General features: G+C 38.1%; 5 protein-coding genes and 1 long non-coding RNA gene across 11 annotated transcripts; 3 read left to right on the plus strand and 3 right to left on the minus strand.

Annotated features, from left to right (window-relative positions):
- Positions 1-12133: 12133 nt before the first annotated feature.
- On the minus strand, positions 12134-82752 carry vps53.S (VPS53 GARP complex subunit S homeolog). 2 transcript variants are annotated; one of them, XM_018249661.2, is made up of 22 exons: positions 82451-82752; positions 78740-78820; positions 77650-77699; positions 76278-76344; positions 60441-60527; positions 59858-59973; positions 59557-59676; positions 55222-55300; positions 54108-54251; positions 53148-53290; positions 48176-48317; positions 45975-46076; positions 45222-45316; positions 39047-39289; positions 35797-35944; positions 34895-34977; positions 33862-33940; positions 30634-30782; positions 29980-30049; positions 18682-18819; positions 16318-16422; positions 12134-13762 (listed from the first exon to the last, which is right to left on the minus strand). In XM_018249661.2, exons 1-22 carry the CDS (start codon positions 82532-82534, stop codon positions 13595-13597), a joined length of 2493 nt encoding a protein of 830 aa, XP_018105150.1. In that variant the 5' UTR covers positions 82535-82752; the 3' UTR covers positions 12134-13594. The 2 variants fall into 2 exon arrangements, with proteins under 2 accessions (XP_018105150.1, XP_041440047.1); XM_041584113.1 differs by lacking the exon at positions 82451-82752 and adding an exon at positions 81139-81235.
- Positions 82753-91003: 8251 nt separating this feature from the next.
- nxn.S (nucleoredoxin S homeolog) lies at positions 91004-172117 on the plus strand. The gene is made up of 8 exons (NM_001092692.1): positions 91004-91347; positions 145868-145985; positions 146995-147128; positions 151035-151135; positions 155561-155667; positions 163236-163415; positions 165578-165702; positions 171002-172117. Exons 1-8 carry the CDS (start codon positions 91051-91053, stop codon positions 171182-171184), a joined length of 1245 nt encoding a protein of 414 aa, NP_001086161.1. The 5' UTR covers positions 91004-91050; the 3' UTR covers positions 171185-172117.
- Positions 172118-174786: 2669 nt separating this feature from the next.
- Positions 174787-180821, minus strand: mrm3.S (mitochondrial rRNA methyltransferase 3 S homeolog). 2 transcript variants are annotated; one of them, XM_018249662.2, is made up of 4 exons: positions 180322-180821; positions 178415-178659; positions 175580-175747; positions 174787-175425 (listed from the first exon to the last, which is right to left on the minus strand). In XM_018249662.2, the coding sequence occupies exons 1-4, from the start codon at positions 180618-180620 to the stop codon at positions 174893-174895; spliced, it is 1245 nt and encodes a 414-aa protein (XP_018105151.1). In that variant the 5' UTR covers positions 180621-180821; the 3' UTR covers positions 174787-174892. The 2 variants fall into 2 exon arrangements, with proteins under 2 accessions (XP_018105151.1, XP_018105153.1); XM_018249664.2 differs by lacking the exon at positions 180322-180821 and adding an exon at positions 179063-179189.
- A 170-nt stretch (positions 180822-180991) lies between these two features.
- Positions 180992-200540, plus strand: LOC108709637. The gene is made up of 5 exons (XR_001934666.2): positions 180992-182652; positions 185881-186026; positions 192151-192237; positions 194318-194431; positions 200048-200540. It is a non-coding gene; the product is annotated as an uncharacterized LOC108709637 (long non-coding RNA).
- A 9080-nt stretch (positions 200541-209620) lies between these two features.
- Positions 209621-233237, minus strand: tlcd3a.S (TLC domain containing 3A S homeolog). Of its 2 annotated transcripts, none has more exons than XM_018249666.2 (5): positions 233103-233237; positions 221547-221630; positions 219593-219809; positions 212625-212720; positions 209621-210592 (listed from the first exon to the last, which is right to left on the minus strand). In XM_018249666.2, exons 2-5 carry the CDS (start codon positions 221606-221608, stop codon positions 210320-210322), a joined length of 648 nt encoding a protein of 215 aa, XP_018105155.1. In that variant the 5' UTR covers positions 221609-221630; positions 233103-233237; the 3' UTR covers positions 209621-210319. The 2 variants fall into 2 exon arrangements, with proteins under 2 accessions (XP_018105155.1, XP_018105154.1); XM_018249665.2 differs by lacking the exon at positions 233103-233237 and adding an exon at positions 227810-228200.
- An 11613-nt stretch (positions 233238-244850) lies between these two features.
- On the plus strand, positions 244851-267719 carry rffl.S (ring finger and FYVE-like domain containing E3 ubiquitin protein ligase S homeolog). 3 transcript variants are annotated; one of them, XM_018248337.2, is made up of 8 exons: positions 244851-244997; positions 252528-252630; positions 255317-255492; positions 259996-260346; positions 261385-261447; positions 262998-263208; positions 264855-264875; positions 266461-267719. In XM_018248337.2, the coding sequence occupies exons 3-8, from the start codon at positions 255325-255327 to the stop codon at positions 266637-266639; spliced, it is 993 nt and encodes a 330-aa protein (XP_018103826.1). In that variant the 5' UTR covers positions 244851-244997; positions 252528-252630; positions 255317-255324; the 3' UTR covers positions 266640-267719.
- The last annotated feature ends 20639 nt before the right edge of the window (positions 267720-288358 follow it).

A 288358-nucleotide genomic window follows, 5' to 3' on the forward strand; every position in this document is an offset into this window, starting at 1 on the left:
ACAGGTGACAAATTCTCCTGGGGTCTTGGCTTTCTCTGAAATCATAGGTGGCTTAATAGTTTCTCTACAGCAGGAAGCCAGTATCACTTTGAAATCATACGTAGCATCAGTTATTCATATTCATAGCAAATAATATGGCACAACTCACGTTACTGTATTTACATAGAGTGGAAATGGTGGAAATTAATTGCAAAAATATCCTGATCTGTGTTAAACTGTACTTAGTAGCCAATTTATGACACAGAATTCCTGGTTGGTTTTTATGCAGCAAATGCATAAATTAGGACTCCCTAACCATTAAAGTTAAACATTTTCAGGGTGTTTAAAATGGCAGTATATCCACATGTTCAACTAAAGCTAATAAAAGGAAAAATTTGTTCTGTCTATTAAAGTGATATTGACAATAAAACCACTCTTCAAAATTTTAATGTACATTAAAAGACATATTAAGGGTTGAATTGAAAATCATAATTCGAATTTTCAATATTTTTATATGGTCAAAACTCTCAAATTGGAATTATGAATTATCCAAACTCGATTCAAATTCGAATTTCGAGATTTATAAAACTCTGGCCCTTTAAAAATTCGAATTCGACTATTCGCCACCTAAAACCTGCCGAGTTCATGTATAAGTCAATGGGAGAGGTCCAGGGACCAATTTGGACATGTCGAGTTTAGTCGAATTCAAATTGAATTTGATTCAAGTTTAGTCGAATTTGAATTGAATTTGATTCAAGTTTTCGAGTCGGTAAAATTTGTTTTAGATATTTGATATTTTTTTTTATTAAATAACCCCCCGAATTTATTAGAGTTAGAAAAAACTCACATGAATTCGAAATTCGAACTTTGATAAATGTGCCTCCCCAAGTTGCCTTGGTTGGCCACATGTTGACAAATTTTCACCGATAGTTCTGCTTTTGTAAGTAATTGTTACTTGGGGGCAGATTTATTTAGGGGTTGAATTGAAAATTTTAATTTTTTTATGGTCAAAACTCTCAAATTCGAATTGCGAACTATTCAAACTCGATTTGAGTTTTAATTTGAATTCTGATATTTATCACACTTTAAGGACTCAAATTCAACTATTTGCAATCTAAAACCTGTCGAGTTCATGTATAAGTCAGTGGGAGAGGTCCAGGTACCAATTTGGACATATTAGTAGTAGCCTTCCTGACATTTGAATTTTTTTTTCGGAGAAAAAACTCGAATCGAGTTTGGTTGAATTTGATTCGAGTTTTCGAGTCTGTAAAATTTGTGCGAGTTTAAGATTTTTTTTAATAAATAACCCCCCCCAATAGAATTTCGAGTGTATTCAAATTTAATAGAATTTAAAAAACTCACATAAATTCGACCTTTAATAAATGTGCCTAAACTCTCCATTACCAGATAATACAGATTGCACCAGGAAGGAATAAAAAAGTATGACACTCTCATCTACCAGGATGACAGTTTTGACATGTGAGGGCTGAATTTGAGGCAGGCAAGACTTAAATGTTCAAGTTCCAATGTAGCTAGTAAAAAACAAGTGTAAACATTCTGAACAGAAACAGTATATGGCATCTTGTTTTCCAGCAATGTAGTTGAAAATAGACAGCCTTTAATTACCTTAAACTCTATATATACTTATCTTGCCATTTGCCTTTCTTCACAAGCCATGCCACACAAGCCATTTTGATTGGCAAGGCTAAAAACACCCTTGTTAACATACTGAAGAAGTATTCCAGCATTCCACTACAACACTTGCCAACCAGGAAAATGTTTATCACATGGTTAACATGTGAGGGTGTTGTTAAACTATACATCAGCACTGCAAAAAATATAAAATAAGGTAAAAGTGGATACCAGGGGTTCTTTGCAAACAAAAGTAACAAAAAGGTTTTGTTCAATTAAAGTACCACTGGGTTGATAATACTAACAGCACATTAGGTAGTTTAGAACACGGGTGTAGCAGATACAGACAGAATGGCACCACTGAAGGAATAGTTGAAGTATACACCTTAAATGCTGTCCATACCTCATGTGGTCCAGATCCCTTACAGTTGACGTAGAACAGTTAGAAAGTATAGCCTGTCAGTACTTCACTACAGGCAAGCTGAGCCTGGAGAGCTATTCTCTTCTATCCTCCTTGATGGAGCTCATAGCTACTCTTACTTAATAAGCTGACTGACTCACTCTTCCTAGAGAATGCTATAACAGTGGCTATCCTGCATATTAGCTAATCTCAACATCTCTATAGTGCTTGTTCATTTAGGGCCTAACTCTTTCTTGATCCCAGGCTCAATGGAACATGCACCCAGATCAACTGCTGCATACCACCCCTTGCAAAGCACTATGTTACAGTGAGGCAGAAAATGGTCATCAACCTAAGGGCCAATGAACTGCATGCAAAATAAATAGAAATGGTTACATGGGCTGTCACCAAGCAACAAGGAAATTCATTTTTGTAGGGGAATGAAGCCATAGGGGTCCCTACACTCCCATCATTTAACAGTCTGGCACAGAAAGTAGTAGCTTATTCAAGCATGGAATAATAACTGGAGTTAAAGTTAGGAGAAATTACTTGATTTTATAACAAAATTCAGTACAAATATAGCTTTATAGCTAGGTATGACCATACCCTCTAATTGCCATGTCCATTTTACAAAACTTGGCAGGTTATGAAAGTTTGAACACATGTCTGGGAGTTGTAGGGCAATGTTTTATGTTTTATAACAGTTTTGCTAATGAAGCTAAAAATGCCCTTTAAGATGTGAGTCAAAATTCCCCCAAGAGACTTGCTTTTCTTAAATAGTTACAATTGTTTCTTGGCTTGAATTGTTGCAAATGTATCGAAGTCCAGCTGCTGGCTGTTCTGGGCTCTGTGTCAAAAAGCCTCCTATTTTAACTTAGTTTCAGAAACGTTGTATCTTTTTCTAAAGTCAGTGCAGGAGATCAAAGATAAACTCCAGACATTTCTGTAAGAAACCCAGGATTGTGGGTTGCGCTTTCAAAATCGGTTCTGTCACAAAAAAAAGGGGACAGATTGGAGGTATGCTATTGGTTATGATGCACATTAACGTTTCTTCTGACTAAACATTTTTGGAAGCACAGAGCGCATGAGTCAGGCCAAAATTCATATGTTCTGAAGTTTAACTATCGGTTTATGAAGGAATATAAAACATTTTATTGTTGGACCGTAATTAGTATCCCACGTGCCAGTACTTGGTTAAAGTGCACATTCTGTATGGACTTGGTATGATCTTGTTATCTTGTGTTTATGTGGGTTTGCTCTCCCATTAATTGTCACCTAATGTGTGATTTGGAAATAAAATTGTAAACTCCATAGAAACTCCATGGACTGGTATAAATGACTAAATATTCTCTGGACAACACTGTGGATTATGGCAGTGGTATATAAATAAATCATACTATGTGATTTATTAAATGGCATCTAAAAAGGACATATTTTTTTTGCAAATAACCAACCACAAAATGATAGGAGCCTGGCCTGGTTGTATTCCCATAGTCTTGAGTTACAGCAAGATCCTGAGCCCCCATAAAACTGATCACTTGTTTCCATGCCAGAAGGCATGTGTTGTGACAGCCTTTACAAATACTTGTTCTGTGCTAAACTAATAGCAAACAGTAAGGCGACTAAAGAGGCCAGCTGGCAAAGGGGTACTGCAATTAAAACTAATGACACAAATATCCTTTTGTTCACCAAGTACACTTAACATGGAGTTCCCATCAACCCCAGTCTGCACTAGCAGAATATCCAGCGTAACTCAAGGCAAAATGCTTATCAAAGTATTTCAAGAACGATATATTAAGATATATTAAGAATGACTTACAGCCATGAAAAAATAGATCACTGGAGCACATGTACATTTTTAGAATGAAATGCAGAAATATTTGTTAATGACAGTGTGTGGGGAATGTAACTATTTTGATACGAACTGTCATTGCTTTAATGAAGTTACATTATTCCACTAGAAGGACCTCAGTAGATTAAGAGATAACTGTTGGACTGAACAATGATATATTAGGCTGATGGGTGTTTTTAGCTTCGCAAAAGACTTAGGACACAGGGGTATTATTATTATTATTAACATGTATTTATATAGCGCCAACATATTGCGTAGTGCTGTAAAGTAAATGTAAACTAAATCACATGAATTACATACATAGAACATATGGAGTTACATACATCACAATCAATACTGGTACAAAAGGTGAGGAAGGCCCTATGCAGAAAGAGCTTACAATCTAAAGGGAAGGGAGTAATACACAAGGTGGCAGTGGGTAAGATCGAATTAAGTGGGTGAGAAATGTGGTACTGAATGTGGTGTTGCATTTGGTAGTTAAGCAGAGTGAGGGTAGGCTTCTCTAAAGAAGTGCGTTTTAAGAGATTTCTTGAAAGCAGAAAGGTTGGGAGAAAGTCGGACAGACGTGGGAAAGAATTCCAAAGGAGGGGTGCAGCCCTTGCAAAGTCTTGAATGCGAGCGTGTGAGGAGGTAATGAGAGAAGAGTTGAGTAGCAGGTCAGTAGAGGAGCGTAGTAAGCGGTTGGGTGAGTATATAGAGATGAGTTCAGAGATGTAGGTTGGGGCAGAGTTATGAAGTGCTTTGAATGTCAGGGTAATTTGAATTTAATTCTGAGAGGTAGTGGAAGCCAGTGCAGGGATTGACAGAATGGCGTGGCAGAGGAGGAGCGGATGCTGAGGTGTATGAGCCTCGCAGCAGTGTTTATTATGGACTGGAGAGGTCTCTGGAGGGGAAGGTCAATTAAAAGAGAGTTACAGTAGTCTAGACGTGATATGACGAGAGAGTGAATAAGAATTTTGGCAGCATCTTGGTAAACAAGGACTTTGCATTTAAAATGGGGCCAGCTTGTAGTAACCTAAATAGTTAATTTAACTTTAATAACTCATCCATACGTTTGATGTTTTTTCTTGAAAATCTGCTCAGTTTGTATTTATAAGCTGAACCTGTGCCTGTCAGTGGACACACATATAGGGAATGGAAGACAGTTCATCTGCTTTTCTTCCCTGGCATATGCACCAGTGTGTTTTTAGCCTAAATCACCCCAATAGGTGCTATGTTGTGACTGTCACCAACTTATCAGTTTAAATGCCATAAGAAAGAATGTAGCTCAGCTGGATTCAGTGTAATTGAAACCGGTTATATGCCATATACAGAATCACAAAGCATTAAGGGTGTATTCACCTGCTATCCAAGCTTATAAGTAAGGTAGAATTTCCCTGTATAAATTCTGTAATGTAAATAAATACATTATTTTACTCAACTGTGTAAAGAACCTGTCCCCCCTACAAGAAATATTTTGGGGGGGGGTCCTAGCACACAGTCCCTCCACACCAGTTCCCTCATCCCCCACTCATCTGCCTACCCACCAACCACAAACAGGCAGGAGTCACAGAAGGGGATGGGACCCTACAATCCAGGCCCCTTGTGCCTTGGGCACTCTCTTTTGCTTGTAGTTGCACCACTGATTCTATGGGTCATTTTAATACAGTTATACAGTACTAAAAGCAATTTTGTGAGTATATCGTAGTTACTGGTGTACTATAGCATCATGTGCCACTGCTAGAAAGGATTATTTCATTGGAACAGGGAACACACAAAAGTCACATCGCTAGTAGAAAGAGTTTTGTCTTCAGCTTTTAGTGCTCTTTAGGCACACATAATGCCAACCTTACACAAAAAACCCTTGGATGCACATTTAGATCACTACTTGTTATTTGAGACGCGTGGAAAATCTTGTCCAGATGGCAAGCCTTCCTGTAGATCTGTAAGTTATTACCCCTAAGGGAATGTACTTCCACTGGGACTTTGATAATAGTTCAGAAGCTGCAGGGATATGAAGCAGTTAAAGTTGCAGTGAGACAAATGTGTGCCTCTCTCTTCTACAGTATATACCTTTCTGATCTCCCACGCAGTCAACCCCAATTGCAAGAAAGGGATTTTATTTCACTTATACCCAATATTCAATTACTGGTTTATTTATGAGACTAAAGAAGCATGACCTGAGGAGCGTTCCCTTAACATGTTGTGCCTACACACTCTTTATTTACTGGCACCTACTGAATCACAGACTATTATTGTTATGGATTCCATTGCACAACAACAGCCAGAAGTGGCACCCTTTGTGAACATACACTGTAGGGCTAAGAAAAACTTGCCCTATAACATGCAAGTAATATACTTAGATGGGTGCTAATCTGCAGCTAAATTAGAAAATTTTACTTTTTTAAAATGCTATACTGTGGGTAAAACATGGCAATTTGCCTCTATGTTTACAGTTTGCATATATCAATTGTAATGCAAATATACAGTTTAACTTCCCATAAATACCAGGAGAATTTTTCTGAATGGCAAAGGTGATAAATTTACCTTAAGGCAGCACCGTAATGGGTCTATTTACTTTTCAGGTCAAGTTTTTAAAAGGAAAAATGCTCAAATTTTTAAAGATTTATTATGCTCTGAAGCTGCTAAAAATCCAAATCTGAAAAAACTCCAACTAAAATCTGTTCAAATCATGTAGATGTCTATGGCAGATGGTCCCTTTAACAATTGGAATATGTTAACTTCAGGATTCTCAATGGTTTCAGGCTGTTTGACACTGGTTTTTGTTCGAAAATCTGATAAATTAGAGTTGTAAAGGCAACAATTCAAATAAGGTTGAGTGTTCCAGACAACAATTAGAAAAAGTTGCATGATTTTATTTGACACATGAATATGTAACAACTTTTTCCCACACCGACTTCAGATCAGATTTATTGGTGAATAAAGGGGATTCCAGTCTGGGAGTGTGGTCGAATTTTCCTTTTTATTATAGTGAGAAAAAGTCATGTTTTAGTAAATACCCACCCAAGTGTCAAATTTTACATTTTTATTCAGCTCTTTTAATGCAAAGAACAGCATATTGCAACATTTGCACCTATACTTTTAGCATAACTGAGGATGTGAACACCAAGTTGAATCTGTTGCATCTTGTACAGAGAAAACTAGTACCCACCTTTAAAAACCAGGGCATCTTTGGAGGCACAGAGCTTTACTGCTAAAGAGCTGTAGTTGCATGGGGCTGGTACAGACTTTCAGAACATAATGTGCAGTATTTTTGGCATTTTTATTTTACTTCTTTGTTAAATTTTAGTTTACCTTTAAATTACTTATACTTATGAAAAATTGTATTAGTATTAGCGCGCTGTTTGAGAGCGATGGGCTGCGGGGGAAGGGGGGAGCAAGCCCTGGTGCAATTGCACCCTTTGCTCCCCTGTACTTCGCTTCTAGTCTAGCATAACTAGTTAGTAGTTCAGGCCCGGGCGCAGGATGTGCACCCGCCCCCCCCTAGGAGCAATGGGCTGTGGGGGAGCAAGCCCTGGTGCAATTGCACCCCCTGCTCCCCCGTAGTTATGCTGCCACTGCTCGGCACCTATTCAGGGATTCCTATCTTTGGCAGGCAGGCAGCTGGTTGTGCACATGCCCCTTTAGATGCGCTGTTTGTGGAGGCAGGCTGCGGGGGGGAGTGGCCCCTGGTGCAATTGTACCCCCTGCTCCTCCCCCGTAGTTGGAAGCTCTGCTCCTCTTATGGGATCCCTCTGTGGCAGGCGGGGCTTTCTTTCGCTGGCCACTTCACTGGCTCTGGGGTGGTGGTGCAAGATGGAAGTGGATCAACCGGGGAAGGAAGCTAGCCTGCCCAGACACACCAGCAAAATTAAAAAAAAAAAAAAAAAAGCAAAAAAAAATTTTCAAACCCAGGGAGGAAATTTCTGAGGGGGCTATGGCCCCTGTGCCCCCCCAGTTCCGACGCCTATGGTTCTGTTAGACATCCAGCCACTCCTCCCTTTATGGATTACATTTTTGGCTAACTACCTATATATATTTTTTTTGCATAGCCAATGTATTTACCTAATTTTTATTTTTACACTGAACTGTTCCTTTAAGACCTCAGTTGGTATTGCTTATTTCATGCTAGCCATAATCTCAGGCCACAAGGGAAACTACATTCCCTTACATGGTCTCATCCAGGCAATATTCTGTAGAAGGAGCAGTGTTTTGGTGCAGCGGGGAGTAGAAAACTGGGCTTTTATATGCAAATAAACATAATATCACCACGTGGGATGGTAAGGGGCAGATTTATCAAGGGTTGAATTGAAAATGCAAAGTTTTTTTTATGGCCAACACTGTCAAATTAGACTAAGGAATTGTTAAAGTTTGATTCAAGGTTTTTTTAAATTAGATTTTCAAAATTTATCATACACTGGCCCTGTAAGAATTCGACTATTCACCACCTTAAATCTGCCAAATTGATGTTTTCCCTATGGAAGACGTCCTGGGATCAATTTGGAGTTGTTTGCAGCCTTCCTGACATTCAAGTTTTTTTCAATGAAAAAAACTGGAATCGAATTTTAAAAACTCTAATCGAATTCGATTCGAATTTTAGCGTTGATCTTATTCACCCAAGTTTGAAAATTTATATTTTCATAAATAAATTGCAATTGGTGGAATTTTGAGTTCATGAGAGTTTATGGGAGTTTAAAATAATTCCTGTGAACTCGAAATTTGACCCTTGATAAACCTTAGTGTTGGCTGGAGTGAAGGTTTGCTGCCATTTGAATACTGAACATTGAACATGGATATCTGGACATTTGAAATGAGTCTGGGGTTCCTGGTTGGCCTTCCTAGGGCTGGAAGAAAATGACTGGCCTACACAAGGCCCTGACCTCAACCTTATGAAAACCTTTGGGACAAACTTCAGTCAGCAGAGAGCAAATGTTCACCCAACCTCACTATTGCTGTTCTATCTGAATAGAAGCAAATATACCATCCATGTTCCAAATTCTAGTGAAAGCCTCCCCAGGGGAGTATACAACTACATAGTAAAGTCCTTGGTTTAAGAACAAGATGATGTACAGCCAAGCATCTGGACACATCTTTGCAGCAATGCCATTTTTGGGGGTGTTTTTGTCTCTTTTGGTAGTTTTCACTAAATCTACAGGTAATTGACCTAGTTGCAGAATGTAGAATATATTAAAAAGTATGAATATTTACGTATAAGCTATGGGTGGAAAAATATAGAAATGCATTACATTTTTAAACAGAAAATGACCTCTAGATTAACACATTTTAAGTTGCTCTCAACCATGATGAGAGATTAAACATTTCCTTAGGTAAATATAGAATGTAATTAATATTTCCATATTAGGGTTGTGTTGTGCTGACAAAACTTCTTTTGATTATTTTAATAAACTTTAATAGATCAACACCTTTTTATACTAAGGTGCCGTAGTTCTTTTTTTAGTGTTATAGATTTTTTTTCTCTTGTGCTGCAGCCACATAAATTCCAGCTAAACCTTCACTAACAGTTTAGCTTTCAGTGTAACATCAGATGAACCCCTAGTCTGTGCCCAGCATATACTGTACTTAAACGATGAATGAGCATATTGTGCTAAAAATGCCATTTATGGAAGTTGCATAAATCCAGGAAGGTGGAAAAAGGAATGTGTTAAGGAGGAACTCCCAAGCCATGAAAAAATACCCAACAAGTGGACACAGGAATAAATGTCAGCGTAGTAATTTGTGTCAGAAATAAAATGCTGAGAAATGATACTCCCAGACTAAAGAAATAGCAAGTTTGCCAGCTGCTGGAAGATAATAGCCTTTTATTTTTAACATCTTAATCACAGAGTATATAGACATATATTGTATTTAATCCTTTTTATTCATCAGCTACTGTATAAAGTGTCAACAAATTCTGCAGTGCTTTAAAGATATTATACATCATTACTTCCTGCACTGTTAGAAATTATGTTGCTACATGGCAAATAACTCACTAGTAGGTGTAGTAGAGTAATAGAAAACCAACAGACCCAACATGACATGCAAGCTGCTGATTCTGTGTAATTCAATCAATAATTGAGGCTTGTTCAAAATAATAGCAGTGTTCAAAATAGTAATAGCTTGTTCCAAATAATAGCAGTGTGGAGTTCAATTAGTGAGGTCATTCAATCTGTGAAAAAAACAAGTGCTAATAATGCCAGCAAATGTTGTGCATGCTGGTTATAGTGCATTGCTCTCTAAAATGTTGATTGGACAGGGGAAAACATATAGAGAAGTGCAGAAAATGATAGGCTGCTCAGCTAAAATGATCTCAAATGCTTTATAATGGCAACCAAAACCTGAAAGATGAGGAAGAAAATGGAAAACTACCATTTGAATTGGTAAAAGAATAGCCAAAATGGTAAAGACTCAGCCAGGGCTGCCATGGGGGGGGGGGACAGGGAGGAGAGTTGTACCGAGCCCAGAGGGTAAGGGGGGCCCGGCTGCGCCGCACTTACTTGATAAGCCAGGCCCCCTGCTTTCTGAGAGCTGCCAACTTCGGAAGGGAAGGCAGGAGCAAAGGGGGAGGTATCTTCTGTCCATTCCTTTCCCTTATTGGTCACAGAGTTGAAGTCCCAGTTGAGCTGCTCAGGGATTGGGTAAATGAGGTTTGAACTTCCCCTCCAGCTCATCCAATCACCATTCAGCTTTACCGGGACTTAAAATTCTATGACCAATAAGGGAAGAAAATGCTGTAACTGGAAGATGCAGCCACCTGTGCTCCCAGCAGATAGGCTCTGCTAATCAAGTAAGTACAACATGGCAGGGCACCCTAAAGGTAACCCTTTGTGGTCCCTCTAACTGTATGGAGGGGTCCCTGGCCACCAATTTTTATTATACTTCTGGGGGGCTGGACACGATTTTTTTTACATGGACATTTAAGGGGAGCCCTGGCCACCAATGTTTTTATAATGTGGGGAGGCCCTGGCCTTTTTTTTTTCCCGTGTGGGGTCCTAGCCACCAATATTTTTTAATGGGGGGCCCTGACCAGAAATGTTTTTTTTTATGGGGGGCCCTGACCACCAATATTACTTTTATGGGGGCCCTGACCACCAAAGTTTTTTTTTAACTTTTTTTAATTAACCTGTTGGGGCCCATGACCAAAAATGTATGAAGCCCCGCAAAGTCCCATTGTTGAAAAAAAAAATAAAAAATCTGTTGAAGAGATTACAATTAGCCAAAGAACACACCGGGGTCATTTATCAACACTGGGCAAATTTGCCCATGAGCAATAACCCATGGCAACCAATCAGATTGTTCATTATTCTACTTGCAGCTGGCTTTAAAAAGCTAATCATTTATTGGTTGCTTTGGGTAACTGCCCATGGGCAAATCTGCCCAGTGTTGATAAATGAGCCCTGGGCTAAACAGAAATGTTGCAAAGTTTTGTGGACTGAGGAAAACAAGATTGGTCTTTTTAGGTCTAGGGGCTGCAGACAGTTTGTCAGACACGTCTCCGTCCATAATGCCTTATGGGACAGTTAAACTCTCATTTTTGGTATTAAGGCAGTGCTATGTATATGGCATGAGGCAAGCACATACCTTGTCTTTTCAGAAGGCTTTACACTGCATGTCTTGCACGTGAAGGGCTTGTTGGCTCCTTTTAGCCTGTCTCACCCTAACCAGGTTTGGTTCTTTGCTTCTAAAATGACCCCCAAGCACGGAATTCAAGCCACAATTCAAGAGAATGAAGCATGGTGGCGCAACATCATAATATGGGGATGTTTCTCACATACCAGGGATCATGTATCAGTTTCAATACATCAACATACTAAGAGGTCATGTTGCCTTATCCTGGAGAGCCCTTGAAATGGGTGTTTCAACAAGACAACAATCCCAAAACACACCAGTTAACGACCAAAATATTGGTTCCAGACCAACAAGATTGATGTTTAACCTCATGTTTTGATTTGGAATAGAATGTGCAGTGTTCCCAATGCATTTGTGTGTATGGAAATAAAAGCTAATATAAGGATTTTGAGCTTTATTCATTTTTTTAAACACACTGCTATTATTCTGAACACAACTGTACATACAGTTTTATCAGAAACCAGTTATTGGCCTGTAAGTTTTTGAATTTAAATACAACTAAATGGAAAAGCATTTTGTCAGCTATGACAAATCTCCCTTAGTGCCATTGCCCTTGTTCCTTTAGTTTAGCCTTTGCTCATCAGCTGCGGATACCTAGAAAGGTGTAAGCCTCACTGGATAATGCTCTTAGATAGGAAACATATAAACCATACAGACACAATGGCTCAGACCAAAGAATTTAATGATTTATCTAAATTTTTCTTGATAGATTTCGTTAGATCATTATTCTACATTCTTGTCACCAGTACTTTCCCCCAATAAATAGCAAGTAACAAGTGAGAAGCAGAATCACAGACAATGTGCATATAACCGTTGCCCACATAAACACATTTTATAAACACAAACAAACAAAATAACCCAGTAAGGAACACAAAACTACAGTTATCTGCTGATAAACATTAAGGGGGCTATTAATAAAAGTGCAAAGTTTGCTGCATGTGATGTCACCTATAGCAACCAATCAGCAGAAAGCATTGACTGGTCACCAGTTTAAAAACATTGTGTCGGTTGCTGTGGGTTACTGCACCTGTGTGTTTTATTATATATGAAGGTATTTTATATAAATTCAAACCAAACCATATAGGTTCTGTTGGGATTGTGTTTTTATATCCCACAATACAGGTTAGACACAGGGTAAAACTCTAATGGGTCTTACTTAATTGGGCTGGTCAGACACATGGCAACCCAATTCATTCCCAACAGAGCAAGCTGGGAGGATGTGAGTGAGACTAAACTCTGCTCTTGGTTTGTTAGGTAAATTAGGAAGCAAATCAAGTATACACCCACTTCCCAAACATGTTGATTTTTTGGAGAGATTAGATTATAAAAAAAAAACCTGTGCGCCAAACCTTGGATAATAATAATCTGGTGACTGTTTTCCTTTTATCTGTACAGAATGAATCAAAAATCCATTTCCCTGTAGCAAGACATATAAGCTGGACATACCAACAATTAGGAAAAGTAGCAATGTATTGAAAATCCATAATGAAAATAAAGATGAAGATGGTTCTTCTATAGTTTGATAATGCAGTGTAGTCTCAATGCTAAAAAAAGGAGGGTTACAAAATCTCGAGTACAAGCCTGGTATTTAAAATCCAAGTATTATTTTTCATCCTTATGCTGATCAATTGATTTTGCGTGTGGGTGGGATGGGAAAGAGGTAGCCACCACAGTTGCATGTGTGTGTATTCGCATATTCATTTCTTTGTTGCTGGTAAAGCATATGTGTGTCTCTTTAGAGGCTAGACACCATATACCGTCCCTCCACAGGAAAACAAACGTCTGCTTAAATAGATACTATGTACAACTATGTATCTTCATACAAAGCCCTAGGCAAAAGCAAACAGCAACATAGGCAGGGTAAATCTGTGACCATGTACACCCACGCAAAGCTTTTTACATGCTTGAGGGATAGACGATTAATCTTGGTACATTCTGTCTAGACAGAGGCAACCTCACACAAGTCAGTCAAATCCAGTGTAGCTGGCAGGAGTTCTACGTTGTTGACACTTGGCATTATTCATTGAAAAGGGATGTACCTCTGTAATCTTAGGGCTGATACAAAATTTACACCAGATTTCCTTGTAACACCTAACTACATATCTTTAGAAGGCTTTTTTTTATTCTCACAGTCTCTTCTTTATAAGCTTTTCCAACTTGCGTATACGTGATGACTCCTGCTCTGGGGTAGGGGTCAGTAGAGTCGCAGAGCTGTTTTCACTGCCAGACGGAGGGGCTGGAAGTCTTTGACGGAACAGATCCAGCATGGCACTTTGCTCACTTCTTTTAAGGCCCTAGAATATATTTGTAAAGGAAAAAGCATATAGCTTGAGAAGTTGCATATAATGATATATTTATTAGACGTGTAACCGAAAAATAACACTATGCTAGAATAACAGCTCATTGGCCCAAAATTCACAATTCTTAGCATGTATAAAGTCCAGCTTAATCTGCCACTTTAGTCATATAAATGAACTGATATTTATTTGAGCTTCTGTCTTTCAGCACTTGGTTACAAACTATAAATAATGGTTTAATGTTTATTTTTTTTTAAAAAAAAAAAAATCCTAAATTTGGTTAATATTGAGATTTTAATGTCTACTTACTGGTATATCACTATATTAATTTCAGAACTTTTTATAATAATTATTATATTATTATAATAATAATATGATTTTGTGTCCTATTTTAATAGTGAGGTTAGCAGCTACAGACAGACCCATTGAGCTTGTTAGGTGACAGTTTTGTGATGTCACTGGAGTGGGGGCTGCCGTTATGATGAGATGGGGACATACAGATAGTGACACTTGACCATATGCCAATAGACATATATGTACATAACATAATTCTGTTTCTGCCTCAGAATGAGACTAGGTTGAGTTCATAATACTGACGAAAGTACTTATAAACAAATAAAAAGTGTAATACTTGTTGCAAACTAAGAGATAATTAATCCTCAGCCTATTGGGTTTAGTTAACATTTAAAGTATTTTCTAGTAGATTTAAGGTATGAAGATCCAAATTATGGAAAGATCCATTACTGGAAAACCCCAGGTCCCAAGCATTCTGGATAACAGGTCCCATACCTGTATTGCCCTTAATTTAGATGACACGTAAACAGGCATAATTTTTACTGCTTTAATTACAGATGGGTATTTTAGTTGGCTGAATGCAATCACTCCAAATACAGCTTAGTAGTGCAAATAGAAAGTACATTTCAATGTACACTGTGAGGATCTGTACTAGTTTTACAGGCCTATGTACCTTTATTCTTGGAATTTCCTGGTTTGTCTTAGACCTGCACTAAAGTAACGGCGACCACTAGAAATTGTGTGACAAAGAATGCTTAATGGGAATGGTAACTAAGATACTTTTATCGCCAACTAATACATGTGTTTAGAGCAGGCTCCTTCCAGGCACTGATGGTGGCTGATCAGGCACCCAGACAAAAGCCCTATTCAAACACATAGCAATCACACACTACATATGAGATGCCTTGTGAAATTCCAGGGCCGTGGAACTTTTACCACGAATCCCAATAAAAATATCAATTAACAAAGAGCTCATACAAATATTTATTGCAGTAATAAACTCATCGCTGCTATTTGTAACAGTAAATCTGACACTACTGAATCACTCTGCCACATTTATAGCATGCTGCTGTTTCCCAGGTTTGTTTTCATTCACTGCTTGAAAGGAATAAAACCCTCTGAAACACATGTCCATACAGCTATGATATTGTGTGGAAGCTGTTCTTTCTGTCCAGATAGAAACATACTGCACTGAAAAAATAGCGGGTCCTAATGTTCAATCACTAGGTTATCTCTGGGATGAAGTCAACATTTGTAAATCAATCCAGTATGAGCTGGCCTTTGGGAAATTCAGTTTTGCTAGTGCCTCATACTTTGTGTTATCAGGCCCCTATTTACTCATAAATGTGATCATGTACCTCCATATATTCCCAATATGTTAAACCCCACAAATGCACCACTGAAAAATATTTTTAACATTTTCTTTCCTATATGTTTAAAGGGGTTACATAGTTTGTTACATAGTTTAAATCAGGTTGAAAAAAGACCAAGTCCATCAAGTTCAACCCCTCCAAATGAAGCATCCATACATACACCCTGTTCACCTTCCAAACACTTTTTTTGAGTTTTTTTAATTTAATGTTTGTGTCTCTGGGGTTTCAGTCTGGAAGCTCAGTAATCCTGGAGCATTTGAACTGTTACAATTTGCTACATTTAGTTGATACAATTAGTTGATACATTTATCAACAGCAACTGTGGAATTCTGGCATCTATCAATTCTAATAGTTACCTGTAATGAAACTCAGGGATTCTGCTCAGCAGAGACAAAGATAACAAATGTATCAACTAAATGTATCAGTTTAGAACAGTTAAAGAGTCATATACCCCCCTCCTAGAGCTTTTTTAGAAGGTGAAAAATTAAACTCTACAATTCAATATTAAAAAAACAGTCACAAATAGAAAGTAATTAGGAAAAGTCTTTGAAGGTGAACTACCCCTTTAATGAAAATAATAAACGACTTTTCATGTTTTTGAGTGTTTCCTACCTTCTAAAAATGTTTTGCTAACTTGCAGGTTTTGTCTTGCACAGTAAGGTGCTGCCATAGCCTGTCAGACTGACAATTCATTTGGCATGGCTGGACGTAAGAAGGGGCATAGCCAATGTAAAATAGTTTGGTTAGTTGTAAATACTCAGTAGTCGTAAAATACATTTCTCAATTATTTTAGTAAACTAAAAAACAAGAAAAACAACAACAAAGAGGCTCTAAATCTGCCCATTGTCTTGTGAGACTGGTTTAGCAATCCTGCTCTTGTCTCACCTTCATTTCCAGGATCTTTTGGAATGTTTCAGTGGTGCAATCAGCAAGCAGTTTAATGTAATTATCTACAAAAACAACGGAAGGCTCATGCGGTGCCATTACCACCTAGGGGAAGAAAGGCAAGCACAGTTATTACAGACTCATGAATATATTTTAAACAGGTATAGGTATAGTATAAACCTATAGGATCAATATTATTCATTCAAACAAATTACAACGGTTTTCTTTAGCCTGCTTCCCAAACAAATGTAGAGATAAATGCATGGTTAAAACAGTGGTGTGAAGAATGTATTGTTTATATTAGGTTTTCACTGCTTCGTTGTGATTGGTTCCTCACAACTTTCCATTAGGAAGACCCTGCTTTAAAGAAGCAACACAATAAAATTGATAAAAACTAAAAACACAACATACAGGCAACTTACCAAGAACGGCATTTGATTCTTATGCTACCAAAAGTGAATGCCACTCACATATCACCAAAATTACAAGATCTGTTGAAAAATATTCAACTCCACACAGCCACTAATGACAAGATTTGTGTTTTTGCCTTTCTTCCATTGTTTGCTTTTTTCCTAGGCAGTTTTCCAAAACCAATTTAACAATGAAATTCTGGCTGCACGTTGCATACGCTAAACACATATTCAACATAGCTACAGGAAGTCATTTTAAATTGCATTCATTCAGTTGACTTTTTTTTAATCTGTTTGAGTTTTTCAACATGTTGCATGGAAAGCATACATACAGATATTCACCATGTATAGTGCACAAATAAAATAATATGTTGCAAAATAAAGCAACTGATCCATACCAATTAGAGCTATCGAATATCTTATTTTGTGTGTTATTGTCTTTCTGGTTAGCACATTTTAAGTTTTTTATTTTCAAAATGCATGGGCAAGGGAAATACAAGAACATCACAATTATAGGTTATACAGCAAAGCAGTCAGTCCCTGCAGCAGTAATGGGAAACCCGCAGTGAAGCAGCGGCCAGAGTAACATTCTTGCACAGCAACAAATATGCAGAACCATGCATTAGCTAGCACAGAATGTTCTTTAAAAGGGATCATGTTCTTTTTATTTTATCAACATGATGCTAGTTCACTTAAAAGAAAGATTATTTTTTCCGAAACTGCTTCCATATGTTTCATCCTCTGCAATGTTAACCAAACTATTGATTCTGAAGTCATTCGATGCTTTAATACTGTTGTCGGTTGGTTTATTTGTACAGTTTCCCCAGCCACAGCCATCATTTTCAGACAGCTGTAAAACTTGGTGTCTGTTTATTTTTCTAAAGCAAGCATTGACATGTCAGGGGTAAAAAAAACAAAGGTAAAAAAAAATGACCACTTTACAAGGAGGAACGCTACCCTCTAATGCTTTAAAGGGTCTCACATATTCATCATTACATATTCATAGTTGTTTCTCTGCCAAGGGAGATCTGGGTGCCACATCTATTTTTGAAAATAAAAGGAATTTAGCACATTGGGCCAGATTTAATTCAGTGAGAATAAGTTATCATGTGAAAACTCATGGATGAGATTCAATTCAAGGACACAAAAACTTTTCTCCTAATTCACTTAGTTTTTTTTCCCATAGTCTTCCATAGAATTTCCACTTGATAAACCACAAGATATTTCTTTCTGAATTGAATTGCATCTTAAATAGAATTTCGTCCGGGATTTTTCATGCGATAAACTTTTCTCTCACTGAATTGAAGTGGGCCCATTGTTTGAAATGTATTTTAGTACTGAAAGGTGTGTGAAAATACACACATTTTTAAATTCCCCAGATACTTTACACTGCTTTCAAAAACCTACATTTTTCTGGTGTAAATAATCTTACACTGCATGATAAACAGGGTAATGGTCACTTCTATTTGTTGGACATAACTTCCGTACAATTGCTGTAACGGCCAGAACATTATCTGATTTGTTCTTTTACTACTTTCTTTAAACTGAATGGTTAATGGCAGGTAGAAAGATTGAGAGATACAATCGTTCGTCAAATACAAGGCTAAAATCTGCATGTCTATGGCCAGCTTTAGGTTCCGGGGGATTCCTACTTTCAGCCAATACACCACACAAACATATAATATTTTGAGGATATTCTCACAGCGAAGCTAGAAAGTAAGTAAGCAGTTAATTCTGTGAAATCCAGCTTTTTCAATCAGTGCTAGTCACAATACTCCCCCCAAAAAAATCTTCATTCCCAAAAATACTTTATTGTTCAGCACATGAATTCTGGAAGTGCCAGCCCTTAAAAAAACTGCAATTTTCATAACCCTTTTGTGTCACAACATCATTATTGCAGTGCCAGGGATCTGCACTAAAATAAAGTATTATTTAACCCTTAACAGTCTCTCACCTTCAGAATCATTTCAGCACGTGTCATGCCTTTTACCACAATCTTAGTGTAACTTGCTGGAGCTTTACGTATAACTTGAGAACCAATCGAAGGCAGATCTAGAAGAACTGTTTTCAGTGAATGTGTGTCGAGGAGCAGCTGAGAATAAAAAAACAAAAAAAAAACAAGTGTTATGCATGAACACATGATGGCTTTAATTTTAGCTTGCACAAATAGACATACCATTGCAAACAAGACATGAAAACCTCAACCTTTTAAGACAGGAATTTAGAAACAGAAATCATGCACATGAATGCAGAGTATTGTATGTGGACTATAGTGTGCCATTATATAAACTGGGAATTACAGATCCTGATAATTCTGCTCTCATATACACTGCTTACTGTATAATTCTGAATATTTTCTAATCACGGGAAGGCCACCTCTGACAGACTCCAGTTTAAACAAATAATTCAAATTTTAAAAAATGATTTCCTTTTGCTGTGTAATAATAAGACAGTACTTTGTACTTGATCAAAACGAAGATATAATTAATCCTTACTGGAGGCAAAACAATCCTATTGGGTTGATTAATGTTTAAATGATTTTAGTATGGAAATCTAAATATAGGAAGACTTCTGAGCATTCTGGATAACAGATCCCATACTACTACTGTACAATCCCTACTGTACAAATTATAGTATGCATATATGCCTTTATTTAATGGACATAAATACAGTTTTCTACTTAATGGTATGTAACATTCCCTTTGGAAATACAAACTTACTTTTATGTTGTATAATAGGAGCAACTGAGTCAACAGTGATGCTTCTTTCAAGCATGCTCTCTCGTTGATTAAATGCAAGCATTAGCAAAGAAATCTGGGCAGTCATTGGAAAAAATAACATCTACTCCACAAATAATGCCTTGGGGTACTGCCTGTGCATTTGCTAAAGCCTGTAAAAACATCATGATATTGAAAAAGCTATACTCGCATTTATTAAAGGTATTTTAACATAATGGGTGCAGCTACTTGTAACACAAAAAACAGAACACTGGCAAATTAGCAATTAACCACTACACTACTACTATTTTTAGAAAAGGAGCAGTAGGTAAAAAAAAAAAGGTAGTTAACCTTTAAGCCAAATTTAAGTATGTTATTGAATGGTCAGTTCTTAGCAAATTTTCAAATGATCTTCATCTTTTATCTCTTACAGTTTTTGAATTGTTGGCTTTCCTCGTCTGACTCTTTCCAGCTTTCAAATGGGGGTCTCATTAAAAAAAGGATTTAGTTCCTCACATTTTTATGCAATCTTTTTGTTCAACCCACTGAATTAAAACTGAAAGTCTGCAGTTCAACTGCATCTGAGTTGTTTCATTTAAAATTCATTGTGGTAATGTACAGAACCAACATTTAAAAAAAAAAAAAAAGTGGTCTCTGTTCAAAGATTTATGGAGCTAACTGCATATGTAAGGTTTCTCCCCAAACTTGAAAGGAGTTGATATATTTGTATTTGTGACAGAAAGACAGGGAAACAGGGTCTTCCATTGTCCCTGTCCTTGAAATTCTTTGACATCAATGGGCATTTTTTAAGCTGTTTTTTTCCATGAGTGTTTTTCACAGCTTCACAGGGCATTGAAACTAAAATATTTGTCAAGCCCTAGGATATGCTCTCATTTGAGTTATGTTAATTTTTTTTTTTTTTTTGAAGGATAGAATTTTGTAAAGCATTAGGTCCCCGTGTATAAATACTTTTTTTAAAGCCTTTATGTAACTTTTGTTTTTAGTATTTGGCTCTGTAAATATCTGCAAAACTACCATAATCTTCCAAGTTCATTTACAAGTTAAATCATTTGCGCTGAAGTTGTTGCTGAACTGCTGGGGGTCAGTTCAGCAACAGGGCAGTAGTGGTAAGGAGCATACTGAGCTACACCTGCAAGAAATAAAAATGAATGATGTGGCTCACAATTTGATTAGCCTTTGTTTAACAAATCATTTAAAGTTATAGTAAAAAGAGAAAAAGTACTTAATATAATTTAAAAATGAATGATTCCATCCCTAGGGGGTTAAAACAAGAGGCACATATTTTTAGCTGAAAAGTATAACCTTTAATAGTTCAAAGCTGAATATACCGCTCAGCCAAGTGAAGACATATATTCTACTTACTCATCCTCAATAATCACTTTGAATTCCACAAGTCAGAAGCTACAAAGAAACAATATATTGTGCTCTTTGATACTGACCTAAATAACTTGATAGATCAACTGTGGTGCTAAGAATACGAGGTCAGACAGGTTATATAACCCCAAATCCTATGGTAAAGGATAATGGTAGCCAAACATGGGACTGGCAAAATTGGACCCTGGACAAAGAGTGATCAAACTTAGATGAGTTTGTCTCAGTTTGGCATTTCTGATGGATTGCAGTAAGTGGAGATTCACAGAAGAATGCTAAACTACATGACCACAAAAGAGAGCATGTTTTTCAGGTAAAGTTAAAATGTCATAACAATTCTTCCCTAAAAATACTGTTCTCTGCTAAGATACATCTGGAAGTCTCTATTTCTGGTAGAAATAGTCAATGTGATATATGGAAAATGATTAAATGTAAAGGCTATACAACAGTGATCCAAGGTACTAAGAGATTTCAGCTATGAAAACCTTTTATAAAACCACAAAGTGCTGACTTTATGCATTTTGTGGTTTAGTAAATGTTTGAAATTATTAGTGATGCCTAAGTGTCCTGGTTTGCTCCTGTATGGACTATGAATTTGTGGATGTGGTGTACTGTGCCCAGGAATTACCCGTGTATTCATGTGTATGCTTTAGTAAATAATTGTATTTGATAAACAAATGTACAGGTAGCTACAGTGGGGTAATGTTTATTAGATATTTATGAAGAATTTCAATTCAAATAGCCTGAATACGCATCTCTAAAAAAAAAAGCAGCGGTCTCATTCCCTTCCCCATTGCGTATGCAGGCACAGACATAAAGCATTTGCAGACTGGTTGAACCACAGGATGATCTGTCCAAGCTACCAAAGGGCTCCCATATATCAATGGTAGGCAGAAAAAGGCCACTGTTTGCCTAGCTGTTGGCAAGTCTATTGCTGCATGTGAAGCAAAGGGGAAAATACATGCCCTTTTAAGTTAAATCTTCAGAGGTTTTCTGCAAAGAAAAGTATGACTTATGGTGACCATACACTATAAGATCCGCTGGCCTGATGAAGTTGTCAAAGAGTTGAAGTGAGTACCACATAAACTAACAAATTAGGGCCCCGATACGACGCAGAAATCAAACCTGCCTGATTGACATTTGCCCAATTTTTGCCCAGATATTGGTGAGATGGGCCTGTCAGAGGTCCCCATGCACAGGCAGATAAACTGCCGAATTGGTCTAAAGGGCCCGAATTAGCAGATTATATTTGCCCGTGTATGGCCACCTGTAATATGTGCTTGAATACAAAAAAGAAGTATTAAACAAGAACTGGGCCCTCTTTACCAGTAGTATCAGTTGCTTGTTGCTTTGTATGTAATTCTGTAAGTTACATTTATTGTACAGTGCTACAGAATATGTTAATAATATGCTAAAAACAATAATTAAAGATGGTCCCTGAACCCTAAAAGTTAGTGTAGGGAGATTGGAGGTATTTTCTCAAACTTAACGGTGGATAACAGCACAGAGAAAGCTCATATTCATTAAGACTAGCAAGAGGAAAGGGAAACTCTTTATGTGTGTAAATATAAAAGCAATGCAGAAAACACGCATAAAGAAAATCTGATGCAGTTGGAAAACTAGAAACTAGTTTATGTAACCCAATGTCTGTACTTTTATATGAAACAGATTTCTTGATGTAATTGATGATATCTTCCAATCCCTCTTCAAACCCTCAATTGAATATGCCTAATGCATTTGATAAGAGAAAAGAGGTAGACATGGCACAACAGCTGTACAGAGAATGTTTAATTCCCCAGATAGGTAGAATCTGCAGAGGGGATGAGATGAAAACAAAAACAATGGAAAAGGTAGAACAGAATACTATCACAGTCAGTGAAAAGGTGCAGAAAAATCTTGAAGCAGTAGAATTTGCATTAGATTAGCTAACGACCTACAAATATACAGTAAATTGAAACACTGGGAATACATTTATAGATACTCCAGTTATACACCCCTTTATCTCCTGCTGGATAAAACCTGTACTCCAGTACTTGAAAGTGCTGTAAATGTTGCTATTCAATTTCCCCCTAGAGTTACAGACATTGTGCAGTAACAATTTGTGTACGTCTGGAACAGACAAAAACAAAATAAAAATCACATCTGCAGAGATTAAAGATGCATGGCTTATTGTGTCTGGTCTGCAGGTTGTTTTTAAAGGAGAAGGAAAGCTACGGAGGCATTTTATTGCCAATAGATTAGCTGCAATAGTGCAAGCTAGAATGCTATATTTATTCTTTAGAATGTTTTACCATACCTGAGTAAAAAGCTCTAAAACTCTCTGTTTAGGATAGGAGCTGCAGTATTAACATGGTGTAACATCACTTCCTGTCTCTCCCTGCTCTGGGCTCAGATTACAGTAGAAAAGGGAGGGGGTGGGGAAGAGGAGCAAACTGAGCATGCTCTTGCCCAGGGCAATGAGGTTTAAGCTGAAGGCAGGAAGTCTGATACAGAAGCCCATGTGTACACAATAGAAGGAAAGAAACGCAGTGTTTCTTTTGACAGGGGACTCAGAGCAGCACTACTTTGAGGGTTTACTGGTATATTTAGATGGACCTTTCTGATAAGGCTTACTTAGTTTTAAACTTTCCTTCTCCTTTAAGCTTTAAAAGTTTAAACCCAACAACCAAATGTGAACAAAGAAGCCAATGCTTCCTAAGATAAGTTCTACGGTTTTTTTGGTGCACATACCTTATACAGAAATGTACTTCTTTACATCTTTTTGCACTTGTGATCTACTAACTGAGCTCAGATCACTATTACAATAACATATGCCAAACAATTCATAGCCACCACCTGGAAGTCAAAATCTCCATTCACTTGCTCCCTAATGGATAAATATGATTAATAGCAACATCCCATTACATCTCATCTAATCACAAATTTGAAAAACAATTAAAAAATCTGGTCAATAAGCATGGAGGACCACTTTCCCACTTACGGTAGGCAGATTTATTTAAATATTGCACACTCCTAGTTTCCTCCTTGTCTTCCTTGCCCTTTAAGTTAATCAGTTTGTACGGTCATATGATTTTAAATATATTTGTGCTGGGCAGACAAACCTCACCAATATCTTTGCACCCTGGATATCAGTGAGATTGTCAATTGACCATGAGAGAAATGGCAGGCAGATAACAAAGACAGGCAAGTAAAAGAACTGTAGACTTTATTTTTGGCAAAAGGTGGGCCACACACACAGCCTTTCAATTGGACAGGTTTCAAAATTTAAGCTGGGCCGACTTAAAGTGGACCTGTCACCCAGACACAAAAATCTGTATAATAAAAGTCCTTTTCAAATTAAGCATGAAATCCAATTTCTATTTTTTATTAAAGCATTCATAGCTGTTGTAAGCTCATTTAAAAATCTCAGCTGTCAATCAAATATTGTCTGCCCCTCCTCTATGCCTAGGCATAGAGGCGGGGCAGATAATTACTTTCACTTTCCATTCAGCACTTCCTACATGTCACTGCTCTCCACACATTCCCCAGTTCTCTTTTTACCATTTAATTGTGTAGCCAGGGCATGGGGCTGGACATAAGGTCCCCCATTCTGGCGCACAAACAAGATTCTGAGATGATACAAGGCTTGCCTTAATAACAGTATCCACAAAATGGCTGCTGCCTGCTTGCTATCATTATGAATTCCCAGACCGAAGGAAACAAGATTCAAATAATTTATTTTGTGTAATTAAAGTTAATTTTGCTTGACTAATGTGATACAATAGGATTTTGAATAATTTTTTCGGGTGACGGGTCCCCTTTAAAGCAACAGTAACACCTAAAAATGAAAAATGACAATATAATTTACTGTTGCCCTTCACAAACAACTATAGTTGATATAAACAAGCTGCTGTGTAGCCATGGGGGCAGCCATTCATTCAGGCACAGGATTCACAGTAGATAACAGATAAGTTCTGAAGAATCCCATTGTTTGCGGCAGAGCTTATCCATTAACTGCTGTGCCTTTTCTCCTTTTTCAGCTTTGAATTGCTACACAGCGACTTGCTAATATAAACTATAGTAGAGTTTGTGACACAAACACACCAGATTTACCAATTTGTCGACTTTAATTTTGTTCTAATATATTTGGTTCTTTAGTGATAAAAATTAATAATATTTCTACAAAAGTTTGAATGTATATATACAGTATATATACAAACAAACTCCTCTGCTAGAGAACAACAGATATAGGACAAAAGCAGTGCAGCTCAACAAAGTGAGAAAGGAACCTTTAAAGCAGTTTAATTGGGACAATATACTTAAAGCAAGTTGACAGCATAACTGCCAATGAAATGTATCAGAAATTGCTGGCTAGGTTGAGGTTTATGTTTTACTTCTCTGTCTCTGATACATTCCCTTGTGCGTTGTAAAATGTTAGTGTTTGCTTAGAATAGCCACAAAGTACCAGAAAGAAACATAAATACAGTTACCCAACAGGAAGAGTGCTTCAGAAGCTAATGGCTCCAAGTCTCCATATGCACATTAATTTAGTTTTTTGTTATTATCCATTAAAAAAAGGAACAAACCTTAAGGAAACATGGTGATTGATAGCAAAAGCAGCTACTGGACTAGAACTCATGTGCCTAAATTTTACTGGAATTCAGCTTTAACACATCCTAACTCAGCATATATTTGTCAAGAAACATATATTAAATGTGTATTGTTATACAAATTTTCCGTTCATTCTGTTTACATAGCAGTGTGTTTTGTATATCTTTCGCCGCTTCACTGGATAACAAATGCAACAATTTTTGTTCACAACTGATGCAGATAAAATTGTGCATGTCCAGCAGTATTTGCCTATTTTTTATAGGTCTCTCCTTCTTGGACTAGATTCATTGCCTGGTCCCCTAGAAGACTACGATCGAAATCACTTAGTGATTTTACATTTTGCCTGCTATCTCCAATCTCTAAACAGTAAGCACTCAATAGTCTCACTGGGAATCTCAAGAGACTTCCTTAGGGTATCAGATGTCATATGTGACACAGCCCCAGCTGGAAGTAATATCATGACACTTAATTCCAGCTGGAACCAAAGTATTGCACTGTAAACATTTGCCATATTTTCCTGGCTGCTGTTTTAAATATACATGTTATTCTTTGCTTGACCCAAGCACATGCCTTTGATAAATGTAAAATATTCCACCGTGATTTCTTATGCCTAATATATATATATATATATATATATATATATATATATATATATATATATATATATATATATATATATATATATATATATATATATATATATATATATATATATATATATATATATATATAGAGCAATCAACAATTTTAGCTATGTTGTATGTTTAACACTGCCTTATGACTTTCCATTCTGTTAAACTAGTGAACCACATTTAATTTTTCCTCCTATATATTTATCAATTTACTGGTGATATTTCTATAGCGAAAAACTGAAGGACTACCCAGCAATGCAGTGTGTGGAAGTTTGCTTTATACTTAACCTTCACTAATTAAATAAACCTTGATTTCCTGAAGCTAGTCAAGTCTTCCCTCAGTTGACAGATGGAAAATAACCCTGTGACAAGCAAATGCTAAACCATGAATAGAGAAATGGGTGAAGCCAAGGTCAAGGGTGCATTGAAACAATTCTAAAGAGATCATTTTCTACCCAACTGATATCATTATAAAAAAAAATAACATACACACCTTTGCATTATAATGAGTCCTGTTCTAAAGCATTGGTAGGGAAACCCTTTAATAAAGGTTGAAAAAGCTCAAAATAACATTTTACTATTGTGAGTAAAATACAAATATATTATGAAGGATAAATATATCCTAAAACCCTAGCAAAAAAAAAAATAAATAAATAAAAGTCGACATTTGTGTTTCCCTATTTTGAAGCAGTAAAAACATTATACTAGCTATTAAAATTAACATGTAATTTCTCATTCTAAAAAGTATGTTATAAAATGTCCTATTCTTAGCAAATTTCAAATTGTTTTAACCATTTAAATATTTCAGAATCCTTTGAATTATTTGACTCTACTTCGCTTTAACATGGAGGTCGCTGAGCTGGTAGCCAAAAAAATTATTGCTGTGACTTGCTACAATTCATTGTTATTGTTAATTGTATTACTTTTCTTTCTATTCAGGCCTACTCCTATTTATTTTCCCGTAACTCTTAAATGTACTTCTTGTTTGCTAGGGTTAATTGGACCCAGGCAACCAGATAATTGCTGAACAAAAAGCAAATTAATTTAAATTAACCACACTATAAAAAACAAGACTAACTGATGCAAAAACAATAGCTAATGCCTTCAACCCCATTTGCGGTTGTATTGTGTAAAGTGGTCCTATTTGCTATGGCCATATGACTCCATGTGTAAACCTGGCCATACCTGTTAAGTTGGCTTACTTGCAAGGTCGACTAACAAACAGATTTTACACTAAAACTGTGAGGTGGGCAATGTCAGACGGATCCAATCTTTTGGCTCTAAGTCCAACAATAAGATCATAATCAGAGCTGAGAAGGACATTGGGCCAAGGACACACGAATGGCAGATCAAACCTGGCAACTGCAGGATGATCTGTCAAAACTGCTTTCCCAAAGTGGCAAACATGTCCAAAATAAAATATGGGAACGTATGGTCCAATTAAGGCTAGGGCCGTACAGGGCTGAAATCAGCCGGCTGAAATCCATAGAGCGATTTCAGTCTCTGACCACTAGCAGAATCATCTTCTCTGTTCGCGACCGGAAGTCTTATGTCGTCTTCGGTGCAAAGACACTTGTCAGATTTCGGTTTGCAATGCAAAGTCTCACATTTCTTTGTCAAAATCTGCCAACTGTGTACCACCCCCTATCTGTACCCCAAAAGTACAAATTACATTTACACAAATAAATACTAATTTAATTGTGTAAGCTATCTCAATATTAGCACTGTCTACAACTGAAAGTGATGAACAAAATTTTTCACCAGGTTTTCAGCTAAAAAGACGTCCATAGGAAAAAAAAAAAAAGAAGTCCATAGACTCCAATGGCTGATATAATTGTCACATTTCAAAAAAATTTGTTGTGCGTCAAAAATAATTTGTCACCCATCAACTTCAATGCATTTGGTGAATTTTTCGCAGTTTCGTGAATTTTTGGCAAAGAAAAACGTCATATTCGCCCATCACTAATTATTACAGCATCGTCACTTTGTTTTGCCTTAAATGGAAATGTTTACTTTGAGGACAGCACACGCTGTAGCACTGCAAAAGAAAATACGAAGCACTCCTTTGCCATAAGCTGCATAAATATAGTGGGTACAAATTAATGTATTTAAAGAATAAAGTTTTGCCACACTGAAGAAACATACTAGAAACTAATTTGGTGTTGGTCTGTAAAAAGCAAATCAAACAGTCTGTGTTTGACTACATTTTAAGCATTTTTATAAAGACTTCCCTTTTCATCAAAACAATCATGCATGACATATTATGACATAAAATGCGTGTGGGAGGCTTCAGAAGTCTTTCTTGCCACAGCAAGTTAGCACTGAAATATCTCTATTGGAGTCTGACGGCTGAGCAGCTGCTTGAAGCTTATGCCTTCAGGACACACGTGCATACTATGATATACAAGGTTTTTTTTTTGCTACTAATAATGTATGTTTAGAAAGAAATCTGCAGCTGGTCAAGCAGTGAGAAGGCATATCTACTGAATGTTAGGGAATTAAGTAGAGTATTGACAACTTCAGGGATCAGTTTTGTGGCACATTTTTCGAATTTGAAGTATATCTATATAGTATACATTAAGAGAGAGTGTGCGTAACTCTGATACAAATCACTTTTTCCACAGGAATTTGCTGTGTAAAACACACAGACAAAAAAGGAAGTTTACTAGACAGGCTGGAGTTTTTTACCATAGACGTCAATGGACTTTTTAAAACCAGTCAAGAACCCTTATATTACAAAATATGCCAAAAGGGAGTAAGGTGTCAACACTAAAGCCATAGCTTTATAAACAGTTATTCATTTTAGACCAGATTTTACACTATTTTGGTTTACAATGACATATGGCAAATTACATATTAATTGTGGGTGTTGTCTCCAGATACCACAAACAGATTAAATGGCTTCTGATAAAACTGACCATAGCATCAGTTGATATTATCTTATAATTTTCTCATTAAACACCCTAAATACTATTACATGGAAATAATTGAACAGATGGCAACATGTGGCTGTGGCCGTGGATAGGCCTGACTGAGGGGGAAAATACATGCCCTAAATGTTATCCTGTTTCCATTTCAGAGAATAATATCTTTCACACTGTGAATTAATTAACCCAAGATGGTCATTTGGTTACATATTAAAGCACGTCATGCTAAACTGCACATATATGATATTAGAAGTTCCAGACTAAATGGGGCAATTAGTTGCAGTTAGCAGAGTTACATGCAGCAAGCAAAGCATTCATTTATGTTTTTAAAGCATTTTCCGAACTTTTGAACCTATAGCTTTTGGCTATGTTTTTACCTGGCTAACTTTCTGTGAAAAATTGTTAGCTTGTTTTGAATAGTTTGCTTTTTACAGCACTATTTTATTTCTATGTGAAGGTAAACTATAGTTTATAGGGGGGATGACCATAAAAATGTCAAACATTTAGTTTTGTGCCATATTACCAATTATCGGTCAGTGTAAGACACATTTATTATTTAATTTATTTTTACCAACATTCATATATAAAATGGGAGCTGATCATTCCAGTGCTAATTGCACTGACAGATTGTATGTGATCACATTTAAATGTAAACCTCTAATTTGGACTGAAAAAAAGCACCCCATGTGCTATCACATTACTTTCTATATTTAGTTATTGGTCACTCCAAAATAATACCACACAGTGGTATTAACCAAATATATAGACATCATATACACTTTCACATATGCAGCATTAAGCAAATCCTTATTTTAGTAGTTGAGTCACGGATTTGAAAAAAAATACCCATTACATTCACTACATCCATTAGTACATTCAGTACAGTAATGTACACATTTTATATTCTATAATTGCCATAAGGATCAATTAAAATTGTGTGTCGTTATGGGTGCTAAAGTGAGCACTTTGTTGCCCATGTTGCTCTCCAGCTTACCTGCTCAGCTCCGACCATACTGATAGGCTTGCACTTAAATAGGTGATTGATAAATTTTGGAATAAAGGAACTGAAAAAGAAGGAAAATATTTTTTTATTATATACAGCAACAAAAAATGACCAAACCTTTCTGTGTGTTAGTGTAAAATAATTGTGTACCTTTGTTTAAAGGATAAGAAAATTGGGATGAATTGAAACCCTATAGACACACACACCAATACTAACTACTTAGGGAGCCTATACTCCTTTCCTAAATGCTAATTTTTTGTTATCAATTTTCACAAGTTTCAAAAATGAATTTGCTTCCTACCCCACTCATGTCTCCCAGTAGCAACTAATATGTCAGTTCACTGTCTCTATACTGTTAATACTAAATACATTGGTTCATTCGTTGCCTAACAAAATGTCAGGAAATTCCAATAAAAAACACAGAGATGTTTACAACATACCCCATTACTATTATCGATGAAAACAAATCATGCCCTATTACTATTATCAAAGAAAACTAAGCATGCCTCAGTATATTTAACAAGTGGTAAAAAAATATTGTCCATTTCTTACTTGTTTTTCTAGACTACTACTATTATTAGCATTCACTCAAAAAAAACCCCAAAACACTGAATTAAACTATGAAATGAAGCCACAATAACTTACTTAGCAAATTTAATGCAGAACTGAGTAAAGTATTTTCTTGTGGATGCAAGGTTGTCTCTGATAATGGGAACACTCTGCTTTATATGAAAAATGATCGAAGTAACATAGGGGCTTTGATCGCCAACGTGTTCCACATTCTGCCACTGCATCTAGTTAAATATAGAGGGAAAACAGAAGCAAGTAATTAACTAAATAGAACTGTTACATGTAAAAGGGCACTCTCCCTTCTCTGCCCATATTTAGGATGCTTTTCAATGGCAGCAGATAAGTATAATTAGGGTGAAAATTCTGACGGTGGGTTGTAGTGAGAGGGGAGCAGTTTGTGGTGTATGGCACTGCTTCTAGTTTGCGAATTTGAACAGTGTGTAAGGAGTCTCTGTGGACGTGGTAGGTCACGAAACGTGTCAGGCAGAGAATTAAACACTAAAATGTGTTTACATTTGTTTTAAAGACTGATATAATAAAAATATTCCTATATTTGTACTGCCTGGTCGTATTCCATGGTGTATGGAGTAAGAGCAAGCCTGGAGTGTTTGCTTTTGGCTGTGTCCAGTGAGGGAACCCATAGAGGCAACATGGGAGAGGAAGTAGTAAGCAGCAGGAATCCTAAAGGACAACAGAACAGGAGGAAGCATTGGTCTGAATTGGAGAATGTTGACGGAGGAGACAGGAAGAACTTTGAAGGCACAGACTATGAAGCACAATTTGGTTAGAGCTGTTGGTAACACACTACTGGTGCTATCTTTTGCTTTAAGGGCCGGTGGTGAGTGTGTGCTGCTGCAACTGCTACAGAGGAGAAGTTGTGAGATAAAGCAACTCAACTAACAAACACTAACCGGGTGATTACTGACTGTTTGCTAATTAATCCTGAACAGACCAAAAGTGGGAGAATATTTAGGGTTGTAATGGCAATTTTCTTTTCTAGAGTGATCTTCACATGGTAACTACATATGCATACAGCAGACCTGTGATTTAAGTAAGCAGTGTGTTCTGATAACATTAAGTTGCACTCACATTCTTCAGTTTTCCTGATGCAAATCAAAACCCTCCACAGAGGGTCACCAAGTTTTAATATAGATCAATGTACTACATCCGACTCTGTGTGTACTACAGCATTTTGTAGGTACTATGATATCAATGTATTAACCTAAAAAAAACTTAGAAATGATGCATAACAACAGGGAGTAAATGAATAAAAACTTGGATGTATTACTTCAGGTGGTAGACAGATACGTGTAGATAGAATATCGGCACTTGTCATTAATACAATATAGTATCATAGAATAACTTTTTTTTTTTTTCAAATTGACCTATGATGTGTAATGTGCCCCTTGAATTCCACATATGACCTAGTGCCACCTCTCCATGCTAATCCTTTACAGGCATTTACAAATTTATCATGAGAATCTATGAAAGGAAATATCTGAAATGTAGCTGTCATTGATCAGAAATATCCAGCATCCAGCAAAAGCCAAAGATCTTATGAACAGTTGGCTGTTATACCATATAGTTCAAGGGCTGTTGACTGGACTTTCCGGTTTTATATCATCTACTGTGGATTGGGCGATGTAGCAAGTAGCTTATTTTCATAATGTATAATAGACTGCTTTTGTATAAATGCAAACTAGGGAATTGATTCTGTTCAGGATTTGGCTGAAACTTTTGCTGTGGATTTGTAATTTGGTCAAAACCTTAAATGGTAGATGAAATAAGGGATACAGGTATGGTATCTGTTATATAGAACGGGACCTGGGGGGCTTCTAATAAGGGATCTTTTCATGAACTACTCCCTATGGGAGATGGCCTTTCTGGAATTCCGATCTTTTTGCATAATGGGCTTGCGTATAACGGATCCCATACCTGTACAAAAAAATAATCTCCTGTATTGTTTTGATAAACAGAAGATAATAAAGTACATTTTCATTTGAGCTTTAGATTTAATATGCATCTTATCTTATGCCCCTGCTTTAAGTCACAGATGCCTCTCTGGTAAGCAATTACAAAGCTTCATATAGTCAAGTACATATAAGCTATAAAGTTTACCAAAAAGCAAAACTAAAACAAAAAGTATTATTAATATGGCAAAAATCTGTTATGTGCGGTATATCCCTTCACATCTGTTTTTCTTCTTCTATTAATGATACAACCAAAGATAAATCTTAGATGCCTTCATGATGGTCCTAATTACTATATCTCCGACACCAACACTAAAGTTCCTGATACTTTTTCATTTTTAGCAAGGTGGTTATGAAATCAATGTAACATAGGGTCAATTTTAAGGTTGCTTTAAAAAGCAACAGCATGGAAATCCATTAACAGGAAGCTAAACTGCATTGTGGCTTTTTTGCCCCTGTAAGAATACATTTTCTCATTAGGACTTAAATGTTTTACCCCTTGTATTTTCTTTGGATACCTTCCCGGCAGTTTCAACTAGCTACATCTTACATGCTTAATAATATAAAATTAGCATCTGGTATTACTACCTGCTGCTTGTAATTTGTCTCGATACAGGTGCTGCCCAGGCACGCAGGGGAGCTCACAACATACACAGGATATAACCACTAAGAAGAATTCCAAGGTTTAGAACTTCACACAAGGTCTCTGTGCATTCCCCATGGAAACTTAAAACGCAGTGATGTATCTGTGTTTAGTTATTGTGGAGTCTGCATTTAAAGGCGATTATTTTCCTTAAAATCCAACAAAAAGCAATTTACTATTCTAGGCATTATTCCTATTACAGTTCATAGGGAAGAATATATTTTACAAATCTTCAAACATCTTTGTGACCTGTGTTTCCCTTAGGATATATCCTACAGTAACTTTGCATACCTTATTATTATTTTCTGAAGCATTAGGTCTGGCAGAAGTGTTTGAATGGTAAGTGTTCCAATCAAAAGTGAAAACGTATGGGAAGCTTTTCTCCCATTTTTTTGCTCAAGACTGCAAATAGGGCTTTCATGGACAGTTCCTAGGCATACTACAAGTTTAGTATGGTGGGGAAGTTGTCATTTGTTGCTTTCTGAACTAAAACTGTAGATCAAGGCAAGTTGTGCACATGCAGCAAATAGTTAAAAGTGAAATATAATTTTATGTTCTCTTTCGTTTGGCAATGTTTCGCTATTTGGCCATGCTTTTGAAATTGGTTAGAGAACATATTTTAATATTTTATTTAAAAACTTCCCTAGTAAGTCATAATGCCAAGAGCACAATACACCTGTATGTACTTACCTTGCTCATTGCAATGAGTGCAGGATCACATGATGAGTCTAGGTCTTGGACAAGCAGCTGGATACTGTTTGAAATTACACTAAAAGAGTAAACAGGAAGCCAATACTTAATACATTCTCTTAAAGTCAAAATAAGGTTATACAAGGCTCGTTTTTAAAGAATTGATAAGGATAAGCAAAAAGGTTTAAGGGGAAAATGTAACAGAGAGGTGTAACCTGCATACATCCCAGTGTTTCTGAACCTGCAACTTCTATTGTTACACAACAGTGAATTTTGTAATTGTTGGGCATTTTAAATAATCTATATTTACTTCAAGAATCCATAAGACAACTGTATATCTGTACATTTGTTTCAGGAATCCATAAGCAGCAGGGGGTTTTATCAAAAATAGTCAAGTATCACTTCAAAAGCAAAATGCTGACAGGAATATCACCTATTTGCTGGCCTACAAGTCCCAGAATTCAGAGGCAGTTGATGAGTAGGGATGATGTGATTCCTTTTAAATAAACATATTTTCTTATTTTATAGACTACAAGGGCTTTGATTGTCTTGTAGTTTAGCAAGAGATTGTGAGTGTTTTGGAAAATTATTAAACATATTAAAAGTATTTAAATGTTAGTTAAGCATTCCAATTAGACAAAACATCCTCCCTGCAGACTATGTTTTTTTTTTTTTTTTAAATAATAGTCACCTAAGTCCAACCCCCCCCCCAAACAGCTCTTCAGCTTCACACTTTCTGATATTCTTCCACGGTGTGCTGGATTTATCATTCACATTGAGCTATGGGTGGCTCGATCCTCTGAATACAGAGATAAACAATACTCCAGCCAAGTGGATATCATCATACCCCCTGCCAAGCATTAAAGGATGTAGACTCAGCATTCTAGGCAGCATGTTGGGGTGTCAAAAGAAGTAGGTTACACGGGAGCAGTTAAGGTAATATATATTTGTAAAGCTGCAGGAGATATTAAGTGTCACTTTATAAGCAAAATGCTGACAAAGATGCCACTGACAAAAAAAAACACAAGCGTACGTGCTAAACGTGTCCATTTCTCCTGTCAGGTTAATTCTTTCAGTCAATGTCAGGTCCACCTTTTCTTTCAGCTTCTCGTCAAGCTGTTGGTAAAAGAAAGTATAGAATTTTAATTTAAAATGTTAATACGTCGCAAAGACTGGGCACTAGTTTTGGAAACTGGTGAGGTTTCCTCATGAACTTCATAATGTATCTCTTCTACAGTTCTCCTGTGCTTTTTTTTTTTTTTTTTGCTTTAGCACTTCTTAAAAATGCCTGACCCAACAATATGACCAATCCTCAACCAGCAGTTGGCTTTTTTTTTCATCTGGCTCGGTAGAACAATTAAAGAAAACATCCGATTAGTTGCTCAGGATTCCTTTCAGGTGCAAATTGGTCAGTGTAATTCCTGGCCGATAGCAACAAATCCTTTTGAGACTATTATTTTACACTAGAAAAACAATTATACAGTCCTGAAAAATGTCTACTTCTACTTTCCTGGCTCACTGGTTATGCCTTCCCCTCTACAAGCTCACCTAAGCATAGGTTGCCTGGACTAATAAACAAATTTGATAAATATGGGGCCTGTGGATAGTAGATAACACCACAATCCCTGCTCAAGGGACTAATAGAGAGACTGACATACACAAAAATGTGTCTATCAAATTGCACAGATAATATATTTCTTATCCAAGACCTTGTTCTCTTCTTACTTCTACCCCATTCTTTACCTTGTGCTCTTTTTTATCCAGTTTCAGAATCAAAAGGGTAAATGTATCAATGTCAAACTGATGTTTACATTGCACATCTCCCTTGATTTGTTATGATAAAACCAATAAAAGTCTTAAAAAATGCAAACATGTATCTAGGGTAGTACCAGATAACCTTCCCTGTGTTGGAAACGTCACTATAAAAATGTTCACCTGTTGTGTGGTTGCAAGACAGTACTCTGCTGTACTTAGGATGCTGCAGATAAGACATAGTTCCTCTGGAGTGAATTTTGCCACTTCTGAGCCTTCCTTTTCTTTCAAAAGACTGGTGATCGTAAGGCCACTACTGCTGCTGGATGTTCTGAGAAAAAAACCAAGAAGATGCTCTATAACCAGTGAAATTACTTAACATTACGTTACACTCCTGTTTGACATTACTCAGCATTCTTTTAAGTTGTTCTGTGGCCAGCAACACTACTCAGAACCAATATAAATTAAATAACCAGTCTCACTGCACAGCATTCAATTACTCAGCTCACTGAATAATAAACTGCTCATCAAGTCTCTCATCATTGGGATTAGTTAAAAGCAGTAGACAATGACCCATGACCAATGACATTACTCAGTATGAATGTGCAATGCTTTGTGACTAAGGACATAACTCAACCTCCATAAACATTGCTGTATCACCAGTGGCATTACTCAGTTTAATAAGTCACAACTGCAACAACCCATTTAAAATGTACTTCCATCTCAAGAATAAATATCTACGATATATTGCTTTGACATTTGGTCAGTCCTATTTCCTCATAGAAACTGGTTCACTTTCATGTCATTGGCAAACTCCACGTGCTTTACATTTCTTTTTGAGTAGTGGCAACTTTGCATTTCTCATAGGACAGTGTTATGTAAAGCTAAATTATCTCATGTAACACTGGAGGGGCTCCAGAACTAAAAGGCCCATTCAAGGCCCTAATTTCAATCCATCTGAAAAGTGTGGTACGATTTAAAAATAACATGGAGCAAACATGATTGGAAGAACTGGGTTCTAATTGTCTTTCAGTAAAATGAGAGGCTATGCATAGTTAATGCATTGTGCAATGCACTGTTTTGTTTTTTTTTATAGTATATTTTAAACTAATGCTACCTAATCCAATGCCCCACAAAGGTGAAGTATGTGGGCAATGCCAAGCCTTTCTAGTGTATGATTTAAGCAACATTCGTTTATGTTGTTGTAATTGCAACTTTCAGGTTTCTTGTGTAACACAGAAGACGACAGTTTATAAGCCACCAAGATATTATTTTCGATGTAAAAAACAATTGTTTGCTCTCGAAACATAGAATCGCATACACATTGTTTATGATTGTCATCCATAAATTACAAGAGAGTGTGGGCGTTCAAGAGAGATATTATGCATTGTATCTCTTTGCATTAATGACTATATTTTCACAATTTCTTCATACAGAAAAGGACTTTTTTGTATATACTGTAGTTGTTATATTGGCAGCTAGTGTATTTGAGAGCTACCGAATGATCCAGATCTGCACCAGATTGTTGCCAAAATGGGGTAAATAGGTTTTGTGAATTTCTCAGTAAAAAGGAATTTGCTGGTGTCTAATTTCTAGTAAGAGGAGGACTCATGCTCCTTCCCATTTGCTACAATAATCCTCATATCCCCTTGACAGGAATAAAGTTTTATTGGAATGCAAAGCACTACTACATTTAGCAACAGACATAACATGCATACACCAAAACAGAAGTCCATCTGTAGGAAGCATATTCGACAATTTCACTCCATAGCGGTGTTGTTTGTACACGTGTGGGAAATTTACAAGCCAACTGAGCACAGAGACATTATTGAGTAGACATCTCAGACTTATGTATTAAAGAAAGCAACATTCCCCTGTAGATCATTTGTTTTAGATCATTGTAGAGAAACAAGTAAATGTTTAATCCATAACTATGAAACTGTGATCAAATTTGTAGGTTTGAAAACCTACACTAAAAATAAAGGGGCTATAGACTCCTTTTCTTTACTTTTCAATTTAAGACAGAATGGGAAACCTTCATACTTTGATACAGGGAGACTTAACAAAATAATTACATTTAAATCCTGGCATTAATGTTCCCTATATCCTAGCAAAAAGAACAACTGTACGCTTTCTCAATATGAAAGATATAACATAAAAAGTCAATGCAAAAAATTAAATTGGCAGAAAATAAGAAATATTTAAAAAAAACCCTTGTACTTATTTTTTAGCTGCTCAGTTTAAATTTTAGAGTGTGCAAACTTGTGATGTGCGGTCCGGGCCAACCTCGCTGCCCCATTTGCAACCTCACACTGCAGGCTTCCGACTTTGGGCAGCTGGTTTTATAGGTGCGTGCCTACCTGCCCCTTTTGTAGCGTCATCGGGGAAGCCAGAAGTTGGGTGTGGGCAGGTGCAGATCGGGGCGTGCGGGTCCAGGTTTTTCTCAAACCGCACATCACTAGTGTAAACCAAATAATTATTAAAATGAGATTTCTCTTAAAATCTCTTCTCTTAAAATACATTGTTTAAAGGGATACAATCATCAAATAATATATCTGTTTAAAAAAATATGTATACAGGTATGGCATCCGTTATTCAGAAACCCATTATGCTAAAAATCCAAGATTATAGGAAGGTTACCTCCCATAGAAAGGCTAGAAGTAGGGGTAGGCAGAAGAGGCATGTGCCTTGGGTGCAGCATATTCCTCTTCTGTCTGTCTACCCCTGGTGAATCACCGGATGGCCCTTATCCAATTGCACCACCCCTCTTCCCCCATGCAAGTGTGCAACCTGGGGGAAGGGCATTATATACTTTCGCCAGTTGCTTTGGGTGCACCTTCTGCTTGGAAAATTACCACTATGGGGAAAACAATATATGCCAGATTCAATAATTACATAATAATATATATATGCAGGTATTGCAGAAATGAACACCTGGACTTCATATTGCATGAAAAAAGTGAAAACATTTATTAAAACCTTTATTGTCAACGTTTCTGTCCTAATCAAGACCTTTCTCAAGACTTCTCAATCGGTGTGGACCAAAAGGTTGACATTAATTTTTTCCCCCTTATTTCACTGCATTATGAAGTCATGGGGTATGTTCATTTCTGCTTTACCCCTATATACCTTATGGTACAGCACCTTGGCATGAACTGATTATTTGTTGAAGTGCAATATATGTATAACAACAATTTTGTGTTGTTATTCTTGTGGTAGAACCTCAACAACAAGAATGCTTGCCTACTTCACAGCTGACATACTACATAAACCTCACAGTGGTCACAGTCCAGTTTGAACCCCATTAGCTTGCAACACTTCAAAGAAATACGTTTTTTAAAAAATGTATATAATGGCACAATATCATCCCTTCAAAGCAGATTTAAAACTCTAAATAACAACAAGTTTATGGCACAAATTGGAATGAACTTACTTGGGCAAATTTCCAGAAAGGATCTTCCAAGCATATTCCCGCAGGTACTTTTGGAATATAGTAGAAAGTGCAATCATTGGCTCCCCAGTGCTAAGCTGGGAACACTGAACCATGCATTTTTTGTAGTAGACAAACAAGTCAGCACAACTTGGAAGAACTGCTCCTGCATCCTCAGATGTGGACTTTGGTGGACCTTGAGCTTTAAAATCTCCAACAAATCGATCAATTAATTCACTCAGGTTTCTAGAGGAAAAAATTGTAAAAAATATAAATCATATGTAAAAATATTTTACTTACCCCATCCCCAAAGCATTTTGTAAAAATTGGATAAACATGGTCTACGTGCTAGTCCTTGGTTGGGACTACATTGAAAAGGTAAAGGATGGAAGTAGTGCAGATTAAATTGAGGGAATTCATAAAACACACATTATGGAATAGAGATTAAAACAAACAAGAATTTGGGAATAAACATTATGAAAATTAAATCCGATAAATAAGAATGTTTGCAAGGAGCTGTGAAATATGTATACAAATACAGAATAACCAAATTTTTGAGAGAAAAGGGCTACATTTAACTCATTATATAACTATGCAGCTCAATGTGCAGCAGGAGTAGCCATAAGCATATTTATTGTCGGCTTAAACAATTAAGTTTCCTTGATGACACACAATGTTAGTGCATTAAAGTTTTAAACATTGGCATGCTGTTTGCCTAGTTTGGAAAAATCTAAATAAGTTGCTGCAACAAATAACAATTCTGTATAGTACTGGTAACGGATAACTTTAATTTAACGTCAGTTTCATTTCAAGTGAGTAGCATGGTGTCCTGAAAAAAGACTCAACAAAAACAAGTCCAAGAATTAGCCACAGTGCTGAGCAAGCATTAATGTAATGCATTCATTTTCCAAAGGCATAACACAACCAAAATAATAAAAAGTCTTTGTCTGGAAAAAGCTCACGCTCTACATCCCTGATTTATTAAAACAGACTTAGCCATTACATGTTTTCAATAACCCCTTCCCTGCAAGCAAAAATAAATCAAAAGCAAAATGTCCAGACTATAAAGTTACAGTTTTGTTCAGAATAATAGCAGTCCGACATCATTAACCTGATCAATCACTGCTTTAGTTAGAAATTATATTTCTGCACGGCAAATAATTTACTAGTAGGTGTAATAGAAAACCAGTAGACCCAACAGTCATGATATTCATGCTGCAGAATAATAATGCAGTGTGTAACTTGAATAATTAATTTAGGCTTGTTCCAAATAATAGCAGTGTGGCGTTCTATTAGTAGAGGTAAGTCATTCTATGAAAAAACAGGTGCCAATTACGGCTCTTATTTAAGAGTTAGTTGAGCAAAATAAACTTTACTCACACTATATTTATTATTTCGATTTTGTTTCCTTTAGTCTTGGAATTCACAATAATAGTAAACAGGCAGGTACCATTTTGTGACAAGAAAGTTGTGTATCACCCCAATGGGGGGCCAGAATGCCCATGCATGGTACCCACCACAATTATGGAGTGTGAGGAGGGAGGGGAATGTAATAGGTGCAGTGATATCTAGGAAGTCCTGCATGGAAATTAAGTGACTACCCCGACCTATATGCCTGAGGCATAGAAGGGGGTCGGCAATACATAATTCACAGCTGAAACGTAGGAGTTTATAAAAGGTATGGATGTTTTGAATGGAAAAAAATACTTTGGGTTTCATGTTTAATTTGCAAAGGACTTTCATTATACAGCTCTTTATGTGTGGGTAACAAGAGGAAGGCAGGCATGTGTGATACCAAGCTATTGGCATGAAGCCCCTACAAAGTCCCATTGTTGAAAAAAAGACAAGAGCTGAAGAGGTTACACTTTGCCAAAGAACACATTGACTGGCCTAAAGAGAAAATGGCACAACATTTTGTGGACTGATAAAAGCAAGATTGTTCTTTTTGAGTCTAGGGGCCACAGACAGTTTTTCAGACGACCCCCAAAAACTGGGAAGCCTATTTACTAACTTTCAAATTTGAGAAGAAAAAAACACCAGTGTCAAAACTCTGGCGATTTTTTTGTTGAATACTAGTTTATTTAAGAAAAAAATGCAACAGCATATTCCTGCTGGTGTTTTTCTCTTAAAAAAAGTTGCATACCAGCGAGAGTCACATTGTTCAATTAATATTCAATGAGGCTAAAAAACTTGAATGTTTTAATGAACCGGGAAATAAATATATTATTAAAGGTGTTGGAGACAATTCCCATCGACTCCTATTGAACCTCGCCAGTTTTTACCTGTCAGGCGACTTTTCGTGGTTCTATTCTTTAATAAATGGGAACTATTCGAGCTTCCAAATAATATCGAGTATATTCGTACTGGTACATTTTTTCTCAAATTGTGAAAAGAACTAAACTCGACTTTTGATAAATCAGCCCCTGAATTCAAGCCACAGTACACTGAGAAGACTAAAGCATGGTGGTACAAGCATCATGATGTTTCTCATACTATGATGTTGGGCCTATTTATCACATACTAGGGATCATGGATCAGTTTCAATACATCAAAATACTTGAAGAGGTCATGTTGCCTTATGCCGAAGAGGAAATGCCCTTGAGATGTGCGTTTCAACAAGACAACGACCCCAAACACACCAGATAAAGAGCAACATCTTGGTTCCAGACCAACAAGATTGACATTATGGAGTGGCCAGCCCAATACCTGGACCTTAGTCCAATATAAAACTTGTGGGGTGAGATCAAAAATGCTGTTTCTGAGGCAAAACCAAGAAATGCAGAAGAATTGTGGAATGTAACAGGCGCCACAAGTTGGTGGACTCCATACAACACAGATGTGCAGCAGTTCTCAGAAACATTGCTTATACAACTAAATATTAGTTCAGTGATTCAAAGGAAAGCAAAATCTTAAAACATTTTTCAATTTATACAGTGAATGTTTGAGCTTGTAAAGGAGAATGCAGACACGGATATTTTTGGAACATCCTAATATTCCCTTTTCTTTGCTTACTGTAAAGGAATAACACAAATTTGATAAATGTTTCTTCATGTTTTGATTTGGAATAGAATATACAGTGTTCCCAATGCATTTGCGTGTATGGAAATAAAAGCTATTATAAGGATTTTGAGTTTTATACACATTGCTATTATTCTGAACACAAATGTATATTCAACAAAGAAAAGTAGAAAGAAATATCTGAAAGTAAAGATGTGCTGAATCCACTATTTTGGATTCGGCCGAATACCGAACTGAATTCAAATTTACATATGCAAATTAGGGGTGGGAAAGGGAAAACACTTTTACTTTCTTGTTTTGTGACAAAAAGTCACGTGATTTCCCTCCCCGCCCATAACTTGCATATGCAAATTAGGATTTGGTTCGGCCAGGCAGAAGAATTTAGCCAAATCCTGCTTAAAAAGGCCGAATCCTGCCCCAATCCCGAACCGAGTCCTGGATCTCAAAGTAATCAATTATGCTTTCATAGGGTTACAGACATTTTTTCAACTCAGAACTCTGCAGCAAGTTACATCTGATAGAGACCTTTACAAATTTGACCCTTCTCAACATTTTTCGGCTGCCCAAGAAGATACGGACAATGCAGAGATAAAGTTGTTCATTGGGTATTTAACAAGTAATTTGAGACAGACTAACTAGTGATATCAAAAATACTCCAAACATGCCATTTCTCCACATTCTCCTTCCCCCCCCCCTTTCCTTCCTTCCTTTCCTCTCCTCTTTCTTACTTTATAATCTCTCCTGCTTGATGGGAGCTGTTGTAAAATCTTAAAAATTGTTAATAAAAAAAAAAAAATACTCCAGCTGTAGGTAAACAAAATTTAACCAAATCCAAACTTCCTAAAATTTTGTATTAAAGACAAAAGTTGTAATCCAGCAACATGAAGAAGAGCCACTAACCTAAAACAATCATGCACATTTTAATTACTTATTTAAGATGTGTCTTACATTGTCCCCCACTTGTGCTTTAATTATCCCCATAGCACATTTATTCTTTTACACCTTGTCACATATTTCTTCCCCTACACCTGTTTACCCCCCCCCCCCCAGCATAGTAGATAGTCTTAAATGAGAGCAAAAAGTAGACCATATAGTATTTGAAATAGAGTTAAATGAAATGGACAACAGATGCATGAATAAATATGTAACTTAACTCCCCCCCCTTCAATTTGCATGCTAATACTAAGAATTGCTTTACAACTTTAAGGTGCCTGCAAGGGAAATACTAATGGAAAACATTTCTCAGCAAGTGGAAAGCAGGAAAAAATGTTAATATAAAGTCAGGACAGGGTGTGCCAGGATGAATGAGGACTAGGATTACATTTGGCTGGCAAACAAAATAAGAGACCCCTGGCAGTTCACACAGCAGCTTACCGTATATACAGTATGTATATACAATAGTTTTGGTGAACCCTTTAAAATTTTAAATATTTTTATGTAAATGTGACCTAAAACATCATCTGATTTTCAAAAGTCCTAAAAGTAGATGAGGAAAACCTAGTTAAATAAAGGAAACTAAAATTATTATATTTGGTCATGTAAACAGTTGGTATCCAGCGAAGCCCAATCACACATACAACACATTTGTGGATGTGTATCATAGCTCAAACAAAGGAGGTGCCTCAGGACCTTGGAAAAAGAGTTGTTAATGCTCATAAAGCTAGAAAAGGTTACAAGACTATCTCTAAAGAGTTTGGACAGTCAGAAGGATTGTGTTCAACTGGAGGAAATTCAAGAACGTTGTTACCCTACCCAGAAGTGTTCCGCCATCAAAGATAACTCCAACTGCAGGCGTATAATAGTTCGAGAGGTTACAAAGGAACCCAGGGTTACTTCTAAGCAAATAAAGGCCTATCTCACATTGGCGAATGTTGAGGTTCATGAGTCCACCATCAGGAGAACACTGAACAGCAATGGTGTGTATGGCAGGATAGCAAGGAGAAAGCCACTTCTCTTTCCCCAAAATACTGCTGATTGTCTACAGTTTGCTATAGAACATGTGGACAATCTCTCCAACATCCAAAAGCTGAAACTGTTCTGTTTGAAGGAATGGGCTAAAATTCCTCCAAGTGGGACTGATCAAGTTACTTGCAAACGTTTAGCTGCATTTATTGCTGCACATCATGATAAATCTTGAGAAAGGTCCTGATTGGGGCTTAAAGGAATTGTTCAGTATACAAATAAAAACTGGGTAAATAGATAGGTTGTGCAAAATAATAAATTGTTCTAATATAGTTAGTCCTAAATGTAATGTATAAAGGCTGGAGTGACTGGATGTCTAATATAACAGTCAGAACACTACTTCCTGCTTTTCAGCTCTCTTGGCTTCCACTGACTGGTTACCAGGCAGTAACCAATCAGTGACTTGAGGGGGTCACATGGGTCATATCTGTTCAAAAGTGCTTTTGAATCTGAGCTGAATGCTAAGGATCAATTGCAAACTCGCTGAACAGGTATGTCCCATGTGTTCCCCCTTCAGGTCACTGACAAGCTCAGAGTTAGAGCTGAAAAGCAGGAAGAAGTGTTCTATTAGACATCCAGTCACTCCAGCCTTTATACATACATTTTTGGCTTACTAACTATATTAGAAACTTTATTTATTTTGCACAGCCTATTTACCCAGTTTTTATTTTTACACTGAATTGTTCCTTTAAACGTTGACAATACATGTTTACTGCATTATGAAGTGTATTCATTATTGCAACACCGGTCTATACCTTACAAGTAGCAATGTGACCTAAAAGCCAGAGCTTGGGCTCATCTCATACAAAGTACTCCCCTAAATTGTGCATATTAAACAATAGTAATTTTCATTAATTGTGCCATTGAGACCACTCAGGTTGATAAGATGAGTGACTAGCAACCCAACCAAATAGTTGTAAAGATACTTAAATGTGTACAATGTAATTAAACGTTTATCCACAAATTTAAAAAAGTAATATCTATGAATACAAAAAAGGGCAAGTACATTACACAGCAAATGTCTAAATATGTTAAAACTGTATTCACATACAATATGATATACTGCACACTCTCTTAATTTCCTGTACAAACATTTGAATGATCAGACTAGCGATAAGAAAATGGCCATAAACATGTAAAGCTCAGGCATGATAATGGAATGTTATAGATGAAATGTGGTAGTTCTCTCTGTACTTACTTGTCTTGGGACTCAATATATACATAAAGATGTGGCTCAAAGCATTTAGAAATAATGCCATGAAAAGGGTTTTCTGGAAGCTTGGGTTTCTTTGGCTGTAAAAGACAAAATTAATACATTTAAAAATACTTACAGGTTTGAGGCAAAAAACTTTTAAAACTTTTGAACTAAATAAATTGCAACACTCATGGGGGAAAAAGTTATGGGACTCTAAGACAGGTGCAAGACTGGAACGTAATACACTTTATTATCTATTATAGTTTAATATAATGTGATAATTGTCATATGCCTTTCTGTATATATAGCAGTACAGGTATGGGACCTGATATCCAGAATGCTTGGGACCTGGGGTTTTCCAGATAAGGGATCTTCATATCTTAAGTCTACTAAATAATCATGTAAACATTAAATAAACCCAATAGGTTGGTTTTGCTTCCAATAAGGATTAATTATATCTTAGTTTGCATCAAGTATAAGGAACTGTTTTTTAATTACAGGGATAACAGATACCATACCTGTACTGTAATATGTTTTTGGACAATTACCTTTTTAACGAGGCAGCATGGATTCCCAATCTACTGTTTATCTGAATACAGTTCAAAGTATCTGATATTTGCCAGCTGATTATACTGGGAACTAAATGGTCCAGACTGGCAAAACGTACTGTTCATTGGTTTTAAAGTCAAAATATAATTTTTTTGTGTCTGAAATCTGGGATTGGAACTTGTTGATCAAGGAACTTTAGAAACTCACTTTGTCAAGGTCACTATCTTTATCAAGGACGGACTCTTCTGTCATGCTGTCATCATCCAAGAATGGATTTGTAGATACGGGAGGCTGTGGATCAGGCTTTTTCTAAAAATAAAAAAAGAGAATAGGGTACTGGCTTGTAACTCAACAATCAATATTCAACAGGTTTTACCCTAACCTTTTCATATTTTCTCATTAATTCTTGATGTAAATAGAAAATATACAGTCCACTTTTAAATAAGTTTAATGTGTATTATATATTATAAAAACCATGCTTTTTATTAAAACCTTTAGAAAGAAAAGTCAAAGACTCTAAACACCAGTCTAATCTTGTGCACACTTAGGGGCAGATTTATCAAAATGTTAGCGTTTGTGAACTCGAATATCACATTTTGATAAATCTGCCATTTAGAATGTGTTCCAGGGATATTAAGCCTTAAAATAACTTTGTTGGATACAGCCATTTTTTACTTTTTCTTTAGTGTGCATTATCTCACCCACTGCTAATTAAAGGGGGATGTTCGCTACAAAGATCTATCTGAAAATGAAGCCTCTTGGTTGCTGGGGATTGAACATCCACATATACATATACCAGCCTCTAACACAGGCCTTGTCCCTGGCACCTTCAGATGGTGAAAAATAATTACTAATCAGTGGCATAGTCAACTTGACCTACCAATAGCATTATGAGCATATAATGTTCCAAAAGGAGATAATACAGAGAACAGCCAAAGAGGAAGTATGTATATGTGCAGTCATACAAGTACAACATTCTTAGATCCAAAAGCAAAATAATTAAAATTATTCCTTCATTAAATAACATTCTACTAAATCTTCAATATCTTTTAATGAATGTGAATAAGAAGTCTAATAGCTGCAGAGTTTCTAGCAGCAATGTACAATATGAGTATACTATGCAAAATAAATAAATAAATAAATTCAACAAGTTTTAACCATATCCTTTTTTCTCCAAGCTACTACATGATGATAGCCTAACTAAACATAATTTCAGGCACATTTGCCCTGCTGTGCTGGGGTCTCAAGTTTGATTCAAGTACAGGCACTGTTTGAAAAGCTTTGCATGTTCTCCATGTGCTTACATCTGTTTCCTCTAGGTACCTTTGATTATAAAGTGCATTGGAGCAGAGACTGATCTGGATGATGTACAGTATAATCTTTGCAAAGGGCTGTGGAATGTTTCAGCGGTAAATAATAAATTAATAATAGTTGCTGCCTGCTGGCACGGCCAGTGTATGAATTGCACATTCAAGACAATATGCAATTTACCCAGAACCAAGAAGAAATGCAGGTGTTACAATCTCTAGTAGGTAAGCAGTAAATTTTTTGCATTGTAGAGTCTACAGCACTGGCTCTAAAGATGGCCATAGACGTAAAATATAGTAGTACGAATTGAAATTTCATAGGTTTTTCGGACCGTCTGTAGATCTACATTTTTCGTATCATGGAGATTGGTCGTTTAGTCGATTGGACAGGTTAGAGGATTTCTGTTGGCTAACTGTTTCTCTTAATGTATTGCCTATCTGACAATATTAATGGGTGACTTTCACTAGAATTTGTCGGACATAACTTTTGTACAATTGCTGTTACAGCCAGAACATTGTCACATTTGTTCTTTTTCTACTTTATTTAATCTGAATGGTTAGTGGTAGGTCGGAAGTTTTGGACGTCAGATCTTTTGTTCAATACAAGGGTGAAATCTGTAAGTCTATGGCCAGCTTAAGGGACCATAGAGCTAGCACCGTAGATAATATGTTTCCAGGTGAGTTACAGCTACAGGAACTCAAAAGGTTAAACAATGTGTAGCCTACTAGTGAAATCGATAAAAAGACAATTTTGCAAATCCCGGTTTATTTCATTGCATGTGCCAAAAAAACTATGCCCCAAGCCCAAGAGGAATTGGATATGCTTGGTTCATCATTCTTTCCTAAATCAAGGTATTAGAAAACCATAAGCGTAGGAATTCTTAAACCAAAGTCTTACATAGCATAAACATTTACTGTTTAACTAAAAAGAAGGTCTTTCGTTGGGAAAGACTGCCAATACCGAACTATTATCATGAGATGTTGTCATTCCTTTGGTAACAATGATTAATATTAGTATGAACTGATTTCCTTATTCCCATATTTAGTACATGTTAAGACAGTGATTGCAAATCTTTTTCAGTTTAGAAACACTGAGCTTACCACAACATTGTCACTCAGAGTATTTCCAGAGAAGCGTTTTGCTAGAAGTCCCTCAAAATTTGTAGTTCTCTGAATGGCAAACAGCAGCAGCTTTACCTCAATCTCTTTGGCTCGTGTCCTCATAATCTTAGAAAGATCATTTCTATCAGAAAATGGGAGAAAAAGATAAGACATTTCTAATTGATAATGAGAAACCAAATATATGTTAAAGTCAATTTAATGAAATAATTGTAAAACATTATGGAAAGGAGTCAAGAACCGAATAAAGTTGACCATTTCTTGGCATCTAAACAATGAGTTGTGGAATAGGTCACTTTTATGGGGTGTGAATACAGTGGTCCTTAAAGAGATACTGACACCACTAAATAACCTTGATGGGCACAGGAATCTTCTAATATGTATGGTGATTTAGATGGCATGCAAGTATTTTACAGCCCCTGTTCTGCAGTTTTATGTACACATACAAGGTAATTTACCTGGAATACATTTGTTTTTTTTGTCCCTACTATGGCATAGCTAAGGAGTCTTATGGACCCATGAAGGATGATTTACCTGGCATGCATGGATTTTTTTTACTTCTGTTCATTACTCCTTTGAGTAAACGGTAGGTGTTATATGGCCTTGCATTACACTTAAAAGAGATATGATCTTTTTATAAAACTCTCCTATTGCACTCTGCAGGTTTTCAAAGTAATGGAACAAAATATAATACAGTATATATATTCTAATACAGGTATGGGACCTGTTATCTAGAATGCTTGGGACTTGGGGTTTTTCAGGTAGCAGATCTTTCCGTAATTGGGATCTTCATACCTGAAGTCTACTAAAATATATATATATATATATATATATATATATATAGATATATATATAGATATAGATATAGATATAGATATATATATATATATATATATATATATATATCTATATATATATATATATATATATATATATATATATATATATATATATATATAACATTTGTGAGTCCCAAAATGTTCGGTGTGTTGCATTTTGACATTTGAATTTTGCTCATGGGTAAAGAAGGTTGGGGACCCCTGGTTTATATTTTGAAAAGCATCTCACAGCAGGAGTGCTACCGACAGCTCTCTGCAGGGATGGGGAGATCTCACATTTGCATTCCCAAAAAATCATTATGATTCTGTAAATGAATGGGAGGCAGTGCCTGCAAAAGTGCATTAAAATTACTAAAAACAATGCACTTCTTCAGGTGAGGCTGTGCAAGAAACCTAGGTCTCTATACTATACTACTACAACTGTTTAAAAGTAGGGGAGATTTTATGCTTATTAGCCAGTTCAGTGTGCTTAATATCATCTTCTAATTACAGTAAAGATGAGTAACTCTGCTTCAAGAAGTATTTTGCTATATCCTATTTCCCACCAAGTTTTCTTTCACTAGAAGCCAAATCAATGCCCACAACAGGCAAAATAACAAGACCTACAAAATTATAGGATCAAATTTCCGTTAGTCTGTGGCAATATCACTGAAAACTTAATCACTATTTTCCATACGAAATAAAATTCAAATCTGTTACGAGTTATACTAAAAACATGATTTTGTGATATACTATACTCAGCGACACCCCTTATAAACTTAGTCGAAGCTAAAGCTGTTTATGCAAACGTTTTTAAATAATTTCCTCTGGTATTACACTATGTAACAATATTAATGTTCTAGGAACTGCTGCATATTATATATGTAAATCAGATTTTACTCAGACAATAAGACTATTATAGGAGAATGCCTGTTGACCACTTCAAAGTAATATCACAATAGAAAACCATAACTACGAACGCCTTTTAACCTAGGGCTGAATGTTTCTTTCTCCTCACTTTATATTAGAAAGAAACTTTGGACTGATATTATTTAACTTAAATTTATTTATACTATAGGAATACTAATTTGTTGTGTGATAATTATATAATTTGTACTGTTTCTGGACTACATACTAGATTAATATACAAAAAAGTAGAAGAGGGTTACATTTTTGTTTGAGGTGGCTAATAATAAAAGGTTTTCTGCTACAGAACTTATAATTACATATCAGTATATAGCAGTTAGGCTCTTTCAGGGGAAGAAAAGGCTCCCTAAAGCTTCATTTTTCTTCAGCTATGACAAAAAAGAAAATTAACATCACGTTCTGCCATTTTAAAGAACAGCAAAAACATACCGTATATACTCGAGTATAAGCCGACCCGAGTATAAGCCGAGATACCTAATTTTACCAAACAAAACTGGGAAAACTTATTGACTCGAGTATAAGCCTAGAGTGAGAAATGCAGCAGCTTTCAATGCTTTCTTTAACTGGACTACAGCTCCCAGCATCCTCCAGCGACCATTCAATTATCAAATTATAGGGGGCACTAAGTTTGGAAGTGAAAGGTTGGGATTAAGAAGCTGTGCTGTGAGGGGAGCTGTGGACCTTTTTTGAAGGAAAGAAGGATTTGAGTGGAGATTGGTGGGCAGAGGGTAAAGCCCATAATGTAGGCTCTCATACACACGGAGCAGTCGCTCATACACACAAAGGCCTCTTCTCCAGAACTTAAAGTTACCCCCTGCCTCTTGTACTCACTTTGCCTGGGCTTTGTCAAGGCTCTGGTCAGTGATAGTCATGATCTGTTGAAATATGTTGCCGACATCCTGCTTCCTGGGCTCCCCATTGTCTGTTGGGGGGGGTCGTGCATAGGATGAGGAGTGAGAGTTTGGGGTCCCCCATGGATGGGGAGTCCTGGAATCCCCATCCCCCTGGCCTGCATCAGCCTGCCTTGTTCATCCATCTGAGCAGCAGCTGCGAGGGATCGCTCTCCTGTTTTTGTGTGTTTCTCACTCTGTCGCCTCTGTCTCCCCTGTCCTTCATAGTTCCGGTACTCTCCTTCTCCAGCCCGAGTCCCGTCCTGCTCTATTGCTCACTTCCACCATGCGATTTGCTCACCTCGTCTCCCAGCAGCACCAATGTGGCCAGTGTGGAGCAGTGAGGAGCGCACCTGCGATGACGTTACACGCATCGCGCCTGTGGTGATGTCACACGCAGCGCACCTGTTGTACATGTCACATGCAGCACACACACAGACTCCATCAGCCAGTCCAGAGTAGCTGCGCGGGAGGGGGGCATGTCCCGCGGCACCGTGACCTTACTCCTGATGTTCAACAAGGCAACGGATCGTTTTGTGTTGGGTTGCATGGATCTCCATGCCGGATCAGCTAGGTACATAGGAGAATTTTTGTGCAAGCAGGCCTGACTCGAGTATAAGCCGAGGTACACTTTTTCAGCATATTTTAAGCTCTGAAAAACTCGGCTTATACTCGAGTATATACGGTACTTAATGCAGGCAAAAACTTATAAGACCATAATAATCCTGTTGCTTTACTGTCCTATTCAAACTTAGAAATCCAAGGCAGGGCTGAATGGGGCAAATTCACTAAAGGTCGAATTTTCACATGCGAAGGCTTCGCCACACTTCGCTATGTCAGGCGCTAATTTGCTACCACTACGCCAATTCACTAAAATGCAAAGTTGTGTCTCGGCAGCCGACCGCTGACGAAGTTTCGCTAGCATAACTTCGTCAGCGCAAGCATTTCATAGCAAACTTTCGCCTCTATTAGTGATGTTTGGGAAATTGATTGAAAATGTTCAATGAAGCAAAATAAAGGCAAAAGAGATTCTCTATTGTCCTAGACATGAGCCCACCCTAAAACAAATGTGGCGTGCCCCCTAAATCTGCACTTTAGTGAATTTATGGAGTAACCATAAGTCATCTGAGTTAATATTTGCCTGGCGAAAGGGTGCAAAACTATGTTAGCAATGTACTTTTTCGCTAGTGAATTGTCCTGTTATTAAACTGGCGATCTCCCTTGGATTTCTGGTGAATTTTCACAAGCGATGGCCACTTCGTCCTTTAGTAAATCTGCCCCAATATTTCAATTCACCTAATTCTGCACACAACACAGTTGAGAATTCCCACCTTTTTTTGCCATTAAAGAAAAAAAAGATGTGCACATTTTGAAAAAAGTTTTCTAGTGTTTTTATAATTGAGAAACATTGCCAAGTCAAGAAATGTTCGGTGTGTGACACTGAATGAGAAGTGTCAAACTTATTTTTTTTTAATTTGGATAAATCTGCCCCTAGTGTAGATCGTAATGTTTTTTGTTTTACAAGCACGTTAAACATTTAACCACACTTTCACTATAAAACTAGACCATTTTTTCTTTTAAATCCTAACTATTGTTAGTGCAGGGTGATGTTTGTAGAAAGTTGAGGAGTTCACTACAGAATTTTAGCCAAAATATGTATTTAAAGAACAAAGCTTTGGCAACAGTTAAAGATTTTCATTAAATGAACAATGAGAGGTATAAAGGATATTATAAATATTTCTGGTTCTATGTATACTTTTCCATCTCAAGGGGATTTTTCTTTTTCCTGGAGTCAGATCAACACAGAACATGTCAATAAATTACTGAAGAGGGTAACTGGGCAGTTCAAGAATTTTAGCAACCCATTCAGTTTGTTAAAGAATAATCATTCACAAAGGTAAAATGGATGACATGTATATGTTATTCTAGTTTTCAAAAGAAACATTTCCCTTCCGTCTTTAGGTTTTCACAGAAAATAATTTTGTGAGTCTTGTTTACAGTGTTAGAGAGACATTTTGAAGACAAGGTGAAATCTATAGAGTAGGTCAGTCATCCATTTTTTAAAGAATAATAACCCAAAAATAATGAAATCTGCATTAATTAATTCTGCATCAGTAAGTAGCTCATTGGTAGTCTCAGACACCAACTATCATTGAATGAACCAATGAATATATATTGTACACTTACACTGCTGATGCAGGAATCATTTAATGACCTTATAGAATGAAATATTTAGGGGACACTAAGAGCCTGTATAAACGCGGTCCAATGCAATTTGCAGATAAACAGCGGGGTACACCAGAGAAAATCTCACTTTACCTTGTGATATGGCAAAACTCAACAGCAATGCGTTCGGTCATGCACCAGTCCACTGGAAACATACGTCCATACTTTTCCTCATAATCTACCAGCTGACGTTTTATCCAAGCATATCGACGATCAATTTTATCAAGCCAAGCAACCTACATTAGCACAACACAATGAGGAAATGGGTAAAAACTTGGACTAAGGGTAATCAAAAAAATCAACATCTAATTTGGTTGGTTTTAAGAAATGTCAAAATGAAAATAGGTTTAATCACTGGATAACAACAATGGGGTAGAAATTCGCAAAGAAAAAACTTATGCAGCAAATTCTAATAAAGAGAAATACATTTTATTGGTACGTACAATTGCAATTATTACCAGTATAAAAGTATGTTCTGTTAGAATATTATGGCAGACTGCAAACATGTTTTTATATAAATGTGCCAAAAATGCTGTGCAAATATTTAAACCATGGCTTACAGTGTTTAACAGACTAATGTGTCAGTGCCTGCATAGTGCAGGCAATTATCCAAAGCTATTAAACTTCCTTTGTGTTTTTTCAGACCATTTTATATAAAATGTTTACATACAATATCACATATGTGAGGACAACCACACGTTTTAGCTATTTTCACTGTGCACTTTAGCAGTTATTTCTTACTTACTGGAGAGGTCCATACTGTATTTAGTTTAATAAAAATGCAGGGACCTCATGCAGGCACACAGTTAATGAGGCATACATACCTGGTATCTTTCAGGGAATGTGCCACTAAAGGAGACGCGGTTTATAAACCTAAGTGGTTTATATTTTGACAGTATATATTCTAAATAATATATACAGTATCTCAACAGAGATGGTAAAAAAAAAAGCTCTCTTCTCTTTTAAAATACTGATTTTGTTATCCTCAGGTAATTGCTGTTTTTTTTTTATTCTGCATGCCAATGTTCTACCTTAAGGCCAAGTACTACTTACATCTTGATTCTCTTGGAAGAGCACCAAGTATTCTGAAAGATGCTGCCTGATAAATTTCTTTATGATCTCCTGCTTAATACGTGAATCCAAAACGTTGGCTACCAGACAGGCATCACGCAGGACGTTGCTTGGTCCTCCAGGCCTCTTTTAAAAAAAACATACAAATATAACTTCAAGAACTTTTCAGTTATCATAAAAACTGTGAAAAACGATTTCCACTTTAAAAGAAGTATGCATACTGAGCATTTTTGGGTATCCATTAAAAGACATTGGCAATGAGCATGAGTAACCTTGGGTGATTACACAATGTATATCACCGGCGAATTATATTAATCCCAGAAGCGAAGAGAAACTAACCTGGCTAGGGTGAAAAGGGCTAAAAGGAGCTTAAATGGCTTTTTGTATAGCATGAGGCATGTAAATATCGTCTGTTTTCAGAAGGCTTTACTCTGCGTTAACCCCAGTAGAAATGTAACTTTGGACATTTTGTTGCCTGTGTTGGAGGTTAAGTGTGGCTGACAAAGTGTCCCATGTGTCATTAGCCTACAAAAAGAAGGCTACTGATGTCTGTGCTGGAATAGGAATGTGTCGTTGGTGGGCCACGCATTTCTTCTATAGCACTACAGTAATGTGGACCCATGGGAGGCCATGGGAATTCTTCTTCTGCCACAGGTCTGTAATTACAATTTCACAACTAACGCTAAGGGCAGACAAACGCTGCTATTTCGTTCAGCGACAAATCGCTTCTTTTTCGGGCGACTAATCTCCCCGAACTGCCTTCCTACCAGCTAGAATATAATTCGCCGGCGGGATGGCACTCGGAAGACTTTGTTTTCCGAAAATCGCCCGAAGTTGCCTTACGCAGAAACTTCAGGGAATCGATTTGAGTGCCATCCCGCTGGCGATTTACATTCTAGCCAGCGGATAGGCAGTTTGGGTAGATTATTCGCCCAAAGAAGAAGCGATTTGTCGCTGGGCGACTAATCTCCCGAAATAGCACTGTGCGTCTCTGTCCTAAAAGGTTGGAAACTCCTACTGTCTAACAGATGAACAGACAAGCTATAAACAGAAGTAAATTTCCTTTAAAGTGCCAACTGTGTATGCAGATATTTACCTTTGTTCCCTGGGATGGAAAAGCTTCCTCAAAATCTGCTAAAATCTGTTGACCCAGTTCTGTTTGTGCAGCTTTAACCCTGTTAAACAACACGGAAACATATGATTTGGAAGATTTATAGGTAGTATTATTTAATGAAAAGCTAGAAGTGTGAATTTGATAGTTAATAAGCTAAACAGTCACAAAGTACCTGGATTTTACGTTACTGGCTTAAAAATAATATAATAATAATATAATATACAATATGGTATAAATATTTAAGCATTCAACGTATGACAAAAAGTGTGCAGATTTGCCCTTAAATCGATATATTATATCGATATACCCTTGTTAAAAAGGGCTTATTTCTATGTGTTCAGTCATCCAACAACTCTACTGGTACCATCAACATTTTCACCAGAAATGATTACATACATTTAAGTACAATTTTATTTAGCTTTAGTAAATATCACCCACTTTTGAACTGCAATGTTCTCATTAAAACATACTGAATGTGCCCCTTACAGACAGACATTAAAAGGTGTGAGAAGTAAAAATGTAACTTTCTTCACACTGCCCACAACTTTCTTCTTCAGTTGCCCATTAGCTTGGTCCAAAGAGATTAAATATTTGTGTATTTAGGTCTCTACAATCCACCAACATTTTTTCTTCTTTCCTTGTTCTTCGAAAAACTATCGAACTATCAGGTTGTTCTAAACGTATCAAAAATCTATTCCAAGTTTGGGAGTGGAACAAGGCAAGCACTACCAGGATTTAAAGTATCACCAAACATAAACCAAGGCAATTCAGTAGCACAAGCTTTCTCACTCTTTTGTAAAGCATCAATTATTGACAACAGGATTGCATTTTATTAAAATATGGAAGGGATGAGGGGACTTGTGCAGTAGCACTTTAAGTGGCTGAGTCTTTCTAAAGTATGAATTAAAGCAGTAGAAAAGCACAGATACCTGTGCTATTCTTACACACAAATTAGGGCGTGGCAGGGGCCATTTGCTGCAATATGAACTGGTCCTTACCAAATGCCTTATGTCAGGTGGTATGGACAGGGCTGGCCTGCACCCATGACACTGTAGTGCAGACCACAGCCAGACCAGTGAAAGAAGTTATTGTTAAATAGGGCATAAGGAGTAAATAACCAATATTATGTTTCCACAAACAAAAATTGAGTAGCTAAAATGCCTAATAAGATACTTGTTTGAAAGCTGTAAAATGGTTTACTTTAATTCCTAAATATTGCCCTCTGTGCAACTATACTTGGCATGCCTCTTTCAGATTTATATTTTAGTGAAAACAATAACGCTGTCCAGGATCCATGCCAGTTCAAAGTAGAGAAGTGAACTGGCAACTTATGCTGCAAACACATTAATTAACGTATTTACTTTTATTTTTTCAGATTTTCCAGCAAGCCCTTTCCAGCAACGAAAAGTAGTGCTTAAATGTCCCAAACTTCTCCAATAATTGTTTTAAAATAAGCTCCTTGTGTTTTTGGTAGAATTGATTTAACTGCCTTTAAGAATACCAGTAAATCACATACAACCACAAGCTCTCTTTTTGCTTAGCCTACCAGAAATATTAGACATTGACTGGCACTGTACTGATAAAAAAAAAAGAGGCTGAAGCAGCCTGTCTTTCTTGTCTTGTGGTACAGTTGTTATGTCTCTGTTAAAATACTTTCCATACCATTTCAATTACAATTACTTTAAAGCCCATTTAACCTATTCAAGCACAAGGGATCAACCAAAGAACTGAGGCAGTTTATTTTTGTAGGGAACATCAAATTCTTTGTAAATAAATGGATATGCTGTGCCAGGATCCATGTATCACAATTACTTTCTTTCTTACTACCTTTAGTAGTATGCTACACAGCTCTAAAGGCTTTCTCCAGCATACAGGGTGAGATAAAAACACTGATAAGCAATATAGCTTCTTAAAGTGCATCCAGTGATGCCTTTTGCCTTTGCCTATATATTACTCTTATTTTAGTACACCAAGAATGCACAAAAACATTGATAATTTTGAGCTTTAATGCTGCTTCAAATCAAAGACTTTATGAACACCGAGCCCTCTTTACCTTTCACCTTATACAGTTAAGACACCATTCCGAAGGGTCTGAAATATAGCATAACTTGTTAAGATAAATTGGTGGTAGCATTTAATATATAGCTATGGGAATTGTTATGCTGAATGCTCTGGACATTGAATGTTTATCTATCATGCATATAACACTGACAGCCGAGTAGGAAGGCTGTATAGAAGTGCTCAGGACATGGGTGAGGCAAGTATGAACAGTATCTAACTGGTGCCATTACTGGCAAAGATTGGGCAGTGGGTCTTTGTAACATTATTGGGATTCTTATCGTGGACACACGTAATTACTGTATGTAAAACTGGTTTGGCTCCTGAGGAAGCATGGCATATACCATGGGAAACAGGGTCGGACTGGGCCGGACTGACTAAGTGAGGGAAAAAAAACACTTGACTCAGCGAGGACAGAGGAGGTTAACGCTGGCCCAGGAGGGTGGGGTGTATGGACTCTCAACACCCCAGTCCACCACAGATGGGAAACAAGTAGAGCTTTAAATTTATAAATAAAGCATCTACATTATATTAACTTTTCTTTTGTTCCCTATGCTGGTGGATGAAGACTAATTTTGTATTTATTTTATATATTTTATTTGCAATATGTCCATTTGTTTCATCTGGTGAGTAATTAGGCTTGTCAATTGTTGTTTCTACAATTATCCTCTACAATCACCTTTTTTCACATCTGATGAATTTTGAGTGATTATCGTCATGCAGGAAAAGTTCATGTATTTTTCTGGTACAGTACTTCAACCACAAAGTGTGGCACAAAACACATAGCTGTACAAGGAATGTTACTACACTGTTAGATATCATATTATCAATTCCCTTTCAGCTGATTTAGGGTTCTTTATATGTAGTACATCTTTCATGAGGGTAGCTGCAATCAAATGTTGTCAATTAAGGAGTTTTAAAGCAAGGACCATGTGGAATGCGGATTAACTTTTTTTTGTTTCACTTTTTGGATGCACATTTCTTTAATTTTTCTCTCATGCTGTTTTCTCATAAAAATATTTCTTGAAAAAAATTAAACAGACGTTTCTAGTTTTCAAGCTTGCAAAATGTATGGTATTTTACAATTGGGGGACATCCAATCATATCCCTCTCTCACGCATGTATCAGCCCCAGGAAATTTAAAGAAAGAAGAAACCTGAAGAGAATCGCTCCGTGGTGCTCGCTGGAATAAGCCCGGGCCGGTGCAGTTTTCTGCTCATAGGAGCACCGGCTTGTGGTTTCAGGTAAGTAAATACCATCACTTGGGGGTGCCTAACATTTGGTACCCTCAGGTGCAAGATGACATTCCTTCTCCTTTAACATCATTACCATCATTACCATCATTCTCAGTTACCATATAGTTAAACATTCACCATGCATGAGGCATAGAGTAGTTCAGGCTAACAAACTTATGGATCTAGCTCTCACATATTCAATAGTGTGTGAGTCTTCTTTGCCCCCCCCCTTTTCAACGCTGAGTCCAAAAGAGCACCACCATCATCTTCTTCCTTTCTACCAGGTATCCATTGCTGGGTACATGGAAGGTACAATAAAGTTGGGTAGAAATAAGTGATTGTACTTTGCTGTGAAATATGATGGCACTCTAAAAATACATGTTAATAAAAGTGGTTTCAAACTTTGTGACAGTCAAGCAATGGAGAAATTCTCTGTGGACACTTGAAAGAAATAGACCATCGTAACCTAAAATCTGCCAAAAAAATCACAAAAAGCCCCATGTTTCATACTAAACACAATCATCATCACAAGCTTTCCACTACAAGACGAGACGAACAGTGTCTACTGATCAAATAATCCCAACATGCTGATAAAGGGGCAGACTACTTTTATATCTGTATCAGTTAAATGGAATGACCGAACATGCACAAATCATCATCTATAAAACTAACTTTAAGGTATTACACATACTGTAGTAGGTGAGAAAAAAAAAACATCCCTAAAGTTAAGGGTCTTTTTTACAACAGTCTAGATAAGCAGACAGCAGGCAGAGTGAGCCTCTTATTTCCTATTAAGTACTATTCTTAGAACAACCAGATGGAACAGTTATCAGAAAGAAAACACAATGAAGGAAAGACAAGAATAGAACAAAAAGCTCACTGTCCATATACAGCCCATCTGAGCGAACTTCTGCAGAAAGACTACAGTTAACAGTACTGTAAGATAAAAGCACAAGCAGGTATATTATTGGTTCAGCCAAACAGTATTGCTATGACTGAAGGATTTGCTCCTCTTTACTCTTACCGTTCAGAAAGTTGTCTTATCTGTGGAATTCCCATGTACTTCTGAAAATGCTCTAACACATTCACCACTCCCTGCAAGAGATTGGCAACTTCTCCATATTGCCTCTTCCTTGTCATGGCCCTGGACAGCACAAAATCATAATGAAAAATATCATCAATCAACCACAGTAAATGACCATTCACAACTTATGTTAGTATTTACACTCCACACTAAAAGGGCAAACTAATGCCCTATAAACCTTGAACAATTTATTTAAAGAACATAACTGGTTTTATCATGTTAAACACTGTAAAAGACTTACTCCAGTGAATCTACACCTCCAGCCAACATGTGAAGGTGATTTAGTGTTGTTATTGAGGTAGTTAAGTGACGCTTAGCATGATCCAGCTGCTTGATATCACGTGTTATTTCTTTAACCTTAAAAAAATCGTAAACATTTCTTTTGTCACTGGTTTTCAACAGTCTTCCAAAAACAAGCCTATCAATCTAGTCCTGCAAAAGATAAATTGAAGAACACAAAGAATATAGACTTCTCTAACTTAGGAGAAACATAAGCACTTGATTTTCCCTCCTGTTAAAATACTTAAGATGTGAAGTATTGAGTTTGTGGTTCTCCCCATGAAGTTTGTATACCCTCTAAACTGATATTGAGGGCAGGCTTTGCCACAGAAAACCAAAAAGTACACTACTTGCAACACCTGGTAGAGTAAACAGATATCTTTCCAAACCACCAGGGATTATTTAATACTTGATTAAACACACTATTTGCCTATGTTAGTCATAATTACCTTCTTTTTAAAAATGGACATAGAGTATTTTATTAACTTGTTAACTTGTTGTCACCAAAGAACTAGAAACCTTCAGAAAATCGGTATCACACATACCATCTGCTCGGATTTTTCTGCTTTGTCCTTGATGTCCTTAATCTTGCCAAAGAGTTGCTGTATGGCTTTTTGTGCTTCTTCAAGAGCCTAAATTAGAAAATTAAATACATTTGACAACTGTCGTTTGTCCACCGGACTATTCATCAATTACAAGGAATCCATTATATCTCATTTCTTTATTTATAGAAAGTGCACGGTTGAGAAAAGGGTATTTACATGCTTTTTTTTTTTTTTTTAATTAGTTGCTCAGTAAAATGGTTTCTAAACATTATTGGTAAGATGCTGTCTCCAAACATTTGTGTGGCACTGGATCTTTTTTTCTTAAATACACATGGACACCTAGACTTGTTGGTCGTGCCAGTTGGGGCTGATTACATGTGGCTGACTCATTTAGATAAATTTCTCTTACTCCTACTATAACAACGGCTGAACAGTTTCATTACTGGCTCAAATGTTTATTATTAACTGCTTATTTTTATCAATAGATGGCTTAGTGACGTGTTCCAAAACTGACCAGTCCAGCTATTTTTTTTTTGAACAGGGTTATCTAAGGAAAAAAAGTACTTAGCTTCATGGTTTTCACTTTTCAAAATAATGTGATTGGGCTGAGAACACTCCACAATTCATTTCCCATAGCAGAACAAAAGGAATTCTCCGAAAGGGAAATTGTACCACCCTGGCCAACATCAACAGATAGTGAATAAGAAATATATCATTTTTCCACAATGTTCTAAGTTTAATTTGATGTACACATTTAATAAAAAGCTACAGCAACCAAAAAAGTTGCCAACCCTAACTACCATAGGCCAACAAACGTATTTACAAAGAAAGACTATATTACCACTAAATAGGGGTAGACTGAAATTATACCTGTATCAGAACCATCATCTGATTAAATGCAGTACAAGTCTATAGATGCAGCTTCCACTAGTCCAACTAAAATGAGTTTTAGCTTGGATCGGTACATTAGGCTAACACTTCACACACACACACTTCTGAAAGCCAACTGGAGACAGCAAATGGAATTACTTTTGAATTTTTATAAAAAAGTACCAATATGTCCATATTGCATTTGCCTAATGTTAGATCTTGTGAAGCATCTTTAAATACAGATTTAAATGTTAACTGTTGGAATGATCTCAAATAGATGTTAGTATTCCAGTAAAAAGATACCACCCTCTGTGAAGACAAGTTAGTTTCATGGGCAAGCAAATATTATCATCATTTATTACCCTCCTTTTATACAAATACTGGTGTGTACATAATAAAACAAAGACAAAACAAATGCTTAATTTAAGTTATTTGATATATTTAAACAAATCCACCTTTATATCTGGTGCAGCAAACCCTATGTAATATGCTGCCGAGATTCCACCTCTGACAGTCAATAACATCAGTCAGGGTGAAGAGCAAGTGAAGTGCTCTCAAATGCTGCAGAAAAACGTTGGAAAAATGTACCAACCCACAAATTGGTATTCATTAGAAATAATTACAATACGAATAATGTAACAAAACAGCAAATATATGAAACTTGAAATACATTCATTATTTTAGCATTTATTTTATACAGGTATTGCATTTATTATCCATAAACACATCATACAGAAATTCCTGTTAAAGCAAACAATTCTTATTTATACGATTACTGCAATCCATTATAAAGAAACCAGTTATTTAGAAAGCTCAGAATTATGAGAAGGTCATCTTTCATACATCCCATTTTAAACAAATAATTCATTTTTTTTTAAATCCCTTATCTGGAAAACCTCAGGTCCCAAGCATAACAGTACTACCACATATGTTTTATGTAATAATAAAACAGCACCTTGTGCAACTTTATTATTATTATTAACATGTATTTATATAGCGCCAACATATTGCGTAGCACTGTAAAGTAACTGTGATTATACAACTACATCACATGAATTACATACATAGAATATATGGAGTAACAAACATCACAATCAATACAGGTACAAAGAGGTGAGGAAGGCCCTATGCATAGGCATACAGTCTAAAGGGAAGGGAGTAATACACAAGGTGTGGGAGTGGGCAAGATCGAAGTAAGTGGGTGAGAAATGTGGTGTTGTATGTGGTGTTGCGTTTGGTAGTTAAGCAGAGTGAGGGTAGGCTTCTCGAAAGAAGTGCGTTTTCAGAGATTTTTTGAAAGCAGAAAGGTTGGGAGAAAGTCGGACAGATCGTGGGAGAGCGTTCCAGAGGAGGGGTGCAGCCCTTCCAAAGTCTTGAATGCGAGCATGTGAGGAGGTAATGAGAGAAGAGTTGAGTAGCAGGTCAGTAGAGGAGCGTAGTAAGCGAGTGGGTGAGTATATAGAGATGAGTTCAGAGATGTAGGGTGGAGCAGAGTTGTGAAGTGCTTTGAAAGTCAGTGTCATTAATTTGAATTTGATTCTGAAAGGTAACGGAAGCCAGTGCAGGGATTGACAGAATGGCGAGGCAGAGGATGAGCGGTTGCTGAGGTGTATGAGCCTCGCAGCAGTGTTCATTATGGACTGGAGAGGTGACAGTCTCTGGAGGGGGAGGCCAATTAAAAGAGAGTTACAGTAGTCTAGACGCGATATGATGAGAGAGTGAATAAGAATTTTGGCAGCGTCTTGGGTGATAAATGATCGTATTTTGGATATGTTCCTTAGGTGGAAGTGACATGATTTAATAAGTGACTGGATATGAGGAGTGAATGACAGGGCAGAATCTAGGATAACCCCAAGGCACCGGGCCTGGGGAGAGGGGGTGATAGTGGAATTGTTAACTATGATGGATACTTCGGGGATGCTACTGGTGTTTCTTGGAGGAAAGAGAACCATTTCAGTTTTAGAGAGGTTTAATTTAAAGCAACTGTGTTACTGCTGTGACCCCTACAATATATATGCAACTGTACTGTTCATTTACACACTATCAAGCAATGTATAAAAGCATATATTTAGGTGCAGATTTATTAAGATGTGAGATTAGAACTCACCACATAAAAAAAAATCAACCACTTTATCTTCATTCCTATGGGATTTTTAGAAAATTATTTATCTAACAGTGAACTCTAACTTTCACCCATTGATAAATAAGCTTCTAAAAATCCCAGAAAAATGAATGGAAAGTGGGCGAGTTTTTTTTTGTGATGAGCTCAAATTTCACTCTGTGTAAAATTAAGGGGCAGGGGATATATCAAACACATACAAAAATTTATATTTGTAACGAACAACCAGATTCCCTGTGGTGTAGGTTTAGGCTGTGCCATTATTTATACCAGAATCAAATGCTTCAAAGTGATTGAGGCAAAGCAGTTTTACAGGAGATGTGAGTTTTACAGCTTTGCCAATTTTACCATTTTACAAATGCAATGTGATAACTCAATTATTTTAAAATAGAAAAAAATAAGTAATATAAACAGAATTCCTACTACAGCAAACATTTAAATGTTATTCAACACCTCTAATCATTTTTATTTAATCCAATAACAAATTAAAATCAAGATACTCAAACAAACCTGACATACAAAGTTTTCTTTTGTGTTTTTATGCTTTTACATTTGAAATGTGGATTTGCCCTTGGCCATTAAAACAGCCCCAAGGAATGCTGACAGCTGTTGCCTTCTGGCTTTGGCATTTAACTACTTTGCAAGGTCAAGGACCTCCTTGAAAGTAAGACTTAGACTACTCAGAACTGTATCTCCTTTGAAGACTTATTTCATATGCAACCCCCTGCTGGCTACTTGTAAACAGACAGACTGTGAAAATTCCACATTGGTGACCAATGAAATAAGTATCCTAACGAATATACAAATAAGATACCTTTAGATATTCCTTTTGGGTGTCAAACAACATGTACTTTGGATCACAAAAGAATAGCTATGAACTGAACATCTGATATTGTTCTAAAAGTAAAATATACATTATGAACGGATTCATGAAAATGTGGTTCTAGTATAAGGAGGCATTCAGAATAGAAAGCATTCTATATAAATCGAATATCTGAATTAAAAGCATAAAAAAATCTAAGGAGGAAAAGTAAAATATCAATCGTGGACATAGTTACAGGAACATTATATATGGGGAAGAATGTTCAGTATCAGCGCATTAAGCAGTGATTTTGGGGTTAACTTACCCAAACAAACGGGGTATCCGGGTGCACAAACCCCAAACTTTCAGCTCAGGAAGGCAATATTGCAATTAATAAGTGGTGAATGGGCTGGCACAAACCAGATCACACTCCAAAAATAGTAGTAAAAAAGTACCGGTATTTTATTAGAACAAAAACATCACAACAGAGGCCCCTCAAACAAGACATTATTGAATTAGAGAGGGTACAGAGAAGGCCAACTAAGCTGTTAAAAGGTATTGAAAATCTTAGCAATGGAAAAGACCGGCCAAATTAGGGATTTTCACACTGGAGAAGAGGCGCTTAAGGGGTGATATGATAATTATGTATAAATATATAAGGGGATCATATAATAATCTCTCTAATACTTTATTTACCAGTAGGTCATTCCAGCTGACCCATTCCGATTAGAAGAAAAGAGGTTCCGCCTAAATATTCGGAAGGGTTTTTTTTTTACAGTGAGAGCTGTGAAGATGTGGAATTCTCTCCCTGAATCAGTTGTACAGGCTGATACATTAGATAGATTTAAGAAGGGGTAGGATAGCTTTTCAGCAAGTGAGGGAATAAAGGGTTATGGAAGATAGCTCATAGTACAAGTTGATGCAGGGACTAGTCCGATTGCCATTTTGCAGTCAGGACAGATTTTTTTACCCCTCTGAGGAAATTTGGAGAGGCTTCGGATGGGGGTTGTTTTTTTGCAGGCAGGTTAAAGAAAGTTAAAAGGTTGAACTTGATGGACGTGTGTCTTTTTTCAACCTAACTTAGTATGTAAGAACAAATTTGCTTGTTTTTTTACAGAGCTGCTGGTTGGTGCAGGGAAAAGATGTTCCAAATTGGTTTAAAACTCTCCCAGGGTTTGAAGGATACCAGGCAGTGTTATTGAATGTTATTTGTTAAACCATAGAGGTATTAAATACTGAACGACATGTAAGTGAAAGTGGTAATAAAAACCTAATAGTTTTGACAAAACTTTCAATCCACAGCGAGCAATTTAACAGCTACCAAACTACCACAGTTTAAATCTGAATCACTTACAAAAAAGTAAGTGGTAAAATTATACTCAAACAAATGTTCTGACAAAATATATTCACTAAAATCATGGCTTTGACAGAAACAAATAATCTAAACTGCAAAAGATTTCAGTGAAACTCATTGTAAACGGCCTTAAGGAATCGGAGAGTGGCAGTGCTGATGGCATTAAATAAAACAAAATAAAACTGCACGTCAAGCAAAGAAAGAATTAAGAAACAAATATGAACCTTATTCAAAGTAAATTGCTTAATCATTTCCTTCAATTTGTAACAGTGATTTGCAAACTAATGACATTTATTTTGAACTAGTAATATGATATTAACACTGTATATAGCAAAGGCCCTCTGTCACCAATGCCTGCTTTTCTCTGTTACATATAATCATATTATATTGCTAATTGTAATGGCATTACTAAAACTACAAATGTTTACACTGCATATTTTACTGTGTGAAAAGTACTTCTAGAAACACAGTTGATCTAATACGTGTATCTGAAATAACTTGTATATTGCCAATGTAGACAGGCATAATATATATATATATATATATATATATATATATATATATATATATATATATATATATATATATATATATATATATATAAAGCTGCTCCACCAGAATTCTGCACTGAAATCCATTTCTCAAAAGAGCAAACAGATTTTTTATATTGAATTTTGAAATCTGACATGGGGCTAGACATTTTGTCAATTTCCCAGCTGCCCCTGGTCATGTGACTTGTGCCTGCACTTTAGGAGAGAAATGCTTTCTGGCAGGCTGCTGTTTTTCCTTCTCAATGTAACTGAATGTGTCTCAGTGGGACATGGGTTTTTACTATTGAGTGTTGTTAGATCTACCAGGCAGCTGTTATCTTGTGTTAGGGAGCTGCTATCTGGTTACCTTCCCATTGTTCTTTTGTTTGGCTGCTGGGGGGGAAAGGGAGGGGTGATATCTCTCCAACTTGCAGTACAGCAGTAAAGAGTGATTGAAGTTTATCAGAGCACAAGTCACATGACTTGGGGCAGCTGGGAAATTGACAAAATGTCTAGCCCCATGTCAGATTTCAAAATTCAATATAAAAATATCTGTTTGCTCTTTTGAGAAATGGATTTCAGTGCAGAATTCTGCTGCAGTAGCACTATTAACTGATTCATTTTGAATTTTTTTTTTATTCCCATGACAGTATCCCTTTAAAGGAGAACTAAAGCCTAACTAAAGAAGTAGGCTATACATTTTGTACATTTTGTTTTGGGCTTCTGTACCAGCCCAAGGCAACCACTGCACTTTAGCAGGGAAGATGTGTCTCCAAAGATGCCCAGTAGCTCCCTGTCTTCTTTTCTGCTGATTCACTGAACATGCTCTGTGCTGCTGTCACTTACTGAACTTAGGTGCTGACTCACAATATACAGTACACATAGAATATAACTGTCACAATATAAGGCTGATTGGTAATTAATACAGATAATTACTACATGGCAGCACATAAACAGTGCAATTAGCATCAGAATTTAATAATCAGCCTTTATAGCATCAGCTTATATTACAGGCCAACTTCATTTTCTGCTTGAAAAGTTCAAAGTTCAAAGTTCTGGATCATTGCTGATATTGAGATGCTGAAACTTTAGGCTGGTGCAATAAGTACAGTATACAAAATATGGCATTTTGAGCTATATTCATTTTTTAGGGTTTAGTTCTCCTTTAACAGTAATGGTAGGCATAACAAGGTAAATAGTGTAAGAAAGCTTATGAAACATCTGTCCTGGAGATTTGAAAATGCTTAGCAGTAACAGCAGATGTGTGCATCACTAGGAATGCCAATCTCTGTCTAGGACTGCATCACTTGTCTAGTCTAAACAGTAGAGCACATCTGCCTAACTTATTAAGTACAGGATGTTTTCTCCAGTGAAGGAAGTACGTTGATTCAGGACGTGGCTGCAGTTCACAAGAGTTAAAAATACAGACAGTAACATTATTTTTTTGGCAATATGAAAGAATACAAGGCAATAATTATTGTGATTACTAAGAAGGCATAACACATATGTGAATTCTCACTGCTAAATCTTAGAAGTAACACAATCATATATGGCTAGTTTAACTATAGAGAAAACGTATGAAAGTAAAAGACCACTTAGAACAACTATAAAAGCAAGAGCAATAAACATTTTACAATTTCTGTACAAACAAAATGCCTACAATCAAAGCAATCATTCCTTTTAAACTCAATTACTACATTAACCAATTTATTTCCAAACAAATTATAGTTTTAAAATACTTATCAAATCTAAGAGCAGATCTCCACCACAAATGCTTCTGTAATACTTTTAAACAGCTGCTGTTTTACTCAAAAATATATGCATGAGATTCAAACGCTGAGGCTACGGATTTACTCATTCTTATTTTTCACAGCTTATTTTTCAGGCCCTGCCCCATTTATATTCAGTTCTGCTTGGGTGTTAAGTTCATTAAGCCCTAGCAACCAATTAGCAGTCCATATTAACTTAAATTAAACTACCACTTTACATTCTCATTTAATGCTTAAAATGAGAAAGCAAACTTCTTCCGTGTTATCTGTTGTTGTCCCAAGCATTACATCTTTTCTACAGACATTCTAACAGTAGTGATGATACACATTCCTGATTCTGAACCTAAGACATATGTACTTGGAATAAAATAATCACTCTTTGGATCACCCCCTATTCTTACAGGGGTCTGGAAATCCTAATACATTGTTCTCAAATGTCCCTCTCCATATATACTGACTTACCAAACATGGGATCATTTAATTGATAAGCAAACTCAGTATACACAGTTTACATTTATAGACGTTACTCTGATGTTTGGGATGGTATTAGGCAATAGGAGAGACCTGGACAATGCTTTTTCAGAATCCATCGTCTCTCAAAATGTACTCTTAAATTAATGGTTCATGTGCCACAACTTGCATTTAAATACGGCTGTGCACTCTAATGCAGCTGAGCATTTCTCCTTTAGCTATTTTCCATTTTTTCTGACCTTTTTTCATTTAAACCTTTCTCTGTCACCCTCCCATTATTTTTACTAATGTCCCTTGTTGTCAATCAATATATTTATTTTAAACATTTTAATTTAAAATCAATTTTTATTTTTTTTTTATTTTGCAGCATTTCTAAATGTAAATAATAGAATAGTTTTCACCTATCAGAAACCTCTTTGCATACAGCTCACTCTTCTCTTACTGTTTGGCTTAATGATATACTTCCAGTCCATTTCAACTGCACAACCCTGTGCAAATATTCCTGTCTGTGTGTGTGTTGGATCTTGCCAGACTTCATTAAATTACACTTCAATATTCTCTGAATACCAGTTTAACTAACGGTAGCATGAAAATTATTTCATATTCAGATTGCTGAAAATAACAATTCATCAAAGCCATTCATCATTAATGTAATGGAAACCAGTACTTTGAACACCGCTCCTCTGTAATAGCTAACACAATGTTAAGTGCCCTCAATTAATTGCACAAGGTTAATGAATGTATATCATATGGGAAAAAAAAGAACAAGGTGTGCGTGAGCACTCTGTTCTGATCCCTGCAAAAATAGTCAACAGGAAATTTTGGTTGAAGGACAGCAGGAGGAAAGGGTAGAGTAGTAGATTGTCTTATATGTCTAGTTTGTAGTTCATGGGCCCAGCTGCAGTTTACAAACTGTTGTAACAGGGCAGCATAAATTACTGTAAGGGCTGGCATGCTACCTAGCCGCACGGGTAGTTTTCTTGATTCAGCAGCACTAAGAACTAGGTGCTTATTGCTACGGTACAGAGGATGCGCATGTGCTCGATCCTGTAGTAGGGAGAGGGCGCTAGCCTCCGGGCATCCTCAGGGGGAAATTCAGCCCTGATTCCTGATTTCCTATTCAAGTCAATGGGAATCATAGGCTCTCTATTTGCCAAACAGCTAACTGAAAGTGAAACTAAGAAGGAAAAAAATGTGAATGAAAAAAAGAACAGATAAAAAGGGCTCACAGACTAATCAATATATAATGGATATTCCCAAACCAAAATCCGTTCAGTGTAACCTATTTTTGTGTTACTCTCCTGTCAAGCACAAAATAAATGAACATGACACTCCAGTGACTATTCTCCAAAGAAACAGTATTGGGTTTGTAAATTTAACACCCACTGTCTGCTGAAATCTGGTAACTATTTTACAGAATTTTATACAATGTTAATAAGAACATATTTGAGAGGGTTTCCAATGAAATTTACTAATAAATAGAAAACCTTGACAGCACTCCATTTTACCACTATATTTTACCACTCCATGGTAAAATATACCATAGCAAACTGTGCCCTGCTGAATACTTCTGGAGAGTTTCCTGTTTCGGAAATTAGCTAAATTTGATAAATTAACATTTTCTGTTATCCATTATATTTACTAAATGAGAAAGTTAAATAAGAAAAAGATATCAGCCTCTTCCTCTGCTTCAGTAAGTGGAAAGCAGGCTTTTTAGGGAAACTTGTTACGCCCTATGCAGGAATTTTCACACCCAGCCTGAACCATTTCCTTTCATAAAAGGGGTCATTATCGGGATTAGTTCTGAGGTTTGTTCACACCATTCTTAGCAGATATTGCACAGGAAATAAAAGACCTTTGATTTAACAAAAAAAAAAAAAAAAAAAAGCCTGACCTGTTAACATGTTATGTTGCCCTTAAAAAAGATATTAAATAAGACTTTCTGCATGCTCTACGTGGTTAGAAAATTGCCAATGAATGGTACAGGAGTGTGACTAACTTATTTACACTTTAACGTGATAAGACTAAACACTGCAAAAACACCCCACATTTTAAACACTGCTTTACAAAAATAAACGTTTTTTCATAAAACAATTAACAGCAATACCCATATCTGCATATAATGTTTTATTATGCATGGTAAATATAGGCAAAGATTTACTAAAATGATTCATGTAACTTGTTTTTATAATATTTAGTTTTTTTATCATATTTAGTTACTTTAATTTATTTATATACCTTTGCTATATGATGCTAGGTGAAGCATGCCATAAATAGCAGAGAAAGTGTTCTCTTAAATACATATAAAATGTCATTCCTGCTAAGGCAGGTATCATCTAAAGCAGCTCTCTCAGCATTCTTATCATTCCTCTCTACACAGACTACAGTACCTTAGAGCAGAGCTACTCAGCACATTCCTTCTCTTCATAGATTTTTCATAAATTCGATAAAAGTTCAGCGAGTAAACAGCTGCCATTTATGAGTGTGCTACCTTTCTATGCTTTGATTACAGTATAGATGAGTTTAACAGGTACAGTTTTTTGAGGATTCACAAGCCACCTAGTGGCTGTCATTTAAAATAAAAAACACCTTAATTTCCACTGATTTAAATATTTATATAACACATTCAGCAGCTCCTAAGTATGTTCACAATCTGGCAACCCCCCTTATATAGCTGCTTATCAGCCAATCTCACATCCACACTGGCTACTTCCTTTTGCATTACAGACCTCAACAAGTAATGGCAGGAAAACACTTAAATTATCTCAAGGAGGGGGGGGGGGTCATCTTTACGTTAACTTTTAGTTACGTTACAACTTTGCAATTGGCCTTCATTTTTTCTTTTTATAGTTTTTGAATTATTTGCCTTTTTTTCTGACCGTTTCCAGCTTTCATATGGGGGTCACTAACCCCATCTAAACAAAAATGCTCTGTAAGGTGATAAATGTATTGTTATTGCTACTTTTTATTACTCATATTTCTATTCATGGCTTCTCCTTTTTAATATTCCAGTTCTTATTCATATCAATAAATGGCTGCTACTGTTATTTAGACCCTAGTAATTGCTGAAACTGCAAACGGAACCACTGTCCAGGTTGCATGGCCGGGCTTCCTAGGCAACACGGCCGGCAATGGCACTCCACCTCTGCTCCCCAACACAAGAAATTCAGAAGAGGAGGAGAGCAGGTAAACCGGGGCCTCGATGGACCAGGATTAGGGGTATGCAGGCAAGAGGTATGTGCCCAGCGCCCCCCAGCTTTGCTCCATAAACACGTGTCGCTTCTGCCTACCCCTATTCCTATACTTCACCACTGCAAGCAAGCAAGCTAGAGGAAGAAATCCGAGAAGGGCTTCCAGCTCTCCAGAACATTTAGCATCATCGAATTCTTCAACAAATTTGCAACTCACAATCATAAAGGAGGTATACATGGAAGATGACTCCAAAGGAAAACTGGGTATAAGAGACACCCCAATGGTTACAACTGCAACTGATTGAAACATCGAGGACCACACAGACCAAAACAATTACAAACAATACAGTATTAAGAGCTTCATTTTAGAACTAAAAGTAGACATGTAATGGAGTGTACTTCCTAAAAAGATGCGTGAGTTTGGTTTCTTTTTGTTTCCCACGTCCGTCTTTTTTTTTCTCTCACAAACTCAAATTTCGATAAATCTGTCACTAATTGTATACTTCTTTCTAACTGGTACGTTGGTGCCAAAGGACAAGAAACACTTATTGTTAACAAGAAGAAGTACACAAATAAAAAATATAACTTTAAAGAATACACACACAAAGCAATGCAAACACATATACAACACAGTGCATCTCTCTTTAATGAGAAAATTATTTCAAACGCTGTTTGCATTGATGTGTTTTTGGTGCATGCACAGCAATCATTCTGTATTAAGCATCAGCTAGTTCTTGTTTTCTCATAACTCACTATTAGGGATGGGCAAATTTTTTCGCCTCGTTTCGCCGAAAAAATGATGCCCATAGACTTGTATGGCGGCGTGCATCAAAAAAAAAAAAAACAATTTTGACGCCCATAGACTTTAATGGGCGTCTGCGAATTTTTGGCGAAACGGGTCAAATTCGCCTATCCCTGCTCACTGTATCAAATATCCATGAACTCCCTATACCAAATATCCATTTACAACAACTGCAAACACTGTAAAGGGTAAAAAGGGTCAGATGCCCATTATTATTTCCTATGTTTACAGTGGTGGTTTAAGGGGTCAGGTATAGCTACCAACAAAATAGGAAAGGTATGGAGGGAGCAACACTTGATAAAGGGTACCCAAGCACTTGAGCCACACCCAACACAATTAGATTTTCTAATCCAAGAACTAGAGTTCTGTTTGGTCTGGTAGCCATTATTTATCCTGCATACATAATGTTTAAAGGAGAAAGAAAGTAATTTTATACTTGGTAATGCCAAAAGTTAGGCACCCTAAGTGATTATATTTACTTACCTGACACTATGGGCGCAATCCTCTTCCTGCTTCCTCTTTCAGCTCGCGGCTGAACATGCACAGTGAAAATCCGAACTTTAATGAGAAAGCTGGCTATTTTGCTCTACTGTGCATGCATCTGCCCTGGAAAATTTGAAGAGTAAAGAAGTAGGAAAAGGATTGCTCGCAGTGGTGTTCGCTGGAAGAACCCTGGACTGGTGCAGTTTTCTGCTGATAGGAGCACCAGCCTAAAGTGTCAGGGTAAGTAGATACAATCACTTGGGGGTGCCTAACTTTTGGCACACCCAAGTATAAAATGACTTTCCTTCTCCTTTAAGACCACACAAGGCTGATCCTTGGCCTGCAGAAAAACATAGGCCCATATGCTGACATCAGCCGCCTTCTTTGCCTGCACCCAGAACCAACACACCCGTCCAGAACAGCCCACCAGCGCCCCTAGACAAAAAAACGGAAACTATTTAGGGACCCTTTCCAACAATGGAAGAAAGATTTTGAATTTTATCACTTTTACCAGTGCATAGTGTATGTAATAAAACGTCTTACTGAAAAAGGTGTTATTTTCTTGCCACAGGACAATGCAACCATTAAAAATGTGTTAATGCGCAATAAAAATTAAAATTAAGATATAACAATTTACATTGTTTTATACTGCGAAATTAACATTTTGGGGGTTTTTGTCCGTGTGAGAAAATTCGCAACAAAATCGTGTGACAATTCAAATTTTAGAATTGCCGGCCGGAACATTCAACTTTATCGGATTATCAAATATCAAGTAGACCGAAACTATAGAGAATCACGAAGGCAAAAAACATGCTCCAATTGTTAAGCAACAAGAAAATTGGCAAGCCTTTTTATACTTTTTGCATTATTTAAAGGAACAATAACACCAAAAAATGAAAGTATTTTAAAGTAATGAAAAAATCATGTACTGTTGCACTGCACTGGTACAATTTATTTGTTTGCTTCAGAAACACTACTATAGTAAATATAAACAAGCTGCTGTGTAGCAATGGTGGAAATTGAAAAAAGGCTATATAGCACAGGCTAAATATTGATAACAGATAACACCATTATGTTCTACAGAGCTTATCTACTATGTGTAAACTGAGCCTTTTCTCCTTTGAATAGCTGCCCCACAGCAGCTAATTTATATAAACAAGTGTGTTTCTGAAGCAAACCCACCAGTTTTACCAGTGCAGGGCAACACTGCATTATATTTGTATTATTATTATTTATTTTTTTGATGTTACTGTTCTGTTACCGTTTCTAAATCCAATAACTTTGTCTTGTAGATTTCCCCTTCATCATGCACGTCCTTTCCGACAATGTGCAAAAATTCCTGAAGGCTCCCACAGAAGACATCGCCACGTGTGCCGAATCAGAGGAATCCCTATTGCGCATGCGTGCTGGTCTAGGTCTTGAGAACAGAGCGATTCATTTTGGGTAGTATTCTTTTTGTACTTACCGTAGTGCTTCTGTGAAATCATCATCTCCAGATATTCTAAACAGCTTCACACTTCAGCGAAATGCCTGCACTATTAGCCTGTATTGGGGTACACATTTCCCTGCACAAAATATTGTCTTTAGGCTTTCCTTGTCCTTTAAAGGGAATATCTGCCATTGACTTCTACATTATTTCAACAAGTTTTAGCCGGAGTATTTTCAGATTTGGATTTTTAGCAGTATCAGAGCATAATAAATCTCGAAAAATGTGTGTGTTTTTTTTTTGTCCTCTAAAAATACAGGGTTTTTTTCCCTTTACAACTCCACCAGAAAAATTCAAGATTTCATAAATACGCCCCATATTGTCTGTAGTAATACATTTTGTCAAGGATTGAAATTGTTCACTACACCAATTATCCTGTATTCTAGGTAGGTTGATATAAGACATTAAACTATGTGCTGATCCTATTCAGTCCTCTAAAGTATATATAAGTATACTACAACAAGAGGCCACTGGCTCCAGAATTTGGGTGTAATTGAACTGATGGCCACAGAGAATTGCCAGTTGCTTTGTAAATGAAACATTTTGAGGACACTGTAATGCAATTCCAAATAATTAGCATCTTTCATTTGGATATAATATAATTATAGCTACATATGTTTGTGTGGACTTAGGTGTTACTTGATATCCATCAGCTGCAGGTACCCCACCAGAACTGTGATCACAGTCCATAGCCCAATAAGTATAAAGGGGCTGCATTCCAGACACTACTACAGAAGCTCCACAATGCACTCAAACTGCCCTTCAGAATTCCATGAGTATACAGCCTTCAGAGCGAGTCATTTCTTTTTTTCTGACAGCTAGTCTCTGAGAATAAAAGCTCTGTTGACAAACATATAAAAGAAAATAACAATTGCCCTTCTGTATCTTTCTCTTCACCAGTTAAGAGGGATAAAAGGAAAATATTTATTTCTATAAGACATTCTGTCTGTGTTGATGACAATGTAAAATTTCAAAATGTCCCTGAATGTGAGATGTGGACTTCTGTAACGTGACCTCCCCTTCTTATGTCACATCTAACCCCTACTTAAAGATTCAGAGAATTAATCACATTTTGTGAGCTCCAGAATTTCTTTTGTTCTTAAGCAGATTAGTAAGCATTAGAGGGAAGGCAAACATATGAACTGCCACTGCCTATTACACAGCACCTTTGATAATGTGGTTCTGGCTTTCTCTGTAAAAGGCTGTATTGACTGTATAACAAAAACATAAACGCATTTTCTCTAATTGACAGAAGTCCTGCAGGATAAGTAGAAAGTTGATGCTTTAGCGAAAAATCATATACCTGATGCACATTTTCACAAAAAATTTGGATTCTTACTACCACAGTAAAGTATATCATACAGAATGGCACAAAGATTATTAGGAAGCATCAGATAATGTTTTCTCCTATTGCTGCGCAGATTTACAACATAACATTAGATTTGTGTAACAGGAAAAAAAGCACAATGAACTAGTAATACACTGTACCGCAAATGTGGTGACATGTAATTGGCTTGCTATCAGTACCTTGCTTCTGTAGAAAGCAGAATTAAAAGCAAAACCCAAATCAGGTTCAGATAAAGAGTTTAAGTGAGCAGTTTATAATCCCACTTACTCCATGCTCCACACTTGTATTACAAAAAAGTTAAACTGAGGCAGTAAACTGTATGGCAGTGCTCCAAATACAAACTCTAAAGTGTAAATACGAAAAGTATGTACACTGTAAGTCTTATGGGACAATACAAAGGAAAATACTATACTGGAAGGTGCTTTTGACATTAACAGAAAAGGCAAAAACTCTTTGTAGGCAGTCTCCTAGTTAGATTTTAGATTCCTAAAAGCTTTGATCATGACAGTAATAATTTTAAATATATTTTGCAGTTACATTATACTAAACTACTCTTATAACAAGATATGGAAGTGGTCTTCCATAATGACTTAACATTTCTAATACACATACCTGTCTCCCATCTTGTCCAACATTTGTTTGTCCACGTACCACAGTTCTAATGTTGTCATCCAAGCGCCTGGGGTCAAAAAAAAAATTAGATCAATTGTATACTCTCAGGGGCAGATTTATCAAAAATTCGAATGTACTCACAACTCGAACGGGAGGTTATTTATGAAATAACTCTAATGTAGGCTATTCAATCTAATACAAACGACCAGAAAATTATAATTAAATTAAAATCAAGTTTTCCTCCAAAGAAATACCTTGAATGTCAGGAAGGCAATTAACATCTTCAAATGGTTCAACAGACCTCTTACATTGACTTTTACATGAACTCAGCAGGTTTTAAGTGTATATTTGAATAAGAACTGTTTCCAGGGTCGAGGGGTGATAAATCTCACATTAAAATTAAAATTCAAGTTGGTGGTTTAAAATTCAAATTTGTAAGTTTTGACCCAAAAAAAATGTAAAATTTTAATTCAACTTTACCATTCAAACCTTAGTAAATATGCCAACGAAAGAATCCTCGTTTAACAAAAATCCTTCTGTTACATAGACTTAATTAAAGGAGTTCACCTTCAAACACTTTTTTTTAGTTCAATTGGTTTCAATTTGTTCACCAGATATTAAGACTTTTTCCATTTACTTTCTATTTTGTATTTGTGACCATTTTTCTGATATTGAAATGAAGAGCAGAATCCCTGAGTTTCAGTAAAGGCAGCTGTTAAAATGTATAAAATAGTTGCTAATAGACCTCAGATACTGCTGAGAAATGTATCAACTAATTGTATCAATTAAATGTAGCAAATTATAACAGTTCAGAATGCTACTGGATCACTGAGCTGTCAGAATGGAACCCCCAGAGACACAAACATTAAACTTTAAACTTCAAAAAAAAAAAGAAAGAAAGCAATTGAAAAGTCTTTGTTTATGGTGAACACAACTGAAAAAAAGTGTTTGGAAAGTGAACAGCCCATTTAATAAAATGGCTATATGGAGAGAAAAAAACATTACGTCAGATGGTTGAAACATGTTAGACTGCATAATACATATTACAAGCATTACTCTTCCATTTTTGCAGGTAAGTAATTAAGCATTTGGACATATCTATTGTTCTAGGGATGCCCCAAATCCTTTAATATCTTATATTAAAGTCACTGAATAATTTATCAGACAAGCCGATCACTTTAACAGCCCATACAAGAGTAAAACCAAATATCAACAGTGCTCTTTGCTGTATTGTATGGTTCAAGTTTAAAAAAAAAAAAAAAATGAAAATAATGAGAAGTAACTTTTTAAATATACTATACATGCCCATTCATTTACTCTAGTGTGTCCTGATGGTAATTTGTATTACATATCTGTTTGAACTGGCACCTACCTTATTTTTAAACGAATTTTGCTAACAACATCATCAATGTTTGACAGAGACTGTAAAAAAGTAAGAACAGGAGTTCTGAGAACATTTAAAGATGAATACAATGTAAATGTCAGTATTTTCATAAATAAACTGAATGATTCTACATACATCAAGGAAAACAAGCAAAAATCTATGGTGGATGTAATAAAAGCACTTAATGATAAAGGGATCAATTTGCTAGGATTTACAATATTTGCTTAGTGGGGTACATATTTTTCTCAGTGTGTTTCTTGATTCTTCATGGTTACTACATTTTCTACACAGGACAGGCAAAACAAAGTAATCTGAAAGCAGACACTGCCACCAAGTGGAAGGTGAAGAGACTGTTTTAGATCAGTTTTGGATTTTATCATAAACTAAATGGCGTTCAAGTTAGAATATAAACTTTAATGCCATTTAGCAGATTATTAAATGTGGCTATTTATTTATTTTAAATTCAGGTGATTACATTTTCAGATCAAGCATGCATTTGGTTCTGTATTCAGACAAATCTTTTGTGGAGTATTTGGTATTCGGCTAGATCCAACACTTATGGATTTTCCAAACCAAGCTTCCCCGTCAGCTTCTTACAATGCAAAATAAGTGTCTTCATTCACTTAGCACACAAAATCTAGATTTAAAAAAAAAAAAAACTGCCTGTTGGTGGTTGTCATCCTAGTGTTAGCAGACAGTGCAAGTTGTCCTTCTTAACTCAAACAGATTTTCTTGTGTCTTTAAAAAATACATGGAGGAAGTGTTTACACAAGGTTTTTACATCCTTGCGGAAAGGGATCTGCAAACCAACTAAACAGTTTTTCTAATGTATTTACCATCTTCCAAAGTGCTCCTGCATAGTACACAATATGAAAACCATTGGCTTACAAACATCTAGGATGTCATCATGGGGATAAACAGGATTAAACTATATAAATAAATAATTTATAAAATGTTACCAACCCGTGTTTATATAGCAGCTATCACAACTCACATTAAATAAAGATTTTCAATGCTTAATCCTTATAAAATATCAAGTTTCAAATGCCTGAAAATGCTAGAGGAATGTATAGCTCACCTGTTCTGTTGGAAACAAAGTATTAATATATTCAACAGCATTGAAATCCGCACAGTCTAATGGGTCCTGACTGGGAAATACCTGTACAAATAAAAGCACAAAAAATTCTTGATTACTTTTTATTTTAGATATTATTTTATTAGAAAAACATTCTGTTTATACTTCTTACATAACATGTGAGTGTTGCAGGTAGACTGTTTCTCAAATTGCAATGACCATTTCACTTGTGAAGCTTGCTTGCAAGTCTACTAAGGACAGAGAAGCCTCAGTTTTGGGTTATTTATAAACACTGGAGAAATATACACCCGGGCAGCAACTTATTTTAACCAATTAGCATTTTTTCCTTACTATATAAAACAGTACATGAAACATAAAAAAACAAATCTTTTGTTTAGATAAAATCAAACTGAAATGATCATTGAAATTATGTCCAGCAAGCAATTATAAAATGGGAATAAATAAGTAATCACACTTAGCATTTCTAATGTACTATGATGATTTAAAAATTATTTTTGTAAGCAATGTGTATTCCAATGTCTTATTTACTTTCATATTTGGGTAATGTTCAATTTAAACTATATAGACAAAGTACGTGGACATATTTTTTGCCAGAAGCATCCAGGCATCCCTATTGCGATTTTACATAGCTGGAACAATCCCTGCCAAATATAACATAAACACAAGATCATTTATCAGATATGATGGGTGCCTGGAGAACACTACCTGTCTGAATGTGTAAGGTCTGCTACAGCATATTATGCCATTCTTGTCTTTGTGACAACAAATTCAGAGAAAGCACATTCCTTTTTCAGCACCATAATGCTCCCATGCACAAAGCAATGTATATACATAATTGGCTATCTGAGAAGGGAGCGCTGTGAATTGCCAGCACTGAGCCCTGATTTCTAGTAACTTAACATTGGTGGGATGAACTGGAAAGCCACCTGCAAGCCAGTAAGATAGTGGACAAGTAGGTGTTGGGAAACTTTTGCATATAGCATAGTTCTGTCAAATGACCACTGCTTCAGAGTGCTCTTTACACTCCCATAATACAGACCAAATTATCCAGAAATGCTGTAAAAGACCTTGAAGTGGTCATGTCACAGGCAAAGAATGTAACATTTCTCAGATATGGGTATACATACATAGCATAGCATGTTTTCTAAATTTTTAATTGGTTGCTATGTTTATACAGACAATACTAAACATTTTACCAGCCATAGGTGTCTCATGTTTATTGCATTGAATATCATTCATACATTAATTCCCGTGCCCTGGCAGATCCTGAAAATGACAGTAACGCAACATCCTACACATAATTTTAACGGTTTCAAGTTCTCTAATTTTAACAGCAAACCTTTTTTAACTTTGCATTCCATTCATTTTAATAAAAAAGAAAAAAATATGAATTAGTCACGGTAGCCCTGACTGTGTCACATAAGAAAACAAACACATGCACAATGAACACTGTACAGTCACTGTACAGTTTGGGAACCCCTCTCAGCCTGAATAATAATTTACTCCACTTTTAACAAAAAAAGATCACAGTGGTATGTCTTTCATTTCCCAGGAACATCCGAGTACTGGGGTGTTTTATGAACAAAGATTTTTAGTGAAGCAGTATTCAGTTGTATGAAATTAAATCAAATGTGAAAAACTGGCTGTGCAAAAATGTGGGTACCCTTGTAATTTTGCATGCATGTAACTGCTCAATGCTCATTACTGGCAACACCAAATTGGTTGGATTAGCTCGTTAAGCCTTGAACTTCATAGGCAGGTGTGTCCAGTTATGAGAAAAGGTATTTAAGGTGACCAATTGCAAGTTGTGCTTCTGTTTGACTCTCCTCTGAAGAGTGACAACATGGGATCCTGAAAGCAACTCTCAAAAGATCTGAAAACAAAGATTGTTCAGTATCATGGTTTAGTGGAAGGAAACCAAAAGCTATTTGAGAGGTTTAAACTGTCTGTTTCAAGTGTAAGGAATGTAATCAGGAAATGAAAGGCCACAGGCACAGTTACTGTAAAACCCAGGTCTGTCAGGCCAAGGAAAATACAGGAGCGGCATATTCAGAGGATTGTGAGAATGGTTACAGACAACCCAAAGATCACCTCCAAAGACCTGCAAGAACATCTTTCTGCAGATGGTGTATCTTGCTGCAGATGGTGTATCTTTCTACAATTCAGCGCAATTTGCACAAAGAACATCTGTATGGCAGGGTGATGAGAAAGAAGCCATTTCTGCACTTGTATGCAAAAGCTCATTTAGATAAGCCACAGTCATTTTGGAACAAAGTGCTTTGGACTGATGGGACAAAAATGTAGTTATTTGGTCATAATAAAAAGAGTTTTGCATGGCTGAAGAAGAATACCGCATTCCAACAAAAACACCTGCTACCTACTGTCAAATTTGGTGGAGGTTCCGTTATGCTGTGAGGCTGGGTGGCTAGTTCATGGACTGGGGCCCTTGTTAAAGTCGAGGGTCGGATGAATTCAACCCAATATCAACAAATTGTTCAGGATAATGTTCAAGCATCAGTCACAAAGTTGAAGTTACGCAGGGGTATTCCAACAAGACAATGACCCTAAACACACTTCGAAATCTACAAAGACATATATGCAGAGTGATAAGTACAATATTCTGGCCGTCACAGTCCCCCGACTTGAATATCATTGAAAATCTATGGGATGATTTGAAGCAGGCTGTCCATGCTCGGCAGCCATCAAATTTAGCTGAACTGGAGAGATTTTGTATGGACGAATGGTCAAAAATACCGCCATCCTGAATCCAGACACTATTTTTCCTGCTATCCCCGCCAGCAACCTTGCACTGCTGGCTTCTGCCTGCTCACCCCCGTTTGTGACGTTATCAGCAGGGGGGTCGGCATGGGTCTATAAAAGGAAAGGCCACCTAGGCCCGGGCCAAGGGTGGTGGGATTTCAGGGGAAGGCATGCTGCCCAACCACACCCACATTGGTTCAGAAACACTGGGTATATGCAGGAGATAATAGTTTTTTTTACATTTCTTGTGCACCAATCCCTATTGCTCCAGTCCTGATGATGAATAAAGGGAGAGGACTGGGGTGACGCATGTAAGCGGGCCTAAGGGTGCCCGCTAGGTAAATCTGGCCTTGACATCACTAGTTGGAGAGCAACATGTTGCTTACAAGCCACTGGTTGGGGACCACTGGCTTATCCCCATGGCATATTCAAGTACTGTACAGACATTTGACCTATGGGGAGATGTCTAATATAGTGATAACCTATGGCTCTGCAGCTGCTGCTTTTACACTACAACGAGCATCACCTTGCCAGTGATTGTTATAGTCCAACAACAGCTGGAAGGTGACAAACTGGACATCCATGAAAAAAGCATTATTTCCTAAGCAATAAGCTAAATGTGATCACTGAAAGTAATTTGCATAGACTCTATTACATATATAAACACCAGAAATACGGATTTATGATATTTCTAGAGGGGTGAAGGGCAACGATCAGCACTGACTGGTAACATACTATGCCATGTGCCCAGAGGTACAAGAGCAAAGGCAAGCAGGTTTCAGATAAGTTGTAATGCCACATTCTAGGAGAGGCTGACATTGCTAGAATACATGACTTGCATCCACTACCATTTCTCCGTGTATTGTCACTGACCATTAATCATAGGCCGCTAGTTTTATAAAGATGACCGTGTCCTTGAAACTTGTTTCGTACCTGCTCGATGGCTTGCTGTACCTCCGGGGACAGGTGTAACACTGCCTCTAGCTCCTCCACAACCACCAGCTCTTCCTCATCCATCTCTGCAGGATCAGCAGTAGCTTCCTGCGCCGCACTGTACCCTGGGACAATTGGGAAGGAAGTGCTGTTTCTATGGAGACAGCTTGCCAAGTCAAACGATGCTTCCAGTTGTCAAAAACATATGTGAAGCGTAGATGACAGAGGGAGATTATTCAAAAAAAAATTGTCATGCTGTTTTATTTATCCGGTTACTGCTTCCTGAACTCGTATAAATTGCATTTAGCTATACATTGTATTATTTGCCCATTTAAAATATGGCCGCCAAGTGCGCAGAGAACGTCATGTAAGTGACGTGTAATAGTTTTCCACAGTAGCTAGTCAGAATGCAGATAAAGCAGGGGATGTATAATTTATCCTGTATTAGGAGACGGGATGCTGTACGGTTTTGATGTGTGCTACTCAAAATGAACATTCCTTTTAGCGTTTGGATATGTGATTACACAGCCGCAAGCAACTGTGATATTTTCTTTACAGTATAGTCGCCTAGTTTGTTTCTCTTTTGTTAGTAGAAAAATTGGTGGTTTTCAGAACACACCGATTCCATTGATGAATCATAATAACGTCATGATGGCCTCGTGGGCGTGTTCTAACAGGTTTGTAACCACGCCCTGACACATCACAGTGATTGCCCGACCACACCCTCCATCCCTGAGTGGCATTACTGTGTGCTCCTGATTACACAATCACATCACCATCTAGAGGCAGTAAATGAGAATGCACATCAAGGAGGAATTCTTTTTTTCCGTTTTTAGCTAGATTGTTATGGTCCAAAAAACTTAAAAGTTGTTGTAAAATCGATAAAAGGTAATGTAACTGTAATATATGTTTTAAAATGAAACTCAGTATAATTTGCATTATGCTACGTAGAGATGCCTGGGTAAAGACATAGGTAAAAAGAATGCCCATCATTTGCAGGGTCCAGTAACTATAGTAGCCAATCAGATGTTTTATTCAGCTACCAGTCAATGCTATGTCCTGATTAGTAGGGCCCACTGACCCAATTTTTATTCTGTTACCCATATTGCTGTGAATTAAATTGAAGTGTGTAACTTCCTGATGAACTTGCTATCTAAATGAGGCTATTGATGGTGAATTATTTATTAGAATTAGATCTTTCAACACCAACATATTATAGAAAGCAGGACTTATTAAAATCCTCTTTCAATCCATAAGGGAATTGTATTTGCAATACCCAAATCCAGTAACATGCCCTTTGTAAAAGTAGTCTTCTTTGTCCTGTCTTTCTCTTGCCTTTATCTGTTCAAAAACCTCCATTTCAGTTGTGACACATGATGACATTGTTAAAGGGGTTGCTTACCTTCAAAAGTTTTTTTCAGTTAAGTTGATTTCAGATAGATCACCAGAAATAAAGATTTTTTTCAATTACTTTCTACTTTCTATGTGTGACCGTTTTTCTAATACCATTTTTCACCTCCTATAGCAGCTCGGGGGGGGGGGGTCTACGACTCTTTAACTGTTTTAAATTGATACATTTAGTTGATATATTTGTAATCTTTGTCCCTGCTGAGCAGAATCCCTAAGTTTCATTAAAGGCAGCTGTTAGAATTGTTATCATAGTTGCTCATATTTCTAAGATACTGCTGAGAAATGTATCAACTAATTGTATCAAATAAATGTAGCAAATTGTAACAGTTCAGAGATTCAGGATCACTGAGCTACCAGACTGAAACACTAGAGACAGGAACATTAAACCTTAGACTTCAATTTTGGGAAAACTGTAAAAAACAAAAGATGAAAAACAATTGAAAAAGTCTTTATTTCTGATGAACAATCTGAAAACAATGGAATTGAAAAAAGTGTTTGGAAGGTGAACAAACCTTTTAAAAAAATGTCACTCTACAGTGGTTTGTTTTATTTTTCAGTTTGGGATTTAAAATTACAAATGTTTTGACTTGTGTTTGCTTATACAAAGCTTAACAGTTCTTCTTATGTGGCCCACATATGCCAAACCAAAGGGGCATCTGATACAATAGATTGCATCCTTACTGTTTCAACCACGGGCAATTTGTGACCTTTTTGTCATTAAATAGCATAATCACCAGGGATTAGGCCATTCAAATGGCCAAAGTTAAGATAAGTGCCTTCTTTACTTATACCCAATAACTACCCTTACTTATGGAAGGATGAGTTAAACTTAACTAAGTCGTCTATGGCTTTATTTTTTTAATATGAAAATATTAGAGGGGTATCAAAGAGCTTTCCACACGTAGGACTTGATTGTAGAAAACCACAGTATTTTATGTCAACTTATTGTACAAATTAAGCATTGTTATCATATATAGTAATGGCTTGTATACATTTGGTCATGGTAATGACTTTTTGACATTTAATAAGTGTCACATCTAGGAAAGCCTTTCACTTCCTCCTTAATTTGCTTGAGCGTTTCCAGTTTATAGCCTTTTTTCCAGCTTATAGCCTTTTTATCAGCATTCTATCAACCTTAAGGCTCTTTTACAGACCATTTAGCAGCCCAGGTGAATAAAAACTGGTTGCTTGCAACAAATGATAGATAGATATATTTTCAAATATTAACACAAGTTGGCATGCACCAGTTTAAATAAACACATCTACACAATGGGGTTTGGGCATTTAACACAAAATGTTTAGAACCTTAAATGATATTGTGGAGCTATACTTTTTGATTTTACAGCCCTGGTTTGAAGTATATCCTTTGGATGCCTTTACATCCATACACTATGTACTTTGCTGGCTGTTTCAGATGACCGTAGCAACCGAATGTCCTGTTGGGCCTCTTCATTGACTGGTAGTGCCAGCAGTCCATCTTCCGCCTAACAGAATCAATACGAATCCCGGGTACCTTACGAAAGGGGGGCTCCTGAATGGTCAAGTGGTTAAGGGGTTGCTGGTAAGAACCCCCCCCTGCTGCACTTTTTGGACTGGATGGAAGGGCAAGCTGTCTATCAAGAGGTAAAGACTAGGGATGTAGCGAACTGTTCGCCGGCGAACTAGTTCGCGCGAACTTCGACTGTTCGCGTCCGCCGCAAGTTCGCGAACGTTGCGCGACGTTCGCCAATAGGCGTTCGCGTCAAAATCGTTCGACCATTCGATCGCTAAAATCGAACGATTTTCGTTCGATTCGAACGAAAATCGTTCGATCGAACGATTAAAATCCTTCGATCGTTCGAATCGAACGATTTTCGGATGTTCGAAGTTCGCGAACAGTTCGCGAACTGTTCGCATTTTTTGCCGGTGTTCGCGAACGGCGTTCGCGAACACATACTCGGCGGTTCGCTACATCCCTAGTAAAGACAACTCACAATGCCTGCCTGTGCCAAAAGCTCATCGCTCTGGATGGTGGCGGATTGAGTCAGTCAGATGGTGGACAGTAGGACTGATGGAAGGGCAAGCTGTCTGCCCCTAGGTTGATTACAAAGAGGGGGCTGGTGCTAATGTGATGGAAAGCAGCGCTCTTGCTGAAAAAAATGGCTGTTGGCAGTACCATTTGCTAAAAAGGGCTCCATTTGGCTACCCCTTTTTCTTACAGGGGATGCCCTTATAAGCTACCCAGGTATCTACTTCAGGCCAGGGGCTCCCCATCTAGCACCTTTCCTTTGGATCAACTTCCAATTTGCTGCATGCACCATAGAACAGCCATGCTGGCAGGCTGGTTTTTGACGATTCTAAAGTAGCAGTCACTCTTGAATGCAGCCTGAAGAAAATGACATCCTTGAAATTTCCGGGAAAAAAGGGGTTATGGGGTTGCCGGTAAGAACCCCCCCCCCCGCTGCCCTATTTGGGGCATGCCTTTCATCAGCTCGCAGTGAACCTTGGTAAATTGTTTAACAAAGGTAGGGTTCTGTAGGTAGCTTGAAAAAAACAAACATTTGAGTTTCTGATTAGCAAAGGCAGCTTTTGGCGCTTTACCGAATTGTAAATATTGGTTACTCATTAATTTAACCCGATAAAAAGGGAACTTCCGCAGAGGCTTGAACCCCAAGCCATTTGGGGGGAAAAAAACAGGCAATTTGCTGCTTGCGCCATAGATCACCCAAGTGGGCAGGCCAGTTTTTGCTGACTCTAAAGTAGCAGTCACTCTTGAATGCAGCCTTTAATAAATGACAACCCTGAAAAGCATCCGCCCAGGTTTTGAACTCGGGACTCCACAAGCATGCAACCTGCACTTTAGCCCGCTGCACCACAGAGCTTGTTCCTGCTGGGAGTGGTTCCAGATGACCATACCAACCGAATGTCCTCTTGGGCCTCTTTATTGATTGGCAGTACCGGCAGCCCATCAACTGCCTAACAGAGTCAATTCGAACCCCAGGTACCTCGTGAAAGCTATTCTGTAAATAGCTTGAAAAAAAAACATTTGAGAAGCTGATTAGTAAAGGCAGCTTTTAGCACTTTACAGCACCTGGCATGTCAAGGCCTAACATTTTATGTAAGTTTATGTAAGTTGTAAGTTGTAGTGATAAATTCGCCAGATGAATTTCCATGTTTCGCCATTGGCGGATAAATTCACAAAACTGCAACAAAAATTCACCGGCGAAAAATCCGTCACATCGAAAAACTTTGGGCGTGCGTCAGAATAGTTGAGTTCATAAAGATTGTTGTGCATCAAAATTATTCTGACGTCCATGGACTTTAATGCATTTGGCCAACATAGGCGGGAGTATAACAATTATCACAGGTGTCAAAATAAACTTGTGTCAAAATAATATTGACTTCAATTCGTTATGTGAACTTTTTACTGTTTCACCAATTTCGGTGGAAATTTGCGAATTTGATGGAAATTCACACATTTTTCTGTGAAGCTAAACGGGACAAATTTGTCTATCACTACTCCTGAGTAAAAAGGGTAAGTGAACACAGTACTACCACTTTATACATTTACCACATTATAATGCATGTTGTAGGGTTTAACGGGTACCTTACACCCAAAAATTGTTTGTGGGCTTGTAGAGTCCACATTATGGTTGTGGGAAACAATAGTACTTTTGTAAAAGATTGTCCCCTGCCTGTTCCCACACTGGGAGGGATCTGTGGCAGTAAGAATAGTGCCACAGCTTTTGATAGTTATGCTGTCACCCGCAAACTGCTTATTATGTGATTGCATGCCCTTACAGGGGTTGTTCACCTTTAAAATAGCTCTTAGTATAACATAGAGAGTGATATTCTGAGACAATTTGCAACTGGTTTTCATTTTTTATTATTTGTAGTTTTTTTTATTATTTAATTTTTTAATTAACAGCTCCCCAGTTTGCAATTTCAGCAATCTGTTGGCTAGTCAAATAACCCAAGCAGCCATGAATTGATTTGAACAAGAGACTGGACTATGAATAGGAGAGGGTCTGAATAGAAAGGTAAAGCAATAACAAGTAGGAACAACAATAAATTGGTAGCCTTATGGAGACCTAATTTAGATTAGATGGGGTCAGTGACCACCCAATGGAAAGCTGGACAGAGCCAAATGAAGCAAATAATTCAAAAACTACAGAAAAGAAAATATGAAGACCAACTGAGAAGTTGCTTAGAATTAGCTATTATATAACATAACAAAAGGTAACTTAAAGGACCAGTAACATCAATTTTTTTTTACAAAAAATTCGTTAGTATAAATCGAAAAAAAACACCAAGCCAAATGAAACTTTAAAATTGCAAAGTCTTTATTAAAAAATAACTTACAGAAACTCCACTTCCGCTCCTCTTCAGAAAAGGCGAAAGGGCGACGATCCATCGTGCGCGCTGGATTTCTCCTCCCTGGCTATCTCAGATATTCTTCAGCATGTGAAGGAGCCGTGGTCCTTGGAACGTCAGATGCGCTGGTGGGCTCGCAGGCAGTTGTTCTCCTGGCAGTCCAGTCCCATTGCCTTCATCACAAGAAGAACACCAAGGCTTGAACTTGCAGGGGAGCGCCCTGCGGAGGAGGCTGGAGGAAGAGCAGGAAGGCGAAGTCAGAGGGCTCCCCAGCAGCAGTCGCGCCGGCAGATGAGGTCGCAGCACCGGTTCGTCCTTTCTTCGGCTCCCCTCCCCGCAGACTGTATGTTCTCCCGTGGCTGCTGCGTGCATGGGAATGCTAGCTGTATGCGCTCAATGCCACTGCGCTGTACCACCATCCCTCCCGCGTTCCCCCACATCTACCTGGACTCAGGACGACCCCCATGTGGCCTCCTCCAACCTCGTGCAGCAGCCCCCCAACTAGATAGTACTTGTCCTGCAGGGTCTTGGTTTAGCGCCTCAGCTGGTACTTATGATCCGGTTGTTACTTCACGTGCAAGGACTCTGGACTATACCATAAGGGCATCATGGTTCGTTTTTACTCGGTCCTGGCTGGCTTTTTTGCCCCGCCTTGCCCTGTATTGCTAGGGGGCACAGGTGAATATACAGTCTGCGGGGAGGGGAGCCGAAGAAAGGATGAACCGGTGCTGCGACCTCATCTGCCGGTGCGACTGCTGCTGGGGAGCCCTCTGACTTCACCTTCCTCTGTGGCTTCCTGCTCTTCCTCCAGCCTCCTCTGCAGGGCGCCCCCCTGCAAGTTCAAGCCTTGGTGTTCTTCTTGTGATGAAGGCAATGGGACTGGAATGCCAGGAGAACAACTGCCTGCGAGCCCACCAGCGCATCCGACGTTCCAAGGACCACGGCTCCTTCACATGCTGAAGAATATCTGAGATAGCCAGGGAGGAGAAATCCAGCGCGCACGATGGATCGTCGCCCTTTCGCCTTTTCTGAAGAGGAGCGGAAGTGGAGTTTCTGTAAGTTATTTTTTAATAAAGACTTTGCAATTTTAAAGTTTCATTTGGCTTGGTGGTTTTTTTTCGATTTATACTAACGAATTTTTTGTAAAAAAAATTTGATGTTACTGGTCCTTTAAAGGTGAACTCCTTTAAACATGGCTTAGCACAGGCCAAGGGGCTTTTTTTTTTTTTTTTATAAAAAAGACTATTGTTCTCCCAACCAGAGTGCAAGCTATATTAGCCAACACCACTAGTTGGGGAAACATTTTTTATGTGACTGTTGCCCCTTTCTGGTTTTAAATGTTTTTAAATGAGAATTAAACCCACAAATGAGAAAAGCCCCATCCGCTACCCCCTCATAGTCTCCCCCCCAATCTAAAAATAAATCTATAAGGCTACAAATGTGTTGTTATTTCTACTCATCTATCTACTCAGGTTTTCTCTTATTCAGATCATTGCATGGTTGCTAGGGTTATCTGGACCCTATCAATCAGATTGCTGAAATTGCAAAATGAAGAGCTGTTGAATAAATAAAATAAAGCAAATAACACAATAAAAAAAAATGAAAACCAATTGCAAACTGTCTCAGAATATCACTCTCTACATCATACTAAAAAGTTCATTTAAAGGTGAACAACCCCTTTCAAACCCTGTGTCAAGAGGTATATCGCTACTCTAAATAGACCCAGTGTGGTCACAGTTGTTTTAAAGGGGTGGTTCACCTTTAAGTTAACTTGTCGTATGTTATAGAATGGCCAAATCTAAGCAACTTTTCAGTTGGCCTTCATTATGTATTTTTTTAATAGTTTTTGTATTATTTGCATTCTTATTCTGACTCTTTCCAGCTTTCAAATGGGGGTCACTGACGCCCATCTAAAAACATATGCTCTGGAAGGCTACAAATATTATTGTTAGTGCTACTTTTTATTATTCCTTTTTCTATTCCGGCCCCTCCTATTCATATTCCAGTCTCTTATTCAAATCAATGCATGGTTGCTAGGGTAATTCAGACCCTAGCAACAGACAGCTGGGATTGCAAGCTGAAGAGCTAAATAACTCAAAAATGATAATAAAAATGAAACACAATTGCAAATTGTCTCAGCATATCACTCTCTACATCAGTGATCCCCAACCAGTAGCTCGTGAGCAACATGTTGCTCTCCAACCCCTTGGATGTTGCTCCCAGTGGCCTCAAAGCAGACTATTATTTTTGAATTTCCAGCTTGGAGGCAAGTTTTGGTTGCATAAAAACCAGGTGAACTACCAAACAGAGCCTCAATGTAGGTTGACAATCCACATAGGGGCTACTAAATGGCCAATCACAGAACTTATTTGGCACCCCAAGAACATTTTTTATGCTAGTGTTGCTCCCCAACTCCTTTTTCTTCTGAATGTTGCTCACGGGTTCAAAAGGTTGGGGATCCCTGCTCTACATCATACTAAAAGTTTATTTAAAGGTGAACAACGTCTTTAAGAAAAAATGGAAAATGACCAATGATAGGGACAAAGCTGTTGCCAATGTGTCACAACAACGTATGGAGACAGTGAGAGAAGTGAGAAAAATGATAATTAGGCGGCATGGCAATAGGCTTCCAGGTGGCACTGTCGCCCAGAGAATGGCGCTAGTCTCCGCCCCCGTTTGTTTGTGCCCATGTGCAGCCGGCTCCCTGTCTCACAGCCAATAGGCTCAGTGCCGCTTTAGCAGCGCACGCGGATCATCCTCTCCCGGGTGCCGGCAGCTCCTCTCTGTAAGGCCGATCCAGCAGCACACAGAAGAGAGGTGGGGCCAGGCCGAGCAGCATGTCGGGCCCCGGACTGCTGGTGGAGCTGCTGGGAGAGAAGCTGGTGAATTCGGAACGGGAGGAAGCGGATGTGCAGGCTCTGGGCTCCAGGGTGTCTTTGATTGGTCTGCTGTTCGGCTGCGGGATGAGCGCCCCGTGCCTGCAGCTGCTCCCTGGCCTGAAGGACTTCTATTGCAAGACTCGGGACCGTCTGGAGATCGTCTTCGTCTCCTCCGACCCCGACCAAAAGAAATGGCAGCTCTTTGTCAAGGACATGCCTTGGCTGGCACTGCCCTACCAGGAGAAGCACAGAAAGGTGAGAATTGCAGGGACGGGCCGAGGGGATTTGCTGTGTGACCCTGACAGTGCCCTGCAACATGCTTTATCCACTTGCTTCACTGAACTATGTTCTCATCAGTATATAAGAAAAAACAATGGCTTTACTAGCTTTCATTCTTCCTGTGTTGAACTACACATTCCAGCGTCTTACTACTTGTAGTTCAGCAGCAACTCTGGGGGGTGTAGTGTAGTGGTAAGGTAGTCCATTCTGCCAAGCAATGGCCATTCTTTAATTCATGGTTGGAGCATGTCCATTTGCCTCCCATCTGTCAGGCACAGAAAGCATCAGGCACTGTGTTGTTGGTATAGTTGACAGTGGCTCCAAAAATAACAGATTTAACATAGCTGCCCACGGTTCTGAAATAATACATTGCCACCTGTTTACTGTCTTTGCTGGACCAATCTTGTTTGAAATCACCTATGTCCTAAACCTGCCTAAAAAAAGCATATTGCTCCTCAAAGACACAGCACGCTTTCAAGGGGCAGATTTATCAAGGGTTGAATTGGAAATTCAAATTAGAAATTCGATTTTTTTTTTTTTATGGTCAGAACTGTCAAATTACAACAAATTTGTTTTGAGTTTTTAAAAAAATACTAATTCAATTTTCGAGATTTATCATACTCTGGCCCTTTAAGAACTCGAATTTGACTATTCGCTACCTAAAACCTGCCGAATTGTTGTTTGAGTCAATGGGAGGCGTCCAGGGATTAATTTGGAGTTGTTTGCAGCCTTCCTGGCATTCAAGTTTTTTCCGGAGAAAAACCCAAATCTAATTTTCTGGTCTATCCTATTCATCCGAGTTTAGGAAATTCATTTTTTTTTTTGGAATAAATTTCGATTGGTCAAATTTCGAGTCCATGGGAGTTTATGGGCGTTTTTAAAAACTCACATGAATTCGACATTTGATAAATGTTCCTTTAAATGTGTGGATTTAAAGCTGTATAATTGTTTAAAACTTCCCATAATATATTCTTATAAAGCTGTAAGCGTGGTTATGCTTATGGTTGCTATTGCATACATTGTGCCAGTCCACAGCGATATAACTTTGTGCAGGTGTGGAATTAAAGCCTTCTATATCCTTTGTGTCACAGCACACAGTCTGTTTCAGGCAATTTTCGCTATTTTTGGCAGTACTGAACTGCTTGTTTATAAAGCGTTGGAATGTTTCCATCAGAAACTGAACAGGATGAAAGAGGGAAATATGATTTTTTTTTTTTTTCTTTTATAAATTGGTGTTTTCATTTGGTGTTCTTTCATTTTGGTTTCTTTTATAAATTTATGTTTTAATCTAGTTTTCACTTGTTGACATTTGTACAAGCATAATCTAGGAGTTAAATGCTAAAAACATCATTCATGTGTGGATGTCCATATTTCAAGGTTCTCTGTATGGCAGTTTGACAAGCCCATCCTCATATACCGTATATACTTGCGCATAAGCCGAGATTTTCAGCACCCAAAATGTGCTTGAAAATCGTACCTCGGCTTATACGCGGGTCAGCGAGGTGAGAGGCAGTAAGAGAGAGAGAGAGAGGTTCCATGGCAACGCGTCCTGCGTCCTGCCTATGTTCTACCCAGGGACATCACGTGGTTCATGGACAGCGCTAAACCCAATGACTTATTTATGAGTGACATACGGTATATGTATAGAAGTACTAGTGTCCCCGCTCTTCATCTGGTCCTTTAAACCCTCCTCCGTCCCACCAACAAACCCACCCCAGTACCTGCTACTCTTTGCCTTCAGTCTCCCCTTACTCTCAACTACCGTACCGTACTTCCTGTTTCTCTCAGCCGCGCCTGCGCACAAGCCGCAATTCCCTTCGGGCAGAGCTAAAACTACTCCTCCCGGCATGTCTTTCTCTGGCATACGGGAGATGTTACCGGTACGTAAAGATGTTGCAGATTGGAGGCGGAAGTCAGCTGCAGCTGAGGTTCGAGGTCTGGGGGAGAGAACGACCGGGAGCTGCGGTGAGTAAATCGATAGGTTTGGGACCGGACACTGCGGGCGTAGACATTTGAGTTTCGAGTAAGGCGACTCAGTTAACTACAATTCCCACAATCCTCTGCTGTCAGTAGAACGCTGGGGGTTGCAGTTAGAGGCTTCGAGTGGTTAACAGAGCTCAGGGCAGAGCCTCTTTGTACTGGTAACATCACTGCTGCTATTAGCACCTGTATTTTATTTATATATGTGGCTCAGCTATTGAGTGGATCTGTTGGGATGTTTGTTCCCTTTGTTATGAGGTGGGTATGACTAGCTGCTGCCTGGCCAATCAATTACATTTTTTTTTAAACTTGTGCTTGTTTTTATGAATTAATGTTTTAAGCATCATGGCTTGATTTTTAACATTAAACCGACTGTTTGATATTTCTGAGACTTTTCTGAGTTGTGTCTAGGCTTATACGCGAGTCAATAAGTTTTTCTGGGTTTCATAGGTAAAATTAGGTACCTCGGCTTATACGCGGGTCGGCTTATACACGAGTATATACGGTAGTTGCCCCAAGTAACATTTTTGTGAGGCAGCTTCTTCACATGCACTTCAGTGTTTTCTGTAAAATAGTTTTGCAGCCTGAATAACGATTTGGCAAATTTAATTCTGAGCAACTGTCCAATATACATTATTTTTTTAAAGTTATTTATTAATGTAATTGCAATTAAAAGCAGCATTTTCTGCTCCTTTCTGCACTGCTGGTTCTCAGCAGGCTGTCAATTTGCTTGCCAATAATGTAGCACGTAAGTCAGCAGGAAAAGGGTTAAGTGCGTATTGACTTCTAGGTGTTATGTTAAGTTGTAGGAGGAAACTTCACTGTATTAGTAAGTATTATGGTGACCCACTGTAAATAGCATGGGCCTGGCCCATAGATTAAGAATGTGTAGTCTAGAAGGACTGACATCTAGTGTTGGTAATATTGAATGAATTTGTGTGATACAGCAGTATATTCTGTGGAATGTGCCACCAGTGTTGCTGGCAAATAGTGATGGGCGAATCTGTCCAGTTTCGATTCACCGAAATTTAGCTGCAGTTTCGCTAAAACATTTGCAGTCAGCGAAATCCGGTAATTTGACGTGAATCCATGCCTGGCGAATAAATTCTTCCATCACTACTGACAGACTGTTTTATCATGTTGATTAAAAACATGTTAAATGATTGTGCACATTTAGTGTGATCTTAACCATATTATTATGACCAAGCAAACACTTAGGGGTTATTTTTTAAAGTCCAAATGCAAAAAACTTGAAAAATGTACAAAAAAAATCCAAATTTTTAGTGGAGGAAAAAAAACGGAATTTTTCGATAATTATTGTATCCAGAGGATGGAAAAAATCTGAATTCAAAAAATCCTCCATCTTAGACCTGCCAAGGTTCTATATATATGTCAATGGGAGATGTCCTTATCCTATTTGGAAATTTATGTGGTCTGTGCTGGATTTAGCCTAAAATTCCGACTATTTCGGGTTTTTCTGGCAAAAAAACCTGAAAATTCTGACTTTTTGGGAAAAAGCCCACAAAAAATCGAGCGATTCGGGGGGAAAAAAATAATTTTTGCATGATTTTATCTTCTAGTCAGACTTTTTTCCATGTCGTGGAAAAGAATAGAATTTGCTTAAGAAGCAGCATGTCCTTTCTTGTTGACATCAAGCAGCTATGTGCTGTCCACATAAGTTTTTTTTAAGTAAGGATAATCTTGATAAGTAACAGCCTGTGGGGTTTGTTGGCTTTTGGAATCATTGCATAAAAGATAACCCCAAGGTGAGAAATTCTTCATAATACTGTGGAATATCATGTAAGAGACATCAAACTCACTAGGAAAATGAAACTGACCACTTGAGAACTGAAAATCAGACTTTCAGAATTCCTATAAGGGGGTTGAGTGCTTTACAAAGAACAATTGATTCAGTATGAGATGCACTGTAAAATATATGGGACTGGTTACCACAACATAAATTACCTGTGTTTGCATTCAGGAGGCCAACAAGACAGGGTTGAAATTCCAAACCTATGATGGATGATTTGAAGTCAGATTTTAGAGCAAAAATTCAGTACAGCAATTAAAACAAAACTTGGTTTCTTTTTCATTCATGTAATTGATTAACTGATGAATTTGAAAGGGTATAAGAAGATTACTGTAACGTTAGCTAACAATACCAGGGGTTTTACAAAATAAATTTTAGTACAATGTTAACCAGCTATGTGGCCTGTCATGTTTGTGTGGCATCATTCATTTAAAGGGGAAGAGAAGCCTCCTCAGGTGTATTTAGTTCTGTTATCGGGTGCTGTGTTCTTGAGGTCCCTGATCAACCCTGTTGCTTGTGTCTTGTCAGTCATTGGGGTGTGAACAATAGACATGTTACAGATGTTAACAATGCAGGGGGATTACAGGTGTTAATGTAGGAGTTTAATGTCTGAATTTGAGGTTAAACAATGCAGGGACCAGTTAATCTCAGTACTGACTCATTTTAAATTTTAAACAAGTGAAGTTACAGCAAGTAGACTTTCATGTGTGGGGGAGGGGACATACAAGGGTGGGTTGCAGGCACTGGTCTACCATTTTTCAGAATATTCCACATTTAATATATTGTAAAGTGGTTGCTATTTGGGAAGGGTGTTTTCATCACTGCAGTTCTCCCCTTGGACCTAAAGCCTTAGGTGCCATTTACCTGTGGGCCCATCACTAAGTGCCCCCCCCTCTGCCTAAACAGGAAACAGCAACAAATAAATTAGTGAAACTTAGTTATTTCATACACAGCCTGCATATCACTCAGAGAGCCTGTAAGTATACAAAGTGAATATTACATTTTTTTTTGTATAAATGTCTCTTAGGGCCCTTAACAAATACAAAAACATCCAACGTGAGGCAGGTTTTTCTTGTGAAGTGTTGTGAGCACCATGGAATAAAGTTTGGGATTCCCTCGTTTGTAGCAGACAAGGTATCGGCTCTCTTTTTTTCCTGAGGTTTTTGTTAGTGCCATTATATTTGTCTTTCTGGCATCACACAAGGGAAAACGGCATTTCAGACTTTAAAGGAAAGATATTGCTACTTTAAATAATATGTTCCGTTAAACCACAAGTGGTTTGCTTTTTCTCTCTGATATAAGACGAAGACTAAATGGTTGCAATTTGTACTTGCGGTAGAAAATTGCCCATATATAAATATATCTGCCTTGCAGATTCCTTGGAATAAGAGCACCAGTGCCTTGTTTTATTGAACAGAGTATAAACCCATAGATTCAAATACTGGTTACAATGGAATGCAAGGCAGAACAATAGCAGGAATGTGTATCAGGAGACAGAAATGCATTGCTTGATAGATTATACCCACAATCTACTTTTCATTGGAATTCTGAAAGATCAGGGCATGGGAAGCTGTTATTAAAGCAGGATCATGGTCTCCATCTAAACTGATCAATAAGTATATTATTGTACCAAAATCTTTTAGAACACCGTATCATCACTATATTGCAGTCTATGGTGAGAAACATATTTTTCACAATGAGAATATGGTTATTTTGTGCATTTCCTTGTATGATTAAGCAATGCTAAACAGCTTCAACCATTTGGATACAGAGGTTGCTGTCCATCCTCTAAATCAAAATATGTTTAACAGCCTCACATAGCATAGAAAGCTGTGATATGCATTTCCATAGCAACTGGTGGAATAAATACATGCTAAGATACAAAACACTTCTTTTTTTTTTTTGCATCATCTAGCAGCTGATGAGGGTTTAAAAACCCTGATAACATAAATGTTAATCATTGCAAATGCACTAATACGTTCTTCATGACCCTGTCAGGCTCCTTTGGCTAATGCAGTCACATTGCTATACCCCCTTTCTAAACTAATGAGCATTTTCAATAAGTAAAATGTTTTTTATACTGTATGGCAAATTATTTCAAATTATGCTGAATGGCAGAGTTTGTTATGCAAATTATGCTGAATGGCAGAGTTTGTTATAATGTACTTTTTCACCTGTGCTGTGCAAGTTTCACTCCTCCTGCCAGAATTTCCAACTATAATGACTTTAAAATTGCTGGTAGGTAGACTTATCCAGGGACATAAGGGCTGATGGTTGGCAATGTCTCCCAAAATACATAAAGCCTTATTTACAATTGGAAGTGCAACATGCACAAATGGATACAAATTTCAGCCAGCATAGATGTACTTGTGTTCATACAGACTTCTTGCTGGGAGCTGTAATGCACCCCTGTGATGAATTGTGTAATGAAGTGCAGAAACTGAAGCAAAGGAGGCCTGTGAATTAACAAAGGCCTGGACATGGATTGTTAATTCCAGGGTTCTCTTAGCAGATTGCGTCAATAACCACAACAAATTTGTACCTAGTAAACTGGATGCTAATGCCAAACAAAATCTGGGGAAAGACCATGTGACCAGCTTGTTACTGTGTGTGTATTTGTGTGTGTGTGTGTATATATATATATATATATAAATAGAGAACAAAGAAAACGGATCGCTACTGCTCACCGCTATTCCTGACCAGGTGCTCTGTCGAGCAGTGTCCCCACTGCGAACATCCAATGAACTCGAAACAGGCAGACGGCACTTCTGGAAAGGGTTTTATTGGGATTACTGCTGTAGAACCCTACGCGTTTCGGGAGTAAATCCCTTAATCATAGGTCCTATGATTAAGGGATTTACTCCCGAAACGCGTAAGGTTCTACAGCAGTAACCCCAATAAAACCCTTTGCCTGTTTCGAGTTCATTATATATATATATATATATATATATATATATATATATATATATATATATATATATATATATATATATATCCTTGAAGAGGGGCCGAAACGTTGGACACATATGCTAATAAAAACTATTTAATTCACAAACTATTTGGAGTGCGTCTCTATGCAAATAATTAAGTAATAATATACTTTGAGCCTGCACCCACACGTATATCACTAATCCGGATTTGAGTGCGGCTGCTTGACAACCAGATATATATGTGTTTATGCTCGAAAGTTTGTGTACCCTTTAACATTTTCCATTGGGAATCCAGCATTTGTGGATGTTTGTGGATGTTTGTGGATGTTTTTCATGACAAAGGACTCAAACAAAGTTGCGGCTCCAGTAGCAGGGAAGTCCGGACCAAGGAGGAAGCACTAGGCCAAGAGTCCCGTTTGAGGTAGCCAAAGGGTTAATCAGGAGATTTAGTCAGGATGCAGGCCAAAATTCACAAGGCAGGCAGCAAAGGATTGTTGTCAGAATCAAAGCTGGGGTCAAAGTCCAAGAATCAAGAGGAAATAGCAATTTAGGTACACCAGCAATTGGGATCTATAATCGGGCATTGGCACCACCATCTTGCATTCGCCACCACCGCGGACAGTAGTGCCGCAGAGCACTTTTGACACAAATGAGAATATACCCAGGGCATATTCTAAGCAACTGAAGGCCTCTCTGAAGGCGACCGTTGATGTTCATGTTGTCCACATCAGGAGAACACTGAACAGCAATGGTGTGTATGGCAGGGTAGCAAGGAGAAAGCCACTGCTGTCCCTCAAAAATATTGCTGACCGTCTACAGGTTGTTAAAGATAATGTGGACAAACCAGAATACTGGAAGAATGTTTTGTGGACAGATGAAGCCAAAATAGAACTTTTTGGCTGAGGCCAAGGGACAGTGGGTTATGCAGCAAGACAACAATCCTAAACACATAAGTTGTTCCACCAAAGAATGATTAAAGAAGAAAAAAAAAGTGAATGTTCTGAAATGGCCAAGTCAAAGTCCTGACCTTAATCCAATTGAAATGTTGTGGAAAGACCAAAAGTTCATGTGAAGAAACCCACCAACATCCAAGAGCTGAAGCTGTTCAGAATGGAGGAATTGGCTAAAAGTTTATGTTCAGGACTGATCAACAGTTACCGCAAATGTTTAGTTGCAGTTATTGCTACACAAGGGGATCACCCCAAATACTGAGCGAGTGAAGTGAATACTGATTCATTTACATTTGCCACGTGCAGATATGTTATTGGAGATTTTTTTTTTCATTAAATACATGACTGCTTAAATAGATCCATCCACCTGTGCTGTTTGTGAGGTAGCTACAAAGAAGTTTGACAGGGATTTTACATTACTGTAGTCTCCCTTTTAATGATTGGAGAGAGTTTGCTATTGCATGGTATTCATTTCAACATGTTTTCAATAGCATGCTATTACCATTTTTTCATATGTTAGTTACCTTTTAAAAAAATTGTTAATATGTTACCGCACATATATCTATATCTACTTAATGGGTAACGTTAAAGTTTAATTTCTGATTATTTGCAATTACTTGTGTTGTTTCCAAAGAATTCATTGGAAAGTCGTTAGTAACTGAAGGAACTTACCTTTTGCGTTATTCAGTATGGGAACTGTAAGATCTGCAGCTTTCATGATGGAACATCCATTTATTCAGTTGATTTGAGATTAACCTTTTCTTTTTGTGAACACTGCATGACTTGTCCTGGAAGCAGCTGTCTGCTTTGGACTTTGTAGTGCAGCCATTTGGCTTATTTTTGTGTTTAATAAAGACCACAACAGATGGCTAGCTAGCAGCACTTTAAAGTGGTCCAGAGAGAAATACTGACATACCTTATAAAAAGAAAAAGAAAGTAAACAATTTTACATTCTTTAATGGTTTATTTTAATCTGGTTGTGCTGGACTAATAAAGCTGTCCAGTTGTTCTGACTTTTTTTTTTATTAATCCCATGACCTTCCATTCATGTGTCAGAATGGCAGCTGCCTGGTGTTTTACCAGCCCATCTTATAAAAATGATTCTTGATGTCAGTTATAAACAGATACAGCAAGGCTTCAAAGAAGGTGGTTGGCCTTTTTTTGTAATATACAATCCAAATATTCTCAGCTCACAATTGTCTGTCCCGCTGCAGTTTAAAACAGTTTAGAGCTGAGCATTTGAAACCTCATCTTACAGGTGTAATAACACTGCTATGAATTCCTTAACAACAACTACTAAGTATTATACTATTGCATGGTGTAATTTGAGTATTTACAAGTTTCTACCATGCAAAAGGAAATAACCACTGACATCTTGATGTTTGTTTTATTTCAGATTTTAATGATGGGTCTGGTTTTCTCTTTGGGGTTTTGAAGCTTTTTTACTTCGCTTAAAAGACATTGAAGTATGAGCACATGGCAGCTCCAGAATTTTCTTATACGTGTTTACTTTCATATGTAGAATCTGAGGATGGTGACTTGTCTTGCATTTTCTGACGCCTTGAAAACTTCTGGCCTTGAGGTGCCACTGGGGCAAATCCAGGTCTGATGGGTTACAGAGTACTTTTCAGCTGGCTGAAAAACTGCCCAAAATTGCCTTTTGTGTTCTCCACTTAACTTGGATGGGAAACTTCTGAAATCGCCATTACTAAAAAGTGTACATTTAGCCTTGGTTTTACCCAATTAATTTTTATACCTAAAGAGAGGAATTAACTTGTCGGATAAGCTTGTCTAATGGACTAGCTACTGTTTTAACACATATAGCTGAGTAATCCGTGGGTTTGTTGTACAGAACAGATGGTTTTATCATCATTACTAGACAGACTGGGGATTCCTTAGTATATGGGGCTTTATAAGATTCAGTTGTTACAAATTGTCATTTATGACCATGTGTTCTTTATGGACTTATGCATTGTTTAATTTATTTCCCTTTGGTTTTCCTGTTTTGTGTATGTTTTTCTCTTGTTCTTTCAAATTGAAAGTTTAGTGATACATTACAGTGTATAGGAACATGCTAGTATCTGTTTGAAACCATTGGTCCCCCCAGCACCTCCAGTATGACATATCTTCAGCCATGACTGATTTAGTAGTGACTAAAGGCACACTTGTTTCATTACAATTTCCACTGAAGAAAATGGGAGATGACAGAGGCTGTTTGTGGCACTCCATGTTTCATACACAGAATTTTATTCTCTCTCACCAGTCATACATTATGTTCTCATATCAGAGCAATTTGTTAAAGTGATATGTCATTGGCATTACTTAAAAATAATAAAACATATTAAGTGACCTGAAGGCTTTTTGTTTGCAGCTTCAAGGAGTCCCAAACATATACCTATAAGTTCAGAAAGTACCTTGCACAGCATGTAGTTGCGTCACACAGCTTGATATGATGGAGGATTTCTATGTGTCACACAAAGTCTGTTGTAAAGTTATCTACGCCTTGCAAAACTGAGCTACTCAGATTGCTGTCTGGTGCTTGGATGACTTACTGGGACTGATACATCATGATGACACTCAAACTAGATCTACTTTCATAGACTAGGTCCTGAATTGTAGCTATTAAGTCTCTATTGTTGTAGCAGATGATTCTGAAGCTATAGTCAGTTACTGTGTATTACTGTGTAATACCACAATAGAAATTAGTTAGTTTGAGTAAGTAAGAAAACTATACTTTTTTCAAATGAACTTACATTTTTAACAAATTAGGAACACGTGAAACCTAATATTTTAGTTGAAATATATCTGTAGCATTCAGTAGTCAGGGAGTCACGCTCACAGTGCTCAGTGAAATAGAGGATATGGGTTTTTGAAAAGGTGGGTGGGGTTTCAAATAGAGTTTCTAGAAATATTGAATTTCACATTTAAGGGAAAATCTTCCATTTTAGCTGGGGACGCCGATTTTGCCAAATTCACTATATAGGTGCAGATTGGCAGCAGCATTAAGGCTCATCAACCCAACATATACATTTACTTTGATCTGCCTTTTTATTTTTGTACGCTTACTAGCTGTTACTGTATTGCACTGTATATTATGAACGCTTAAAATCTCAGAAAATCTATGCTGGGTTCACATAGTTATAGAAAATAGAGCATAGCAGGTAAGTACTTTTTGTATCCTATGGTATTATTTGTATATTCAAATTATGCATATAAATTAGACTTTATACAGTATTAGATACATTAATCCGTAGTATATCATTATTACAGTTATAATGTTGATTCTTTTAAAATTTTTAATCAATGTTTCGGCTTTAGTACTCTTCACAAATATTTTTCCCAGTTCTGAAGGATTAAACAAGTTCTCTTTTGGATCTGAGTATAAATTGGGATTATATGCAGATGACATATTATTATATCTACAAGATCCCCAGGTATCACTGCCAAATCTAAGATCTGAATTAAGTTCTTTCTCCAAAATATCTTATTATAAACTAAATGAAAACAAAACAGTCATCCTACCATGCAACCTTGATCCAGATACAACACAGTCTCTTAAAAACTCATCCCCATATTTCTGGACTATTAAGTCCATAAAATATTTAGGAGTATACATTACACCTTCCTTATCCTTACTATACAAAGAGAATTATGAGCCTTGGATCTCTAAACTTAAAAATCAATTAGAAGCCCTCTCTAAATTTGAATTCTCCTGGCTTGGCAGGAGTGCCGCCTTTAAAATGATGATACTACCCCAACTATTATACCTATTTCGTAACCTTCCCATAAAAGTCCCTAAATCATTTTTCACTAGCTTACAAAAATTGATTAACAAATTTGTTCTGATTAACAAAACCTCCAGATTTTCCAATAAAATATTAACGCAACATCAAACAGAACTTGGTCTTGGAGTTCCGGATATAGAACTTTACTACAAAGCAACCATCCTAGAACAATCCAGATCTATCTGGACAAATGACACATCAAAACAATGGATAGTTCTAGAGCAAAACCAATCCTCTTACTCATCTTACAAAAACTTCTTAGAATCCAATCTAATCTGGGAAATTCCAAAACCAACATCTAATCCAGTCACTAAGCATACATTGAAAATCTGGAAGGAACTGACTAAACTCTGTAATAATAACCCGTTAGCTACTAATTTACCCATCCCCTTCATCAATATCTCAAATGTAGTAAAGAAGGTTTCATTTGATAACTGGGTAGAATTGGGTTTGGATACAATTGATAAACTCTTTGGAGAGTCAGGCCAAAAATCCTTTGAGGAGTTGTCTGATCTGTATAACATACCTAGATCGGAGGCTCATAAATACTCTAAAATACAAAAATATTTCTCGAGACATACTCCTCTTACAATTTCTTTACCCTCACAAATTAATAAACTATTGTCACCTGATAAAACTTATATGAAAGGTACTGCCTTGTTTTATAGAACATTATTAACTAACAAAGAGGGCATCCCTAAATGGCAGCTAAGAAGCTGGCAGGAACACTTTCAAACAGATATAGAACAGGGTGACTGGGAATTAGCTATTAAATCTGTAAAGAAATCTTCCCACTGTGTTTCTCATCAGGAAAATTTACTTAAAATGATCTGGCGGTGGTACCTCACACCTGAAAAAATCTCCAAGTTTGATTCCCAGGTTTCACCACTTTGCTGGAGGAAATGCAATCAAGTGGGTTCCTTGGAACACATTTTTTGGCATTGTCCAAGGATTCAACCTTTATGGAAAAAAGTGGAAGTCTGTCTCAAAAAATTACCAGTAAACCTTGTCCATATTCCCCCATATATGTCATTACTGCATATAAAAACAATTGAATTACCCCCCAAAGAGAGAATCTTATTTAATCATATATTTATAGCAACGAGAATGCAGATAGTAGATAACTGGAAATCTGAACATATACCAAGATTTGAAGACATCCTTAAGATGGTGGAGTTCAACCTACGAGCAGAAAAGTCCTGGGCAATGAAATCAGACAACTTACAACCATTCCTCAATAGAACTAGCTTATGGTCCTCATTATATCCTCAGACAAAATTAATTGAGATATAGCTTCTTGAAGCACTGAATTCTTGACCTCCCACAGTCCTATATTTTCTAGTTGACTCTGTGTAATATTTCCATCAGGCAGAGAAAAATGAATAACTAAGTCTTAAGCAATTTGTCCGGTTGGATAATTTCCTTTTTCTTTAGTTCCCCATTAGATTTAGGTTTAGATAATTTAAAAACAGTTACCTGATGACCATGGGGTAAAATAGTTTATTTAATAAAAATGTATCATTAAGTAATAAAAATATAGTATTCCACAAGTTTATTGTTAAGTGTCACATCTTATGATACATATTAATATAAAGATGTGGATGCGTCTTCCGGAGGTTGCCAGGGAGACTGCTCCACTTTGATAACACTGTTTTACAGTTAGTGGAATATTGGTAATTTGTTTATTGTGCTGCGATGCTGATGTTGGTCCGCTGCATATATGTACAACCTTTAATGTAAACATATTACTTATTTACAACATGCCTATTTTTTATTTCTCTTTCCAATGGCTGTAATAATTTTCTTGAAAAACCCCAATAAAAAACATTGAAACATAAACAAGTTCTCTTTTAACATACTGGTTCATTGAAGAGAACTTATGCTGAACATAATTTTTGTCTGTTGGTCACCAAAAATCTGTTTTTTTTTTTTTTTTTTTTTTTTTTTTTCTTGAGCTAACTGGGAAATTGAAGCTACTCTATGTTTGGAGCTTGTGAGGTAGTGTTAGATTACTAGTGCACAAATAATGCTACTATATAAAAGGACTCCTGTTTATATGTAAGGCAAAACAGTCACAACAAAGGAGGAGGTTGTTTACTGGTAATCTAATTATCTGCCTAGCAAAGTTATTTCATTGGCTTTCCATATATGTAAAAACAGTCAAGAATATAGTGTTAAACTGTTCTACATGAACGTATTAACAGTAAAAGATTATTTTTATAAATAAGTATTTAAAATATAAGGAGGGAAATGCTAGGTACAGTTGCCTAAAATTAGCGCTAAAGCTACACAAGTTGATCTAGTGCACTACTATTTATTTCAAAGGTAAATGTTTATTTCTGCTATAAACATCAGCCCAAGAAACCTGGCTTTTGTTAAAAAATCCATAGCATTAATTGTTAAGCCACCAGGGTGTTGATATTTCATATTAAATAGTCGCCAGAAAAAAAGCAGCAAGGTAATTATTTGACCTACTGCAACAAGAGTGAGTTTGGGGACTGAGACGGGGGAGCACAATGCACTTTTATGGCTGTTAGCAATACCTGAGATTTTCTAAATATGAAGAATTTGAGGGCGGTGTAACTTCAGTTTTAGACTAATATTGGGGTGTTGCAGTGTCTGTTGAAAAAAGTGTTGAGCATTAGGGAAGTGAAGTTGTTCACAATCACATGACTTTAGTTTTAGTGTTGTGCTTTTTTTCCCAGCTTATATGTATTTCTGCAATTATTTACTTATTGTACAGAAAATGTTTCTATTTTGCAAGGCTGAACCCCACTATTTGCCACAATCTACTTCCCTTTGACATCTGTGCAAAGCTCCTCAGCGTATTTACCCAAGGTCAGTTTTTCAGTTTTTATGCTGCTGGGAATACTGTATTCCTAAAGGCAAAACAAATCCACTTGAAATTGCAGTGCTTGACATGGTGCATCCAGCCTTTGCTCTTGTGTGCTAGAGTATTCTTTTTCCAAGAGGAGATTTAAAAAACAAGCCATATCAACATAAGCTCTTAAGGTGGCTGTACACAGGCAGATTTAAGCTGCTGATTCAGATCGAATTGGTGCAATGGTACCTACCTGAATGATATTCGGGCAGGACTTTACCATTGGATTGAGGAGCACATCTGTGTGTTAAACCTCAATTTGACTGCCAGTATAATGACAATTATATCATAAGCATATTGGTGAAAGATCTGCTCTTCTGGTGACTGTGCCAAAAGAGAGGATTTTATAATGCGTGTTAAGCTTTATTCCAATAACAAAATGATTGCTGTTAGTATACACAGGGATTTCTCCTTTAGCATTTTGTTAGGTGTGGAAAATACTTAAAATTCTTCGAAGCACCAAATATCTGCAGCACGAAGGATATTTAGAATTATTATAGCCTACATTTTTTTCTGGATAATTTTATCAAGCCTTAGTTTTAATGTAGGTTTGCAGCTCAGCAGTTAAGCCACAGGAAATCTTTTCTGCTCTATATTTTATTTTTTTAAATGAAATATCTTGTACTGACATGTAAGGCAACATTATGGTTTTAATTAGTGCGTCACAGCTGTTTTTAGGCTTTGAGAAGGCAAAGTAAGAAACTGAAGATATTTGCGTGTTCTGCATACACCAAGCCATATAACAGTGCATAATAAAGATTTGGTGTAAATTCAATTTATGGAAGACCCCAGGGATAATAATGCAGGCATCTCGAATGATAAACTGCCAAGATGATAGTACACATGACATTTTATTTCTTTTGTTTTTGAATTCCTAATTTAACTGGTTAAAGGGATGGGAGAAAATGTATGGAATCTATGATCTAACTTCCTGTTATGCTCTAAAACCAGCTTTGTCATTCCATCCATCCTAAAAAAAAAAGTACCGTATGCCTAATTTGATACTCTTCTACAATAAGAATACAATTGTATATACAACTGATTAAGCTTGCTGCATTTTATATGTAATTTTTAACATTGGTATAACCAGAACCAGGGGTGATTCTGGCCCCTCTGCTGCCCTGAGGCTGCTTTCTTGCTGCTGCCCTCCTCCCTCACGCTCACCTTTTTTGGTTCCGGAGGAGTCCAAAGTAGGTCCATGACGCTAGTGCAGAGAGTGAAAACTTTTTTGCTGCCCCTGATAACTGGTGACCAGAACTTACCGGAGCCTGCAGTAAGTATTTAGGTTCCTGTCTCCATGCAGGAAGATGATATAATTTATGTGCATGTGTTCAAATTTCTAATCAGTCAGGATTAGAAAATTTGCAATGAATGCATTCAGTGAAAAGATAGATCCCAGTGGCTGTTTGTGGGTTTGTTTGTTTCAGTGTAGGCCTGTCTACTGTTTTGCAATGCAGAGTGCTTTAAAAAAAATGTGTGTGTGTGTGTATATATATATATACAGTATCTATATACATATAGATAGAAAAGCAATATTCATTAAAGGGGTGGTATGTTATAGAATGGGCGATTCTAAGAAACTTTTCAATTGGCTTTCATTATTTTTTTTTTTTTATAGTTATTTGCCTTTTTCTTCTGACTCTTTGCAGCTTTCAAATGGGTGTCTCTGACCTCTTCTAAGATGCAAATGCTCTGTAAGGCTACAAATGTATTGTTATTGTTACTTTTTGATCCTTCTATTCAGGCCTCTTCTATTCACACTCCAGTCTCTTATTCATATCAATGCATGGTTGCTAGGGTAATTTGGACTCTAGCTACTGGATTGCTTAAATGCAAATTTAAGAGCTGCTGAATAAAAATTTAAATAACCTTAAATAACAAAAAATGAAAATTGCAAATTGTCTCGAATATCACTCTCTACATCATGATAAAAATCTAAAAATGTGAAAAACCCCTTTAAAACAAATGTGTCTTCCTTTGAACTTGTATTCCTGCCTCTTTTAAAATGTTATATAGTTTTCAGTAAATATATTCAATCAAATGTTCCCTTAATAAGGTGCCTCTGGTGAGGCAGCCTAGTGTAGCTTGAGGCCCCACTGGAAAGCCAAGTTTATTAGCAAAATAAAGTAAAGTGACAGTGCCTTGAGATGTATTACATGGCTGGCATCCTTTATTCTCCCTAGAGAGGAATTTTACAATCAGTAAAATTAACCAATGTCAGCTTCCTGATTCAGAATCCCTCTGGATTCACATAAATATGAAAACAGAAGCCTGTGCTCAAAATATAGGCTCACTGAACCCCGTCAGCTTCAAGTCAGGAATGCATTACACACTTTGTTTTTACTATATAACTTAGGCTTCTAAAATTCCTAGTCTTGTAATTGCTCATTTTTGAATGTATAAACTTCCTCACTGCTCTGGTGAATACTTACAGTGTAACAAATTTATTTTTCTTCATAGGAAGTCTGGGCTATGTAAAATAATCTTTTGTCATAAAAACATTTGGCAGCGTATTTTGATTCCATGTATTTGTAGAAGTGCTAAATACTATACTAATTGAATTTTTTTTTTATCAAATATCATGTAGTATAGTTTTTTCATTATGTGCTTTGGTGCAATGCTCCAGCCTTTTTATAGTGCCCCTATACTGTAAATCACAAACAACACATAATCAGTAGGAAGAGTATAGGGGCACCTCGAGACATGAAATTTTTCTCTACAATTAAGGATTACATGAATTTTTTTCTGAAAGATCCTGTTTACAACAGGAGCTAAAAATCTTTATTTCTTAGACACTGAGGGGCATGTTTATCAAAACCAAATTTCTGAGTTGTGTGAGGGTTTTTCTACCTAACCTTGAATTTTGAATGTTTGGGTATTTATGAAAAAATCAGAATGTCAAAAAACTGGAGTCAAAAACTATGGGAAAAAAACTCTAATGATCGAGCTCATATTATAAAAAAACTCAAATTGCTCAGTTTATGTCCTGAAAACTCAGCTCAGATAAAAGCCTCAAATCAACCAAAAAACTTGAGCTTTGCCTAGGACAACTCCCTTTGACTTCTATATGACCTTGCCAGCTTTTAGATGGTCCTTTTTTACATTCAAATTTTGATATTTTTTTTTTTTTTTTTTTTTGCTTAATAAATACCAGACATTCGAGTTTTCGAAAATATAACACGAATGTGTGAGTTTGGGTGCAAAATTTATTCGAATTGTGGAAAAAATCTAATTTTATTTTTGATGAATCGGCCTCTGTGTGTTTTTTTACCCATAGACATATATGGCATTCACTGATGGTTCTACCACATGGCATGTAAGTGGATGGCACCTATATTGTAAGTCAGTGTCGGACTGGGACACCAGGGGCCCACCAAAAAACTTAGACCAGGGGCCCACCAAAAAATCATAGACCAGGGGCCCACTCTCAGCACTATTATTCTTCTTCTCCTCACCTAACCTCTATTCTCCTAGTCTCTATTCTTTACATACTATAATCTATTATTCCATCTATTTAGCCTCTTTGTTCTCAAAGAAATAGGGAATGGCCATGAAATAGGCCAAATGTTAAGCATCACAAGGGCCCACAGACATCTGGGCCCCCCGGTAGTTTTCCTGGTATCCCGGTGGGCCAGTCCGACACTGTTGTAAGGACATACTCCTGAGTATAATGCCAATATGTTGCTTATGCTTTTGAGAAAACACATTTGGAGAAAATAAAGCCATCTGATGAGGGAAATTCCTTTGCTTGTTCTTTGTACAGTACATTGATCAAACTCATGGTACCCTTCAGTTTTCCAGAACTGTTTATATCTGCTTAAGGCCCCTTGAATAACTTTCTCCAAATAAGGGCTTTGCATAATCTGTAAAATTTCTGGCGACAGATTTCCTTGGGCAAATAATTATAGAAACAAGTCCAGTTGGGATTTTGTATAGCAACAAGTTGTGTGGCTTTCCTGCTTTTTATCACCTCTTCGATGTGGGTTAGTGCAAATTCCTTGCTGTGTTTATTCACTGCTTTATTTTTGGCATATGGTTGCTCAGCACCCAGAATCCCAGTTTTTGGACAGTAAACATATTTAAATTGCTTAATTTAAATAAAAATTAAGAAAGGATGTGGCATTTGAGCTAAAAATAACTTTTTATATCCACATCTCTTTTAGTGACTTCTGAGCAACAGTGGCATTTAGGGAAGAAGAACAGTTCAGTCTTGCTTGGTCAGTTGTATTAGGGAGGAGCAAGCTGACTTTTCAATTTAATGCTTATCTATTTGAAAATATATCTTAAATTTATTGAATAACATATTTAACAACATCTTTTGCCAGGTGCAAGTCCTATACACATAATTTTTACTCATTCCACTGTATATGCTTCATAGTGCACTGTATAATTATTCTTGTACAGATGGTAGCTGTCTGGACTTAAAGGGGCTGTTCACCTTCCAAACACTTTTTTTAAGTTGAGTTGTTTTTAGATTGTCCACCATAAACAAATACTGTTTGCCATCTTTCATTTTTTTACCATGTTACCAACATTTTTAAAGTTTAATGCTCCTCCCTTTAGTGTCTCGGGGGTCCGTTTACTAAAGTGCGTTAAAAATATTTGCACAATATATAGACAGAATTTTCGCCAAATATGTTATCGCCAGTTTACTAACCTGCGGTAAATATAAATTTGCAAATTTTCTTGCGCAAGAATAATTGTTCGCCAGTTATCGAATTCGCTGAAAATAACGCTACGTGCACATTAACGCATGGTTTACTAAACAGCGAAATGTGCTAAAGACAAAATTAACGCCAGAATATTCGCAAACTTGTCCCGCCACCTATGTAGTGGCGTAAAAGTATTTTTTTCGCCAGAAAATTCTCAAGGGGCAGGAAATATCCCATAATACTGTTTTTTTTACCCATCATTCTTTGCTGACAGGAGAGAGATCTGTAGCTATTGCTGACAGGATGTTTTGACTTCTGCTTCTATCTGTTGCAACAGCAGCAGTTTCAGCTCAGAGGTGTATTATTGGCAGCGGGCATCACAGTCCAAGGATTCGTCAGTCTTGGTGGTTTCATTGTGATTGGCTACATTAAACTGTGCATTTGTATGAAGCAAAGAGATTGACTGGTATCATTTCTTGTTCATATGATTCTATTGGCAGAAGGGTTTATATGATGCAGACATGTTTGATTGGTGTTACTCTGGTGATGTTGTTGGATGGTATAATCATCAGTCAATAAAGTTTATGGGTTTTGAAGATGCATTTCTGGCCATAAATGTCACAGTAAAAATTGCCATAATAACCGCCATAAAACAAGACTTTTATAGCATAAATATTCGCAAAAACTTAATTTTTCGCCAGAAAATTCGTAACTCGCTAAAATTACCGCTAACGTAATCTGGTTCCTTAACGTAGTTACCGCAAGTGATCGCAATGACTTCTGAGACTTCTAAGTTTAGTAAACTTAGTCACTGCGAATATTCTGGCGTAAAAATATTCTCAGCGATAACATGCGGAAACTTAAAGTCAGATTTACCGCACTTTAGTAAACGAACCCCTCGGTGTTATCCAGGAGCATTCTGAACTGTTACAATTTTCCACATTTAGTTGATACATTTCTCAGCAGTATCTGTAGAATATTAGCAACTATTGTATCAATTCTAACAGCTGCTTTTAATGAAGCCCAGGGATTCTGCTCAGCAGGGCCAAAAATAACAGATGCATCAATTTAAAACAGTTAAAGAGTTGGCAACCTCCCCAGAGCTGCTTTACAACGTGAAAAATTTAACTTTATACTGCAGTGTTAGAAAAAAAATCACAAATAGAAAGTAATTGGGGGAAAAAGACTTTATTTCTGGTAATCTATCTGGAACCAACTAAAAAAAGTGATCAATCCGTTTAAAGTGCAGAACACTTGAAAAAGTGTTCTTGAAGTATTAAATAAGGACTGATACTCTGACCTTACTTACTACACATCTCATTCAAGTATAAGCTCTTTGCTGTCATTGTATCTTTCTAATTGTTGTATTATTCAGAATATGTTGGCGTATATAAATTGATAATTTTAATTTATTGCCCTGTACAATGATATGACGTGGCCAAATGGCCAGGTATATTAAATTAGAACTTTTTCCTTTGCCTCCTCTTGGCTACCAATAAATGCTTTTAATACTTTTAATTGTAATGTAGCAATCGCGTGGTAGTTTTTTTTTTTTTAGAGCTTGGAAGCCATAAGGAATTAAGTGGGCGAGGATTTGTGACATGATCTAAAGAAGAGCTGTCATGTTTGTACAAAGCTATAATTCTAAGCACCAGGATGACCTATTCTGTCTGACTCCAGCACAGTATGAGCTGTTCTGTGAAACTCCAAGATGGAGATTGATGTAGCTCTTTGTAGGAGTTGTTTACCAGTGGAGGTTATGTTTAGTAGCAATAAATGCTGGTGTTTTAAGAAGAGTATATATACCTCTTTGCATTTGAAAAAACGAAACCTTTAAACAAAGCAGCGGGCCTATAAAATTTTACTGAGTATAAGACACTGACTAACACACAAGAACAGACAAAGCATGGAGTATTTCATTGCAATAGTATGTACTGGCAATCGTTTTCACACTGATAATGTGAGTCACGTGACTCGTTTATGGACAGGTGGCTAACAACACACCCAGAAACCTTCCTTCCCTTTCAGCCCTGGCTACTAAAGAAAACAACAATGCAGTAAGTTGATTGCAATATCTGTTATCCAGTGCTCTTAACACCAGAACTGACCTGCATTTACCATTTTACCTTTTACCATATCTCACACACACACACACACACACACACCCTCACCCTTCTTAATTCTTTGGAGTTTTGTTTGTCATTGGCTGAGCTTTCAACTTCCTTTTAATATATAACATGCCTTATGGAAACAGTAGTATTTTAGCAGTGGCCTAGGTTTTACAGCAACTGTGCCTGTGGCCTTCCATTTCCTGATTCCTTACAGTTGAAACAGACAGTTTAAACCTCTGAGATAGCTTTTTGTAGCCTCCTCCTAAACCATGATGCTGAACAATCTGTTTTCAGATATTTTGAGAGTTGCTTTGAGGATCCCATGCTGTCACTCTTCAGAGGAGAATCAAACAGAGCTTGCAATTGGCCACCTTTAATACATTTTCTAGTAATTGAACACATCTGCCTATGAAGTTCAAGGCTTAATGAGCGAATCCAACCAATTTGGTGTTGCCAGTAATCAGTATTGAGCAGTTACATTCAAATTAGCAAAATTACAAGTGTACCCAAATTTTTGCACAGCCAGTTTTTCACATTTGATTGTATTTCATACAACTGAATACTGCTTCAGTAAAAATCTTTGTTCAAAAAAACACCCCAGTACTGGGATGTTCCTGGGACATGAAAAACATACCACTGTTATCTTTTTTGTTGATAGTGGAGTAAATTATGCAGGCCGAGAGGGGTGGCCAAACTTTTTCATATGAGTGTGTGTGTGTGTGTGTGTGTGTGTGTGTGTGTGTGTATATTACACAAAAGCTATGAATTTCCTGTAAATTATATCCTTATAAACGGTGAGTTCTGATGTCATCAGGGGGTACTTTATTTATCATAATACACAAGTTTCATGTGACAGAAATGACATCAGAACTTACCATTTATAACTGATGACATCAGAACTCACCGTTTATAAGGATATAATTTACAAGATATTCATAGCTTTTGTGTATTATATATATATAATTGATTGTCTATTCATCTTTTATTGTTGGCCACAGCGTACTACAGACACTTTTTGGGCATGAAATACTCTTTCTCGCTATAGGGTGTGTTCACAGCAGGAAGTTTAAACTCTGGTCAGGGCTACATGAGTGATAACCCCCCCCCCCCCCGCAGCAGATATGCCACTGCAAAACATGCTGGAATTGTTTTTTTTGCATGTATGGCTAATAATTTATAATAACTGAAACAATATTATGTGTACTATCCTATCACTAAAACAGAGGTGACTTATTCTAGATTCCATTAAAGCCAGGTTTATATGTTATAAACTTGGCCTTAATGCCCCATATTTCCCTTTAGCAACCTTTTATTTTAATCTGGTCCATATTTTTGGGATGGGAAAACATTGGAAATTCTTGAATAATTGGCTGGCTAATGAAGTACTTTATGGGGATGCTAGGTAAATGCTTAATGTTTATGGTAAACATAAACAGTTTTTAGTGGTTTGCCCAATAGAACGTTTTCCACAGGGATCGTTAAGTGTTTAAACTGCAAATGAAGAATTACTAGATTAATAGGCTTTGATGGGTATGTAAAATGAAGTACACAGTTCTTATATGAGGGAGGACTGTAAAACTTGAGGGCCACTCAATAGATGTAGCTCGCTAAGGGGTTTTTATGGTCCCAGCCTGCCTGAGGGTTTCACAGACTTCTTTGTATGAAATCAGAACTTTTTTTCTTGTCCAGCCCATGGACATCATATAATAAGCACACTCCCCTGAATCACTTTGACAGCCCTGATATACTGAATCTCATATGGGAAAAAAATGTGGTTCAAGAAAATTTACAAAACAGCACAGTTTGTTTTACGAATTTACCGTGGTTATCCATCTTGTCACCTATGTTTGGCTGCTCTAAAAGGGTTGGGCAAAAATATTTATTAACTTTAGGTTTTTGATAGCTAAACTTGATTGCATGTGTAAAATAAAAGCTCTGTATCTGGATATAATGTTTCAGACTTGAATCTTCATAGTTTCTTATCAGTATCTGTGGGAAATATTTGTGTCTTCAACGATTTCCCTTGGTAATTGCTCAATTCAAGAAAGAATAAAAAAAAGTATATCGCTGCTTCATAAACAGACACTTTTTAGTTTTGTGAAGAAGCATGCAAAGCTTATTTCTGATACAATGATTCAAGAGATAAACAGAATAGGACAGAATATTGATTTCAATTGTAATTACAAATAAATTCTTTTTTAATGTACATTGGCAAATTTCTTAGGATTACATTTCATTATGTAAATATTTCGTTTTTATTTATAACCACTTAAAAATAAGCAGTATTCCCCATTTTCAACAAGTTCAATTAATAATACTTGTGCTGTACATACATTAGCCTATAATATAAAACACAGAAACATTTATGGTTTTTGTTATTTCTTGAGCTAAACAGGGCAAACAGGGTAATTGAAGATAATCCATGTTTGGTCCTTGTGAGGTAGATATTAGATTATAAATACACAGATAAACAGAGGTCCATTATGCAGGGGATTATCTGAGCTCTAGTAATGCAATTATTTTCCTTGTAAGGACCAAATATGGAGTAACTTCAGTTTCCCAGTTTGCACTGTTTAGCTCAAGAATGACAAAAAACATGTTTTTTATGATTCCCCTATTCATTAATATAATCGTGATCTCTTACCATTTGATCACATGATCAGCAAACCCAAAAGTTATATTTTTACACACCCCTCTGTGCAGATTCAGGCATCAGAGTTCACAGGCGCCATTTTCTGAGGCTGGCGCTATGCTTCAAATTATATACTACATTATATGCTAAGCTCTGAATACCCGAAATTCCCCGAAATACGAAAAAAATCGTGATTTTTTTTGTGCTATAATAGGCTTTTAAAAAAATCACGAATTTTTCGGAATTTATTAAACCCCGAGGGCTAAAAAGCCAGAATATGAAAACACAGCAGCTCAAACCTGTCTAGGTTGCATAAAAGTCAATGGGAACAGTCCCATTGATTTTTGGTTGTGCCGGGGGTTTTGGGCAATTTCACGATGTTTTACGAGTTTTCTGGGAAAATACACGAAAAAAATCATGAAAATCTGAGCTTTTCCCACAAAGATAATTTTTGGGAAAATGTAATATTTAATAAGCGTTAAAAACCCGAGCGGATTAGATCGGAGTTTATAGCAGCTGATATTGAGATAAATTCAGATCTTGATAAATAACCCCCTTAAACTTTGGACAGCAGAACTATTTATTTATACAAGCATTGCCTTTCTCTTTACTGTCATTGGGAACCTGTTATTCATATTTTGGGAATGTTCAGTGCTTTATGTGGCCTTTACCTTCTCTCAGCATTTGGTTTCAAGCAGTATTGGATCCTGAGTGCTGACAGTGTCAAAGTGCCTGGAAACCAAGAGATCAAAACAAACACATGCCATGGCAGAGAGAAAGAAGTGTGATCATGTTAGCTTGGTTTATCAGCGCAAGGGGGATATACTGCCAAATGCTCATTTAAAGCTTGACCAAAATAGAATCTTGAGAAAGTGAAATGCCTTATAATCTTATGATAAAGGTAAGAAATTGGTTAGTAATGCAATACTGTGTGTTTATGAAGATGAACTTTTCATGTAACATATAATCATACAACTGGTATTTGATACATGTCTAGCAAACAAAAGCGGACTAAGAAACTCGGCTATAGATGTGCTCTTCTCATGCATCCAGGCCCGGATTTGGGGGAAGGCCACCTAGGCCCGGGCCTAGGGCGGCAGGATTTTAGGGGGGCGGCATGCTGCCCAACCACACCCACATTGGTTCAAAAACACTGGGGATGCACAGGAGATATAATCTCCATGAAAATTTGCATGAATAAAGGGGGGGGACGGGGGCGACAAATGGCAGTGGGCCTAGGGGCGTCCGCTATGTAAATCCAGCCCTGCATGCATCTCTTAGACCCTCTCCTATCTGTAATAAAAACACTCCAGGATCCCATGACAATTTTTATTGTTCTAATAATTTTTCCCCCCGAAGTGTTTTGTAGTATTCTTTTTCTCCCTTTATTAACTCCCGGTTAACTATTTTCCAGTAAACAGTTTTCATTATTTTACTCAATAATATTCAATACTAATACTAGAAGGGATCAGTTATAACAGTGTTTTTTCATATCTTTAACATTCAGGGGCAAATTTATCAAGGGTCGAATAGTAAATTTTAAATTTGAATTTTCAAAATTCACACATTAAAATTCTACTCCCCTATTCGAATATAAATTAGAAGGTGAGATTTATCGCACCTCGACCATGGAAACAGTCCTAATTCGAATATTCACCACCTAAAACCTACTGAGTTCATGTACAAGTCAATGGCAGTGGTCCCTTGAGCCATTTGAAGATGTTACTAGCCTTCCTGACATTTTGAGTTTTTTTTCCAGAGAAAAACATTTGTATGAATTGAATACAATTAGAATTTTCAAATCAGAATCATTCGATATAATATTAGCTTTTCGTATTTTTTCATACAGTATATAACCTCCGAGTCGAATTGTGAGTATATTCAAATAAAAAAAAATTCACATGAATTTGAAATTCGACCTTTGATAAATGGGCCTCCCTGTGTTCTCTCTAAACTGTACACTCATGCACACATATTTTAATGTCAGCCTCCTCTCTGTTGCTGATATCAAAATCTGCTTAAAAGATCCTTTTTTTCTTGCTAAAGATATTTTGCATTCACACACCCAAAGGGACAAAGTGGAAATGTGCAATTGAACAGGAACACAGAAAAGGTTAAAGCTGGCCCTGTGAGCCCCGAGTCCCTCTGTAGCATATTTCAAATATGTACTCAGAGCACTGATAGTAAACTAAATATGTCACAGTTCTTGCTTTATTGGATAAAGTGGCTTGCCAGAAGCCTTTTCTTTGGCTCGACTTGAATTAAAGCTCGGATTGTCTTGTACAGCAACTCACAACAGATTTGTAGGGTTGATGAAATTAATTTGTTCACTGTGTGCTTTGGCTCTGACTTATCATAGTTTAACTAGACTTTTGAGAGCCTTTTTAAATGTTATTTGACATAGTCTGTTGTTAGAAGTACATTGTTGCATTACTTCAGTTACAAAAAACTTTTTTTCAATTTTGACTTTTTTTTCTTACTATTTTATGAGCTATTCTGGTTATGTGAAAATTTCAAGAGGTCCTTAAAGCCAGGAATTTCTGAAAGCATTTGAAAGAGTGTTAAAACATTTTACAAACCATAGGTATGTCATTTCCAGCAGGGCCAGATTTACATAGTGGGCACCCCTAGGCCCGCTGACGTTTGTTACCCCGTCCCCTCAAACTTTCATCATCGGGACCGAAGCAATGGGCATTGGGAAATCTAAACTATTTTATGTTATGCGCATCCTCAGTGTTTTTGAATGAATGTGGGTGTGGTTGGGCAGCATCCCGCCCCCTCAAATCCTGCCACCCTAGGCCCGGGCCTTGGTGGCCTTTCCACTAATCTGGCCCTGATGCCAGAAGGACACTTTTTTTTAAATTCCTGATATTCAGAAGTAAAGTTTCTCAAAATTACATTGTGCTTCTTTTTTTAATATTGTCATATTTTCTATTTTAGAGCAGCCTAAAACTGCCCAACCTGACTTCCCAAGAGTAGCTTTTGGAAATCTGAGTGTTTTGACCTTGCATTGAGAAAACTGGTCAGCAACCTAAAGTTGTCCATACAATTCTGCTCATTCAGACCAACAATCCCAGATGGCCAATTTGCTGCCAGATATCTGTTTAAAAATCCTGTCCCATCATAATGTACCTAGCCAAATTGGGTAAAGATTTGCTTGTTTGGTGACTTCTATTATGTATGACCAGCTGAATTTCCAGTGGTCTGTGTAGATATGTATGCATATTTCTATAAGGCTTGTGTACACAAGCACTGAACATTATGTTGTGGCATTTAAACAAATAAGTGGCATTTAAACAAACAAGTGCCATCCTGAGTATATTAGGGTCATACAGAGTGCTTGATCACTGCCTCTCTCTATTGGGTGCAAAGCTGACCAACTTTGATCTACAATGGGGGACCTGCAAATTAAGGGTTCCTTATTCTTAAAAAATATGGTGAAAAGTGCCTTTTCCAGGATATAGGATCGCAGTAATAGATAGCAGAAGTATCAAATAAGTCCCAGTTTCCCTTTAAAGGAGTCATAAAGTTACAACGTTCTTTGAAACTTTGTAACTGGTCACATTGATATCTATTATAAACAATTAATTTATATCCACCGCATTGTAGTGTCTTTAAAAAGCTGTTGCACTGGAGCAGATATGTTTTTCATTGATGGAGAAAATTTCCTGTATATGTGGTCATTGATTGACTTACACAGCTATGTCTCTACGATCAGAAAGAAGTTGGTTGCACCACTATAAAATTTAAGAAAGGATAGTATGAAAGGATTCACTATGATAAATATTTAAATAATAGTAATGACGACTATAAAAAAAATATTTACAGACTTCGGAAAGAGACAGCAGTATGGTCTGTGTAGACTAAAGTTAGACCAGCTATCAATCTCAAATAGTTATGAGATTGAGCCGGACATCAAAACATAGACAGGCCTTGGGTTTAATTTGGCATTAGGCATATACAGGCCTTCTGCTATTCACCACCAAAACTGGAGACTTACCAGTTGCAGTAAGGCATAGTCATAGCTGCAGAATCACTCTAGCATACCTTCCAACATTTGAGAAGAAGAAAGATGGAGCAAAAGAATATATTAACCCCAGACATGCCAGTATAATCACTAAATAAAATGAATTATCAGCATACTAACTTAATAAAATGAATAGAAATCATATTAGCCTCTTATTTGCCAGTATAATCACTAAATAAAATGAATATTAAACTCTATTAAAGAGGTTGTTCACCATTTTTATTAATATGGCAACCATGGGCATCCCGAGCTACAAGTTCAGGATTAAGTTTAACAACTCTTACTGTACTGTAAGGCTAATTGTTATTATGTGGCGTGTACCATCTATTAGGAACCATGTCATTATAAATAGTGGAGTTTCTTATAAGGGGGGGGAATTTTACTTTTTAATTTACTTACGTGGCTGGATAAAGAAAATGAGGGTATCTCCATAGTCCTAATTATACATTATTAGCTAGATATTGTTCCCATAAAAGACAGTATTTTATTAGCTAACTGAGAAAATAAATAGCAGGAAAAAGAGAAGTTGGCAATCTGTTTAGTTGAAATTGTTTGTTTATTTTTGCTTTTTCATATGTAAGTGTTCATATAACATTTATGTACCATAGACAAATGCGCAAAATAATTGTATTATAATGTATTGTAAGAATGAAAACTGAAATAAAAAGATATTTAAAAAAAAAAAGAGGTTCACCTTTGAGATAACATTTAGTATGATGTAGAAAGTGATATTCTGAGACAATTTGCAATTTGTTTTCATTTTTTATTATTGAAGGTTTTTGACTTATTTAGCTTTTTATTCAGCAGCTCTTCGATTTGCATCTTAAACAATCTGGTAACTATGGTCCAAATTACCCTAGCAACCATGCATTGATTTGAATAAGAGACTGGAATAGAAGGATCAGTAATAAAAAGTAACAATAACAGCGACGCCCATTTGAAAGCTGCAAAGAGTCAGAAGAAAAAGGCAAATAACTATAAAACTGTAAAAAATAAATAATGAAAACCAATTGAAAAGTTGCTTAGAATTGGCCATTTTATAACATAAAATGTACCTTAAAGGTGAACCACCCCTTGACATTACAGTAAGACCAATGCAGAAAACAACAGATTGAAAGCATTCTATTCACATATAATCACGCAAAGCAGAATACGAACACCAAAGTTCTTCTTTCCCACAATGCTTGTCTCTCTCTTGGCTTCCTGCATCTGAAAAAAAAAATCCAAGATGCCTGTGCATTCCACATTAAAGCACAGAGCCATCTTGGATTTATTTCTCCAGATGCAAGAAGCCGAGATCTGGCCAAGAAGAACCAAAGAGAAACCAAGCAATGTGGGGCATTGTTATGACAGTCCGGGACAGCGTGATATTCCTCTCCAAATCAGAACTATCTCATGAAAAGTGAGACAGTTGGGATGTATGCTGCTGTATTAAGTAACCCATATCAACCCCTTATCATCACCAAATAAGTTAAAATAAGGTAAAATCTTGTAGAGCAGCCAAAAGCAGCAGTTGCTGAACTTCATCACCCTTGAATAGCACAATGATAAGTATCTTTCATAGGCCAGCCCTGGGTAGATACTCTTCATGTGGCATGTCTTGTTACTGCATCTGTCTCAAACACTTACATGTACAGTATAAGAGTGTACATGCTACCGTATAGTTATTTGCTCCAGTGCATTGCTTATTCACTGCTTATGCTATGTGTATTGCTGGACCAGTGTGACTGATCCTTTTTATTACATTACCTCAATTTTAAGACATCACAAAGCAGGCTGTGACTTTAATCCATGTTGGCATATAGCCACAGTACAAATGATGGGCAAATAGGGAAAAAGCCTCAATATATATCTGCACTTCAGTAAAAATGTATCAAAACAGTCTGTTCAGCTGCTGTTCATTAATGGGAAAGTCTTCTTTCCAGTCAGGTACTTTTCCTGCACAAGAAGATCCCTTTGTACAATGTGTATGCACTTTTACTATTGGTTTCTTGATGGAGCTATTATTTAGGTTGCAATATTGCTGTGTGTAAAACTGCCAATATACACAGAAGGGATGTTACCTGAATACAATCACAACCTGGTGCTAAACTCTATATTTATGGGAAAATGGATGGCATGTTAGCCTTGTTTGAAACAGGGTATGTTTTTACTGAAATTACATGTGGTGACATTTTCTACTGCAAGCTTTTTACATGGTAAAATAATGGTCTACACTACAGCATCTATAAAGATCTTTGTTGGTTGACATTGACTAGGACATCTGGTCTGCTTCTAAAAAATTGAAAATAGTTCTCTGTTGCACCATAAGTATCTACTGGCGTATACTTCTGTGTAAGTGGTTAAAAGTTTTGTTCAGGGAAAACATATCCCTAGTTGTAAAGTATGGGTGACTGACTTTAAAAAGACCGGTCACCTGGAGCAAACTATTTAAGCCAGTAAAGCTTTTAAAGCGTAGTATTGCCTACTTAGATGTAAGGATTCTCCACCATTTAAATGTTCCCATAATCAGCAAGATTTGAGCATATAGAATTTCATATAGTTACAAACTGGGAGGTTTTTGCTTAGGTGGTTGCAGGGCTGAAAATGGGACAGTAACACTGAAGGCATGTAGATTTCTTGTTGCTTCAGCTTACATATATACAGTATACACATACATGCACCATAGAAAGTACTCACGGCCAAAATAAGAAAAAGTCCTCCAGTCTTTACTACACCATGCTCACATCTGTGCGTTTCAATCCACTGGGGATCATCATCCCAGTGGATTGAAATGCGTAGATATACAACACACACATATATATAAAAATGCAAGGGAGGGAAAAGGAGCATGTGCCCTGTAAATGGTAACAATGTAATTATCCTACCGCACACCTGTAGTTCACCAATCCTGCAAGCTGGTGGTGCGTTCCTTCCGTTGACCCGGCCGGGTCCCTTAGCAACCAATGTGTAAAAGAAACGGATCCGCACACACACCGATTAGTGCAGTCGGGGATTATCCCCTTTAATTCAGCCACCAAACAAACATGATGTTTGGTGGCTGAATAAAAGGGGATAATCCCCGACTGCACTAATCGGTGTGTGTGCGGATCCGTTTCTTTTACACCCTGTAAATGGTAAGCACACCAACCCTTCTTTACATGTAATTTGTAGGTCAGTACAAATGCATGTATATTCTTTGAATTAATACATACACTATCTATGCATGTAATCAATGGAAATAGCTAAATAGTGAAATATGTATGAACAACTTTCTCCCATGCCTCTTTGGCTTGCAGAGGCAGCAGACATTATGCAGGGGAATTATCTGCATATTCGTAATATATTAATAACCTCCTTTACCTGCCACAATTGTTTAAAAGAACCTGTAAAATGGAAACTGTAACTATTTTAGTTCCTTTGTTTGCCCTATTTTGCTTGAAAAACCCCCATAGATTTTATTAAAACAATCAATATCAAGGGACAGCTTTATTAAGGGTAAATTTGAATTCAACTTTTTTTCAAAATTCACACTTTTGAATTTTAATCCCCCTATTTGAATGTAACTTTGAATGTGAGATTTATCACACTTCGACCATCGAAACAGTTCTAATTCGAATATTCGCCACCTAAGACCTGCCGAATACCATTTAGAGATGTTTATAGCCTTCCTGACATTCAATTTTGTTTCAAGAAAAACTCGATTCGTAAGATTTTCGGGTCTGAAATATTTGATCAGATATTAGACTTAAACATTTTTTTCTTAACCTCCCAGTCGAATTGTGAGTATATTCAAATTTATTACAGTAAAAAAAATTCACATGAATTCGAAATTCGACCTTTGATAAATGGGCCTCTATGGGAAAAAATGTATTATATCTACAGCTCAAACGCCTATTCACTTTCCTGCAATGGTGTGGCTGGTTCTCCGTTGGCCCCGGCAAGGCCCCTCAACAGTAGCAGAAAAATCACGGGTCCGCACACACTCTATATATCTGCAGTCGGGGACGTGGCCCCTCTTTTTATTAATGTATCACTACAAAGATCAACCTTGGGGGGTTCAACCTCCCTTCATTTTTATCCTGATGAAGGGAGGTTGAACCCCCCGAAACATTATGTTTCCTAACATTTTCTGTTAAATCTAGCCACATCTTCCTTTTTATAGCATATTTTAAACACAGAAAGGCTTTGTTTGAGAAGTGGTAGGCATGGTCTGCTAGATCAGAGCTCTCGTTTGGCTTAGTGCCTAAGAGTGTGATGTTCTTTCTTTATCAGGGCTTTTTGAGAGCTTGTTTTGGGTATTGTTAGAACGCTGTTCAAAGACCAGCATTTTGTATTACAAGGAAAATAGAAATGCAGCCTAAAATGTAACTCTAGAAACCAAATCAAACACCTGCACATTTTTAAAATAAAATTGATTCCATATGAATTCATTGTATAATTTTACATTTATTTCAAATCTAATTGCAGCACTTGACCTGTTTTTAATGTGTAATTTTTTAAAGAAGGTTGAGCTTGCTTTCGCAGATTTTATTATGTGCCTGTATATATTACTGGATTTCCAAAAGGGTAATGTTGAATTGTGAAATGAATAACGTTGGAAATGTAATAGAGGTGGGCCTGTGCACCTGCCCAATAGCATTGCCCCGACACCAATCTTGCAACAAACCACTACCCATGTGTATACCCATTTTTCTTAACTGGACAATATAATTGGACTTTTACTGCCAATAGTAAATGGATAATATGTGCAGATGCTACTAACATTGCTGGAAGAAGAGTACCTTGGCAATCTTTATTGCATGTTAATATTGTATTTCCTGCCAAGAGATCATGTCATAATGCGAGACGTAAAAGAGCATGGTATGATACCCTTTTAGGGGGATATGGTACATTGGCAGGAACGTTAAATAGTTTTGACATAGAAACTTTAGCTAATAGAATGCACAAGGCAGGAGGCTTAACTAATGATGCTGTAGTGTGGCAAGCTAAATGGATGCCAACTATTTGGGCCCCATTACAACAACAAGTTGAAATTGATAAAAATATCAATAATATGGAATTGGAAGTTAATAATTTCAGTTTGAATTTTGATACTAACATGAAAAAATTTGTTAACTGGACAGTATGTACATTGCAGACTATTTATGAACAACAACAAAAAGATAATATGAAAACTTTATTAATGACGGGTAATGAACAAGTATGGAGAACCGTGTTTAATAGAACACAAGAATGGATACAAATATATCCACATCAAATGGTCTGCAATGACACCATATGTAAAGGAACTGTGATATTGTTTAATATAACACGTCCGACTATTATGTGTAAGTATATAGTAATGCCTTTAATTATCTCTGGATATTTTTGGCAGCCTCTATTTGTAGGAGCATATATAGATAACAAAAATAGAACACACAATTTAGAAAATTGTGAAGATACATATAATGGGAAAGTTTGTAAATTACAATCATCAGTATATGAACCATGTTTATTACAAAATTCTATTAATCAGTGTTTGTGGACTGTCCTTCCACTATCTTATGAATGGATGTTAGAAATCAGTCCACAAGTGATATGTGTAGTCACTAATCAATCTGTAATACCTAAAATGCAGACCCCTTTTGTTGGTTGCATACACAATGTTTCAGCATTTACATGGCAAAATCAAACATTTTTATTATCTCCAAATGAGATGATTAATATTACCCATATTTGGACCCCTCACGTACTAGATCCACCCAATTGGAATTTGTCTTTACATCGCTTAGAGCGAATTACGAATTCTTCGAACGAAGTACGTGATGTTATTGTACGATTGAATAACAGTTTGGCAGCTCACCAATTATATACTACCATAGTAGCTCAAAAATTGTAAAGTTAGGTTCAACTATTGCAGATGCTACATCTCACCATTGGTATGATGTTTTCACTGGGTATAGCCCTTCTGCTGAACACATGTTCTCTGTCTTGATTCATCCCTTGCTCATCATCATGATATGTATGTGTATTCTAACTATTTGGAATTGTTATGTCTTCTATAGCATGTGTTGTAAACCAACAACACAACAAATTAAAATGGTAACCTACGGTCGCATTAATCATTAGGGGCCGAATGTGATACAAATGTGATGTGTGTGTCTATGACTGACTAATTGATTAGCCAGAATAGAAAGGACTGGGGTCAATATAATGAAGCATAGGCAATAGAGATAATGATTAAGGCTCCTGTAGGTTACTAAAAGTCAAAAGAACAATTCATATAAACATGTTGTTGCAAGCGTGAATCATAGTTATGAGACTGATATTTGCTGCCAAATTCAATAGTTCCTGTAGGTTACTAAAAGTCAGACTCGCCTGATGTTGTTGTGCAACATCAGGCCCAATCAGTAATTGCCTTGTGGGATCAACCCCACGAATGAAGTATAAGGTTTGAGATTTTCCCATAATAGCTAGGGACTTTGCCACTGCTGACGAGCTGTGTGATGTTGTTATGGTTTGCTGCCTCCAAAATCGTGTCCCCCGGTTGGAGTGATGATATAATATCTAGGTAACGTATTAATTCATTAACCCTGTATATATTAACTCTTTTCACTGATAAGTGTAAGTAATAAAAAGTGTTGCATGACAATTGATTTCCTGTTTTAATACAGTGAGGTGTGGGTGGGGTAGGTTAAGCTACCAATCATAGCAATACACCATGTAAATGAGAATAAATGGGAATCTGTTTTTTGGGATTAGAAAAGGACACCTCCATAAAAAGCAGGTTAAGAACAAAAGATACGTATAAATTACATAATAATTTCACAATTGAAAGGGGATCTCTGCAAAAGCATAACTTAATATTTTTGAAAGTAAACATAATTTCAAGCAAAAAAGAAAATGATGCGGTTCGCATCGGAGCTCACCCGGATCAGCTGTGTCCATCCAGTCGCAGCCTTTACGAGACGCCGGTTACTTCGTGCCGGTAACCTCTACTGAATTCATCACACTCTCGCGTTTGCGGCGCAGATCCTGGACATCACTCGGACAACAGTGTTAAATGCAAAATTCAGGCTTTATTTCATCATACACACAGGTAAGGGTTTGGGCGGTGGGTATGCACGCTGACTTACGCGTTTCTTGCCGGATCCACCGGCACTTCCTCAAAACCCTTACCTGTGTGTATGATGAAATAAAGCCTGAATTTTGCATTTAACACTGTTGTCCGAGTGATGTCCAGGATCTGCGCCGCAAACGCGAGAGTGTGATGAATTCAGTATAATTTCAAGCAACTTTGCAATATACATCAATTAAAAAATATGACTTTTCACGATTTTTGAAAATCTTTTTTTAATGGTTTCTGACAGTTCCCTAAGCCTAGCCCCCTGCTCTCCTGCTGATCTTTCTGACTATTTTGATGAGCTGGCTGACTACTGTTACTTTGTATCAACAGCCAGCTGTCTCAGCCTGCATCCTCCAAACCCCACAATTCCCTGCACATGTGATTTCAATGAGGAACGGAACAGCACAGTGCAAAGCATTGTGGGCATGCTGTCTGTAAACTGTGGAGAAGTTGTTACAATTTGTAACATCAGTGTTTAGTTCCTCCTTTCCTGCCAGGATTTCAAATGATGCAGAAAGAGAAGAACTGTTAACCAGCTAGATTTCAGCATAGAAAATGTGGCATTTATTCATACTTTTTGAAGAAACAGGTAACTGTGATGGTATATTAGGGGTTTCTGTGTTATGTGGGCCTCTTTATCAAATTTTGGTTTGGAAGCTTTTGAGGCTAATCTATTGTTAGTAATATGCCTTGGTAGCTTTCCTTTTTCTTTAAAGGTATAGTTCTAAAATTTTGTAATTGGTCTTTATGTTTTGTATTCTCTTTTTTTAACCTTGTAATTGTAATTAAAAATCACACACTAGAAATAGAGAGTTGATACTGATTCATAAAATTATTAATAACAGTGAATTAAAGGAGAACTATAGCTTAACTAAAGAAGTAAGGCAGAACAGTTGTACATTATGTTTGCCCAAGGCAACCACAGACCTTTAGCAGTAATGATCTGTACCTCCAAATATGCCCACAGTAGCTCTCAATCTGCTTTTCTGCTGATTTACTACATATACTCTGTGCTTCTGTCAGTTACTGAGCTCAGGGACCAACACACTATACACTGAATATTAGGGATGCACCGAATCCAGGATTCGGTTCGGGATTCGGCCTGAATTCGGCCTTTTTCAGCAGGATTCGGATTCGGCTGAACAGAATTCTAATTCTAATTTGCATATGCAAATTAGGGGGTGGGAGGGAAACCTGTGTTACTTTTTGTCAGAAAACAAGGAAGTAAAAAATATTTTCCCCTTCCCACCCCTAATTTGCACATGCAAATTAGGGTTCGGATGCGGTTCGGTATTTGGCCGAATCTTTCGCATAGGATTCGGGGGTTCGGCCGAATGCAAAAAAGTGGATTCGGTGCATCCCTACTGAATATATATATATATATATATATATATATATATATATATATATATATATATATATATATATATATATATATATATATATATATATACATACATATACATACAATTAGCATTAGAATTGAATAATAAGTCCTGTAGCATCAGCTTATATGTTATATGCCAACATAAAAAATATAGGTTAGTTCACTAAGTTCAATATATAAAATAAGGCATTTATAGTATTCATTTCTATATTCATTTTTATTGTTTAGTTCTCCTTTAAAGCCCTGAGTAGCATGGGACTGAGCATTAAAGAGAGTGTAACATTTTATTGCTTATTTAATAGCTCATCCTCATAGAGTATCTATTTATTAGAGCCAAACTGTTGACATCATTTTGGTTCAACAAAACTGCAATCAGATTTCCTCAGGTTTCCTCTCATTGACTCAATGAAGAGAAACACCCATTCATTTTAGCTACAAGCCAAAAGCATCAGCTGAGGAAAGTGCTACTTCATTGGAAAGCCAGAATTGAGTGTGGTTCCTGCTCTAACTTTTTGAGGTGAAAACCAACATTGTTCTCAGGGTAGAAAGCTTTCACTCAGCCATCCTTTCTTTATTTTAATGTTTTTTTTTTTCATGAACTACAAATACAGCAATTTCCTTCTCCGGAAAATTACAGTACTTGTAATGTTATTGGAATGAATATGAATGTTAAGTCAAGACGTGAAACCAAAATGCTTTAGCACTCAATGCAGTGTCATGTGGATCTATATGCTCTGGGAAAGTTAATCCAGAGAGATGGTGTATGTTTATTGTGTACAGGTATGGGATCTGTTATCTGGAAACCTGTTATCCAGAAAGGTCTGAATTATGGAAAGGCTGTCTCCTATAGATTCCATTTCATCCAAATAATCCAAATATTTAAAAATGATTTCCTTTTTCCCTCTAATATTAAAAAACGTACATGATCCAAACAAAGATATAATTAATCCTTCATCGAAGCAGGTACAAAGATCCAAATTACGGAAAGACCTGTTATCCAGAAAGCCCCAGGTCCCGAGCATTCTGTATAATTGGTCCCATACCTGTATTTGCAGACGTGCAATCACATTCAACTACTTTATGTTAAAAAGTTTGTAAAGCCCGATATAAAATGTTGCCCAATATAAGAAAAATGTGTCTAAGCTAGGGATGCACCAAATCCAGGATTTGGTTCAGGATTCGGCCAGGATTCTACCTTTTTCAGCAGGATTCTTTCGTGAAGGATTCGGGGGTTCGGCAGAATCCAAAATGTGGATTCGGTGCATCCCTAGATAAGCACACTAATTGCATTTTTCTTTTCATTTTTACAGTTATGTCTAAGTTTAACAGAAAAATATATATTTTTTTGCTATTTATTTGTAGTTCTGATTATTACAATGATTACAATGTAGTTGAAGTCAGTCGAGGGGCCACAGACAGTTTGTCAGACGACCCCCAAACACCTAATTCAAACCCTATGAACTGGTATATTTTCCCTTAGTCGTTATTTTGGTATCAAAACCCTTGCTTCCATCCAGAGCATGAAATCCACAAATCCAAAAAAGTGGGTAATGATACCATGAGGTGCACAGGTACTGCTGCAAAGTGTCTTTCATCAACAACACAACCACAATACACTGTGTAGACAGTGAAACATTGTGGTGCAAGCATCATGATATGGGGATGTTTCTCATACTATGGTGTTGGGCCTATTTATCACATACCAGGGATCATGGATCAGTTTCATCAAAATACTTACATGTTGCCTTATGCTGATGAGGAAATACCCTTGTAATGGATAACTCAAAACACACCAGTAAACAAGCAACATCTTGGTTCCAGATCAACAAGATTGACGTTATGGAGTGACCAGCCCAATACCTGGACCTTAATCCAATAGAAAACTTGTGGGGTGACATCAAAAATAAAAAGAAATTTTATTTATAGGTTTACAACCCCTACAACTCAGCATTATTTTTCTACCCTATGCTTCTTCTTCTCTACTTTTAGTTTTACTATTCCTGCTTTTTCACTATGACTTATTCCACACAGCCACTTTAATTCTTAGCTAGTCCCAGTTCTATCAATTCAATCAATGTTCATCACTCGCTCCTTCTTTTCCTTTTAACACTAATGAATTATTTATGAGTTACTTATTAATAAGTGGAGGTCGTACGCTTCACTGCCACCCTCTCAGCAACACGTTTAAGGGGTAGTAGTAAACCATAGCTTTATCTTAGCAGTTTAGCAGATTAAACAAAATAGCACCAAGAAACCCCCTAAAAATTTACGTATATAAAAATGTAAAACGAGGGACCTCCGCTTCTCTGTTCCCTGTTGTTCATAGTTTTATATCACGCCATGTAAACTTTGCGTCCTGTAGCGTTTCACACTTTGTGCTTTCTCAAGAATGCCCTCTGGAGGGTCCTGTGTACCTTTAAATACCCTAATCTCTTAAAGGAAAACTATACCCCCCAAAATGAATACATGAACAATAGATATTTCGGATTAAATTAAATGGCATATTAAAGAATCTTATGAAACTGGAATATATATTTTAGTAAATTTTGCTCTTTTACATCTCTTGCCTTGAACCACCATTTTGTGATGGTCTGTGTGCTGCCTCAGAGATCAGCTGAAACCCATTACCATCAGAATGATCACTTAGCTAACTGATAATTTATATCATACTAAGTAATATCGGTAAATATTGCCTTTTTACATTGTCTATTGTTTTAATCCATACAAAATCTATGATTTTGTTATTTCTTGAGCTAAACAGGTTAAACAGGGAAACTGAAGCTACTTCATGTTTAGTCCTTGCAAGGAAGATATCTATCTATTTTTTTTTTACCAGAACACAACTAACCTCCCTCTATAATGGGCTTCTATTTATCTATTTATTTAACATGGAGGAACCTCAGCCCTGTTTACCTCAAGGAATGACAAAAACCATAGATTTTTTTTTGTTATTACAAGAATTGTAAAAAATATGTTCAGCCATATGAATGTAATAGGGACCTTACATTTTCCACCGGGGCAGGGACTGATGTGAATGATGTATAAACTCCGTAAAGTCCAGCAGCAGTGTCGGACTGGGGGTCCAGGGGCCCACCGGGACTGCTGTGCAGGGGCCCACCGGGACTGCTGTCCAGGGGCCCCTCGGACACCCCTGCTCCCTTGCTGCGCTGCCCTGTGTGCTCACTCCCTTAATTTATATGCCAGCGTGCATGCGTAGGCTGCTCGGCCCATGCCTATGTGCATTTAGCGCTGCGCTCCGTGTTTTTTTTTTAATACAATGATCGGGGGGTCTGGGTTTCCCACCGGGCCAGTCCGACCCTGTCCAGCAGAAACTTGTTGCTGCTATATAAATAACACTTCATTGAACGTATGTTGAAAAAAAAAGGTGAACTGCCCCTTTAAGCCTGTGTAAAGGACTTAATGGCACACTAGACGTAGGGGCAGTTTTTACAAAGATATAATTGGCACCTGTCTGATTGCAGAACTTCAGATGAAAAAAATACCGAATTAGTAAAACATTCCATTGTAGGAAGTGGTATTGTTTGAACATTTGCTAATTGCAATTATCTGTCTGGAAAGCCTAGTAGGAAAATGGTTGCTCTTGGCACAGAGCTCTTATATATATATATATATATATATATATATATATTTAACAAATGGACAGATGTCTGTGCTGAAAAATTCTACGTGTCTAATAAATTGTGTGTAAAACTAGGGCATGTGACATGAGGAATGAGTTAGTTTATATTTTATCACAGCTAATTTCCTAAGAATTGTAAATAGTTTTTTGTTAACCAAAATCTCCTCACACAGCTATACATCAAGGCAGATTTTGTTGGATTTAGAAATGTGTTCTGTGAATAATTGTGGATGTTGATGTTCCACAGACCCAAACTTTACCAAGTGCACAGTGGCAACTGTAGCACGTTTACATTAACTTTTTTTTTTTAATTTTTGCACACAGTTATTGCAGAATAGAGCTGATTACCCTGCTATATTTTATATCTTTATATTTATTTCTGGTTATACTGCTTTTGTAAATTACCTCACAGACTTCTGGCAAATAGTGAAATTGACATGGGTGTGCCTTCATTGTATAAGGAGAAGAAGTAGCTCTACTGTTACTTGTGAGAGTCCCCTTATCTGCCATGGGAAAGCTAGGAAGTGATTTATAAATATAAATGGAGCTTGTAAGTTGTGTCAGAGAAAGATGATAAATGTGTTAATCGCAAATTACATTAGGTGGTGAAATAGATGAAAACGTATTAAAGGGGAAATTGTGTATCTATAGAGCATAATAAGCTGTTTAAGGGAGCAGTTACTGTCTCGCAGTTGCATATAGGCATCTGCTGCTATGAGACAAATATGACTCCTTATACTGTACTTCACTGACATTTTCACACTTTTTAGGAATCTCTTTTCTGTACTCCGCTTACTAATTAGTGATGTGCATCTTTGTGCTTTGGTACCTTTGCCAGCAGAAGCAAATCCACTGTTAGATGCCAGGTTCTTTCACCCCCTTGATCAAATATTTTGGAGGAATACATAACACCATTATTATTACTTTTTACGTTATATCTTTCCTCTGCATTTTCTCTGGTACAACTCCAAACAGTACAATTGTAAGAATCATTATCACTGCACCACTAAATTATGGTTCCCTCAGTTCTGTGACTTAGCCAACTGCTAGCCTGGGTCCTTCATACTATTGAAATGCAAGGAATATAGAAACATTCCCAATGATTAAATATATTGAAAGTTTTTTTTTTAATTATTTATTTTGTCAGGTTAGCATCATGTTTCATAGCATGTTGCTATCACTGACTGAACCATCTTATCTATGACATTGAAAGAGAGCCTGACGCTTCATGTTCTTAAAGGCCTTGCTTGCAGAATTAAATATTGGTTCAGATGCTTAGATTGGTGCAGTTTGGCAGTCACCCATTAACTGCTGTTTGAAGTCATGTGCCTGTTCTAAATTGGCTGTCTGCCTCAGCCTGTCAGATCTGATTTAATGTACCAGAATTCAGTCATGATGAAGTAAAATGCTGACTAAGCCAGCAGTGCGAATGTGACCTAAATCCACTTCTAGTAAAATATTATTCTAGCTATTGTCTGACTCGGACATTGTAACAATTACATTATTTATATAGAATTCTTAATACTGTGTAAATGTCAGAAAACTATTGTTTGTTTTACTTGCATTACACTTTTTATCTGGTGCTTGATCAGTTTTCTCTCTATTTAAGAGACTATTAATAAAGTAAATTGAAAGAAAGCACACTTTTATTGTAACCCTGTATATATTGTTGACATATTGTTATAAATTCACTTTTAAAATCACCAGAACTTACAATCGAAGGTCCTTATCGTATTCTTACACACTAGGATTGGTTTTATCAAAAAACAATTAACATGACTGGATGTTTTTTGCGAATGGGTGAAAACTTACACAAGCAAGTGGAGAGCATATGAACCTGACAGTCTGTGTCCTGGCTGGAATCGAACCCAGGACTCAAGCATGACTGCATTTAACTATAAACGCTTTTTTCAGATTCATTTTTTACGTTATAGTCTGTTTTTTTGCATTGCCATGAATATCGTTTCTCACTTATGACACTATGCAGGAGTTAGGATTTTTTTTAGGGAAAGACATAGCTGTCTTCTTTGCAGATGTCTCTGATACTTGGGCCTTTGTTCTGTAGGTGCAATTCCTTTAGAAATATACTTTTACCCAGATTACATTTAGGGGGTTATTTATCAAAATCCAAATAGTTTTCACGATATTCTGAAAACTACTCGGTCCAAATCCACAAGGATCTTTCTGAAAAATTTCTTGTGTGGGAAAAACTTTATAAAACTGTGAATTTTTTGTTGCCGAAAACTGTGCCTTTTTTTGATTTGACTCCCAAAAACCTTCCACTTTTTCGGATTTGATGCCCGAAAACCAAGAAAACGGATTACTGAACGAAACCCAGCGCAGATCGGGATATCAACGGGATATCTGCCATTGATTTCTACAGGAACTCGGCAGGTCTGAGTTGAAGTACTTTTTTATTTGGACTTCAAACAATATCAGGGTTTAATAAATCACAATTGAGGTTTTTTTTCTATAAAAAAATTGTGTTTTTCCCCATTTAAATGTCCGATCAGAAAGTGTCGGACTTTAATAAATAACTCCCTAAATGTTGTCATACATTGTCTCTAGCTTGTCCTGTCCTTTTCTTGTTTTTCTCCTTTTCATTGTGCTGTGCTTTGTGCATTTCTTACAAGTAAGCACATTATTTTATATCACCTTGTACATCACTTGTTTAAACAACAGAATGGAGGAATATGTATTAAACTGAGAAAGGTGCCGAATTGAAAAATGCAAATCATACCAAAAAGGTACCATCATCCGTGTTGCCACTAATGTTCCCTCTAAGATGTGTGCTTGTGAGCAGGCTAGCATACACAACAAAATATGGTGCACACAAAGAATTTTGTGTGAAAACATACAATTGTGCATTAATTCTGACCTGATAAAATATTTTTTTTGCGCACATATTAGTGAAGGAATTAGTGGGAACATTAGTTGCCACCCTAGTGTGTTACATTTTTGTTTAAAGCAGTCAGTAATCTTAGTTCAGAGTTTCTAAATCTCTTTTTTTGTTGCCATGTTGTTTTTTGAGATTGTAATATTAGTTCATTGTAGCATAAGTAATGACAGTGCTTGGGTACAGAGTCGGACTGGCGCATTAGTGGCCCACTAGGGCTGCAAAGTAAAGGGCCCTCCGGGCAGTCACCTGGGGCCCCCTCCCGACCTCCAAACTCCAACCCCCCGCCAATGGGCCAGCTGATCCGGGAGCAGGTCTTAGCTGCTAGAATAAAACACTTTATGTCCCGCAAGTTTTCATACTTGTTTGCCATTTATCAGATTAGACTAGTTTAGCAGCTGGTCAATGAGAAGGGAAACGGCTGGCTATTATGGCAGGTGCTTAGCAACTTTGCTAAGATGAGACAAGGAGAGAGCAGATTGTAACTTGAAGCGATACCTGCTACAATCAAGCATTTAGCAGATCTACTTTGGTTTGGTTGCTTTTTTCTCTGGTGAGAGTTGGTCTCAGTATCTCTGGAGTGTCTTTTTTTTTTTTAATGATTAAATTACAGCCACATGTATGTATTGAATACCGTGCACACCAACGAGATACCCTCTAAAAGATATGTAAGTTTGTATATTAAGGCATTCAGTAGATGAATATATATTCTCACAATTTAGACAATTGCAGGTAGTATCAGCAATTTCCCATGGACTAATTTATGAATAAAATAATATTCCTATTACAGGTATATACTTTAGTGCATTGAAATGAATTATATTTTCATATCATTATTTTTCATGATATTTTCATATTATTAATGCAATCACTAATAATGCATTTATAAGTATCATTCATACCAGTGGACACATTTTTCTGCTTGTGTTAAAAAAACTGACACCACATCCCACTATACAATTTACAGAGTTTTTTTCACATAACACCACAGGTTTTGGAGCTTGGATGTGATAATGAGCGATCCAAAGATTCTCTTACTTTAATAAATTCTTGCCCTGAAAAGTTTGACGACATTCTAATGGGTATTAGATATTTCTCAACCATGCAGGGAACTATGTATCTATGAAGTACTCTTAAAGGGGAAGAGAAGCCCCTATGCAAGGCTTTTCTAACTAATATCGACATAGCGAGTAGTATTCATTAAAATAGGCAATATTTTCCCCAGACACATAATAATATTTGCTGGTATTCTTATATGCTCTCTGCTTTCCACAGATACAAAATGACTAATTTATTTTTCTGATGTTCATTACATATTTATTATTTATAGTTTTAAAAGGTTAATCTGCCAAGAAAATAGTTCTTCACAGTATACAGAAGGCCACTACAAAGTCCAGCTTGTGGTTGTCTGATGAATTCTACATCTGTGTTAGCTTTGGCTATCAAGCAGATTTGAAACAGCTGCTACACTGCACTTAATTTTAATGTATGACACAATAGTCTGTGCAAATTAGACTTTCCAGGGCATTCTTCTAGGGTGAAATTGTGAGGATACACAATTGCCTTTACAGAATCCCACAAGGTCTCCTTATTGTCCAGGTATCTCAGTATAGTATGCATATGCAGTTATGTCTTAATATCGACAGTATTGATTCTGCTTACTTCATGGGCAAGTTGTTTATTTCCTCCATATAAGAAAAAAAATACTTTAAATGACTATTATGCTGATGAATTTTGGATTTTAAAAGCAGTGTGGTGTGTGGCCTTAATTCCAGAGGAAACAAGGGATTTCCATATCCCATCTGCTATTCAGTAATAAGCAAAGCACACGTTCTTGAGTATTTATATTGGAAAATATAGACATAAAACTTATTTTAGATTTAAGATCTTGTATTGGCAAGCTTCATTGAGGGGGGAGTGTATACAGCCATTTATTATACAACTCTGTGTAATATGTTGGCACTTTATAAATACGTATTAATGAAGATGATTATATGAACATATATCACTTTATCTCTTTTTTTTTTCTTCATTATCAGACTCCGTCTAGATGCTTGCTTCAGTGGGCCAACGTTTACACTATTACTAAGTCCCCATGAAGTGCTTAAGTATATTATTGTTATTCTTGTGAATAAAAACGTTTAACTCACACTCATTGAATGAAGTTTAGTTCAGTGCCTGCCAGTTTCGTTTTAGATAGAATTCACTCTTGTTGCTGAAGGTCCTAGGCGTGTGCACCTGAACCCAAAAAAGACCATGGTCAGTTGCTACCAATACTACTATATTTGGATTTCCAGCTAAATAATATACATCTAAACACATTGTGCCCTTGTGCGTTACTAGTTTCTGCCATATTTACCAACAAACTGCCCCTCATTAGCATGTCTGGGAACATTGGTCAGCCTGGAAATCTGAAAATGTTAACCTCTCTTGTTTACTTGTTTAGTCTGGAGATATAACTTCTAAAATGGGGTAATTTAGTAATTGTGGGTCTGTCAAAACTACACACTAAATTGGTCGGGAACTGAACATTTGTCTCTCACAGCAAATGACTCGTGTGGGCACCAATTATATTATATCGTGAATGATTTTTGTGTTAGCGACCAATATTACATTATCCCATAGGAGAGCAACTGTTAAAACATTGTTGGCAGCTATGTTGAACCTGGAACACCACAATCAAGGCTGTGCTTTGGTTGCCATGTTCTAACCTATAATAAATACTTAAGGAGTTTTTCTGCATATTGCACATTTGAGAGCGAATTCAATGCAGAGGATAACTAGGGTCTAGAAATAGTAACATTTTCAGTTGAGGGTGGTTGTTGAAACTTGGGGAAAGAGGTAATTGACTTTAGGCTTGCGCTTAAGCTTTTGTAGCTTTTCTGTTTTCTTTTCCTACCTCCCTTCCCCCAGCTGCAGCTTGTTAGACTGTGAGATAAGAAGCATAAGAAGATTTGCTTGAAATTGCTCAGGAATTTGTCAGGAAGTGGAATGTTTTGTGTACACAGAAACCTGTTACCTTATAAAGATGAACCTTAGTTAATTAGAGGAAATAAATACAGGAAGATTATTTATTTATTTTTTATATTTTATATTACACAGATTCAAAAAAAGAGGCTTTTGGAAGCTGTATCATATGTCCAGATTTAATCAGATACTGCTCACCATATGTGCAGTAAAATCAGCAAAAGAAATCTGAACTATTATTATTGCAAATGGCCAACTGGCACATATGTTTTTTTTCCAAATTATAGTGACACTTGGGTTAATATCTATCTAGGGAGATGCAGCTGACTGTCCCATACTTCCTAAATGGAAAACAAATGAAATTCTGAAAGCTTGTTAGATTTACAAATTGCAAATTTCAAATGGATGTGCTCAGCTTTTCTGGTATTTCCCTATGTGCATATACATGTGTTTCTTGTTTCCAGTCTCTTCTCCAGCACTGTAGGAAGGCCTCAATGTACAGTGACAAATGTCACTGGCTCACTGTCCCATTTTAAAGTCTCTTTTTTGTGTCACTTGAGCTTACTTAATACAAGCAGACCCTGTAGTAATTAACATTTCCCTTAAAGGAAAAGTCACACCAAAAATGAAAGCGTTTTAAAGGAATGATAATATAATATAATTTTGCCCTGCACTGGTAAAACTGGTGTATTTACTTAATTAACTCAACTGCAGTTTTTATAAACAAGTTGCTGTGTAGCCATGGGGGCAGCCATTCAAGCACAGGATACACAATAGATAACAGATAAGTTCTGAAGAATCCCATTGCATACTGGAGAGCTTATCTGTTATCTGCTGTGTAACCTGTGCTTTTCCAGCTTTGAATATCTGCCCCCATGGCTACACAGCAGCATTTTTATATAAACAACAGTAGAGTTTCTGAAGCAAACATGCCAGTTGTACCAGTGCAATATTTTATAGTTTCATTACTTTATAACACTAATTATTTGGTGTTACTGTTTGTTTAACTGTATCTCAACATTAATGATTGTGTTGTAGATACTTTTTGCATACCTCCCAACATATGGAAAATGGGACACAATGATCTGGTGTTCGTAGCGTGGTGAATTTTGTGACCACACCCATGTTGTGGGTGTGTAGTGCCTGCCTGCACTACCTCACGCAGGCGCAAGAGCGCTGGCGTGCAAGTGCCGAAGCACTGGGGAGCAGCACGTCCCCAGTGTTCCCCATAGAGCAGATGGGCGGCATGCCACAAATCTGGGCCTGCATTTTGTTCTGTTGGCAACAGATATGATGATTAAGAATAGGTTAAATGTGGGTCTGTACATGTTACCAGCTAAGGCACATTTGTAGTTTATTTACTAAATACATTTTTTGTAGCAGACTTCATAGAATATATCTCATGGCAAGATTACAATCTCTTGATATGCTACTGCAAGTGATGCACAAAATATAATTTTTGATGCCATTAGGTTTTGGTTCTTAAACTGAACGTTTGCCTCCCTTACTTTTTCAACATTAAACCAAAGCTATTAAGAGCTACTCAGGACACATTCTTTATTTTTTTTATTTATTTACGAGAGATTACTTCAGCAGGATGGCTTTCAACAGAGAGGCAGTAAAAGGTTGCTCATTTTCCTACCTCATTAAGCTTTCTCTGATAGCGATAAATAGATTCCAGAAGTATAAAAGTTCAGTATAACAATCATCATTCTGCACTAGGAGCCACATAAGAGATGACACACTTGCATAATGCAAACAAATATTGTACAGGATTTCAGACCCTCTGGGCATGTTTTGTCGTGAAATCTTTTTTATGCTTCTACTCAGTCCTGGCCAGCTTTAAGGTATATATAGCCAATAGTCATAATAATAAATTATATTATAGGCCCATCTTCTGTGGCCTCTGCTTCCTATTCCAGTACTTCCAATACTTAACATGGATGACTACTCTTGTCAGTGGATATAGGTTTCTGATAAATTCAAGCTATTCTTGTTACAATGTTCCACAAACAAAAAACCTCTTACGTGTCTGTGCATTTAAGTATGAATCATAAATATCATAAATTATAAATATTGGTATTGGTTGATATTTGAATATCAAGATATTGGGGGATTAGAATACATGAAAAAAGATTGTTTTGATGCAGAAATAATGATGTATTGCATATACTTTGGTTTTCAAATTGTGTGTGCACATTGCACTATAAAAAGCAAGAAAACATGGGTAATGACACCTCTGGTCACCAAACACATATGTACAAGTATGGGACCTGTTATCCAGAATGCTCAGGACCTGGGGTTTTCCGGATAACAGATCTTTCCGTAATTTGGGTCTTTATGCCTTAAGCCTACTAGAAATTCATTTAAACATTAAATAAACATTAAATAAACCCAATAGGCTGGTTTTGCTTCCAATAAGGATTAATTATATCTTAGTTGGGATCAAGTACAAGCTACTGTTTTATTATTACAGAGAAAAAGGAAATCATTTTTAAAAATTGTTTTATTATTTGGATAAAATGGAGTCTATGGGAGACAGCCATTCCATAATTCGGAGCTTTCTGGATATCGGGTTTCCGGAAAAGGGATCCTATACCTGCATAAGCATAAGAACTTCGCCAATGGAATAACTCACCAAATTAAATGGGTGGCCCAGGTGCTCCTGCCCCAGGCCCTCCGCTCAAGGGAGAGGACAAACCGTATGTAGAAAAACAAAGTGTAGCAAGGCACTCAAATAGGTCACGCATAGATCAGACTAATAGTAGGTAAAAATTAGTCATATTTTATTTCTATAAACAACTCATGCCTAACGCCTTTTGTGTCACTAGGACACTTAGTCATAGGCTATCTGTTCTGGTATCCAGAATATTTGGGACCTGGGGTTTTCCAGATAAATGCTCTTCCATAATTTGGATCTTTATACCTTAAGTCTACTAGATCATATATAGATCATATAATAAACATTAAATAAACCCAATAGGCTGGTTTTGCTTCCAATAAGGATTAATTATATCTTCGTTTGATAAAAGCCGCTCCTAGTAACTTTAGGAGCTGAAATTCCGATTTTTAAATTAGAATTTTGGCTCTGCGTAATTGCACTCCCTGCACTAGCGATGCAGCTCCCCCTACACCCGCTCCGGCGCTTGAAAGTATGCGCCAGGTGGGGGCGGCATCAGAAAGGCCCCTGGGAACTTACAATCTAAGGTCCCTATCACACATGCACATTGGGCATTATTTTATATGAGTAATTATGCAGAAATCCATTTAATACCAAAAAGGGTTTACAAACGGTTTCTTACAATGTGCGTCTGAAAAGGATCATCTTTTGAAACTTCTAGTCCAACTGTATGTAGGCTAGAGGGGGAAAAATAAATGCACAGGAATTTCCACTTCATATTGTTTTAATATCTTTCCCATGTCTCCATTTAATTCTCTTATGTGCACCAGAGGCAAATATTACCATCTCTTACATCCGTGACAAATCCATATAACAGGAAATAAATCTATTTTATCTGTCGCTTCCCCCCTCTCAAATAAGGGAGGGTAACATAGTTTATGGTAGATTGTGCATAGCTCACTTGTAATCTTTCTGCCTCCTTAATACTGATGTTTTTGTATAGCAAGGTCTTCTGCCCAGGCACATACATTAAGTTTTTGCTTTTAATTATTGTTTAAAGTTTGGCACAAATGTTTTCTTATGTTTTTCTGCTCAGGCTTGTTGAATGTTGCCCTATCATAATAGAAGTGTTGGTCTACTCTGCCTAGTGTTTAGAATGAACACTTTTAAGTGCCTATTTTTTAATTTTACAGTCTGTAGTACATGATTATTTTCTGCATGGGACTGATGTAAAATATGTTTTGTGGCCAAAATATATGTTTTGTCTTGCTTAAATGTATGTGTATGGTGGTAAATAAATATTTTGAAGATGTTGACAGTACCTTTTGATGCAGTGTATTGTAATGCTGAAACAAACAAGAGCTGGTATTATTTGGCACGGGATGCAGTACTGGAACAAGTGTTTGCCTAAACTGGAAAGTATCACTTTAAGACAAATCTGTTTTATACCAAGATTGCTTGCAGTGACTTTATTTGGTGAAATGCTTTGGAAGTGTGCCATTGTTTAGCTTTAAAGGGACATTAAACCTAAAGTCCAAATTTAACAAACCTTTTATGCATTGCCATATGTTATAAAAAAAACATCAACATAGTAAGTTTGTACTTAAATTACAACTTTAAGTTCAACTCTACTACAAGATGTCATTGTTGGTGGAGAAAAACAGGCCTCATACAAGACTCCCCCCCCCCCCCCCCATATACTGTGATAAGATCCTAAAAATATTACTCATGTATTTGTTGCTAGTGCTTTTGCCAAATAAGGTAGTTTCAGGTTTATCACTTATTTAAATTGAAGTCTTTTGTGTAACATATTTTGCAAAACACGTATCACCTTAGAAGGTGTTTGCAAGCACCGGGCATGTGATATGATTATCCTATTGTTGCAGGGCCTGCAACTGGTAATTATCTTTACCCCCCCCCCTTCCTGGCTAGGAATATACAGGATTAAATAAAATTAGAAAAGTTGGAAATGGGGCTGTTTAGTCAGCATGGAATCATCTTTTTCTGCTTCAACATTAATAGATACAGTATGTTTTATATGACCTTTATCACCACTTTTGCAGACACATAGCATGCTTTATAAAATATGAGGCTACATGTTCGAGTGACATAGAGATCTACTTTTTATTTTTCAAAATGGCTAGATAATTGATATGAGCAAAACATTGCCCCATGTTTTCCACTAAAGCAGAAGTATTTACATACTTCTAAAACGTTGTTGTATGATATGTTATTTGGGATGAGATGAAATGGTACTGTATTGTTACCACCAAGAGTACCGCTTCATAGTTATAGCTGCCATTTTGAACATGATGCTTTCTGTTACTATTTAGTTTAAAATTCTGGGAAAGAATTACACACAGAGTTACTAAAAAAACATATTAGAAATGTTGGGAATCATAATGAATTATTAGCAACAAAAAAAAGGGTTGCCATATGACCAGCTTTTTACTGGCCCAGATAGTAAATATAGTTATTGATACCAATGTTTTATTAGGGAAGCTGGTTATCAACTGTTAAGTGTATGTAAGTGTGGCCGAGACCATCTTCATTTTTCTGGGCAATATAGAATTATGGGTTGTAAGTAATACATACGTACAACCATATTATCTTGTACATAAATTCTGAAAATATTAATAATTTAGCACTGCCGCCATCATCCTAAGCAGTGGATTGTGCTCTTGCTGCTTTAAATGTAATATATAATATATATATATATATATATATATATATATATATATATATAACAATTGAAGATGGACCAGCACTCCGTTTTCTTTATCAAAAGTGTTTATTCAATACACTGTGCATCCAGGATGCACAGTGTATTGAATAAACACTTTTGATAAAGAAAACGGAGTGCTGGTCCATCTTCAATTGTTACATATCCTTTTGACCGAGCACCCGGCAAGGAACTACAGAGGATAGAGTGCAGGTGTCTCACATTGAATTATATATATATATATATATATATATAATATCATATATTATTATTATAATATAGTGAATAAAGTACCCCCTCTTGTAAATTATAAGGATATTATAAGTTACCGAGGAGTTTCATGACCATTTATCATAATACACAAATTTCAGTGAGTCATGTGACAGAAATGACATCAGAACTCACCGTTTATAAATGATGACATCAGAACTCACCGTTTATAAGGATATAATTTACAGGATATTCATGGCTTTTGTGTATTATATAATAATATTATATATATTGAAGATTCCTTTATTTGTCAATACAGACTATATAGTTGTACAGCGTATCGAAATCGCGTTTCACTCAGGCCCCCCCCCATGGTGCATTTGCATAAAGAAAGAGACGGAGCATTTGTGGATACACATAAGGTGACAGGTGCAGGAAATAGTTAGTTTTTATAATGTTATATGTTTATAATGTTATTGTGTTAAGCACTTATTGCTTGTGGAAATAAGATTTTGCAGTGTCTAGCAGTTCTAGTTTGAATGCTGCGGAACCTCCTTCCAGATGGCAAGAGAGAGAACAGAGATTGAGATGGGTGAGAAGTGTCTTTTGCTCAGATATTTGCGCGGCACATAATGATAGATTTGGGAGATGGGTGGGAGAGGTTCTCCTATGATCCTTTCTGCAGTTTTCACAATCCGCTGAAGAGATTTTTGTTCTGCGACTGTGTAGTTTCCAAACTATAGCGTGAAGGAGCTGCAGAGAACACTCTCAATGGTGCCTCGATAGAATGTTGTGAGAATGGGAGGGGGAAGACTGGCTTTCTTTAGCTTCTGTAGAAAATGAAGGCATTGTTGAGCTTTCTTTGTGATAGAGTTGGTGTTCCTGGTCCAGGAAAGGTTGTCTGCCATATGCACTCCAAAGAACTTCACAGACGACCTTTCCTGGACCCGGAACACCAACTCTATCACAAAGAAAGCTCAACAACGCCTTATATATATATATATATATATATATATATATATATATATATATATATATATAAATTGTATGGCTGAATTCCAATGTGCTCAGGCGCTGCACTACATTTTATATGTGCAGGCATCATTTTGCCAACATTCCTTTTTATTACTGAATCTATCAGGGCTCATATTGAGAGCCACATTCTTGCTTTGAAAGTTAACCTTTTTTTTTTTTGCACGACCTGTATCTGAATTACTTGCCAGTGACTGAAGTGGAAATAGGTTAGAGTAGTCGGTTTCTTATTTATTTAATCTAGTCTGTTGTCCACTTGTCTGGAGGTCTTACGCTGCTTGTCTGTCATATTATTTAGGCCCCACAGATCTGTACTGGTTTATGTTACAACTTTAAAATGCAAATTAATAATTTGTATTCACACTGAAAAAAAAGTGCAACCATCAGAGATGCATTAGTGCCTTTTAAGTTCTTTATGTTGGATAACCTATTGTCTGCCATACTGTGAGCGATGCTTTATTCTAGAATTTTTGCCACTACAAAATAGTGCCATCTATTTTTGAAGTTGCTACAGTACAATAGTAAAAAATACCTGTTAGGAAAAATCATTAATTTTTATAATAAGGAAGTGATTACAATTTTTTTTAATTTTTCAGTAATGCAAAGGGACTCTTTAAGTGAATGTTCTTACGCTCTGCCTGTGATTTCCAGTGTAAAGTGCATCAATCCTCATTCAGGGCACCGCTTCCCCTAAAGCAAATCTTTAAACAATAGGTTCAAGTAGAGCACTTCAAAGCAATATGCTGTGAAAAAGTATTTATTCACTGACTACTATATACGACATGTTTCGGGCCATTCGTGCCCTTTCTCACACTTGAGAAAGGGCACGGATGGCCCGAAACATGTCGTGCCAATGCTGTTGTATTTCCTAGTCCATAAATCGATGTCCTCACATGTTAGAGCCTGACTGTTATCTTTTTGCTTTTAAAGGAGACCTGGCACCCAGACATAAAAAGCTGTATAATAAAAGTCCTTTTGAAATTGAACACGAAACCCAAATTCTTTTTCTTAGTAAAACATCCATACCTGTTATAAACACATTTAAAATTCTCAGCTGTCAATCATTTATTGCCTGCCCCACCTCTGTGCCTTATTCATAGAGGCGGAGCAGGCAGCTACTTTCACTATCCATTCTGTCACAGCACTCCTCACCCCCCCTTCCTTGCCGTCTAAATCTGTAATCTTAGATTTTGAGATAATGCAAAGCTTGCCTTAATAACAGTGTTTACAAAATGGCTGCTGCCTGCTTGTTGTGATTGTGAATTTTCAGACTGAAGGGAAAAAATAATTTATATAGTTTAAGAAACGTTAATTTGCTTGACTAACATGATAAAATAGGATTTGAAGTCATTTATTAGGGTAACATGTCCCCTTTAAAAGTAGAACAAAAATGGGTAGAAATGCTATATTTTATGTACTGAACTTATGTCAGCAGCTGAAAGTTAAAGAATCATAGAGTATATGCTGTGAATCATCAGAAAAAAAGATGTGGAGCTACTGGGGACATCTTTAGATCCACAGAGATTTACTGCTATATGGATATGGTTGCTTTGAGTTGGTTTCAGAACCCCAAAATACAATGTGCAGCATTTCTAGCCTACTTCTTTGTTAATCTAAATGTTCCCATTCCCTCGTATTATTATATTACTGAATTTAACAAAGTGGACATCTCTGTGTTTATAAAAAGGCCATCTTTAAATTCACACAAGATTTACACATCACTAATGTTATTTTCTTCTTGGATTAGCTTCTTTATAAACAAGGATGCTAAAACCAGATGTGTAAATTTAGCTGGCATTGGTAACCTTTTCCAGAATGCTGGGAGTTGTAAATCTGCAGCAGCTGAAGTTGAAGGTAGCCCTTCCCTAAAATTGATGTATCCAGAACTTAAAAAAACAAAAAAACATTCCTGTGGTGAATGGAATAGCATATTCAAAAGATTTGTTCAGGTTGCAAAAATGAAAGGTTTTGTTTAACATTTAAATAAAGGGCTGAAGCACTTTAGCTGGGTAATCATACTCAGAAATGCTGTGTTTGCACATTGTATCCTTTACCAAATAAAATACTAAATTGAATAACTCATAGATTCATCTTTTGTGGACAAGTTAACATCCGAACACAGAAAATAGGTAGGAGGAAAACATATTTATATCTTTCTTTCTTTCTTTCTTTTGCAGCTCAAACTATGGAATAAGTTCAGAATCTCCAACATTCCCTCACTTATATTTATTGAGGCCTCTACTGTCAAGACTGTATGTAGGAATGGACTTTTGTTAGTGAAAGATGACCCAGAAGGTAAGTAAGTAAGCATGGTCATGGCTAATAGTTATACTTATGGACTAATCATATTGCTATCAGTATAAAACCTTTACTTAGGAGCTTATAGGGAAAGTACACAGAAACGGAACAGTTTTTCAGCGTCTTTGCATGAAGCTAGTTTTTTTTAATTAAAATTAATTCTTTCATTTGATAATTATGAGTTACATGTATACAGCTATTTTTGGTTAGAGTATTTCATACCTTGAAACCTGGACTTCTCAGAATTCTCAATCCACAAAAGAGTATGTATGTATGTGTGTATATATATGTATATATATATATATGTATATATATATATATATATATATATATATATATATATATATATATATATATATATATATATATATATATATATATATATATATATATATATATATATATATATATTTTCAATGTGTGGGCACTATATATGTGTGGGTAGAATTAGTTAGTGCATTTCTTGTATATTTGTATATATATATATATATATATGTATATTTTGCTGCAGCCTGACACCAATTATTTATTCACTTCATGAAGTGCTTAATAAAACTCTTTTGGCTGCATATTTATTTTATGATGTTTATTTCCCCAGTATCAGTATCAGTAAGGACAGCCTTGCCATGCGCGTATGTGCTTATTTTTGCTCCATTATAACCACATTAAAGCTATGCAATATAGTAAAAAATGTTCTAGTAGCAGCTTTATAATTTTAAATACACACCCTGAGTTTCTGCTGATTATACATAAGGATATGTGTTCCTTGGAATTTCAGATTATTTACAAAGGAAAATACAACTTTTAAATGCATCCAAATGTAGTAAAAACTTTTGGGAGCCAAAGTTTCAAAATGATAGGTGCAATGCTTCTTTTTGCAGCCATGTTTGGGTACTAACCCATGCTCTGTCGCTCATCTCATAGACATGATTGGCTAGAACAGACTGTGTGTATATGTTGTACTAGGAATTGGAAATTTGCATTAAATCGCTACTGTTTTTCTTAGGTCTGGAGTTTCCTTGGGGTCCAAAACCTTTCTGCGAAGTGATTGCTGGTCCTTTAATAAGGAACAATAGCCAGTCACAGGAAAGCAGCACTCTGGAGGGGTCCTATGTTGGCATTTATTTCTCTGCATATTGGGTAAGTACTCCCACCTGAGCATTTTTAAATGCATTTGCGATAATAATAAGGAAAAAACACAGCAAGTCCAGTTGATTTGACTTATTTCTATAGATATACCATGACCTGGATAAATGAGAATCTTCACAAAAAACTTCAGTGGGGGGTCAGGTCCCAGGTATTCCAGTTCACTACAAAAAGGGCAGTTTGTGTCACAAGACGATATTGCTGCATAAGAATTATTCAGTGATATCATCCTTGGCTATGTGTAACATCTGCTAATTTGCTAGAAATATTCAAAAGTATTAGACATGGTGTTTTAGTGAACCTGTTCATTGTTGATTCTGCTATAGTTACACTAATAATGAGGACATTTCTTTTTATTAATACCTTGTTCAGTTTATCATCCGCATTGCTATAAGCTTTATGTAAAATATAGTGATGCACCGAATCCACTATTTTGGATTCAGGCGAACCCCTGAATCCTTCGGCGGAATACCGATCTGAATCCTAATTTGCATGTGCGAATTAGGGGTAGAAAGGAGAAAACATTTTTTTGACAAAAAGTCACGTGATTTCCCATCCCACCCCTTATTTGCATATGCGGATTTGGATTTGTTTCAGCCGGGCAGAAGGATATGGCCGAATCCTGCTGAAAAAGACCGAATCACGAACCGAATCCTGGATTCGGTGCATCCCTAGTAAAATATCAGGATTCTCTACATGTACCTTTAAATTCACTTCTGAAAATAGTAAAGCAAGAAGCCACCTACCGGTATTGAGGTATTGAGAAAGAGATAATGCTTTCACAGTTATGTAGATGTATGGTGGCCTTATTTATAAAAACTGCTATTACATCCGGACTGAAGTTAAACCAGTGACCTGGTGTTTTCATGCTGACTGCATTACCTCTAGTCTATCTGAGCAGACAGCTATGGTCCTGGTTCACTGGTATCTCTATATATAATTATAATTGCAAATAGGCATGGCTTGTTTTACCTGTTGCTGGTCACATGGGATCAGTGTAAGCCATTAGTCTGGCTATATAACCCCCTGTTCTACATTGACTCACTGGCTCTTGATCTGGTTTACTGTTCCTGACCTTTGCCTATCCTTGACCATTGCTGATTCACACTGACTCAACTACGCTTACTTTACTTTATACAAAAGTGTCGAAGTTGCTATATCTCTTTCCTTGAATGTAGTACTTTTTTAAGTTGTGTTTCTATTAGTCTTCCTTAATCGTTGGACCTCATTTCAGACCATTGGGTCAGGTAGAGGTAGCTCTTCTCATCAGTATCTGTAATATCCTCATAACCTGTAGTGCTACCATGTTTAGTCTAATGGAAGCTTGAGATAACTCCATTTATTGCACTATAATGGGAAGCACACACATACATAAATGCTAAATCAAAACATCAATATTTGGGTTTGATAAAAAAAAAAAATCATTGAGAAAGCAAATATGGCAGCTACTTTGGGCAAGGCAGGCAGGAGAGTATGAAAGTGCTGCAGAAAGCATTCACTGGCCAATTATTCTGTTTGCTACTAGAAGAGCAGAGCAGTAATTTTCCATTTATCAGTTTAATAGATCTCTTTTAAAACTCATGGGAATATGGTTTATGATAATATAGAAAAAACGTGGGGCTGAAACATTCTTCTTCAATTTATTTTCTATTACTTTAGCGTGTGCATGTTTTAAATATTATCCTTGTGGGGTTTTTAGCTATGGAATTTGTCAGTTCATTACCCTTGGTGTGTTATTGTACAGTTTTACACAAAGTTTAACTCTGTAAAAGAGTCTAATCAGCAAACATAACATAACATATAAGTATATGTTTTTATTGCTACTACTGTACAATGAAATCTGTTGCTTAATGATCAGGAATGTGAATTTATATAAACATGCAGCATTATTTGATGTGGATGTTTAGCTTACAAAATCATTTTAAATACAAAATCATAAGGAGAACTTAAATACCATTAGAAAGTTTTGCACTACGGTGTTACTAATGATTGCAGAGACATGTGCGACTTTCAGCTGTGACAGCTATGAAGGAGGAACTCGGCAGGCAGCATTTCTTTAGTGAGGAAAGACATCTGTATTTCACTATGCATTATAATACAAAAATCCATTGGTCTAAAAATTGTACTTTCCTCACCAAAATGTCGCCATTTTTATAATGACATTGTTAGTGTCAGATAGAAGATCTTGTTGCCATGCATGTCCTCTGCATCAGCCAATCAGCCTTCTTAATTCCCCAAAACCTTTCTGTTGGTGTAAAGCTAAACAATAGATACCATAAGGTTTTTTGTTTTTTTTTAAAGGCCTTGGATAAAACTGTTGGTGCTTACACTGATATGGATTTTATATCCAGAATATTCTAACTAACATTTTAGCAGAGGTGGAGAGTTCTTGATTTGCCATGCTGCTTCCAGTATATCTAAGAAATGTCATCAGTATTTGCTAGTATGGGACTCCTTATAAAAACCCATTATTCAGAAAGCTCCAGATTACAAGAAGACCCCTGCCAATAAAGCCTATTTTAGCTGATTTAAGGTATGGTAATCTAAATTTCAGAAATATCCCTTGTCCGGATCTCAAGCATTCTGCATAATAGATCCTATATCTGTGAAGGTGTATAGTCATATACACACATATATGTAAAAACTTGTCAATGAAGTCACATGAAGATAAAAATATATATGTTCATTAATATCCTTCTTAAGGATTGGAGCCCAAAACTGCACTGCATACTCCAGGTGAGGCCTTACCAGGGACCTTTAAAGAGGTAAAATTATGTTTTTATCCCTTGAGTTTATGCCCTTCTTCGGGCCTGGATTTGTGGTGAGGCCACAATTGAATGGGCCTGGGGCAAAAAATTTTTAGGGGCGGCATGCTGCCCAGTCGAATCTTAGAGCATCCTAGAGTGCATTGGGAATGCAGAGTTCCCCAACGCTATGGCACATGCTTTGAGCGGTGTGTGTAGGACCATGAGTTCTCGGGGTACCGCGGAGGGAAAACCGGCCCTGCCCTTTTTTATTGCTTTAATGGAAACAAAATGACACTGCCTGGAATTAGACAATTTGTTACAGTATCTACAAAGACCCCTAAATTCTATTCCATGAAGCAAACTCCCAACACACTGCCATTTAGTGTATAACTAGCAGTTGCACATGCGTGTACTATAACGCATTTTCATTTTAATTCATACAACTAACAAAGTCAATCATGCAGCTAATAACCAACATCCCCAGAGTAAATAAATTCATAAATATGTACATTTTTCTCGCATTAACATAAAACTCTATTTATGTTAATGCATGAAATTGTAAGTTGCGCCAACTCTTTAATCTAAACCTTCAACTTTGTGGTAACAATCATGGCCACCCATACTGTACAGCTTTATTTATCTGAATATCAATCTGTACATGTATTGTTAATACATTTGTGTATATATATATGGATTTGCTGTTGCAAATTGTAGACAATTGGCAGCTGTAACCAATGAAAATGTAAGACATCAGTTACTAACAGGTGTAAATTTGCTCCAATGAAATAACCCAAATCAGTCATTTGTTTTTGTTTTTTTATTTTGAATGTAATAGGCTGGTCAAAGGTTATTTGCTGATTAGGTGAACTTGGGTTCACGTTTGTGAAGTTGCATTTATGTGAGTGAGCAGGCCCTAATTTCAGCAGCAGGCATCACTCTCATTTTGTGTTCTCGTATGATTTGCCTTTAAGGGAATAACAACAATGACAATGTTTTGTGCAGCATAATGTTAATTTAACCTCTGAACAATCATTTTTGAGGTTACTAAGTATTAACAAAATTTAACCAGCCAATGAATATAACTGCAATGCAAACTTTGAAAATCCCTTACAGAATTTTAGTATGATGAAAAATACTTGTTTTTATTGTGCAGTGTCCTCCGTGCCGCAGTCTCACCCGCGTTCTGGTGGAATCATACCGGAAAATTAAGGAGTCTGGACAGAAGTTTGAAATTGTGTTAGTCAGTGCTGACAGGTAAGTTTGGGTTTTGATAAGTAAAGACATAAGCAGATGTAGTGTTATGTTTCTCGACATTTAGGCCTCCTAGGCCTGGCACAGCAGAACTGGGATGACTATGAGCTCATTCATTTTGCATGTTCTGGCTCAATCTTCTTACTTAGTGGTTGGTTCTTGTTAAATCTCATTTAATTACCTTGTAACACCCAGTAACTGAAAAGTGAATACATCTTTGCTTGGTTTTAGGCAAAGTGCTAACACACCCTAGCATGCTTCTATAAAATATTACATTCCAAGTCTTTTGTGAGGCTGTCTGGCCTTTGATGTATGGGAAAGGTTTCCATGCACTAATGACAGAGCCGAAATGATGGTGATGTTGGTCAGTTAATCAGGACAGGGGAAGCATTTTTATGTTTGCTGTTCCGATTCTTAAATTTCACAGGTTTACCCAAGAAATGTATGGATTAGGTAAAAATCATTGTACACTGTAAATAAAATTCACGTTGGCTGTTATTTCCTGGGTCTGTTGCAAATGGTTGGATGATGGGATCGTTTTTCCCATGTTGGTCTTCACTGTGTTTATTATTATTTTTATGGTGTGTGTTTGTGTTCTTATGTGCCTTCTGGCTGCCACAGACCCCCCTTGCCTGAGCTTCAAAGCATGAGTCTTGGGAGGGAACTGATCTGAATGTAACCATAAATCACATGCCAAGAATGACCAAGCACCTGCTGACCTGGGAGGCAGTGAATGGACAAGTGCAGAGGGTGCCGGTGTGTACTGAAAAGCATAGCTGAGGGTGCAGAGAATGAAAATTAACCTTGATTTTTCTATATTAATAGCAGGATGGTTGAACAGTGACTAAACAAAATGTGTCTATTCTTGATATAGCAGTGTCATGGTGAAAGTTCAGAATTAAGTGTGCCTTAATAGAGACTAGACTATTTAAGAGTTTGTTTTGCCCAGTAAAATAGCAGGGAGCCTCCAGGACACATGTGGCCCTCCAAGGAATATTTGAGGACCCTGACCAGGCCAAATGATCCACCGGCTTTTATATTTTTTTTGTATGACATCATGATTAATATAATTCAGACAAAAACATCTAATCCCACTGCTTGGGAAGGAATGTCCTAGATAGAGATGTAATCCCTGTGCTAAACTAATCATTGTGCTAAACTATGAAAACAAAGCAATACAAGGCGTCTGCACCATATTATTGTAGCTATTTTTACCAAAGGTAAAGGGTAGCAGTCTAAGAGGCTTTTCTGACATTTTTCTGACTGTCAGTAATTTTTTTTGGCAGACTATACCAAAATTGGTGCATGGAAACAGTTGGGCAGGGACATAGGCAGAGGGTGTTTGGAGAGGCTAATGATGTCCATCTCTCACTGACTTCAGTGGGAACACCAGTGGTGTAATTACCACTAACCAGGCCCAGATGCAGGATGTGCACCCTGGCCCTGTCCCCTCAGGTGCAAGGATCTCTGCAGTTGCACCCCTGTTAGTTTGCCACTGGGAACCATACAAAGTGTAGTTAGACAGGTTTGGGGAGCCTTAATGAAAATCAGCCCATGCGCAGGGACAAGAAACATGAACATTTGCATTCATTTTTATGAATAAAAAAAAAGTATTTTCTGTAAACACAAAAGAGAAGCTATCACATCTCATCTCAAAAAGTTTACCTAAACAGAAAAACACAAACAATCAACACATTATGTGTTTAAAGTTCTGTTTCTGTAAATATACATAATTAATGACAATGCTTTTATGTCCCTGAGCACTCTACAAGATCTTGTTGGTGTGAATACAGACCTTCAGTCCCTTATTTTCTTATTAAATCTAAAACCTGTTTCTTACTGCTGGAGTGCATTTTACGCAAAGACACATTGACAGAACTGCTCATTTGGCAAGGTTTCCAAAGAGCAGGCTTTTATTTTGAGACCAGTACACAGGCAAATAAGCTGCTGACTGATGTGACAACTCAGGAGCCCATATTGACCTGTGTATGGGCAGCTTACAATGCATTCTGGCAGTTTGTATTATGTCTGCAAGCCTCAAGCAGAACACTTTCTGTTAATGTAGCTGGTGTCTAGATTAGTACTTTAAAGTACTAGTAATTTTTTTAAATATATAAATGTATCGAAATCAGATAAAGGTGAAAGTAATGAGGAAGATGAGGGGTATTAATGCTTTTAAAAAAAAGTTACTGGTCTGTGAAGCTTGATTATTGGAGCTTTTTGCGAGGGCAGACAAAATTGTTTCTTCACTCTAGAGTTAATCAGTTTGTAACCAATGTTCTTGTAATTCGACCAAAAGTATGACTAATGTAACCAACACTTCGGAATAATTGCTGCAGCCAAGAATCCCAGCAATTTATTGTTCTGTGAGCAAGTTATCTTTAATTTAAAGGGATAGTCTAACTACAGCTTTACAATATATATTTGCTTTGATTTTTGTTTAAACAGAACATTTTGTTCACAAGCCCTAATGCGATTACACCCATAATGTTGGTTCTTGAGACAAAACCCAGAATTAAAGCCAACATATTGTCTAAATCAAATGCAGTGTTTATGAACTTTCTTGCTCTGTGTACCGCAGGTCCTTGGCTTTTGTAGACATTCTTGGGAGTTTTTATTGTTGCATAGATCTCAACAGGACATGTCAGAGACTAAATTCCTGCTAAATTTTTATGGAGACCAGATTAAATATTCCCCATACGGTCCAACAGGCATATTATCATGAGATATAGAGGCTAGTTGGAGTGACCATAACAAGGTATAGAGCTCTTGATTAAAAAGAGTCTGCCATGTCTGTAAAATCACATGTTAAAAGTTATTTTATTTAAACTATCAATTTATTTATATACAGCAAAGCGCTGGGCCACTCCTAGCCCTTGGCAAAACCAGTGACAACTGAAAGCACTGTAATAAGTGCAATACATTTAAATAATGGTGGAAACCTCGTTGAATCAGCTGGAATAACACTGTAAAAAATATGACTATGAAGATATTCATTCATCCAGGTCATGATATATCTAGTATAGGTAAATCTAAAAACAACTGGACTTGCTGAGTAATCATTGAAGACGTTTCACTACTCATCCGAGCAGCTTCTTCAGTTCAACTGTACCCCGGCGGTTTCAAAACACTTCACACATCCATTCATGCAACTCTCACAAGTAACACTTGTTTCTAGGAGTTGCATGACACATTGGATAATCCTATCACAGTAACTACACAGAATCAACACCTCTGTGAGTTTCAGATGTCACCTCTCTGAAGAGTTACAATGTGCCGTTGTGATTGGATTAGTGGAAGAGTTTATATGCCGAGAATTTCCCACACCAGTCAGTTGAACTGAAGAAGCTGCTCTGTAGTGAAACGTCTTCAATGATTACTCAGCAAGTCCAGTTGTTTAGATTTACCTATACTAGATATACTGTAAAAAATAATTAAGAGGCAGGACTTCCCCATTTTTTTTAGTTCCTTATCTCTTCCCACTTTCCCAACTGTCCCTGGATAGAAGCCACAGCATCACACGCTGGTGACAAATTTAGATATCATGACAATTATTTATGCAGTTTTTATAGGTTGAATAAAGGCAGTCTATAAACGTATTGGTGTTGTTTAACTTTGTATCTCAATATCATCAGCTGCACATCCATGCTATAGAAGCTTCATTTCTAACAGGTTTTAATTGTATCAAGTGTTATTTTGACAAAATTGAAAATTACTCAAGTGTAACAGTAGCATTAAAGTGCATCTTCTGTTTTATCATAATGCGCATGATTTTACTATGAAATCTCCTATTAATGAGAAACATTTCTTAAACTAACTTTTGACCCTGTTAAGGATTCCAGCCATAGTACAGAAGTTGGCACCAACCTTTTTGCCATGACTTTTCTGTGAGGACTGTACCATAATATGAGCCTTCAGAGGTGTGACCTGAACACATACAATTTACCATTTAGCACCTTGAAAGTGTTTTTGCTGTATCTTGTAAACCACGGAGCACTGCTCCATCAAAACAGGTTGAAGGGGCGAATTGGAACTTGCTTTAAGTTTCAGAGGAGCAAGTATGGTTGCTAATACCTTTCCGTATTGCATCAATGCACGCTTCTTTTTGCATCCAAACTAGTGCTTCAAACGTATGTATGTTTTTTTGTGAATAAGGCTTAGTGCTTGTGCATAAGCTTGGATGTTGCCAAGTAGAAATCAGTGTGCATGATACCAAACACCTCCCTGGCAACTAGTGAATTGGCTCTGCACAATACAGCATTAAGAAGTATGAAGATGAGGAAAGGTTTATTTTGAAAGCTTGCTCTATTACAAGTACAACTTGTTCCCCTAGAATGTGATGAATTTATGTCTCTGATTTTATGGCTATGATATAATGAAGTAGCTATATAATAAATGATTCTGTGTGTGCTTCATTTTAATGCATAGGTCAGAAGAATCCTTTAAGCAGTATTTTAGCGAAATGCCCTGGCTGGCTGTCCCATACAGTGACGAAGCAAGAAGGTCACGGCTGAATCGATTATATGGAATACAAGGTACACACTTGCTTGGATAATTTTAAAAAGCCTGGTGAAACATTCTGTCACATCATATAGCTATAATAATACAGTTTAGTAACAAAAATAAGTAATATAAATCTACCAGTAAGTTTTCTCTTGTTACATAGAACATGGAGCTGCCATATTACACTTAGGTTAGCAGATTCACTGTCCTGGTTAGCCCCCTGTCACTGGTTGTGCCCTTGTCTTCATCTGCATTTGCAGATGACAGTGGTAGAGCACTCGTTGGGCTGCAGGCTACCTGAAAGGACAACCAAGTAGAACCTCCAGGGTTTCAAAGAGGATATTTTGGGGGTGTTATTTTGTCATAGTACTGGCTCATCTGCGGGCTGTTACAGTAGACATGGTCTGCATACTGAGCTTAGGGGCCAACTCAAAATATACAATACACATATTTTCAGTTTCCCAGGTGCCCCCGGTCATGTGACTTGTGCTCTTGAGAAAGGGCACCACTCTGGGCCCGAAACATATTGTGTTAGCAAGTCTGAAATAAAACCTTACTTCAGCAGTAATCTGCTTTGTCGAGTGCTCTCCTTTCTACAATCCATGGCAATTTATCCAAGGCGAGCGGTACGCCTTTAAAGGATTGATGCACTTAGTCAATACACAGCAAAGGTAGCGCGCTGAAAGATTTTTTGTGCACTGATACATTTCAGTCACTCTTTACTGCTGCACTGCAAGTTGGAGTGATATACCTCCCTCCCCTCCAGCAGCCCATCACCAGAACAATGGGAAGGTAACAAGATAACAGCTCCCTGGTAGATATAAGAACAGCCCTTTGTAGTAAACATCCAGGTCCCACTGCGACTCATTCAGTTACTGAGTAGGAGAAACAATAGCCTGTCAGAAAGCAGTTACATAGTGCAGCACTGGCTCCTTCTGAAAGCACATGACCAGGCAAAATGACCTGAGATGGCTGCCTACATACCAATATTACAACTAAAAAAATACACTTGACGTTTTATATGGTAGAGTGAATTATTAATTTAAATACTGATAATTACAACATGGCAGCACAAAAAACAGTGCAACTAGCTTCAGAATTTAATAATTAGCCTTGTAGCATCAACTTATTTTACAGGCAAACCTCATTTTCTGCTTGATAATTTGCAACAACCCCTAAACTTAGCTTTTTAACAACTGCTTAGAGCCCAGTCAGCATGTGAGTTGACATCCTGGATCATTGCTGCTATTAAGAAGCTGAAACTTTAGGCTGGTGTAATATGTTCAGTAAAACAAAAATATATTTTTAGCCATATTCATTGTTAGGGTTTAGTTCTCCTTTAACAACTACTTAAAATTAGGGATGCTTTGAGTCTAGGATTCAATTGTGTTTGTCAGAATCCCAGTATCGTTTGTAAAGGTATTTGAGAAAAGCAAATCTGAACCCCAACTCTGCTCTCCTCTTCAGAGAAAAATGCACTGGCCCAGGGATGTTGAAAACGATTGGGCACCCAATTCATAATAAAGCTCAGAAAAACTGAAAGTGAAAAGTGTTCATATTTGGTTTGGTAATTGGCCAAATCTTTTGTGGTATATTTGGACAAATCCTGATGCACATCAGTGCTTAAAAGGCCAGTCTTGTTGCTGTCTGTCCATTAAAAAGTTATTTTTTTCTGTAGTCTGAGCTATTGTGTATGAAACCTGTATGACTGCTGATGTCCTATCATAGTTGCTGGAGGTCACTACTCCCAAGCTGTCTAAAGTATCTTGTCTTTTGACAAGTTGATTATTGCTCTCGGTTTGCTTGTTTTTCTCCTTTATTTGAAGTATTAATTGGCTAGGCCACGTCAGTGATCGGTGGCACAAGATACAAAGGGAGAAGGAGATTAATGAACTCAGGGCAGTGACAAGTAACAAAAAACTTGTCATTTTAAACATTATCTAAAGGTTTCTTAGAAGGACTTTGTGTATTTGCCAAGTCCTTCAGTGCTGGAGAATTCAGAAAAATCGGATGGTATTAGAATGTAAGAGGAACAACATGAGTGGCAAAACCTGGAAATTACTTACAGTAGCTATCTGTTAAAGTTGCCAGTGGAGAGTCATTTCACTATCGTGTATAGTTGGCTGTCTTTGTATGAGCTCAGACATGAAGGAGGTGAGTTAAAAGCTACTGTAGTGACTTACAATGTTAGTGATAACGTTAGTTTCCCATACATTTCAAGGAGAGAGGAAGACATTTCAAAAAGGAAATTAGGTAGATAATCTGGACTTCAATATCATGTGCATCAGAAACACTGACTATTCTGGGCTGTGGAGGTTTTATGGGCTTCGTAAGGAATAATATGTTTATCTGTACAATGGGATGGACAAATTTACTTGTATCCTGGAGCTTAGTTGGGTGTGCCCTCTTTTTAAGCATCATGACTAAAGCATGCCTTAATTATCAGGTGAAGAATAAAGTCTATATCAAATCCCATGCTAGCACATGTTTTGGGGATAAACTGTCAAAAGCAAAAATATGAGAAACAATTAATTTGACAATGATTGTATATCTCTAACAAATGAGAGCATTTTCAGGCTGAAAGACAATACTTGCTGCTAGTCTAAAATACGGCTGGTGCCAAATAAAGGTTTCACAGTGATGAATGGGGTCTTTCATTTTAATTTACTGTTCCAGTGGTGTTCTCTACCATCATGAAAGTTTTATACAATGTTCTCTTCTTACATATAAACTGTTCTGACTATAGTGTAGGAATCTGTGGCTCTTACTTCTGAAGGAATGATAAGAATGTGAAAGGAAGAGGTAGGCAAAGAACATTAGGATTCATTTTCCTTTTTGCATAGGCCATATTTAATTGAATATGATTGTTTTGTGAATGGTTTTCCCTTAATGTTTAATTATTACACTACTGTTCCCTTTGTTGATTTTTTTATTTTTTTTTGCGCACAGATATTTGCAATTGGGTCAGGCATAAGTTGTTTGGGTGAGCTTAGCAACTGTGCATGGTCATTGTGTATGAATATAGTGTTGACGGTAATTTTATGAATATAAATATGCACATGCCAAATATGTTCATTGCGCAAATCATTCTGTGCTGTGCAAAGTTTATACAATTAGGCCCATGAATATTTGGACAGAGACAACTTTTTTTTAATTTTGGTTCTGTACATTACCACAATGAATTTTAAATGAAACAACTCAGATGCATTTGTACTACAGACTGAAATGAAGTGATTGTGTTAAAAAAAGGTTTTAGTGCCTCACATTTTTATGCAATCTGTTCAACCCACTAAATTAAAGCTGAAAGTCTGCAGTTCAACTGCATCTGAGTTGTTTCATTTCAAATTCATTGTGGTAATGTACAGAACTAAAATTAAAAAAAAGTCGTCTCTGTCCAAATATTATATTATAATATTGTCCCAGTATTGTAATATTCCATCATCTGTCACTGAAGATTGAAATGCTGATGATTCCTATGGCTTTTGTTCACTTGTATGGTGTGTGCCCCATAGTGGAACTTCTAGAGCTACTGTCCCTTCTTTAATGCCTTCTGGGAAATAGTGTGCTGAGAGTAGAACATCTCTGTATTTAGGGGCTGTATCCATTTTCAGTCCTCTGTCTATGTAAACCTAGCTTCCATTAATATTAAACTTTGCTTTACATAATACATTTAATTTCTGCTCAATGATTCTGCTCTGCTCACCCAATCCACATGCAAATAAATCCATACATAATATGCTTGCATATTAAATAATTCATACTGACAAATCTTTAGAAACAAAATAAAACGAAATAAAATAAATTCACAGTATAATGCATGTTACGTTCAGCAGAAAGTAGGTACTAGCTCACACAAACCATTCTCTGGCTGTATTCTCATGGTTGCACCTTAGGATGCTGTGGCACCAAAGGGCAAGCAATGTAGCTGATATCTAATAAATGTCAGTTTTATTCCTGTAATAATCAATTCCATGCTAACCTCAACGGTAACATGTTTAAGATGGAAGATAGAACAACTGTTTGCCTTTTAATGTGGGGTTAGAAGGCAGGGCCGCCATCAGGAGGGGACAGGGGGGAGAGTTGTAGGGGGCCCCGAGGGTAAGGGGGGCCCAGCCACGCCACACTTACTTGATTAGCCGGCCCCCCCATCTTTGGGAGAGCTGCTGACTTTGGGAAGGCATGGACGTTTAAGGGGCCCTGGCCACCAATTTTCTTATAATGTGGGGGGGGGGGGGGGGGGGGGGGCTGGCCACCAATTTTGGCCACCAATTTTTTTTTCTCATGTGGGGTCCTAGCCACCAATATTTTTCAATGGGGGGGCCCTGCCACAAATTTTTTTTTATGGGGAGGGGGCCCTGACCACCAATATCTTTTTATTAACATGTGGGAACCCTGGCCACCAATACTTTTTTTTGTTTTTTTACTGTGTGGTGGGGGGAGGGCAAACCTGTAGGTGGGGCTTGCGGTGGGCGCAGCCCAGGGGGCCCAGGAAATGTATTTGTATGGGGCCCTGCGATTTCTGATGGCGGTCCTGTTAAAAGGAACACACTGTGCTATGGGTGCATGCATTTCGCCTATGTTATGTGCTGCTTTGTGGCACAGTGAGTACAAAGGAAAGACTGCCCATTATTTACATATGGGATCCAAAGTGGTGGAACGCATGAAAAAGCCAACATAAGGAAATGCACAAGCCCTGAAGCTCACTGTATATTGGACCTTACCTCTAGAGTGTAGCCATGACAAACTGAAGTATTGAACTGGCCTAATCATAGTATTGACTTGAACCAAGTAGAGATGCTATGGCAGGAAGTGGAATGAGCAGTTCAAGCAGAAAAACTTACTGATATATCTGGATTCAAGCAGTTATATAAAGAAGAATGGACTGAAATCATTCAACTACAATATGTCAAGTTATAACAGTTGCAATTATTGCTGCTCAAGTTGGTGCAATTAAGTTTAAAGGGGCAGTTCATTTTTCACATGTATGAGATTGGTGTTGGATAACTTCATATAAATGCAGTTCTAATTAAAAAATAAACAACCCCTTTTTTTCCACGTTCCGTTTTTGTCTAATATTACCTTTTATAGATCTTGAAGATCAGAAACCATTCAGTATGACAAATGTGCAATAATCAGGACAACCAGGAAGGGGCCAAATCATTTTCTACTTTGCTGTAAAATAGTTTTACAGTTAAACATTCTTTAAAAAAGTATTTTTTTTCTCTTTGCTATTGGTATGGCGCTCAGTCGAACACATGGCTTATGTGGAAAGAATGTATCCACCGTGCATTGTGCGATTCTACCACAATGGTCAAATCCATCTGTGACTGTTTATTTGACATGCGGTTAGGCAGTTTTTGTGCTTGCGAAATTCATTGTACTGAGATTAGAGACGGCTTTGAGAGTAGGAAGGAAAGATTATACTACAGGCGATTTGTAGCCATTTGATTTAAAGTATTCGGGAAGTTGCAAAGAAAGAAACATGTCCAGAATCCTGTAATGCTGACATAGTACCTCCTGAATCAAGACGGTGTTTACACGAAATCTGTTTAATGTTTGTGCACTGATTGATAGCGAAAGTGAATTATTCCATTGTTATACTCTGTTACTTTAGTTAGCTGCAAGCTCAATTTTATGAAACTTTTGTTCAAACAGCAGATAACTGGACCATGTAAATACACATTTCTTTAGCGCAGCTGCATTCAAATTCCTGCTCGGGATGTATTGACATTGAAATAATGAGGAGAAAGTTTGCTGAAAATGTCGAGCTGTGTTGAACTTTTGTACTTCTAAATCTCTGTGTCGATAAAAACGAAACCTCAGAACAGATTACAATCAAAATTATCTGTACTGGTGCTTTCATATCAAATTAAAGCTTAATGGCCCATATGTCCTTTTCAGGATAATCAAATTCCTACATTGCATTAACTGCTGGAGCACATGCCTGTCAATGAGTTCACCAACTTCCAGTCCTCATTGTTGCATTCTGGTTCCTGTTAGAACAAGACCATGTATTTGTATAGTTATCACGCTAAGGAAGTCTGGGAAAATCAATGAAAGAAACACTTAAAAATAAGCACTATAACCTCATTTTGTTGCGGAAATGTCCTGTCCTGTAGTTGCAGGGCCTGCTTACATTATTATTAGGCCCATGGCACAATTCCTGTTGCGAGGATAAGGAAGTTTGAAGCTAGACCAGCCTGAGAGACAATAGCAGGGTTTAAATTGCAAGCTGATTCTCCATTCATAGAAGCTTAAAAAAAGGCAAAAGGAAAATATTATACATTCCAATCCTAATATTTATATTAGAAATATCTTAAAGCGCAGTGTGCAGATTTACAGATGTACTTCCGTTTGTTCATGCCGGTCTGTAAAGCCTTCTGTAAATGGAAGATCAATATGTGAGGCATCATTTTCTGGAGTCCATTGTGTACTGTTACTGTACAGCTCAGATTGCAAAACATGCCCAGATTTGATCCACCAGTTTAGATTTAGAATCATTAATTAAATTCTGGTGCATCAAGGATTGCCTGTTTGGACATAACATCAGTTAGATGAAAGTGAAATAAAGAGAAACCACAACTGTGTAGTTACTCTTGTCTTCCTGTTTTTCCAAATATTTGGTCGTTATCCAGAACAAACAGAACAATACAAAGATGGTTATATATGTGTATAACATACCTGGTTTGCCCATGCATGGCCATTTTTACTTGTTCCCACAAACTGAATTAAATGTTTCTTAGGGTTTATATTAAAGTGATACTGACACTATAAAACTACTTTTTAAAATATGAATGTACATTAAAAGTTACCTATAGATCATGTTGATCGTTTTTGGTTTGGTTTGTTTATCTAAGTTATTGTTAGTTGAAGTTTCTAGACCTGACTGTTTTGCCAACCTGACTGTCCCATCTCAGCCAGTCAGTTAGTTTCCATTGCTAACTGACTCCTGCTGCACAAATATGGCAGCCCACAGGGAGTCAGATGTAATGTAAAAGCTTTGAGCAAATACTGTATGGCAAATTCTATGGTAGATGTAAAAAACAGTTACATTTCTGGTGTCAGTATCTCTGACATAATTGTGTTTGCATAGTGGCAACTGCACAATGGTACACCTTTACTTACCGTAGTATGGTTGCCACTTGTAAGTCTAGATAAAGGACGTAAAGAACATAACCAATATGTAGGTTTATTGAGTTCAGCCCTTTACAAATTCTTTCACCTTTACCTCAACAGACAAAATACTTTTGTTGATTACTTGTTTTTACTACATTAATTCAGGCAGGTCATGGAGAATTATGGAGCTCCATACTACTAAGTTATCAGGAACCTTGTGCCTCACCCAATTCGTTAATTCACTGGACCCATTTACACATGCCCCTGATTCACGCCAGACATCCATTGTACTAAATCCTCCCATGGTCCACCCAGACCTCAGCTACTGCCCCACAAGCCATGAAGTCATGCCTCCTTCGTTTTCCACTAATTATGTCTCTTGTGGCCTCCTCTGCCATGGAGCCCCTGACTTCAATACTCTGGATTCAGCTAAAAGATCATTTCTGTTGTTTTAGGTTTCATTCTTCAACCTTTTGTCTTGCAGGTATCCCTAACCTCATCATATTAGATCCCAAAGGCGAGGTGATTACAAGGCAAGGGCGTGTAGAAGTCCTCCGTGATATTGACTGCAAGGAGTTTCCATGGCACCCAAAGCCTGTAGTAGAGCTGACTGAATTAAATGCAGTGCAATTAAATGAGGGACCCTGTCTTGTTCTCTTCGTAGGTAAGGAGATTACAATACTTGCACACATCCAAGATCTGTAATTTACAAGCACAGAAACCAAGTGCATAAATTAGTGCAGTCTTGTTCTGCACACAGCAACGTCTCTTTATTATATTCTCCATCCACATATTTTGTTTCACAGGGGTGCTAGCTGGCTATCAAAAAAAAAAAAAGTTAAAAGAAAAAAGGCAGCTGTGCTTAATAGGCTGTTTGTCTAGGTATGTGCAGCAGGATGAGCAACTGCGGATCAGAACAAGAAATGCAGCTGCAGCAGTTGGTCCCATTTCCCAGCATGGGGTGGGGGAGCCACAGTCTTTAGCTATAAGAAACCTGCTACATTCTGCAGCTGTAATGCTGGTGGACACATTAATGGTATAACAAATTACCCAAAGGGCTCTCTAGACTCATCTTTGATGGGTAGCTGATACCTTAATGTTAACAAGAAAAGCAAATGTATAGATGATGGAAGGACCTTGTCAATGGACACACTCAATGGAGTGTACTGAATGGGGATAATCTACAGTACTGACAGTGTCCATGAACATCTCTTCCCAAATAAAACTACAAGGGACTGTGAAACCACCAACATCTCATGTGCCATTCTCAGGTTGCTAGGTTATTTGACAAATTGCCGGAAACATTTTTCTTTTTCATTAAGCACCTTTCAGAATATTGCCCTGGCCGGTGTCCAATGAATGAATAGAGCTTGTTTAGCAGTTACAGTATCACAAATACAATAATAAATGTCACGAAACCAGCAAACCCACCCACAGCCAGGGAAACAGGCCAGTATTTTCTGTAGGCTGCTTCCTTTATATCCGCTTGCCACACATAACGACAGTGCTTTGCACAGTTACAAAGTCTTTTCACTAGTAACCAGAACAGTGATTGTGTTAGAATGTGTTTTTTCCTTTTGTTATGGGCTACTTAGGATTTCATGGGAAGACATCGGGTGTTGAGCCTGGGAAGGGAAATGATTCTCATGCTTCCTGTTTCCCTACTGAGAGCAAAGATCCAGTGCTATAGAAAGTAGTAGGCAAGGAAGAGCTGGCAAGGCTTTAACTTGTTTACACACACATCTCAGCTCAACAATTTAGAATAAATGGACTTAGTTTGTGATTCCGTGTTCTGCTTCCTTTTAATAATTCTTTTAATGCACTCAGTCCTTAACCTGATTTTCTAACACTACAGGAGCATTTTTGTCAAGTCTGCCAGCTTTTTTATTTTCTTACAGTAATGCCTGTAATCTTTAAATACGTAATGGGGATCTCCATCCAAAAACTACTTTTGGCACACGAAAATAAAATGTAATTGTAAGACACTTTGTAAATGACAAGCAGCATATATGTATCCCTTTCTGTTTTCTGGTTCTGAAACCATTTAGCAGATGTATGTTAATCAGCTGCCTTATGCTACATTGTTTTAGAACAGTGATCCCCAACCAGTAGCTCGTGAGCAACATGTTGATCCCCAACCCCTTGGATGTTGCTCCCAGTGGCTTCAAAGTAGGTGCTTAATTTTGAATTCCTGGCTTGGAGGCCGTTTTGGTTGCATAAAAACCAGTTGTATTGCCAAATAGAGCTTTCTGTAGGCTGCCAGTTCACATAGGGACTACCAAATAGCCAATCACAGCCCTTCGTTGGCATCCTCAGGAACTATTTTCATGCATATGTTGCTCTTTAACCCTTCTTACATTTAAATGTGGCTCACGGTGAAAAAGGTTGGGGATTCCTGTTTTAGAGCATATAAACAACCAAACAGATACTGAAACCAAACTGATTCAGCTGCACCTTTCATTCTAGCAGTGAAGCCCTTGCCAGGTGTGAATTCAATATATTCAGCCAGACATTGCCCCATTGCATTTACCAACTCATCACTCTTTAGGCAAAATAATTTTCTCTACAGAGATGGTATTGGCTTCCTCTCACTGGTAATATTATAAATTGCAAACACAACGTTCCATTGTTCTTATTTTGGTACCATAAAAGTTTTCTTGCATCTATCTTGCAGCATTGGAGGGATAGTATTATTCCTATTCCACTGCGCAGTGCAAAGACATTTAGCTAAAAGGCAGTAGTAGAATTAATGACCAAATTTTATATTCTGTGAATCTTGAGAATATCCATGTAATGGCTGAACAAAATGTCTTTCCATGTTTTTAGATTCAGAGGATGAAGGAGAGTCAGAAGCTGCAAAACAACTTATCCAACCCATAGCCGAGAAAATAATAGCACAGCATAAAGCCAAAGACGAGGATGCACCACTACTGTTCTTTGTCGCAGGGGAGGTAAGTGGCCAATAGTGATTCTCAAGGTAGCTCTGTAGTAACATCTTAGTACACTTTCAAGGCAGTATTCCCCAAGGTGTGTTTCTGCCCCCCCCCCCTTTGTAAGGTACATAGACTGAAGGCAAGTATACGTTAAAATTGTGGTTGGTTGATGACGTTTTCATACGTCAGTGCCTTGTTTTCGTTCACTGTGAGCGCATTGTATATCTGAGCAACCTATTTGAGCACATGAACTACAATGCATGTGCTTCATGCATTTGAAGGCATCTTACAGCATCCAAGTACTTTCGGCACAGTTGCAGTATTTGTACTGTGTTTATCATACTCCCCACTTCCAATCCCCAAAGAAAAGGATTCCAGATGGGCATATTGATTGCAGTTGACCTTATGTATGTAGCCTTAAGATTCTTAGGGGTACATTTATCAAAGAGTGAAGTTAAAGATCGCCACAGTCCTCTAGAGTGAAATTCCATCACCCTCCATTCATTTCTATGGGATTTTGAAAGGTGTATTTATCAAAGGATGAACTTTCACTTTCACCCATTGATAAAAACTATTTTAAATATTCCATAGAAATGAATGAAGAGTGGTGGAATTTCACTCTAGAGGACTGTGGTGACCTCTAACTTCACTTTTTGATAAATATACCCCTTAAGGGTAGGACTTCATGGGCGATTTCCGCGTTGATCCGACACGACTGTCTGATGCAGCGTCTGCATCCGACAATCGGATCAACGATGCAACGCCATCTGACAATGCTATTAATTCTGTCGCATCCGGCGTGACGCCTTGCGTTTTTCCGCAGCGTGTCGGATCACACGGAAATCGCCTGTGGAGTAATACCCCTGGACTTTTCAGTAGAAGTGTGTTTGAGCTTTATTCTGCCAATGGAACATTACTTTTATGCATGCTTGAATTTTTACATCTGAGTCAGGGTTGCCATAGTGCTTGAATGTGCTGAGTTACTAAATATACCACCGTAAAATGTACCGGCGACAAACCAGACACTGAAAGTGTTTCCGTCTTAGTTGATCCCAGCAGTATGTATGGCAGGTATGCTCTCCAATTTGTTTACTGCAATATAATCCATTAATAAAAAGAAGAAATGGCCTTTATAATTGCAGCGGGCTAATGTTGTTGTTGGTGAGATACTGGAACTTGTTACTCAGCTGCATCTGTATAGCTTGAGGTTGCTCATAACTGCTCTATGGATTAAATAGAATACATTTACTAACACTGTCCAAATTTTGCATCAGTGCAGTAGCCTGTAGCAACCAGACAGCTGTAGTAAGTCAGTTGAAAGCAAACCTCTGATTGGTTGTTATGGGTTACTGTACTGGAGTACTGCCCTTTTTTTTGCAAATTTTCCAGGAAAAGAAATGTATATACTCACTGTGCTGATTATCAGTGCTTTTCCTCCCTCCACTTTGTTCTACAACAACTTATGCCTTTTGATATCTCTTAACATGGGATGACTAACTTCTTGGAAGTTGCTTTAGCCAAATGATTTATAATATCCAGCCCTTTATACTGATTTCGTCTCCTCCGTTTAGAAATTCTGAAGTTAATAAGGATGTAACTGTTTCCAAGTCCCTGCATTCTCAGTCAGTATATTCATGCTGTCGGATGTGATGCAGCAGTTTGGCTCGAGCTGTCTCCCATAGAGAGAGATCTTGCTGGCTGTGCATGTTGCAGCTATAGCGTCATAGGGAAAGTTGAACCCACTGCCCTACGTTTGCAGAACACTATTTCATTCTATTCAGCAGGCAAAGTTCTGAGGATATATTTTGCCACATCTGTTTCTTTTCAGCAGCCCTGTCTAACGAAAGAGGAATTCATTTCAACAAAATAAAAAGGGAGGAGTGCATTCAATGTAATTTGGAATGATATGGTTTTGCAGCTCAGTGAGGCAGACAGGGGGCTGCACCTTAATTGCTCTGTCCTTGCAGAATGTCCTGGCTAAGTCAAAAATACTATAAGAAGTGTTTATCTATAGGCAACAGGGCTCCCTGGGGCTCGTTTATAAACAATGGGAAATTTGCTCTTGGGCAGTAACCTGTAGCGACCAGTCAGTGATTAACTTTTATTTCAGTAAGCTGCAAGCAGTCGTGTGATTGGTTGCCATGGGTTATTGTCCAGGAGCAAATTGGCCAGTGTTTATAAATGAGCCCCCTGTTTGCTATTATTATTATAGCTGCTGTCTACAGAGAATAGCTTTGCGAAGGCAAGCAATATGGCAGCTCTTGTTTATGTTAAAGTCAAATACAGTAGCAGAGACGGCATATTCTATGCATTCTATATTATACTATCATGTTGTGATGTCTAATGATACCTATAAGGCAGTTCCCACACATATGTTTAAATATAAAAATATGAAACACCTTGCACCCGACATAATCTTGACCAACTAATAAATCATTTCCCTCATGTGTGATTGAGGTACTGTGTTATTTAGTGTGCAGTATGTGAGTGCACAGTGCATGGCACATCAGGCTATCCAATACCCTTATCTCGTGCCAGATATGTGCAAACATGAAACCATTCAATAGACAAGACCTTGTCCACTCTCTAATGCGATTTGTAATGAATTAGTACAGAAAGAAACACATTATATTAAGTTACAGAGAAAGCCAAATCCGCAGCAGAAATCCTTTTCACAAAGGAATGCATAAAAGTGGGAAGTAAGAAGCCTTATCTCTCCAAGGACAGGATTCAGCTGATTTTTGTATTAGTATTTGGATTAGTTACACATTTTTATTTGTTTGTGCTTTTTATATTGGTATTTAATAAATTACTGTGGTGTTTTAAGAGAGGTGGTTTGCTGGGTATTAAATATATGAATGGTAGCTGCCATATGGCTTGTCTTGGCAGAACTTTACTAGCTGCATCTTTAATATATGGCAACTGGATGTGTTCAGCTGGCTACCCATGAGCCAAGTCATGCAATCAGTTAGCCTAGAACAGTCTGGCCATATGGATGGAGGAGTTGCCCTGATCTGACACACATTCAATTTGGTTGTTGGTTGGCCTGTTTTTTTTTCTACTGTTACAATGAACCTAAATGATCGTCTTGGGGGCCACATATGGAAAAACAGGTTAGTTGGAAATCGATTAAACTGTATAAAAATTGGAGTCTGGCCAAATTCAATTATCATTGCATCTAAATATGGCATGTGTATAAATTCAACATTTGCACCATATGTGTGAGCCCATTCCCTATCCAATATCCACAGGTACAGAGCACGGGCTATAACATGGCCATTGGGCAGTATAGGTATGCATTATGACTACAATCAGATTTCCATTCCAGCCAGCTCTTTGTGCCTATTCCCCTAGCCTCATACATTTATCTGCACTTTACGTCAGGCTTCCAAAATGGCTGAACTCTCACTACGGAAAGAGATCACTTTTCTCAAGACTTTAGTGAGATCCAAATGTACAAATGAAACAAAGAATTTCTATATGCAGATCTGACATTTGGAATGGTGCACACAGCCCATCACATTCCCGCAGAGGTCTTTTTTGTATATCTGCATCATTTTTTCCTGGAATTTCCTGCTTTGTGTCTCTCACCATGTTCTCGGCTTTCAGAGCACTTTTCTGGCCCATTACTTCTCACCTTGAGCAAACCACATGCTACTGTTGCCCCCTAGTGCAAAACTGGAAAACATCCCAGTAATAGAGTAATACGTTTTTAAACTCAAGAAGCTTAAATATGCAGAAATTGCTCGTATGATGAAATCTCACAGTCCTGAATTGCATTATGAAGAGCTGGAAGATCTTTCTATACATTTTTTTCTGAAATAATGTGACATTAATAACATAGGCGTTGTAGGAATATACATACTTTTCAATATTTTCCAGATATTTTCCAAAAGATATAAATACATATATCCGGAAACCCGTTATCCACAAAGCGCTGAACAACAGAATTGCAGTCTCCTATAGACTCCATTACAATGAAATAATCCAAAGTTTTAAAAATGAATTCCTTTTCCTCTAATAGTAAAACAGTGCTTAGTACTGGATCCAAACTAAGATATAATTAATCCTTATTGGAGGCAAAACCAGCCTATTGGGTTTATTTAATGTTTAAATCATTTTCTAGTAGATCCAAATAATGGAAAGATCCATTCTCTGGAAAACTCCAGGTCCCAAGAATTCTGGATAACAGGTCCCATACCTGTATTAGTTCCATTTAAAGAGGAAGTAAAGTCTAAAATAGAATAAGGCTAGAAATGCTGTATTTTGTATACTAAACATGAACTTACTGCACCATAAGCCTAATCAAAGAAATGATTTATGCTTTCAAAGTTGACCACAGGGGTCACCATCTTGTAACTTTGTTAAACATCTTTGCAAGACCAAGACTGCGCACATGCTCAGTGTGGTCTGGGCTGCTTAGGCAGCATCATAAATTATCAAAACAGCACAAGTCAAATATTTGCCAGAAGCCAATGCAGCAAGACTGATACCAATCTCTACACAGTCGCCGACTGCTTTACAGGGAAACAAACAGCTGCTTGAGTTCTGCATGGCTGGGAAGTAAGGTGTGGGCTCCCCCTGCTGTTCATAAGTATGATTGTTTCCCTGCAGAGCAGTAAGGGACCGTTTGACAATTCCTATCCACAGCAATAAATGAAGGGAGAATTTCACTGCATACAGTCAGGTTTGTTATAAAAAACAGTACACATTTTTTAATTAAAGTATATTGGAGATAGGTTTCTTTTTCATTAAAGAAAGTAAAAATGGGATTTTATTTTTTGCCTTTACATGCCCTTTAACAAGAGACTGCTATTACCTAATCACAGATGGGCACATTGAAGTCTACTGCGGAATGCAGAATTATTACCTTCCCCATGAAGCTGAGGAATTCTATTTAAGCACGTTTGTAATGTTCCCCTGGTCTTATACTTGTTAGGGCCATGTCTCCTGAGGCAGCTGTCCTGACACCTTCCCCTCTTTTTGCTACTCTGATGGGGGCACATTACTGGTGCAATTGCACTCTTTGCACTAAAAATGTCGAATTTCTAGTTTAAAAAAAAACCTTCTTGCTTCATGGCAGGAGCTGCTCTGTAGGGCATTATGTGTGCACAGGTTAATTTATTCCATTTTATTCTGCCTGTTAAACACATGAGCATTTAGGTCTGCATTTTAGCAAAGTCACATTATATTTCCTTCTTTTCAAATGCTACACATTTTGTTTGTATTGAAATGCACAGTGAAGGCATAAAACAGCTGTATATAAAATTCCTGCATAATACAATGCTGAACATTTGATCCTGTTTGTCACCTACAGGATGATATGACTGATTCACTGCGGGATTTCACCAATCTCCCAGAAGCTGCCCCTCTGCTCACCATACTGGACATGTCTGCCAGAGCAAAGTATGTGATGGATGTAGAGGAGATAACACCAGAGATCGTCCAGAGCTTTGTTACCGACTTCTTAGCAGAAAAACTGAAACCTGAGCCCATATAGAGAGATAACACAGTATTTTTACCTGCAGAAAGTCATTATTTAAAACCACAGCTGCTTCTTTCCTTCTTGACGCAAGTAAAGGATTTTAATATAGTGTCACAAGCTCGGAATGCATTTCCATGGTGCCTTTTGTGTGTTTGTTTTAAAATAATCTCACCCTTGTCCTGGAACGCTACTCTATATAACCGTGCTTCTGCAGGACAGTGTTATCCGGCAATGAGTGAAACAACAATCCTGGGGCTGGACCTGCACATGCTCTTTGTCATAAACCAGAGACATTTCTTACTAGGAAACTCACCACTTCAGTGTTTTGATATTCTGCTCTGACTGCTCCAATAGCAGAACACTCTATTACTCTTTGTAGTTAATGGTTTTTTTAAATATATGAATTGTTACTGGTTCATGGTTGCATTACCTCAGAACCCACCAATCCACCTTTCTAGCTTCTCTGCACAGTTTTGTATGCATATTCTCAGTGTTTCGCTTGGGTGATTGCGTTTTGTTATTTGTATCTAAGAATTTTATGAGAACTTCACAGGAGACCTTGAGCCATAAATGAAGTCTTATTACAAGGGATATAGACCTGCCATGCTAAATTCACTTTCTCTCCCCAAGATAATTGCTTACATAGCTAAGCAAAAACTGTATATAAAGCACAATCCCAGTCATCTAAATTTTTATATATTTTTTTTGTAACATCACATCACCCTTCTCTCCAGTCCAGCCACTGTTCATTGTAAAATCATATATATCTATTTGTGAAGGACAATGGATGTAAAATATTTGCGGAACTCATTAAAGTCAAGTCACCATTAAGAATTTTCATAGAAAGAACTTGCATGTTTGTTTCCTTTAACTGAAATGTTTTGTGGGGAAAATGAACACTCTTTTACTATACAGATAACAAATAAAGTGGTTCCAGATTTAAGCATTGCTTAGGATCTTATGCAATAAAAATGGATGGGTCCAGCTGCTCAACATTTTAGCTGCTTGTAGGATGATACCATTTAGGGGTGTTTATAATGGGAGCTACATTGATGAAGACTATTGCTAATGCTTCTCCAGGACACATAGCTAAAGTGATATTTGCTGCGTGAGGAAAGGACAAATTCAATCACAGGTAGTTGTGGGTAAAACAGCATACACCTCCGCCATAATGTTTATGAATTTGTTCAAGCACGCAAGGCATAGCAGCTGAGCATCTCTGAATCAAACAACTGCAAACATTCTAGGGCATGAGCAAACAGTGTAACCAGTACTCTCTGGAGAATTTTTCAGATATCGTTACTATGAATTACAGTTGGGGTGCAGCGTTCCCTTCACATTGTCCCTAACCCTACTACTTTCCTTCAGAAGCTGATGTGGTTCAAGGGATTGTGTATGTTATATTTCTGGGAATGATTCTAACAGGAGCTGCTTAGAAGGCCATACATGAAGCCAATATTGTCTGCTCAATTGTCCACTCCTGACTCTGTATGGGGCCCAAAATTACAGCCTCTCTGATATATAGTCTGGAATAAGACAGATACCTGGCCAACAGGTTTGAACAGGGTGAATGGGCAGCCTTCCTAAATCAAGGTAACATTTAAGTCTGTAACAAATTATAAAATGATTCAGTTCATCAGTACCATGCCACAAGAGGCAATGCCTGTGGTTTAGAATTGCTCTGCTATCTGTAATGTAACATTAAAAAGGTAAAATTATTTTCAATTATGTGCACATTACAAAGGTAACTCAATTTAAAGATAACGAAGTATGATTTAGGCAACAGTATTTTAAGCCAATCTGCAAACAGTTTATCATTTTTGCAGCTTTTTTTTTTTTTTTATAAAATTAATTTATGCTTTACGGGTTTTGTTCTGCAGAATTCAGGCTTCAAATTTCAACTGCTATCTGGTTGCTATGGCTTAATTACCCTAGAAACCAGGCAGACCTTAAAGGAACAGTAATATCAAACATTTTTACAAAAAAATTCGTTAGAATACATCAAAAAAAAAACACCAAGACAAATTAAAATTTAAAATAGCAAAGGCTTTATTAAGAAATAATTTACAGAAACTCCACTTCCTGTCCTCTTCAGAAATGGTGACCAATCATGGAGCGGCACTTGATTTCTCCTCCCTGACTCTCTGCTGCTGGATCCTTTCCTTCAGTGCTTCCGTGCTATCTAGTGCAGCGGCGCTTCCAGCATGAACTCTCTGCAGAAGAAACCGGCCCACTAGAACACAATAGCAGAGCAGTGTCGGTAAGGGAGCTGGGTTGTCGTGTGCTATTTCTCATTGCTTTGGCTCTGAGCAAAGATGGCACTCGCACTGCGCAGGAGACGCTAAGTCGTAGAAGTTCATGCATTGTATCCGCTGACAACTACTGGGAGTTTGGGGTTCAGTTCTTGCGATATAGTGAAGATAAAGATCCCTGTCTCATTGGAGCGCCCTTGTACATCATTTGCAGCCTGGCTTCTGCGCTAGATGCTTTAGCGCGTGCTTCGCTTGGTCCCCAAGGATGAAGCCGATTCCTGCCACCCCACAGCACCTGGGGCAACACCAGCACAGCTCCTGCAGTAAGGACAAGGGAGCGGCGGAATCGGAACGGCAGAGGACCCGGGAGACAGCGCCTTGAGGGGAGAGGCTTCGAGGTGGATGGACGGCGGTGCCGGGAGTGGACAACACTTCTGCTCCATTACTACAAGCGGCAGAACTTCACTGGCCTTTATCAAGGCGATAAAGGGCCCTGTGAGGCCCGAAATGTTGCCATTTTTTGTCTACATGAGCTAATGGGCCAATAAAATTATAACATTGAATAATCACCATAATCATCAGAGTGCTGCAGTTACTGGATAATGCATTGTCACAAACTTTACTGGCTTGAGAGTGCTGGGAATTGTAGTTGTTCACAACACAAGTGTCTGGATGTGTGTAGTGACAGGCTGTATGGCAACACGGAGAGCATTTGAGTGTTGTCAGCGTTGAGTGTTGCCAGTAGTTGTCAGCGGATACAATGCATGAACTTCTACGACTTAGCATCTCCTGTGCAGTGCCAAAGCAATGAGAAATAGCACATGACAACCCAGCTCCCTTACTGACACTGCTCTGCTATTGTGTTCTAGTGGGCCGGTTTCTTCTGCAGAGAGTTCATGCTGGAAGCGCCGCTGCACTAGATAGCATGGAAGCACTGAAGGAAAGGATCCAGCAGCAGAGAGCAAGGGAGGAGAAATCAAGCGCCGCTCCATGGATGGTTGCCCTGTCTTCTTTTCTGTAGAGGACAGGAAGTGGAGTTTCTGTAAGTTATTTCTTAATAAAGCCTTTGTTATTTTAAATTTTAATTTGTCTTGGTGGGTTTTTTTTTTCGGTGTATTCTAACAAATTTTTTTGTAAAATTTTTTTGATGTTACTGTTCCTTTAAACATTCACAACAGAAGATAAATTGAAAAAAGATGCACAATAAAAGAGCATAAACTAAACAATTAAGTAAACCCTCATAGTCCATTTGTTTTTGGTTGCCAGACTAGATCGCCTATATAGTTACAGCTGGAAAGAGGGAGAATTTAAAAAAAAAAAAAAAAAAAAAAGAAAAATAAATAACAAGATTAATGAAACAGTTGCTCTATAACCTACCAAATTTAATGTAAAGATGAACTTCCCCTTTAACAAGTAGGCAGGGTACCCAGCATCTCCCTGAGGCCAAGTTAATTCATTCGAAAATGGCTTTCTAGGACTTTTTCTTCATTGTATTCTCAATTTGCCTTTTCCCTTCAAACAGTAGGATACTGGCAGCCATAGCAGAGTTTAGGCTGTCTATACCAGGTACAACTGAAATGTAGAGTCTTTTGCCATTAGATTTGTCAGCTAGTAACAAGGATTCTATACTCAAACCATGAGTCTCTCCTCCAATTACAATTGCACAAGGGCCCTGAGCCCAACGTTCATAATAACTCTGCATTTCTAGACCAGGGATATAAAGTTTTTCTCTGTTGTCCTCTTCATCACTAGAGCTTTCATAGCCTTCTTCAGCGATAAATATCTTCCTAGGATCGGTTGATACCCAACCATAGTCACTTGCTTTCTCAGAAACGTCTGTTTTCTGCTGTGTATCAGGCCTGAAGTTATCAGCCAGGAACACTTTTGTACCTGCAGACAGGTAATTGGGCACAATATCCCAGTCCAGGCTTGTGATTACTGGCAGTCGGAAGTGAGCTCCCATTCCAGCTCTCAATACCTTTGGCTCCCATGCATCAACACAACCTGAAAACAGAAAAATGTTAACTTGAATTATAAAATACTTAAGATGCTTATCTTTCATCTCAAAGAAACTATAGGAGCATGCACTTTTCAAAAAGCTTCAAAGCTTCAAAAAGCTTTCCTTTAAAAAACGACCTGCTGAAAGTTTGGAAGGTACCTTTTGTGAGTAATATTTTATTGCAGCCAGCCCCTGCAGCACATCTCAGAATGGTACCCAAGTTACCAGGATCACGGATGTTGTCACATATAAGAGACAGAGGTAACGTATGCTTCGTCTGGGTAGCTGGATAACTCATCTTTTCATGATCTGGCTTTGCAAAAATTCCTGCAAAAAGAAGTACATTGATCTTAACAAAGTGGGATCAGCCTTAATAGCTTACTGTCAGGTGAGTAACAATGCACAGCTATAATGTTCAGCAGAAAAAATGGTTTTGTTTCTTTTGTCACCAGTCACCTGCTTCACAAATCACTAGGAAAGGCAGACTGCAACATGTGCAACAGGCTTTGTGCTGAACATACTAATTTTAGCCTATTTTTTAAATTAGGAACATTTTATTTTTGTTTTTTGTTGCATTAAAGGGGTGGTTTGCTTTGAAGTTAACTTTTAGTATGTTATAGAATGACCAATTCTAAGCAATTTTTCAATTGCTCTTCATTGCTTATTTTGTATAGTTATTTAATTATGCCTTTTTCTCCTGATTCTTCCCAGTTTTCAAAAGAGGGTCACTGACCCCATCTAAAAACAAATGCTCTGTAAGGCTACAAATGTATATTAATTGCTAATTTTTTTATTACTCATTTTTCTATTCAGGTTCTCTCATATTCTAGTCTCTTATTCAAATCAGTGCATGGTTGCTAGGGTAATGTGGACCCTAGTAAGCAGACTGCTATAATAGCAAACTGGAGAGCTGCTGAATAAAAAGCTAAATAACTCAAAAACCACAAATAATAAAAAATGAAAACCAATTGCAAATTGTCTCATAAGAGAACTTTCTATATCATACTAAAAGTTAATTCAAACAGTGCACAATTTGAAAACGAAACAAAAGTCACATTCTACAAAAACAGTAGACCATAGAGAAGCGTCTGTATACTGAGCTTAAAATAGCCACAGACATGCAGATTTTACCCTTGTATCCAATCCCAATCTTCTGACCTGCCACTAACTATTTAGATTAAATTAAGTAGTAAAAGAACAAACCAGACAATGTTCTGGCCATGACAGCAATCGTATAAAAGTTATGTCCAACAAATAGAAGTGACAGTCACCCATTAATATTGTCAGATATACATGCAGAGATAGCTTTCAACCGGTCCGATCCACTAAACGACCGATCACCATGGTACAAAAAAGATCAAGACGATCCACACATGGTCTGAAAATGGTACGAACTTCAATTTGTTCAACTATATCTTTGCGTCTATGGCTAGCTTTAATCTAAAAAGATAACAGGCTGTATCTGGGGGTAAAGGTGGCCATAGATGCAAAGATCCGCTCGTTTGGCCACATCGCCAAACAAGCGGATCTTTCCCGTTATGCCATTAACAAACATGGCTATATCGGGAGTAATCCGATTGTTCAGCCGTACGGCCGAACAATCCGATTACGATGTGCTGTGGGCTCCGGCGGAATCGGTCGGGTCAAAATCAAACCTGACCGATCGACCGATCTCCGCCGGACGAAAGATGTCGGCACACGCCACACACGATCCGAAAATCGTACGAATCCTCGATTCGTACGATAGGATCTGTGTGTCTATGGCCACCTTAAGGGAGAATTTTATTTATACAGAGGATTGTCAGTAAACTCTTGATTTTGGTGGAAGTAGAATGTGGCAGTTTAAAATATTGCCTGTTTTGAGCAATAAATAATGAAAACTGTAGATAAGGCAAAAACACACAAAGCTACTTGCATCAGCTACAAAAATAGACAATGTTGCTAACAACTGATAATTGTCCCTACGTGTGTTTTAATAGAGGCAGTTCTCAATATTGTCTATGGCAGGGTATTTTCTGGTGGTTTGGAACCATGATAAGTTGATGCTACTAAGTAGCTCCGTTTGTCTTTGCCTAAAAAAGTTACACTTGGAAGGATATTAGTGTAAAAGGAAGGGCTCTTGCAGTGAATTAAAGGAGAAGGAAAGGTAAAATACAAGTACAGTTCTATATATTGCCCCATAAGTGAAGAACTACTTACAATAATGCTGTCTCTATACGATTTCCCCTTCAGCTGTATTCAATGAGCCATGTTAAAAATATTGTAAAGTGCATAGAATATAGAAGACATCCCTCTGCTGGTAGAAATTTGCTATATCAGGGATTGCACATGCACAGACTCAATCATGCAAGCCCTGTGCATGCACAAACAGTTACTCTACTTCCAACGGGGATTTACTTCAATGTTACTGAACAAGAGATCCTTAGAGAATCGGGTAATTAAAGTATGGTGTTTCAGGAGGGGGGCATGCAAATAACAGTTTACAATAGCTATTTAAAAATACATTTCCTTCTCCTTTAAGAAGATACATGTTTCAAAATGCAGACTTAAGATGGCCATACATGAACAGATGTAAGCTTCTGATTTAGCCCCTCCAGAACCAGTGGCAGCTTATCCGCCCATATATGAGCCCTCAATAACAAAAATCTGGCCCAAAATTGGCGGTATCTCTATTGGACATGTTTAAATATCTTGGGGCAAGGACCACATTGGTTAATTAATGTGGTCCCCTCCCAAGGCCAGCATTGGCAGATATCTGCTCATCCAGTAAGAAGGATCAAGTTACAGGGACTCCAAGTTCAGGATGCAAACAACTTGTTTAGGTAATATCACTTAAAATAATGTAATCTTGAATTAACTGTTCTTTAAATCATTGGCAATAATGTTAGACTTTCAAATATTTACATATAGAAAGCCCCAGCTTAACTGCAAGTACCTCTATAATATTGTTTCTCAAATGTTGATAATAATTGGAGATACAAATAATTTACATACCCATAAGTCCCTGTGGCGTAACCAGATCTGACCAGATCTTAATATTCTCAAAGTTTACTTTGACAAGGTTTGCTTTCTTTAGTTTATCAGGTGGAAACTCCTTCAAATAGTCAACTCTGCTGAAGAACAGTGTCTGCAGAATGGCACCGGACTCCAGTGCATCCAGAAGCAGTCTCCGTCCTTCTAGCAATACCTGCCCATGGCGATCACGAAATTTCTTGGACTTGGCAATTGTAACAACTTTGCTATGAAACAAGAACAAATCATAAACATATTAATAAATGTTTCTAAAGCATTTCCATTGGATTTAATTTCAAAAGGCTAAGATTGCAAGCTGTATGGGGCAGGGATCTCCTTCCTCTTATCTAACACTTATCACTTTATCTTTAAGGGAAAAGGAAATCCAATGGGGGGGGTGCCAATAAGTGTTAGACTCACCAGTTTTCCTTTGCTTGTCCTTTAATGTAAAATCATTTTGTAATGTTTGTATTTGTTGTTGTTTATTCCATTAATGTATTTTCTGCTGCACAGTGCTGCATACATAAATAAAAATATACATACATATCCATGATTGCTAGGGCCGGAACTAGGGGTAGGCACAAGAGGCATGTGCCTAGGGCGCAAAGCTTGGGGGCGCCAGGCACTTACCTTATATGCAGCCTACTTAGTCCGGCAAGTGTTACTACATTGAAAACTCGGTGTGCTCTGTGAAGTCGAAGTGCTTTGCGCACGGTTACGCACAATTTACGAATGCGAGTCCTGGCCAGCTGGGTTGCCTAGGGCAACTGACAGACCTGTTCCGGTACTGATGATTGCAGCATATCTCTGAAACCATATAAACTACTCCAAGTAGTAAGCATATTACAGGCTTGTATGCCCTTTGTTTGGCCAGCCTCCTATTTAGTCAGTAGCTGCAGGCAGGGGTCAAATGCAGGCATGGGAAGGTCACTTTGAGAAACTCACTACAGAATTAAGCAGTGAAGCTTCTGGTGACTGTACAGTTTGAAATACTATTTTTTTATGAAACTGTTGGTCATAGAGGTTTAGGGCAGAGGTTCCCAAAAACTGCAGTGCTGGAACTATAGGGGATTTATTAGTCATTTGTTATATACCGATACAAGGCTGTCCCTTCACTTGTATTTGAAGAAAAGTTGATCCAAGCAGATCCACTGGCAGGCACATCCTTCATGCAAACGCATTGCGCGGAATTCAGCGTGAATTCTGCTCGATGCGCAAACAGGCTGAAGCAGTGGGCGTCAGTGTAGTTCCAGCATGGATCATATTGCATTATTACCCTGCTCAAATGTTGACACATAAGACGTAAATACCAACCTAAAAACATTGCCGGGCCAGGTCTGTCAGTTGCCCCAGGCAACTTCGGTCCACATCTCAGCTGTGCACAACGGCGCGCGAACCGAGGACTCGCGTGCGTAACCGTGCGCAACCGAGGACTCGCGTGCGTAACCGAGGACGCGCTTGCGTAATCGTGCGCAACAGAGGACGCGCGTGCGTAATTGTGCGTAACCGTGCGCAACCGAGGACGCGCTTGCGTAATCGTGCGCAACCGAGGACGCGCGTGCGTAATTGTGCGTAACAGTGCGCAACCGAGGACGCGCGTGCGTAACCATGCGCAACAGAGGACGCGCGTGCGTAATTGTGCGTAACAGTGCGCAACCGAGGGCGCGCGTGCGCGGTCGTGCGCAAAGCACTTCGACTTCACAGAGCGCACCTACTTTTCTATGTGGTAACAGTGACATGCCTATCTCTTGAGACATAAGTTGCCTTGCTGGGTTCGTTTTAATTTGCCAATTCAATTTAGCGCCTATTAGTAAATCAGCCTAGAGAGCTGTAGTTGGTCCCCCCTTACCACGGATACAGCCGTGTTCAGCTTTACAGACTCATGTTACCTCAGTCTCTTATCACCAGGTGACGCTCTCTCGTATCTGAACTCTGGCGCAGGAGTCTCAATTTCTACGGCAGCCGGGTTGACCCCCTGTACTGTACATGCCCGGTGCTCACTCTGCCTAGGCTGCTTCGGCCGGCTTGATTCCACCTCCTTACGCCCCGGGCTCTTCTCAGCCGCCTGTATTACCCGCACCGGAGTCCGCCGCAGGGCTCGAACATTCCGCTTTAGCTGCAGACTCCCTGAAAATCCCAGTGGCTTCAAAATACAACCCCGCAGCATGCCTCCGCAGAGCGTCGCCATCTTGTCTGTCAGTCACACGGCCACGGTCTATTACGTCACTTGAACAGAGGAGGCGACATGTTTAGTGTGGCGGAAGTTTACTGATGGGGGTTAGGGTATTTTAAATAAACAAGACATAAGTGTACTAAAATATACTGACTATATAAGTGTAAGAACTAAAATAACGCTCAACAGTTTGCTGTGGCTGCCGACCGTCCTTCCGTAGTCGTTCTGTTACAGATTCTACTATCTCACCTCTATCGACACTGATGCTACATGCAGTTGCTAAGCTGCTGACCCGCCCACACGATTGCTTAGACTACATCAGAAAGCGCAACTTAGCCGTCAGCTATCTATTCCCTGCAAAGAGTTGCCTCAAGAAAACATGGGCAGCATTAGAGCCCTACACTATGTCCTGAAAGTTGGGGATAGAGGGCAGACTGCCAGGTTTACAGAGAGTTGTAAGAAAGATAGAATATAGAATAATGGAAACATGCCACTATTTGCTAACACTTTACTGTAACTGCGATTAAAACTCCATTATTGAATCTTATAGCTCTTAATGGTAATAAATTATATACAACAATTTGAGGAGGTTTAAGAGTAATGGACTATACAGTATGTGCAGTATAACCTTGTGTTGAGTTCAGTGAATGGGATTTGTATAGAACAGTTTTATAGTCTGTTGTTTTGATAAATACAGTATATATTTCACTTATACATCACGGAATACGTCTGGATGCATGCTGTGACGGTTCTATGTTTAATGCCCCCCCACACACACAGTATAAATAGTAAAGCTGATTTCTTGTAATAACATAGCAGAACCCCTGGTAGGATAAATACAGAGCCAGTTTTGATTTGCAGCACTTAAGTTCATCTACACATCTGGACCATGTGCCATATCTTGTGCTCAGCTTTTCCAAGCTCTGCCTGTTATTGGGGTATGTTTAGGTGTGTTTTAGGCAATTCAACGGCTGATGTTAAGTTCAAATTATTGGAAGTGGGACACTGGACTGTTACTGGGGTTGACCTGCAGAGGGCTAGGGTGCAAAATAAAGCTGGCCATAGACGTGCAGATTTACACTCATAACGAACTAACAATCATTCGGTGCCATCTCCCGACCTGACACTTACCATTCAGATCAAATAAAGTAGTAAAAAAAACAGGTCAGCCGATGTTCTGCCCCTGACAGCAATCGTACGAAAGTTATGTCAGACAAAAGCTGGTATCGTCAGTTCGGCTATACATGCAGAGATATTGTCAGTAGCCAACAGAAATTTTCCAACCTGTCCGATGAACCGAACGACTGATCGCCATCTCACAAAAGTGACGGTACACTCCAAACACGGCCCTAAAATCGTACGAAACGGAGATTCGTACGATCAAATCTTTGTGTCAATGGGCAGCTTAAGTGTTCAGGTTCTGAGCAATTGTTGGAGGAGGAGAATGTAGTTAGTCAAACTATTAGTGCACAGATAACCACCTCTGCAGACCACAAAACAGAGATTAAAGATTATGGTTGAATTTTATTATTGGATAATAATCCATCATTTGAGTATGTGCTTAAAGCACTAGTATTTTACTTTTCATAAAATGGAGAATGCAGAAAATGCTAAGTTATATTATATGGTTTTAGATCTGTAAAGTGAGTGAGAATTCTGCAACTCATTGCTTTGAGCTTAAAAGTCCTCATTGCATTTCCCTCATTTCCCAAATTTTAGCCCCAATACAGTATATGCTTTAACAGCCAGAGGTGTAGGGGCATTTTGCTACCAAGCAATGTATTTGTTATAATTCACTTGAATGGAATGTAGAAACTTTGTACCTACTTTGCTGGCACACTACAATTTTTCTGTATTTTCCAAAGTAACACCTAAATAAATTCCTACTCACATACAGTATGATCAGATAGTGGACCCTACTACTGGTTTTTCTTTTTAAAAAAACCATGCCATGGAAAGATTGCTTACAGAAATCAATTAAACTTTCTGTTTTACAGATACTAAGGCATTAAGAGTTTGAAGAAGTTTGCAAAGCTACATGCAATGGGTATGTTAAACATAGTAAAATATGTTAAATAAAAAATTATAGACCCTACAATTTATATATTTGCAATTGCATCATTAGAAGAATATATTTATTTTGCAAATCAAATAATCCTACTTTATTAGTGGTCATAATTTATTTACTTTTATGGTATGAAGCTCCTGAGTACATGGCTGCCACACTTATAATTCTATTATCATACTTAACTTTTACATTCAATATGTGTAAAGAGTATCATAGAGTCTCAACATATAATAAGCATAAACTTGGTGGCATTTGGAAAAGATGGAGGCCTCGAGTTATAATTGCACAACGCTTTGTGCTGAGCTGTGAGGCCCCTCACCACCAGGTGAAAGAAATGTATCGAAATTTAATTTTATCTATTGACAGAAAACACACAACATTATCCTACATGTCACTGGGGGCTATATTTGTATTTAAATGCTGAGCCAACCTTTTTTAACGGTCGGACTGGGCCGACTAGAGCTGAGGGCTGAAGGGGGCTTTGCAGCAGGGGTGGGGGTCCCTGAGACAGCAGTCTCAGTGGGCCCCGGGTCACCCAGTCTGACCCTGCCCTTTTTATTTTATGCAACAGGTTCTGCACCTTGTTTTCTGTAAAATATGGTCCTCCCCTCTACAACTTTTTAAACTGGCGTGTTGCTACATCACTCTATGGTAAAACATTTTCTCCTCATATAGCAATAACAGCAATCAACCTATAAATATACAGTGATATTGTAAAGAGTATAAGTGCCTTAAATGAAATGTGACATTTCCTTGTGTATTTAACATGGTGTAAGGCTACGCCTATTTCCAGTCAGCTTAATTTTTCTAATTCATTTAGTGGTTATTATTTTTCATGCCTTATGATGGGAAATGGAGTAAAACCATGATAGGCTATGGATCTGAGGACAGCCATTTTGTTGTTGAACTAACCTACAATTACGGAGTTGGAGAGTATCGGAGAGTATCAGAGAGTATCGCCTCGGTAATGATTTTCGGGTATATGTCACATATTTAATCATAGTTTTTAATGAAACACAAAGTTTAATCTTAAAAGGATAACTTTACATGTTTATACATTTCATTAGACATGATATTAATAATATTATTAATAATAATTTATAATGTTTATAATTAAACTGCAGTAAATTATTTTGGTTTTTGCTCCTGGGAACTCTTCTGACTTTCCCATTTTAGTGTATAAATCTGATCCATAGTGTACAAATATAAAACAAATGTAATGTCTTTGTTAACTATATATTTTAAGGGTAAAGAAGAAAGAGTATGTGGGGACTGGGCATATTATTATGGCTCCATATGGCTGGAATGGCTTAGAGGTGGGCTATAACAGGCTGGAACACTAGGTGGCAGTAGAACAGTTTTTCTGAGTACTATTTGCCTGTCCTGCAGTTGAACTGGAAAGGCCAGTGAAATTACCAGGAGAGGTGTCACGTTCGGTATCCCACAACCCAGAGTTAACCCCTATGTCCCGGGCTCGGCTCACGCTTCAGCCTCAAACCGCCGCCTTTCACTTCGGGATGAGCCCTCCGCTACTCGGATGCCGCCAGGTCTTAAAGTGAGGGGACTAAGAGGACTACAACTCTGAGCGAGCAAGGGAACCTTACGTAAACGTATATCAAAGTCCAGAAACAGGCCAAGTCAAAACCAATCGGAACAAGGTACAGAATCGGTAAGAAGCAGAGTAGTCGAGGTCACAGGCCGGGTCAGTAACAATCTTGGTCGAAGTACAAAATCGGGATCCAGAAAGCGTAGTCAGAGGATAAGCCAAAGGGTCAGGGCAGGCAGAGATCAATTACAGGAGTCAGGACTAGCCGGAAGGACAGGAATAATCAAGCAGAATCGCACCCAGGAACAGAAAAACTAGAACCTACGTTGGGCAATGCACACACTGTGCATTGCCTTTTTATTTTAAATTTTGGCGCCATTCCGTCGCAATGACGCCAGCGCGTCTGCGCCGTGACGTCAGCGCGCCTGCGCCTTAAGACCGGCGCATGCGCGCCGCGCGCTCCCTAAGGAGCCGGCGCCTGAGGCCTAGAAGCGGCGGCTGCCGCTCGGCGCGGCGGGCGTCCCCGCCGTGGGGGCGGCAGGCGTCCCTGCCGTCCCCTACGAACCAAAAGTAAGTTTGTTACAAGAGGAAGTGCAACGTTGCTGGCTACCTACCAAGATGGAAATGCATGTGGGTGGCAGAATGCTCATTATCACACAATGTGCCACTGTCTTAACATTTAGCTCCACATTTAAAGGGATACTGTCATGGGAAAACCGTTTTTTTCCAAAATGCATCAGTTAATAGTGCTGCTCCAGCAGACGTCTGCACTGAAATCCATTTCTCAAAAGAGCAAACACATTTTTTTATATTTAATTTTGAAATCTGACATGGGGCTAGACATATTATCAGTTTCCCAGCTGCACCCAGTCATGTGACTTGTGATAAACTGAAGGAAACCCTGTAGAAAAAGATGGCTGCCGTGAAGTCCGCTGCCAGAATCTGCGACGAGGGGTAAGTATAAAGTATGGGGCATTTCCCGGGGGGGGGGGGCAGTTAGCCTTGGGGGAGGAGGGGGGGGGGTCTTCCTTCATATCCAAAGGTTACATAAAAATAGCCAAAACTCTAGGAGCCCTAGCATAACACTATTCATCTCAAGTGCATTCATGAAAATAAGATTTTGTATTGGTTAATATGCTTGTGGGCTTAAATGGGAAGTCCACCTATATATTTATTTTTAGTATGCATAGACCCATTCTAAATAACTTCTCATTTGATCTTCATTCTTTATTTTGTTTGGATCAAGACTTTAGCTGAAAATGCTATTTGGTTGTCAGGGTTGCTGACTCTGGCAGCCAAAAAAAAAAAACACCAGTGTAATGGTTTCATTTAATTGTTTTATTTATTTATTTGGGTTTTTTTTCCATTTGTTTTTAATAATCTTTGCTTTCTCTTTGATCTTTTATGCTTACTTCCAAACTGCTGCTTAGTTGCTCTGGTAAATTAGCCAGATATTAGTTGAAATGTCAAGCCTGACAGTTGCAAAAATCACAATTTAAAATAGGCCAGATATTAGTTGGAATTTCTATGACTCATTTGCAGATTGTGTTAATACAAAATGTAATTTTGAGGCGTACTGCCCCTGCAGTTGTCATATACAGCACATTGTGAGTGTTGTTCTGGTGGTGGATTTTGACTTGACTCTATTTTGTTTTTGACAGGGCATAACAATTCAGTCAAGCCAGGCTGTGCAACATGCACGCCAGATGAAATGGCCGGCTTTCTGACACAGCCGATGGATTATTTGAAGTGGTAGCCCCTGGAGGATATATATTTTATTTGGAAGACAAAGATCAGCCAAAAACAGGTAAGGATAGTCAAAATACACTTATTTTTCTAATTCATTTTAATTTATATATGCACAAAATGAAAACCATGTAGAGAAGTCTAATCAATTGTATGTTTTTATACTAGGCACATGGGAGAAAAGTTGATCATTTATAGCCCATGCTCATCCTACTGACAAATTCCCCAGAGGCATTATGGAAGGCAAAAGCAAATTCCCAATTTAGATAGCTGCAGGACCATTTTATATATCCATCCAGCAAACTCTTGGCCCCTGTGTACTTAAGTATATATTAAGGGTAATGTCACATTGGCACTGAAAATACCTTTATATTGGAGTGACTGGAAGAAGCAAGGCAGATTTCTACCTGCAGAATGGGCAGAAATGTTATACAGCACAAGTTAAAAAATTCAAGCCTATGGGTATTATTATACCTGGTATTTTGTCAGTCTTTTAAATGGGTGAACACCAGGCTGATTAACACTGATCATGTCAGCAACTGTTATATGTGTGTTTAAACACCACTTTGCCGAGTGGGTGTGTCCGGGAACCCGCAGAGGATCTCTGGGAAATAGACTGGTGAGCTCCTCGCGTCGTGTACGAGTGAAGTGTTCTTTTAAATGGGTGGTTTACCTTTAAGATAACTTGCAGTATGCAACATTTCAATTGGTATTCATTTTTTTTTTATAGTTTTTGAACTATTTCGGCTTCTTTTTATGACTCTTTCCAACTTTCAAATGGGGGTCACTGACCCAAGCAGCCAAAAAACAATTGCTCTGTGTGGCTACAATTGTATTTTTATTCTTATTTAACTCAAAGGTGAACTACCCCTTACATTTTCATATAAATACATATATCTATATGACCATTTTTACTTTTGTTTCTGACCCCTGAAACAATGTAGAAGTCCACAAATAACACATATGGACTTATTCTCTTATGTTATAGAGAATTAAATCTTAACTAAAGAAGTAGCTAGAAATGTTGTACATTATGTTTTGTGCTTCTATACCAGCCCAAGGCAACCACAACCCTTTAGCAGTAAAGATCTGTTTGTCCAAAGATTCCCCAGTAGCTCCCCATTTTCTTTTCTGCTGATTCACTGCACATGCTCTGTGCTGCCGTCACTTACTGAGCTTAGGGACTGACTCACAATATTCAGTACACATAGAATATAGATGTCACAATATAAGGCTGATTAGTAATTAATACAGATAATTACTACATGGCAGCACAGAAACCAGTGCAACTAGCATCAGAATTTAATCATCAGCTTTGTAGAATCACCTCATATTACCGGCCAACCTCATTTTCTGCTTGATAATTTGCAACAACCCTTAAGATTAGCTTCTCAACAGCTGCTCAGAGCCCACTGAGCATGTGAGTGTCACAGACACTTTCCAAGATGGTGACCCATTTGACCATTTGCAAATAATGACCAATTTGTAGCACATTTTCATTATGCGCATGTGAGTAACCAGACATGGCTGCTTGTACGGGAGCTCCCTCTTATTGCGGGTAGCATAGCGCTGGTGGGGGGCATTTAAAAAAAAAAATGAAAAAAAAACTACTGTTATCCCCAACCGGAATACAGGCTCAACCTTTGGTTGGGGATAAAAATTTTACCAAACAGGTGCCCTTTAAAACTCTTTGTGCCTTTTTTTCTATACTATGTGGTGGTGTAGCCTAAAATTGCTTGGCAGTCTCTATTGTTTCTGCTTTGCATGTGTTTCAGACCCAGTGCAAAAGGTAGCACTTGCTGTGTCTGACCTGCAGAAATATTTACACTACTAGAGGTCTAGCCTCTTGGAAATTAAAATTTACAGTAAAGATAAAACCAATAAGACAGCCCTTCTGGGATATGCAGACAATCAGGTAATTTATTATTTGTCATTAACTGTTGTTACGTGTACCCAGGTGCCTGAAATTTTTTGACCTCTTTTAAATATTCAATATTTCTGCATAAATATGACCTAACATGTAATTTGTTTTTCGTTCATGTCTTAAAGGAACAGTTCAGTGTGAAAATAAAAACTGGGTAAATAGGCTGTGCAAAATAAAAAAATATTTCTTATATGGTTAGTTAGTTACAAATGTAATCTATAAAGGCTGGAGTGACTGGGTGTCTAACTTTATAGCCAGAACACTACTCCCTGTTTTGCAGCTCTCTAACTCTGAGCTAGTCAGTGACTTGAAGGGGGGTCACATGGGACATAACTGTTCAGTGAGTTTACAATTGATCCTCAGCATTCAGCTCAGATTCAAAAGCAACAGATATGACCCATGTGCCCCCCCCCCTCAAGTCTCTGATAACCAGTCAGTGTAAACCAAGAGAGCTGGAAAGCAGGAATTATTGTTCTGGCTATTATGTTAGACATCCAGTCACTCCAGCATTTATACATTACAAGTTTGCCTAACTAACTATATTGAAAACATGTTTTATTTTGCACAGCCTATCTATTTACCCAGTTTTTATTTTTACACTGAACAACTCCTTTAATACTAGATAATGATAACCCAATAAATCAAATAAGACAAAACTTAATACTTCAGTTATTATTTGAGGAAAATTATTTATATGTTTGTGTGTGGCAAAAGAAAGTAAAGCTTTGCTTTCAGTAACTGGCGTGCACCCCTAGGGCAGCAGCAACTAAATGTTTCTTTTAATTGTAGATCAGTCTTGCACATCAGCATAGAGGAATTTTAGGCCATTCCTTCTTACAGAAAACATTTAACTGTCGGACTGTCCCCTTCCAGGGCAGCAGCACTGACCTCAGCACACTCCATTGGTGCATATGTTTTATTGAAGTACTTTCAAATTTGTTTACGATATAGGCACCCGTCGGCTGTTACCCTTATGCAGGGCTTTTTAATGCCTATATGGTAAATACCTTTGCTTCTACAACATTTCAATTGGATTTTACTTTCTACTGCTATAACAATTTGGTAAGTGGACTTGAGTAGTCTGTTTTGTTCTGTTTGTAGCCTTTTGCCTTATATATGTTGGGCTTTGGATTAGCAGCAATGTTGTTTTTCGGATAATTCTTCGAGTTCTTGTCGTGTTTACAGTGGGGACACTGTTGGACGGAGCACCTGATCTGAGGGGAGAGCGGTGAGCATGTGCGGTCCTTTTTCGCCTTTCTTTTCGGATAATAGTGCAGTGTTCTCTTCAGGCCCTTTTTGACAGATGCAGTTACAAGCAGATTTTTTCCCACTGCTCTGCTTCTCTCCAGCTTCCTTTCATGTACCCAGTGTTCTTTAGTGTTCTGATGGTGGAGGTAGAGTCTTGCGCGGGTCCATTTATTTGAAACCTGACCCGTTACCGCAATTTGACCCGCATGTTCCCAATACCCAACCCGCGATAGGCCAACTAACCTTCCGACCCGGGGGACACGGAAGTGACTTCACATTTGCCCGGAAGTGATGTCACTCCGGTGCTGAATCTACCGAAAAAAATAAAAAACTGGAAGAACCACAAGAGTGAGATCAAGAGGACTGCCCGCGCGGCCAAGGAATCGGGGACCATTTTGTCTGAAACCCGACCACTGGACCTGACCCTATGCAGGACTCTAGGTGGAGGTTACAGACTAGTGTTGGCCCTGCCCACCAGGTTGGGTGGTTTGGGCCAGCACAGCTCTCTCCCTGATGGGCTGAACTTTCTCCTAGCCCCCTCCCTGCCTGCAATCTCTACTTGCATTAACTTCACCATCAACACTTGCCATTTGATCTTTACTCCAAGTAACCCCCACACACAACTTTTGATAATATAAAACAAAATATTACTTGCATTACCCATCCCACCTTTGTTTACTAAGCAAGTGTCATCAGTAGGTCCTGCAGTGGACATAAACCACATCCACAAGCCCTTCGCTAACTCCACCCGAAACCCACTTTATCCACAACCCAACCTGCTAGCTGCCACATTTTCACATTCTTATTTCAAGGAAAAAAGTGGTGTGATGATGAAGCACATATAAAATTTAAGTGGCATAATTGCTTCTTTCAGTCAACAAAGAATTTGTAAACCTTTAATTGTCTTTATTACACACGCAGTCATTTCTAATTAAGAAATGTGTCAGATACTCTTTCAAGTACAATGCAACCATTTTTCATTGGAACATTTTAAAGGAAAACTATACCCCCCCAAACAATGTAGGTCTCTAGTAAAACAGCTCATGTGTAAAACCCTGCTTCATGTAAATAAACCATTATCATAATAATATACTTTTTTAGTAGTATGTGCCATTGGGTAATGATAAATAGAAAATTGCCATTTTAAAAAATAAGGGCCGCCCCCTAAGATCGTAAGATTCACTGTGCACACATACAAACCACATGTAAGGTCACATGAGCCAATTAACAGACAGAGTTCTGCCTTTTGCTTCCTCACTTCTTCCTGTTACAGTTAGTGTTGTAGTATTTCTGGTCAGGTGATCTCTGAGACAGCACAGATAGAGTCACGAAATGGTGGTTCAAGGCAAGAGATGTAAAAGGGCAATATTTATGTAAATATATATTTCAGTTTGGTAAGATTCTTTAATTTGTCATTCAATTTGATATAAACGATCTGTTGCTTAAGTATTCATTTTGGGAGTATAGTTTTCCTTTAATTTGTTTAGAGTGAATTGCATTACAGATGAGTACAGAAAAAGCTTGCTTTTTAGCATCAGTAAGCTGAATGGTATGTTGTGATACAGGTAGCATGCATAATGTTTCTTGAGGCAAAGGTGGTGTCAGATTGTCAGGAATTGTGTCAGATGGCTTCCCAATATAGAAAGCTGGGAACTATGATGCAACACACACTTAAGGTGGCCATACACGGGCCGATAAAAGCTGCCGACAGACCAAGTCGGCAGCTTATTGGCCCGTGTATGGGGGCCCCCGACGGGCTTCCCCGATCGAGATCTGGCCGAAAGTCGGCCAGATCTCGATCGGATGGGGTTAAAAATCCCGTCGGATCGCGGCCGCATCTGTTCGTTGATGCGGTCCCGCGATCCGACCGCCCGTTTGGCGAACGCTAGGATCCGATCGTTGGGCCCTAGGGCCCACGATCGGATCAGCCCGATATTGCCCACCTCAAGGTGGGCATATCGGAGGGAGATCCGCTCGTTTGGCGACATCGCCAAACGAGCGGATCTATCCGTGTATGGCCACCTTAAGACTTGCCTAAATGTAGCTTTGCACAGGTTGTTGAACAAGCCAGACAATTCCCACTTCCTAAAATGGGAGGCAATTTACATGTTACACTAATCATGTTCTAATGTAGATGTTTACACTCTTTTGCCCTTAAATAGTGCATGTGAAACGAAATGTGAAGAATCAAAATTTAACTAACTTGGTTACTGAGGTGATGTGCGCAGATGAATGGTTACACTGCCTCACATTCTAAACAGGAACAGATAGGCTGCTTGAGGATCAAGGCTCCAGTTGTATTTATGCAGTTTTATTTGGTGAATTTTCTGCTTTATTAGTATACATAATAATGAAGGTAGACTGGCCAGCCACTTTTTGAATTAGTATAATAATGTATTGTATGATTGACAGTAACAATAAAGCTCACCACTGATAACATTGTTTATGGGGTCTTGAAGGCAAAATATTTTAAATTGGGTTAGTACAGTGTGTTTTGTTTTTCAAGTGGTAAAAAGGCCCTGTGGTATAATTAATGATAACTGAATACAAGGTTTAAGAACCAGAACCTTTGTATTTTGTACACCTTATGTGCATTTGCATCTTATTCTATATAATGTGGCTGCCCTTGTAGCTATACTGCAGCTTTTATAAATTGATATAAATAATAGCAGGGTTATGAAGGAAAACACAATTCTTACCAGTGCAGACAACAGTACAATACATTATATTTTAGTTTAAAGCATGGAATTTAATTTCTTTTAATACCATTTAGTCATGTGGAATTAGCTTTATCTCATAACCACTTTGCATCCATAAGTAGATGATCCCATAGTTGAATAGTTATTAGTTATCTGTTTCCTTTAACCTTAGATTCCACAGCTCCACGATTATGCACTGCTACCTGTTCATGAATATTACCATGTGTGGCCAATTGTAACATTCAATTTATTAGAGCTATGATTTATATTGTATGCCTTCTTTAGTCTAATCAATGTTTGCATTTATTTTTCAGTGTAAGTTGGAACTGCAGGAAATTGGTGGACCAGTGGACCATGGGACAGCATTTGGCAGAATTGCCTTTGCTTGCCCTAAAGATGAGGTAGTATTTAGCTATCTGCTGAGAGTTATATGTTCATTTATACTCTGCTACTCCTAATAGTAAGGCAGACCCCCAAAACAGCATATATTTTCAGAAAGTACGTATTCCCCGAAATTCAAAATTACCAAAGTGTGATTTTGTTGTTTCATTCAAAAAACATTTTTAAATGGAATTTAGTGATTTTATTGCATGCTGAATTGTTCTGCTTTCTGCCTCTGGAGGGCTTTGTGTGTAATATTTTTATTCTGGTGCCTCTACCACAGTTTGGTAAATCTGTATATATACGTCAAACAGCAGACAGACTCCTGCATAAACTGTAGCAAAGCCACCATTTGAATTAAGATTATTAAAGGGTCTTTTATTGATTCACATTTTGTGTAAGGTTCTTAGCATTGGGGAAATGTAAATGAATAAGAAAAAAACCTTCAACTTTAATAGCAACAAAGCATTCAGCTTAACTTTTTATTTATTTTAGCACACAGACTGTGTCTTTGGCAGAACTTGAGTACAACAAAATGCTCTGGTTCATCATTCTCAAGTAGCAGCACCTTTTTTTGTGGAGAGAAATAGTAAATGTCATTGTTTCCTGGTGTTTACCATTAGTGGAGATTTGCATAACTGCACAGTTGCTACCTGAACTGGACCTTTTAGCTGTCATTTTAAGGTGTAGCTAACTAATGCCAGATTCAAGTCTTGGCACATTGGATGTGATTGGAGGGCACAACACTTGTTTTATAGCTGCTGTTTTTTTCCTGAGAAAAGCAAAGGCTACAAGACGCTTGCATAGTTCGTGGTGTGACACGTGGCGGCAGATTTACATAGAGTCGAATATCGAGGGTTAATTAACCCTCGATATTCAACTGCCGAATGTAAATCCTTCGACTTCGAATATCGAAGTCGAAGATTTTCCGCAAATAGTACTATCGAATGAAAAATCGTTAGATTGAACGATTAAATCCTTCGAATCGTTCGATTCGAAGGATTTTAATCCATCGATCGAACGATTTTTCTTCGACCAAAAAATTGCTAGGAAGCCTATGGGGACCTTCCCCATAGGCTAACATTGCACCTCGGTAGGTTTTAGGTGGCGAAGTAGGGGGTCAAAGTTTTTTTTAAAGAGACAGTACTTCGATTATCGAATGGTCAAATAGTCGAACGATTTTAAGTTTGAATCGTTCGATTCCAAGTCGTGGTCGGAGTAGCCAATTAGATGGTCGAAGTAGCCAAAAAAAATATTCAAAATTTACTTAGTTTGAGTGAAGGAATATAATAAAAAAAGCGTATTCTATTCCTTCACTCGAACTAAGTAAATGGGCCCCTTAGAGACTCATTTTATCAAAGTTGAATTTCGAATTCATGTGAATTTTTTTAAATTCGAATATACTCACAATTCCACTGGGAGGTTATCTAAGAAAAAAATTGAATGTCTACTATTCAATTGAATGGTTCCGACCTGAAAATTCAAATTGTATTCATATATAAGAGAGTTTTTCTCTGAAAAAAAACCCCTTGAATGTCAGGAAGGCTATTAACATCTCCAAATGACTCAGCGGACCTCTGCCATTGACTTGTACATGAACTCGGCAGGTTTAAGTGGCGAATATTCGAATTAAAGCAATACTGACACGTTTCTATAAAAATCATGCAACGCGTCAGTGACGCTGGGCTGGGGGCGGATCGATCCTTCCATTCCTGTTTTCATATTTATTCGTAATTAGCCTATGGAAGGATCGCGCCACCCCCAGCCCAGAGTCACTGAAACAATATAGAAGATCTTTAAGCGGTGTCGGGTGGTCGTGTTAATGCAGGTTTGCGGAGGCGGCTTTGAGGTGAACTATTCCGGGTGCAGCATTTACTCGATACGGACATGTTCCTATGATTTTTATAGGAACGTGTCGGTATCGCTTTAAGACTGTTTCTATGGTCGAGTGTGATAAATCTCACATTTCAATAGAGGGATTAAAATAAGAATGTGTGAATTTTGAAATTCGAGAATATAAATTTACTATTCGACCCTTGATAAATCTACCCCTTATACTGCACTGCACTGAATAACTGTATTCCTGTTTTGTTTTGGTAGCTTCCAAGCATCGCAGCACAGATGAAAAAAGAAAATCAAAACATTTTGACTCCTCTAGTCAGCCTGGACACACCTGGAAAAGCCACTGTTCAAGTTGTAATTTTGCCTGATCCTGTAAGAAATTTATAAATACTAAATATTTTGTTCACTAGTTTAGTAAGATATAGTCATTTATTTTCTGTTATACTAAATCAGTTTCGGTTTGCTTACCATGTCTTGTTCTGCATGTTTTACACTTAAGTTGACCATGAGATGGTCAGCCAATCTGATTGTTTCAGCCAACCGTTCCCCATCTATAGACACCATGAGGACTATCATTATTTATTTATACAGCACCAAGAGTTACACAGGGGTTTTCAATAATAATCTAATAATCAAGTGGGAGCAGAATTAAACAGGAGGTTGTGACGGGAAGAGACAGACTGTGCCTCCCTTTTGCCTTCCTTGCACTCTGCAGTTAGACAATTGTAATTTAGCCACCAGCAAGTTGCTGGTCAAATCTTATGCTGCCCAAAATCTAGCCTGTGGGCCAACTTCTCATATAGCACAGGAACCAAGTCTTTGCAATGTCCAGTCATTTGGGAGTGGCAACAACATCATTCAGTTGGAGTGTTAGGCAACCAGAAATATAACTCTCCAGAATGTATGTAGTGGTGGGAACTCTGTGGTTTATTTAGGACATATTACACCAAAGGTTTTATGGTCCCAATCTTGCTAATCATTACTTAAGGCACAAAGGGTGTTTCTATGGCACTGGATAAATGCATGACTGCACTGACTGGGTACCTGACTGCAAGCTCTACTCATATAAAGACCAGTGCTTTCTTCTCAAAGTAAAAAAAAATTACACCGCCAAAATAGTGGACAACAGAATAGTGCTGATGGGAGGAGAGCAGGAGCAATAGTAATCAATTTATATCCGATTTAATTGTTCATGTGGTATATCCAGAGAAATATCCCAACACACAGAGCAATAATAACTATTTCATACCCAACAATTACCTTTCAGCAAGGCCACCTTTCCATGTCCCATCCAAACGTATGTGCAACTTCAATATTGTACATTAGGAAAGGACACGGCCAAAGGCAGAATAACTGCAATGTTCATTTATTGACACAACATGTTTCGGGTATAACAACCCTTTATGAAGTGTAACATGTGTGTCAATAAATGCACATTGCAGTTATTCTGCCTTTGGCCGTATCCTTTCCTAATGTACAATATTGAAGTTGCACACAGCAATAAGTAACGATGGAGAAGCTATTCTTAGGAAAGAAAGCCACAAATGAGATACTGGGAGTAACTGTACCTTTAATTGCATGAGAGTTTACACAACTGCACTGATGTCTTGAATTTTAAAAAAGAGTCATAACGCTCAAATACATTTAGTATTCTAAAAGTAGTTATTTATGTATAAAAAAAATTCTAAAAGTATTTAAAAAGTTTTTTCCACTAAGGCTTTTTTTCAGAGATATACATATAAATATAAAACATTGTTATCCACAGCAGCGGGATGCTAACTTTAGCCTGCAACACTCTGTTAAAACTGAGACTGCAATGCAAAGAATGAATGTGTTTTGCTATACTGCTCTGGCTTCGCTACAGGCTATAAACAGGTTTCTCCCTATTTGTATCAATATAGCAGAGAGCAGTTAAATCAGTGTGATATTAAATAAACCTGACCAGTAGCACAGTAAACACATGTTCTTTACTTTATGTTCACATTAAGCATTTTATTAGGGAGATTATAATGAGAGTTTATCACATAATAACAAAGTAATTAGTCAACTGTAGAAATAATATATCAACACCAGCCAATTGTTTCTATATTCTAACATGATGTTTCTTTAATAAACATGTACGGAGATAGATTATGAACCATTATCCTTATAATAGTAAAGTCTGACATTTTGGGAGAAAAATTTGGTTAAATTATCCGATTTGGTTGGGGCGGGGATGGATTACACAGAATCCGCAATTCAAGAGTATTATTTTACGGAGAGATTAATAGATGCTGTTTATAGCTGGCTAAAGGGTGGGTCCATTGTACAAGTCAATGGCTAAAGGGTGGGTCCATTGTACAAGTCAATGGCTAAAGGGTGGGTCCATTGCCCCTATGTGAATTGAAACTTTGTGTAAAACAAAAAAGTGGGCCCAAATAATATTATAATATTTATTATGTTATAGAATATTCTATTCTTAGCAATCTTTTATCTGGTATTCATATTTAATAGATATTTTAACATCTATTACAGAATTGTCCTTTTCTGCCATTTTCTCATTTTAAAATGGGGATCCCTGACTTCAGCAGACCTCTGCCTGGTTGCTGGGGCAAATTGGACCCTGGCAACCAGATGTTGCTGCAATTCTGAACTGGAGAGTTGATGAACAAAAAAGAAATAATTCCAAAACTACTAAAAGTATTAAAAACAAATGAAGACCATTTTATAGTTTTCCTTTAAAGGAGAATTCAACCCCCTAATTTGCATTCCCCCCTACCCTAAATAGCCCCCCCTCCCCCTGGCCTACCTGGAACCCTGGGCGAATGCCCATAACTTTCTACTTACCCCTACTTGCAGGTCCTGTCCAGCGGAGTTCACAGCCGCCATCTTGTCTCCTTCGGTCTTCTTCCTGTAGTGATCTGCATTTTTGGGTGCATGCGCAAATTTTCGATAAAAAAATCGGATATATTGTGACTTTCGTCGCATGCGCAACACAAGATTCCTCCAACTGCACATGCGCCTGAAAATGCCGATCACTACAGGAAGAAGACAAGATGGCTGCTGTGAACTCCTGGACAGGACCTGCAAGGAAGGGTAAGTAGAAAGTTAGGGGCATTTGCCCAGGGTGCCAGGTAGGCCAGGAGGGAGGGGGGCCTATTTAGGGTAGGGGGGAAGGGGGATGCTAATTAGGGGGTTGAATTCTCCTTTAAAGGGCCAGAGTATGATAAATCTTGAAATTTGAATTAAAACGCAAATCGAGTTTGGATAATTCACAATTCAAATTTGAGAGTTTTGATAAAAAAAAAAAAAAATTCTAAAATTTTAATATAATTATAAATAGAACTAGAATTTTTACTTCAACCCTTAATAAATCTGCCTCTAAGTGTTACAGAATCTACTTAACAAGTGTCAGAGTCAGTATGGCTGGACTTGGGCCAGGAGTGAATTTTCGAAAGCATGCTCTTATGAATTAAGTTTCGGCGTCAATTTAAATGGCCAGAACATCATTTAGCTCTTCCTATCCGGCCTCTAAATACATATAATAATGTATGAATGCTTGTTAAAAAGGCAATGTGTTGTACAAACACAAAAATAGGCTCTAATGTATGACTCAGAACAAAGACTGCAAAATGGCAATATGGGTTCTACAGCAGCTCATTCTTGATCTTGGTCTGGCATTAATGTAAAGAATAGTGCAGTTGGTTTGTAAAATAATCGTCTAAAGTTGTAGAAGATGAAAGAACAACAAAACTTGTATCGGTCTTCAGTGACTGTTTCAGTTTCTCAATTAAGGGACTTGAAGGGAATCTCATTTTGCTGGTTCACCCTTCTACTTTTAATATAACAATGGAATTAATAGATTAGGCTGACCTGCAGTAAACCATGGCATAGGCTGTGAATACTAATACACAATGCTTTGCTTTCATTTCCCAGCAACTACCGCTACAGAGCAGTAGCACACACAAGTACTGCCAAAGTAAATATTGGTTTAGGAGTGTGACTTTCTACAGCAATTACATTTCCTATGCTGTGTAAAATCTGCCCCATATTTAACGACAGAGCTCGGCTTTGGAAGCCCTGAACTAGCAAACTATTTTACAGTGGTTCACAGTGATGGCAATACCAAATGTAGTGTCAATTTGTTTAAAGGACCTGTAAAGCCCAAACATGAATTATCTTTAAAAAAGCAGCCGTGTTACTAAAAGTCTGCTGGTGTGTTACATTTACCTCTGTGTGCTTTCTTGTAGCAGCTCTGTTGATCCGTTTCCTCTGATAGTGTAGAGTAGGAGAAGCGTTTTTCCCAGCATGCCTATCTTCCCATTGCGACTCACGACCTGGATCATGCGCAGTTCCTCTCTGTAGTACTGCTGAGCATGTGCTGAGTGCTGAGCGTTGATGACGCGCGGGGTCAAGTGAAGAGGGGGAAAAAAATTGGCGCATGCGCAGTGTGGGGCAGCCGCGGGGGAAGTGACGTCGGCGCTTCTAAAATGGTGCCGGCTAACGCATGAAGAAAGGTAGAGCTTGCGAGGCAGATTACTAAGTAATGGATGGCAATGCAGAAGCGGAAATATAGCGGTTCAGGAGGCACATGTGGGGTAAACATTTTGAATACATTACCATGTCAAACCTTTCCTTCTCCTTTAAGGCTTCAAAGTCACAAAGACAGTAGGGCTTATGTAAAAAGTGAACACATCTGCTAAAAAAAAGATATAAATACTGTGCCTAGGTTAAAAATAACAAACAAATTTTCGGCCCCATTCATGGTCTTTCTCAAATTGCTAACAAAACAGTGAACTTGCCTTAAATCTACTTTTTTTTGTGGGAAACAGTAATATAGGGGATGACATATAACAATTATCCTGTTGTAAGACCACTGTTTTAAATAACACTTTACATACATATCGGATTCCTTAAAATACAGTTCTTCGTCTCATACAAAGTTAAAAACAAGACGCAAGAGAGCAATATAAAACTAACTTAATTGTTTCATATAAACTCAAATTAAATACACTTTGTTGCCATTGTGTCACTCTCTGAGCAGATGTTAAATATAATAGCTACCAGTCTCTAAAAGCTATGCATTGTGTTCTTCCTCAAATCATGCAGATCCAGTGTCAAATATTCCCTTCGCTTTTCCAATCTATCTTTTAATTGGACAACTTTATATATAATTTAATTCACCTCTTATTTCCTTCATTTCACTATTGTTGCTAAGCGGAAGCTGCCTAGTTACCAAAGCTCTTGGAATATATTATGTAAAGCTACACCCTGTTGTGTTACATCCCGAGATTTAATCATCTATTACTGTGGTCTATGGGTCTCTAGACCTTAACCCCTCATCACCCTTTTCACATGGCCTGCCTCTGCCTTGCACAAACCCTCAATCACAGTGTTACATGCTCAGTGGCGTAACTAAATATTACTGGGCCCCACAGCAAATTATTTTTCAGGCCCCCAAAATGTTTAGAGGTTGACTTGTTTCTCCAATATTTATTGAAATTGTATATGAATTAGGGCCTCATGGGGCCCCTGTACCTCCTGGGCCCCCCTGCAGCCGCAGGGTCTGCTTCCTCTATAGTTACGCCCCTGTTCATGCTGATATAAGGGCTTCTGCATTTCTGAGAATCAATGCACCTTCCCAGAATCCATCACTTTAACTCCAGGCCAAAGGAAGGTGGAGAAATAGTCCATGCAAGTCATGTGCAGACCATCATGTTTTTTTCCCCTATCTGATGAATTAAGTATGTGTTAAGAAGGGCCTTTTATTCTTTCTTACAGAAGCCCAACTGAATGGGGTATTTTTCTCTTTAACCAAAAAATGAATATATGGTTTGTAAAAGAATTGTTTAAATAACCTGAAACAGAAACATTTTTGTTGGGAACACTTAAAAGTTAGAAGGGATTCCACCTTTTTTTCATCCTTTAGATTGTAAACTCTAACAATCAGGGTTCTTTCCCTCCAGAATTAGTCAGCACTTACATCATTTATTGACATGTATTTTTCAGGCTATGACCGCAGACAAGAGTGAAGAATGGTTTGCAAAACACAATAGACAGAAGCCTTCTGCCTAGGTGAACGTAAGCAAACTTTATACCATCTGAATAAAAAACTGCAGCGCAGAATGGAAGAACTGTGCGCAATTCAACTACACAAATGAAATGCAGTAGCTACTTAATGATTCTAATGTTTATTAAAATTCCAGATTTTTTTTTCTGATGCATTTAATTTGGCATTACAAAACTTAGCTTTTAATAATATTGATGGGCTTAGCTATGAATTTGTGGTAAAGTGCAAAAGAAGTGGCACCAAACTTTGTTTGCCAAAATTCCATTTTCTGCTTTCACTCTCCGGTGTTAAAAGAAGTGCAAAAAGTTGCATCGGTCTTTGTGTGCCGTGCTGCATGTGTTTAGCTGGAAAGGTGGCATGTGATTAAGAACCTACAAGCAGGAGAGTACTGGGAGGTGCAAAGTACTAGGAGGTGAGCACTTACCATATTAAAGGAACAGTTAAACCAAAAAGTGTTTTAAAGAAATGACACTATAATGTACTGTTGCCCTGCACTGGTAAAACTGGTGTTTGCTTCACAAACTCTCCGGTAGTTAATATAAACAAGATGCTGTGTAGCCATGGGGGCAACCATTTAAGCACAGGATACACAGTAAATAACAGATACGTTCTGAAGAATCCCGTTGTCTACTACAGATACTTATCTGCTGTGTAACCTGGGCTTCTGCTCATTTTTCAGCTTTAAATGGCTGCCCCCGTGGCTACACAGCAGCTTGTTTATATACCGGAGAGTCTGTGAAGCAAACACACCAGTTTTACCAGTGCATCACAACAATACAATAGTTTCATTACTTTAAAAGACTTTTATTTTTTGGTGTTACTGTTCCTTTAAGTGCAGGGCTTTTCTTTGAGCCTGACAGCCCTGTGTGCCTTGTGCCAGATCATAATGTGGCACAAAGCACAGCAGTCCTAAATGGGCTAGGGATACTTCACTAGCTCTGGGCTTTATTTAGTGCAGTGTTGTTGCACCTAGCCTTTTGTAAATGAGGCCCAGTGTCTGTCAGTATTGAGAAATGGATGAAACCCCACCAGCAGGGCTGGGAAGAGGCTACAAAGGTCAGGCCGGGACTGGCAATCTGTGGGTTCTGGAAGATGCTAGAGGGGCTGTTGTAAGATGCCATAGAGTCACTATTTAGTTACCCTGTGGGGACTGTTTGGGCTTCTGTGTACTTGAAATGCCAGGACCTATTTACAACAGCCAGACTATATCCCAATGTGTTACGTGTTAACAGTATGCTTTAGGCCAGGGCTCCCCAACCCTTTTTACCCATGAGCCACATTCAAGTGTAAAATAATGTTGCATAAAGTTCCTGGAGTGCAAAATATGGGATGTTATTGGCAATTAGTAGCTCCTATGTGGACTTGCAGCCTACAAGATGCCCTGTTTGGCATTACACATGGTTTTATGCAACTAAAGCTTGTCTTCAAGCCAGTAATTCAAGAAGAAGCACCTGCTTTGATGTCACCGGGAGAAACATTCAAGGGGTCAGAGAGCAACATGTTGCTCACGATCAATATGTGGGAAGGGAGATTTTAATACATAGTCACAACAGCCAAAACATTTTTGGGGCATTTTAGGAGATGCCCCATCATTTTGTGCCTAGTGGTTATAATGTGAATAATGTACCCTCTATTGTAAAATATATAGTGAATAAAGTACCCCCCTCTTGTAAAATATAAGGATATTATAAGTTACCGAGGAGTTTCTTAACCATGTTTTTATACAGGTCATGGAACTCTGAGGTTATTTCTAATATCCTCATATTTTCCAACAAGGGGTACTTTTTTATTAAGACTCAACAGGCAAACGGCACTTCTGGATGAGGTTTATTGGGAACGCGTTTCGGGAATGTATCCCTTAATCATAGTACTTTTTTATTATAATACACACGTTTTAGTGAGTCGTGACAAAAATGGCATCACCACTCACCGGTTATGACTGACGACATCACTAGTCACAGTTTATAAGGATATAATTTACAAGATATTATGGCTTTTGTGTATTATAAGATTATAACTAAGACCACATTGCTTAAAAATTGTTGCTGCTTGGTTTGTTTAAAGGACAAGGAAAGGCAAAAAAATAAAATCCCATTTTTACTTTCTTTAATGAAAAAGAAACCTCTCCAATATACTTTAATTAAAATTAAAAAATGTGTACCGTTTTTATAAGAAACCTGACTGTATGCAGTGAAATTCTCCCTTCATTTACTGCTGTGGATAGGAATTGTCAGATGGTCCCTAACTGCTGAGCAGAGAAACAATCATACTTATGAACAGCAGGGGGAGCCCCCACCTTACTTACCAGGCATGCAGAATTCAAGCAGCTTTGTTTATGACGATCCCTAAGCAGCCCAGACCACACTGAGCATGTGCAGGGTCAGGCAAAGATGTTTAACAAAGTTACAATATGAAAGCCCCCTGTGGCCAACTTTGAAAGCATAAATCATTTGTTTGATTAGGCTTTGTGGTGCAGTAAGTTCATGCTTATGTTTAGTATACAAAATACAGCATTTCTAGCCTTATTCTATTTTAGACTTTCCTTGTACTTTAATGGAATGTAAAGATTGTCATGTGTCACTATGACAGAAAACCAATTTTCTCGGTCGTCCCTAGGCAGCACAGGGTACCAATGGGTTAATACAGCAATCCCTCTAGGAGGCAGGATGGAACTAAAACTTCAATCCCTCATAGGGGATCCTCCTCTTCCCTGTATTGACCCCGCCTACTTTAGTTTTTTCCATCCTGCTTGAAGGAGGTAGGATGTGTGGGGAGTTAGCTCCCTTACATCTTATATTAATTGTATTTTCTTCTTTTTTGAACATTTTCGAGCATAACTACGTACATTTGGACTGGATTTGGTATGCTTAAGCGCTGCCACACATTTATACTGTATGTAATGCATATCCATTGCAAGGCAAGCTTCAGCGCTGCCATAAAGGGAACAGAGTGAAAGGTATGCTTTAGCGCTGCCAGAGTATCGTTCCTCTAAAGACTTTCAGTGTGAATACCGGCTGTTTCAGTCAAACACTGCGCGGATAACGACAGGATTTGTCGTTCGCGCCACAACAGTTCCGCCCGCCATTTTAGATACGCAGCGCACGGAAGAACGGAAGCGCATACTTGTACCAAACGATCTAATTACATCGTCGCAGACGGTACAAACAGGCGGCCGGAACCTAGCGGAAGGTATTGTCTACGTATAGTTACTACTAGTACAGCTTATTCCTTCTGCTTTACTATTGCGCTGATTCTTAGCATACTTTTCTGGTTTCTCTTATTTACTTAAGCTATATTTATAGCCTAACATGGCCTCAGACCCTACCAAAACGCATGTGTCCTCACAGGACAAGCTAGACACGTTATCAGGCTCTCATACGGCATCAGTGTCAGCTAAAAAGAGACAGAAAGAAAAGGAAATGCAGCAATACCACAAAAAACGCAAAGCCAATACAGAAAATAAAACCGATTCTACTTCAGAGGACAAACAAATTCCTGAATGGTTCCAACCTTTTCAATCATCTCTGTTATCAATGTCAACAGCAATAGAAAAGCTAGCTACAGCTCAGGTAGCACAAGCCTCTACTTCAGTAGCCAAGACATCTCATGTTTCACATAGAGTAGAGGAGGAATCTCATTCCTCAGAAGAAGGAGCTGTTCAGGATGATGACTCTGACTGGGAAGATTCAGAACAAACTAATTCTCATTCAGAAAACACACACAAATCCCAAGCTGAAGCTATGCACTCACTTCTAGCAGACATGTTTCTGACATTAGGTATACAAGAGGAACACAAAGAGGCTAATACTCTAGATAAAATGTTTGGTCCGACTCAAAGAAAACAAAAGTTTTTCCCAGTACATGAAACAGTACAGGAGGCCATTTCGAAAGAATGGAAAAATCCTGACCGCAGAGCAGTTAAAGACAAAAGAATGGATATAATGTACCCATTCAACCAGACTCATAAAGACAAATGGGAAACCATACCCAAAGTTGACGCACCTATTGCCAGATTAGCTAAGCGTACCACTATACCGCTAGAAGATGGCACGGCCTTCAAAGATCCTATGGACAGGAAGGCAGAAAATCTATTAAAGGGCGCATTTGCTTCCTCCACAGCTGCTTTTAAACCATCAATTGCATCAGCATGTGTTTCTCGTACCATGGTCCTATGGTTAGAAGAAGCTTTATCAGCTGACGAAGCGTTTGACATGCAAGGTCATCTCTCAAAGGTGCTCAATGCAGCACACGTCTTATGTGATGCTTCCATGGATATACTCCAATTACAAGCTAGGGCATCAGCCCTTTCGGTAGGGGCAAGACGAGCACTGTGGCTCAAATCTTGGAGTGCGGATCCGGCATCTAAGAAAAATCTGGTTTCTCTACCTTTTTCAGGGTCCTCACTTTTTGGCCCAGAACTAGATGCTCTAATAAGCAAAATTACCGGAGGAAAGAGCAACTTTCTGCCTCAAGACAAAAGATCCAGACCTACAAATACCCAAACAAGACGACCTTTCAGGTCTTCAAACTTCGGAAGGCGTTCTCCACCACGTTCCAGACAACAGTCTTACTCCAACCAATCAAAGAGCAATTTTCGTCACCCCAAGAAATCGTCTTGGAATTTTCAAAGGCGTACACCTAGGGGTACACCAGAAAAACCTCAAGATGCATGAAGAACTAGCCTCTCCCGAAATATCAAAGGAGTTAGGAGGGCGCCTCCTATGGTTCAGGGAGATGTGGCTATCAACAACATCAGACGCCTGGGTTCACAATATAATAACAGTGGGCTATACACTTCAATTTCGGAGGACTCCTCCACAAAGATTTCTCCAGTCATCCGTACCAACTCTTCCAAAAAAGAGGCTGGCCTTAAATTCAGCTATACAAGAGATGCTAAAAACCAAGTCCATAATAGCAGTACCACCAGATCAACGTCATCAGGGATTTTATTCAAATCTTTTTCTGATACCCAAAAAAGACGGTTCACTGAGACCAGTGCTAGATTTGAAGTTCTTAAACAAATTTCTTCATGTTCCATCATTCAAAATGGAGTCCTTGAGGTCAGTAATCGCAAACGTAGAGCAAGGAGATTTTTTCACAGCCATAGACTTAAAGGACGCTTATCTACACGTACCTATCCATGTAGAGTCTCAACAGTATCTACGATTCGCGATACAGAAGGAACATTTTCAATTCCGTGCACTACACTTCGGCCTCGCTACTGCACCCAGGGTTTTCACCAAAATATTGGCGACTCTGGCACACATGAGACAATTAGATATTTGCGTTCTTCCATATCTAGACGATCTATTAATTCGGGCACCATCATACGCAACTGCAGTTACTCACACCAACCTCTGCAAGAGAACTTTAGAAGCTCATGGTTGGATGATCAACAAAGCGAAAAGCACATTGATTCCAACACAAACCATAATTTTTTTGGGAGTCAGATTCGACTCATCTCAACACAAAGTTTTTCTCACTCCACAAAAACAGCTCCTCTTACAGACAGCAGCAAAGCAAGCAATGTCGCAAAAATCAATCTCGGCCAGAGACTGCATGCGACTGCTAGGACTCATTTCCTCTGCCATAGAGGTCGTACCCTTTGCACAGGCTCACATGAGGGAACTCCAATTAGATTTTCTTCGAAAATGGCGCAGAAATTACAACAAACTAGACTACCCGGTATTCCTTTCAGAAGTCACAAAATCCTCCCTTCATTGGTGGCTTCACCCAAACAACCTATCCAAGGGGAAACTTTGCTCGGTGGCAAGCTGGGAAATCATCACCACAGATGCCAGTCTTTCGGGTTGGGGAGGTGTTTTCAACCACAGAACCGTTCAGGGTCGGTGGTCCCAAGAAGAAACCTCACTACACATCAATGTGTTGGAGCTACGAGCAATCTACCTAGCTCTATTACACTGGTCAGATCTTTTGAAGGGATCTCCAATAAAAGTCAAAACAGACAATGCCACCGCAGTGGCATATATAAATCATCAAGGAGGTACACACAGCAAAGCTGCCTGGAAAGAGACGGCTCGCATCTTGCAATGGGCGGAAAACAATACAAGCCGATTAGCAGCTGTTTATATCCCGGGACAACTAAATCGGGAAGCAGACTTCCTAAGCCGAACCACTCTAGACCCAGGAGAGTGGATGTTACACAAAGATGTATTCCAACAGCTTACAGTCAGATGGGGGATACCACAAATAGACCTTATGGCAAGCAAATTCAACCGTCAACTAACATGCTACTGTTCCAGGTACCAAGATTCGGAAGCATGGTCAATAGACGCAATGACTACTCCCTGGGAATTTCAACTCGTATATATTTTTCCACCCATTCCAATGATCTATCCAATCCTCAGAAGGCTTCATCTCTTTCACACAACTGCCATAATGATAACACTGTTTTGGCCCAGAAGGGCATGGTTCTCAGATCTCAGAAAACTGTCAATTGCCCCTCCATGGACACTACCCCTCAGACCAGATCTTCTCTTGCAAGGTCCCTGCTGGCACCCTACGTTGGAGACACTCTCCCTGACGGCATGGTTATTGAAAGCTCCATATGGAGGAACAAAGGTCTGTCAGAAAAAGTAACCAACACTATGTTAAAAGCACGCAAACCAACAACCAGTACCACATATCATCGTATATGGTCCAATTACATTACATGGGCCAGAACAAAGAAAGCATGCTATCAAACTTGTTCAATTCCGATGATACTGGAATTCCTTCAGGAGGGCATGGACAAGGGGCTCGGAGTAAATTCCCTCAAAGTGCAGGTATCGGCACTTTCAGTGTTCTTTCAAACACAAATAGCGTCTTTTCCAGACATAAGGACTTTTCTTCAAGCCGTAGGGCACATAAAACCTCCGTACAAACACCCTCTGCCTCCCTGGAATTTGAACCTGATCTTACAAACACTGCAGGGGCGTCCTTTTGAACCGCTTGCTACCACCGAGGTGCGGTTTCTAACTTGGAAGACAGCTTTTCTGGTGGCCATTTCGTCAGCTAGGCGAGTATCTGAGATTGTGGCTCTAAGTTGCAAGCCTCCATACTGTATCTTTCATGAAGATAAAGTGGTATTAAGAACAGTTCCAGCATTTCAACCTAAGGTAGCAACAGAGTTTCACCTCAATCAGGAAATTGTATTGCCTTCATTTTGTCCTAAACCAGTCTCCAAAGCGGAACACCGTTTACATAGTTTAGATGTGGTACGGGCACTCAAATTCTATTTTCACAGAACAGAAGGATTTAGAAAGACGGATGCTCTTTTTGTGCTGTACCGACACCTCTGAAGGTAACGGCTCATTCCACGCGAGGTTTAAGTGCTTCATGGGCACTCTACAATCAGGCGTCCATGGAACAAATTTGTAAGGCGGCTACTTGGTCGTCCTTACACACTTTTACAAAATTCTACAAATTCAATGTTTTCGCATCAGCTGATGCCAGTTTTGGCAGAAAAGTTCTTCAAACTGTTGTTTAATAATATAGAGTCTGTTGGCCATGTTAGTGCCTTTGTTTCAATACATTTTTCTAAATTCAAAACTCGACCTAATAACTTTCTTCTTCCCACCCTTTCTTCTGGCTTTGGGACTCACCCATTGGTACCCTGTGCTGCCTAGGGACGACCGAGAAAAGAGGATTTGTTATCATACTTACCGATAAATCTCTTTCTCGTAGTCCCGTAAAGGCAGCACAGGGAGTTTCCCACCCATATTCTTTCTATATTCCTACTTATAAGCTGTGCTAGTCGAAACTAAAGTAGGCGGGGTCAATACAGGGAAGAGGAGGATCCCCTATGAGGGATTGAAGTTTTAGTTCCATCCTGCCTCCTAGAGGGATTGCTGTATTAACCCATTGGTACCCTGTGCTGCCTAGGGACGACCGAGAAAAGAGGATTTGTTATCATACTTACCGATAAATCTCTTTCTCGTAGTCCCGTAAAGGCAGCACAGGGAGTTTCCCACCCATATTCTTTCTATATTCCTACTTATAAGCTGTGCTAGTCGAAACTAAAGTAGGCGGGGTCAATACAGGGAAGAGGAGGATCCCCTATGAGGGATTGAAGTTTTAGTTCCATCCTGCCTCCTAGAGGGATTGCTGTATTAACCCATTGGTACCCTGTGCTGCCTTTACGGGACTACGAGAAAGAGATTTATCGGTAAGTATGATAACAAATCCTCTTATACGTCAATATTATGATCTCCTGTCTTCATCATAATCTGCACTTACTTACAGTTTACATATACTGCAGTGATGAGAACAATTGCTGGTGAGAGTATAAACTTTATACCATTGCTCAAATGAATAAAGTTTAAATAAAAAAATGTATATTCTGTATTATTTCACTTGTGTGCTGTTATATTATAGCACAGAGTCTCTTTTTGTTATGAGATAATCCACTGTAGCATCAAGTTGTGCTTAGTAGTACAGGGAATTCATATTCAGCATGCGTACTTGCTATGGCACATACTGTAGCTAAACTGCAGCCATCTTGTTGATTTCATAACACTTTAGTGTTTATAATAATACTAAACTGTAATGTATGGTGGCCAAGTTGTGCTTAGTATAGGTGAAAAAAATTAATCTCTGTAGAATTTTTCTGTACAGGCTATGAGCATTGGGAACACTGCACATTCCACTTCAAATCCAAACATGAAGAAACATTTATCAAATCTGAGTTATTCCTTTACAGAAATTTAAGAAAAGGGAATATTAGGCTGTTAAAAATATCAGTGTCTGCATTCTTCTTTACAAACGCAAACATTCACTGTATAAATTGCATCAAAACTGATTTTGCTTTCCTTTGAATCACTGAACTTATATTTAGTTGTACAGGTATGGGACCTGTTATCCAGAATGCTCGGGACCTGGGGTTTTCCAGATAATGGATCTTTCCGTAATTTGGGTCTTCATGCCTTATTACTAGAAATTCATTTAAACATTAAATAAACCCAATAGGCTGGTTTTGCTTCCAATAAGGATTAATTATATCTTAGTTGAAATAAAAACGAAAAACAATCATATCTGCCATTGTACCATATACTGGGTAATGTAAAGCATCAGAATATCAACATTTAAAGGGTAACTATCACAAAAATATCGTATTAGCTTCAGCATATACTGAAAAAAGAAACTTTTTAAATACAATCAATTAAACATTCTGTGCCGTTTCTGAAATAATTAAGTTTATCTTCACTATTCCTCTCTCAGCATCTGTTTCTCTTCATTCAGGAGCTGAGTGTCAGATGAATGATCCAATATATCTTATAGGGGGGCTTCTTTTGCCTAGAAGATGTATTAAAGCTCACTCTATTAAAATCTACATGCAGAATTTGTACAAAAGGCAGTCTTTTGTTACGTTTTGTTTGTGCTGGAATCAGTTATTTGAGTGAGCTCTAATTCATCTGCTAGGAAAGGAAGCCCCTCTATAAGATATATTGTATATCATTCATCTGACACCCAACTGCTGCATTATGAAGAGAAGCAGATGCTGAGAGAGCAATAGAGAATATAAACTCGATTATTTCAGAAACAATGCAGAATTTTTAATTGTTTCTTACTTCAGTATAAGGAAGCTTATAATAAATTAAATGTTCATTTTCGCAATAGTACCCCTTTAATTAAAATCATGGGAAAATCGAAATAAACAGTTCAATTCCAGTACGGGCTTCTCAGAGTATATCACATCCTGTTCCCAAGAACTTTTAAAGTTAAATACCAAAGTATTAACTGCAGCACTTCTAAAAAGGAGCTAAAGCGCAGCATAATAATATATGCTACAAATGTTTGTTACATTTTGCCATCCTCTTGTTTTGAAGTAAAATATTTTTGCTGGCTTACGGTGTAAAAAAAAAATCAGCTGGTAAATAGAGATAAAAACATCTACTCAAAAAGCCCTGATGTACAAGCATTATTAAAAAAGTCTTTTTTTTAACAAAAGCAAGATGATGGTCAATGATGTGTTCATATGGAAAGGTTTTGCTTTTCATTAATATTAATTTTAACTTCTACAACCTCTGCAGTTCTGCCCTTAGGAACATCAGACAGTGTATTAGGTAGCACAAGCTTACACTCCATTGTTGGATACTGACCTGGTGACAAATGGAAAGCTCGGTGCCTATGGGGTTAAAATCTCCAGTGAGTGGCATGTCTGGTTCATGGTAATAAGTCACAGATTATTCATACAGGAGTTTTTGTAACTATTATCTGTCTTTTCCAGATCTAGCTGGGCCCTGATAAAGTCTTAACGCTTTTTTGCAAATAAGCCAGAACCAGTATATCTGTGGGGCCATAATGGATGCATTGACAACGTTGCAGTGTAGAGGTATACTGAAAGGCACTTTGTATAAGGGGATCCCATACTGCTTGCTGTAGGCGTAATACATAAATGGAAAGAGGCAGATGCGGCACAGGAAAAAAGTAATTAGCACAAGGGCACCATTTACTTTGTGCAGGAGTGAGTTCTGCAGGTTCATCTGCCAAAACAGAAGAAATAGGTCAGTATTAGGATATCACAATGTACAGCTATTACATACATACATACATACAAAAGGGAAACTATCGCGAAAATTAAAATGTAACCTAAACTTCATTATAGTGAATAAGAAACGTTCTAAACACAATCAATTAATTATTCTGTACTGTTTCTGAAATAATCAAGTTTATCTTCACTATTCTTCTCTCGGCATCTGTTTCTCATCATTCTCTCTTCATTCAGCAGCTGTGTCAGATATTTATTGACAGTTAGAACCAATTTATCTTATTTTATTAAGATGTATTAGAGTTCACTCTATTAAAATCACATGTCTCTCTACATGCAGAATTTGTGCAAAATCTTGTTTGTACTGGAATCGTTTATTTGAGTGAGTTCTAATTCATCTGCTAGAAAGGAAGGAAGCCCTCCCCCATAAGATATATTGGATCTAACTGTCAATGAATATCTGACACCCAACTGCTGCATGAAGACAGAATGAGGAGAAACAGATGCTGAGAGAGGGATAATACATAATACATAAAACGTAAACTTGATTATTTCAGAAATGATGCATAATATTTAACTGATTGTATTTAGAAAGTTTCTTATTTCAGCAGCATATATTAAATTTTCATTTTCGCGATAGTTCCCCTTCAATCAATGATACAACCCAGGACAAAAAATGCAACTAGGCCAAAATCAAGTATACAGCCCCTTTGTGCCCATCATTTTCATTTTTAGCTATTAGTTCCATAACAGCTGTTCATTCAAACAGGACTGCCTTCATAGGGAGTTCACCTTTAATTGAATGTTTAGTATGATGTAGATAGAGATATTCTGAGACACTTTGCAATCAGTCTTAATTTTTTGCTACAGCAGCTCTCCAGTTTGGAATCCTAGTCAAATTTACCCTAGCAACCAGGCAATAGTTTGAATGAGAGACTGAATGAGAGAAATGTGTAGGAGAGAAAGGCAGGAAATAAACAATAAAGATAGAAAATGTAAATACAATAAAAGTAACAAAAACAATACAATTGTAGCCTCAAAGATTTTTCGGCTGCCAGGACCACTGGGCCCTTATTTAAGATCTAGAAAGAGTGGAAAATGAAGGCAAGTATCTAAAAAAACTATTTAAAAAATGAAGACAAACTGAAAAGTTGCAAAGAATCCAATATTCTATAACATACTCAAAGGTGACTTAAACGTTAACTACCCATTAAAAGGGATTCTGTCATAATTTTTTATGGTGTAGTTTTAATTTCCAAATTACCCAATAATTCACTCTACCATATAAAATTTTATTCCTGAACCAACAAGTATACTTTTTTAGTTGTAATATTGGTGTGTAGGCAGCCATCTCAGGTCATTTTGCCTGGTCATGTGCTTTCAGAAAGAGCCAGCACTTTTGGAACTGCTTTCAGCAACTTGGATTTTTACTATTGAGTGCTGTTTTTATATCTACCAGGGAGCTGTTATCCGGTTACCTTCCCATTGTTCTGTTGACATCACTTCAACTTGCAGTACAGAAATAAAGAGTGACTGAAGGTTATCAGAGCATAAGTCACAAGACACACTGGGGGCACCTGGGAAACTGACAACATGTCTAGCCCCATGTCAGATTTCAAAATTAAATATAAAAAATCCGGTTGCTCTTCTGAAGAAAGTATTTCAGTTCAGTATTTTGCTGGAGCAGCACTATTAACTGATCCGTTTTGGAAAAAAAAACATGTTTTCCCATGACAGTATCCCTTTAAGAGACTACTGGATGTAGTATTTTATTTTTGTACGATGGCTGGGGGCCTGTTTGAAGACCAGGTTAGGTAAATTCGGTTGGAATGCCAATTAGCTCTCATAGATATTATTGGAAGCTCAACTAGATATTCCTAGGGTCCTAGATAATCTAGGAAGTGTAGCTGATAAAGCAGTGTTTACACATATCCGTCATTATCAGAGGAACCCAAACCAAATGTAGGATATCAACTGGGGAACCTGAACTAAAAAAAATTAAGAAGCAGCTGAAGGCCAAGACTTACCTGGATAAGAACTTTACCAAGGGACACAAATGGAGTGCTCATCTCTGCTACATAGAGACAGCCAACAAAGAAATCTCCAATATCCCTTCTCAGGAACTAGTAAAACAAGAGGCATAGTTGTCAAGAGTGTGGCTGATATCTAACTATATAGATATCTATAGTTTTTTAATACTCTATGTTTGAATAGAAGACACCACATTTTTTAACATATATTTGAAAAGAAATTGGAATATATGACCATGTATCATCATTAGTCCTCACCCTCTGAGCCTTCTGGGGTCCAGAGGGGGGACTGCAGGTATAGAAGTGGGAAGCCTTATTTAATCACTCTGTGTAGCGTGAGGCAACTTCAGGCGACTTCGGAATATGAATACGAATCGCCAGGTTTACCCTAAATACCTTTTCTCATGATTGGACACACCTGCCTCAGGGCTTAACAAACTAATCCAACCAATTTGGTGTTGCCAGTAATCAGTATTGAGCAGTTACAAGCATTCAAATTAGCAAAATTACAAGGGTACCCAAATTTTTGCACTGCCAGTTTTCCATATTTGATTTAATTTCATACAACTGAATACTGCTTCACTAAGATCTTTGTTCAGAAAACACCCTAGTACTCCTGGGAGTTCCTGGGAAATAAAAGACATACCACTGTTATCTTTTTTGTTGAAAGTGGAGAAAATTATTATGCAAGCTGAGAGGGGTTCCCAAACTTTTTCATATGACTGTATATTGTTTTTGCCTCTACTTTTACACACGTGTGTGTGTCTCTCATGAAATATTGTAGGTGTGTAATTCTATTAACCAAACTATAATACAATCTAAAATCAACAAGAAATGTCATTCTGCTAATGTCATTCTGCTTTTACTTGTGTACAACGGAACTACACAGCCTGAAATCAAACAAAAGAACTTGGCAAGAATATTGGCCACAAATCCAGCTCCAAATTCACATTGTTTATGCATATTTATATTTAGAGCAGACTGGTTTTTGAATTTTATAAAACATTATCAGACTGCAAAGACAGACACACACAAAAAGGGGTTCATACAGTAACATAATGTGTCTGGAACCCATAAAAACCAATCAATGTTTTGTTTGAACTGTTCTTGTGCAATGAGAATAGTGGAGACATGCTTCTAATTGCTTGCTTTGGGTTACTGGCCTGGGGGAATGTTTGTCCATGTTAACACTAAATACCCTAAATATCCTGAGTTCCCGCAGATTGCACCACTAAAAGCACTGTTTGCTATGTATGTATGTTTATATATATATTTTTCTAAAGTGCTACTTCAGAAAGTAGCATTGTACGGTTATAATAATATAACAATACGATAATAATTGCAGTGATATTCCCCTAATGCCCTCTCTCCCTTAAAGGGGTTGTTCACCTTTGTAACAAATTGCAAAATAATTGCAGTGATATTCCCCTAATGCCCTCTCTCCCTTAAAGTTCACATGAATAGAACAAACTTTTCCATAGAAATAGTTAACAGAAAAAGTACAGTTCATGAGATATTCACCTCAGAAGTGTCCCTGTACTAATCCTTCAGTTCCACACAGACCCTGTGCTGGGAGGGGGTCACTGACCCCCAAAAACACTACAGTGTTCACTTCCTCTTCCTTATATGACATCACACATTGTACTGGCAGCTAACTTAACTCCTATTGGCTGTGTCTGCTGTCAATCTGCCACTGCTTCCTGTGTTGGGCTGTGCTGGGGAATTTGAGCAGCATTCAGGTACTGAAGAGAAACTGTTACAAGTTTGTGAGAGGGAGGGGGAGTGTGGGCTGTGTACTGCAGAGACTTCAACTGTGCAGATGGGGAGATCAAGGTGCTCGGGACCAGGAGTTTTCTGGATAATGGATCTTTCCATAATTTGGATCTTCATACCTTAAGTCTACTAGAAAATCATGTAAACATTAAATAAACCCAATAGGCTGGTTTTGCTTCCAATAAGGATTAATTATATCTTAGTTGGGATCAAGTACAAGGTACAGGTATGGCATCTGTTATACAGAATGCTTGCGACCTGGGGTCTTCTGGATAGCAGATCTTTCTGTAATTTGGATCTTAGTACTAGAAAATGGTGTAAACACTAAATAAACCCAATAGGCTGGTTTTGCTTCCAATAAGGATTAATTATATCTTAGTTGGGATCAAGTACAAGCTACTGTTTTATTATTACACAGGAAAAAGAAATCATTTTTAAAAATTTGAATTATTGGATTATAATGGCTACTATGGGAGATGACACTTGTACTTTCCAGAGATATATTTTTTTTTTTGGGGGGGGGGGTCCATGTATTATTTTGTGTATTTACCTCATAAAAAAGGTAAAATATTTTTCTGGTATAGATCCCTATATCATGAAAAATATAACTTTTTCATTTTTTGGTATTTAGAGCTCTAAATCTTGTTCCAGAAGTGGAACACTTAAAAAAGGTATCGTTTTCCTAGGTAAATTACCGCCCCCCCCCCTCACCCTTTTAAAACCAAACACATGAAATCCACAGCCTGCATGGCTAATTAGCAATTCATTTAGATGCATGATACATGGCTGCACAGAAATCAGTTCAGTCTGCAGCATCTAAAAGAATTGCTAATTAGCCATGCAGCCTGTGGATTTCATGTGTTTGGTTTTAAAAGGGTGAGGTGGCAGCCCTACTGTCCCTGCTCGATGAGTAAGTTACATACCTTTCTAAGTAAGTCAGTGCTGGTTTTGTTGCAATTTTGTAAATAACTGACATTATGCTTAATGCCAAAGGTTGCCAAACAATGTTGCTCCTTCATTTTCACAGATATATGAAGTGGGAAGGAGCACACCAAAATGTCCAGGCAATGCCTTAATTCATATGCAGATTTATTGAGTGCACAAGCTTTCGAGGTCAAAACCCCTTCCTCAGGTGCAATACTGGGGTTTTGACCTCGAAAGCTTGTGCACTCAATAAATCTGCATATGAATTAAGGCATTGCCTGGACATTTTGGTGTGCTCCTTCCCACTTCATATATCTGTGCAATATTTGGCTTGGAGGCTGCCAGGGATACGGATGCACCCAGCAAGCAAGTAAGTGGTGTGCGGCTAAACACTATTGTTGCTCCTTCATTTTCTGCAGTATTTGTCTGCATGGCTGTGTGATTGTTTGTTGCAAGGCAGGTTTGTTTATCTGCTGTGTCTGTTAACCTCTGCCATTACAATTGAGTAATCAACCAATGACCATTCAAATTATGTGACCGGTTACAGTTCACAAGCACCTAATAAATTACTAGGAGGAGGGCAGTATCAACATCCAATAGGAAACAAGTAAGGGCAAAGCCTGGGCATGATGATGTCATCATATAGGAAGTTCTTGGTGTGTCAGGTTCAAAATAGGCCACTCCCATCACTTCAGAAAACTGGTCAGAGAGACAGGAGAAGGACTGAGTTAATAGGTATAGAAATTAGCTTTTACAATGGCATTTTTACTTTTTGTTATGGAAAATGGTTTTTCTAACACATTGAGAGCATTGTTAGTGGTTTCATAAGATTTGTACATTGAAGGTGAACAACCCCTTTAAGCAAGTGTACACTATTGGGGTTATGTAATAAAAACACTAAATTTGCCCAGGAGCAGTAACCCATAGCAACCAATCAGCCGGCAGTATTTAATGATCACCTGTTTAAAGGCAGATATCTTATTGGTTGCTATGGGTTACTGCCCCTGGGCAATCTTAGTGTATTTTATTACATATGGGGGTATATTGTTTAAGATAAGCAGAACACTAAAGTACATTTCACTTTCAGTCCCATCAGTATCAAAATCATTTTGCATCAGAATTTCTATTAGACATACAGTTCATTTGTGGCTCTGCCTAGACAGAATAGAAGGCACTACTTTGTTCCAAAGGTAAGAAATACAGCTGCTCCACTCCTCGCAAATATACAGAAATGAGGGTTCAGTTCACTTAGTAAGTTATATGCCCTTGCAAACGTGCAGTCAGCAGAAGAGAGGGGAGAGGAAGGCACCATTTGCTCAACAAGCCCCAGACCTCCCAATGCCCTTAATAATACATTAAAAAACAAAGGTTATATAATTAAAATAAAGGATTAGTGTGCCCTGCTTGGAGGAGAAGAAAACAGTTAGGGGCAGATTTAATAAGGGTGGAAGTGAAAATCCAAATAATTTTTTTTGGTCAGAACTCTCAACCCTGGCCCTTTAAGAACTGGAAGTCGACTATTCGCCAACTTAAACCTGCCGAATTGCTGTATAAGTCAATAAGAGGGGTCCAAGGTTCAATTTGGAGTTATTTGCACCCTTCCTGTCATTCAAGTTTTTTTAATTCGATTCGAGTTTTTCTAATTCGAATTGAATTTGATCCGATTTTTCAGGTTGATTCAATTCGTCAAGAGCTCTGAAAATTCGATTTTAATAATAAATTTCGACTGGTCGAGTTTATGGGAGTTTTAAAAAAACTCACATGAATTCAAAATTCGACCCTTGATAAATGTTCCTCCGAAAGATTCTTATGTGGTATGTTGTCTTTTGATAAATCAGGATGAACCACATAGTCTTCTTTAAATAAGTAGTTTTTAGTGAGGTTTGGATGGAAATGTTGGATCTAATAGGAGATGGCACTGAATTCAAGAGAGAGGAAGACGTTTGAGAGAAGTCTTGCAGTCAGGGGCTGGATGAGATGATGAGAGATAAGAGGCCAAACTGATTGTGATGGACTGTAATCCCTCAAGTGTGATGTAGATTGATTAAATGAGTGACCTATTAAATCTTTTTACAACTTTTCTCTTGAGATACGTTGTGAAAAAATACCAGAAGATGTGTGGGGGTAAATGACACCCCTTTATCCATTTACTGCCTGATTCAACAAAGCATGAATGTGTGTCTTTGGTCGTGCTTGACCTCCCCGTGACTCCATTCCACACTTCCTGGCCAACTATACACACCCTTCGGGTTTCTTGTTAGGGCAAATAAATATAACTATTGTACTAATATATACTTTATCTTAGCCTTTTGAGTGCTCCCACAACCCCCCCCCCCTTTTTGTATATTGTATTTAGCTTCATGTAGTATTTTAATAGCACCCCATACCCACCGCTTTAAACTAATGGTGGTCCTATGCTTTTAAAAATGGTCGTTGGTTTGGGCAATCTCTCCCTTTAAAAGCTGCAAGCTAGTGGGGGGGGGGGGGGGGTTCTAGCCCTCAGACTGAAACCAAGGTTCAAGAGACACTGACTACAAGTAATGCTACTATGCAGAGAAGTAAAAGACTTTTTATACTATGACCAAATGTAAACAAGTGAGGGGCCACTGTATGGAGTTTACCTTGACGTGGTATGGTGGCTTATCAACTTTATGATCATAACTTTGTAACTAAAAACCCCTGTTTTTGTAAACACATGCACTTGCATTTATACTGAATTACTTATGAGACAGGGGATCAGGGAATGTGCATTGAAAAGTAGCACTTCCATTGTACTTAAAGGGATACTGTCATGGGAAAACATGTTTTTTTGAAAAACGCATCAGTTAATAGTGCTGGTCCAGCAGAATTCTGCACTGAAATCCATTTTTCAAAAGAGCAAACAGATTTTGTTATTTTCAATTTTGAAATTTCCCAGCTGCCTCCAGTCATGTGTCCAGTCAGAGCACAAGTCACATGACTGGAGGCAGCTGGGAAACTGACAATATGTCTAGCCCCATGTCAGAAGTCAAAATTGAATATAACAAAACCTGTTTGCTCTTTTGAGAAATGAATTTCAGTGCAGAATTCTGCTGGAGCAGCACTATTAACTGATGTGTTTTGAAAAAAACATGTTTTCCCATGACAGTATCCCTTTAACAATGAAAAACCAAAAGAAAAATATTCACACAGTCAATGTAATATTTCCAATAGTTAAAACAAAAGTAAAAATAAAACGATTAAGGTATAACAGTCTAGTTACAAACTTTGCTCCAGTTCTAAAATGATGTTTGGTTTCATAGTCTATTGGCTGCAATAGGACACAAAATTTGTCTTTATTTAACAACTGCTTACATGTAAAGACGTGTGTGTCTCCAGAGAGCTAGAGTCTCAGCGTATAAAACTAGCATAACCCTTGAATGTCAGGAAGGCTATTAACATCTCCAAATGGCTCAACGAACCTCAGCCATTGACTTGTAAATTAACCTCAGCAGGTTTTAGGTGGTGAATATTCGAATTAGGACTGTTTTCATGGTTGAGGTGTCATAAATTGCACATTCAAATTTACATTTCGAATAGGGGGATTAAAATTCGAATGTCTGAATTTTGAAACTTGAAAATTCCGATTCTAATTTTCTAGTTTCAGCCCTTAATAAATCTGCCCGAGAGTTGTTAGATTGTATGCTTCAACGTGAGGCTTCACTCAAAGAGCTCCATTGTTCCAAAAGGGTGAATGGGCAGGTGGCTGCCTCCTATAAGGGCAGAGACACACGCTCAGATTCAGCCCTCTTCTTCATGGGCGAGTAATCTCACCGAACTGCCTCCCCTGCCGGGCAAGAATGTAAATCTCTGGCGGGATGCCACTCGGATCGGTTCGTTTTCCGAAGTTGCCGCACAAGGAAACTTCGTGCAACTTCGAAAAACGAAGCACTCCGAGTGCCATCCCACCAGCGATTTACATTCTAGCCAGCGGGAAGGCTGTTTGGGGAGATTATTCGCCCCGAAGAAGAGGAGATTAGTCGGTGGACTACTAATCTCCCCGAATCTGAGCGCGTGTCTCTGCCCTAAGATGAATTTTGCTGAAAGGAACATGCATACATTAATAAGGCTGGAGTGTTATTGTCAAAGCTCATGCAGAAAAGAGATCAGCTTGTTACCGGGTAAAACAGCCAGCCATTAAGAAAAAGTAAGTCATTTTTGAGAACAAAATATGTGTCCCATAATCTAAATTAGTGAGAACTTGAACTCCTCAAACATGAAACGGTAATAAACAGCTCTATTAGTCTTACCAGTCCAATGGGCACAAGAATTGTTAGAATCACAACATGGTGAACCAGCATGAGAAAATCCTTCCGCAGCAAGCTGTTCATTGCTGTAGCAAATTGATCTTTTCCATTTAAGACCTGCTTATCGTAACATCTGTACCAGTGCCGAAGATACATGGCATAGACGTCATACACCATGTATGGAATGATAAACCAGTTGTAAGCTGTAGCCAGCCAATGTCTGCGGAAAAGTTTGCAGTGTTAATCATTTTGTCTTCCTAAACTGCTTTCAAACATTTATTCTTAGAAAGTATGCATTATTTATTCTTTATAGCAGCAGCAATTGTTTTCCAACAACTTAGAAAAAAACATTTTCATTTTTATGGACTTTACTGTTAAAATGGAAACTGTCCACCTGAGACAAGCGGTCAGCATATCATGCATCTATACAAATGACTAAATGCATTTATTATGCTTTCGGTGAGCACTTCATTAAAAAAAATATAACAATCAGATTTCAGCATTGGAATGCATTGCTCATATCCTTAGGGGGTATGTAATAAATGGCACTAATTTGGCCCAGGAGCAGTAACCCATAGCAACTAATCAGCAGGTAGAATTTACTAGTCACCTGTTTAAAAGCAAACATGTTATTGGCTGCTATGGGTTACTGCTCCTGGGCAAACTTAGTGCCTTTTATTACAGATGGGGGTTCGTCTCTTGCTGTTTGCAGAGAAGATATACAATTCATTATTCAGAGGGGTATTAGAAACCTTTGTTGAGAGCTCACACCCCATATAGAAGAATAGTGTTAGACTGCAGAGAAACATATTTTGGTTGACAACATAAGTCGTTCTTAAGGATTCTCTAGTTCGATAAATCTGCACCCAATATTACTTTAATGTGCAGGATTTTTCAGTATGCAGCATACTGCAACTTTTATTACCCCTACTCTGATACAAGCGTGCAACAGTAATAAGCCCATCTCACGGAAATCGAGTGATGTTCGGACACCCACACAAACAAGTTTGGGCCATGCTCTTTCTTCCACCGCAACCTTACTGTGCTCAACTTCCACTAACCTCTATTTTTAGAGGCGCAACAGGTCCAACCCACCCTTTTATGACCATACACAGGCAGATTTAAGAAGCCAATTCCATTGCAGGTCAAAGAACTGCATTCATATTACTTTTAAAAATACTATTAAAAATATGTTAATGTCTTGAAAATTAGATTTTTTTTTTTTTGCACTTGACATTATTACCATGCTAAAAAAAATGAATATTGTATTATTGTGATTGTAAATATTATTGGATGATAGTGGCTGACCTGGAAACAACCTGTGGCTACATCACTGATATCCATCACACTAGGGGGCCCATTTATGAACAAATTGTGATTTTTTTCCAACAATCATGAAAAATTTGTAGTTTCCCTATATTTCTAAAAAGCTCTAAAAAATTGGAGATTTTAGGTGATGGCAGACGAGGCTACTGGGGGAGATTAGTCGCCCAGCGACAAGTCGCCTCTTCTTCGGGCGACTAATCTCCCCTAAATGCCTTGCGCCGGCTAGAATGTAAATCACTCAGATCGCTTCAGCTTTCCGAAGTCGCCCGAAGTTTTGTCGTGAGGCAACTTCATGTGAACTTGGAAAAGAAGCGTTCCGAGTGCCATCCTGTTGGCGATTTACATTCTAGCCGGCGGGAAGGCATTTAGGGGAGATTAGTCGCCCAACTCAGGGTGAATAACAGCTTGTAGAATATACACAATTCTTTTGGTGAGCAGAACAGTGGCAGTTAGGCTATGGGCACAAAGGCTGTTGGCTCGGCTGTTGTCAGTCTGCACACACACTGATTGGATTCAAATCAGTGGAGCAGGGGAACTGGGCAGATCTGCTTCTCTCAGCCTGTGTGCCTACCTTTTAAGAGAATAAAGAACAAAGAAGTCATAAAATAGTATTGTATTAATAATGTCTCACCTGTCAAACTTCACATCTTTACAGGAAGTAATAACAATAATACCAGAGGAAGCAGCAAGCATTCCTTGCACGGAGGATACAATCCTGAAAAAAGAAAGAAAATCTATATGTATATATGCGTGTATAAAATTGTAAAATTACTTAAAGGGGAACTCCGGCTTCCAAACCAAAATTTGATAAAGAGGTCCACGTAACACAGAAACCCCTAATATACACATCACAGTCACCCGTTTCTTTAAAATGTATTAATAAATGCCATTTTCTATGCTGCAATCCAGCTGTTTAACAGTTTGTCTCTTTCTGCATCATTTAAAATCCTGGCAGGGAAGGAGGGACCAAACACTGATGTTACAAATGGTAACAACTTCTCCACAGCTTACAGACAGCATGCAGGAACTACATAACCCACAATGCATTGCACTGTGATGTTCCTTTCCTTATTGAAATCATGTGTGCATGGAATTGTGGGGTTTGGAGGAGGCAGGCTGAGGACAGCTGGCTGTTGATACAAAGTAACAGTAGTCAGAGAGCTCAGCAAAGTAGTCCGAAAAATCCGCAGAAGAGGAGGGGGCTAGGCTTAGGGAACTGTCAGAAACCATTAAAAATCATGAAAAGTCTGCTTATTTTTTAATTGATGTACATTGCAAAGTTGCTTGAAATTATGTTAACTTTTCATAAAGCTTATGTTATTTTTTTGTGGAGTTCCCTTTTCATTTTATTCTTCTCAGATTTTAGAGAAAAATGCTGTTGCTTAACCTATTTTTATCACTGGTCAGTTATTCCCACCCTCTGTCATATTTTGTTATCCTGCAGCTGGACAGCTTTTGGGTTGTTTAACCAAGTGGACAATCTGACCACTCATACTGAAGCAATACATTCTGATTATTGTCAAAGGGGAGGTTTACCTTTACTCTAACTTTTAGTATGTTATACAATGTTGTTTTCGCTTTGTCTTCATTTACTTTGAATTTCTCACCACATATTTTTGTCTCGTTACAGGATGACTGACCCCGGTTGCTACAAACTGATTGCTCTGTGAGGCTAACATTTTATCTCTTTCATTGTTACCTTTTTGCTTTTTCCTATTCACGACCTCTCTTATACATATGTTATACTCACTGCAATGATTGCTAGGGTATATTGTACCTTTGTATACAGATAACACCTGAAATTTCAAACTGGAAACTGCTGAACAAATGGCTAAATAATTCAAAAACACAAGACCAGTTGTAAAGTCAACAAAGCTTGATGAATGCGGAATACAGATTCAATAATCATATCTAGTCCATAAACATCAACATGTGTGCCTTTTGGGAGGCATTGTGCAATCAGAAAAAAAGTAAATTTTTAAGTGACACAGATAATGCCAGTTTTTGCATCCCCTGCAATGGCCTTGCTCCCCCAGGTAATGAAGCAGATAACTGCACTTTGACAATATGATCCACTAGTTTGCAGGTTGAAAAAGTGATAACAAGGCAATTTAAATCCTGGTGAACATGTGCTTTAGCTTAAATGCAAAGCAGACCTAATTTAGAGTTAGGTAAAGAGTTAGGTTACAGTTAGGTAAAGAGAGATTCTAAAAGGTATACTGACATGGGGAAAAAAAACTTTTTTCGAAACGCATCAGTTAATAGTGCTGATCCAGCAGACTTTTGCACTGAAAAAAGATTTTTTTTTTTTAAATCTGACATGGGGCTAGACATATTGTCAATTTTCCAGCTGCCCCCTGATAAACTTCAATCACTCTTTACTGCAAGTTGGAGTGATATCATCTGTCCCCCCCTGCAGCCTAACAACAGAACAATGGGAATGTAACCAGATAGCAGCTCCTTAATACAAGATAACATCTACCTGGTAGATCTAAGAACAGCACTCAATAGTAAAATCCAGGTCCCACTGCGACACATTTTGTTACATTGAGTAGAAGCATTAGCCTGCCTGAAAGCAGTTCTATCCTCAAAAGAGCAGGAAACCCCCCACCCTCCTCCCCCCAGGCTAACTACCCCCCCTCCCCCGGGGGAAATGCCCCATACTCCATACTTACCCCTTGGCGCAGATTCTTCCAGCGGAGGTCAACACATCCATCTTTCGCCTCCTCTGTAAACTGACTGGGAGATCAGCAATTTCCGCGTAATTCCACGCATGTGCAGTTGTTGCAAACAGGCAAACTGCTCCCACTGCGCACGGCAGAAATACCGATCTCCCAGTCAGCTTACCGAGGAGCCAGAAGATGGATGTGTGCAACTCCACTGGAAGAATCTGCGTCGAGGGGTAAGTATGGAGTATGGGGCATTTCCCGGGGGGGGGTAGTTAGCATGGGGGGAGGAGGTCTACCTGGGGTGAGGGGTATGGAGTTTTTTGCAAAAGGGTTTCCTTCTCCTTTAAGTACTGGCTCTTTCTGAAAGCACATGACCAGGCAAAATGACCTGAGCTGGCTGCCTACACACCAATATTACAACTAAAAAAAATACACTTACTGGTTCAGGAATTAAATTTTATATTGTAGAGTGAATTATTTGCAGTGTAAACTGTAATTCAGAAATAAAAACGAAATCATAAAAATCATGACACGATAGAGCTCTAAAAGAAACCACGGATTCCGTTAAGTTCCAAAACGGCACACAATAAAAGGAAACAAAAAGTACCACAATGATCCTCGAAATTATAGGCAACTTCAAGCCGTCATTAGTACAGGGTTCCAGCTGCTCGCTGCAGCAAATCTAGTCTGGACTGGCACCTTTTTTGTCAAAAAGCGAGTCCTAGGTATCTCAGGTCAAACGTCCAGCAATCTGGGAGATACTGTAACTCTACATTCAGACTAAATAGTCTCATGCCATGCTGTACTTTTAGAAATGTGGCCAGTATCTTTGAATTAAACAAAAGAAATGTGATCACGTGTAAATTCTGCACACCAACACCTCGCATTAATCTATTTAAATATTATGGATTATCAAATGTTTGCTTTTAACTTGAGTTTGACCTCTAAATGAATATGCTCAATTGTGAACTGTTATCTGGGTATAACGAAAGAGTCTCCATGTGATTGAAGTAGTAGTTACCAGACACTCTAGTTTTATTTGACTTACTATTGTAATTTCGCAAAAGTCATTGACCAAAAAAACGGTTAGTGAAGAAAGTTTGGTTAGGGAAATTACTGCAATGGGTCTGTATGGGGTCGAATTGGTAGGAGCTGATTTCACAGGAAAATGTCAGGATCAAAACATTTATGAACAGCGCTATTTAAACTATACAAGTGCAATTATAGATATCAAAAGCTTGCTTTCACTATATAACTTCTCCTACTCGCAAATGCACTAAATTTGTTAGAGCCCTGTGTTCTAGTAATGTGCGGGTGAGTTTTTTCCCAACCCGCATCCGCCCTCCACTCACCCGCCTACCGTCTACCTTATATGGTCCCGCGCTGCCGATGATGTCACAAAAGGGGCGAACATGAGCAGCACCTATAAAAAAAGAAGAAGCCGGAAGTGCAATGTGGCGGGGGGGGGGGGTGGGAGCAGGAGAAGAGCTCAACCTGGACCCGTCCACCACCAGTGAAGACGAGGTGCAAGGTCAGCCCAAACCCGCCTGACCTGTGGGTATCGGGCCGCCCCGCACATCACTACTGTGTTCACCTGTGGTTTACCTTTAAGTTTAAGTAATCTTTTAGGATGCTATAGAATGTCTCTTTCCAACTTTCAAATCGGGGTCACTGGCCCCATCTAAAAAAAACAAATGCTCTTTAAGGCTACAAATGTATTGTTATTAATTCTGTTTATTGCTCGTCCTTCTGATCAGACCTTCTCCTATGCATATTTCAGTCTCTTATTCAAATCAATGCATTGTTGTTAGGGCAATTTGGACCCTAGCAACCAGATTGCTGTAACTGAAAATTGCAGAGCTGCTAAATAAAAAGCTAAATAACTTTAAAACCACAACTTATAAAAAATGAAACCCCATTGCACAATGTCTCCTCTCTACATCATACTAAAAGTTCATTTTAAAGTGAACAACCCCTTTAATCTGACCAAACGTTTTTTTGTATCATTTTCAATATGTGTACAGCACATTCAGACTGATATAGGTTGCTCGGGGCCTGTTTAAAAATCGTATCTGCCTATGCACCATATCTGATAGTATATAATACATCAGCTCTTCTTCTCTTTGTGCTGTTCTGATTGTTCAGGTTTTATAAGACTTGCCCGGTTGTACCCAATATAGTAATATAAATCCTACAGAAGGCATAATAAGGACAGACCTGACAAACACTTTATTAAATACTGGAAGTCGTCATTCTAAACCCAGTTTTACACCACAGAGAGAGATCTAATAAGTCCCTATACTGCCTGGTTAAAGAGAAAAAAAATAAAACAACTGTGCACACACATTTGGGTGCCTGATAGCCTTAAAATAAACAGAAAACTTATGGAGCAAAATGGTACCATGGGGAATCATGCCATAAATAAACACGTAGAGGCAATTCTTAGAATTCTGCGCATTATTACAATTCCCTCAATGCAGTACGTGTTATAATTAGCTACTGTATATGATGTGGAGCTAACAGGAAGGAACATGTAAACTAGGTATACATCGTATAGTTTCCAAACAAGTACATATGTGGCATCCGCAAACTCACATTTAATTTATTGTTAAAAATTTTTTTGTTACATTTTTTAGCTCAGAAATTTTCATTTTTAAAAATATATAAGCTTTTAACATAGAATAAAGGAGAATGGTGTTATAAATAAATATATACATACTTTGTCTGTGGTATAGCAGACATCCATAAGTGGTTTTATCAATAAGGTATGAGGTGTTTCATTGCTGCTGCAAATATGCATCTTTTTAGTTGGAACTGCTATTGGGGTGCCATGCAGCAGACCTCATTTTAGGTACAGGCATGCTTGAATACATTGCCTTTAAGTTTCATAGAGAAAGTCTAACTGAATTGTACACTAGACAAAAGATATTAACATCCTACTGTAAATATGCACCTCTGCTAATCACTGCAACCCAGACCAGTTCAGCGAGAGAACTAATAAAATATGTAACATGTCCATGTCAGCATAGTTTTCTCCAAAGCAGAGTCAGGGCAATGTAAATGAATGTACATGTATTAGTAAGCACGTAATACATATTCTCAGTTTATGTGCCTTGGGTTGAGGATGACTTCCTTTTCACATGATGGAACACTACATTAATCGATCTCTGGACCTTTAATGTAGATCAGTGATCCCTAACCAGTGACTCTTGAGCAACGTGTTGCTCTCCAATCCCTTGGATGTTGCTCCCAATGGCCTCAAAGCAGGTGCTTATAATTGAATTCCAGGCTTGGAGGCAAGTTTTCTCTGCATAAAAACTAGGTCAGCGGCCAAGAAGAGCCTCCTGTAGGCTGCTAGTCCACATAGTGACTGCCAAATAGTGAATCACAGCCCTTTTATGGCACCCCCCAGAACTTTTTTAACCATACTTGTGTTGCTCCGAACTCTTTATACATTTGCATTATCGCTCATGGGTAAAAAAGGTTGGGGATCTCTGCTGTAGATGGTCATGCAAAATACACAATTTTTCAAGAACAGAGGATATTTATGCGTTTCTTTCTTCATGTAGATACACATAACAGTCTCACATAACAGTCTTTGTGTAACTCACGTGGCTTTCCCTATTTCTGCTAGTCTCACTGAATTAGATAGCAATCTTAGTGGGTAAAGAACAGATTTGTGGAGCACTGATTTCAGATCCATTTAGCACAACTGATAAGAGACATTGCAGCTGGTGAAGTTGTAGTCCTGCTGGCAGGGAGGTAGCTACAAGTTGCTGGGCCCCACAAGCCATATCATTTTAGGGCCCCTTAAACGTTGAGAAGAAATCATTTTTTATAAAGAATATAGCCCCCGGGCCCCCAGCAGTTACAGGGTCTGCTAAAGAGCCACTGGTTTAGTATCTGTGCTCAAATACAAAGCTATTCCAATGCATTACATAGAGAACACATACAGGATGAAGATTGGAAGGGAAATAGAATACATTTGCCTGTATTACACATTAGCCAAGACACATTAGTAGAAGCACAGACACGGGTGCAAGTGAAATGAGTGAATTGTAAGCTCTGTGCCGGCACTAGAGACAAGCCCTCACATTCTGCCTGTAGAAACCTATTCCTTAATGCTGGGCCCTCCATCACAGGCTGCAGATAGTCCATCCAGTCCATTACAGCCTCCAGATGTTACACAGCAGGACAGCTCATGTGATCAGGAGCGCACTGTTACCTGGTACTAAGCAGCGAGCAGTCGGCTTCTGTCCATTTGGGCAAGGTCCGCCGGGCACACTGGCTGCACAGTAGATAGAGTCCCGGAAAGAAGAAGGAGCCTGCGACCAAGACGTGCCACATCGCGCCCACTACCACACAAACTACTGAAAGAACCAAGCAGCCGCCTGTCAGCTCCTAGCCCCGCCCACGGCGACGTCAATGGAGAAGTCTTCCAAACCCACAGATCCCTTCAATTGCTGGCTCCGCCTTACTCGCGTCACCACCTTTCAGGATGGAGATGCTCACAAACCGGGGTACCACCACACCTCATGGAAAAGCTAGACGCGGGGTTGCCCTTAGCTCTGCACCTCACCAGCTGCGACCCCCTCCTCTTTTGCTTTTAGGTAATTCCCGCTACGGCCGAGCTACTTTGCGTACGCCCTCCCTCCTCTCCTATTCATCTCACCCGCCCATCCATTCACTTACTTCTAGGACTATAAGCAGCTGTGATTTATCAGCCAATAGGCACAGAGTTCAGTTACACAAGCTACGCCTATTGGTTGAAAGCAGCGCCGGGCAATGCCTGCTGGGCGCCCCAGGCAACCCAGCCGGACACTTCGCGCCCCGTGCGCAAACGAGGACGCGCGTGCGCAACCGTGCGCCAAGGAGGACGCGCGTGCGCAAAATCGCGCAAGCGAGGACGCGGGTGCGCAAATGAGTGTGTCAATACGCTTTGACAAGAGCTACACCTACTTAACATTTTTCAGTGGTGAACTTGGGGTAGGCTGCTTATGAGTAGGGTTGCCACCTTTTCTGGAAAAAAACGCCTTCCTATATATTTATCTTTTTTTGACTATTAATAACATTGGGATCAACCATAATTTTAATTTTTACCGGCCAGGGCGGTAAAACACCAGCCAGGTGGCAACCCTACTTATGAGGTACCTTGTGCCTGGCGCCTCCAAGCTTTGGGCCCTAAGGCACTTGCCTCTAATGCCTACCCCTAGTTCCAGCCCTGGTTGAAAGACTAAAGCTAGACATAGACTCAAAGATCCGATCGTACGAATCATCATACGATCGGACTTCCCCATCTCCCGACCTGCCACTAACTATTCAGATCAAATAAAGTACAAAAGAAAAAAGCAGATGATCTGCCCCTGACAGCAGAGCCGGGCCAACCCAGCCAGGCGCCCTAGGCAACCTGGCTGGCCACGGCGCCGGCTGAGTAAGTGCTGTGGTGCGCATGCGCGTTACGGCGCTATAGTGTGCATGCGCAAAACTGAAATTGCGCAAAACTACGTGCGCGCATGCGCAAAAGCGCAATTAAGAAAAAATATCCACGGCAGTCGGGGATAGACAGGGTCGAACAATGGGGCGACAGAGCAGGTACGTGCCTGGCGCCCCCCCAGATTTGCGCCACAGGCACGTGCCTACTCTGCCTACCCCTAGTTCCGGCCCTGCCTGCCTGTAGTAATTGTACGAAAGTTATGTCCGACCAAAGCTAGTGACAGTCTCCCTCTGAAAATCATACTATCGGCAATACATGCAGAGATATTACCCGCAGCCGACAGAAATCTTTTAACCTGTCCGATCGACCAAACGACCGATCTCTGCCGGACGAAAAATGACGGGACTCTCCACACACGGTCCGAAAATCGTACGAATCCTTGATTTGTACAATCTGTTCTTTGCGTCTATGGCCAGCTTTAGAGAGAGCGAGAGAGAAAGTGCTTGGCTATGGTCAACAATTTCTAAAAGCAAAACCCTGTAGCGTAGAAGGACCATTTGGCGATGTACTTGGAGTGTGCAGAGTGCAATTTTCAACACAAATCACAGTTTCTTCTTAGCAGTTCTTGAGTTATTGTGGGCACTGTGCTAGGTTTAATTGTGCCTGAGTTTGATGCAGCTGCCTAAGCATGTTTTCATTAATCAGGTGCACATGACATTTACATTTTTGTATTGGGGTGGAATTAGCATTGATGTCTGTGTGGCCTTTTTACTGTGGGGTGGGCTGAATCTGGGGTGGAGCTTTGGGGCATTCGGCAACATTGGACTTCCAGATTCAGGGCCCTTCTCTCATGTGCACATATGACGTGTTAGGGATGCAGTCACACGACTGGGCCGGTGTCCCACTGGCCCAGTCCGACCCTACAGGCAGGGACTGGGGAGCCAGAACATGTTGTTGTACGAGACCCTGTGATTTCTGATGGCAGCCCTGCCTGCCAGGGTAGGGGATACATATTTACCAGCAATATAGCTTCCAATAAATTTACAATACCCTTCCTTCAGATGCACCCTTGGCCAGATCTTACTGTATCTTACCACTTCTCTTTATAAAGAATCAGCCCAGGCCAGTCTGTGATGTCTCAACCCTCCCCCTTCACGTAAAAGGCCCATCCCTTTGCATCAAGACCTTTTTTTTTTTAAAAGTTTGCAACTCTAGGGTTCCCTTGTATAAATAGTTGCACTTGTGCATTATTCTTCCCATGGGCACCAGTGGTGTAACTACTGGGGGTGCAAAAACGCCTGGGCCTGCACCCCCTTGTGGTCCACCAAAGCAGCGATATAACTTATCAGGGCAACGGGGCATGGGAAAGTCTTCACTGCGCACGCCGGGAGAGTGCTGGCCCACAGCTCTGGAGGGGGGCCCAGGTACACATACTGCATCCCGGCCAAACCTTGGCTTGTTATGCCACTCACGGGCAGGAAGTAGCACACATACTACAATAGGAGCATAAATGTCTAAACATTAAGGGGCAGATTTATGAAAGTGTGACTTTAGAACTCACTACAGAAAAACTCACTGACTTTTTATTCATTCCTATGGGATTTTTAGAAGCATATTTATCAAATGGTGAGCTCCAATGAGAAATATGATTCTAAATATCCCATAGGAATGAATAGAACATGGAGTTTTTCTGTGGTGAGTTCTAATCTCAAATTTTGATAAAGCTGCCCTAAATTTCATTGTAGGAATGACAGCCTTAAAGGAACAGTAACACTAAAAAATTTTATGTGACAAATCCACTCTAAACTGCTTCAATAACAGCTCTATTGTGCATAAATTTTATTATATTCAATGCTTTATCCAAAAAACATACTAAATCTCTGCTTCCGGATGTACACTGTAGAATGGCGAAAGGGCGGTTCTACAAAATCCGAGGTGCGGAATCGGAAGCTAGTTCTTGCTGCTGTACTAGCACTCTTGATGCAGCTTCAAGATGTCACATGGTAAGGGACAATTCGGGCAACTCTGAGGAGGCCTATAATTAGGGTTGCCACCTTTTTTGGAAAAAAATACCGGCCTTCCTATATATTATTATATTTTTTCCCTATAAATAACATTCAGGTCAAGCATCATTTTTACCGGTCTGGCCAGTAAAATACCGGCCAGGTGGCAACCCTACCTACAATATGCCCCCCTCACTTACCTTTTTTGTGTTGCTTTGGGGGCAAAGAGGGTCTGTATTTCTAGTGCAGAAAGGGCACAGCAGAACTGAAATTCCACAAGAATCTGGGCTCTAGACATTACCAGGAGCAGTTTTCTGTTGTCCACTGTAACCTGCAGAACACTGTTCCCTGTGGCAAGTTACCACAGGATAGACCCTGTAAAGTATAAAGCTCTAATGCATACTCTAAAATCCAAGCACCCTTTCACCATGGTTCAAAATGGAGGCCATCAGCTTAAACACCAAAAAACACTTATTGGTCAAGCTATGTGCAGACACTGAAATTTATTCAGCTGACAAAAACAGGAATGAGCTGATAAGTAATGAGCTGGCATTGAGGCAGAGCACACTGCGGGGCTAGTGCGGCAGAGTGAGAGCAGATACATTCACAACAGTTTACACTTGGATATTGTTATCAGACCAGCTGTTATTATAATAATATCTAAATACTGAAGTTATTCAGACCCTTGCACTCTACCTCCAAAAGTCCTGATAGTCCTGAAATACATAAATTATAGGAGTAGGAGCCTCGAATCCTGTAACGGTAATGGTACAGGCCGTACAACTGTTGTGATTTGTTATGTTGGATTCTCCTTTTCTGATGTCAACAGTTCCTTTTACTATACAGATTATACACAAAGCAAAAACTACCATTTAGGGGGTTATTCACCTATAAGTAGGGATGCTCCTAATCCAGGATTCGGTTCGGTATTCGGCCAGGATTCGGCCCTTTTCAGCAGGATTCGGCCGAATCCTTCTGCCCGGCCGTACCGAATCCAAATTTGTATATACAAATTGGGGGGAGGAGGGAAATTAGGTGCCTTCTTGTCACAAAACAAGGAAGTAAAAAATGTTTTCCCCTGCTGTTTTCAGTTCAGTATTCGGCCAAATCTTTCGCGAAGGATTCGGACAAATCCAATCCAAAATAGCGCATTTGATGCATACCTATAAATTAACTTTTAAGATTATGCACAAAACAAAAAACTACCATTAAATGGTTATTTACCTATTCGTTACATTTTAGTATGCTATAGGATTTCATTTGGTCTGGATGTATTATTTGCCTTCTTTTTCTTTAAAGCTTTCAAATGGCTCTCACTGACATCCGTAGCTAAGAAAATGATTGTTTTATCGGTCATTTCTCCCATTAACATTGAATATTATTTTCTTTTTAAGGCTGCAACTATTCACTTTGGCCACTTACTGTACAGCTTGTTAGATCATGAACTATTTTTGTTACATTCCTCACTGTGATAAAACAGCTGCATTCCACAAATTCCACAGGGGAACAGTCAAAACTTCAAAATGAAAAGAAAAACCCATCATAAACCCATGACCCAAAAAATCAGTTATCAAACAGAGCATCTATCAGTTATGTTTTTACCATGACAAACTTTTTAATTCTTTAAACTGAATTAAATATATTTTGTCTGGGCACTTTTCTTGTTGTATAGAGGCTATTACTAGGACTACACCTCAGGCGGGATCCAGTGCAACAATCAGCTTGATGCTAGCTACCCCATGTCAGATTGGAAACTGACAGGTGCTATTGTAATGTATGGTATCCCAAAACAAACCCCAAGTTCCCGGTGTCTGCTTACGCTTCTGCCTATAGCACCCTCCGCTACTCAGATGCCGCCATGGAGAATGTTCTGGGCAGGCAAGGGAACCGTAAAGTATACAGGAGAAACGGGGAAAAGAAAGTGAAGTCGTGGCTGCAACAGTACCAACCAGTGCAGTACAGAGTCAAAACCAGAAGCATATTCAGGAATAACAGGCCAGGACAGTACCAGTCAGACAGTGCAGTACAGAATCAGGAGAGTAATCAGGATAAACAGGCCGGGGTCAAAACCAATCACTTACACGGTACAATGTCAGGATCCAGAAGAGTGGTCAAATAGGCAAGGGTTGGTTCAGGTAGTGATACAGCATGGTCAACAACAAGCAAAGGTCAGGAACAGAAAATCACAAGAATTACACCCAGGAAATAGACCTACATTGGGCAATGAGTCAGTGCAGTGTAAGGGGTTTTTTAGGCAGCCTAATGGCTTACACTGATCACCTGTGGCCAAATTGGTAACAGGTGAAACAAGCCATGCCTTCTTGCAAATACAAGGATAGCTAAAGGAGTAAACCAGGACCTCAGCTGTCTGCTCAAATAGGGCAGAGGTTATGCAGACAGCATAGAAACACCAGGCCACTGGTTTGACTCCAGGCGGGAGCTAGCTAGCAATTTGTTACTTTTTAATACTTTATTTTAGACATTTGTGAAATCATGAAGAGAGCCTAGATCAGAGATTTATTAATAATAAAGGGATAATTTCGACATCTGGCCAAGCAGAGAATGAGGGCAAGAGGAAAGCGTGCCTTTAATAGGTATAAGGGTAGGACTACACGGACGATTTTAATAAGGTAATAATAAGGAATAAGGTAAGTGAATGCATTATATTGCAGCTTTGTGAGTGTATGGATTAATATTATATTGTATAGGTTAAGCCAATTAGTAATTAGAAATTAATTCATGTAAGATTTGTTTTTCTTTACATTGGTGTATGGGTGCATGTCTTTTGACTGTCTCTAAATGGAACTGATGATATGACGTTTTGGCTCAAAGCCTGGGACATATGCAAGAACAAGATACCATATCAGAACTGTTTCCGCTCTTAGTATGATGTGTTTTTTTTATACTATAATAATTTGGAATAAGAAAAGGGGAAAGAACAATAAGGAAAAATAAAAGGGAACAAATGTCACTGTCACTTTTTAAATGACATTTTGAGGTGTTTGGACATGTTTTGTCCCTATCGTTGCACCAGCAAACAGTAACTGTAGTTTCTTCTTTGCTGCAGATGTGTGCTACTTTTTGGTCTTGGATCTTCCTTAATAGTGTCCTTTCCGCAGGGATGAGCCCACACTCCATAGCGATGTGTTTTGCAATTCTATAGCACAGTGCCTGAGGAACTAACTGGTAAAATATAAAATGTGAAAATACTGCTTGCTGCTATATTTTTAAGGAAAGTATTTTGATAATGATAAAGAATGTTTCTGCTCTCATTAAACATGGTCACTCTTAAATGGTGTATCATTGCCCTCTGCTGGCTATATCAGTTAAGTACATTATTAAAGGTAGGTTCGCATTGAGATTATCTTTAGAATCATATTTGGAAATTACAGTTGATGACCATCAGAAATAACTGATTAACCCCCACCAAAAAAATAGCCTCCAGGAATGGCATTTGATCCCGTCTTTACTAAGTTATATTGCCTGTGCCATAGATTTTGCATTCCAACAGAAAAAAACTCAGGCTCCGTTATCGGCTTAAATCTCCTTTATAAGTAAGAAATCTTGCAGGTTCCAATATCAGCTGTTAATTAATTACAGACCAAATCTTGCTCACCGTAAATATTGGTTGGCCTGGGTGCTAATTGCCCCCCGGACCCTGCTCTTAATTTTAAATCTGGATTTCCACAGTCTTCATTAACATACGACAAGGTAAAAAAGAGCTGAAATCTTACCCTGCAATCGTTTGGACCCCGGTACAGCCGTCCCGAGTCCGTCACTAGGGGGAACGCCAACAGCAAGACAGTAATATGTAGGCAGCGCACTCCAAAAATAATCGCTTGTCTCCAGGTCAATAGTAAAATCATACACTTTATTTCGACATAGTTTTAATCAAATAAACATAGCATCTGAGGTCTGACGCGTTTCGTGATACAACACTTCCTCAGAGACCTCACTTCCCGTTATGACACAATAGGTTTAAATCCACCCCAACACACCTGTGTATTAATTAAGTTAATACAGTTCCAGATTAAATACTTAAATATTTCTTAAATGGTGTATCATTGCCCTCTGCTGGCTATATCAGTTAAGTACATTATTAAAGGGCGGTTTGCATTGAGATTATCTTTAGAATCATATTTGGAAATTACAGTTAATGACCATCAGAAATAGCTGATTAACCCCCACCAAAAAAATATCAGCCTCCAGTAATGGCATTTGATCCCGTCTTTACTTTAAGTTATATTGCCTGTGCCATAGATTTTGCATCTCTTGTTTGGGCTATCCAATGTGGGATAGGGAGTTACCTGCCAACTCACAAGCAAACAAGTAATGAACCGAGCATAGCACATTGCTGAAAGTTTTAGGGTAATCCTGTTTTGACTGTCTCTTTAGATGTAAAGAATCAAGGCGTCCCAGTACACTAAGAAAAATGGATAACAAATATATTCCCCCCATTTCAAATAAGAAAAAGACAGGATTTATATATCAAACCTATGAAGTCTCTGCCCATGGGTAGGAAAAACACTACCCCCAAACTTTAACCTCACCCTATAACCCCCCCACCAGGAACCCAGAAATGATAACACAAACACAACACATAATAATAGTGAGATTTAACAATAATGAAGAACTGATACTGTTAAATATGCTGCAGTCTAAAGATAGTTTCATATTATTTGTGAACAGCAATGATATGAACATAGCAACAGCGTATCATAAGATGATACACTAATCATCATAATAATAGTTAGTGCCGAGCCAGGTCTGTTAGTTGCCCCAGGCAACCCGGCTGGCCATTAGCAACTTCGGTCCCCGTTGCAGCTGTGCGCAAGGGCGCGCAACCGAGGACGCGCGTGCGTAACCGCGCGTAACAGAGGACGCGCGTGCGTAACCGAGGGCGCGTGTGCGTAACCGTGCGCAATGGCGCGCAGCCGAGGGCGCGCGTGTGTGGTTGTGCGCAAAGCTCTTTGACTTCACAGAGCTTTTCAATGTGGTACAAACTTGCCGGACTAGGGGTAGGCTTCATATAAGGTAAGTGCCTGGCGACCCTACCTCTAGTTCCGGCCCTGATAATAGTTTATGGATACACCCAAGACTACATAGTTAAGGTCCTTGGTCCTCTGGAATCACCCCTCCTGCTATAATTATAACCCCCTAATGCCCCAATACTAGTTTGCCTGTTTCTGGTGATCCGTCTCCACCTATAGATGTGTACTATCATCTTTCCTCATCACCAAGTATTACTATCTTAGAAAAAACTAAGAGCTAAGACCATACAGTTGCTAAGCAATTTGTTTGTCTGAGGGAAATACTTGGGGTGCTAGAAGTCTGCTTGCCATAGGATCATATCCCTACCAAAAACCTACAATTACCGTAAGACCCACTTTCAGTCTTTTCACATACAGTATTGCTATTTTGTTTACCTGAATTCATGAGGATTTATTGTTCACAAAGTAGACAGTAAAAAGACCTTTGAGTGCTAGCATTATTATGCTGAGCTATTACTACAACACTGGTTTAATTGATGGTTAACTTGCTTTGCTTTAGAAAGAGTTTACAATACTGTACCATGAAACCATATGTAACCCCAGGAAATGATTAGTATAGCTGTTAAAAGCCCAAGTATTCCATCTGCAGTAATCCTACCATCCTGCCTTGTGTTAGCATTGTTGGTATGTATTACTAACCCCTCGTGCTTGTTTAATAATGCATTATTTTATATTTTAATTTTCTGTCTCCACAGTTTCACTCCCTCCTCCCCTTTGTTATTAAAACTGAAGCTCATCAATCTGTCTCAGTGAAATGATGAAGGAAGGAGTTGTATGTCAATCTACACAATACCCAGGGTAACACATAGTGAGGACAGAACATGCCCCTTCCTCCTCATTGCCATAATTGTGTACCCTTTATATAGACATGGGCATCAGGCCCCCATTTTGCCACATAAATTAGTTTATGGGAAGAGATAATGGTTTCCTTAATAAGTGTCCACAAAATTGTGGGTGCCTGCTTGCTATCACTGTGAATTCCAAGACTGAGGGAACAAGAGTTAAATAATTTATATAGTGTAATTAAAGTTTATTTGGTGTGACTAATATAATAGAAAAGGAATTATTTATTTGTCAGGTCCCCTTTAACAAAAAAACAAATGCAATATGTAAAAGTATAAACACATATAGATATGCAATGAACTTGGGTCTCCTATGTAAAAATAGAATCCATCCCATATGTTTATACTGATCTATGGGGGGGGGGGGTGAAGAGGCACGTGCCTAGGGCACAAAGCAGAGATGGCGCCAGACAGATTCATACATTACCTACCCCTAGTCTGGGCCCACTTACCCTTACTTCCCGACTGTATTCTGCTACCCCATAGGCAAATCTCGTGTAAGAGCACCTTTATGCACAAGAGTGCTCTCTCATCCATGTGCGCCAAGGGGTGAGGGAAACCTTAGGTTGCCAGAGGGCCTCTGCCTGGCATACCGTCCCAGTAGTAGAACCAATTTCTGATGCTCTGTTGAGAGTTGGGGCTCCATTTTGGGCTGCTGTAGCAGACAAATTGCCATCCCATAACATCACATCAGGCACTGGGTGAAGCACCTGTAAGGTAGTTACAAGATACATTCAAAGGTGTCGGTCAGCATTTTGTGAACTAGCAGTTTCAGTGATATTTCAGTAAGAAAAGTGTGAGAGTTTTTAACTGCTTTTGCTAGAACTAGATGACTAGCATGTTTGGGGCTGCTTGAACAGGCTAATGAAACATGGTCAAAGATTCCATTGCTGGGGCCACAGCTTTTCTACCCTTATACTTCTTAATATACACCATACCTCCCAACATTTTGGAAATAGAAATAGGTACAAAAAGATTTGCGGCAGCTGCAAAAATGTTTTGACCATGTCTGTTTTTGTGGCCGCACCCCCTAATTACCTGTTACATGTTTATTTTATAAAATTTGGAAGGTTATGAAAGTGTGAACACGTTTCTGTGTTTTTATGTGTTATTACAGTTTTGCTAATGAAGGTGAACTGTCCTTTAAACTGCAAGTCAGTTTCCCCAAGAGACCTGCTTATCTTATATTGTTACAAAAGTATCTATTCTGGGCTCTCTGCCAAAAGCCAATTAAGTTAGACACTTTGTATCTTTTTTATGGCAGTTTAGTGCAGGAGATCAAAGAGGAAGTTGGGACATTTCAGTAACAAACCCTGACTGCAAGTTGAGCTTTCAAAATCATGACTGCAGAGAAAAACAGGACAGTTGGGAGGTATGTATACACCCACATTCCTTATATACACATAAACATGAGTATGTTTGACCTAGCTCCTAGAATAGACCCGGTGTAATAAGGAATAACCTCAATGACACATCCAAAGTTCCTTTAATAAGAATTAAAGTTGTTTCAAGTGTCCAAGTGTTTTCATTCAGTAAAAATGCTAAAATTAGAAGCCTATTTGTCATTGTTTGGTCTCTTCTGTAAAAAAGGGTGTTGTCTTTACAATGTGGGTGTGGCTTTTTCACATTTTAAGCTCTACATAATTTTATCCCCTGTCCTAGTTTCGCTAGCTATATGTTCAAGAAGGATAAGGTTCCCTTGCACAGTTCAATCAGGCTCCATACTATAATTAAGGCATTTGTACTAATGTTTTAATAACTTAAGGAATGCTGGCTATTTAACTCAGCTTTATTTTTTAATATACACATGCCTCCTTTGGGCTGTACCCAAAAATGGCAGATAGACCTGGCACATCCCCTATTCCATTATAAATGTTTTTCTAATGGAAATATTATAAAAGGAATGTATCATTGGATTCAATATGCAGAATGTCTTGTAAAGGTGTTCCTGAACGCATGGATCAATGGCACAGGGAACAAGGCACCTATGATAAGTTGGATCTTTTTCTCCCTTCAGATGACTGAACTACTTTGTCATGATTCCTTATGTAAGCCACTAACTTATGGAGCCAGACTTGCTTCACTAAGCTTGTGTGCAAGTAAATGTTAAGTATTATATTCACTGGTCTAATTTTACCATACATCTCCACCGCAACAGTTGTCTAGGCCATTTTTTCTCTCAATACTGATTTTTTTTGGTTATATAAATGTTATGTAGAGCTCTGAGCTTTAATTGACATAGGTTACATAGATTATGGTTTACTTCTAATGATGTGGGCTTCCTTGCCTTTTTCATGTTTATAATAAAGAGTACAAGGGATACAATTATGAAGAGTACAAGGGATACAATTATGCAAATGCCAGGAAAAATATATGTACACAGAGATGGACCCCTGCAGCACCGGTCCTCTAAATAAGTCTAATCTAATACCACACATAAGGATGCTTTGTACTTCCTTAAATTGTAAGGGATACAAAATACCTTTTGGCACATAAAGAACTTAAATGCCTAAAAACTGATATTGCGTTACTGGAGACCCACTTTTCCAGTTTAAGCCTCATAAATTATATTGTAAACACTACCCCTAGACAGTCACTATTTATTGGGCCTATGTGTATTTGAAATGCCAGGGCCTATTTTTAATCCCAGTCCAGACCTGCCACAGGGTATTACACTTCTGCTGATAACAAAAAGGCAGAAATGAACCTGTCACTTTTGGTACCCCAAAACTCAAGGTCGCCAAGGTTCTGACAGTGGCTCATGCTTCTGCCTTTAACAGCCACATTTCACTTCTAGGATGCTGCCAGGTCCTAAAAGTGAGAGAACCAAGGCAAGGGTTCTGGGCAGGCAAGGGAACCAGAATGTGTGACAGGAGGAACGGGGAATGAGTAAGCGTAGTCAGCAGGGCCGGGCCAAGGTAGTTTGGCACCCTAGGCAAGAGCTTCAATTAGCCCCCCCCCATCGAGCATTACCATTTCCCACTTTACCATGACAATGTTTAAGTAAAGAAAGTGTAGAACACATTAATGAATGTAACTTTTCATTTATATAAATATGTAATGTTAACAAAAATAAGGTAAATGTTAGAAAACCAAAACAGTATGATAATTTGATCCTGTTAAACAAAGTGCAAATGAAGGATTCACTTTACACCAATACTGGAATGTCCACAACATTTTACTTTTAACACAACTCCTATAAAAATAGTGCAATAAGCTAAAACCATCTCATCGGTGAGGTAGTCCTTCCACTACCAGCCCTTCCATTTTTGAGGTAGCTTAATATGTGTTTTGAGTTTTCTACCAAGTCTTCTGCCACATCCATCATAAGGCCCCCCCTGTACCTGTGCCAGCAGCCATCCATCATACTGCCCCCCGTACTTGTACCTGCAGCCATCTATCATACTGCCTCCTGTACCTGTGCCAGCAGCCAACCATCATACTGCCCCCCCCTGTACCTGTACCAGCAGCCAACCATCCTACTGCCCCCTGTGCCAGCAGCCATCCATCATACTGCCCCCCCGTACCTGTGCCAGCAGCCACCCATCATACTGCCCCCTGTGCCAGCAGCCATCCATCATACTGCCCCCTCTGTACCTGTGCCAGCAGCCAATCATCCTACTGCCCCCTGTGCCAGCAGCCAACCATCATACTACCCCCCTGTACCTGTGCCAGCAGCCACCCATCATACTGCCCCCCCTGTACCTGTGCCAGCAGCCACCCATCATACTGCCCCCCTGTACCTGTGCCAGCAGCCATCCATCATACTGCCCCCCCTGTACCTGTGCCAGCAGCCATCCATCATACTGCCCCCCCTGTACCTGTGCCAGCAGCCATCCATCATACTGCCCCCCTGTATCTGTGCCAGCAGCCACCCATCATACTGCCCCCCCTGTACCTGTGCCAGCAGCCACCCATCATACTGCCCCCCTGTACCTGTGCCAGCAGCCATCCATCATACTGCCCCCCCTGTACCTGTGCCAGCAGCCATCCATCATACTGCCCCCCTGTACCTGTGCCAGCAGCCATCCATCATACTGCCCCCCTGTACCTGTGCCAGCAGCCAACCATCATACTGCCCCCTGTGCCAGCAGCCAAACATCATACTGCCCCCCTGTACCTGTGCCAGCAGCCAACCATCATACTGCCCCCTGTGCCAGCAGCCATCCATCATACTGCCCCCCCTGTACCTGTGCCAGCAGCCATCCATCATACTGCCCCCTGTACCCATGCCAACAGCCATCCATCATACTGCCCCCTGTGCCAGCAGCCAACCATCATACTGCCCCCCCATACCTGTGCCAGCAGCCATCCATCATACTGCCCCCCCGTACCTGTGCCAGCAGCCACCCATCATACTGCCCCCTGTGCCAGCAGCCAAACATCATACTGCCCCCCTGTACCTGTGCCAGCAGCCAACCATCATACTGCCCCCTGTGCCAGCAGCCATCCATCATACTGCCCCCCTGTACCTGTGCCAGCAGCCATCCATCATACTGCCCCCCTGTACCCGTGCCAACAGCCATCCATCATACTGCCCCCTGTGCCCGCAGCCAACCACCGTGCGCACGCCACCGGTCTGGACAGCTCTTAAGCTGTAGTGCCAAATTGCCGGCAAGAGGGAGAGGGTGGGCGGAAGTGAGGGGGAGGCGGAAGGTTATGCCCATCGGCCAGAGTGCCGTGAATACCATAAATAACATAAATAATTAAATAACAAAAAGAAAAACGGAAAAAAAAAAAATCTTTTTTAAAGTGCGCCCCTCACTGATGGCGCCCTAGGCAGCCGCCTACTCTGCCTACCCCTAGTTCCGGCCCTGGTAGTCAGGGAACAAGCAAAGGTTAATAACCGAGCAGACAGAGCAGTACAGAATCTGGATCCAGAAGAATAGTCAGTAATCAGGCAAGGTCAGTTCAGGAAGTGAATAAGCAAAGATCAAGGACAGGCAAAGGTCAGGAACAGTAAATCAGATCAAGAGCAACCTAGGAACTATCTCAGAATAGATCTACATTGGGCAATGAGTCAGAGCAGGGGGTTTTATAGCCAGACTAATGGCTTACACTGATCACAGGTGACCAGATAAGTAACAGGTGAAACAACCCATGCTTACTTGCAATTACAGGGGTGGCAATAGCACTGAACCAGGACCTTAGCTGTCTGCTGACAGCATGAAAACAACAGGTCGCTAGTTCCACTCCAGGCAGGTGATTCGGCTCCTTGGGGAGGAAGTGCAGTCCTTATTAGAATGCCATACACATGATACAATCCAGATTAACATACAGAACTTTCCTCTAGGGAAACCTTTAGAAGGGCACTGTCATACTGTGGCCACTAAAGCAAATAAAGTAATACATTTTGCCTCTTTATAGGTCCCTGGTAAAGCTTCACCTGGAGTATGCAGTGCAGTTTTGGGCTTCACTCCAGAAGGATATAAATGGAGAGAGTGCAGAGATGTGCAACTAAACTCGTTAGAGGGATGGAAGACATAAATTATGAGGGTAAACCAGGCATGTCCAAACTCCAGCACCTAACTGGCTAGCCCGAGGAGTCAGTCGATGAGCAGTGGCGTCTAACTTCTTGTTGCGCCGGCTGCGCGCAGTGACGTAATCGTAGATTAGCGTGTGCCGTCATGACGTCACTGGATTTGGCGCTAGTTCTCTCCAGAGGCTGCCACGGAGCTGTGCGCAACAGACGCATGCTGTACTTATGGTACTAGCTCTGCCTGGCTGCAATCACCTGGAATTTAAAAGCACAGGCTACATAGCCACAGCAAGCGGGGACACAGCTACAGTAGTACTGTATTTCAGGAAAAAAGTTGGCAGGTTAAATGGTTAATAAGGTAAATAAATTCATATTAAATACTGTGTATTCTGTGGACTGTGGATATAATGTTCTCAAAAAGGCACAAGCAATTCATCATATCCCAAATAAATCTTAGTTAGAGCCATTATTATACAATGCGTATTCTGGCACATTCCCATGAACTGTCTGTTCATTTGCATTTATGTTAATGGTTTAAAGAATGTCAAGCTGAATGGTCATCCCCCACACATTTTCACCTCACCAAATCTGCCTCTCATTGCAAAAAGTTTGGACACCCCTGGGGTAGACTGTCAAGGTTGGGGTTTTTTTCTCTGGAAAAAATATGCTTGAAAAGGGACACGATTACACTTTACATAGACATATAGCAGGGGACCTTTTACCCATAAAGAGAATCACCATACCAGAGGCCACCCCTTCAGACTAGAGTAGGAGAACTTTCATTTGAAGCAGCATAGGAGGTTCTTCACAGTCAGGACAAAGAGGTTGTGGAATGCCCTACCGGATGATGTTGTGATGGCCTATTCTATTAATGCTTTTAAGAGTGGTTTGGATGATTTCTTGGACAGACATAATATCCAGGGCTATTGTGATACTAAAATCTATAGTTAGTGTATGAGTATATATAGTTTATTTGAGTGTATGGAGGGGTCAGTGGGTGTATTTATGACACTGGGTTTCATTTGGAGGGGTTGAACTTGATGGACTTTTGTCTTTTTTCAACCCGATCTAACTAGATTACTAAGTGGATGCAGAAATTAGTTAATTATGATTTGACTCTAATACGATTTCTCCATTGCATCTAAATGGAAGCCCAGCATTATCCCCTCCTGGATATAGATTGACCGTAACAATTGAGTGTAACCAAAAATTTGAATAACTTATCCGAAACAAAACACTTTGGGGTATATTTATCAAAGAGTGAAGTTAATAGTGAAGTTCCGCCACTAGAGTGAAATTCCGCCACTTTCCATTCATTTCTATGGGATTTTTAAAGGTGTATTTATCAAAGGGTGAACTTTCACTTTCACCCATTGATAAATATGCCTTTCAAAATCCCATAGAAATGAATTGTGAGCTGCGGAATTTCCCTCTTTGATAAATTTACCCCTTTCTTTTTAGGGGTCTGGACAGCTTGCCTGGGAAATTTGCCATCCTTGATGAACAGATCTGTATGTTCCAAATAGATATCCTCATTTTACCACTAACAGAGACACGACTCGCACCTGCAGCATACCAAAGTCCATCTGTTTGTTATATTTATAAGTTCTGCTTTCTTCATTATGTTTTAGGCTGTAATAAGCATATTTTGGCATCTCTACTTATAGCCTATACTTTTATTCATAAGGACATAATTTTTAACTCTTAGGGGGTTATTTACTAAAACACAAATTTTTCTGGTTGGGGCTTTAAAAGGGAAAACAAATTTTTCGTTGAAAAAAAAACAACAACTTGAATTTGTTGAGATTTATCATACTTGGAAGCTGCTAAAAGACTTAATTCAAAAATACTCCATCTCAAATCTGTCCCTTTTACAATTGTAAGATATCATGATCTGCACTGGGTTTCATATTGTAATCTGAATAATTTGTGGTTTTCATGAGATAATCCCGAGTTTTCGGGGGGCAAATCCGAAACATTTGTGTGATTTGAAATTTTTCACAACTTCATCGAGTCTTTTCCCGCACCAATTTTTGTCGTTATTGTAACGATGAATGCAAAATTGTGAATGGGAGTTTGGTCAAAGTTAAAATAATTAGTTTCAAGTTTTAGTAAATAACCCCCTTACTGTATGCCACTTTATGCTCATCTGTCCTGACCTGTTCCAAACCTCAGTTCAACTGTAACTTTATAAAGGCTGTTCTTAATGCTTCTATTTTTCTCCCCAGCTGCATTACAGTGAGAACAACAGTCTTTTGCAATGTTTTTCAACTACAAATATAGGAATTCAGTTTACTAGAAATCTTCAGACAAAAATGTCCGGTATTTTTGTTTGATTGTACTTTTCAGCTGATGCCAAAAGAGGCAGGGATTTAGCATGTGGGTGGGTGTTCAGTGAAGAGGTGCTATTTGTGTGAACTGTCTCTAGTGATTGATAGACATACTGATAGGGGTGTGACTCCACTCCCAACCATACTCAGCTTTAGACGGCTTCTTCCTGCTTGTTGGTGGTCGGGTCACGCTGCTAATTGGGGTTCAGACTGAGTAACACCGGGAGTGAGGGACATGGTGTGACTCCCAGAAAACCCTCAGGACATCAAACAGGTATATGCGCTGGCTCTGAGCTGTGCCTGTAAAGTTTATTTGTGCCTGAAAAACTAGTATATACAGGCACATTAGTTGTGTCTAGGAATGGAGAGAAGCCCAGCTAAGGAATGGGTGTTCAGCATGTTGTGAACGTTGAGAACGTTTTAAAAAGTTTTAGAATTGGGCATAAGCTTTACAATGTATTCTGGGAGACAACACAATGACACCTATAGAAAAACTACCCTAGGGGGCACATTCACTATTGGTCGAATATCGAGGGTTAATTAACCCTCGATATTCGACCCTCGAAGTTAAATCCTTCAATTTCAAATATCGAAACATTGATGCTCGGTAGGTTTTAGGTGGCGAAGTAGGTGGACGAAGTTTTTTTTAAAGAGACAGTACTTCAACTATCGAATGGTCGAATAGTCGAACGATTTTTAGTTCGAATCGTTCGATTCAAAGTTGTAGTCGAAGGTCGAAAATTCGAAGTATTTTTTATTCTAATCCTTCACTCGAACTTAGTAAATGTGCCCCCTGGTGTCACAATGAGGACCTGTGCCAGGGATATCCAACCCTGCATTCACTTGTATTCAACTACAACTCCCAGTATTCTTTGTAAGACCAAAGGTTGGACATAGTGATCTTTCAAAGGGTTTGTACAAGTCTTTCACTTTCTGTTTTAGAGCAACTGTAGCCATAATAATCTGATAGAGGGAGGTTACACCCCTAAACCAATATACAGGCGTGCCACTGGTATAGACATACATTGTGTTTGTTTGGTGGTTTATTACTTTGGCAAGACAATGCAAGGAATGATAACTGGTTTTACAGGATTGTGTAAAAGTGAAACCATGGTGTTCCTACCTGAAGCTTTTACAGAGACCGCGTCTATATTTATGCACAGGGCTGCCATCAGAAATCACATGGCCTTGTCCAACAAAATAATCAGGGCCCCCAGAGGGCTTAATGATTAAAAACAAAAACAGATGGGACAGTTGGGAACCTTGCAATATACTCACAGAAGGCTGCGAAGGAAGCAGCTCCAGTCCACATTTGTAACATCGCTGATGGTTTCCTAGTTCAGACAGGCTTATTTTTAAATGGGAAAATTTAATTTCAATTTATGTTTATACACTATGTCCCCTTTCAGATTCCCCCATCTGCTTATGGTCTCTTTGGGCTTATGGCTCACTGTGTGTTTGATCTGCTGGTAAAAATAACACTAGCAGCAAAAGGCCAATCTGTACCATATCCATCCCAATAGTGTAGTGACAGAAATGACCGAGATCTCCCTACAGACACGGATCCGATTTTGGTAGAAAAATACACAAGCAGTATTTTTACACTGGTAGAGAAAATGCTCAGTGTGCCATTAGACTTAGGGAAAGGACACACAGAGCTGTGCCTCAGCATTTTCCGCCTACATTTATTTCCTCAGTGAGTGGAGTGAATCTGACTCATCCACTCCATCAATTATTTGCACTGACATGTAATACGTTGGCCTGTGTGCAGATACACAGAGCATAATTCTGCATGTAAATGAGAAATGCATTTTTGTACAATGTAGAGAGAAGTCAAGGCACAAGTCACTTTAGTTTTATGCTATACCTGCTGCTCTAACTAGATCATTTTAGCTGCCCTTGAGTTTTGCCTCATATTATTTTTCACCCCCCCCCCCCCACAATTTCCCTTAAACACATTTTCAGTCTGCACTTCTTGGCAGTTTACAGGGAAACATCAGCCCAAATAATAGTTACTGGTATGCTATTTTCTCCTTTCAATAAAAATGGAATGCAACCGTGTTATAAGATGGGTATGATACCTTCAGATAGCTGCTTGAGATGTGAAACAGAAGTGGGAAACTTAGAACATATTTGGTTGCTATCGCCAGTAATAACCACCTTATGGGACCAGGTAAAACAGATCTGAGGTGGTAATAGGGGCCAGTTAACAATAAGCCTTTTTTAACTTTCGAACTACTACACCAGTTCAACTCCAAGGGAGATACCGCTCCAGCTATTGGTAGCAGTTAAAGCAGTGTTCCCTATCTAGTTTCTTGTGAGCAACATGTTGTTCACCAACTCCTTGGATGATGCCTCCAGTGGCCTCAAAGCAGGTGCTTATTTTTCAGTTCTGTGCTTGGGGGCAAGTTTTGGTTCCATAAAAAACAGGCACGCTGCCAAAAGTAGCCTCCTGTTGTCTGCCAATCAACATAGGTGGTACCAAATAGCCAATCACAGCACTTATTTAGCAGACACAAATAACTCTTTAAAGCTTTTGTTGCTCCCCTTTTACATTCGAATCTGGCTCATGGGGAAAAAAAGGGTTGGGGGCCCTATTTCTCCCATATTGAAGAAACAAACCCGTACCAGTTGAGAGATGAATCAACTATGCTTATAGAGGAACTGACAGCGTCACTCCACAATAAGAACTATTATGAAGTTTAGTATGCCGGAGAGAGAATATTAGAGCCTGAGAGGCCTCAGGTAAATCACAGTTCTCTATGTGATTTGTGGAAATAATTGTGAGCCATTTTTTTAGCTAACGAAAATATTAGCATAGATTAGGTGTACATGCAAACTTTAGAAATATTGTGGTTTTGTTTTTATTCCAGTATTACCAGGACTTCATTTATTTTTGGTTAACATAAGTATTGTTCTGTGTGTCACTGACTCTTTGAAACAAAATGTGTTTAAAAAAAAGCCTATAAAGTAAAAGGAGTAAGGGTTTTACAAAGTTTCATAACACAGATGTGTGTGAGACAGACAGTAAATGGTATAAAGTTCAGTAAAAGCAGACCAAACAAACAAGAAAAAACCACTCTGCCCCATTTTGCACAAATTCCCGCTCATTTTTGGTCAAATTTGAAGAAAAAGCGTCAGATACTGTAGGCAAACTCAGGCTACTCAGCAAAACAGGAACAGGTATTTTTCATTTACTTAGCACAGGGAACAGCTCTGAACAGAAAATAGAAATGGTTTCTAAGGAAATATTTGGTATCTATAATGTGGCGTAAGGCATTGTTGAAGGAGACAACCAAAACATATAACCCTATCAGAAGTAGGAAGTGCGAGCATAACAAATAATACATCCAGATTGGACGTGCCTAGCAGCTTCCCACTGTGTAACCCTGAGTTACGCCGATTAGTCACGCCCACAAGGCAGGTACGTGATGCGTCAATGCGCTTACGTGTAGTGTGATGAGGCTTGTGGAGCTGGGATTTTCAGTAAAACAGGAGGATAGGACCCTGCATGAAACAGCTGTGCGGGAGGTGTAAGTAGCGATTTGGGACGTCGGGCTGTGCTAGTTAAAGCGGGACAGTTGGGAAGTATTCATTTACATTAGTTACCAGCCTCCCGGATACTTTGGAAGGAAAGGCTGGTATTTGCATGGTCTTTCCCTACACAGCTTTTGTTTTATCACAGAAGTTTTAATCCCAGAAGCTGTGTAGGAATTGAACCCCCAAGCCCTTTCCAATTCACTTATAGTTCTACCTGGACTAAAACTGTGACAAAACGAGCTGTACGACGACATGTGTTGGGAAATGATGTGTGTGCAGTGAATTACACTTTTTTTATTCCGAAATTTAAACCGCAGTACTCACTCTCTCTCTATATATAATGTACCTGAACATTCTAGGCAATAGCGTTAAAAGAATAGAATCTTACTGGCCTATTCCATTCTCTACTGTGCGAGTCTGATATCTGTTCAACTGCTCTTTGACTCCATTGGGGAATTATGATAAACCTCCACACACTCATTCAGTTAGTATGAAAAAAAACCCCAAAAGGACCAGTCAGGAAACCTCTGGTAGTTTATTAGTTCTCACACTATTCACCTACCTGAGCAGTGTTTGTAAGGAAGACACCACAGAACACCAGCTTTTCATTCTATTACATCATAAATCATGTCAGGTTTATGACATAGGATGCAATTGTTGTGATTGTAAGAATGCCCTCATACGCCACACACTGCTGCTGTCCCACCAGGCTTCAACCAGATTGCAGACTTTACAATTCGCTCTGTGTGTTGATTTAAAACTTTACAGCTTGTATAAAGATAAATATTTAATATTATAGTATAAAATAGCTCTGTATGCTTTGATCCCTAGTCCATTGTTGGGGAATTAACTTTGAAAGTGCGCTTTGTTATCACGTTGTTGCCCAGCAGGTTATCAGGAAAAGCGAGTACTTTGTTGCAGTGTTGCCTAGAGTGCTAAAGGTACATACATAGATATTGGATGAAAATTGTTAAAAAATAAAAAGCATGTACATCCCTGGGGGAATTTCACAGCTCTCCATGTTTAATTCTTCAGGTACCTGTCACATGACCAGGGGCAGCTGGGAAATTGACAAAATGTCTAGCCCCATGTCAGATTTCAAAATTGAATAAAAAAAAATCTGTTTGCTCTTTTGAGAAATGTATTTCAGTGCAGAATTCTGCTGGGGTAGCAATATTAACTGATGCGTTTTAAACAAAAAAAAAAACAAGTTCTCAGATGACAGGATCCCTTTAAGGTGTCCATAAACACAACAAGATCGTTCATTTTTCATTACAGATCTGAATACACAGGTAGAAACAATAGAATTGAATCTGACAATTCAGCTGGGACAGGGGTCAATCAACATTTTCAAGCCAGCCCAATTGATGAGCTGACCAATATGCAGGTCTTCTACTGGTATTGGTTGCCTCATCTCCTGCCATACACACACTAAATATTATACAAAACTTTGTTGTGTACAATATTATCAGTACATCTGTGACCACCTTTAGGCTGATGGAGTAATCCAACTCCTCCCTCACCTTTCATTGTGATGTGTGTAGGATGACGGGAAATGTTTTGTCAGAGTAACATGGTTTCCTTTCAATGTGTGAAATCAGGTTTGTCTATTTAACTTTTTTTTAGTACACCAAAATTATGGTTTTTGTAATTGCTAGGGCACTTCACTAAATTAAAGGGAGCCCAGTTTTGGGTCCCAAGATGTGTTGCCAAGCACACAGCTACAGAAACCGTCCCACAATGTCAGTTGTGAGAGTGAATTAACACAGCGGTTCGCCACCATTTGCAATGTTCAATTAGATCACAATATGGAGCTATGTAGTTCTAGTATTTTTGGTGTGTAGGCAGCCATCTCAGGTCTCTGGTCATTTTGCCTGGCCATGTGCTTTCAGAAAGAACCAGCACTTCAGGATGAAACTACTTTCAGGCTGGCTATTGTTTCTCTTACTCTGTGTAACTGAAGGTGTCTCTGTGGGACATGGATTTTTACTATTGAGTGCTGTTATTATATCTACCAGGGAGCTGTTATATTGTGTTAGGGAGCTGTTATCTGGTTACCTTCCCATTGTTCTGTTGTTAGGCTACTGGGGGTAAGGGAGGGGAGTGATAATTACTCCAACTTGCAGTACAGCAGTAAAGAGTGACTAAAGTTTATCAGAGCACAAGTCACATGACTGGGGCACCAGGGAAACTGACAGTATCTCTATACCCATGTCAGATTTCAAAATTAAATATAAAAAAAAACAGTTTCCTTTTTTAAAAAATGAATTTGTGCATAAGTCTGCTGAAACAGAACTATTAACTAATTTGTTTTGATAGGGATAGTATTCCTTTAAGGGGGGAGATTGGGGTAAAATGGCCATGGGATCACATAGCAAAGCTTCTTTAGCCTACATTCTGCATCTGACTAGCTCTTATTCTGTGCATGCCTATGTGCATACATCCACAGAGACCAATGAACATTAGCTACACTTGCTGTGAGTGTTTCCTTTTTTTTTTTTTTTATTACCCACAAAAGTAAATAAATAGTTGCAGGGAATAGCGATGGTAAATAGGTTATTCCCGGCATCTAAGCTTATTTTGGTGACTATGGATGTACAGAGTCTGTACACATGCATCCCGCATGAACAGGGAATTGAATCAGTGCGGCAACTGATTTCTGGCAACGAGCACTATAAAGGACCCCCATATGAATTCATTCTGTCCCTGTTGCGCTTTATTCTGTATAAAAACTATTTTAAATTTGAAAAGCAATATTTCTTGCAACGCACAGGGACAGCTATGGGATCGAAAGTAGCTCCTACATATGCCAATACATTTTATGTATATGTATGAGAATGAATGCATCCTAAGCCATACCTTGATCAGAAGATATGGTGCATTTTATAGGTGCTATATCGATGACATTTTCTTTGTATGGTCTGGCCCGAGTGAAGAGCTGGAAAATCTGGTAGAGCACTTAAATTGTATGACTAGTCCTGTCAAGCTAACATTAAATTATTGTGTGGATAGCATCGAGTTTCTGGATGTTAATGTGTACAAAGTAAATGACACTCTACAGACATGTATATATGTAAAACCCACTAACAGTAATACACTAGTGCACTACCAGACCAATCATCCCAGCTACTTATTGGACTCACTACCGAGATCACAATTATTAAGGGTGATACGGATTAATAGCGAGGAAGGCAAAAGATTGGAGGATGTGAATCCTATGTGCAAGAAATTCCTGCTCAGGGGTTACCCAAAATGCCTTGATCAGTGATGCTAAAGAATGGGCATTAAATCTTAGTCGGGAGGAAGTTCTGCTAGAGGCCAGTACAGCCCGTAAGAAAATGGATGAAAAAGACATGTACTAATTACCTAATCTTAGGTAATACGGCAAACACTATGAAATCAATCTATTGTGGCAAAACTATTCGAATGCTCAAAGAGCGTGTAGGCATGCACAGAGCAAGCATCAGGGCTGCCTTCGATCCAGAGAGAGAGGACAAAACAAAGGGTAAGAAACAGGACATTGGCCAGCAATTGGTGGCCCGACATTGGGCAGAAGCCAAACACAGTCAGCAGCGTTCAGGTGCCAATAGAGCATGTGCCAGCCAAGGCAAGAGGGGGTGATAACGATAATGCCCTATTGAAAAGAGAGGCCTTTTGGATACACGCGTTGGACTGTGTGGCACCTAAAGGGCTTAATGGACAGTTAGTGCTAAGCTGTTTTCTGACCTAAGAGTTGGTTTTCACCTTTTACATCCTGTTATGACAGATTCGAATTAATAACTTATTGAACTAAAACGATATAGGATTGTATGAATTGGAGTTTATGGCATATAGAATACAATGCTAAGAAACAAGTAAATGATTTTGACATAAAATGCTTTGAGTAGGGATGCACCGAATCCAGGATTCGGCCAGGATTCGGCCTTTTTCAGCAGGATTCGGATTCGGCCGAATCCTTCTGCCCAGCCGAACCGAATCCTAATTTACATATGCAAATTAGGGGCGGGAGGGAAATTGCATGACTTTTTGCCAGAAAACAAGGAAGTAAAAAATGTTTTCCCCTTACCACCCCTAATTTGCATATGCAAATTAGGGTTCGGATTCGGTTCGGTATTCGGCCGAATCTTTCAAGAAGGATTCGGGGGTTCGGCCGAATCCAAAAAAGTGGATTCGGTGCTTTCCTAGCTTTGAGTAAGCGATTATTTATTGGTTTTTCAGGTCTGTCAATACAGCAACAAAATTATACATTTGTATACATTTGCAGATTACATGGACTTTCCTTGAATGGATACTTATATGGACACTTTTGTTTCACTCTGTTTGAGAACATCTTCTGCTGGCACAACAGCGACACCTAGTGGTGACAAGTATGTATTACTGTTACATTCACATCTGTACAAATGTTTTAAATTGCCTGTAATGGCTTTTAGTAATGGTCGAATGGGGATGTTTTTGATTAAAAAATCACATATTGCTTATTGTCAGTGATGTACTTCTCACTTTAATGTGTGTTGCTGATATATCTGATTTATGAAGGTTTAGCGAGAAAGATGGCACAGGGCACAGCCTATGATGTCCTCAACGAGTAGAGATTAGGATTAATTCCTTTGCTTCCCGCTGAGTTGAGGATTGGTTGAGGATCTGTGAAATTGATCCTAAAGCTTTGGCACAATTATTATTTTTCTGTGGCTGCTGATATTCTATTTGCATATCACCAAGCTAAGATGGGTAAAGCTAGTTTATTTGATGCCAAGATTTAACGACACCCATAGAGGTCAGTTAATAAACACATCCAGTCTTTCAGAAGTGTATTTTACTCAGAAGTGGTACTAGAACTGCCATTGAGCTACAGCCCCAAGGTGATGGGAGGGTCTGTTGGGTTTACAGTATTTTCCACTTCAAATAAACCAGGAATATTTAGGGGGTTATTTACTAAAGGCCGAGTTTTAAAGAGGAAAACACAATTTTTTCGTGCAAAAAAAAAATCCACTTTTTCAAGATTTATTATACCCCGAGACAAGACAGAATCAAAAAATACTCCATCTCAAAGTTGCCAAGGTCACGTAGAAGTCAATAGCTGATGTCCCTTTTACAATTCAAAGATATCATTATCTGCGCTGGGTATGGTACAATAATCGGAATAATTTCTGGTTTTCTGGCAATAACCCCCAAAAAAAATTTTTCCATGGTTTGCTCGAGCCTTTTCCCACACTAGATTTTTTCGAGTTCATTTGTTTATAAATTAAGGTAAAATTGTGGATGGGAGTTTGGTCGAAGATGTTTTAATAAAATAATGAGAAAAATTCAGATTTTAGTAAATAAATGTCAGTGTGCAAGTCCTTCTCATCTCTACATTCTGAATATTTACCTTAGCTGTGAGCATTTTGCTGAATATCTTTAATAGAGAATTGTATAGTAGCTTCATAGAAATAGAAGAAAAGCTACACCTGCGAATGAGGAACTTGGGGCTTTTCACCTAATTGTGCTTACATTATAAATTAATTCTTGAACAAGCAAGGAACCTGGGCTTTGGTGTATTGATCATTATGGTCAGATTTTTGCATCATTACTAAATATTACTAAATATCACCAATCTAAGCATGTGTAAACCTAGTTTATTTGATGACTGCTTGTAGTTTTGTAGTAAATGTTTCTAAACCATTTTTTTGGTCAAAAAGCTGATTTGCAGACTTTATGGCTCTCCTGAATCCTATTAGAAATATTACTTTATATTTACATTATACTGATTTTATACTGACCTGTTATCCAGAATGCTCGGGACCGGGGGGTTTCCAGATAACAGATCTTTCCATAATTTGGATCTTCATATCTTTAGTCTACCAGAAAGTAATGTAAACATGAAATAAACCCAATAGGCTGGTTTTGCTTCCAATAAGGATTAATTATATATTAGCCGGGATCAAGTACAAGGTACTGTTTTATTATTACAGAGAAAAGGAAATCAGGGGTCAAATTACCATAGCAACCATGCATTGAATCAAATGAGAGACTGGGATATAAATATGAGAGGGCTTGATTGTAAACATGAGTAATAAAAAGTGATAGTTATAAATGAGTAGCCTTACAGAGCATTTTGTTTTTTAGATGGTTGGAAAAAAACAAAACATTCAACTCCAATTGAATAATTCAGGGGTGTCCAAACTATGGGCCGCGGGCCAAATGTGGCCCAATATCCATTTTTAATTGTTCCGCAGCGTGCAAAAATCCCCCCCTAAAAGTGCCGACAAGTTTTTCAGCAGCCAGGAAAAAAAATATTTCTAACAGGGCGTCATTGGGGGCGGAACCTACAGTGCTTCAGTGTCTGAGACTCTGAGAAGCGTGTTAGAAGTCCTAAACTCCGCCCTCCCCATGACTGGAGTTTAGTGTAGTGGGGGGGGGGGCGCCGGTAAACAAGTGGAAGCATGGCTCCATCCCCCTTCTACGCTGCTGCCAAACCTGGGCTGGATCCCGTTGCTGTTCTTCAAGGCGGTGGCCTGCCTGTTACATGCTGTTTGTGCTGGAACTGTGTGTGCATCTGATGATCTGTGAGTAACTGTTTTGTGCTTGGCTTGGGGGAGGGGTGGATTTAGGAAGGCTGCAGCCGGGCAAGGGAGACCTGTCTGTATGTGTGTGTGTTACTTATTTACAATTTGTAAAATGAACATGGTAATCAGGGGGTGTGGCCATAAAAATGGGTATGGCCAAAAAATGTTCCGGCGCTACGTAGGCCAATTAAAAATGGAGAGGACCTGCACGGCGTACCTACGTACTTCACCTCGAGTGAGTGGCCCGGCTGTTTGTGTATTTTACTGCATATGGCCCTTGGTGAAAAAAGTTTGGACACCCCTGGAAATAGTTGCTTAGAATTAGCCATTCTATAACATACTAAAAGTTAACTCGAATGTGAACCACCCCTTTCAACTTGTTTCAACTGAATCATGCTATTAATAAATAAGTCATTAGAATTGCACCCAGAAAAGACACCATATTTAGTCATGCCTCTTGTCTATTCATCTTGTGTTATTTACTTATTAATTTTTTCTTTTCTTTTAGGTTTGACTATGTGGGCTGCATGCTGCAACTGGCTGTGTTTTGATACAGAGCCACAAGAGTTTTCACAGGGTAATAGAACACAAGTTTTTTCCAATTCAAACTTCATGACTGCTCCTCCTGTTTCAGAAATCTCCTGTGGAGCTTGTGGTATCCGTTTTGCAGCATGTGCTAGAAAGGTGAGCGCACAAAACTGCTAAATCCAATTGAAAGAGATAATGTATTGTGTAAACTAGTAAGGTGTAGATATATCTGATACTTGTGGGTCAGATCAGGTTTGGGTCGGAAAGCTTGACTGCTAGTGTGGGTGGTGTCAGGCCCCAGCTTTTTCTGACTGGCACTTCTTGTTGGTGATCTCAGTGACATGCCCCTTTCCCTACTTAAAGGAGATGTAAAGACAAAAAAAAAAAATCCCATTTTTACTTTTTTTTTAATGAAAAGAAATCTTTCTCCAATATACTTTAATTAAAAAATGTGTATCATTCTTATAAGAAACCTGTATGAAGTGAAATTCCCCCGTCGTTTTACCTGCTCTGACTGCTGCATATAGGAAACTTCAGATGTTTCCTAACTGCTCTGCAGGAAAACGATCATACTTTCAAACGGCAGGGGGGAGCCCCCACCTTACTTCCCAGAACTCACTTTGTTTGTTTCCCTGTAGAGCAGCTGGCGACTGTGAGATTCATATCCACAGACCCAGTGCAGTCTGCATATTCTGATTATTAATCAGTCTTGCTGTATTGGCTTTTATGGCAGATATTATTTGACTTGTGCTGTTTTTTTATGACGATCCCTTAGCTTAACCTCCCAACAGAAGCTCAGACCATACTGAGCATGTGCATGTTCTTGGTCTTGCAAAGATTTTTAACAAAGTTGCAAGATGATGACCCCCTGTGGCCAACTTTGAAAAGATAAATCACTTGTTTAATTAGGCTTTTGGTGCAGCATGTTCATTTATGTTTAGTATACAAAATACAAAATTTATGTTTAGTATACAAAATACATTCTATTTTAGACTTTAGTCCCCCTTTAATTTCATCGGCTGGTTCGAGTTGACTTCAAAGTAATTGTGTGCGGGTTCACTAGGGGCAAGTTATGGTTGATGTGGGTCATAGTCTTTGTGACCTGCACTTAACTAATGTGAAGATATTATATGTTGTGTTCTGCATTTTAAAGGTTTCAAAAATTTCACGCACGACTCTATATGTATACACACATACATATACAGTCATGCGTGAAGTTTGTTAACCCTTTAAAATTTTCTATTTCTATATCAATGCATCTTATTTTCACACAAATCCTAAAGTAGATGAAGAATGCCTAGTTTAACAAATGAAACAAAAATTATTATATTTGGTTATGTATTTATTAAAAGCAACCAATAACAAATCTGCATGTGGCAAAAGTACTGTAAGTTAATCTTGCTCTCAGTATTTGGCGTGACCCCCTTGTGCAGCAATAACTGCAACTAAACGTTTGTGGCAACTGTTGATCAGTTATGCACATCAACCTGGAGGAATTTTAGCCCATTCCTTCATACAGATTAGCTTCAGCTCTTGCACGTTGTTGGGTTTCCTCACATTAACCTCTCGACTTAGGTCTTTACAACAATATTTCAATTGGATTAAGGTCAGGACCTTAAGGTTGGCCAACATTCACTTTATTATTCTTTAAAGGAGTATAAAGAAGTAGGGCACAAATATTGTACATTGAGTTTTTGGACTTCTATCCCAGCTCAAGCCAACCACAGCCTTCAGCAGTAAAGACTGTTGCTTCCAAAATTGCCCCTGTAGCTCCCCATCTTCTTTTCTGCTGATTTACTGCCCATGCTCTGTGCTGTTCTCGGCTACTGAGTTTAGGGACTAACGCATGAGATACTGAAAAAAAAAAAATTAAAAAAATTAAAAAATTATATATATATATGTATATATATGTATATATATGTATATATATATATATATATATATATATATTATATATATATATATATGTGTGTATATATATATATATATATGTGTGTATATATATATGTATATGTATATATATGTATGTATATATATATATGTATATATATATATATATATATATATATATATATATATATATATATATATATATATATATATATATATATATATATATATATATATATATATATATATATATATATGGGAAATTTGTGTCACCACTAGTTTTTAAAATCATTAGGCGGTGGTGCAATGAGGGTATGACCACAAAATACATATAGACAAATACAAGATTCCTCTGCACTCAACCCATTATCAATATATTTAAGACAGAGACATTTTGTGCATACTGCTACTGAAAAATGCCTTACCCTTTAAACAACACAGGGATTGTTTGTCCATATATTGCAATATATTTAAGCTGGCCAACTACGTCAAAGTCATCCCATATCTGGCCAGTCCTATGCTCAATTTTGTTATTTGGTGGTCACACCCTCATTGCACCACCGCCTAATGATTTTAAAAACTAGTGGTGAACACAACTTTCCCTTGTTTGTTATAGTTATACAGGAGCAGTGACCAGCTCCATGTTGTAGCTCCCACCCTCTCCAACTATAGTCAGGTGATCCCACTGGTGTCTAATAAAAGGGCAGCCAAGTTTGAGAGTTTTACTTTGAAAGCAGCTAGTAAGTTGCAGGTAAAACGTATTCGTCCCTTTTATAAAATGTATAATGAAACCATAGAATTCTTAATGAATCAGATGAAAATTGAGCATAGGACTGGCCAGATATGGGATGACTTTGACGTAGTTGGCCAGCTTAAATATATTGCAATATATGGACAAACAATCCATGTTTTGTTTAAAGGGTAAGGCATTTTTCAGTAGTAGTATGCACAAAATGTCTCTGTCTTAAATATATTGATAATGGGTTGAGTGCAGAGGAATCTTGTATTTGTCTATATACAGGTAAATCCAAGAGAGTCGCGCAGATCTGCTCCTCTTGCTCACTTCTCTTCTGGAGGGGGGTCTGGGGATGAAGGGATGCCCCCAGGGAGGGCAGATGAGCTGCTGCCCAGAGAGATAATGGGTCGGACAGGGGCTTTAGGCTGCCAGGATCTCACCTATGTAACTGGCCTCAAGCCTGTGGGCTCTGGATTCATAACTTCAGGTTTTGGTAGAAGTCGGGTTAGGGAGAAGCTGCAGAGTGAGTCGCCATATCGCCGTTCTCCAGTAGACAGGAAGCAGTGTTTTCTAACAGTATTTTTTTAATAAAGCATTGCTATGAATACACTTTATGCAGGGTAGATCTATTATTAGTGTAGGTAGAATGGATTTTTTAATAACATTTTTTTTAGCGTTACTGTTCCTTTAAGTACTCTTTATATATAATATCATTTTGATATTTTGTTGTAGTCTGTTATTATAAAAATGTATTTTCCACATTTACATTTAAACAGTGAAACACATATTGCTTTAAACTGTACCTCTGTTTCTTTTTTGGTACAATGCAAACCTGATATTGAGTTATGTGTCAATTTCTTGCTTTGTTAACATTATGAAAACAGGCTGCATGTTTAAACTATAAAATGCAAATAAAAGTTTATTGGAATACAAAAAAGCATAGAGCTAATTCATCAGGTAAAACAAACAATGTATCATTTTAGCTCTGTCTCATTTTTAGAAATATACACAGAAGAAAATGCTGAAAGCTTATATGCTCCAAAAAAAAAAAAAATCTCAGTATTACCTTGTATGAGCAAAGGTTTGTTTTATAAAGTCTACCACTGATGTAAGTGTCATGACTATTGAGTTAGAAATCCAGAGATATCTCAGATTCTATATTAGATCTTTGATTTTGATACTTTTTTGACTGAATTTTCCTGACTGCTTCTGCTGGGACAGATACTGCTTGACATGGAATGTGCTAGTTTCTATAGTTCTTAATATGTGATTACTTTTAAAAAATGTAATGAGGGATTATTGCTGGTGTTGTAGGTGTGTCATCTAAGAAGTTTGTGTAAACACTTTCTGTGTTCCTTGAGGGCCTAGACGTCCTGACTTGGAACTACAAAACATACAATAGCAGTATAATCAGACAAACCTGTTCAGATTCCACTCTCTATTGGCTTTTTAATAAAATCTGTAAAAATGTGTGTTTCAACTATAGCCCACATTTATTAAAGCGTTACTGACAAATTCCTATAAAAATAGGAGCGTTTCGGTATCAGTAAATAGAAACTGCACGTGAAATTGAATCCGCTAAAAGCTCCCCAAAGCTTTTTTGGAATCTCTGTAATCTTTCTATTACCAATAATGAATCTCACTGGTTAAACCTGTATTGGTTTAATAAAATATTTAACAGTTAAGTAAGTACCAATGCTAATAATAATTTCTGTGTAAACTACAGCATCTAGACTATAAGTGAAGGATATACTTCATAAATGCGAACACATGGGTACTCTTTGATATTAATGAATAGGGGCATGTTTGCTAACATTGGAGATAAATATCTGTTTGTTATGGACAACATCTCCATAAATTTCTCCAATCAGAATTTTTCTTTGGTTTTCTAATTTATAGGTGGCTGTTTAAATCGAATTGCTGATTGGTCGCCATTGGCAACATTTCCAGAAATCTCTCCAAATATTTATCTCTGATGTTAGTAAACATGCCCTTATATTGTTTAAAAATTGTGCTATTTTTTCTTTCTTTAGAACCCCTGCATGGATTGCAAGAATTACTACTGCACATCGTGTCTAATCCAGACAAACAATGGCCAATCCCTTTGTCAAGTATGCAGAAACATCCGCTCCACAGCTTTTGACCGAGATGAGTTGATGAAGCTTAGAGTAAAAGACTTGCGAGATTACTTAACTTCTAAAGACATACCTATAGACCTTTGTCGAGAAAAAGAAGATCTCGTACAGCTTATTTTGTTTCATAAACCCCCAGTTTTTAGTGCTGATAGGACCAATGTGCCTACGTCTACTTCTAACCAAAGCACAACAAATCAAAGAACTGATTCCAGCAACACACCTGGGCACCCTTCTTCAAATAATTCAGCAGTAAGTTCAATGCCTGTTATTTTATGCAACAATAATGTTGAAATGCAAAAAAAAAAAAAGGGCTATTAACCTCTTCTCTGTTTATCCATACATTTCCCATAAACTAGCCCTGTCTACTTACTCAGCCTCATTCTATTAGAAGTCACAGTTTAATGGTCAAATGCTCAGAGGAGTCACTGCTTGTTTACTGTCTGGAATTGTATAATCTCAGAATTAACACAAGATATATGTCCCATACGAGCAGCCATTGCTGATATCGCTTTTCTGATAGGTTCAGTTTATGTATCTTTGGCAATGGCTTTAGTTTGGCAACTATATGTTGAGCAAAAAAAGTTCAGTTATCTGTATTTATGTTTAATTTCATTGATCTTTATCATTAAAGGGGTTGTTCACCTACAAACAAGGAAACTTTGGGCAACTTTGGAAAACAAAGCGCTAAGTTTGCTTTATCGCAGGCAACTTTTCATTATAATGGATGGGAAGACACGCAAAGGCAGTTCGGGGAGATTGTTGCCCTGAAAGAAGAGGCGATTAGTCCACTAAATCTCACCGAATCTGCCCGTGTGTCTCAACCCTTAGACTACTGTATATTACTCCTCTTTCTAGTTAGTCCCTCTTCTATTCATATTCCAGTCTCATATTCAAAGCAGTGCATGGTTGCAAGGGTAACTTTGGCCCTAGCAATCTGATCGGAAAGCTACTGAATAAAAAGCTAAATAATTCAAAAATCATAATAATAAAAAATATAAACCAATTGCAAAATTTCTTAGAAAAGTTATTTTAAAGGTGATCAACCCCGTTAACTGCACTTGTTGCTGAGGTGAACTGGAGCTGCTGCAAAATTAAGCCATTGGTGTAGAAGGAGAAAGAAAGGCCTGTTTGAGGGGTCCAGAATTTTCCAGCAGAATTTTGTTCTCCTAAGATATTGCTGTTAATCTTGAAATAATAATGATTAAGACTTGCATTTGTGTGTATTCCTAGAATCTCCGCAATCACTAATCTTCATTTTATTTCCATTCATTCTTGCTTTCCTTGTAGGCAAACAGAAATGGTTCATCCAATGCCCAAGGCACAGCTGGAGAACATTTGGGGAATTCTGAAGTAAGCGTTGAAACATTGATTAATGTTTTTCTCTTTTTGTACACTTCCTGTATAATATAACACACGTCCATATTATTTTCTGAACAGGATGAAAATAAATGTGCTTTGTTTAACTGTTCTGATAGTTTTGCTTTTAACCTTCCTATTGTGTTAGAAATCAGTTGACCATTTCACATGATGGGTGGCAAACAAATTAGTGATAGACTAATATTTACTCTGTTTCAGCACCATGAGTAATCTGGAATGTGTGTGATATATATTTGTGGTCAATAAAATAAACAGGAAGCTATAAAATGTTTTTTTGTGTAATAGTTTATAAATTCTGTAAATGCAAACCATCCTGAACAGCCAAGTTGCTGGGATGTTCATGGGACCTGTGTATGGTATATAGTTTGTTTCTTTCCCCTCAACATCACCCTGCTCCTTTCGATACATTACTAAAATTACCGCTAACAACATTTTTTTTTATAATGTGGACTATAAGGGGGGCCGAAACGTTGGAAAACGCAAGTGATGTATGCTAAGCTTTTGACCAAGCACCCACCACTGGCCTATGAAAGACTGCGGGTACTTTTTGAAACAGTGTAAATATATATATATCCATAATTTCAAATCCGCCCCAGCACCCTCAGCAGTGTAACCAGTGTAAATCTCGGTGCACGTTCCTGTAGGGGAACCCACCACGTCCCCACTTGATATACAAACGTAAAGGAGTGAAGCAGCACACGATTCTTTGGAAAAGTGTATATTACATATCAAAACATCAGTACAGCGACGTTTTGGGCAAGCTATATGCCCTTTATCAAACCATATGAAAAAATCAGCGTTATACACGTGAACTTTAAAAGCAATGAACAGGAAATGACTTCATAATTTGCATAATATTGATCCACATCCATCACTATACTGGTTTAACCCTATATATGCATTTAATGGATTAGAGAAACAAAAATAGATCATAATCTTTGTTGAGACCTGAGGGATATAATGAACCAAGTTTTTTTTATCCACCACACCTCTCTCTCTGTTTTAATTTTAGTTCTCTATCTCCCCCTCTTTTTAAGGGAGGTATTGTTTCCAACACCATAAATTTCAGTTGGTCTGCAGTGTGTCCTTTTTCCAAGAAATGTTTGAATACAGTCAAAGTCATGTTACCTCTTACTGGATCGGTGTTGGGAAATATGTGATTTTACCATCTCCATTTCCTTTTCACTAACATTTGATCTTCAAAAAATCTATTTTCTTGATGTTCTGATATATAGGGACCAAGGAGGCCACATACACACTTCTCTTTTTACAAAGCCTACAGACAGGAATCAGATTTTACATTACACGAGCCACCATCCACCACACATAAAAAAAATCGATTCCAATTAGTCAATTGTCTAGGGTACAGAGACTAGTCGGTGAAACTGAAGAAAAAGATGTTCTAAAATATGTATATAATATGCTACTTACATATTTACAATTGTTGCTGGTTTATTGTTTAAATCTCTAACCCGTGTTGCTGATGACCTGGTCAAATAATATTGTGAACTTATATCTTTCAGTCATCAGACCCAGAGGAGAATCTGGCACCTGGGAGGAGGGCATCCCTCTCTGATATCACCTGTGTTGATGACATTGAAGCCCTTTCTGTGCGTCAGCTAAAGGAGATCTTGGCCAGAAATTTTGTTGACTATAAAGGCTGCTGTGAGAAGTGGGAACTCATGGAACGTGTTACCCGGTTATACAATGAACAAAAGGGTCTTCAGCAGAAGGGTAAATCTAGAAATGGCTCATGAAATACAGTAATGATTGAACTGGATGCTTCCATCAAATTGTCACATTGTATTTGCTCTTGGGTCTGTAGTTATTGTATGTAATCGGTTGAAGCATAGTAGTTGTTGCAGATTCTTTGTTATTAAAAGCACCCATCCATAGGCTGATCACGAATCAAAACAAGATTTCAGCCTATGGAAGGATCGCTCCGTCCCTAGCCCTACATCAGTGCGCAGGGCTGAGGGCGTCTTTGAGGGGGGGCTTGTGGGGGAGCCTTTGCGGGGGAAATATTCCTTGCAGCATTTTCTTCGTGCGGACACGTTCCTATGATTTTTATAGGAACGTGTCAGAATCGCTTTAATATATTGAAACACTATTTCTTCTTCCATTCCTGTCCTCGCATATGGGCTCTATGCAGATATTAGCCCAGTATGGGTTTACCAATAATGTTTAGAGGTAGCAGGTATTATCAGATGTTTGTCAACTGTGTTTTAATGTGGGCAACAAATCTTCACACAACTGTAGAAATGCCTGCCGATGTGAAAATAACCATGGCAATTTAAATTCAGCATAACGGCAAGGTATTTTCAGGCTCTTTGTCACCGAAGGTGAGCTCCCTGTGATATAAATGGTATAAATACAGCAAACTGTTTAAATTGTCTGAATAAGAAAATAGATACAGCTTTCAATGGAATCTTATTATGACAAGACTTGCAGTGATGGTTATTGGACAGAACGCTTATTAAAGGAAAACTATACCCCCCAAACAATGTAGGTCTCTATTAAAAGATACTGAGTAAAACAGCTCATATGTAAAATCCTGCTTCATGTAAATGAACCATTATCATAATAATATACTTTTTTAGTAATATGTGCCATTGGGTAATCATAAATAGAAAATTGCCATTTTAAAAAATAAGGGCCGCCCCCTGAGATAGTAAGATTCACTGTGCACACATACAAACCACATGTAAGGTCACATGAGCCAATTAACAGACAGAGTTGTGTCTTTTGCTTCCTCACTTCTTCCTGTTACAGTTAGTGTTGTAGTATTTCTGGTCAGGTGATCTCTGAGGCAGCACAGATAGAGTCACAAAATGGTGGTTCAAGGCAAGAGATGTAAAAGGGCAATATTTATGTAAATATATATTCCAGTTTGGTAAGATTCTTTAATATGTCATTCAATTTAATATAAACTATCTGTTGCTTAAGTATTCATTTTGGGGGTATAGTTGTCCTTTAAAGGGGTGGTTCACCTTCAAACAACTAGTTGTTTTCTGATAGATCACCAATAACGACTTTTTCAAATTACCTTCTATTTTCATTGTGCCACTGTTTTTCTAATATTGAGGTGTAAAGTGGCTTTTTTCACCTTCTAAACCAGCTCTGGGAGGGGGGGGGGTCGCCGACCCTGTAACCTGTTCTAAATTGATACATTTAGTTGATACAATTCTTATCTTTGTCCCTGCTGAGCAGAATGAGATGGATGATTCACAGCTCAGATTGTATTTTTTTTTTATATGGTCACATAACTTTACTTTGCAGCCAACCATTTAATTGATAATGTCTTCTTGTATTTCACAACTTTATTCATATATGATGATGTTATTGCTGTTTTATTTATATACTTCTTGTTTCCATTGCAGCCGCTGATGCTGAAGCAGAAGGTAAGAAACCAAATATAATACTTCTATTCTGTACTTTATTTTATTTATTTGTAAAAGAGCAGTGGGAAGATCATTTTGGCTATTTCTTCCATGTCTTTCAGGTTTTGTTTGCCATTTTAAAGCATTTGAGATAATAGCTGAGCAGCCCATCATTTTCTGCACGTCTTTATATGTTTTCCTCTTTAAAATCAACTTTTTAATCAAAGTACTCTGTTCTTGTGAACAATATCTGGAATGACCCATTTTACTCAGATTTTCAGCGAGAAATGTACTATAACCAGCATACACACCATTTGCGGCCTTCCTTCCTTCCTTCCTTAAATAAAGGCTGTAATTAACACCTGTTTTTTCACAGAAGGATTTGCCTCAGTAACTGAACTCCACACTGCTATTATTTGGAACAAGCTATTATTATTATTTTTAACAAACCTCAATCAATAATTCAATTTGACAGGACCAGCAGCTTGCATGTCATGACTGTTGGGTCTGTTGGTTTTCTATTACTCTACTACACCTATTAGTAAATTATTTGCCATGTAGAAATATAATTTCTACCAAAAAGATCAAGTGATTGATCAGGTTAGTGATGTAGGACTGCTATTATTCTGAACACAAATGTACATTTTATAATATATCTATCCTGTAACATTAGGTTTAAAGTGTTTCATTTTCAAGCTGTTTGCAGGCTTTACATTAAAAGCACAAAACTTTCAGTGGTTTAGTATTGAATTTGATCCCGTTTCAAAGCAAACTGTTTCTTGATTATATTCTCAACTAAATTTCTCTTTAGCATTATCTATGACTTTCTTTTCTCTCTATCCCAGGAATTTGAGTTTAGTACAGTGTTTTCTAATTGTTCTGCATAGACCTTAGAGAGTGTTTTAAAATCCAAGATGGAGTAAGTTTAGTCTCCACTCTAATGTAAGCGTTCACCTCCACCTTTTTAAAATATGTACTAGATCTTAATTCTGGACTCCTAACAAAAATGAATCCTCATAGGAAAACCTGCAGTCTTCCTTTGCAGTTTAAATTCATTTATATTTTCAGTGGTTTCTAAGCTATTAACTGTTTTAGGCTGCTAATAACAGGCTTTTGGCCCAACAGTCTAACTCTGAAGGTCAGAGTGTCAGCAAAACTAAGGAACCTATTTATCATGCTGTGTAAAATAGAAGAGTAAAACATTACCAGTGATGTTGCCCATAGCAACCAATCAGCAATTCGATTTCAACACTTAGAAAACAAAAGCAAACATGTGATTGGTTGCTATAATCAACATCACCTGTAATGCTTCACTCCACTTTTACACAGCATGAAAAATAGATGTCTGTGCATTCCTCAGTGTGAGCTATTGAGCCAAAAATCTTGGTATTCAAAAATTGTAAAATGGAAATATAAGCCACTAACAATAGAACATTAATCTAAGATGGCAAATTAATGCAAAAGTGCACACAGAACCACTTTTAGAAAGTGTACATCAATTCAGTTTTGGGTTTGGATCAATTTTAAATCATGTTATGGATTTCATTATATGTATAGATATCTTTCGCTCTGCTTTTGTAGTCTTTTCTTCAATATCCCCCTCCAGGCATTCATGGTTCAACAAGTGATGAGCATCTCTGCAAGGTCTGCATGGACTCCCCCATTGACTGTGTTCTGTTAGAGTGTGGCCATATGGTCACTTGCACCAAGTGTGGGAAGCGCATGAGCGAGTGTCCTATCTGCCGACAGTATGTAGTGAGAGCAGTGCATGTCTTCCGCTCCTGACTCCCTGAACTGCCGAGATTACTATCCTGCTTGGAACAGTGGCCTCTTCAGCTGTACATGCCTTCAGGCTTAGTGCTGTTCTTCAGTGTTTAGCCACCTGGATAGAGGAAGTATTGAAGACTGCCTTTACCCTTGCAACATATACAATAGTAACATGGAATGGCATTTCTACATTGCATATAGACATCTCTTGCACTACTTTTGCAAAATATTCTTTCTGAAAGTTTTTACTTATCCATGTAAAACATCTTTAACCAAGGATGCAAATCTTACACCAAATTCAATATATGATGCTGCAAACCGTATTTACAGCAGCTGTAGAGCTATGTTTCACATTCATTTTTTATTTCAAAAGGGTTGCCCTGTAACATCCCTGACAAAGTGAATTCATATCCCTGACCCATACATAGGCTTCTGTGAAATAATAGATTTTCAGATTGACATGGCAAAGTACAGGAGAAATTGTACTTTTAATACTGATTTCTTTAGTATTAGTAAAACTGTCTTAATTTGAGCTTATGGTAGTATTATGACCCAACCAAATCAGCACCGTTCAGGTGACAATGACCTATATATTTTTAAAACACACATTCAAAGTCTAGTTGGTGCCTTTCCCTGTTGCCTTAACTTTTATCATTAATGAAGAGCTTTTAGGGAGATATCCGAGAGGGAAAAAATAGTTTTGTACTTTCAAATTAATATTTTGATACAATATTTAGCAGTGATTTTTTTTTTAATTTTGTCTTTCTATTTTAAAAGCTAGTAAGGGCAGGTGCCAATGGACAAAGGTAATATGTTTATAATGGAAGGTCTGGCAATTGCTCTTAATACATATTTTTATTTTGTATTTGCACTGCAAAATTATTTTCTTAATGTGAAGAAAAAATATCACTGGAACAGCATTAAAGCTCTTTTTTTTTTGTGACCAGAGCACCATTAAATCAGGGTGTAAACTATTTCAAAATGGCTGCTTGACAGTTCATGGGAGACCAAAGAAGGGTGCTTGTTCACCTTTATAGGAACTTAACAAATGCTTTCTCTAATCAGGTTTGGATTTTCTAATAAATCCATCGTAGACTACTAATGAAATGACGTTTATTTTTTAGCCACTGGGATGTACCCATAAGGTACCATTTTAACATCAGCAAATATTGGTGCTTTTTTATGGCTTCCCAGTGTAATTAGATATCCTGGCATAGTGTGAGTTTCTGGTTTATTGTTCTGATTTTGAAGTCAGGGGCATAGAGTGATGCTGGCTCTTGCACAAGCTGCAGTATATAGACTGGTTCTCTAGCGACACTTAGGGGCACATTTACTAAGCTCGAGTTAAGGATTCGAATGAAAAAAAGGTCAAATTTTGAAGTATTTTTTTGGGTACTTCAACCATCGAATAGGCTACTACGACCTTCGACTTCGATTCGAACGATTCGAACTAGAAATCGTTCGACCATTCAATAGTCTAAGTACTGTCTCTTTAAAAAAAACTTTTAATACATACTTCGGCAGTTTAAACCTACCGAGGTACAATGTTAGCCTATGGGGACCTTCCCCATTACTTTTCTAAGCTTTTTTTGATGGAAGAAAAATCGTTTGATCGATCGCTTAAAATTGTTCGATCGATCGCTTAAAATCGTTCGAAACGTTCGAATTCGAAGGTTTGATCGTAGGATTTGTGGTAAATCCTTTGAATTCGATATTCGAATTCATGGATTTTGCTTCGAGGGTCGAATTCGAGAGTTTATTAACCCTCGATATTCAACCCTTAGTAAATGTGTCCCCTATTATGTAGCATAAGGGCAGCCCAAAGAATAATACAGTAACAGTTTTTTTTCTCAGGGAACCCAAAGTATGTTTAACAATCCACTTTGCAACCCAAAAATGGATTTACCACAGTCACCCTGTTTTCATAAATATATTTAAAATAGGAAAAAAATACATTAATTAAGTGAAAAATTGAGAACCAACTTTAATACCACAGGGATCCATAATTTAATAATACCTTTTTTAAAGCATATTTGCATCGGATAGGCATAGCATTGTTAGCTAATCTTTGACGTTGGCTTGCTTTATTGAATTACTTCCATAGTCTCAGGCACTTTTGGAGGAAATACATGTTCTAGGAAGCATTTTTTTTTTTTATAAAACTTGTAAAGTTTTCAAGTTTGCACAGATCTATTAAAAACCCCGTTTACTAGACTATGGTACTTTGGCTGCCGGCTGAAATATATATTTCAAACAATTGTCAGCACTCTATCGCTGCTTTTTTGTTCGAGGTGCATGGTTGAAAATATGTACAGGATTGGTACCTGTTATCCAGAATGCTCGGAACTGGGGTTTTCTGGATAAGGGATCTTTCTGTAATTTGGATCTTCATACCTTGTCTACTAGGAAATCATGTAAACATTAAATAAACCCAATAGGCTGGCTTTGTGTCCAATTAGGATCAACTATATCTTAGTTTGCATCAACGACAAGGTACTGTTTTATTCTTACAGAGAAAAAGGAATTTTTTTTTTATTTTTTTTGATTATTTCATTATAATGGAGTAGATGAGATACAACCATTCCATCATTTAGAGCTTTCTGGATAATGGATCTCATACCTGTAGTTTTCCAGGTAGGGTCAGCATACTCAAGATAAATAAAAAAAATATTTATTCACAAACCACGTGTCCAATGTTTGGGTCCTCATTAGGACCTTTATCAAGCATGATAAAGGATGATATAGGTCCTAATGAGGACCGAAATGTTAGACACAAATATGTGAATAAATATTTTTGTTACTTATCTAGTCCTACCTGCAAAAAAAAAAAAAACACACACACACATGCTCAAGCAAACATCTACATGAGCTTATACCTGGGTGCAAATCAGATTATATAGTGAATAAAGTACCCCCTCTTGTAAAATATAAGGATATTATAAATTACCGAGGCGTTTCATGGCCATATAAAAACACGAGGCCGGAGGTCATGGAACTTCGAGGTAACTTCTAATATCCTCATATTTTGCAACTTGGGGTACTTTATTATAATACACAAATTTCAGTGAGTCATGTGACAGAAATGACATCAGAACTCACCGTTTATAACTGATAACATCAGAACTCACCGTTTATAAGGATATCATTTACAAGATATTCATAGCTTTTGTGTATTATATATATATAGATATATATAGGTATATATAAAAATCTGATTTGCACCCAGGTATAAGCTCATGTAGGCTTTGCTTGATCATGTGTGTTTATATATATATATATATATATATATATATATATATATATATATATATATATATATATATATATATATATATATATATATATATAAAAATATACACACACATTATATATATATATATATATATATATATATATATATATATATATATATATATATATATATATATATATATATATATATATATATATATATATATATATATATATATATATATATATATATATACATATATATATATATATATACATATATATATATATATATATATACATATATATATATATATATATACATATATATATATATATATATATATATATATATATATATATACATACGCACACACACACACAAAACAGCACTCGTTGAATATGCAAAAGTCCATTTGTATTGAAAGAATTAAAAGCAGCATACATAAAATACATGTGACGTTTTGGGACTCACATCACTTTCTCAAATCATGTTCGAGGAGTGCTGGTGACTTTTGTTTTGTATGTATATATTTATATGTGGGATTGTTATATCTTTTCATTTATTTGTGTTTTAACTAGGGATGCACCTAATCCACTATTTCGGATTCGGCCGAACCCCCAAATCCTTTGCGAAAGATTCGGCTGAATCCGAATCCTACTTTGCATATGCATATTAGGGGTGGGAAGGGAAAAACATTTCTTACTTGTTTTGTGACAAAAGTCACGAGATTTACCTCCCCGCCCCTAATTTGTGTATGAAAATTAGAATTGGGATTCGGTTCGGCCGGGCAGAAGGATTCGGCAGAATCTTGGCCAAATCCTGAATTTTTACAATTAATAAAAAATGTGTTCAGCCTAGGCAGTCTTATACATGATTATATTTTTTGCTTGATGTATGGTTTATTTTTATTTTCTGAATCATTTTTATAAATGTTAACTTCTGCAGTGTGACATGGTGGGTGCACCCTGTCATGTCAACAGACTTGAATAATTTATTTATATTAATACTTTAAGTGCCACCAAAAGTAGAATTTACTACACCCTGTAACAGTGGCTCTGCAAGGTAGCAACTGCTATGCCAGGTTAAACCTTAAGATTGTCCATAAATGGACTAAAATTGACTCCATAATATGCCAGTCAGAAAGCATGTTATACTGACATTTATAAATTTGAGAAATCTGTGTACTTCTAGACCAGGGGTCCCCAACCTTTTTCATCCGTGAGCAACATTCAGATGTAAAAAGAGTTGGGGAGCAACACAAGCATGAAACAAGTTCCTGGAGGTGCCAAATAAGGGCTGTGATTTACTATTGATGGCCCCTTTGTGGACTGGCAGCCTACAGGAGGTTCTGTTTGGCAGTACATCTGGGTTTTATGCAACCAAAACTTGCCTCCAAGCCTGGAATTTAAAAATAAGCACCTGATTTGAGGCCACTGAGAGCAACATCCAAGGGGTTGGGGAGCAACATGTTGCTCACGAGCTACTGGTTGGGGATCACTGTTCTAGACGGTGGCAGGGAGTCAGAGTGATCTTTGTAGTCTATCTTTTATCTTCTTCCTCTTACAGCTTGAGGCCTTAACAACAAAATTTCGCACATATCATCATCACAGGAAGGCGCAGTAAGGTTGGCAACAAATAGAGATGGGAAATGAATGAAAAGTATCTTGTATAACCATGGTGCCCAAAGGCTGTGCAGAATGCTAGTAGTGCAGTGCAGTTTTTCCATTTCAAGCATGCACAACCCTTTAGTTAAGAGTTACTGTGTTCTGTATTCCAAATGATTCTAGTTGGAAGACTTGAAGAAGAATGGTGAAGTGAGATGTCTGCTAAGGATAGTAATCCTTAGTAATCCTTTACAGTAACAAATATGAGTGTTCTGCTTTCCTTATAAAATGTGAGCTAAGAATCATATCTGCAAAACTGACCCTGTACACTCAAATAATAGACCTGCTACAACTTTGCTTTACTTATTGCCCCATATCTGTAAAGGGGAGGGTATTCTGAGTATGTTTCATGACGACACACCTTTAATTACTTGGTATATAGTTAATTCATTCTTATACTAATGAGGCCTGTTCAATACTCTACCATTCCTATGGCTCATACAGTATCTAAGGAACAGAATGATTAGAATAGAATGATTCTTAAAATTTACAACAGTCGCGGTATCAGTAATGCAGAGCAATCAAATACATTTGAAGCAAAATACAGGTATGGGACCGGTTATCCAAAATGCTTTTCCAGATAATAGATCTTTCCAATATTTGGATCTTCATACCTTAAGTCAAATAGCAAATCATATAAACATTAAATAAACCAAATAGGCTGGTTTTCCTTCCAATAAGGGTTAATTATATATTAGTTACAATCCAGTACAAGGTACTGTTTTGTTATTACAGAGAAAAACAAAATCATTTTTAAAAATGTATGATTATAATCGAGTTTATGGAAGACAGCCTTTCCGTAGCTTTCTGGATAACAGGTTTCCAGATAACGAATCCCATACCTGTATCTTTCTTAAATTGTGTTAGAGCCACATTAAGATGATGCTCTCGGCTGCTACATGCAATTGACTGGTTTTGAAAAGGGCTTAACCTGTAAGCTGGACTCATGGGTACTACATTTCCTTTGTCCTTTTCTGCCTTTAATTATAAATACAGTTTGATTGTTAATAGTCTAATAAACCTGTGTGTTATGGGGATAATTTTAATTAAAGAGGAATGCTTTATGTTGTTTTGTAATAAAGCTACAATTGATTTTAATGATCTTGTTTTTGGGGTTTTCTTTGTGCCACCATTCACAGAACTAAATGCAACTAAAGCAAATGATTTGTCGCACAGCCCATAAACACTGAACATATATCTTCATACAGTTATTTAACAAACTCTGAATCAAGTACACTTGCCATTAGCTCTTTTGTGTATATTTATAGAAGGATGAATAACAACTCACTGAAGATTGCCAGAGGAGAACTCCACAGCTCTATGCATGTTTCTAACACTACTAATACATGAATGTATAGATCAGGGATCTCCAACCTTTTGAACCCGTGATCAACATTCAGAAATAAAAGGAGTTTGGGAGCAACACTAGCGTGAAAAATGTTCTTGGGGTGCCAAATAAGTGCTGTGATTGGCCATTTGGTAACCTCTATGTGGATTGTCACCCTACATTGAGACTCTGTTTGACAGTACACCTGGTTTTTATACAACCAAAACTTGCCTCGAAGCCAGGAATTAAAAAATAAGCACCTGCTTTAAAGCCACTGGGAGCAACATCCAAGGGGTTGGAGAGCAACATGTTGCTCATGAGCTACTGGTTGGGGACCACTGGTATAGATTATATTCTTAGTGCAGGATTATCCCCCTATCTTTTATATTTTTTGTCTTTTTTCATTTTGTCTTCTTGTCTGTAGAAGCCATTGTTTTGTATCTTTACCTAAATCCACCTTATATCCTCCCTAAGCATGGTTCTATCTCTTTATTACTTTATTTTAGCTGCATCAACAAAAGTTTCCATGAGTACAGATAATCCTCAATCCATCATGGTACTGTGCAAGTCCTCAAATAAATATACAACCACAACACTGAAATATATCTGCAGTTTAGTCACCTTCATTGCTACTACAAATTCTCTCATTTTTGGGGGAGATCTAGAAGACTGAGAAATTTCTGTTTGTACAATGGTGGTTCCATCCCCTCATATAGACATCTATCTGTTGTACCACAGTTATCTGGACCATCTGCTCTTAAGGTTGCCATAGACTTTGAGATTTTTCTCTCCCTAACGATCAATTTTAGTGCAATCCAACATCCATTGGACTTTGGTCAGAAAATGTCATGTTACAAAATTTTCATCATTCACAATGAAATGTATCCATTGTCCTCGACGGGGACTAGAAGAGTTTAGGCACACGTTTCCTATATAAAAAGAGCACCAATAATCATGGGTACCAAAGGGGTTCTGTCTTCCTCCAACCAATGTGTACAACAATGTGGATATTATGTATTTGTTATAATTAAAAAAAAAAAAAAAGGAAATGTATCCATTGTCCAATAGTTTTCAGGACCAAACAGACAGCTACCCACAGTTTTTCTAGCTTTATCTAGACAATATCGCTTGAAATGGTTTTTTTTTTAGTTGATGGACGAATCGTACATACAGGGGCACATTTACCTAGGGTCGAATATCGAGGGTTAATTAACCCACGATATTCGACCGTTGAAGTAAAATCCTTCGACTTCTAATATCGAAGTTGAAGGATTTTGCGCTATTCCTACAATCGAAAGATCGAAGGATATTCCTTTGATCAGGAAATTGTTAGGAAGCCTATGGGGACCTTCCCCTTAGGCTAACATTGGCCTCGGTAGGTTTTAGGTGGCGAACTAGAGTGTCGAAGAAGTTTTTAAAGAGACAGTACTTCGACTATCGAATAGTCGAACGATTTTTAGTTCTAATCGTTCGATTCGAAGGTCGTAGTCGAAGGTCCAAGTAGCCCATTCGATGGTCGAAGTAGCCATATTCGACCATTCGAAATTCCAACTATTTTTCCTCTATTCCTTCACTCAAACTAAGTAAATGGGCCCCTAAAACTATCATTCTAGTATAAACCTGGTCCTACGATAACGAAAAAATCTTTTAAAAAAAACCTTAAAAAAAGTTTTGTCAGATTTTATATGTAGATTATTTGAAGCAATTAACATACTGTGAAAAGTATTTTCGCTCCAGATATGGAAAATTGTAGGAAATTCTTTGCAAGTAGAACTGACATCATGTTGACCAGACCCTGTGTAACAGCTGCTTTGGGAATAAAAGGGAAAGCTAGAATTTCTTACCTGGAAATTGCAGTTCCTTCAGGCCCTCATAGGCAGCACACTACAAGAGAGAGCCCCTCCTCCAAACACAGGAATTTTTTTTTTAAATACTCCTTCCCAACCCCACTTCCCTCAGTGTTTACTAACAAGATCAAGACACCAAGGGCTGCTACATCAACAAACAGAAATGTATCAGGGAGGGAATTATGTGCTGCCAAAGCGGACCTGAAGGAACTGCTATTTCTAGCTAAGAAATTCTAACTTTACTTCAAGTTCCCAGGTAGTACACTACCTTTGAAAGAGTCATAGGGAGGGCCTCATAAACCTGTTTATAACACTTTCTCGCTGACAGCAGCCTCCCTTGAAGACATTACATCAAGTCCATAATGCCTCGTTAATGTATGCAAGGACTCCCAAGCCGCCACTTACATAACCTGCTCTGCCAAGTCTCTGCTCTTTGTGCCCATGAGGTTGAATGAGCTGTGATTTAAATTGGAGGAGATTTACCAGTAAGCTCGTAAACAAAGTAGCTGTCTGCTTAAACCATCTTGAAATTGTAGGTTAGGTTGATACCAAACACTTGTCAAATGTCAAAAGTCTGCATCAACTGACTGACTGAGTGACCATTCTATTGGCAGGACTTGTTTCCAACTCTGCGCTGAGGTTGACTGAGCCTTGTTGTATACCGATTGCAATGCCTGCAGATGATATTCTGTCCCATGCATAATTGATACACCTGCCAGTATAATGCCACAGTTACCCTCTCATTTGTTTATATGAGAGACAACTATGGTGGACTTTCCTTGCAGCTCCCTTCATCCGGTGAGTCGTTGCGCTGACGGCTCTCCAAATAGCCAGGTGCTCCTGGTGATTGGAGGAGAGTGCTCTTTCTTGCTGTTCCCAAATACCTTACCAGGTACCCTGCTCCAGAGTTCCTTCCCATCCCTGCCTGCTGGCATTCCTGGAAAGGACCAGCCAGTGGACTATTAACCAGGGAGCTCCCTGGGATCTGTCCTCATGCTGAGGTATTGTTATGGGGTTGTCCAGAGTTCTCTCTGAATCATCTCAGACTCTCAGGATTGTCCTCTGGAGTGGTCTCATGTGAGCTCTGGCCCACAGAACAGCCTCTAGTAAAATATGTTCTCCAGCTGAAATAGCTTTCCTGATCGACTCTCCTCTACCGATAGAGGTTAACAGGGTCCTTTAGATACTTCAGAAGGTCACAAGAGTAGGCTTTATTAGCCAATCGTCCAGATACAGAACAAGTGGAATACAATGAGTCCCCAGATAGGCTACCACCACCAGGGCTTTGGTAAAGATTCAAGTAGACGATGACAGGCCGAAGCAGGGCCTCAAACTGACTTATTTTGGACCTATCCTTGACTGCAATTCTTGGCATATGCTGGTGACCCCACCAGATGTGGAAATGGAGAAAGTAGTTGCCTTGAAAATGGATATCGCTGTTCTCACTCCATCCATATTAAAGAGTATCTTATCCTTATCCTTAAACACTTAAGAAAAGTCAGATTGATCATCCAAAATCTGCCTGAGAGCTTGGGCACCAGATTTAAGAGCAACCTCCTCTCCCCTATTCCTCTGGGAGAGCTGGAACTAAAAACTTGGGAATGGAGGTGGGCATTGAAAGTACTGTTTCTATTTTTGCAGATGATACTAAATTGTGCAGAACTATAGGTTCCATGCAGGATGCTGCCACTTTGCAGAGTGATTTGTCTAAGTTGGGAAACTGGGAAGAAAACTGGAAAATGAGGTTCAATGTTGATAAATGCAAGGTTATGCACTTTGGCAAAAATAATATAAATGCAAGTTATACACTAAATGGCAGTGTATTGGGAGTTTCCTTAAATGAGAAGGATCTAGGGTTTTTTTGTAGATAACAAGTTGTCTAATTCTGGGCAGTGTCATTCTGTGGCTACTAAAGCAAATAAAGTTCTGTCTTGCATAAAAAAGGGCATTAACTCAAGGGATGAAAACATAATTATGCCTCTTTATAGGTCCCTGGTGAGGCCTCATCTGGAGTATGCAGTGCAGTTTTGGACTCCAGTCCTTAAGAGGGATATAAATGAGCTGGAGAGAGTGCAGAGACGTGCAACTAAATTGGTTAGAGGGATGAAAGATTTAAATTATGAGGGTAGACTGTCAAGGTTGGGGTTGTTTTCTCTGGAAAAAAGGCGCTTGCAAGGGGACATGATTACACTTTACAAGTACATTAGAGGACATTACAGACAAATAGCAGGGGACCTGTTTACCCATAAAGTGGATCACCATACCTGAGGCCACCCCTTTAGACTAGAAAAAAAGAAATTTCATTTGAAGCAACGTAGGTGGTTTTCACAGTCAGGACAGTGAGGTTGTGATGGCTGATTCAGTTAATACCTTTAAGAATGGCTTGGATGATTTTTTGGACAGACATAATATCAAAGGCTATTGTGATACTAAACTCTATAGTTAGTATAGGTATGGGTATATATAATTTATGTGAAAGTAGGGTGTGTGTATGGATGCTGGGTTTTCATTTGGAGTGGTTGAACTTGATGGACATCGTCTTTTTTCAACCCGATTTAACAATGTAACTATGCATATTGTGAGTGGGTCCCTAAGCTCAGTAACTGACAGCAGCACAGAGAATGTGCAGGGAATCAGCAGAAAAGAAGATGGGGAGCTATTTAAAAGGGTGGTTCATCTTTAAAGGAGAAGAAAGTCTGTTTGCTCTTGGGGATGCCCAATGTTAGGCACCCCCAAATGACTGTATTGACTTACCTGAAACCCCCGGGCCGGTTTTTCTAGGGAGCACCACGGCGCGATCCTCTTCAGGCGTCTTCTTTCTGCAAATTTCCTGTGCAAACGCATGCTCAGTAGAACGAAATAGCTGACTTTTTATTTAATTTTCGGCTTTTTGTTCTACTGCTCAGGTGCAACCGCACAAAAGAAGAGGAAGCAGGAAGAGGATCTCTCCGTGGTGCTCACTAGTATAACCCTGGGCTGGTGCAGTTTCCGGCCCGGGGTTTCAGGTAAGTCAATACAACACTAGGCACCCCCAAGTGTAAACAGACTTTCCTTCTGCTTTAAAGGGGATGTAAAGGCAAAAAAAAAAATCAAATTTTTACTTTCTTTAATAAAAAATAAATATATTTCCATTATACTGTAAGAAACCTGACTGTATGCAGCTTTGTTTGTTGCATCGGCTTCTATGGCAGATGTTATTTGACTTGTGCTCAGGATTTCAGGAAGCCTTCTCCTACACCGGCACTAACATTTGAAGTGTTTGTGTGAAACCTCAATAAAAAAAGTTAAATATAAAAAAAACAAACATTTGAAGTGTTAAAGTTGAAACTGTTATTTCACTGTTCCTATTGCACAATAATCTATTACAGTTACTGCATATTGTGTGGTTTATTATCTGTTACATTTGGGTATAGTAATCCAGGTAGTCGTATACCCACCAATATCTGGTTTTAGCCCTGGGTGGAAGCACTTAACTTATCCAAACCCTGCAAAACTCCCACTCAACAGAGGCTTGGGATCTGTATTGTTCACACTCCAGTGTGGTCCTGGATATTAGTGCCAAGAAAGGGTTACAATGACCTGGTAAGTACACCTATATTTAAAAATATTCAAAGTTGCACTGGCAGGAGGGCAATTTTCAATGGCTTCTGATGAAGTGACCGCTGTAGTCACGAAACGCGTTGAGCCATGCACTCCCCTGCCCTGCTCATCCGGATTTCTGTGTTTTTAACCAAGTTTATATAATAAAAGAAGATTTTATACAGTTCATTCATCTAGTGTCTCTATCCAAAGAAGAATCCGAGTTATGCGCCTTCAATATAGTGTCAATTTTCAATGAACGTATGACTATTTGTTTTGAAATCCTGGAGGAATCCGTGTTATTTCTATACACGTAAAAGCTATACACATGAATGAAGCCTTTAAAGGAACAGTTCAGTGTAAAAATAAAAATTGGGTAAATGTTTCTAATATAGTTAGTTAGCCAAAAATGTAATGTATATAGTTGGTTAGGCAACAAAGTAATCTATGAAGGCTGAGTGACTGGATGTGTAACATAATAGCCAGAACACAACGTTGTGTTTTGCAGCTCTATAATTAGGAGTTAGTCAGCGACTTGAAGGGGGGCCACATGGTAAATATCTGTTCAGTGAGTTTGCAATTGATCCACAGCATTCAGCTCAGATTCAAAAGCAAACAGTTATGGCCCATGTGCATGACCCCTGAAGTCACTGATTGGTTACTGCCTGGTAACCAATCACTGGAAACCAAGAGAGAAATCAGGCTTATTATGTTAGACATCCAGTCACTCCAGCCTTTATACATTACTTTGTTGCCTAACCAACTATATTGAAAACATTTTTTATTTTGCACAGACTATCTATTTAGCCAGTCTTTATTTTTATACTAAACTATTCCTTTAATAGTCTGTTAACCAGCAGATGCAGCACTAAATATAAAAAGGCCTGGGGATAGTGGATGGCTTAAAGGAAGGAAAAAACTGCAAGTGACTTCCTGAATTCACTTTTGGGAAGTTTGTAAAAAATAATACAGAACCCAAAACATGCTAAAGGAGAACAGGACCCCTGTATCTGTCAACAAACTGAGTATGTCTAAAGCTAATAGTACACAGGCCAAAAAACCTGTGCAGTGACAGGGATTGGTCTGTAATAATGTAACAACCCATGTGCCATAAGCCTTATACAGTACATGTCCAGTGCACTCATGCTAACAACTCTAGGTTGCATATAATAACTTCAGTAACTTGATATAGGGGTCAAAGCTTGTGGAATTACTCAATAAAGGGACTGCAGTCTGTCATACTTCTTGGTCTGTGTATGGTGTATGTGCATCTTACTGTTGATGTGAATGTTTAAAGAGAAACAATAAGCAGATTGTTTTCTTCATTATAAAAAAAGGATCAAAGCATTAACAATACTCATCTGAAATGCAAAAATTTTTATTCAGCCCATGCATAAACATCTAATTTAATTTGCATATGTCAGGTAATGCCTATTCAAAGTTTTGCATGAAATGAGATACAAGGTAATATAATCCTTATGTCAATAACATTCCAAATTGGCTTTTTAATCATACAGTGCCTTGTCACACTAGACACAATGTAGTTATAATGAAAGTAATTGTATCCGTGATTAAAACAATAGCATACATTTTATAAGCAGATGTATTTTTCTAAATCCAATACTGAAAGCATTGTATTCTATTCTATATGGCCATTAATCTAGAGTCCTGCAAGGGGGTTGGGTACCTGTGAGTTACCAACAAACAGAAGATGTGCCCTGCGAGTAGGCTTTTTGGATGCAGGACTGCAGGTTGCAGTTTTTATCTTTATTTCTTATCTTTTAAACATGTAAAAAAATATTTTCTGCCCCCACTTCTGATGATGTAACTTCTGGTTTGCAGTAACAGCACTTCCTGTTTAATGGTGGTCAGTGGGCTAGGGATTGAGTTGAGGATAAGGCAATTGTGGTTCAGGTAATGGGTCCAAACAGGTAAAAATGTGGGTAACTGGTCCGGGTTTCATATATTGGTTCTAAGCATGCCATAGGCATGGAAGTCACATTGTTTTCAAAACAAGGAATGCCATACCATATACATATTGTATTCTAAATTCATTGTTGACCAAAAATGCAAATTACTCCTCACATTGTTCCTACCCTTACTGCACCACTTCCAGCCCCTGGAATCAAGAGAAGAGCTTATTTGCACTGTATAAATATGACACTCCATTTCCCTCTGAAGGGCAGCAGGGTGGGTAGCACTTCTGCAGAGCTGAGATCTGGAGTTCAGGCTGTGCAAGGAGATTGTATGCTCTCTTTGTGTCTGTGTGTATATTCTGGTTTCCTCTTACTGGGGCATAGACTGCTGTGAATGGCGTTTCTCTGTAAAGCACTGTGAAAATGTTTTTGTGTTATATGAATACCAAGAAATACTATAAGTTTAAAGGAAGTGAAATATGTTGTAAAATTACAGTACAAGTATGGGACCTGTTATCCAGAATGGTCTGGACCTGAGCATGGATCTTTCTTTAATTTCATACTAGAAAATCTTGTTTACATTAAAGGGAATGTAAAGGCAAAAAAATAAAATCCAATTTTTACTTTCTTTAATGAAAAAGAAACCTATCTCCAATATACTTTAATTAAAAATGTCTACTGTTTTTATAAGAAACCTGACTGTATGCAGTGAAATTCTCCCTTCATTTACTGCTGTGGATAGGAATTCTCAGACGGTCCCTAACTGCTCTGCAGGGAAAGAATCATACTTATGAACAGCAGGGGGAGCCCCTACCTTACTTCCCAACCATGCAGAACTCGATCTGCTTTATTTGTTTCCCTGTAGAGCAGTCGGCGACTGTGTAGAGATTTGTGGATTTTATTTTTGCCTTTACATCCCCTTTAATGTTTCCAACTCCAGTTGCAGGGATCATGGAGCCAGATTTAAGCAGATAAACTGGGATTCTCTTTGGAGGATTATTTTGCTGCAGCCACTGGTTCTGCAAAGTTGGAGAAAGTTTGTATTAAACAATACAAAAATAATAAAATCCACATTCGATTACAGGACAACACAGGACCTAGTGCAGTCTGCATATTCTCATTATTAATCAGTCTTGCTGTATTGGCTTCTGGCTTTGACTTGTGCTGTTTTGATAATTTATGATGATCCCTAAGCAGCCCAGACCACACTGAGCATGTGCGTAGTCTTGGTCTTGCAAAGATGTTTAACAAAGTCACAAGATGGTGACCCCCTGTGGCCAACTTTGAAAGCATAAATCATTTGTTTGATTAGGTTTATGGTGCAGTAAGTTTATGTTTACTATACAAAATACAGAATTTCTAGCCTTATTCTATTTTAGACTTTACTTCCCATTTAAATAAACCCAATAGACTAGTTTTGCCTCAAATAAGGATTAATTTTATCTTAGTTTGGATCATGCACAATATACTGTTTTTTTTATTATAGAGAAAAAGAAAAACAATTAAAAAACTTTGGGATTATTTGGATAAAATGGAGTCTATGGGAGACAGCCTTTCCATAATTCGGAGCATTCTGGATAACGAGTTTTCTGGATAACGGATCCCAAACCTGTATTTTCAGTTACACTGTTCTGCATTGTAAAACAAAAGCACAGATTATAAGCAGTAAGATTTAGGAATACTGAGATGCTTACATGTGTCTAGCTGCGGAGTTCACTTTCAGGTCATGTTTAATTATGTGAATGATGCATTTAAGATCATTACTGGAGTCCCTAGAGTCTAGACCTGATATGCCATTTCTAAGGATATAGAGGTATAGAAACATGATTTCATTGGGTCAGTGCAGCCTTGAAAATGAAGGTTCCAAAAATGCACTGCAAATAAATTTAAAATAAGGACAAAACAAATCTTGAGACAATTTGTGTGATTATATTGAAAAGTGACCTTTAAAAATATCTGCCAAGTCAATATTCAGATGTCATAAAGCATTAGTTAACAAGCTCTTCACAATACAAGATGTCTCACAGCCAGAGAATTCAAGCATTTACATCAACACATTTATTTTTGAAAAGGGGATGTTTTTACTTCCTGTTAAATCTTGTGCCACTGATTTGCATTGGCATAAACGGGCCATATCCAGTAAAGCTCATAAGGAAAGGAACAATGCAGACAAACAATAAGTATTGAACCTTAGGTTTAGGAGCTACACCCCTGTAAAATGAGCACTACACCCTTTGTTAAAATAGGAATTCAAAGAATTGGGTTTGTGTTCAATATTCTTAAATGTTGATGGTTTTCCTTCTTTTCGATACAAACCAAATCAGTTGCATCTTGGTGAATGAATAAAGAAACTGGCTAATTGCTGTTGTTCCTTAATGCAGGTAAGATTGCTGACACCATTTAAGCTCACTAATTGCAATCCTGCCCACGCGATTTGCAGCTCAGTGGGAGGCAAAATGGATATGATCACCATGTTTGCATTAGCAGGGTCAAGACGATTACAATGAAACTCCATTTAGCTTGCCACCAAGCTGGAAACGGTGTAAGTGACAAACCACTTAATGTTCTTATGGTCTTTAGTGCCCTTAGTTGCAAGACAAAGAGAAGCTTAAAGCTCTGCTGAGTTGCACTTGACAGTGAAGAACCCCATGAGCCAGTTCACTGATTACAGCCAGCTATGATCAGTGCTGAAAAGGTATACGTTAAATTAAAGTGAGTGAGTGAGTAGAGTTGGGCAAATTTGACCCGTTTCGTTTCACCAAAAATTAGCCACTGGCGAAATGATGCCGATGTCCATACAAGTCTATGGGCGTCATTTTCACGCCGAAACAAGGGGAAAAAATTCACCCATCCCTAGTGAGTAGGCATTTTGCTCATTACTTTGTACGAGATATTCTGAGCTTGATAAATAACCCCCTTAATGTGTCTGAGTTCGATTGTGAGTGTTTAAGTTGGTCAATAAGGCTACAAGTTAAAGAACCAGTAACATAATTTTTTTTTTTTTTTTTAAATTAGTTTCTTTGTAACGAAAAAAAAAAACACCAATACAGTTTTAACTTTTAAACCGCAAAGCTTTTATTAAGAAATTACTTACCGATTCTCTGCATGCGCTCCTCTTTAGAAACGACGATCCATCGTGCGGCGCTCGATTTCTCCTCCCATGCTATCTTTTATAGAAGGCAGGGAGGAGAAATCGAGCACTGCACAATGGATCGTCGCCCTGTCGCCGTTTCTGAAGAGGAGCGCATGCAGAGAACTGGTAAGTCGTTTCTTAATAAAAGCTTTGCGATTTAAAAGTTAAAACTGTCTTGGTGTTTTTTTTCGTTGCAAAGAACATTTTTTTTATGTTACTGATCCTTTAAGGTTGAATGTAATATCTATCTATCTATCTATCTATCTATCTATCTATCTGTCTGTCTGTCTGTCTGTCTGTCTGTCTGTCTGTCTGTCTGTCTGTCTGTCTGTCTGTCTGTCTATCTATCTATCTATCTATATGTTGCAAATTAAATACATATCTCTGTCAATAGTAATCTTTGTTTAAGTGGATTGCTTATATAAGCTTTTCCTTCCATTAAGAAATATGTTACATATTATTTTCTGTAAATTGTACTGTAAAGCTTGAGATTTTTGGAATTTATCCAAATTGTCTTCATTTCATTCGAATAATGAACATTCCCCACACAGCTGTTATACACAAAAAGGCTAGTAGCTAGTAACTATAGCACCCATATAATAATTACGAAATCAAGTACAGTGCATATGTGGGTGGTAATCAGTCTGCTTCAGACAGAAGAAAAACAAATTCATTGATGTACAATGTATATAAATATTTGACTGCAAAGCATGACATAAAAAACGTAGCCACAAAATGCATTGAAAGCATTTGTGTTGTGTTTTCTTTTCTCTCAGACTTAAATGTGCAAATTAGTATCCAGATTCAGTTCAGTATTCTGGAGAATCCTTTGTGGACGATTTGGTGTATCGCTAATGCTTTTGCTTGTAGTTTTTTTCCATCTTGCCTTGGTGCAGATACAATTCACTACACTCATAGGAATACATTATAACAGCTGAAGTGAAAACAGTGAACAAACCCAAATCCAACATTTTATCAGTACATTGTTATCTTCTCTTTTCACAATGAATTGCTGAACAGAATTTCTGTGAGTGCAGTACGTGAGTGCAGTACCTTGTTCTGTTATCTCGCCGCTCTCTTTTACACCCACACAAATCATCAGCTTCAGACATTTCACTTTTGACTGGGTCCTTAGGTCCCAAGGTAATACAGTTGTGATACTTTAGACAGTTATCGTTTTACCCTGTTTGTAAAATTGGCATCATGTGACATTGTGACTAACCTCTTATATATTAATATATATATATATATATATATATATATATATATATATATATATATATATATATATATATATATATATATATGTATATATATATATATATATATATATATATAAAAGATATAGTTAAGAGCACTCACGGGTATTGTGTAAAAGGCTTTTATTGGAGTATTACAATCTACCCCACATGTGGGGTAGATTGTAATACTCCAATAAAAGCCTTTTTCACAATACCCGTAAGTGCTCTTAACTATATCTTTTTGCTATTTCTTGAAGAAGCACCAGGGACTTGATTGATCGTTGGTGAGTGCCGGTTCAACAAACTGACTATATATATATATATATATATATATATATATATATATATAAGTCCGAGAAGCATGAGTGCACACTGGGGTTTGATAAAAATATAATTTTATTAGGTTACATTAAAACTGATCAACGTTTCGGTCCGAACCTAGGACCTTTATCAAGATACAAACTGTTTTAAAATAAACCCTTAAATAGACAAAGGGAAGAAACACTCACCCAATCACGTGTCGCGTATGGAATCATGTGATCGAAGAGGACAGAACCAATCACCAAGTAGTCTATTAACCATTTAGTGTGTTTAAAAACTGTTGTAAAAGAAGGAAAGATTAAAATACAAAATCACTTTCCAAATATGTATGAAGAAACCTGTTTAAATGGCATAGTGAAAATTCATTGTGAAAATTCATTGTGGCAACATAATTGCAATATTGAGGAAATAGAAAGAATTGTAACATATTGTAACGAAGCGTTATACCGACTTATCCACATTTCAAATTAACTGGCAAAAAGACAGAACGGTTTCAGTTAAATTCACCTTAGTTTTAAGAAGCAGGTAAGTGGACAATTTTCATTCAAACCAGATGGGCTAAGAGTATTTAAAGTTTTAATCCAGAACACTTCTTTTTGTAAAAGGGCATTGGAGCGGTCTCCACCGCGTCTAAGGGGTGGGATATGATCAATCCCAATATATTTAAAAGTGGGAAGTCTATGCCCCTGTTCAAGGAAATGTTTTGCCACTGGTTTGACCGTTTTCCCATCACGGAAAGCTGTACTTATTGCGGACCGATGTGCATCCATTCTTAATCTTAGTGTCAAATCGGTTTTCCCAACATAGGATAAACCACAGGGGCATGTGATCAAATAGATCACATGTGTGGTGTTGCAGGTAATGTGATGTCTGATAGCATATCGTTTACCTGTATGGGGGTGTAGAAAAGATTGTCCTGGGGACATATAACGACATGAAGTACAGGTCGGACATCTGTAACAACCTGGCTTATCATTGGTTAACCAATATACCAGTATTTGAATATACAAGGGAGATAACACAAGTGTCCCAACCATGGAGGACTATATTGATCGAGCTTGCTTTTCTACTGACTATGCTGAAACCTGGCATATTACGGAAGCGGATGCCGACCGTGTGCTGTGGCAACATTCCCATACAGATCTGCCCTATAAACAGAATGATAAAGATATTTGGGCTGAATGGGAAAGACTTAGAAGAAAAGAGGTGGACCTTGATCTACACGGCGTATTTTTATCTGACTACTATAGATCGAAGCGCATACCTCGAGGTTTCCGGATCCACAATGTACCAACTATTGGACGATCCAACCCCGAATTTTGCAAAAAATGGATTGGAGTTTTGAATCGTTGTTCTTTCGACTTGATGGTATTGGTGCTGGAAGAGGTATCGGGAGATCTTACCAAGGTGCGCAAATCTCGCGCGACCTTTGAGCAGGAACACACTCGTCTATTGAATGCCGTACCGAGCCCTGAGGCACTGGGCCGCATTGAGGTACAGCTGGAGACGTATAAACATGATCTCCTCCGCTTCAAAAAAGAAAAACTGAGGCGAGTAAATGAGGATTACACCGCATTCCGTGTCTACCGCTGGCTCACTGGGGAACGTTCACAAGGACCGTATACCAACAGGTTCCGTCGACCACAGCGACGTAAGTTTAACAAACCCCTTAACACCATAGACACCAGTTCGGGGGACTCGGAAGGTGATGAGCACCCGAACACAGCCAAATCTAGCGCCAATACTAGACAGGAGGGCGATACCACTACATCAGGCCCAATTTTTTTAGACGACCCCCCGCCACTGACCGACAGGCCCCCTTTAGGCCGCGGTGGTGCAAGACCAAAGGTTACCCAACCAGAAGAGGCAAGAAGGGGACGAAGTCGCAGAAATTGACATTCCCAATATACAATTTGTCTAATCATACCTTGACCTCTGCTGAGACAAGCTTATTGAATAAGGGGTTATCCTTTGTACCCACCGGCCGCTTTAATACTCTTGATTGGGAGATTGATTGTTTTAAGTTTGGTCGTCTCTTAAGCTTAAAAGATCATTTTAAGAACTCTAGTCAGGACTCGGTGTTATCTACATCGCTCAGGCTAAAGAGCACATTCAATCCTCCGATGACAAATCCGGCTATTAGATTGTTCATGAAATCTGTGGAAGGGAATATAGCTACATCCACACCACCTGACACCCATCTGGACAATTTAACAAAAGCTGAGCGATCAGCTATTAAATCCATCACGAGCGATACAAGCATTGTCCTTCGCCCTGCTGACAAGGGGGGTGGGATTGTTCTATTGAACTACTGTGATTACAAATCTGACATTGTGAAATTGCTTTCTGATTCTAACACTTATGTAAAGTTACAGGGTGATCCGATTTCTCGTTTTAAAAGTACAGTATTTGACGTGGTTAATGATGCTTGTACGGCAGGGGTAATAAATGCCCAATTAAAAGATTTTTTGCTACAGCAACATCCTAAATGTCCAGTCCTATACACCTTACCTAAGGTACATAAGAGCCTTACCAATCCGCCTGGCCGGCCGATTGTATCTGGGCGGGACTCCCTTCTTCATCCTTTAGGGATATACCTAGACACCATTCTACAACCAGCAGTACAAAATACCCCTACTTATTTAAAGGACACCCCACATCTACTCGAGTGCCTTAAAAATCTATCTTTTCCCACAACTGGTCCGTACTTTCTAGCAAGCATGGATGTCGTGAGTCTCTACACGATTATTCCCCATGATGCAGGTATCAATTCAGTAAAAAAATCATTAGAGGAGTATACTTTATATACAGGCCCGCCCATTGCATTTATTGTGAAATTACTTGAACTAACACTGTCACTAAACTATTTTCGGTTTGAAAATGATTTCTTTTTGCAAACCTCAGGAACTGCTATGGGTGCGGCCATGGCGCCGGCCTACGCAAATTTATTCATGCATCAATACGAACAACAGTTCATTATACCTAAGTTTGGTGCCAATTTAATATTTTTTCGTCGCTACATTGATGATTTATTGTTAATATGGGGAGGCACGGAGACACAGTTCATTGATATGGTCACTGAGCTTAATACTCTTGATAGTCCCGTACGCTTTACTTTTGACATTAATCCTCTTACTATCAATTTTTTGGATGTTGCACTTACGTTGAATGGTCCCAATATAGATTTTGCACTATATCGCAAACCGACTGACAGAAATGTTCTGTTACACTTTAAAAGTAGCCATCCAACTTCGATGAAAAGATCTCTTCCCATTTCACAATTTTGCAGGGTGTTGCGGAACAACTCGAACCCGGTGATTCGAGAGAGGCAGTTAAATGAAATGTGGGATAGATTTAAGGAAAGGGGGTACCCAGACAAGATGCTCAATGATGCATTGGAGGTGGCTAGCAAACGCTGCCAAGAGCCCACCATTGAGAGGGCTAAACAGCCTAGTGTTGTTTTTAGCACCAAAT

Source organism: Xenopus laevis, chromosome 2S (assembly GCF_017654675.1).
Source record: "Xenopus laevis strain J_2021 chromosome 2S, Xenopus_laevis_v10.1, whole genome shotgun sequence".
Classification (NCBI taxonomy): domain Eukaryota; kingdom Metazoa; phylum Chordata; class Amphibia; order Anura; family Pipidae; genus Xenopus; species Xenopus laevis.

Coding starts and splice junctions, on each gene's coding strand:
- vps53.S (XM_018249661.2), bottom strand. CDS start 82,534: ATGGATGAGGAAGAGCTGGTGGTTGTGGAGGAGCTAGAGGCAGTGTTA. Junction 59,974..60,440: donor CAGAAAAATCCGAGCAGATG/GTATGTGTGATA, acceptor GATTTTTTTAAG/GTTAAAGAAATAACACGTGA. Junction 46,077..48,175: donor CTCTGAGTGACAATGTTGTG/GTAAGCTCAGTG, acceptor TTTTATTTTTAG/AAAAAGCCTGATCCACAGCC.
- nxn.S (NM_001092692.1), top strand. CDS start 91,051: ATGTCGGGCCCCGGACTGCTGGTGGAGCTGCTGGGAGAGAAGCTGGTG. Junction 147,129..151,034: donor TTTATTTCTCTGCATATTGG/GTAAGTACTCCC, acceptor TTTATTGTGCAG/TGTCCTCCGTGCCGCAGTCT. Junction 151,136..155,560: donor GTGTTAGTCAGTGCTGACAG/GTAAGTTTGGGT, acceptor TTTAATGCATAG/GTCAGAAGAATCCTTTAAGC.
- mrm3.S (XM_018249662.2), bottom strand. CDS start 180,620: ATGGCGACGCTCTGCGGAGGCATGCTGCGGGGTTGTATTTTGAAGCCA. Junction 178,660..180,321: donor CCTGGTGATAAGAGACTGAG/GTAACATGAGTC, acceptor CTTGTTTCATAG/CAAAGTTGTTACAATTGCCA. Junction 175,426..175,579: donor TAAAATATTACTCACAAAAG/GTACCTTCCAAA, acceptor TTCTGTTTTCAG/GTTGTGTTGATGCATGGGAG.
- tlcd3a.S (XM_018249665.2), bottom strand. CDS start 227,931: ATGTGGCACGTCTTGGTCGCAGGCTCCTTCTTCTTTCCGGGACTCTAT. Junction 219,810..221,546: donor AAAGATGTGAAGTTTGACAG/GTGAGACATTAT, acceptor ACTTTTCCGCAG/ACATTGGCTGGCTACAGCTT. Junction 210,593..212,624: donor TTGGTAAAGTTCTTATCCAG/GTAAGTCTTGGC, acceptor CTGTTTTGGCAG/ATGAACCTGCAGAACTCACT.
- rffl.S (XM_018248337.2), top strand. CDS start 255,325: ATGTGGGCTGCATGCTGCAACTGGCTGTGTTTTGATACAGAGCCACAA. Junction 255,493..259,995: donor TTGCAGCATGTGCTAGAAAG/GTGAGCGCACAA, acceptor TTCTTTCTTTAG/AACCCCTGCATGGATTGCAA. Junction 263,209..264,854: donor AAAGGGTCTTCAGCAGAAGG/GTAAATCTAGAA, acceptor TTTCCATTGCAG/CCGCTGATGCTGAAGCAGAA.